Source organism: Mytilus edulis, chromosome 9 (assembly GCF_963676685.1).
Source record: "Mytilus edulis chromosome 9, xbMytEdul2.2, whole genome shotgun sequence".
NCBI classification, from domain to species: Eukaryota; Metazoa; Mollusca; class Bivalvia; order Mytilida; family Mytilidae; genus Mytilus; species Mytilus edulis.
In genome coordinates this window covers 926,895-1,156,282 of record NC_092352.1, presented here as the reverse complement: position 1 = coordinate 1,156,282, position 229,388 = coordinate 926,895, and the positions used below count along the sequence as shown (strand labels likewise).

General features: G+C 32.5%; 6 protein-coding genes across 20 annotated transcripts in view; 2 read left to right on the top strand and 4 right to left on the bottom strand.

Annotated features, from left to right (window-relative positions):
- Positions 1-2,885: 2,885 nt before the first annotated feature.
- On the bottom strand, positions 2,886-43,294 carry LOC139487431 (ankyrin-3-like). The gene is made up of 6 exons (XM_071272211.1): positions 43,190-43,294; positions 33,588-33,991; positions 31,164-31,393; positions 28,730-28,982; positions 18,296-21,295; positions 2,886-3,055 (listed from the first exon to the last, which is right to left on the bottom strand). The coding sequence occupies exons 2-6, from the start codon at positions 33,805-33,807 to the stop codon at positions 3,045-3,047; spliced, it is 3,714 nt and encodes a 1,237-aa protein (XP_071128312.1). The 5' UTR covers positions 33,808-33,991; positions 43,190-43,294; the 3' UTR covers positions 2,886-3,044.
- Positions 43,295-77,204: 33,910 nt separating this feature from the next.
- Positions 77,205-99,820, bottom strand: LOC139487427 (DNA polymerase subunit gamma-2, mitochondrial-like). The gene is made up of 11 exons (XM_071272191.1): positions 99,772-99,820; positions 96,537-96,698; positions 95,004-95,069; positions 87,662-87,699; positions 85,766-85,892; positions 83,058-83,163; positions 82,321-82,497; positions 81,247-81,384; positions 80,433-80,608; positions 79,529-79,625; positions 77,205-77,645 (listed from the first exon to the last, which is right to left on the bottom strand). The coding sequence occupies exons 2-11, from the start codon at positions 96,686-96,688 to the stop codon at positions 77,589-77,591; spliced, it is 1,134 nt and encodes a 377-aa protein (XP_071128292.1). The 5' UTR covers positions 96,689-96,698; positions 99,772-99,820; the 3' UTR covers positions 77,205-77,588.
- Positions 99,821-99,892: 72 nt separating this feature from the next.
- On the top strand, positions 99,893-131,742 carry LOC139487430 (diacylglycerol lipase-beta-like). Its single transcript, XM_071272210.1, has 13 exons — positions 99,893-100,061; positions 107,280-107,750; positions 108,588-108,678; positions 109,641-109,762; positions 117,430-117,609; positions 120,091-120,220; positions 121,973-122,056; positions 123,023-123,178; positions 123,462-123,589; positions 124,751-124,892; positions 125,673-125,792; positions 128,644-128,750; positions 130,410-131,742. Exons 1-13 carry the CDS (start codon positions 99,967-99,969, stop codon positions 130,600-130,602), a joined length of 2,019 nt encoding a protein of 672 aa, XP_071128311.1. The 5' UTR covers positions 99,893-99,966; the 3' UTR covers positions 130,603-131,742.
- An 18,707-nt stretch (positions 131,743-150,449) lies between these two features.
- LOC139487428 (lysosomal alpha-glucosidase-like) lies at positions 150,450-217,663 on the top strand. 14 transcript variants are annotated; one of them, XM_071272202.1, is made up of 22 exons: positions 150,573-150,608; positions 154,722-154,808; positions 155,455-156,097; positions 156,527-156,678; positions 157,763-157,931; positions 159,035-159,131; positions 165,175-165,413; positions 165,835-165,963; positions 166,562-166,669; positions 186,720-186,729; positions 186,911-187,014; positions 189,097-189,181; positions 193,442-193,559; positions 201,711-201,844; positions 203,219-203,370; positions 204,944-205,092; positions 205,816-205,900; positions 208,822-209,003; positions 211,703-211,791; positions 213,086-213,135; positions 215,754-215,906; positions 216,230-217,663. In XM_071272202.1, the coding sequence occupies exons 3-22, from the start codon at positions 155,483-155,485 to the stop codon at positions 216,290-216,292; spliced, it is 2,883 nt and encodes a 960-aa protein (XP_071128303.1). In that variant the 5' UTR covers positions 150,573-150,608; positions 154,722-154,808; positions 155,455-155,482; the 3' UTR covers positions 216,293-217,663. The 14 variants fall into 14 exon arrangements, with proteins under 14 accessions (XP_071128294.1, XP_071128301.1, XP_071128302.1 ...); XM_071272203.1 differs by lacking the exon at positions 150,573-150,608 and adding an exon at positions 153,868-154,052; XM_071272200.1 differs by lacking the exon at positions 154,722-154,808 and having other exon boundaries at positions 150,459-150,608.
- LOC139487429 (uncharacterized) lies at positions 171,516-180,628 on the bottom strand. 2 transcript variants are annotated; one of them, XM_071272209.1, is made up of 3 exons: positions 180,523-180,628; positions 173,940-175,563; positions 172,931-173,639 (listed from the first exon to the last, which is right to left on the bottom strand). In XM_071272209.1, exons 2-3 carry the CDS (start codon positions 175,369-175,371, stop codon positions 173,581-173,583), a joined length of 1,491 nt encoding a protein of 496 aa, XP_071128310.1. In that variant the 5' UTR covers positions 175,372-175,563; positions 180,523-180,628; the 3' UTR covers positions 172,931-173,580. The 2 variants fall into 2 exon arrangements, with proteins under 2 accessions (XP_071128309.1, XP_071128310.1); XM_071272208.1 differs by having other exon boundaries at positions 171,516-175,563; positions 180,523-180,627.
- Positions 217,664-224,886: 7,223 nt separating the features above from the next.
- The window catches only part of LOC139487426 (TRAF3-interacting protein 1-like), a 6,941-nt gene continuing 2,439 nt past the window's right edge, over positions 224,887-229,388 (bottom strand). The window contains exon 1 of the mRNA XM_071272189.1: positions 224,887-229,388. This exon is cut by the window's right edge and continues 2,439 nt beyond it. Coding sequence (XP_071128290.1) covers positions 228,969-229,388 — 420 coding nt within the window. The 3' untranslated portion in view covers positions 224,887-228,968.

The following is a 229,388-nucleotide window of genomic DNA, read 5'->3' as shown; positions in this document are numbered from 1 at the left end:
AGTTTCAAGTTGATTGGACTTCAGCTTCATCAAAAACTACCTTGACAAAACTTTAACCTGAAGTGGGACGGAAGGACGCACAGACCAGAAAACATAATGCCCCTCTACTATCGTAGGTGGGGCATAAAAATGACCACATAATTGATATTCATGTCAACACCGAAGTGCTGACTACTGGGCTGGTGATACTCTCGGGGACTATTCCTGGGATAAGATAATCCTCAGTTTTTCGAAAAATTCAAAGTTTTGTTAACAGGAAATTTATAAAAATGACCACATAATTAATATTCATGTCAACACCGAAGTGATGACTACTGGCCTGGTGATACCCTCGGGGTCGAAACGTCCACCAGCAGTGGCATCGACCCAGTGGTGTAAATAGTTATCAAAGGTACCAGGATCACAGGGGCTTGTTACAATTGCCGGGTTTACTATCCATACGAACCCCTAAAAAACACAAGGGAGGAAGCTCATTTGCGACAATGCTTCAAATTATTGTTGTAATTTTTTTTAGGGGTTCGTATGGATAGTAAACCCGGCAATTGTAACAAGCCCCTGTGTCAGGATTATAATTTAATACGCCAGACGCGCGTTTCGTCTACATAGGACTCATCAGTGACGCTCAGATCAAAATAGTTGTATAGCCAAACAAGTACAAAGTTTAAGAGCATTGAGGACCCAAAATTCCCAAAAGGTTGTGCCTCTTTGATGTTTATACATGTCAGTTAATGTACATGTCTCATTGATGTGTGCCCAACATATCAATTCATTCCGACAATGTACTCATTTATTCTTAAAGTTCAAAGAAGTTTACCATTACTGATGAAAAGCTTACAGTGGCTTACGAAAATTTCACCAACTGAACTATTAAGATCAACGTACAATTATATAGTAACAGATATGTCACCAAGATATAAGGGAGAGGAGCTAACTAATATGTGTCTGAACCAAGGGACAGGGGATCAGTCTATTGGTAGACTGTTCTGATAGATATAGCTAAAACACAAGAAAGGTTTTCATTGTTTAATAATTAAAGATAACAATTTAGATGAATTATAAGAATCAATTAGGCAGCAACCATTTGATTTTCTGGGGGGGGGGGGGGGGGGGGGGGGGCTATGTTTTTTTTTGGAAAAAAGTTTGTTTCCAGTTTTTGGAGAAAAAAATAATTTGTTTTTGATTCTGAGAAAAAAAAATTGTTTGTTTCACCCTCAGCTGCCACTATATGTAATGCTAAAATTGAAAGAAAAAAAATTGTTTTCGACTTGTCACGAAAACTACAAAATCATAAGATAAACTTAATTTTAAAATCAAAATGCAAAAGTTTCAAATTTTAATAATGCTCAAGTAGAAATTGACAACTTAAGTACATTGTAATTATAATTACTTAAGTTGGCAATTATAATTACTTAAGTTGGCAATTATAATTACTTAAGTTGGCAATTTCTACTCGAAAATTATTATGTTGCCATGTGATTATGGACTTCAAGTTCCGATTAGAGAGGCCCCTCATGGGGGGGGTCCTAGTAATCACATAATCACCATTTTATTGCCAATATAATCACATAATCATTAAATATTTGCTTATCTTTAGTAATCAAATAATCATAAACTAAAAATACAGTCCTAGGTAATCAAATAATCATGAAATATTTGGCTTAATAATCAAATAATCATTAAAAAAACGGCCAAGTAATCACATAATCAAAAACCCCATGAGGGCCCTCATTAGACTTTCCTCTAAGTTCAGTATTTTTGTGATTTTACTTTTTAACAAGGACGATAATAAATCAGCTACAAAGTAACAACACTTGTTCAGCACCTCAACAGAACCATTCGTACCATGTTTGGTTTCAATCCACTAAGCGGTTTTCTAGAGGAAGACATTTGTATATATTTCCCATAGGGTCCAGGGGCGGATCCAGCCATTTTAAAAAGGGGGATTCCGAACCCAGGACAAAAGGGGGGGGGGGGTTCCAATTACATGTCCCCATTCAAATGCATTGATCGTCCAAAAAAAGGGGGTTCCAACCCCCGGAACCCCCCTCTGGATCCGCGCCTGGGGTCCTATATTAACCGAAATTCCCCGCTGGTAGACACCTTGGATGATTGATTGGCACCTCATTAGTAACATTCTTGTCATGTTTTAAATCATTCCATTTAGTTGTTCTCTAAAAAATACATTTGTTTGTAAAGCCCAAAGGGTCCTATGATAAACTTAGTACCTCACTGATGATGGTTATCTTGGATGATGGATCGGCTACAAAATAACAACACTTGGTCAGCATCACACAAGGAACATGTTTGGTATCCCATTCAGAAGTTCCCTAAAGCAAGACATTTGTATGTATTGTCATAAGGGTCCCATGTTAAATGAAGTCCCTTGCTGGAGACCATCTTGGATGATGAATCAGCTACAAAGTAACAGCACATGCGATGTTTGGTTTCATTCCATACAGTGATTTGATAGAAGTTCAAACTGTGAAAAGTTTACAACGACGACAACGACGGACGATGGACGCCACGTGAGGAGAAAAGCCGACTTGCGGACCAAGTGAGGTAAAAATAAGAAAGAGATAAATTATGTCTCAACACTTTGTACACAGTTAACTGGTAGACAGTCTTGTAGGTCCAGTATAAAGACATGAGTAGTAAGAGGTTATGGTTCCGGAACACTGAATGACTGCTTTTGACATGTTTGACGAAGTAATATTAAATTTACAATATTTTAAGAGAAAGATAACCAAAAGTCGAAGTAATTCGTTTGAATAATCATGATTAATGTTATCTGAAATGAGTTTAATGTTATTATATTGTTAAGCATCTTAAGGAAATAATTGAACACATGCATATACATACTTGCATATAATAAACTAAGTCCTCTATGCATGTTTCTGTTTTTATTTATTACAAATCCATAATGCATAATCTTAATATAACTACAACATATATCATTCAGTAATTGTTAATCCAAAACTTTAGCTCCTAATTGTTGTGTTGCATAAGCTTTACAGTCATAACCTTAAATAACAATCCACACAGAATCATGGAGTACCTGAAAAATAAGAAAGTTGATAGAACAGTGTTTATTTCTTTCCGAATTTTCAGACGTTTCCTTTGTTAATCAAACTTTGTCATAACAGGTTTTAAGTGATTAAGTATTTGTCTTTCAGAATCAATAAACATTATCTATACCTTGCAGTGCATGTTTGTTTACCTTTTCTTTTTCAAAACGGGTTTCCCTTTCATTTGTGCTGTGTGTTTGCAGATCTAAAAGTTCTAATGAGAGGTCTTTTAGTTGAGGTAAATGCATAAGAAAGGCAATTTAGAGAAGGGAACGGGAAAACAATAATTCAATACAGTCAGGATCCTACTTCGTCAAAATTATCTCCCCATTACGCCAGTTCATTTTCACAATCGTAAAAATGGAAGCCATTGTAGCGATGACGCGCTACCAATTTTGCTCTTGGAAACCGATAAATTTATCCACATTGCACCAATACGATCCTTATATGTCAGTTATATTTTAAAAGACAAATGTATCAACTAGCTAATGAGCATCAGTTAATGATCTTGTCTGCATTGATTCAACTTAAAACTATTGTCTGATCGGTTGTTAGGTGGAATTTTCGAAAAATCATAAACATTTAAAAAAAATCTAATTAAATATTTCGTGGAAGGGCAGACTAGATTTTTTTAGTGGTTGAAGACTATAAACCCTAGTTATCACACACAAAAAATTAGAATTTTTCGAAGATATGCATTTTCATCATCCAACTTGTAAGACTGTCGTCAAGTACTTTCAGTAAAAAAATAGCTATTCGAACACACCTTCCCTGTTTGTGTGACTCATTAGATAGGTATTTCACTTGACCCATATATTTCATCTTTTAGTACTGTTATTTTTTTGTGTTATAAAGTCAACCTGTAGCTTTAATTTATAAAAATGATAGAATCTGAAGCGAGACGATGTATGAAATATTCTTACTTTGAACGATATCAAGACAAAATACTCAACTCAAACACGCCCTAACATAAAAAGGTGCACTTGATTTTCTCTTTTCGATACAATTGTTACCTATTTTTTGGAATTTTTTCTTCAGTCACATAATGGAAGGGCAGACACGAAAATTACTGAACTAATAGATTGATATCTTTTCCGTCCGTGGTAATTTTTTCAAAAAAATCGGAGGTTATGCATTTTTGTCATCCAACTTGAAAGATACCCATGTCGTCGACTTGATATCTAATTGTTCTGCTTAACTATGTACTAGATAAATTGAAAACTTATGCAAATGGTGTTTTTGAAATAAAACACCTCGTAATTGAGAAGAAAATTGCAGTTTTGTTTGTTTCTATTAACTTTTTTTAAAATTTGTCACTATAGTAAACAATACAGTAAACATTTATCGCCTTCTCTAATAGAGAGCTTCGATTCTTTTGTTCTATTTCAACCTGGTTTCCGACTGAATAGCAGTACATTTCTTAAGATTTCTATAAGATGAGAGTTTTCTTTAACGAGAGACTACATGTCCACTTGTTCTTTAGTAAAACTTAGCAATACAAGTATAAATGAAATGCTCTCCTGGGCGCAGCTTGATACGACCACCTAGGTTGAACCCTGAACAGTTGGGGCAATTATGGACTACATTCAAGCTTGATACAGCTCTGGATTTTGATTGTGATTAAGGGCGTATTTGTTACAGAAAAAACTGGTTTTTATTAGTTTTAGGTTTTGGTTTAAAACTGGTTTTGATTGGTTTTGGTTTAGGTTTCAAAATTTGTTTGGGTTAAGATATTTTTCAACAAATGTAAAGTTTATCAGAAATTTAAATGATGTCAAAACTACTAGGGCCTGTTTTATTGGTCTCTTCTACACATTTCCAGGATGTCTTTTAGTGAAGAATCCCCCCCAAAAAAAGAATCTGGACCTCTTCTGGAGATATTCTACGGAAGATCAATGAATACAAATTCAATTTGCCTTCAAATATAGCGGATTTTTATTATGTTTGATGACATAAATTAATTTTTCAATAATTGTTTAGAAAATTAAGATACGTCCAGTAGAGAACCAGGATTAACCCCCACTATTTGTTTTTTTAAGAATAATCTTAAACTGCACAAGAAATTATCAATGTTTGTCTAGTATATGTAGGACTCTAAAGTGCGATGGTACTCTAAAGTGCGATGGTCACGCTAAAGTGCGATGGTCTACGCTAAAGTACGATGGTGTCTCACGCTAAAGTGCAATGATTGTTTGTTCGCTAAAGTACGATTGTATATCACGCTAAAGTGCGATGGACCAATAGGGTAAGGTTCTATATATGCCTTTATAAAAAACGTTAAAGAACACTGAATGTAAAAATAGTCCTTTTGTATAATCTAGTATTATAAGGTATACCATATGTGAAAGGCAGTATAATTTAACAGTAGTCTTAAGTGAATGATTCTAAAAGACCGACCACGTAATAATAGCTGAAAAGTAATTTACGTGGCACAGAATACTTGTACTAGTCAATGATTTTTTTACGATTTTGGCGTATTTACAAATATTGTGATAATTGGTGTAGCTTGCCGTTCACACGTAGTCTATCACTTATTGGAACACCTCCTCTTACAATCGTCCTTATAATTAAAGATACAAAATGTAATTATTATCGGAATGTGTAACATTTATTTGTTTAATTTAAATGATAGAGAAAGGCGATGTTTGACGAGCTTTATTTACGCCTTTTTAGCTCACCTGGCCTAAAAGGCCAAGTGAGCTTTTCTCATCACTTGGCGTCCGGCGTCCGTCGTCGTCCGTCGTCCGTCGTCGTCCGTCGTCGTCGTTAACTTTTACAAAAATCTTCTCCTCTGAAAGTACTGGGCCAAATTAAACCAAACTTGGCCACAATCATCATTGGGGTATCTAGTTTAAAAAATGTGTCCGGTGACCCGGCCAACCATCCAAGATGGCCGCCATGGCTAAAAATAGAACATAGGGGTAAAATGCAGTTTTTGGCTTATAACTCAAAAACCAAAGCATTTAGAGCAAATCTGACATGGGGTAGAATTGTTAAACAGGTGAAGATCTATCTGCCCTGAAATTTTCAGATGAATCGGATAACCCGTTGTTGGTTTGCTGCCCCTGAATTAGTAATTTTAAGGAAATTTTGCTGTTTTTGGTTATTATCTTGAATATTATTATAGATAGAGATAAACAGTAAACAGCAATAATGTTCAGCAAAGTAAGATTTACAAATAAGTCAACATGACTGAAATGGTCAGTTGACCCCTTTAGGAGTAATTGCCCTTTATAGTCAACTTTTAACCATTTTTCGTAAATCTTAGTAATATTTTACAAAAATCTTCTCCTCTGAAACTACTGTGCCAAATTAATCCAAACTTGGCTACAATCATCTTTTGGGTTAGTAGTTTGAAAAATGTGTCCGGTGACCCGGCCATCAAACCAAGATGGCCGCCATGGCTAAAAGTAGAACATGGGGTAAAATGCAGATTTTGGCTTATAACTCAAAACCCAAAGCATTTAGAGCATATCTGACGGGGGTAAAATTGTTTATCAGTCCAAGATCTATCTGCCCTGAAATTTTCAGATGAATCGGACAACCCGTTGTTGGGTTGCTGGCCCTGAATTAGTAATTTTAAGGAAATTTTGCTCTTTTTGGTTATTATCTTGAATATTATTATAGATAGAGATAAACTATAAACAGCAATAATGTTCAGCAAAGTAAGATTTACAAATAAGTCAAATGACTACAATGGTCAGTTGACCCCTTTAGGAGTTATTGCCCTTTATAGTCAATTTTTAACCATTTTTCGCAAATCTTAGTAATATTTTACAAAAATCTTCTTATCTGAAACTACTTGGCCAAATTAATCCAAACTTGGCCACAATTATCTTTTGGGTTAGTAGTTTGAAAAATATGTCCGGTGACCCGGCCATCCAACCAAGATGGCCGCCATGGCTAAAAATAGAACATGGGGTAAAATGCAGTTTTTGGCTTATAACTCAAAACCCAAAGCATTTAGAGCAAATCTGACAAGGGGTAAAATTGTTTATCAGGTCAACATTTATCTGCTCTGAAATTTTTAGATGAATCGGACAACCTGTTGTTGGGTTGCTGACCCTGAATTGTTAGTTTTAAGGAAATTTTGCTGTTTTTGGTCATTATCTTGAATATTATTATTGATAGAGATAAACTGTAAACAACAATAATGTTCAGCAAAGTAAGATTTACAAATAAGTCAACATGACCGAAATGGTCAACATGACCGAAATGGTCAATTGACCCCCTTAGGAGTTATTGTTCTTTATAGTCAATTTTTAACAATTTTCATAAAATTTGTAAATTTTTACTAACATTTTCCACTGAAACTAATGGTCCAAGTTCATTTTAGATAGAGATAATTTTAAGCAGCAAGAATATTCAGTAAAGTAAGATGTACAAACACATCACCATCACCAAAACACAATTTTGTCATGAATCCATCTGCTTCCTTTAATATTCACATAGACCAAGGTGAGCGACACAGGCTCTTTAGAGCCTCTAGTTTTTGTAGCGACTACACATTCATGTTATATTATCCTGCAATGTGCATGCTAATGTTTTAGCCAACAATTTATAATTTACGCATGAAAACATGTCCCTTTATTTTGCCGACGTTGCTTTTCAATAAGAGCGACAACATTTTAACGGAGACCGCACAATAAACTGCAACAAAAACAATGATTTGAATGCATCCGTTCGCTTCCAATAAAAGCAGGATAGAGGATATATATGCAAATACTACTTGTATCGACAGGGACTATAGTAAAACGGTCGACAGCAGGATACAAGTTCTTCTTCAAGCCACCAAAATAAAACACCTTTGCTTTACCCGACATAGCACGGTATTGTTTAAATTAATTAAATTAATTAAGTCATTGACATGTGGTTTAAAAGTTGTTAATCAAATGTCTGTAGTTATTTTCCGGCGTGTTCATTTTTAGTTTGTATAAACGACTGTTAACGTCATAATCCAACTACATTTCTAACGTCTTTACTTTCGCGGACCATCGCACTTTAGCGTATGGAAGCATCGCACTTTAGCGTATACCATCGCACTTTAGCGTATACCATCGCACTTTAGAGTGTCCATCGCACTTTAGCGTCCCCATCGCACTTGTCAGGAAAAAAATTCTGAGACAAGTGCCTGTGAATATGACTGATCAAAAAGGACATCTTAGTCAATCCACATTTTTTTTTAAAGTAACCGAAGTGGACTTTTTTTGTATAAAACAAAGATATCAGAAAGTTCTCAAAATCCTTTTTCTCTGGTGGTCCTAGAAAAAAATCTTCTGGTCCTAACTATTTTTTCTAATGCAAAATTTTGATGGTCAAAACCTTTGGACCTCCACTTTTCAAAAACTTTCATTGTATATGGATCTATATGTAAGGATACATCGTATAGCTGACGTTTCTTAAGATTTTTTTAAAAATAAATCAGTTGGTTGTGTACTGATTGATACTTCAGTCTGGGAGAACAAGATTTATTTCAGAACTAGTTGCAACTAGCTTTGAACAAACTTCCATTAATTGCAAATACTCTTAGTTTGATGCTTCGAGTCTATTGTCTTAATGTTAGTTCGCCGTTTTTGTTTTTTTTTGTGTGTCTCGTACCGATCGTTTGAGTTAATCTAATTGCAACTGATTTGCACAGGTTGTTCTTATATTGTACTGCCACACTACTGTTTTAGCTCCGGGGAGGATTGAGCGATCACAAACAAGTTGTACTGTTACACCACTGTCCCAGGTTAAGGGATTGTTGTTATCCCGCTAGCATATTTAACCCTGCCACATTCTGTATGTACGTGTCTGTCCCAAGTCAAGAGCCTGCAAGTCAGTGGTTGTCGTTTGTTGCCGTCTTATTCTTTTTGTTCACTTTTTTTTTGTACATTAATTAGGCCGTTAGTTTTCTCCTTTGAATGGTTTTACATTTGTAATTTCGGGACCTTTTATAGCTGACTATGTGGTATGGGCTTTGTTTATTGTTGAGGGCTGTATGGTGACCTATGGCTGTTAATTTTTGTGTCATTTTGTCTCTATTAAGAGTTGTCTCATTGGCAATCATACCATATCTTCGTTTTTATATTTACCCCTGCCATATTCTTTATGAACCTGTTTAGTGGTTGTCATTAGTACATGTCTCAACTCATATTTATTTTTTTATAAATTGTTTTGTTTTGTATGGTTAGACCTATAGTTTTTTCGTTTGATTTTTTTCACACTTTTCATGGCCTTCTATAAACGGCTTTACAGTATTGGGTTTTGTCATTGTAGAAGGCCTTAATGTTGCCTATAATTGCTTACATCCACTTCATATTTGGACACTAGCCTAATCATGAGTGTTAAACACCAATGATACAAATCCCTTGAATGACAAATAGTTGCTCCTTAACTGTTATTGTCCGTGTAGTTCTTGTATTTATCCAGCGTATCGTCCTACAGGGATGTCCTACTAAGACTGACATACCATAAAAACGTTTATAACACAGCTCACATTCTTATATATCTACATTCATAAATTTATTATTGTTATTTAGACTAAACGACTCCATGCATGTTTGTTTTGTGCCTCTGCCGTCTAAACCACCTTTTTTGTTTTGTTTTAAAAAGGTGGAAGAGAACCAGAAGATGCAAAACAATAGAAATGGACCTCCTCTGGCTCGCGACCGAAGAAGAACAAAATACGCCCCTGATTTCTGCTCTTTAAATAAAATTAATGGCATGAATGAGTACATTGAAGAGTGGGTTTAGGGAGATGGAAGAAATATATAACTTTTGTTTTGGTGTACATAATACTTGATACTGCAAAGAAAAAGAGGTCACGTGTTGCTTAGAATTTAGACATAAAAATCAAACTTAACCAGTCTCTTAATTAATTATTGGTAAGATACTGACAGACGTACCTAGTCAAATTATAATAATCTCTGTTAAATGAGATGTTCACACTGTATACCAATATCAATGAATTATCAATGGTGGTTCACTATACCTAATCACAATTAAGTTCAATATGGTACCTGTCAAATGTTTCAGTGTTCACACCCTGAATTCGAAAATGGAGCCAAATATTTTCTAATTTCATAGTGAGTTGTGCTCATCTTAATGCAACAACATATATACCAACTAGTATTGCCCGTCACATAATAGCCGAAAGGAATCTGTGACGTACCCATCCTAATTTCATAAGTGGGAAATACAGATACAGATCTCAATTGTTTGTAAAACAATTGAAAGGTCTTTCCTGTAAAAGTGATGTTTTCGTAATGTTCTTTGTACGACCTTTCGTTTGATATACGACAAGCATACCTTTTGAAACTTTTCGCTTTTTACACTTAATGACCTCATCCGCCTACATTTTTGAGATTGGAATTATGATATATGGAACAGAGTAGATGAGCTTTCATTTGATATGCGACAACACCATGTTCTAGAAAGTTTGATTTTTGCACTTAATGACCCTATCGAACTAATTTTTAGAGGTCGGGGATTTGATATTTCAAATGTACACATCATGACCTTTCATTTGATATGCAACAACCCTACCTTAAAAGAACATTTATTTTTTGCACTCAATGACCCCATCCAACCCATTTTTGGGAGACGTCAATTTGAAATTTGAAATGTACGCTTTATGTTCTTTCATTTGATATGCGACAACCTTACCATCTGAGAAATTTGAATGTTTGCACTAAATGACCCCACCCGTCCCCCTGGGATGAAAAGGGGGTTTAAAATTTTCATTTTTATGTAGAGTTTATTAAGACCTTCAATTTGATATATCAGATGACCCCATTTGACAAAGTGCAAATAATGATGCAATATCAGCTATATAAATAGAAGTTATGAAACTTACAAAGTCAATGCAAAACTTGAAAATTTCAAATTGATTTTTTGGTGTTTTTTTTCCATGGAATGTTTTTGGTATTTGGTCAAACATATAACTATGTCAACCTCTTCAATTTCTAAAACATTTTAAGTGGTAAGCTCTTGTTGATTCAGAAATACATGCCTCCGCTCGCAAAACTTCAAACTGCATTATCTCTAAAACGACAATAGATATCTCAAATTTGTTCAATGATAAATGATCTACAGTTGAAGGACAACATTATAGAAAAAGAATAGGGACAATTTCAAAGTTCACCAAGGTCACAATTAATCATCAAATATATGATGCAATACCAAACTTGAGAACCGGAAGTCGTAGAGACACGGGACTATCACCATTCAACTCAGGACCACCTTTACCTTTCAAATATCACAAGGTCAAGGTCATAGTATAATGTGAAGGTCAAGGTGAAATTTCATCATGACCTGACATTGACCTCAAATTGAAGGTCATGAACTACTGATCATCTTTGCTGTTTATAGTAGGTTGATATCTGTTACCTTTAAAAAGATATACACACAATACTATACTTTTTAAGAATCATCCCGTCGTAACTTTTGAACAGACAGTCGGACTCTTTTGAGCTCGGTGTATAAAATGTAGAGCTCGTCGAGAGGAACATTTTATACGCTGTAAGTATGCAGCAAACTCTTATCGTTTTCTTAATATGCAAGCTTGAAATTGCAGCGGAATTTTTTTGTTGCACTCGGTGACCTTTGACCTTGGGTGCAAATTAAAGGTCACATAAACTTAAGATTATTGGTGTTGTCACGGAATAGAAGTTCCTTTATAATATAAGTTCCAAAAGGAACAGATATTCTGGAATATTATTTCCACAGGAATAAATATTACAGTATATGTTCCTAACGGAATAAATGTATAGAATATTTGTTCCAACAGGAATAGATGTTATGACAATGCTTATTCCATTGGAACTTCTGTTAGGTGGAACAAATATACGTTGACAGTGATTATGATCTACAGTTGGAAAGGAAAGACCTTATTGTTTTTCTAATGTTTTTTTTCTTTTTCTTTTTTTTCTTCCAACATTTTTTTGGCACGCCCTCCTTCCACTTCTATTGGAGTTATCAATACCAAATTTGAACCATCGATAGACCTCATCATAAACTGTTATCTGATGAACTTTTGTAGGATTTCATCATCCCCTTTAGAAGTAATCTCCCTTTTATTGTTTGTTTTCGACATGCCCCTCCCTCGTTGTTTTTGAAGATATCATGACCTTATTTGGACAATAGTTAGATCTCATCATGATGTGTTACCATATGAGGCTGCTAAGGATTTCATCATTTCCTATGAGAGTAATGTCCCCTTGAAGCAATTTCTTTCTCTTACATTTTTTTCAAAAAGTATTCAAGATAGAATCCATTTGAAAACGGCAACATGTACAAGACCAGATGGCAATGTTAATTAACATATACAATCATTTTGTTGTTAACCCTTATAAGGAGTTATTTCCCTTGAAAAAATCTCGAGAACTGGAAGTCGTAAAGACTTGGGACTTACACTGTCAACGTATATTTGTTCCACCTAACAGAAGTTCCAATGGAAACTTTGTTATAAACATTGTCATAATATCTATTCCTGTTGGAACAAATATTCTATACCATTTATTCCGTTAGGAACATATACTGTAATATTTATTCCTGTGGAAATAATATTCCAGAATATCTGTTCCTTTTGGAACTTATATTATGAAGGAACTTCTATTCCGTGACAAACACTACTAACAATTTCATAAGCTCTTGTTCTCATTGGCTATTTCAATTTATTTCACAATTATGAATTCTAGTAATATTTGCATTTTTTTTTATCGGATTGTTATCTCATAAACATTAATCGTCATCTCAGTGTTTTCCAATTTACAACAAATAAAAATTTAAGACGTTTTTTAATTGCCAATGTATACAAGAAGATATCTGCCAGACTGAATAAATAGCAATAACAGTAACAAATAAATTACCTCCCAAAAAAATGCAGTGTTCAGAATTAACATTATCTATATTAAAAACTATGCGAGGTTAAAAAACAACACAAAAAGTTTATACTACTAGTACATTAGTATTGAAGATCCACTAAAAAAAAATCAATTTGACCATAGAATCTGCATAAAATTTTTCGCGACCACTACACTGCATCAACATTGACGCCATTTTAAACCCTATAAAACCAAAACCATAAACCACCCTTGGACATGGTTTGAATAGTTTCTGGAACCCAGTTTTGGTTTGAGAATAACAAACGTCGAACCAGTTTAGGTTCGAAACTAGTTTCAAACTGGTTTTCATTAACAAATGGAAAGTTTATCAAACCAAAACTGGTTTTGCACTAACAAATACGCCTGCAGCTTCTTCTTAGTATAAGCCTCCTTTAATTAGGAGCCCCTCCAAATATATATGGAGTTTTCCCTTAACTTTAAAATTTAAAATGATAAAACAAAAATGTTCTATTTCCAACATATGTACAGCACATAATAAACAAATAAACAATAAAAGTGGCATGCACGGCATCTTTACATGGACATTTTAATTACAAATTAATCTACCATACAAGTAGTTTTATTTATAGTTAAAAATATGTTTCATTTAAATTTGCTTTTTAATATGCATAAAAGATACATTAAAAAGAGGTTTCTGACACAGAATGAATTTGGTCGAAAAACTAAACTTTGCTGATATTCGTAAGAAGCATTTCAATGTCAGGAATATGTATGATTTATTCAAGAATATGACTGATTTATTTAATAATGTTCCATTTACAAATATTGTTGCATTTTTAATTTTTATCACGTTATCTTACTGTTGATTTTTATTTGTAAATAATCAATTTGCTTTAGTCTAGAATTTTAGTATATTGAAGGACTTTTTGTCTTATTTTAAAAATATGCTTTAAATTGTAAAAATATTCGAATTAGCTCTCGCCGCGATATAGCCTTTTTGTGCTAATGCGGCGTAAAGCTACCAACAATCAATCAATCAAATCGCGGCCCAAAATCTGAATACATTGTTAGATTCAGCATATCAAAGAACCACATATATTCAATTATTGTTGAAATCAAACAAAGTTTAATTTTGAATCCCGATTTAGACCAAATGAAAACTTGGCCAGAAATCAAAAATCTAAATACATGCTTAGATTCAGCAGGGACTTTCTATACTGACTAATTTGTATAGATATCGTTAAGTGACCAGTCCCGTTAGTATAGAAAGTCTCTGGTTTCAGTTTAGCAAAAAAACCTTGAATTCATTTTTTTCATAAAATCAAAATAATCTTAATTTTGGACTATGTGGACCCATTGAAAAATAAATAAAATGCTCCACAGGGCGCAGCTTGATACAACCGCAGAGGTCGAACCCTGAACAGTTGGAGCAAGTATGGACACAACACTCAAGATTGATACAGCTCTGAATTTGGATTGTGATTAAATAGTTGACAGAGCATAGGTTTCTGTCACATAATGAATGTGGTTTAAGAAATTAAATGTTAAATAGGACATTAACCGATTATGGTCCAATATGCATGCTTAGATCCAGCATATCAAAGAACCCCAATAATTCAATTTTTAAGGAAATCAAACAAAGTTTAATTTTCGACCCTTTTGACCTCAATGTGGACCAGTTTAATAACAGGGCCTAAAATTCAAATATCTAAATTCACGGTTAGATTCAGCATATCAAAGAACTCCATACATTCAATTTTTTATAAAAACAAACAAAACAAATTTAATTTTGGACCTTTTGGACCTCAATGTGAACCAATTTAAAAGCAGGACCCAACATCCAAAAACTAAATACCGGGTTAGATTCAGCATATTAAAGAACCCCAAGAGTTCAATTTTTGTTAAAATCAAACTAAGTCTAATTTTGGACCCGTTGGACCTTAATGTAGGCCAGTTTTGAAAACAGGACCGAAAATTAAAACAAAATCTAAATATACTGTTAGATTCGGCATATCAAAGACCCCCAATAATATTGAGAATGGAAATGGGGAATGTGTCAAAGAGACAACAACCCGACCATAGAAAAAACAACAGCAGAAGGTCACCAACAGGTCTTCAATGTAGCGAGAAATTCCCGCACCCGGAGGCGTCCTTCAGCTGGCCCCTAAACAAATATATTATAGTAGTTCAGTGATAATGAACGCCATACTAATTTCCAAATTGTACACAAGAAACTATAATTAAAATAATACAAGACTAACAAAGGCCAGAGGCTCCTGACTTGGGACAGGCGCAAAAATTGTTTTATGAGATCTCAACCCTCCCCCTTTACCTCTAGCCAATGTAGAAAAGTAAACACATAACAATACGCACATTTAAAATTCAGTTAAAGAGAAGTCCATAAATCATTTTTTGATGAAATCAAACAAAGTTTAATTTTGGACCCTTTGGACCTCAATGTGGACCTATAAGAAAACGGGGTCAAAAATCCAAAACTTAATACACGATGAATTCAGCATATTAAAGAATTCCAAGGACCATAATGCAGACCAATATGAAAACGGGACCAAAATTAAAAATATAATTACACAGTTAGATTCGGCATATCAAAGAACCCCAATAATTCAATAAAATCAAACAGTTTAATTTTGGACCCTTTGGACCTCAATGTGGACCTATTTGAAAACGGGTTCCAAAATCAAAAATCTAAAGCACTGTTGGATTGGCCATTTCAAAAAACACCAGAATTAAATTCTTGATGAAATCAAACAAAGTTCAATTTTTGACCCCAATTTAGACCAATTTGAATACTGTGCCCAAAATCAAAAATCTAAATACACCCTTAGATTCAGCATATCAAAGAACCCCAACCAGTCATTTTTTTTTAGAACCAGCAATATTAATTTTGGACCCTTGGGACCTCAATGGGGACCAATTTGAAGACAGGCCCGAAAATTAAAAATCTTAATACATTATTAGATTCAGCATATCAAAGAACACCAATAATTAAGTTTAATTTTGGTGCCTTTGAATCTTAATATGGACCAATTGAAAAACATACCCCAAATCCAAATTATAAATACCAGATTAAAGAATCCCAATGTAAGAATTCAAGAATTTGAATTAAACCCCATTGAAATTGCTAAAGCAATAAGCAATGTATACAAAGTATTACAAAAGAATTATTTTTGGCCCTTTTTAACTTAACCATTAAGGTCATAACCCCAAACTTTATTTTATGATATAACATCTTGTGGCAGAATTAAATAGCAGTAAATAGAGTTATACTCAAGTTTTTGTCCAGAAACCAGAAAATCCCTTTTAAACCCCTATTTATTAGACAGTTGGACCCCCTAAATATAAATTAAAACTTTCATTATGAAGTACGGAACCTTGTGGTAAAATTTCATAGAGATCCATACTCTAATACGCAAATAATTGTCCTGAAACGTGAAAAATGCCTCTTTTGGCCCTTTTTGGCCGCTTATTATCAAACAGCTTCCACAATAACCCCAAAATAATTCCCAACCTTCCTATTGTGATATGGAACCTTGTGCTAAAATCTAATAAAGATCCATGCACTTTCACTTATACTCAATTTATTGTCTGTGAACCAGACAAATAATTGTTTTTGTTAAGTCCTTTTTGGTCCCTTATTCAGCTATATGACAAAATATAATTAATCTCAGTCATCTTCATAACTCAAGTTATTGTCTTAAAGCCAGACAAATAATTGGTTTTGGCCCCTTTTGGCCCTTAATTACAAAACATCTGCAACAATAATCCCAAAAATCAATCCAACCCTCCTATTGTGGTATGGAACCTTGTGCTAAAGTTTCACACAGACCCATACACTTATACTAAAGTTATTGTATTCGAACCAATTTATTTTCTATGAACCTGTTAAACTGACCTTCTAACAAAACCACTAGGACAATGACCTCCCCCCTACCCCCCAGTTTAAAAAAATAAATCCCAACCATCCTTTAGTGGTATTGAACCTTGTGCTAAAATTCCATAAGAGATCTATGCACTTATACTGAAGTTATTGTCTGCGAACCAAAATGTTTTCAGACGCAGACAACACTGTCACATAATACGAACGCAATTTTAAATTCAAATTCATCTTTTTTCCCCAAAAAAATCGGGAAACCCTTCCCAATTTTTTTAATAATAAATATAAATATCATTTGAATAAACTTGAAATTTCTGAAAATTGGTTTCATTTAACTTGAGGTATATTGTCTCAGGAAACCTTACTTCACTTTTATTTTAACAGGGATGAACTACATTGAGGCAAATGCCTCTTGTAGTAGGAAATTTCAAAACCCAACGCTTGTCTCCATATCAAATTGTGTTCACAGCGAGTGCCTTGCAAGAAGCAAGTTCTGTTTTCCCTCAGACTTACATGTATAGCCATGATTTTTCGGGATCAATGTTTCTTATTTATTTGTGTTTTGTTCATTGATTGCCCTTCTGTATTCTGTTAGTTTTGCATTTCTTTTGTAATCTAGTAATTTTGTTATGAACTTGATCATGAGTTTAAAAAAAAACTACAGCCACAGACTTAACTATATGAATTCCATTTTTGCTTTATCATGTACATTGGTATTTTGATGTTGTCTCTAGAAACTTAAGTCTTACAATGAATTTATACATTTTGATTTGAGACCAAAATATAGTTTCAAAAAATTATTAAAACAAAATTTGCATTTTCAGATTATGAAAGGGTCTTCGGAACACCCAGAAAGCATGATTTTGCATCATTTGTTCCATAGCTTCTTAGGCTTTCAGTGGCTTCAAAACCCTTCAAAAAATATTTTGCCTCGCTCCGCTCGTCGAAATACATTTGTCAATACTTTTAAAAGAGGCTAGTTACAACCAAACTTTAATACAGTGTTTGTATGCAATACATGTATATGCAGTTGGGAATATACAAGATTCATTTCTACAGAGGATGATGATTAATTCTGATTAAATGGTACATAATGACTTGACTATACATGTATTATTTATGATAAACAAATCATTTAAAAATTGTTTGTTTTCGAATACCATAGATATAGTCGTGAAAATGAATAATCAGTCCCTTGCTTTAATAAAAATGAAAAATCTTGCTTCAATATCAAAGAAAATGAATAATCTGTCCTCTTCGTTTACAAAAATAAATAACCGATCAAAAACAAATCCTCCTGCGTTTATCTGTGTTTTAAACTTTTGGATTGATTGATTGTTGTATGCTTAACATCCAGAGGTAAATATTTCATGCATTTTTAGGAAGATAACTTTTAAGTACAGTGGTAAAACAACAATATGAACATATATACTGATGAAGACAGTTTTAGTAATTTGTAGGAGTTATAAAGGTTTTCTAAAGTAATTTAAACTTCTAATGTTATGTACCTGTTTTGTTCCTAGAATGTTCATTTAAAACATTAACTATATCACCATGACCTCTTTCAAAAGCAATTATGACAGCTGACTTGCCTTCCTTGTCACATTTATTACAATCTGCTCCTATGTCTAACAACATCCTTACTACATCTGTATGTCCCTCACTACAAGCAATCTTTACAGGTGACCAACCATCATTGTCACATTTATTATAATCTGCTCCTATGTCTAACAACATCCTTACTATTTCTGTATGTCCCTCACTACAAGCAATCAATACAGGTGACCAACCATCATTGTTACATGTATTATAATCTGCTCCTATGTCTAACAACATCCTTACTACTTCTGTATGTCCCTCACTACAAGCAATATTTACAGGTGACACACCTTCATTGTTACATGTATTATAATCTGCTCCAATGTCTAACAACATCCTTACTATTTCTGTATGTCCCTCACTACAAGCACTCATTACAGGTGACACACTTTCATTGTCACATTTATTATAATCTGCTTCTCTGTCTAACAACATCCTTACTATTTCTGTATGTCCCTCACTACAAGCAATCTTTACAGGTGACCAACCATCATTGTCACATTTATTATAATCTGCTCCTATGTCTAACAACATCCTTACTACATCTGTATGTCCCTCACTACAAGCAATATTTACAGGTGACACACCTTCCTTGTCACATTTATTACAATCTGCTCCTATGTCTAACAACATCCTTACTACATCTGTATGTCCCTCACTACAAGCACTCATTATAGGTGACCAACCTTTATCATTGTCACATTTATTATAATCTGCTCCTTTGTCTAACAACATCCTTACTATTTCTGTATGTCCATATCTACAAGCACTCATTACAGGTGACCAACCATTATTGTCACATTTATTATAATCTGCTCCTATGTCTAACAACATCCTTACTATTTCTGTATGTCCCTCACTACAAGCACTCATTACAGGTGACCAACCTTTATCATTGTCACATTTATTATAATCTGCTCCTTTGTCTAACAACATCCTTACTATTTCTGTATGTCCATATCTACAAGCACTAAAAACAGGTGACCAACCATTATTGTCACATTTATTATAATCTGCTCCTATGTCTAACAACATCCTTACTATTTCTGTATGTCCATATCTACAAGCACTCATTACAGGTGACCAACCATTATTTTCACATTTATTATAATCTGCTCCTATGTCTAACAACATCCTTACTATTTCTGTATGTCCCTTACTACAAGCACTCTTTACAGGTGACCAACCATGATTGTCACATTTATTATAATCTGCTCCTATGTCTAACAACATCCTTACTATTTCTGTATCTCCCTTACTACAAGCAATCTTTAAAGGTGACCAACCTTTATCATTGTCACATTTATTATAATCTGCTCCTATGTCTAACAACATCCTTACTATTTCTGTATGTCCATATCTACAAGCACTCATTACAGGTGACCAACCATCATTGTCACATTTATTATAATCTGCTCCTATGTCTAACAACATCCTTACTATTTCTGTATGTCCCTTAATACAAGCAATATTTAAAGGTGACCAACCATCATTGTCACATTTATTATAATCTGCTCCTATGTCTAACAACATCCTTACTATTTCTGCCAAACCTTTTTCAGCAGCTACACGTAATGGTGATGTCTCATCATTCCTGCACTGATTAACATCAACACCATTATTAATACACCAATTAATCATAGGAATGTCCCCATCAAAACATGACAGTAACAGTGCAGTATCATTGTTACTTACATCACAGGTGAGTGCTAGTTGTTTCTGGTAAGATACATACAGTTTATTCAAAACACATAGAAATCTCTGTCTGAAGTAAGGAATGTTCATATTTATGTTACAAAACACATCATTTACTTTGCCTTTTGACCAGTCATCAATCATTCTTTCCATGTACATGTCATGATACTTAGGAGGTACAATTGTTATAAACGGATCAACATTGTTTTGTTTATCTAACAAAAATCTTTCCATGATCAAACAACTATGTGCATTCTTTATCAAGCAGCTGATTATTTTCTGTCCAAAGTAGTACACCAGAAAGTCGAATATTTTATCATGTATAGTTTTGTATTTGTTTTGTTCCTTTTTTAGAAATGTATGTGTAAGTGAGTTTAGTTCATCCTGTAAAGTAAGCCGTGATGTCCCTCTATCCAGTTTACATGCCTCACACGTGTTCTCAATAATAGATCTTGTTTCTTTGTTCATATCCTCTGTTAATATCTCTTCATTCAAATTGTTGTTAAATATGACACATAGAGCCAAAGCACAGTATTTACTAGAAAATCCTTTTTTCTGTAGTTTGTCAATCTCTGCTTCATAAACTGTAAATGGGTTCTGGAAAAAATCTTTGATATTAGGTGCAGGATTTTCATGATACAATTTACATAAAAGAGGGAAACAATCATATAAATCATAATAATCTATAATCTCAGGAGCTTTAGTTTTCAGATATAACCCAGCTATTGACTCCTTTTCAGCTTTTGTCAAGCACATGTTATCTGATAAAATGTTGCAAACACATGATTTAAAAACTGATAAAGATTCAAATTTGTCATCCTGATACACTTGTAATCGACACGCTGCTATTATCTTAGCATGTGAATTCGAAAGGATATTTTTTACTCGCTCCATGACTGGTTCCCAAAGTTTTATGTCGGTCTGGTTTAAAGAATAGTTTCCGCATAAATCATCAATAACAAACAATGTTTTCTGGTTTGGATTATAAAACTTAACAATGTCACCTGGAGCGGTAACTGGTAGCACATCGTACCCTTCGTTTGTCATTTGTAAAGACACATGTCGGAGTATTGCCGTCTTACCAACACCAGAACTAGCAGTAATAGTTACACAACTGTTCTCCTTTATACATTTTAGTACATGTTTTGTAGCTTCTGTTGTTATAAACATCTGGTCATTATCCTTCCACTCCACAAGAAGCTGACTGTTTTGTGCTGAAATAGAAATAAAATAATTACTTTCCTTATTCAGATTAATCTTCAGTTCATATGCTTTTTGGAGATTAAAGCAATTTATTCACTGCAAATACTTAAACAGTGTTATGTGCAAATTCTCCTAGCTTAAGGGGGCTCCTGGGAATAAATCATTTTTTTTTCTAATATAGGATTTCGCTATATTTTTATATAAATGAACTTTATCATATACTTAAAAGAAAAATTTCGCTATATCTTTTTATAAATGAACTTTATCATATACTTAAAAGAAAAATGAAATAAAAAAATGGGGTCACCGTTCCTTTAACTCACAATCTCCCGCTGGAAGAGGCATACATTTTTGTTAATGTCCTTTTTTCTGTTGAGCTAATAGGAGAAATAGAGGTTATATCAAAACAAAAAAATAACCTAATTACAGAAATCGCTTAAATTTTTACAATTATTTAGTTTATGTCCAGCTTATTTGAAAACAATAATAAAAAATATGGGTCACCGATGAGTTAAAAAAAAGATATTTCAAATCTAATGCCAAAAAAATGGCATTTTGCACCAAAGGGAGATAATTTGGAGCTTTTTCAATATAAACATTTTAAAAGTCATCTGGGGCCAAGCTGAATCGTTTTTTTTTGGGTTGATTTTTGTACCATATAATAAAGTAAGTGTAATAAATAAAATTTGTAATGAAAAAATAAAGGTTTAATTAGCTGCTGACATTTTTGTACCCAAGAGCCACCTTAATTTCCAAATTGTGTTGGGTTTTTTATGTTGTTTGTTTGATGTATCATTAACATATATCCACTTCTGTTGTTTATTTTGTTGAGTTTATAACAGTTTCTGTTTGATTAACGAGTTTTAAATGTCCTCTTGGTATTTTTCGCCTCTTGTTTCCCCGAACTTTAACAAGGCTTTTTATGAAGACAATGGTAAACATTGCTGAGATGTCTTGCCTGATAATTATGGAATTTGTGTTAAAAGTCATTACGACAAAAGTTTAATACATGTATAATATAAATCTTAACGTTGCATATCATATAAAGAGATAAACAGACATGTTACTTATTATGAGTGAGAAATTCATATGAAACCTAAACAAAGCTTATGCAATACAATTTTCTGCCATTTTCAAAAGAAATGAATGTTTGATACCAGGAATGAATTTAACATAATGTAACTATTTTTTTTTATAAAAATTATAACCCCAAAAGAATTGCTAAAACATATTAACCCTTGCAACATGAGCTTGTTGGTTGTTTTTTTGCCATGGTGATGTGAATTTTTATTATGATTATGAGTTTCAAAGTCCCTCTTTTTTTACTGGTTCTATAAACCAAATACAGCTCATAAAGTGATTATCTAGCCTTGCCCTTTGTTTTTCATGATAATATATAAAGTGTACTACCTTGACCTTTCAGATACAAATTCCAAAATTATTTGCGATACATTTCCTTAAAACAAAAATATTATTAAAGGTTATCAATTTGCCATTGTAGTTAAATCGTTGAATGTTTTTTTTATTAGTATTGCTCTGATGGTTAAATACATAATTAAACATATATTGCTATCCAGTTTTGAAAGTTTATGGCCCGACATTTTATTTGACAAGGCAAAGCTTGGCTCAGACTGCTTGTGATGTTTTCAAATTTATCCTTAGTATTGTTATTAGTATTTTTCTTTCTTTGAAAACATGGTTTATATATTAGTTGAAATTCAGTATTAAAAACTATTGACACAGAGATATGTCTCATGTTTTGTAACTTTGACGGTGAAATGAAATTGTTGAAATTAAAGACACCCTAGTAGATTTCGAGAAAAAGCATGTTAATGCCGCTACAGGTCAGCACTTGCACCCGCAACGTTAAACGTGATTAAACGTTGCAATAACTTGTTTCCCAATCCACTATAAATAAATATGTTTAAACTAAATTAAACTATACTGGTAATATTTAAACATGTTAACCATGCAAATTATTCAAGGTTAATGAACCATGACTGAAGGTGCAGGGTCAATAGAAATGAGATTTGTCAATACTAAAAATCTGCATTTTTAATAATATAATATCATTTACCTTCCTCTAGGGAAGTAAACATTTAACTTCAAGGTGGGGCATAATTGGTTTTTTTTTCAGTGCCAAATAATTGTTTTCTTAGTTTTTTTATTTACTCCTTTTTGAAGACTAACAGGTAAGGGATTTACTCCTTTTTGATGACTAAAGGGTAAGGGATTTACTCCTTTTTGAAGACTAAAGGATAAGGGATTTACTCCTTTTTGAAGACTAAAAGGTGAGGGATTTACTCCTTTTTGATGACTAAAGGGTGGGGGATTTACTCTTTTTCGAAGATTAAAGGGTAAGGGATTTACTCCTTTTTGAAGACTAAAGGGTAAGGGATTTACTCCTTTTTAAAGACTAGAGGGTGAGGGATTTACTCCTTTTTGATGATTAAACGGTGAGGGATTTACTCCTTTTTGAAGACTAAAGGGTGAGGGATTTACTCCTTTTTGAACACTAAAGGGTAAGGGATTTACTCCTTTTTGATGACTAAAGTATAAGGCATTTACTCCTTTTTGAAGACTAAAGGGTAAGGGATTCACACAGTTTTGAAGATTAAAGGGTAAGGAATTTACTCCCTTTTGAAGACTAAAGGGTAAGGGATTACTCCTTTTTGATGATTAAATGGTAAGGGATTTACTCCTTTTTGAAGACTAAAGGCTGAGGGATTTACTCCTTTTTGAAGACTAAAGGCTGAGGCATTTACTCCTTTTTGAAGACTAAAGGCTGAGGGATTTACTCCTTTTTGAAGACTAAAGGATAACCTTTTGAAGACTAAAGGGTGAGGGATTTACTCCTTTTTGAAGACTAAAGGGTGAGGGATTTACTCCTTTTTGAAGACTAAAGGGTAAGAGATTTGCTTCTTTTTGAAGACTTAAAGGTAAGGGATTTACTTCCTTTTGAAGACTAAAGGGTAAGGGATTTACTCCTTTTTGAAGACTAAAAGGTCAGGCATTTACTCCTTTTTGAAGACTAAAGGGTTAGGAATTTACTCCTTTTTGAAGACTAAAGGGTAAGGGATTTACACCCTTTTGAAGACTAAAGGGTAAGGGATTTACTCCTTTTTGAAGACTAAAGGGTGAGGGATTTACTCCTTTTTGAAGACTAAAGGGTGAGGGATTTGTACCTTTTTGATGACAAAAGGGTAAGAGATTTACTCCTTTTTTAAGACTAAAGGGAATGGCATTTACCCCTTTTTAAAGACTTAAGAGTGTGGGATTTACTCCTTTTTTAAGACTAAAGGGTAAGGGATTTTCTCCTTTTTGATGACTAAAGGGTAAGGCATTTACTCCTTTTTGAAGACTAAAGGATAAGGGATTTACACCCTTTTGAAGACTAAAGGGTGAGGGATTTACTCCTTTTTGAAGACTAAAGGGTGAGGGATTTACTCCTTTTTGAAGACTAAAGGGTAAGGGATTTATTCCTTTTTGAAGACTAAAGGGTAAGGCATTTACTCCTTTTTGAAGACTAAGGGGGTAAGGGATTCACACCTTTTTGAAGATTAAAGGGTAAGGAATTTACTCCCTTTTGAAGACTAAAGGGTAAGGGATTTACTCCTTTTTGAAGAGTAAAGGGTGAGGGATTTACTCCTTTTTGAAGACTAAAGGGTAAGGGATTTACTCCCTTTTGAAGACTAAAGGGTAAGGATTTACTCCTTTTTGAAGACTAAAGGGTAAGGGATTTACTCCCTTTTGAAGACTAAAGGGTAAGGATTTACTCCTTTTTGAAGAATAAAGGGTAAGGCATTTACTCCTTTTTGAAGATTAAAGGGTAAGGAATTTACTCCCTTTTGAAGACTAAAGGGTGAGGGATTTACTCCTTTTTGAAGACTAAAGGGTGATGGATTTACTCCTTTTTTAAGACTAAAGGGTAAGGGATTTACTCCTTTTTGAAGACTAAGGGGTAAGGCATTTACTCCTTTTTTGAAGACTAAAGGGTGAGGAATTTACTCCTTTTTGAAGACTAAAGGGTAAGGGATTTACTCCTTTTTGATGACTAAAGGGTAAAGCATTTACTCCTTTTTGAAGACTAAAGGGTAAGGCATTTACTTCTTTTTGAAGACTAAAGGGTGAGGGATTTACTCCTTTTTGAAGACTAAAGGGTGAGGGATTTACTCCTTTTTAAGACTAAAGGATAAGGCATTTACTCCTTTTTGAAGACTGAAGGGTAAGGGATTCACACCCTTTTGAAGATTAAAGGGTAAGGAATTTACTCCCTTTTGAAGACTAAAGGGTATGAGATTTACTCCTTTTTGAAGACTAAAGGGTGAGGGATTTATTCCTTTTTGAAGACTCAAGGGTAAGGGATTTACAACCTTTTGAAGACTTAAGGGTAAGGAATTTACTCCCTTTTTAAGACTAAAGGGTAAGGGATTTACTCCTTTTTGATGATTAAAGGGTAAGGGATTTACTCCTTTTTGAAGACTAAAGGGTGAGGGATTTACTCCTTTTTGAAGACTAAAGGGTAAGAAATTTGCTTCTTTTTGAAGACTTAAAGGTAAGGGATTTACTTCCTTTTGAAGACTAAAGGGTAAGGGATTTACTCCTTTTTGAAGACTAAAAGGTAAGGCATTTACTCCTTTTTGAAGACTAAAGGGTTAGGGATTTACTCCTTTTTGAAGACTAAAGGGTAAGGGATTTACACCCTTTTGAAGACTAAAGGGTAAGGGATTTATTCCTTTTTGAAGACTAAAGGGTGAGGGATTTACTCCTTTTTGAAGACTAAAGGGTGAGGGATTTGCTCCTTTTTGATGACAAAAGGGTAAGAGATTTACTCCTTTTTTAAGACTAAAGGGAATGGCATTTACCCCTTTTTGAAGACTTAAGAGTGTGGCATTTACTCCTTTTTGAAGACTTAAGACTGTGGGATTTTCTCCTTTTTGATGACTAAAGGGTAAGGCATTTACTCCTTTTTGAAGACTAAAGGGTAAGGGATTTACACCCTTTTGAAGACTAAAGGGTAAGGGATTTACTCCTTTTTGAAGATTAAAGGGTGAGGGATTTACTGCTTTTTGAAGACTAAAGGGTGAGGGATTTACTCCTTTTTGAAGACTAAAGGGTAAGGGATTTATTCCTTTTTGAAGACTAAAGGGTAAGGCATTAACTCCTTTTTGAAGACTAAGGGGGTAAGGGATTCACACCCTTTTGAAGATTAAAGGGTAAGGAATTTACTCCCTTTTGAAGACTAAAGGGTAAGGGATTTACTCCTTTTTGAAGAGTAAAGGGTGAGGGATTTACTCCTTTTTGAAGACTAAAGGGTAAGGGATTTACACCCTTTTGAAGACTAAAGGGTAAGGGATTTACTCCTTTTTGAAGACTAAAGGGTAAGGGATTTACTCCTTTTTGTAGACTAAAGGGTAAGGCAAGAATGGAACTGGCTCTATAGTCGCCGTCATGTAAAATTGGCACCGTGATTTTTGTCGAATTTTTTTTAAATATCAGCCGCATTCACAGGAGAAAATGTTTTTCCATTAGCGGAAGAAAAATTCTTTACAAATATCCACTACTGTCCTACCTTTTATTGTGTTTGCACTGTATAATCTTGACCTTCACATTTTTCAAGATTAATTACATTGTAAAACCGCCATCTTGGTTTCTATGAGGATCCCTTATTTATGTGGTAGAGAGTCTAATTTTAAAACAACATTATTTCCCTTGATAATGGACTGTGAGAAATTTACATTTAAATATTACTGTTGATATAAATTATTGATAAAAATCATTATTTACTTATACATATAGCTTTTCTATTCATCTCGCTATAGTTAAATAAGATCTGAGATTAATATTTGTTAAATTGCTAAATCATTTAGAGAGCCACAGTCTTCCTATAGAAACTTTTTAATGTAGGTGCAATAGTTAAAATGCAACCCAATTCTGTTTTAAAACAGTCTACATAAGGCTTTTAATATAGAAAGTTTGCTGGTCTTGCACAGACCTCACCACTTGCTGAAAGATGACATTGTTACATATAGAACAAAATGTCTATCTTCAGTCTTGCTGGTCTTGCACAGATCTCACCATATTTTGTCACTCTTATGTGAGTTTTAACTTATTTACATTTGAATACTTTATTTTTACTATATTAATGTTGATATTTGCTAAATTGTAATTTATTAATAAACTATGAAAACTTGCTAGTGTTGAGTATTACAAAGTTAAATATGAAGGATCAGAGACTCAGGATTCCGATACCTACTCTTTATACAAACAGGGGTAAAAAATTGACACAGAAAATTCACAACTTAAAAAACCCTCCGGTTACATTTACATAACATTCTTTACTCTCTGGTTATATCATTGTCATTGATGTGATACAATTTCCAGCGCTTTTTGCCTTTAAACAATAAAGATGATGAAAAGCTCTGAGAGACCCGAGAAAAAAGACAGCATGTGGAACTCCACAGCAACACTTCCGGTAATAACAATGTCGGATTCCACCATACAAAATAATCTTGGATTATGTGAAGGTCAGGATTATACAGTGCAAACTCAATAAAAGGTAGGACAGTATTTGATTTTTGTAATGATATTTGATTCCGCTAATTGAAAAACGTTATTTTGAATGAATGAACCAAAACATGGTACCAATTTTACGTGACGGTGACTATAGAAAGTAAATTCTGTCTTCCTAAAGTAATTAAACAGACGTCATATACGAGCTATTTTAGGTTTTTAGTGAATATAGGCTAATTTTAAGTACATTTTGGCTAAATTAACATAAAAAATGTTAAGCACAAGCATTGACTAGTATATTTTTTCCCGTGAAAAGATCAAACAAAATACATTTATTACTGCAATATCACACAGATGAAAACTGTCTGGAAAGTTTAAACTAAGTACTGTATATAGATTCAAAATTTACACATTTAAACTAAAGGCTCTCAAGAGATTGTGTCGTTCACCTGACTCTACTGGGTTTTTCATATAAAAAAAAAAATCATAACAGATACTTAAAAAATGATTGAGGCCAACTTTGGTTTAATATTGGACCCATAATGTAATAATAAATCATGGTGGCCAGCTTGAACAGTAAATCAGCAACAAAGTAGCAACACTTCAGCAGCACCTCATAAGGAACATTTATGACATGTTTAATTTCAGTCCAAGCAGTGGTTCTCTAAAAGAAGACATTTGTATGTATTTCCAATAAGGTCCTATGATAAACTAATTCCTCCCCTGGCTGCCATCTTGGCTGATGTATCAGCAACAAAGTAGCAAAACTTCATTAACACCTCATAAGGAGCATTTATGCTATGTTTGGTTTTATTCCATTCAGTGGTTCTCTAAAAGAAGACATTTGTATGTATTTCCCTTAGGGTCCTATGTTATATGCAATTTGGCAAAAAAAGAACCTTCTACAATTTTTTGGATTATTCAATATTTACCCCTTATATTCCAAGGTACTGTATCTTCTTGAGATGTCTTCAACTTTTTCACTTTTTTTGTCAAAGCTTTCTTTGCTCTCTTCAAGCCCTTCACTGACTTGTTCAAGCTCTTATACGACTTTTTCAATTCCATTATTTCACCATTTGAACGTTTAATGTCCAGCATTATTTCCTGATTTGTCTGGTCTAGTATCTTAACCTTCAGGTCATCACACTCCAGTTTCATTGGTTGTCCACCTAATCGGCTGATAGCCTGAAAATTAACAAAGAACAAGGAGTCTTCATTAAAAAACAAGTTGGATTGTGATTAAAAATATCTATATCTTAAAATCTAAATACACAGTAAGAATCAGCATATTAATGAAATATAAGAAGATGTGGTATAAGTGCCAATAAGACAGCTCTCAATCCAAGTCACAATTTGTAATAGTAAACTATTATAGGTAAAAGTACGGTCTTCAACACGGAGCCATAACCCCAAAATTCAATCCCAAACTTTCTTTAAATGTATCAATTCATATGCTTATTCACAATTGATTGTCACGAAACAAAACAAAAATGCAAGTTTTTTACCCTTTTGGTTTTACCCTTAATTGTTGAACATTTAAGACAATAACCCCCAAATCAATCGCAACATTTTTTGGTATGGAACAATGACAACAAAGACAATGTCATACAATTTTTCCAATGCAAAACTATTGCAGTTGCAAAACTAGAGGCTCTAAAGAGCCTGTGTCGCTCACCTTGGTCTATGTGAATATTAAACAATGGACACAGATGAATTCATGACAAAATTGTGTTTTGGTGATGGTGATGTGTTTGTAGATCTTACTTTACTAAACATTCTTGCTGCTTACAATTATCTCTATCTATAACAGTACTTTCTGTGGAAAATGTTATTGAAAATCTTCAAATTTTAAGAAAATTGTTAAAAATTGACTATGAAGGGCAATAACTCCTTAGGGGGTCAATTGACTATTTTGGTCATACTGACTTATTTTTAGTTCTTACTTTGCTGTACATTATTGCTGTTTACAGTTTATCTCTATCTATAATAATATTCAAGATAACAAAATAACAGCAAAATTTCCTCAAAATTACCAATTCAGAGGCAGCAACCTAACAACCGATTATCCGATTTATCTGAAAATTCCAGGGCAGATAGATCGTGACCTGATCAACAATTTTACTTCCTGTCAGATTTGCTCTTAATGCTTTGGTTTTTGAGTTATAAGCCAAAAACTGCATTTTACCCCCATGTTCTATTTTTAGCCATGGCGGCCATCTTGGTTTGTTGGCCGAGTTACCGGACACATTTTTTTTAACTAGATACCCCAATGATGATTATGGCTAAGTTTGGTTAAATTTTGCCCAGTAGTTTCAGAGGAGAAGATTTTTCTAAAAGATTACTAAGATTTACGAAAAATGGTTAAAAATTGACTATAAAGGGCAATAACTCCTAAAGTGGTCAACTGACCATTTTGGTCATGTTGACTTATTTGTAGATCTTACTTTGCTGAACATTATTGCTGTTTACAGTTTATCTCTATCTATAATAATATTCAAGATAATAACCAAAAACAGCAAAATTTCCTTAAAATTACCATTTCAGGGGCAGCAACCCAACAACAAAACGTCCGATTCATCTGAAAATTTCAGGGCAGATAGAACTCGACCTGATGAACAATTTTACCCGTTCAGATTTGCTCTAAATGCTTTAATTTTTGAGTTATAAGCCAAAAACTGCATTTTACCCCTATGTTCTATTTTTAGCCATGGCGGCCATCTTGGTTGGTTGGGCGGGTCACCGGACACATTTTTTAAACAAGATACCCCAATGATGATTGTGGCCAAGTTTGGTTAAATTTGGCCCAGTAGTTTCAGGGGAGAAGATTTTTGTAAAATTTAACGCAGGACGACGACGGACGACGACGGACGCCGGACGCCAAGTGATGAGAAAAGTGAGCTAAAAAGTGACTTGCAACAATTGCTGATCATAATAGAAAAGTTAATTCTTAGCCGTTTTGTAAAAATATTCAGAATTGAATTAGTTTCTTATAGTTTCTGATTTGAAATACATGTACACTGCATTCAAGAACTGAAGAGATAATAAAAATGCTAATACCAAGTCAGGAATGTGACAGTTAATTTCCATTCGTTTGATGTGTTTGAGCTATTGGGTTTGCCATTTGATCAGGGACTTTCTGTTTTGAATTTTCCTTGGAGTTCAGTATTAGTGTTATTTTACTTTTAACATGTAGTGATTTCGAATGTGAGGAAAATCATCTTCATAGACTGCAACATGGTCCATGCCAACGATTGATATTTCCATGTCATATATAAATGCATATCTTTCAGTTTCAGGCTTTTTGGTGAAATTAATCTTACTGTATAGTTTGTATCCATGATAACATTGTATTTACGATGAACTTACACTAGTCACATTGTCCCATGTTGTTGTGAATGTAGTACTGTCTACTTTTCCCTCATCCAGGTGAGCAAGGAAGTTCCTGTAATATTTAATCCTGGCTAAATCTGAAGAAGGTGTGGTTTCATTATCAGATGGTAACCTGTCAAATCCACCGCGAGGAGGGGTCAGAGTGGTCAGATTTCTAAGTAACGTTATTATAAGAGTTACGTCAAATGATTTAGAATCAGGAACATCTACAAATAAGATACATAAGATCATTATATCATTGAAAATTTAAGACTAGTTTAAAACCTTTATGAATCCTAAGAGTAAAATTGAAGATCACAGAAACTGGATCATTTCTGCAAATACCCTTCATTAATAACTTGTTGTTTTCCTGGTAACATATTGTAGGTACATACATACAAATGAATCATGCTAATAGAAACAAAACGCTACATTATAACTATATGTCCATTGTCCTTGTACTCATTTTCATTGGTCATTGACTATTCGGAAAAAAAAAAGATTTCTGTGCATCTATAGTATCTAAGGAATAAACTTAACCAGGAAAACTTAACATTGACCAATGAACCATGAACAGTATATCAATGTCACATGATACCTGCCATAAAGACATATACACCTTACAATTATTTCATACACCAAATATAGTTAACCTATAGCATACAGTTGACGAAAAACAGACGAAAACACAAAACCTTAAGGTTAAATAAATACTGCCAGACTGACATGTAAATTACAAAATATTTCCATATATCAAATATAGTTGACCTATTGCATAAAGTTTTAGAAAAACAGACCAAAACCACAAAAAAAACTGAACTTTAACCACTGAACATTGGAAATAAGGTTAAGCTCAGAAGACCTGTCAGTTGGACATGTACACCGTACAATCATTATATACACCAAATATAGTAGACCTATTGACTATAGTATTCGAGATATAGACTTGACCATGCAAACTTTACCTTGTTCATTGATCCATGAAAAGAGGTTGATATCAATTTGTCTGCTAGACATGAGGACCTTGCAAGGAAAGCACATACCAAATATAGTTATCCTATTACTCATATTTAAAGAGTTATTACCATTACAAAACATCTTTATTTTAAGTAGTCACTGAATTATGAAAATGAGGTCATCGGCAATGGACATATGACAGATGGATATTTCATAATATAAAGCATATAAATACATATGTATGATGCATCCTGGTCTTTTACCTGATATATAACATGTCTACTATCACAAAATACAATGTACATTGAAATTAGGGGAACAGCAGTTTCACTGCGACTGACACCTAACATGAGGTTTGGCACCTTCAAACTAGTTTAACCCCACCACATTCTGGATTCGCTTGTTCCAAGTCAGGAGCCTGTAATTCAGTGGTTGTCGTTTGTTGCTGTATATCATATTTGTTTTTCGTTCATTATTTTATACATTAATCAGGCCATTAGTTTTCTCGTTTGAATTGTTTTCCATTTGTCATTGCAGGGCCTTTTATAGCTGACTTTGCGGTATGGGTCTTAACCCATTGTTTAAGGCAGTGTTGTGACCTATAGTTGTAAATTTCTGTGTTATTTGTTCTCTTGTGGAGGGTTGTCTCATGGGCAATCGTGCCACATCTTTTTTTTTTATATTCACAACATACCAGGAAATCTTTGTAGCAGGAGGTTTCCTTGTTTCACTGTGAATGACATCTTACATGTCTATGTTAAGTTACTAGAAAATTAGAGAAAAGGAGTTTTCACTTTTTCCTGAACCAAGTTAGGAATATGACAGTTGTTTCCATTTTTTTAATGTGTTTGAGCTGTTGTTTATGACATTTGTTAAGGAATTTTACGTTTTGAAATTTTTGTGGAGTTCAGTATTTTTGTTATTCAACTTTTCATTGAAATATGACTTATCTCCCCTTTTTTTTAGCAGGAAATCTTAGGTAGGCGGGTAGTAGTTTCACTTTAACTATCCTGGTTCCCGGTACTACGTACGTTCCATATTGTATATGTGTAACATAATGAATATTGTGATCGGGAACCAGTCTACACTGTAACAAACATTTAACATGTCTCTTTACTTACCAGGTGAGCGGGGGGTCAGGAGTTTCCATTGTGACTGGTTTATTACTCGTTTATTTTGAAGGTCTTTTAGTTTATTGTAATTAACTACATAAAAAATGACTCTAAACTTACCAGGAAATGTTGGGAACAGGAGATTCCACTGTGACTGGTTAATTACTCGTTTCTTTTGAAGGTCTTTTAGTTTATTGTAATTAACTACATAAAACATGACTCTAAACTAACTTAAACTTACCAGGAAATCTTGGGAACACGAGATTCCACTGTGACTGGTTAATTACTCGTTTGTTTTGAAGGTCTTTTAGTTTATTGTAATTAACTACATAAAACATGACTCTAAACTTACCAGGAAATCTTGGGAACAGGAGATTCCACTGGGACTGGTTTATTACTCGTTTCTTTTGAAGGTCTTTCAGTTTATTGAACTCTTTCTTCAGTGAAGAATCCAAGCGTGACGGAGCAAATTCCTGATCAAACAGAGCTCGTGCTGCACGCGGAGATATACCTGTTAGTAATAAACTCATCCTGACATAGTTTTCCTCCTCTTGTGAAAGTCTAGACGCCATTATGTGATGCTATAATAATGAAGTTTATAGTTTTCTTTTGTTCAGACTTCCAGTTCTATTTATTCAAGTCAATGTCATCATAGCTTTCCATACACATATTTGGAACTTGGCTGCACTTCTCATGATTCTCTGGTGATCTGTTTATTAACTTCTAGGATTACTTTTTAACATCTGAAAAAACCTTCTGAAAGGAAAACCATAAATAAAAAATTTGTGATTTTTTTAATCATTTACAATTAGTGCTGTCATTTATCATGTTTATATGGAAATGTTGCATTATATAAGGTTGACACCTGTTGTGAAAATATTTATAATGTAAACTAAAGATCTTTCAAATAAATCAAGTAACAACGGACGATAATTCTATAGTAGAAAGACTAGAGGCTCTAACACAACATAGTCAAACTGCAGACAAAATATAATAATTTCTTTCTATCATTTTCATTAAAGCCAAGAAAGTTTTACATCAAAGGTTTTTTGGACATACGAACAGACGGAATATTTAAATGTCAGATGGAGTCGATAAGTTATTAAACCTGCTTCTTCTGTTTGCAAAGCAAATTCCTAAGGGGTTCTGCAAAATTAAATTTCTGGCCTCCGACTGCAGCTGTCAGTGTTGATTTAAAAAGAGAGTCCTTTTATCAGTAAAATATAGAATTTAAAAAGGAGTCAAATCTTTCTTTATTTAGCACTCCACAGTTAGAAAATAAAATTAAAATTGAACCACCAAATGTTTTATCATCTTCTATTTCTGGCTTTCTAATACATTAAACTAACTATTTGTGTTATACATGTTTACATGTATGTAACACTCAGAAACATGTCCTTCCTCTCAAACATGTCCGATTTCCCCAAACGTGTTCACATGACATCACTGAACTGCAAAACATGTCTTGTTATAAAAAGGCTCCAAAGTTTGTCATTTGTTACATTTCTTGTTTTTATAGTGATTAAGATAATAACACAATGTTGACTGCTGTACACTTATTTTTGACATTTTTACCTATTGTGTCTGTTTGTTTTGTTCACGCATCGTTGACAATATAATGGAATTTGATGCGACTGGCATACAAGTGCGAGGTTTAGCTAGCTATAAAACCAGGTTCAATCCACCATTATCTACATACGACAATGCCTATACGAAGTCAGGAATATGACAGTTGTTATCCATTCGTTTGATGTGTTTGAACTTTTGATTTTGCCATTTGATTGGGGACTTTCCTTATTAAATTTTCCTCGGAATTCATTATTTTTGTGATTTTACTTTTTGTATAAACGCCCAATTGTGTCCATTTAAAAAAAACACACAAACGTGTCCATACCAAGCTTTTTTTAATTGGAACTATCATTCGTGTCCATATTATAAATACGTATGTTATTTGGTTATTGTTTATTCATTAACGTACACTCATTTTACTATTTCATTACAGAATAAAATTACTTACTTAAGGGGCCGTGGGCATAAATCAAATTTTTTTTAAATATAGGATTTCGCTATATTTTTCTATAAATGAACTTTATCATATAATTAATAGAAAAATGAAATAAAATGTAAGCTCAAAAAATCTGCCTTCGAAAGAAGCATACATTTTTGTTAATGTCCTTTATTTCTGTCGAACTAATAGGAGAAACAGAGGTAATATCGAAATAAAAAAAGAACTAAATTACAGAAATCGCTTAAATTTTACAATTATTGAGTTTATGTTCAGCTTATTTGAAAACAATAATAAAAAAATATAGGTCACCGATGAGTTAAAAATAATATTTCAATTTAATGCCCAAGCATAGCCTTTTTGCACCAAAGGGAGATCATTTGGGTGGGCTTTTTCAATGATATAAACATTTTAAAAGTCATCTGTGGCCAAACCGAATCTATTTGTTTGGGTGAGTTTTGTACCATATCATAAGGTAATAATTAATAGTGTAATAAATAAAAATTTCAATGAAAAAACAAATGTTTAATTTTTTGCTGAAACTTTTGTACCCGCGAGCATCCTTAGGGTCTTTTTTATAAAGCGGCAGTTTAACATGAGTAAAAGTGGGGTCGTCCGTTCAGGTATGTCGGATGTAAGCAGCCATGCTCAGTCAAATTGTAGATATTAAATCAGACACCTTGTGGAGGGATAATGTCACTTTCTCTGCGCATTAAAATCTTTGTAGAATTTCACTCTTTCGTGGAGCGATACGTTGAATTTTTGAAGGCAACATTTATTTTCAAATTTCTGTACATTTTTTTTTTTGAAAACGGCAATGTATTACATAACAGATATTGAAGTAGTTTCTTACCTAAATTCCCGATATGACAACCTATATACCAGTATAGTATATGTATTTTTAACACGATGTTGTTCAAATAATGCATGAATTATTTGGCACTGGACGTAATGTCTCCTGATCATGTGCCTTTAGTGATGATGGAAACCTAAAATTCATTAAAAGAAAACCTGATATCCCGTTAATGATTTGAAGAGCTTTTAAAGTGACAAAAGGGGAGTAAATTCTGCTGAAATTCCGCTGTGCAATATTCAGATTTATTTAAAAGGCATCGTCAGAGTTTATTAGTACAAAATAATTTACAAAGAAAAACGATTAATTCAACTCTAGATCTATTTGTATGTTCGCTCTAAATGAGTATGAAATACTTGCAATTGGACAATAAGCAATGTCAATCAAAAGTTTATTCATATGTTAGGCCACACCAATTTAATTCCTTGTTCGACGGACCCACCCGCACCTTTTTTTTCAAAGCAGAATTTTTTTTTTTTTTTCATATTCCCGCTTCCCGCATCCGGAAATGTAATCGTGTCCATTTCCCGCACCGTTTTTTTTTGGGTAAATATTATCAACAAATATTTGCACTTGTTTTTATAGGTGGCACGGTAGTATTTCCTGGCCCATAGGGATAATGATAGCCTTTTTAGAATTTTCACCACTTTCTAACACTGCAAAAAATTCTACATTCACAGTTACTTACTGAAGTACTTTCATTTTACTATTTAGAAATGAATTTGAATATGTATCATGCATGACCGTTTACTTTTTTTGCTATATTTAAATACCTAAGGCCACTAGTGTTTTTAGGTCTTTTATGGTGCAGTGAATACAAAATTAAAAAAAAATCTCAAAAATTCATTTTCATCTGTATGTAAAATTATTTCATATTTTTCTACACCTGATTCATCCCTCAGTTTGGGAAAGTATGTTCAGTTGATACTGTATTTTTTGTCCAATCACACTGTTTAGATACATTAACCTAAGTAGGGTACACAAAAGAGCAACCTAAATTCTGGAATGCAAATACTACCGTGCCACCTTAACCAAGACATAACAAACTTGAAACCAGTCATGACACCTATGATGCATAGACTTCTTACTTTTGAACATAGTAGAATAAAGAATACTTGTCTGCATTCATTTCTTACCAAAAAAAATGAAAGATTACAACCCTACCCCATCTGGCAGATTTTCACTCTTTTTTTATCTTACCATTTTAACCTAAGGAGTGCACAAAACCCAAATATATGATGTTTCAACAAAACACGGAAGTCAAACATGGTGATTCAGGAGGAATTATTGGTTTGCCAACTCTATTTATGGTTAATCTGACTAAAAGAAACAGTTTAAGCACCAAATCATGAAAAATGATATTAAAGTCCATTCCACATTTTACAGCATGCCTTATATTACTTTAAGCATTTCCAGATTATAAAGGCAATACAAAAAGAGTCTTTAGATTACAGTTAACTATTATTCTAATATTTTTGACAATACATGTACTAGAACACATCTCTAAGTTGACTGTTTGTCTATTTCTCATGTATACATTAAGTTAAATTATGTCCCCTTACATAATCAAATTGCCTTTATTTTGCTTTTCACTGTCAAAAAATCTTAACAACTAATGGCATTTGCATGGAAAATGAATAAACCATTTAATCATGCTGATATAACATTATAATTACATACTTTGTCAAAAATAATGTCTTGTCAATGTAAAGCAACCCCTATTGCTATCTCTATTTCAGCCAAATATGAGGGCTAAATGAATAAGTAAGGACCCCTTAACCACTTACTGGTCCCCAAAATGCTCCTACTGGTGTCATGATACCTCAGAACTACAAATAAAACCTGAAGAAAACTAGTATAGCTGTACTTGTGTTGAAAAAAATAAGAAATTATGCAATTTATTTATTACCGTGAAAATAATAGGATGTACATGCAATCAAAGAATGTCGCGTCTCAAATTCCAGTGGTTGCACATGTGTCAGACAGTGCGAAAAGTTAAACCGAGCCTTTATAATTAAAAATGTATTGAAAGTTACATAAAAACAATGAAGTCCTACTTTTTAGGTAAATTTTTACATTATTACCAACAGATCAGGCAAAATTTGCTGAATCAGCAATTTTTACTCTCGGGGTGGAATTTAAGGCTTGTTTTTATCATAGTTGCCCTAAATCAAATTTTTATTGATAAACTTACAAATTGCATAGGTAAAAAAATTTCTTTTATTGATTTAGTGTAAAAATATATATCCCCCTTAACCAAGACATAACAAACTTGAAACCAGTCATGACACCTATGATGCATAGACTTCTTACTTTTTAACATAGTACAATATAGAACACTTGTCTGCACTCATTTCTTACCAAAACAAATGAAAGATTACAACCCTACCCCATCTGGCAGATTTTCACTTTTTTTTATCTTACCATTTTAACCCAAGGAGTGCACAAAACCCACATATATGATGTTTCAACAAAACACGGAAGTCAAACATGGTGATTCAGGAGGAATTATTGGATTGCCAACTCTATTTATGGTTAATCTGACTAAAAGAAACAGTTTAAGCACCAAATCATGAAAAATGATATTAAAGTCCATTCCACATTTTACAGCATGCCTTATATTACTTTAAGCATTTCCAGATTATAAAGGCAATACAAAAAGAGTCTTTAGATTACAGTTAACTATTATTCTAATATTTTTGACAATACATGTACTAGAATACATCTCTAAGTTGACTGTTTGTCTATTTCTCATGTATACATTAAGTTAAATTATGTCCCCTTACATAATCAAATTGCCTTTATTTTGCTTTTCACTGTCAAAAAATCTTAACAACTAATGGCATTTGCATGGAAAATGAATAAACCATTTAATCATGCTGATATAACATTATAATTACATACTTTGTCAAAAATAATGTCTTGTCAATGTAAAGCAACCCCTATTGCTATCTCTATTTCAGCCAAATATGAGGGCTAAATGAATAAGTAAGGACCCCTTAACCACTTACTGGTCCCCAAAATGCTCCTACTGGTGTCATGATACCTCAGAACTACAAATAAAACCTGAAGAAAACTAGTATACCTGTACTTGTGTTGAAAAAAAAAAAAAATTATGCAATTTATTTATTTGGGTGAAAATAATAAGGATGTACATGCAATCAAAGAATGTCGCGTCTCAAATTCCAGTGGTTGCACATGTGTCAGACACTGCGAAAAGTTAAACCCAGCCTTTATAATTAAAAATGTATTGAAAGTTACATAAAAACAATGAAGTCCTACTTTTTAGGTAAATTTTTACATTATTACCAACAGATCAGGCAAAATTTGCTGAATCAGCAATTTTTACTCTCGGGGTGGAATTTAAGGCTTGTTTTTATCATAGTTGCCCTAAATCAAATTTTTATTGATAAACTTACAAATTGCATAGGTAAAAAAATTTCTTTTATTGATTTAGTGTAAAAATATATATCCCCCCTTAAGGTGGCACGGTAGTATTTCCTGGCCCATAGGGATAATGATAGCCTTTTTAGAAATTCGACGTTTGCAGAATCCATGCTGTGCATTTGTGAGAATTTTGTATTTGTCGAAATGGTCCATTACGCTGCTGTGTACAATGTGTTCTAGGACTTTGCATGTAATGGAGGTAAGTGATACAGGCCTGTAGTTTGATGCCAAGTGTCTTTCATCCTTTTTGAAGAGTGGGACTACATTTGCATCTTTCCAATCTTGAAGGACTCAAGTTGTCTCCTTGTCTTATACCTAATTTAATGCTAAAAGGGTCAGTGAGAGAAGCTCCAACTCTTACACATGCTTTACTATTATTATACATATCTGATATAATATTATAAAATAATTTTTAATAAATGACATTCAGGATAGCAAAAAAGAAAACTGCTCTTCACAAATTGATTCTGATACATGGGCCAATAACTTTCGTAATCTTCACTCTGCAATTGATAACACATTTTATTCACGACTTAACCAGTTGGAAATGATCCTGAATGACAAAGAATTTTTTTTAGTTTTTAATGATTTAGATAATGATATTAGTAAAAAAGAAATTTCTGATGCTATTGCGAGCTTAAAATCAGGCAAGGCCTGTGGACCTGATTTGATTTCAAATGAAATGTTAAAATATAGTCAGTCATATTTAATAGGTTGCTTATATAAATTTTTTAATTTGTGCCTCAAGAATAGTGTGTACCCAAAGATTTGGGCTGATGGTTTTATTTCGCCAATTTTTAAATCAGATGATCCTTAATTGTGATCCATCTAACTATATATAGAGGTATAACAATTACTAGTACCATTGGTAAACTTTGTAACAATATTTGGAATATAAGACTTGACAATTTTTTGTACCAAAACAACTTAATTCATAATTCTCAGATTGGCTTTACAAAAAATGCCAGAACTTCAGATCATATATCTATTTTGAAAACACTGATAGACAAATACTGTCACAGTAAAGAGGGTAGACTATATATACTTGTTTTGTAGACTTTCGCAAAGCATTCGACAGTGTAATTCATATAGGTCTTAAACTGAAGCTTATTAATATGAAAGTTGGTACTTTATTTTATAATATTATATCAGATATGTATAATAATAGTAAAGCATGTGTAAGAGTTGGAGCTTCTCTCACTGACCCTTTTAGCATTAAATTAGGTGTAAGACAAGGAGACAACTTGAGTCCTTCATTATTTAAAATTTTTATAAATGACTTCCCATCTTATCTTGACTCCTGTCTGGATGCAGTTTCCCTGCACTCAGAGAAATTAAATTGTTTGATGTATGCAGATGATATTGTGATTATGTCAACATCAGCCACAGGGCTTCAAAGTAGACTTGATCAGCTAGAAAAATATTGTGCTGACTGGTGCCTGAAAGTTAATATTAGAAAGACTAAAGTCAAAATTTTTAACAAGGCTGGAAGGAAAATTCAGGAGAATTTTCGACTGCAGAATAACTTGAGTGACTGTGTCGCTCAATACAAATATTTAGGTGTTCACTTTACTGCATCTGGAAGTTTTCATCTAGCTAAAACTGAACTTTATAATAAGGCTCTTAAGGCTACTATAAACTTAGAAAGGATTTTATCAATTTGTCTCCCGGAATAAAATCTTGTGTGCATATTTTTGATCATACCCTTAAACCCATTAATCTGTTATATAATTCAGAGGTATGGGGAGGTTATAATGTCTCTTGTATAAATAAATTACAGTCTTCCTTATTTAATCTTGAAAATATTTTTAAAAATCTTAAGTGTGAGAATCTCCATCTTAAATTTTCTAAATTTATACTTGGTGTACACAAAAGGAGTGTCAATTTTGCTGTATTATCAGAACTGGGACGTTTCCCCTTACATTATGATATTGTAAAGTCAATTGTAAAATACTGGTATAGATTTGAAAATCTTACAACTGAATTCAGTCTATTGAAAGATGCTTATAAATGCAGCCAATTAGAACTTCACAAATCTAACATAACTTCTTGGTTCTCATTTGTTAAAAAAGTATTAGAAGTTTTTGAAATTAAACAAGAAGTAAAACATTTTGGACAATATAAATTTTTGAACTTATCTAGTAAATTAATTCACAATAAATATATTAGCAATTGGTATGCTAGCCAAAATAAAGCTTCTGATGGAAAACCGTTTAATTATGTGAAATTTAAGCAGAATTTTGGTTATGAAAATTATCTTTCTTTAATTAAGAACTTTGATTTTAGAAGATCTATATGCAAATTACGTATTTCTGCTCATAAGCTTCAAATTGAAGTTGGTCGTTTTTCAAATATTCCACGAAATGAAAGAATTTGCAAAAAATGCTCCTCTGGCTGTGTTGAAGATGAACTCCATTTTTTAACTAACTGTGAAAATTTTAAATCAGATAGAGATGCTCTCTTTGACTTTGTTTGCCAAAGAATTCCAAATTTTTCTATACTTGATAATCAGCATAAATTTATTTATTTATTAAACTGTGAAGACAATCAGGTCCTTAACTGTATGTAAATAATTGTTTGTATCTATGTATCTCTGCAAATCAATATTCTTTTGCCTTATTCATGTATGCTCTGTAACGTGACGGTACCCAAATTGCACCTATTCAGAAAAATAGCAGCGGAAATCTTACAAGATTTCTTAAAGACTAAACAATTTGTATTTTTATGATTTGATACTATGCACGTCTTTCAACATAGGTAAAACTATTTAGATATACACAAAACGTTCACAGTATTTATCAACAGATGAAGTGTATACTGAAAAAAGCAAAATGTACGGAAACGTCGCCATGCGACGTCATCAAAACGTCATCTATTTAGAATTAGCAAATACAAAGTGTTACAAGTATCCATTTCTCAAAAAATGAAGAGTAAGCATGTACTAATATCCAATTGTTCAAAATATTTGAAAAAATTAAACAAAAGCTCTGTTATTCGACTTTTGACAATGCGAATTTAAGCATGGATGCAATTTGGGTACTCATCATTACAGAATCATGGATGGTTTCGAGGTCAGTTCAGACCAATTTTTTATGATTCCATATGGATTCAAAATTAAATTGGTGAAACAATATGGTAAATAATGATACATCTACACAGAGACATATGTATATGTCTCTGATCTACAAAATAAACACAGAATGAACACTTTTGTCAGAAGCATAAATAAACGTACTTTAAAAAACTGTCAAAATAGGTGCAATTTGGGTACCTCACGTTATGCACCTTGTGGGCCCTTAATTGGAAATAAAATATGTTCTGTTCTGTTCTGTTCTATATATGTCCATATATGTCTCCGGTGTGGGGGAAATCAGTTATATTTTTAACAAAGTGTTAGGACATGTTCATCTTTTCTACTGATATATAATAACTAGAATGATGCAAATAAACTTAAGAAAAAGTCATGAAAGCTCATCTTACAAATATGACACTTTTTCTAGACCACAAAACAGCACGCGCAAAATAGTTGTCGCAAAGTATTGTAACCTTTGAAATTGTTTTCGCGCACAAAACCCCCATGAGCACTTTCAAAAGTTGGCAGGTATGTTAGGTTAGTTTAACTATTTGAAAATATCTAAATGTAACTTACATGAATATATTAGGTTTTTTTAAACAAGTTTTAAACTGTGTTGATTGTACATTTCTACTTTCGATTTCATGTGTAGTTGTTAGGTTATTTCCCTCAATTTAATATGCTATGTATCGAAGCATGACATCTCGGCACATTACAAACTCGGCACACGACATCTCTACACAGTATGTCTTTTACCACCGAACACAATACAATTAATTTTCTTTTCATTTGCCTTTTAAATTTAAACTTATTCATAAATATAAATACAACCGGCAAAATGGACAATCAATTCGGAAAGTCCATAATCACATGGCAAAATCAAATAACAAAACGCCACCTCAAATAAATTAAATAATTATAAAACAATTATATTACGTTATTGAAAATAACAAATTATTCTTGAAATTATCTTTTTATTGACGGAAGTTATTTAAAAAAAAGAAGATAATTTTAAAAATATATAAATATTTAACTTTTTGTAAACAGAATTGTGTCCTTTCTCTTCTTTTAGTTTCCGCACTCCATCATAATATTGATGACTATGTGCCGTGCATGCGTGGGTAAAATTTACAATTTTATATTTACATTAAAAAAAATAATTTAATAACGAAATAATAACTTGTTTTTGATTTTCACTGTACATATAAAATAAAACTATTTACAAGGTGTTACATTACATGGTGTAGTATTGGTTGAGAACAGATATAGGAATCTGTTCTCTGAATGCTTCAACTGTGGTGCATTGGACAGCAGTAACTGGTAAAAGGTTCCATTGGACGATTGTCCTAGGATAGAACGAAAATTTATATGAGTCTTTTTTTGCCTGTATGTGCCTGAATGAGTGACTGTGCGTGTATTGGCTTGTTCGACTGTCTGATGGTATTAACAGGTTCATGGGGTATATTGCTACTTGGTGGTGTATAATTTTAAAGAAAAATATAAGCCTTGTTCTTATTCTTCTAAGTTCAAGTGTTGGCCAGTTAAGATGGTTAAGCATGTTTGTCACAGAGCTGGTGTTATGATATCGATTACATATATACCTGGCTGCACGTCTTTGGACCATTTCTATTTGTGATTTTTGAGATTTTGTATGTGGGTCCCAGATGCAGCTACCATACTCTAGCTTTGGTCTCACAAGTGAGATATAGGCCTTTTCTTTAACTGACTGCGAGCTGACTTTAAGGTTTCTTTTGATAAAATTCAGTTGCTTTGTTGCATTTGCTGTGATGTTATTTATGTGTTTGTTAAATTTTAAATCAGTTTGTATTGTTAAGCCAAGATATTTAGTAGATGTTTCTTGTTGCAAAGTGTGCCCATGTAAGATGTAGTCATATGGGAGAGGTGTTTTCTTTGTTATTACTTGGAGGACTGAGCACTTGTCCGGATGGAAGGACATGAGCCAGTCCTCTTCCCACTTTGCAGCTGCTGTTAGGTCTTCTTGTAATTTTTTTGAGTCATTTTTATTTTTAATGGTTTTGTATATGATGCTATCATCTGCAAAAAGTCTAAGAGTGCCATGTTTTATATAATCATTCAGATCGTTTATGTACACCAGGAATAAGATAGGACCAAGTACTGTTCCTTGAGGTACCCCTGAAGTGACATGTATTTGTTCAGATTTGGTGCCTTCCAGTAATACCGTTTGTGTGCGAAGTGAAAGAAAGTCTTCTATCCAGTCCAATGTTTGGTTGTCTACACCATAGTGTTTGAGTTTATGAAGTAGTCTTTTGTGAGGGACTTTGTCAAATGCTTTGGCAAAGTCCATCACAATTACGTCAATTTGGATGTTGTCATTGCTGTATTTTGCCAGTTCTTGTATAAATGACACTAACTGTGTTTTGCAAGATCTTGAGGAGCGAAACCTATGTTGTAGATCGTATAGAATGTTGTTATTTTCTAGATGTGCCATGATGTTACTTGCTAATACATGCTCCATGATCTTACATAGGATGCATGTTAGGGATATAGGCCTGTAGTTGATAGGGTTGTGTTTATCTCCCTTTTTGAATACTGGGCAGACGTTGGCATGCTTCCAGTCAGTAGGAATTTTTCCGGTGTTTAGGGATTTTTCAAATATTAATGTTATTATGGGCGCGATGTCAGTACTTAGTTCTTTAAGCACACGTCCATATATGCCATCTGGCCCTGTGGCCCTTTGGAATACGATGTATTTGGCTAGTTTTTGAGTATGACTAACAATTTACAAATTAATCTTTTCATTATTGTCCATAGACATAAAGGAGGTAGTTAATAAAAGTTCATCAAACACATGTTCTCGTATATCAGAATAGAATGTAAAGTCTATTAAAAAAAAATCGGTTTTCGGAGTCGTATATATAAAATTTAGTCCTGGTATCTATGATGAGTTTATTTATGCTGGTCGTTCACCTATATATCGTCCGGCTTCTATCCTCAGTGGTAATATTTCACATCTGAATTGTGCTAAATGCGAGCATTTGACTTTGGTAAAATTGAATTTTACATACTGTTCCTGATTAAAGGCATATTTAAAAGTTATAAAGGTACGAATTTTTGGCACTTGTATATTTTCATTCCATATGTTTGAAGAAAGGCGCTGCATGAACATTATTTCTACAATTTTCAAATTGATAGCAGTTTTTAAATCAAAATACAATGACGCGATGTATCATTTCCAATTCCAGTCAAAAGCATATTACCAAAAAATAGACTAAACAGTAAAACAAATAATTTACAAAGACAAACAAAAGAAAACTTTAACACCTACTTAAGATGATAAACAACGCTAGTAACTAAAAACTATACTTCAAGCCCCTTGTGTAATATTTATGAAGTTGATACGGTGGATAAAAGTCATTTTCAAAACTAAAATCGTCTCGTTTGTGACCACTGGGTCGATGCCACTGCTGGTGGACGTTTCGTCCCCGAGGGTATCACCAGCCCAGTAGTCAACATTTCGGTGTTGACATGAATATCAATAATGTAGTCATTTTTATAATTTTCCTGTTTACAAAACTTTGAATTTTTCAAAAAAACTAAGGATTTTCTTATCCCAGGCATAGATTACCTTAGCCGTATTTGGCACAACGTTTTGGAATTTTGGATCCTCAATGCTCTTCAACTTTGTAATTGTTTGGCTTAATACATATTTTGATATGAGCGTCACTGATGAGTCTTATATAGACGAAACGCGCGTCTGGCGTACTAAATTATAATTCTGGTACCTTTGATAACTATTGTCAAAGATTCTGGTACTGAGATTACCACTTATGTCATATTCGAGGTAAAAGTCTGAAATTTTGGCAGAGGAAACCGTGTCTGTTTTTTCTTTGGTTTCTAGTTATGGGGGATATATTAATGGATACAAATCAGAAAACTTTGGAATGCTAATGTCACATAATGAAAAATACGAATAGTAGAATAAATCTGTGATAAGTGTTACACATTTAGTCTTTTTTTGGAATAGCAATAACACATCGGTATATTCAATCTCTATAACAAACATGCACAATAATATGTAAACACTAACGAATGTCTATTATCTTTCTTCCAACGATCAACTAGTGTATATATGCACAACGCCTTTGTTAAAGATGAAATTGTAATGACTGCAACTGATATATGTATTTGAACCTAGTTTGTTTTCCGTAACACCACTTATCATTAGACAAATATCTTTTTGGAACGATAACTGGTAGTGTAGTATAAAGAGTAGACAAATCACTTCGGAAAAAGATGGTAAACTGACTGTCAGAAGATCTTATCCAAGTATTCAAAAGAGTGTTTCGATCCTGAAGAACACCATTAGTAATCTCTCCATAATATTTAAACGTTTCGAAAACAAAGCTTTTTTCATCAATATCAAGTGTGTGATAGAAAAGGTAATTTATCAAAAGTTGTCTAAGATTAAAATCATTCAATACAGTAGTTACTTTAAAATATAATCAAGTCTTAAATAAATTAACATATTAAGGTGTTAAAAGCTGAAATTTGTGATTACTAAGTTTATCCGCATGAGGGGGATAGGATATAAAAACAAATACCCGATTAGTTGATTTCGTTTGTAAGGGTGCTTGAACAAGATACTTTATTACAAACAAATAAATTCGAATTACACGCTGTAAGTTCGATTTAATGAGTTTATACTATTGATCGTATCCTGTGTTCTTGTAAATAATATAAAAAATTCTTTGCAATATATAGAAGAATATTTTCAGATTGTTTTAAGTTTTATAAATGAAATATAATTGCTTCACTGGGGTCATAAGGAAATCATCATTGTCATTATACATTGACATTATTACACATTGTTAAACTAATTAACATTCGAAAACCACTGTTGTTATGTTTCATTGAAATGAGACATTGTTAAACTAAGTATCATTTGATCACCACTGTTGTCATTTTTCATAGACATTAGTCATTGTTAAACTAAGTAACATTCGCTCAACACTGTTGTCATGTTTCATTGACATTAGACATTGTTAAACTAAGTATCATTTGATCACCACTGTTGTCATGTTTCATTGACATTAGACATTGTTAAACTAAGTATCATTCTAGGGTTTTTTATTTCATTTCGGTGGCTTTCAGTGCTTTATAACGCCTCCATGTATACCAATGTATGACCTTCACATCTGAGAAAGAACTAGCTTTGTATGGACCATTAAGGCTAGATTTCCCGCATGCGTTAAACCACCAAGCTCCTTGTCGTCCCTTACCACAATGATAACTGTGAAGGTCGTTGTCACGTTCATTTCCCTTGACGTAAATTCCATTCCATAATTATCACTAAAGGTATTACCTATAGGAAGTGAACATGGTTAATTCAAAAACAGATGTCTCAAAAAGGTACATTTCTTGATATTAAAATTGAGAATGGAAATGGGGAATGTGTCATGGAGATAACAACCCGACCATATAACAGACAACAGCAGAAGGTTACCAATTGAATGCATATCCCATAGAATGTTCGTTGACCCTTGGTGAGTAAGTAATAAAATTTTAAAAATCAAAGCCTTAAAGGCTGTAAAAGCAATTGCTGCCATGTTAATGTTTGGGGACTTTTATTTTTCATCCACATATATACAAGAATTAAACCTGACATGAGTGTTGTCTAGTTAAAAGTAAGAAGGTTTTAACTTTATATAAATAAAAGACTTTAGCAGAAAGTCATTTTTAATATGATTTATATTTCACAAGGAGACAACACGTTTACCAGGCTAAAGTTGGGGTCAAATATACATGTGCTGAAACATATAACTCAAAAAGAAATCATCATGGATTATCCCCTGGTAGTGTTTGTAACTTCCTTGGCAATAATTTCCTTTATTGATTTAATTTTAACAATTTTCATTATTAATTTATATTTAACCATTAACACAAATGATTAAGTTAAAACATTTCAACTTTCCAGACGCAAATGTTAAAAAACGGGAAAGAAATAAATATCTTACAAGACATAAACATGTAAAGAATAAATGTATATTTCAGCTTAATAAAAATATTTTCATAATGTTACTTTGTCATCATTTTTAAAACTAAGTTCCAAACATTATTGCTCAGTTGATATGTGTCCTTCTGATGCGGTACGAGTACAGGCACTTGTTTCTATCCATAGGAAGGTCGATTATCCATATAAATAGTTTTATATGGATAGTCGACCTTCCTATGGATAGAAACAAGTGCATGTGGGTACGAGATAACTACAATTCTCATGCAATCCCGAAAAGGGGGGTCATCACAGACAAACATGACATTAAATCGTTATCACTGAACTAGTATATATTGTTACGGCCAGAAATCGCCTTTAAATTGTAGCCAACAAAAGACACAAATCAATAGTAAAATTTAACAATATTTATTATACAAAAATTTACAAGAAGTATTACACAAATATTACTGTTAACTTAACTGTCAAAATATGAGTCCAATCTTTTATCTTTATCTGTATCCGTATATCTTTCGGAATCCAATCTGAATATTACGTTCACTACTATGTCACAATCCAGTATGATGTTGTTTGTAGAATAAAAGTGTCAATCCAAATGCTGTGAATACTAATGTCTATCAATGTCTATGTCCAAGTTTAATTATGAGAGTTTAACTTTAGTGTCTGTATATATAGTGTTGTCATGGAAAATTCTAGAACACTCTATAATGGAACATTGTGGAAAATCCTGGAAAGTTACAACGGAAGTTTCTGGAATAACGTAGAAGTTTAAATTACGCATCTTTTATCAGGATCATTCTAGAAAGTTCCAATCATTCATAAACTGCACAGTTATAAGATTATTTGGTAAACAACTATCAGGCCATACAACACAAATTAGGCCAACATAAATAAACATAATAATTACAATATCATAACAATATATTGTATAGGGGCCAGCTGAAGGACGCCTCCGGGTGCGGGAATTTTTCGCTGCATTGAAGACCTGTTGGTGACCTTAATTCTGCTGTTGTATGTTTTTCTATGGTCGGGTTGTTGTCTCTTTGACAAATTCCCCATTTCCATTCTCAATTTTATTATACGAACAAGAACAAACAGCTCTACGTTGCTTTGATATTTATCAATTTTCAGGAAACATTGCGAAACATGATCTTCAATATTTCGAAAACATGTGAAATAAAATTGCTAACACGGTGGACCGTCGAGTGTCAACAAACGTAGTAGACTTGTTCACTGAAAAGACGAGGATAATGGTTTCATCTGACATTTGTTATGCAAACCCAGTTTTGATCATGATATTTAAAAAGACGTACTTTTTTTTCAATCTATGTATTAATAAACTAGAAAATTCCAAATTGTAAATATCTCTTCATCTGGACCGACTTGGCATCTACTACGTTTGGACGGGTCCATTTCATTAGTAAGGTGATCGATAAATATTACGGAGTTTTGACAGAAAAGGAAAACGAACTTATTGTTATGTGTTTTCAACAAGGGTTTCGTTCCGCTAAATTATTTGCGCAAATAAAGTTTGTCTATTTTTAGATTACAGGTAATAATTTGACACTACGCATTAACCTGTGTAGTGATTTTGATTTTACGATAAATGTATGAATGAACGATAATGTTATGAATGAACAAGAGCACCTGACCTCTTCAAGAAACACAAATTAAACATAAAAAACCGATAATTCAGTTAAATTTTCAATACTAAATCAACAACTGAAATGAATCCATATTTTGTTGAAACATCGTACGAACGGCGGAAAACGGAATCGCATTTATAAAAATGTACTTTTTTTCACTCGGACTTCTATGTTATTTGATAGTCAAACGGATGGCCCTTTAAATACAAAAATACATCTACAAGAACATATTCTGAAACTTCTTAAATCCACTAACTTTTTTTTAAAGTTTCAAGCTATGTATTGCATTAGAAAACATACATAGGTGTTAAAGAATGACTGACCAGGAGCCTGTTTAACAAAATACTATGGCTTGATCTGGGCGGAGTCTCTGATCTGGGTCACAAAGATGGCCATACGCGACGGCATAAAAGCAATTGCTTTAAAAACCAGGTTGGTCCACTACATCAAAACTGGAAAGTTAACGTAAGGATTTCAAACTTGTAAAATTACAATTAATGAATTTCGTTTTTCGTGCGTTATTCAAACTACAGTTTTTTTAAAATTAGCTCAAGCAAATATTGTCTGTAGGTTTTGTTTACTTTACAACGCCTGTTTATACCCGAATTCCTCGTTCTTCAATTTTCAGTGTAGTTATTTTTAATTTTTTCAACTTCTGTTTGGTTTCTACTAGGAAGAGACTTGTCTATCCTTTTTAAAAAAAAATGTACAATTTTAAAATTTCTAAATTTTCCTTCCGGAGCACCTGAGATTATTTTTTTGTGCGTTATTAAAACTACAGTTTTGCTTTCTATTAAATGATTTGTGGATTGTTTGTAGTCCTTTTGTCGATTTTCGTTATTTACAATGTCGTTACCATTCTGTCTTTGACTTATCAGTTTGAATGTCACTTTTGCATCACCAATTACTGTAGGGCTTATCGTATGTATGTACTGTTTCCTGACCAAACATGTATGAAATATATGCCACTGGACGCAAATCAAACAAAATCAATCAATATAGCTGTCCGTCATATGTTGGACCCCGTTATCTTACCAGCAGTGCCCGTGTATCCAGAAAATGTGACCTTATAGTTAGAAGCTTCGTTTGCGACCTGAAATGATTGATATTCAGCGTATGCTGTGTTGTCTGCGAAGTCTTGGAGTTCAAATCTGATAACATATGTTCTTGCTCTTGTTAAAATATGTAAATTATCGTTCCCTAAAATAAACAATTAAAGGAAAGTTAAAATAATACACCTAAATCCATGTTTTTATTCTTGATTTTGTATTTTACTGTTAAAGACGTTCTCATATGCTCAGTATATTTCTTAGTATCTGAACTGCTACAAATTGGCAGATAATATAGGTTCTTGTAAATTGTTATCAAAGGTACCCGGATTATAATTTAATACGCCAGACGCGCGTTTCGTCTACATAAGACTCATCAGTGACGCTCAAATAAAAATAATTATAAATCCAAACGAGTACAAAGTTGAAGAGCATTGATGACCCAAAATTATAATATGTTGTACCAAATACGGCTAAGGTAATCTATTCCTGGGGTAAGAAAATTCTTAGTTTTCGAAATTCAATGTTTGTAAACTTGTAAATGTCTTCATCAAAGAAAAAATATTTTGTGAATGAGCAGATTCATGACACTCGTTTCTTAATGCAATGATGAAATATACTAGAAATTAACTACTTTATAAATAAACTGTCCACTCAATCCTATGTTCACTTTAGACTTCACCAAACAAGTGAGGAATCGCACCGAATGTGGAACTGTAGGTAGCTTTCAAATGAATATATAATCAAATTATTGTATATATCTTTTGAATGCTTGACGTGAATTCATAACAATTGCAAAACACTACAGTAAAAAGGTAAGTAACAAAACAAAACGAACTCAGACGATCATTCAAACCGTAAAGTTCGTAATCAAAAGATGAAAAACATCAAACGAATGGATAACAACTGTCATATTCCTGATTTGGTACAGGCATTGTCTTATGTAAATAATGGTGGATTAAACCTGGTTTTATAGCTAGCTAAACCTCTTACTTGTATGACAGTCGCATAGAATTCCATTATATTAACCACTTAATATTATGACGGCTTAAGGTTCAGTTTTTAATAAACACCTTTCTTTGAATTAGAGGGGGGAAAGTAGGAAATATCACCAACAGTTTTCCTTGTTAACTGGACGAAAGAGGAACCAAATATACGAATCAATTATTTTTCTTTAATATTCGTTCATAGGACACTGTTATGAATATGTAATGAACATGTGTACAACTTTTGTATTTGATGTGACCACAAACGACCCGAAGTAATTGCTATATTGAAAAAGTAGAATTAAGAAACGTTTTAATATACATTTGACCAACTTTCCTGTTTAAGTGATGCACAATTTTATATCATATTTACCCATATCGTATATTTGTGGTCCATTCTTATTGTTTTAGCATTCCTCGTACAAAAAAAAACATTATCTAAATTAAATCAAATTATCTACTGGAACCTTTTACAACAGCTTTCTATACCATCCCTAATTCAATTGACTAATTGTCAAACAAATTATGTTATACACGCCTACATATTATGCACAAGTTCAACAGCTGTGTAAAATTTCATTGGTGTTTAAATCTCTGTTTAATTGGAATGTCCCTTTTACCACGAAAATGGTTGCAACAATTGTTTCCATACCCATTCTTGTAATTATTCAAGTATTTATAAATTTACGTAACCATTCAAACAATACCTACCAAGCCATTGGTTGCCAAAAACATTTAAAACCCCATTTTCTTAATCATTCAAGCATTAATAGAGATCTACTGAACCGTTCAATAACAATACCTACCACGCTAGAGGTTAACTGAAACATTTCCAAACCCATTTTTGTAATCATTTAAGTATTAATAGAGATCTAGTGAACCGTTCAATAACAATACCTACCACGCTAGAGGTTAACTGAAACATTTCCAAACCCATTTTTGTAATCATTCAAGTATTAATAGAGATCTACTGAACCGTTCAATAACAATACCTACCAAGCTAGAGGTTAACTGAAACATTTCCAAAACCCATGTTTGTAATCATTCTAGTATTAATAGAGATCTACTGAACCGTTCAATAACAATACCTACCAAGCTAGAGGTTAACTGAAACATTTCCAAACCCATGTTTGTAATCATTCTAGTATTAATGGAGATCTACTGAACCGTTCAATAACAATACCTACAAAGCTAGAGGTTAACTGAAACATTTCCAAACCCATTTTTGTAATCATTCTAGTATTAATAGAGATCTACTGAACCGTTCAATAACAATACCTACCAAGCTAGAGGTTAACTGAAACATTTCCAAACCCATGTTTGTAATCATTCTAGTATTAATGGAGATCTACTGAACCGTTCAATAACAATACCTACAAAGCTAGAGGTTAACTGAAACATTTCCAAACCCATTTTTGTAATCATTCAAGTATTTATAGAGATCTACTGAACCGTTCAATAACAATACCTACCAAGCTAGAGGTTAACAGAAACATTTCCAAACCCATTTTTGTAATCATTCTAGTATTAATAGAGATCTACTGAACCATTCAATAACAATACTTACCAAGCTAGATGTTAACTGAAACATTTCCAAACCCATTTTTGTAATAATTCAAGTATTGATAGAGATCTACTGAACCGTTCAATAACAATACCTACCAAGCTAGAGGTCACCTGAATAATTCATTAACCCTTTTTGTAATCATTCATTTAATTGTAGAAATCTACTGAACCATTCAATAACAATACGTAACACCTGAACTTGCTCAGTCTTTAGTGTTCTATTTTTTTTTCATATATTGGGGTTGTTGTTTTTTTAGCAATGGAGTCGTCAGTTTTTTGTCGGCTGATGCGTTTTAATGTCCCATTTGGTATCTTTTTATATCTTTTACCAAGCCAGTGGTTGCTAATTTCCAAACCAATTCTTGTAATTATTTCAGTATATATACACATCTATTGAAAAATTCAATAACAATACCTACCAAGCCAGTGGTTTCCAGAAACATTTCCAAATCCATTCTTGTAATCATTCCAGTATTTAAAGAAATCTACTGAATCATTACAACGTCGCTGTACAACCTAAACAAACATTTAAATATATAAGCAAACATTTGTTTAATTTTTACTATTGTTTATCAATATGGTCATACATTCACATTTGTATACCTGGTGAATACCATGGTGGCACCAAGATATGTATTGTCTATTAAAGAAGACCCTGGGGGCATCGATATGATTATTGTGTGTATTGTTGAGGACCCTAGTGGCATCAAGATGTTTATTGTCTATTATAAAAGACCCTGGGGATAGAAAGATCTCTATCATGTGTATTGTTGAGGACCCTAGTGGCATCAAGATGTTTATTGTCTATCATAAAAGACCCTGGTGGCATCGAGATGATTATTGTGTGTATTGTTCAGGACCCTAGTTGCATCAAGATGTTTATCGTCTATTATAAAAGACCCTGGGGGCAGAAAGATGTTTATAATGTGTATTGTTGAGGATAAACTCATCATAGATACCAGGACTAAATTTAGTATATACGCCAGACGCGCGTTTCGTCTACAAAAGACTCGTCAGTTACGCTCGAATCCAAAAAAGTTAAAAAGGCCAAATAAAGTACGAAGTTGAAGAGACCCTAGTGGCATCAAGATGTGTATTGTCTATTATAAAAGACCCTGGTGGCATCGAGATGACTATTGTGTGTATTGTTCAGGACCCTAGTGGCATCAGGATGTTTATCGTCTATTATAAAAGAACCTGGGGGCAAAAGATGTTTATTGTGTATTGTTGAGGACCCTAGTGGCATTAGGATGTTTATTGTCTATTATAAAAGACCCTGGGGGTAGAAAGATGTTTATCATCTGTATTGTTGAGGACCCTAGTGGCATCAAGATGTGTATTGTCTATTATAAAAGACCCTGGTGGCATCCAGATGATTATTGTGTGTATTGTTCAGGACCCTAGTGGCATCAGGATGTTTATCAGTTAATTTTAAAAGAACCTGGGGGCAAAAAGATGTTTATTGTGTATTGTTGAGCACCCTAGTGGCATCAAGATGTGTATTGTCTATTATAAAAGACCCTGGTGGCATCGAGATGATTCTTGTGTGTATTGTTCAGGACCCTAGTGGCATCAAGATGTTTATCATCTATTATAAAAGAACCTGAGGACAAAAAGATGATTATTGTGTATTGTTGAGGACCCTAGTGGCATCAAGATGTTTATTGTCTATCATAAAAACCTTGGTGGCATCGGGTTGTTTTTAGTGTGTATTATTGAGCACCCTAGTGGCGTCAAGATGTGTATTGTCTATTATAAAAGACCACGAGGGCATAGAGATGATTATTGTGTGTATTTTTGAGGACCCTAGTGGCATCAAGATGTTTAGAATCTTAGCTTTTACACTCTGTCTTATCGTATGGCGTATACATATCTCAATTGATACTTTATGCTCGTTTATGTTCAAACAACACATAATTCACCAACAGGGGTGTGTGTCTGCCACAAACACTATTCAAACAGAATTATGGAGAACAGAAATGTAAAGTAAAAAATAATTCTAAAAAAGTATTTAGAAAAAATCAATATAATATTATTGATGCATCAAATGCTTAACGCAACCACTACCGCTGAGATATATTTCACTTATCTTGCAGTTTAAAAGAATCTTGTCTTTAAAGCATATTTCAAATTTTGGAAAACATTCGGATATAAAAAAAATAATGTTTAAAAGTAACATTAAAAAATTGGAAAAAAAGAAAGCTACAAAAATTGCTGTTTTGATAAGGTCGTTCGTCTTCCAGTTTTATTAGAATCAATATATAATATGTGTAAATACTTGGAGAACAATGAAGATGTAAATTTATAGTCCATGATCAGGGCAAGTCAACCTCGATAGGAAACAATTATTCAGGTTTTTTTTTTTTATCTAATACAAATACTCAACTAGACTGTTTCTGATACGAATGATAGTAACACAAACGAAAAATTAGGTTCATATAAGTTATTTCACAAATTTAAAATGGAATTTGGAATATACGAAATCAAAAGATAGGTATCATAGAATATTTACATTTTACGCAAGCATTCATAAAGAAGAATAACATGTTTTACGTACATGCAAAAAGGTCAAGAGTGCAATCAATTTTAACTACATGTAATGAAAAACAATAAAAGCATTAGATTCAAATATATATATATATATTAAAGTGACTAGCACTAAAGATTCTAAGAATACAAAACAAAATAAAGGAGTAGTTTCAAAATTTAAATTTTTATGTTTTACACAAGTCCTTTTATGTCATAAAACAGTATACATGGCATAATAATTACTAGGGATTATTACGTTAGGATTAGTATTAGGGTTAAAACAATACATTTTAACTCATTGAATGGGACATTTGTTGTAGTAAAATCACAATTAGCATGTTTCCAATACATACAATTCATGTTATAGATGAAATGGAAAACAAAACATCAAGCAGAATGTAATCGATACCCGCAAAATTTAAATTATTAGTAACTATGGATTTTTTACTCGAGACCTAATGTACTGAGTTATGTCCTACTAATTGTTAGTAAGATATGATTGGTTCTTCAAGCAATAACGCAATTGATGATCATCTGTGTATTGTTTTGTTTTCCTAGGTAAATTAAATGCCATAGGTTCATTACCACTGGTGGTAAGCGGATTGTCGTAACTTAAAGTTACGACCATCCGAAGATTGGAGACAACTCTAGGGATACATTTTTCTTTTCCGATTTTCGTGCAATAAAAAAATGTTTCAGTAAAACCGCTTGTCTCATACATACTAATCGTCAGTGCATTGATATTGAAACAAAATATGATACATAAAAACATTCCAATTTTCGTAAAATGATCATTCAATAATTCGAGCATGATGGTCGTAACTTAAAAAAAAACAAAAATGTTCAGGATGGTCGTAACTTAAAATTGTGATGGTCGTAACTCTTTATTAAATAGGACCTAATAAGACAAGTCAGTTTTAAACGTGTCTTTTGTTATATGAATATATTATATGATATATTTGTGAAGTTGATTTCACTAGATGATAAAAAACTAAAAGAGGTGAAGAGAGGGATACCTGTAAAGTGCGAAAGGAAAGAAAATTGGAACGAATCGAAAAAAAAAACCAATACAAAATGAAATGACCAGTCACTGCTACTTAAAATATAATGTATAAAATCAACCAAGAGGCAACTAATTATAAGCTGTTAAGTTTAATAACAGTATAAATTCTCAAAAGTGGAGAATTCATTTTAACACACAGCTCTGGTTATGATCATTCTTAGTTACGAATTAAGAAAAGGCGATTTTAACAAATTTGACATCACATGAAATAACAGTATCCTGATTTATTTTCTCTATATTTTGCATGTATTGAAAAGATAAACTTTTTAAAAACTAGTATGTACCTACTAGGTGGAATTTAAAAGAAAAATCTACAATTTAAAATTGATACTTTAAGTCGAAAGAGCATAAGTAAGGAGTCAAAATAATGTTATGGGGATCGTTATCGAGACAAGACCATATCCGCGAATTCGCAGGTCCGTAATCGAATTAAACAACATACATCTTATTCTTAGCCTGGATTTTGAGAAGTCGTATTGTCATTTGGTATATAGTCAAGCTGATTATAAGGTGCAAATTCGAAGTTCAGGTATAATTATTACCCGTGGTTTTAGAAAATTCTGAATACGCCTATTGGTACCATGCTATCCGTTATACATCTTTGTCTTTCTTATGGAAAATACCATGAACCCTGGACCACACGTTTTTTATTCCCAATTCATAAAGGGAATGATGCATCCGATCTTAATAACTATCGAGGAATTACAATTACTGATTCATTGGGGAAGCCTTTTTAATAAGATACTTGATACACGTCTTTGTAAATCCTTAGATAAATATCATATCATTGATGAGAGCCAAATTTTGTTTACCAAAAAAAAAAAAAAAAAAAAAAAAAAAAAAAAAAACACGACCATCTGACCATATGTTCATTCTAAAACCTATTATAAATAAGTATTGTAATACAAAAGAAGGTAGAATGTTTGCCAGCTTTGTTGATTTCCAGAAGGCTTTTGATACTGTCATTCTCCCAGGGATAAAACTTAAGCTATTGAATATGGTTAGAGAGTATGGTAAGAGATCTCTTTAGAACTAAAGTTGGAGTAAAACAGGGAGACAATTTGAGTCCAAATTTGTTTAAATTTTTTATAAATGAACTTCCTGATTGTGTTAAAAGTTCCCCTGATCCAGCTGTTGTTTATTCACGACCAGCCTATTCTTTACTATACATATGCTGATGATCTTGCCATTTTTTCAACTTCAGCAAAAAATGTAGATCAGGCTTATCCTAAGATTCTTTCAGAAAGACTACGCATTGAATTTTGTAAACATTTACTTGGTGTTACCAAAAGAGAAACACATTTTGCCAATCTTTCTTAACTCGGTAGATTCACTCTGTATTTTGTCATTGCAAAGTCTATGATACTGGCACAGGCTTGACAATTTTGGGATCATCTTTCCACTACTAGAGGAGGCATATTTAGAGTCAAAATTACTACACGAGTTTACAAAATTCCTTCACAGTATGTATCCTTAAACTTCTTTCTAAAGAATATGGGGGTCAGCAATTCACATTGTTTACTATATGCTGATGATAATGTATTTTTTTTTAATTTCAACAAAAGGACTTCAGCAAACAGTATTCATACATAGCTTGTAGCCAGGATAATATTTAAAAGATAGATCTTTATGCTTCAACTCAGCGTGCTGGTCTTTTAAATCTGAGTACGTTCATACAAAATAAACATATAACATAAATATTATTTTCAACCTGCATATGTATGTGATAGTTGCCGCAGTACATTTAGTTCTACCTTGTAATATTATCTTAGCTACAAGCCTGTCTACAAACTACTGATATTTAATCTTACTCTTAAATTCAACGCGTGTAGCATTGTAAAATATCTCAACCTTATTCATACTTTCTAGGTTAACACAATGTTCATTGCGACACCATAAATTAAGTTTTTATTCTGAACCAATACTTAGAACAATTATCAATGATATACCGCAAGATCGTCATGCAATCGATAAAAAATAAAGACAACACGATAAAAACACCAGGCATTTGTGGATTTTCATTAATCATAATTCACCAAAAGCCGAATATTGGAAACCCAATGGTTTATAAAAACTGCAATAGCTGATTAAAAATTAATTAAGATTGTTCAAAATTGTACGTTCAATAATTTCATCTGCCGACATGATTGCAGGAAATAAAAAGTCGTAAATAAAAAAAAATCTGAAAGCAAATATTCAACAATTTTATGCCTTAACGTACAGTAAAAATATATTAATACTCAACCCTAACATACTATTTGGCTTATAATGCGAGTTGATTAGTTTTCACTGTTTCTCCTAAATGATGGTCGTTTGGAGCATATCAAAAATGTATGATTGATAATTCTTTAACTTAATTTCTGCATACCATTATCAGAGGAACAAATGAAATAATATTTTTTGTGGTCTTTATATAACAACTGAGTTTATTAACATGGTTATACATGTGCATAGTACTTTTAAAATAGCTTGATAAAAGTTCGTCTAAATACTTGAGTTACGGTCATCTTTCAAAGTTACGACCATCTTGTGTCGGTTACGACCATCATCCAAAATACTATAGTTGACATTACGACCATCACAAGTTAAAGTTACGACCATCATGCTCGAATTTTTGAATGACTATTTTACGAAAATTGGAATGATTTTATGTGTCAAATTTGGTTTCAATAAGAATGCACTCACGATATGTGTATATGAGACAAGCGGTTTGACTCAAATGAGCCTTTTACTGCACGAAAATCGGAAAAGAAAAACTTATCCCTAGAGTTGTCTCCCATATTCAGATAGTTAGGCAGCAACCATTTGATTTTCGGGGGGGGGGGGGGGGGGGGGGGGGGCTATGGTTTTTTTTTGGAAAAAAAAGTTTGTTTCCAGTTTTTGGAGAAAAAAATAATTTGTTTTTGATTCTGAGAAAAAAAATTGTTTGTTTCACTCTCAGCTGCCACTATATGTAATGCTAAAAAATTTGTCCAGAAAAAAAACCCCATAGCCCCCCCCCCCCCAGAAAATCAAATGGTTGCTGCCTTACGACCATCCGCTTACCACCAGTGATTACGGCATATATTCTCTGTCTACTCTACTTGAAAGAAAACATATCATTGGAGTGGCGTGATATGGAAAATTATCACACATAAAGATCAAAGGAACATTTGAAGAAAATAGTAAAAATGTTCAAGGACAAAAATGCATGCTCGACAACTTCAACCGGGTCATTGCAGGATCATTTTTTTTTTTTGCAATTGATACTAAACATGTTATCATTCTTTAAAATTTTGTCTTAGAACAATCCTGACTTCAGCATTTAATATACGATATTGTGAACCCTTATATATGGTTATGATAACTACGATCTTTCTAAATTAAAAAATACCGTCCATCCACCACCATTGGTACACATGTCACAGTATACAATCATATTGTGGGAAGCGTCCGGATATATTGTAAAGACTCCACTTTTTGTGTAACGTGGTAGGTCACTACAGTCTCTTGGTTGCAGGTTGTTAACTGAATCTGAAAAATATAGTTTGCTATAAAACAATAAAACTTAAATGTATATAAGAAAAAAAATAAGTAAAGAAAAAACGAATATAAACTGAAAGTATATCAATGGTATGATGGCTCTAGGAAGAACAATGATAAAGATGTTATTGTGCCTAGGAAAAGGTCTTTGATTTTATGATTAAATTTAAGAAGACGAATCAATAGAATTAACTTGTTGCAGCTATTACATTTGTTCTATTTAAAAATACTCTATGTAAAATTAAGCTTGATTGTTTTTTGGAAACCATGTATTCTTTATTAACTATTAAGAAATACAGCCCATACATGATACTAACTGTTATTCAATATGCAGTGACGATGCGCACGGTATTAGCGTCCATGAACGTTACATCCATGTATGAGTTTGTTGGGAATTAATATTTTGGTTTTGACAAAAATGTTGGTATTTTTCCGTGTCCTTTTGAATGGATATAAAATAATAAAGATTTGAAAATATATTCTTACAGGCGTATTGACATCAATATGATAAGCTCTCGGATCATGCTATATAGAATTTACATTTTTGTACTGTCAGGTCGTTAGTTTTATCGTTTGGATTGTTCTCATATGTCATTTCGGGGCCTTTTATAGCTGACTATGAGGCACGGGTTTTGCTCAATGTTGAAGGCCGTTCGGTGACCTATACTCGTTAATGCCTTTGTAATTTGGACTCTGTTTGTTATCACAAATCTTCATCATGGTTAATTTAATCTAGAAAATACATCGGCTTTGAATTTTATTTACAACTTCAGACGGGACTATGCGTATTTAATCCTTAAAATAAACTAAACTGTCAGACTTTGAATGTTTTAATTTTATAATATGTTAATAACAATTTTGATCGATTCGAGTCATATTTCAAGTGAATTTATGTTGTTCATTTGATAACTCATAATTCTTTTACGAAAGAAAATCATATTCCGCTTGTTTTTCTAATTTGAAGAGAATTAAATTCTACAATTAAAAGTATATAAACTCATTATAGATACCAGGATTAAATTTTGTATTTTCGCCAGACGCGCGTTTAATCTACAAAAGACTCATCAGTGACGCTCAAATCCAAAAAAGTTAAAGGGGCCAAATAAAATACGAAGTTGAAGAGCATTGATGACCAAAATTCCTAAAATGTATACCAAATACAGCTAAGGTAATCTATTCCTGAGGTTGAAAAGCCTCAGTTTATGTTGCACTTATTTTATATAACCGTTTTTGGGATACGATTGCTTTCAAGCAATCTGTAGACTTATACCAGCGGCTCAGGACAATGCCCTCACGTCAACCGTTTTATTCTAAACATTAAGGACCATCTCAGATTCTTATGATTGTTGTTGTTTAAAAGGTAAAAACAAACAAAGAAATTGAACTTAAACAACTTTCCTATAATGTTCTTTTCATAATCTTCATGTTTGATATTTCCCTTGACTTATATGCGTGTTTTTAACAACACGGAAAATCAGAATCAAGCAGTTTTATATTTAGTGTTTTTATAAATTTAGAAACACGTCAGAGGGAATTCCCCAGATGTGATGAAAATGCGAGAGTTCTCTGAATTCCGATCATAAATCTATTTCTGTCATATAAGAACTGAAGTGGAGTTTTACTTATATGTCACCGTTATTAAACTGATATTTGATATTGTACTTCCATATATAATAGAGAACCATTTAGGTTTAATATACGTTCTTACTACAGGGTTTGTTTAGGTAATTATGCGCATGCGTATAGTTTTCTTGACATCAAGGGGTACTAGGTTAAATGGTTGCTCTTGATTTCCAACTCAATTGATTAATTTATAACTCATGGGATCCTTTCTATGTATGTCTGCTATTGAGTGTTATTGTTGTTGCATAATTTTAAATCATATGCATCATCTAAATTAAAAAAATTTAAAGGTTTACTTCTTCAACACCCCTTCAGGCGAAATGGAGTCTTCCATAGTATCGTTTCGAGTCGTCTCCCTTCCGGAAGTCACTTCCGTGAATTCTAAATCAAAACAACGGACAACACGTTAAGAAAAATTATCTCGTTCTGTCGATAAACTTTGTAATATATTTTAATCAAAGAGCTGAATAGCTCTGAGGGGAAAGACGGCCCTTGTTTCTATTTAATTTTTTTGGGGTGGGGGTTGAGGGGGGTTATCTTTTGATAGTCTTCATATAAAGAATGAAAAAAGAACAGCTAGAACATGTGGAAGGTTGACACTATTGGAATCAATTGTTGTTTAATGTAATTTCGTTTCTTTAGTTTAGGATTCAATTTAGACCAATGGAAGAGATCTGCATCTTCTTAATCTAAACATTCAATTAAAGTTGATAGTTAATTATCTAAAATTCAACTAGTTGAATTCTGTCATTTAACAACAACTATAATTATTTTTGAAATCTTAATAGTGTACGACTGAACTGTAGGCTAGGGCCATTTTCCATTTTTTGTGACAGTACTCTTAAAATTTTAAATTTTTTTCTTAAGAAAGTTAGGACTGAAAAATCTATTCAGTTTTAAATTTCCATTGATAAAGTTCCCAGTTACATTTCTCATCACAGGGATACAGGTACTAATACAAATAACAATAGCCAATTTTTCCAAATGTGAGAAAACGTCTAAAATCCTAAAGACGCTAATTTCCAACGTTAAATGTGCTAAAGTTTCAATTCAATGTTTATGATAATTAAAACAAATCGTGTTATGAAATTTGGAGAAAGATTTTTAATGATTGCTGACGGAAAAAAAATGGTGCATGTTGCTAAAGACTCCGCCCGGGGAAATAGGTTCGACACAGGTTAAATTTTGCAATTTTTATTAAATGTATAGCTTTTGACGATTTATTTAAAAGAATTTGGAAATGGGGGGAAAATCCCATTTTGTAAAATAAATTGAAATTTATGTTACGGAAGTACTCCGAAATAGATCATTTAAAGTCGTCACTTCAGTTAGGTGCAATCACCAATATCAAAACACTTAATACCAGTTAACGGAATGTTTTACTTCGCGATTTGTCCTGCTATTTCGTGATGAAAGTAATTCCTGTACTAGCGAAGCCGGAACTTTTCGTCAATATAAACTTGTGCATGAAATGGAGGTAATTGAAAGACGAATCCCAAACAGCAACGAAAACCGTTTCATCGAATTAAAAAAAAAACCGGGATTATATTTTTGTTTGACGTTTTCGCGGACGACCCAGGAGTAGATTACTATATTTTAAAATGTATATATCAGAAGATGAATTGGGAAATAATTCTCAAGCCAAGGTTCAAGTAATTGCAGGGGTGTATTTCGACAACTTATGTGTCAGGGAAAATACAATTCTATTCAAATTTAACCAAGGGTAAAAATGTTCGATTTACTTGCAGAGTGTCAGATATATTTGTATTGGGGATAAATTAAGATATAGAAATTTTACAATGACAGATGATATGCAACTTGAAAGTTAAACATCCTATGATAAAAAAAATATATGAAAACCGTATACATGTACTTCCGTCCCATCTTTCCTTCCTACATTACTTGCGACAGTACTGCATTTTAAGTTGAAATAACTTAAAGGGTAAACATTATTTTTGCGATTTCCACAACTCGGGGTAATTTTTTGATAAAATGACATCACAAAACGAACAGAACCAGAATCAACCAACAATATAAAAAAACGAATAAAACTTGCAAAAATTAATCGAAGTCAAAGACCCTCTTCGACGTCGCATTTTAAGTGTAACGTGTTGTAAGGAATATCGTGCCCAACATTTGAAAGTAGCATTAGAGCAATTGATACTTTAATTCACCCTTATTACAAGAAACCATGCAGTATGCGCTTATTTTGAGGGAGATGGGATGCTTAGCTGGCAAGTTAGGCTCGCATATACACATAGTATTATCTACCTAATCTGCCTATACAGTCGTTTCACATACGTTAATTCATTAACCTCAAATGTTTTTTATAAAATATATAAGTTTCTCACTGAAGGTATTCAAAGAAGGTATCCAAAGATTTTGCGACGATGCAAATATTAAACTTTACAATATAAATAAATATCTTTAACCAATGAATTTAAATATCAAAAGCTATGCAATTAACAAATATGTACTTATTAAGCTTCGTGTAAATTATTTAACAATAAAATGCATTAAATATGGCATTTGGAGTTTTACCAAGGGAGCTAATAATTGAATAATAACACTCTGCCACACAGCATTTCGGGGACTCTCCCTCTGGTATCTTTCCTCCCTCTTTTATAGCTGACTATGCGGGGGCTTTTGTAATTATTGGGGGCATTATGATGACGTATAGTTGTTAATATCTGTGTCACTTAGTCTCTTGGCAATTATAATACATATTCTTTTATATATAGCGATGTCGTTATTACGACATAGCGATGTCGTTATAACGACTTAGTGATGTCGTTATAACGACTTAGTGATGTCGTTATTACGACATGATATGTCGAAATTACGACATAGCGATGTCGTTATAACGACATGTTATGTCGAAATTACGACATAGCGATGTCGTAATAACGACATGTTATGTCGAAATTACGACATGCTATGTCGTAATTACGACATAATTTTATTTTTTTGAATGGCCCTTATCGGCTTCCGTATAAACCTGATAAAATGTATGTTTTTTTTTCAAGAGAACACTTTCAGCTTATATCAAAATTAGGTTTTAATAATGCATTTCATTAAATATGAATACAATGTCTTGTCCGTAGACAAAACATATAAATTGTATTGCTAAGTTTGATTGTTTATTGTAAGAATATGCATCAAGTTATTTTAATGTTCTATACACCAAAAGAAAGGTTTTTTTGGAAGTTTTGTTATTTATAGATAATTTTAAATACAGTTTTATCAGATAAGATTAATGGTCAAAGAAAGCTACTGTTGTTTGAAATAACTGTGAGTTAAACATGTTCTTGTCATTTTTTTTTCAATTATTTGATATTCATTAATTCTAAACATATTTTGTTGTCTTTGTCATTGACCAAAAATCTGACACTGGTGACCATGTCTTGAAGGCAACCATTAAAGAAAATTATATAGTTTTTAAACACCATTTATTTAATAAAAATATTAAATATTTCTTCCAAAAACTGCATGTAATTATATAAATGCTTCCAGTGTTAGCCTAACGATGGCAATTTTTCATAATTTAAACCATTTTTGAACCAAAATATCAAAAGAGTTTTTCTCTGAGGTGATACTCATTTTTGACTTCATGTGAAACACAAAATGCACATCTGATTGTGTCTAGGCCGAAAATTATAGGTGATTCTGTACTATTAAAATACGGAGATAAGTAGATTACGGTTTTTACGTTTACCACGAGAACTATTATATCTTAGCCGTTTATCGACAACATTCATCGATAGACGTTAAAGATATGATCTCCTGTCCTAATATGTTGTCATTGAGACCAAGAAGATGAGCTATTTGAAGTTTTTGCATCCAAATTAAGGCAACATAGTCCGGCGGCTACAAGCATATTTCAGACGAATTGTTCACATCCTGTTACAAGCATGAAATTTGGCATAGACCTTCCTCAACTATTACTCTTTTATTTCAGATAGGGAGGCATTTGAAAAAAATGTCTCACTTCCGGTAAAATCTAAAATGGCGGACGTCATACTTAAATCAGCCCAATATCGAAGGCTAGCGTGTAAAAATGTGTTATTATCATGCTACTTTCATAATATTTGGTACAGACCTTTGTTTTTTACTACTTTTGGATAAATTAAATAGATTAGATGTCTTCAGAAACCCCACTTTCGGTTAAAATCCAATATGGCTGACATTGTACTTAAATAAGCTTATTTTTTAGGGAGGGTAACTGAAATGTGTTTTAACGTATTGCTACTATCATTACATTGTGTATGAACCTTTCTTTGGTGTTTCTGATGGATACAATGCATAAGACATATGTCTTAAAAACCCTTTCTTCCGGGTATATCCAAAATGGCGGACAGAGAAATATCAATTTTTTATTCAAATTTTCATTTTTTTCAATATGTAAAGAAATGATTTTATTTTGTGCTGGTCATTAAACTTTTGGCTTAAAGTTATCCTCAAAACCACTTATTCTAGCATGTTGTAAATATTTAGATATAAAGTTGACACTTCCGGTTAAAAATATGACGTAAATTTCAAAGATGAGTCCTCAATCTATTTCTTCGATTTAGAGTTTTGGATAGATTGATTAAAACAAAATAAAATCACTATAGTACTAAAAATTATTTAAAATTATTACTTTTTGGCCAAGAATACATGTTTATTCACAGTCACCATGACATGCACACATCGCAGTGCACGGGATACCCGATTTTCCACATTAAAAATGACCGCGGAATCCTTTCTTACATCCACAATGTATAAGCTTTTGACAAAATGATGAGGCCTCAAAAAGAGTTTTTCAAAAGTTATCCTCTTTGTCCCCGCCTGGAGTGGGTAGCATAAGAGCCAATCCCAAGCTCTTGTCCCTAAACACCTGCCTAAGTATATTGCATTATTTACATGCTGGAAAAGACTAGACCAAGTTGAGGGAATAGCATCGAAAAGCCGTCCCTGTTGCGCAAATAGTTATTTTCTTGCTTCGTTAACCATGTTATACCCATCTGCTAAGTTTGTGCGATCTTACAGTAAAACCCCGGTGATTTAGTCTGATTAATCATCATTCTTTTTGTTAAAGTCACATCTTCAAATGCAATCAATGTCTCCCACATAGTCTTTTCCCCCCTTTCAAGCAAAGAGAGAACCATATCACAACAGGTAAAGACATGGATAACAATAAGTGTTTCAGATCACCCAGATCACTCATTGCCTAGTGCATTTGAAAGGCCATTGATAGATATTAATCCAAAGTCTTTTGCCCTCCCAAACACAACGTCTACCCCTATGTCACGGAATAGCGAAACAGTATTGACAACATCATCATTAACGACTGTTCGAATCATGACTCGTTTAAGTGCGTGTTTCACTGCATCAGACACATGCACCATGATTTTAGTGTCTGCCTCTAAATGTGAACTTGGTGTTGAACTTGAAATACATTACGTGGTGGATAAGATAGAATATCCTGACCATTTGTTGCTATAACTACCATACGCATCCAAGACTTTATCCACTCGTATTTCAGTTTCAAGGTATTTTATTTAGGTAAGGACATAATACCCAATCAGCATACTCAGTAGGCCGCAATTCACAATCGGAGAGCTGATTTCCAACATTTACAAAGACTGTGGTATTGTTTCTCACATCTTAATAAATTCTGCAAAAACACATATTTTCTTGCCTTGTTAACCTTATCTGTTTCTTTTTTTTTTTTATCTTCCAACAAAACCACGTATCGTTTTCAATGACATTAAACATCAAATCCATATGGTGATGTTGGCTGGTAAATCATCATTCTAAATGCTATAGTCACATCTTCAAACTCCATTAATGTCACCAACGCAGTTCCTTTTCCAGCGAACGTGTTATCTTTTAATGCCTATAGTGCATTTGAAAGGTCATTGATTGATATATATCTTATACTTTTCCCCTTCTAAATGCAAACCAAAGTTTGTCTGCCCTATGTCACGGAATAGCGAAACAGCAATGACATCAGTATCGACTGTTTGAGTCATGACTCAGTTAAGTCTATATGTTTCACTGCATCAGACACATCTATCTTGATTCTAGTGTCAGTCTCTTCGTGTAAACATGGTGCTAAACTTGAAACATCATCAAGTGGTGGATAACACTAAACATCCTGAGCATTTGTTGCTTCAACTACCTTGTACTCAAAATTGTATTGAGCAAGTTCCTGTGAATGAAAACTTAAAAGTTCTTTCTTACTGTCGTCATCTCTCAGAAAACTTTCCCATCTTTGAGGATGTTTTTAATCCTGGGTTCGTCTGTGTATTCCCTTTCCCCTAAATGTTGCCCTTGCTTCTTTTAGCAGCTTTAAAACTACCAGTATTTCGCTATTCCGTAACAAAGGGGCAGACGAACTATTGATTGTATTTGGGGAGGCAAAAATCTTTGGATTAATATCTATCAATGGCCTTTCAAATGCACTAGGCAATGAGTGATCACACACTTTTATTTCTGACCAATACCTTATGACGGGTTGTGATACTGTTCTCTCTTTGCTTGAAAAGGAAAAAAAGACTGCGTGGGAGACATTAATTGTATTTGAAGATGTGACTTTAACATAAAGAATGATGATTGATCAGCCTAAATCACCGGGGTTGTACTGTACAAACTTATCAGATCTAACATGATTAACGAACCAAGAAAGTCAATTTTTGCACAAAAGGGAAATCTCATTTTAAGTGAGGCTATTCCCACGACTTGTTCTAGTCTTTTCAAGCATGTAAAACGTGTAATATACTAATGCAGGTGTTTAGTGAGACGAGCTTTGGATTGACTCTTATGCTACCTAGTCTTGTCACTAATGGATTGCGAAGGGACAAAGAGGGTCCCTTTAAAAAAAACTCTTTCTGAGACCTCATCATTTTTTCAGAAGCTTGTACATTATGGATGTAAGAAAGGATGCCGCGGTTATTTTTAATGTGTAAAATCGGGTCTCCCGTGCACTGCCTTGTGTGCATGTGGTGGTGATTGTGAATAAGCATGTATTCTTGGCCAAATAGAAGTGATCAGAAGTAGTTTTAAATATTTTTTAGTACTATAGTGATTTTATTTTGTTTAAATCAATTTATCCAAAACTCTACATCGAAGAAATAGATTGAGGACTCATCTTTAAAATTTACGTCATATTTTTACCGGAAGTGTCAACTTTACATCTTAGCATTTACAACATGCTAGAATAAGTGGTTTTGGGGATAACTTAAAGCCAAAAGTTTAATGACCAGCACAAAATAAAATCATTTTCTTAAAATTTCTTTACATTTTGAAGAAAGTTGAAAATTTGAAAAAAAAATTGATATTTCTCTGTCCGCCATTTTGGATACTTCCGGAAGTGAGGGTTTTTAAGACATATGTCTTATACATTGTCTGCATCAGAAGCACCAAAGAAAGGTTCATACACAATGTAATTATAGTAGCAATACGTTAAAACACATTTCAATTACCCTCCCTAAAAAATAAGCTTATTTAAGTACAATGTCCGCCATATTGGATTTTAACCGGAAGTGGGGTTTCTGAAGACATCTAATCTATTTAATTTATCCAAAAGTAGTAAAACACAAAGGTCTGTACCAAATATTATGATAGTAGCATGATAATAGGACATTTGTACACGCTAGTCTTCGATATTGGGCTGATTTAAGTATAACGTCCGCCATTTTGGATTTTACCGGAAGTGAGACATTTTTTTCAAATGCCTCCCTATCTGAAATAAAAGAGTAATAGTTGAGGAAGGTCTATGCCAAATTTCATGCTTGTAACAGGATGTGCACAATTTTTTACAAAGCCGCCGGACTAACAGTAGTATACCGCTGTTTGAAACTCATAAATCGATTGAGAAATAAACAAATCGGGTTACAAACTACAAACTGTAGCTCGCAAACCTCACGGGATTTTTCAAATTGTTTGTGTATTTGTCCTGGTTGTTTCTGAACGGTTGCAAGTGGTTTGAATTTGAACAAAATAGATTGTGATTATGCTTTATATCTAAGTTTTGATATATCAAAGACAACAGTAGTATACCGCTGTTCACAATTTCCAATTTTTTAGGTCTTCGAAAGCATTAATGTGCTCTCGATTTCTTCTGCAATATTTTCGTCCCGTTTGTCCCACTTATTGAATACCACACTTAGACTGCGTTGAACATATAAAAATAAGGGATTTTTTGGTAAGTCAGAGGAAACGGAGAGCGAAAAAGCTCTTCCGTTCTTTGCTTACCTACCAAAATTGTGAGAAATTAATCTGGAATAGGTCAGTCATTTTCTGGCATTGCATGGGATAATTTGTGGAAATCCAAGTGCATTTTTAGGTAACAATCTGTCTACAGAGGCATTGCCTCCTTAGCCAAATGTAGTAGTTTATTTTGATAGGATGCTGAATAATTCAAATTACCAATTCGATTTTTATATAAGCACGTGGATATCCTAGAAGTAGGATTATTTTTCAATCTCTTTCCCTTGCATTATAATATGATTATATAAATACGGGTATATGGCCGACTAAAAGACTTAAGTAATATAAATAGACATATAACAAAAACAGGGTCAAAACAGCAGGGTGCAATAGCATAAACAGCAAGCGTAAATGAGTTTTTATACATCCAAACACCACTCTATTCAACTAACGAATAAAGAAGGGCATACACCACAAGATTGGGAACACATGCTATTGCATCCGCACATCACGAGCAACAAGCCCTGAGACGTGGTATGAGTAACTTTCAATCCTAGTCACGATGTATAAAAAGTTAACAATTATAGGTAAAAGTACGGCCTTCAACACGGAGCTTTGGCTCACACCAAACAGTACGCTAAAAAGGTCCTAAATGACTAAATTAGTTTATCAAAACAATATCACATCATTTGCAGACAAAAATTTAGAACTAAATTGTGAGAAATAAGGAAATGGTAAGGTACTTTAAATTATTGATATGAAATTGAAACTAACAAAAGCTATGCTTCTGGCGCACGACATTTATTGAGTTTTACTTTATTTGAAACTTCCATGTTTCGGTTGAACTATTTATCTTTTAATCAGTGACAAATATTTGAACCAGACAAAATACATGTCCTATGGTTTTCTAGAATTGTAATTGGACATGTTATATTTATTTATTTTCTAAATACCTGGAATTTTCACTATAACTTTTGAATTATCTGCTGTCTCTGTCCCTGGTGTGCAACATGTGTCTAAAGTGCAGAGTCTAGTTGATGTTTCATAGCTTGATGAACAACACTGTTGATTACTTGAACATACACTGGCACATGCTGCTATGGATGGCATCACATTCACCGATATTGTCGTGGTATTTGAAGTTATTTTTTTATTTGTCTGCACGGTAAACATTTGTCTATTAGTGTATACCAATGCGAAAGATGTAGATATAGATATATGTAAGATATATCCTATGTAAAATAAAGACATGTCGTCACTTTTTCGAACTTATTTTATTTGTTCGGATGCTGTTTGAATATTCAATCAATAGTTTTTAGTTTGTAAACGGATTTTTTTTTCTCTCATAATTTTGTACCCCAACTGGATTTGATTCTATTTATAAACAACAGATATCACTTTAAAAAATGTAAGTATAAATCCAAAAACACAAGAGTATCCACCAATCACTTTGACATGTAAGAAATGAATAATGCCTGCATGGCTCTTTCTGATTTTTATCAGCAAATGAAAAGGCATAAAACATGTAGTCACTTATCAATAACTATTTCATAATTTATTTAATCGCCATTCAATTTAACGATGCCTTTAAAGGATGTTTGCTTCTGCGATTCAAAATAAAAAGCTTTTCAAAAGTCTGTTTTACACTGATTTTATATTAATAATTGAACAGAAAAAAGCAGAAAGAGTGAATGGTCCGTGACAGTGTTTTCGCGATATAATAAAATTGAGAATGGAAATGGGGAATATGTCAAAGAGACAACAACCCGATCATAGCACAGACAACAGCAGAAGGTCACCAATAGGTCTTCACTAAGCCATTGAAAAATTGGCGGGAAACAAATGTTCTCTAGATTTTTATTTTAAATAGTATTTATTAATGAAAAATTACAAGATAAAAATTACAATGTTACATAAAGTTCAAATATGAGGTCAAATATGGGATTCGGAAACAAGTTTTGAAAAACAAATATAAATCCGTCTCCCTATAAATCTCTAGATTTTTCATTTATTTAACAATGGCACCTTTTTTCCTTTCAAAAACTATGCTCTGCGGTCAGGTTGTTGTCTCTTTGGCACATTAGTTGGTGGATTGTAGTGGATTTTAGTTTTCGGAAGAAAAAAGTCGAGCTATAATAATTTCAAGCCGTCAATCGTAGCCAGATTTATCTTCTATAAAGATCTTGCAAGGGTACTATCTAACACCTACCGCCTGAAAGGTAAACCGTTCGGAGTCAACCAACAATTCCCGGACGAAATTGAGCAGGCTAGAAAGAGTCTTTACCCACTCATGAAGAAAAAACGAGCTGAAGGTAGCCAGGCCAAGTTAGTGAGGGACATCTTGTATGTCGATGGGGAAATATATAATGAAGAACGCAATGTTGAAGACGATATAGCTACGAACACACAGACTCACACAAAAATGTCGCATACTCCAGAAAAAACCCTGTACAAAAACGCAAACGTACAACGACGCCAAAACACCATTAGCAACCCCATAGAGAGTCAGTTGTTACTGATGCTTTTCTGAAAGACATTAAAATGTTAAACCTTAACTGTTGCGGTTTAGTGAGAAAATCGCAGTATCCTGAATTTATCAAATTGATAAGTGACCATGATATTATATGTTTGACTGAAACAAAAACTGATAATTTTGATAATATTAACATACCAGAATATACTTTTAAATTTAAAAATCGAAAGTCACACTCTAGAGTAAAATCAGGTGGCATAGCTTTTGGGTATAAAAATGAAATGTCTAAATATATTTATATCATTGAAACTAAGAGTAGCCTAGTGCTATGGGCTAAGATATCTGCAGATTTCCTACAGACTGATGAAGACTTGGTGATTGGGAATGTGTACATCCCTCCTGAAAATTCGCTGTACAAAATAACCGATGCATTAAACGAACTTGAGCAAGAGTTGTTGAAACTTTCTGTTAACTTTAAATATATTATGCTTGTCGGAGATTTTAATAGCAGAACTGCTTCTGATATAGATTTTTCAAATATTGTAAATAGCAAACATGATATAGTTAGTGATTCAGATTTATGCTATTATTACTCAAATACTTTACAAGAGTTAAATATGCTAAGTATTAGAAAAAGTAAAGATATATCGAAAAATACTTATGGAAACGCTTTACTTGATATTTGTAAAAATAACAATTTGTTTATATTGAATGGTAGAGTGAATGGTGATAAAGAGGGAATATTTACATGTAGAAGTTCTAGTGTTGTTGATTATTTTATTTGCTCATTTGAATTATTAGATCATGTTGTAAATATGCATGTAGATTCGTTTTCGTCTCTTTACTCAGATGTACATTGTCCATTGACACTTTTGTTAAAATTTAAAATTGAGCAAAATACTGATGTAACTGAAGCTGAAAACAATGATGTAACAAGTGGTAGTGAAAATATTAAGTTAAAAAAATGGGATAATGAAAAAAAACAAGATTTCATTGAGAACATTGATGGAAATAAGATTGCAGAATTAGAAAATGAATTAGTGTTTTTGCATTCAAGTGTTTTGTCGCAAAATTCTGTAAATAAATTGTCCGAACATATAAATGAAATACTTTTGGAATCAGCAGAAAAGGTACTAGGTACCATTACTTATAACACGAAGGTTAAAAAGATCACAAAGGAAAGCAAACCATGGTTTGACAAAAAATGCTGGGAGCAAAGAAAGTGCTCACGAATTGCAAAACGACGATATAAAAACAACAAAACAACAGATAATCAAGTTCAAATGAAAGATGCAGAGAGAAAGTATAAAAAGCAGATGGATTGTTCTATACAAGAGTATAGAAAGACTTTTAGAAAAAAGATGCAAAATTTAAAAAACAGTAACTCTAAGGAGTTCTAGAAAATTTTAAATGAAAAAAAGAGAAAAACGTAGTCAAAAAATTTCCATCGATGTTCTCTTTGATTTCTTTAAAGACTTGAATTCGTCGGATTCAGTCGACGATATCCCTGTTTCGCAAGTACCAAACCAGGTCAATGAAACTCTTAATAGTATCATAACAGAAAAAGAAATATTTAACTGTATTAAAGATTTAAAAAATGGAAAGGCTTGTGGAGATGACAAAATTATTAACGAATATATTAAAAGCACATGCCATATTTTTATGCCTATTTATGTTCAATTTTTTAATATTGATTTCGATTGCGGTAAAATTCCAGAAGCATGGTTAGTTGGTAACATTATTCCTTTTTATAACAAGAGTGCACACGCTGAAATGTCTCGCCTTCTATACTAATCATTGATATTATGTTGATAGTCCTAAGTATAAAGCTAAGCTTTATAACAATTGTCACATAAACTTAACATTAACCAAGATAACTAAACATAGACCAATGAACCTTGAAAATGAGGTCAAGGTCAGATGAACCATGCCAGGCAGACATGTACAGCTAACAATGCTTCTATACAACATATATAGTTGACCGATTGCTTATAGTTTAAGAAAAATAGACCAAAACACAAAACCTTAACACTGTGCAATGAACCGTGAAAATGAGGTCACGGTCAAATAAAACCTGTGCGACTAACATAAAGATCATAAAATATTTCCATACACCAAATATAGTTGACCTATGGCATATAGTATTAGATAAAAAGACCAAAACTCAAAAACTTAACTTTGACCACTGAACCATGAAAATGAGGTAAAGGTCACATGACATCTGCCCGTTAGACATGTACACCTTACAATTGTTCCATACAACAAATATAGTAGACCTATTGCATATAGTATGAGAAAAACAGACCAAAACACAAAAATTTAACTTTGACCACTGAACCATGAAAATGAGGTCAAGGTCAGATGACATCTGCCCGATAGACATGTACACCTTACAATCATTCCATACATTAAATATAGTAGACCTATTGCATACAGTATAAGAAAAACAGACTAAAACACAAAAACTTAAACTATAACCACTGAACCATGAAAATGAGGTCAAGGTCAGATGACACCTCCAGTTGGACATGTACACCTGACAGTCCTTCCATACACCAAATATACTAGACCTATTGCTTATAGTATCTGAGATATGGACTTGACCACCAAAACTTAACCTTGTTCACTGATCCATGAAATGAGGTCGAGGTCAAGTGAAAACTGTCTGACGGGCATGAGAACCTTGCAAGGTACGCACATACCAAATATAGTTATCCTATTACTTATAATAAGAGAGAGTTTAACATTACAAAAAATCTTTTTTTTCAAGTAGTTACTGAACCATGAAAATGAGGTCAAGGACATTGGACATGTGACTGACGGAAACTTCGTAATATGAGGCATCCATATACAAAGTATAAAGCATCCAGGTCTTCCACCTTCTAAAATATAAACCTTTTAAGAAGTTAGCTAACAACGCCACCGCCGCCGGATCACTATCCCTATGTCGAGGTTTCTGCAACAAAAGGCGCAGGCTCGACAAAAACCATCGAGTTGTTCCACCACGGTCATTTGGCCAAATGGACCTCAGACCATTACATATCATTTGCACCTACTGTGTCAAAAACTATTGCTGTAGAGATTTTTTTTACAATAAAGATGAGAAGTTGGCACTTAAGACTTTTTAGACCTTAGTTTTGACCTATGGTGAAGGCAAACCATGAGTTTTCCAACATGCACCTTTTAGTTCGATGGGCCTTAGACCTTTAGTCATCATTTGTACCTATTGTGACAAAAGTATTGCCGTAGGGAATTTTTGACAGACTTTGAAAGATGCATGTTAGGCATTTAAAACTTTTTTTTGAAAGACTTTGAAATATAGGAGGTTGTCATTTAAAGACTTTTTTCAACATAACTTTTGACCTAGTACGGTGTAGAAAAAACATGAGTTGTCCCACCGGGGCCATTTGGCTAAATCTTTACCTTTTTATCTTTATCGTTGAAATGGTAACTGATAGTTCTCATTAACTGTAAATCTGTTAGTTTGTCTGATTTGGTTAAAATTTTAGATAGACTGCCATATTTATGGCACTCCATCGAACCCTGTTTCATCTCTTGAATATTATTGACGGCTAGCCTAATGAATATTTAAAAGCTTGCTATCTTTAAAATGACCAAGAATGAAATATGACCATAAATAAGTTCTGACTTGACATGTTTTTTAGAAGCAAAGCCATTGATATGTTCTGTGACTTTGGTGATGGCAGTCAGTAGCAAAGTTATAAATTATCCTAAAATATGTTCTGTAACTTGTGTATGTCAAAAGCATTGCTATAAATTTGTTCAGTGAATTGACTGATGTCGTTAAGTAACATTATCTTTATCCTGGAGTGTCAATTTTTCATATCTTTTTTTAAAAATCTATAGTAAAGAATAAAACAACCTACTGTAATAATGTGTTTTGTAACATGGCTGCTATCAGTTTATAGAAGAAACTCAATTATGTGTATTTCTGTAAACAGACATTTTAATGACACAATCATATAGCAAATAACATATTTGCCCAAAATAAGAATCCTGATGTTTTTTATTGTTATAGGTACTTATTGTGACAAATACAACAGAATGAGTATAATGTTTATAATAAACTGCTGTGTAAATTCTGATCAAGTTATCCATAAGCAGTAGTTTCTGAAATTGCATTAATAAATACCCCTTCTATGCCTTAATCAAAAGTGCAATTATAAATGCAGGCATTAAGAATATTCCAACTCATGTGCCTTGACATTCTATTTCACATGGTAATAATGTATTAACTTCCCCTCTCAAACGTTCTGTATAAAATAGATTATTTCTAACTTGTGCATATAAGTTTATTTTGTTATCTCCCCTGTCAGAATTCAATATTCTTTAAAATAATCTCTTTCAGCTGAGTCAAGTGAATTTTTTCCTGAAATAAGAAACAAATAGAAGGTAAAATTTATACAAATTTATCAAATTATAGATATAAACCTATATTTGTTGTTATAAATTTAGCTTCTGGTATCTTTTGGGGTTCATATCCAGATTTGTTATTTTCAGTTCTTTTTAAAACACAATCACACACACACAATTTGTTACTTGAAATTTGGAAAACAAATTAACTTTATTTATAGTGCAACATCTTATTTTTCTCCAATGCTTATGATTTTGCTGCCAGTAACAATGAGCATTCTTTGACATTTGTTTTGGTGCATTAAAGTAAACAGAGCCTGCTTCCAGTACCTGTGTACCGGTATCCTTATTTGATACAACAATCTCTTGTTTTTGTTGACTGTAGTAATAGAGTTTTTATACTGTACATTATTATTTTTACCCTTTGTTATTATACTGATACAGATTAAGGGATGAGTTCAGATTCAAATACCTATTTTAAATCCACTACACCAATTGCAATTTTGTGACTGCATTTGACAAATTGACTAGACACTTGTCAATCATTGGAGACAGTATATATAAAAGCAGAGACCAGAAAAGGGGTATAATATATTTACATTTATATATTGTTATTGTGAGGTTTTTTTTATTGCGAAAAAATGCGACAGTGTTAATTGTAATCGCAATAATTTAAAATTGCATTCTGGATATTTTTTATATGAATGAAAAGGACTTTTTCTCATTATCACAAAAATAAAATACGCATTTTGGTCTAAAATGACAAAATCCCAAAATAAACACATGCAATATAAATTTCTGAATTTATAGTATTTCACTAATTCTTAGACAGCTGATCCTTTTGCTGACCCTTTGATTATTCTCATCTAATCAAAATATGGTTTGTTAAATCTCTTTCTTCCATTGGTCAAAATGAAAAATGATGTCAAATTTCTCTGCATTTCACATTGTGACATCCCTAAAAAAGGTGACCATGCCTGGTCATGTCACATAAAAAGGAAACCATGCCTGATGGCATCACATAAAAAGGTGACCATGCCTGATGACGTCACATAAAAAGAAACATGTTTTAGCAGAAAAGCACTAGTCGTCTATAAATCATTAGTGAAACAGATTCAACAACTAAATCTTAAGGACTTACAATACAGTTTTGATCCCATATTGTAATTTTGCTGACAATTTGCAACTAGGCTATTTTTTACCTTATTAAATTAAGTATGTAATAAAAAATATACCTTCATGTGCTACTTTTTGAGTAAAATGAGGTCCAAATTTTATATATTTGCTCAAAATTCTGATTTGTGGACGTATACTTCCTTTCGACAGAAATATATAACTTTTTTGTTTTAAAAGATAAAAAAACACAAGCTGTTTTTTGTTAAATTATTTCAAAATTCTGTTTTATATAAATGTCCTTTAAATTTGTGCAATTTGTTTTTCAAATAACTCATATTTATCAAATGTTCAAGAATGTAGAAAAAAACGTCACTTTTTGCTGTGTATTTATCAAATTAAAAAAAATTGCACTATTTACGTTTTCATGAAAATTGGCACTAACAATCTTCTAACGTAAACAAACCAAATGGCATTTTAAAAAAGAGGGGTCCATGAACTCGTTTTCCATGAACTTGTTTTCAAGTTAGATAAGTTTGAATGAAAAATTAGTCAAAAACTGAAACTTTTCTGCATAAGTCATAGTTTGACTTTGCGAAAATAACAATTTAAATTAGCAACGACATTACCTCCCATGTAACTGTATCCTATGTGCCCTTAAGCAATACTTTATCTTTTCACTCGTACATTTTACAAATTCAACTGTCTCAAGTGGATGAATATTGTATTACACTCGATACAGCAGTGGAATCTATATATGACATATAACCGAGTAACATTGTTTACCTTTAATGTAGTATCTTTATTTCTAAGTTCAATGGTTCCTGAATCTAATGTCCCTTCACTTAGAATAGCAGTATATGGCAGGCCCATCATATCATTTCTAATAAAAAAAATAGTTATTAAAATTCTTCTTTCCATTTTGATCAAAGTCATGATTATTATTGTGTCTCAATCAGTAAAACAAAAAGTTCAGGAAATTCTTACTGTGAACACATTTTTACACATTAGTTCTAAATTCAATATTTTTAGAAAAAAAACACCATTGTTACCCTGGTTTAAAAATTTTAGCTTTAAAAGTTAATAGAAATTTGTATTTAGTTTAATAATCAATTGATGGTTTTGATCAATAACTAAATCAATGATTTTGAGTACTCCATGGATAATGTAATTTCAATGTAATCTTTGATAGATGTGCTATAAATACATACTAGTATATAGAAAGTAAGTAAGTTAGTAAGTAAAGTAAGTAAATTTTATTCATAGTCCATCATGATATGTACAAATCAACAAATAAAACATGAGCTCTGTAGAGCTCTTAACCGACTTGATATTTAAAACAAATAACAAATTATAAGCACATTTGACAAACTACACAAACAAATAAAACACATGCATAATATAATAGCTAGGCAAACATGCTTAAATCAAAGCAAGCAAGCTAAAAGAAAGAAAAAGCAAATTTTGCTTTAACTGGCACACTGACAAAAGCTAAGCAAATATATAAAACAAAAGCAAACAAAAAACAGAACACAGGGCTTGAGGATTGTGGCTCTGATACAACAAAGTTAATGTCTACAGAAGCAGTTTTCTGACGAACACCATGAAGTATAAACACAATTATCTCCTACTATAAAAACATTATTTAAAAAAAGACAGAATAAAAGTCCTGAAAACAAAGCTTACATACCTTATAAACTGATCTTCAACTGAGAGGGAATCTTTTGCATGAAATACATCAATCCCGGCATTCCTTAAATCTTTATTTAGATATGATGCAACTTCCTGAATTTCATTTGATCTTGATTTAGATGAACTGACTATAGACAACTTGTATGGAGCAATCTTTGGATGCAAGTTTAATTTCTGAGAGAAGAAAATATTCAGCTGTGAGATGTTTTTTATTTCTCATCAAAATACTTTTGCAAAAAAAATCATAATGCTTCTGACACGGTACACATCCAATAAATTACATGACCCAAAATAAAAAGGCTCAAATGAGTATCAACAGCTTGAAAGGCAATTGCCAGCTTTAATATACATATGCTTTCTATGAATGTAAATTTGGTGCCCTAAAAAAACTTTCAACAAACTATTATATAGGGACTGGGTATGACCTCAACAATACTATGACAAACTATTTTCATTGTAGCAATTCGAAATATTATACATGCTATATTCTCTTTAGTTTGAAAATGAATAGGATTTAGAGATATTGTTTTTATAACTTAAGCAGTTCAATGACAAAGAAATAATCCTGATTATAATCATAAACCTGTGATTTTGGAAAAAAATTAGGTCAGCCATACAGATTGTAAGAACTTAAAACTTTCAAAATTTCAAATTATTACACTGTAAACTAAATTTCTGAGTAAATCATAATTGTTACAAGGTTGATGCTCGAATAAGTTGACAGACATTTCAGAATCCAAACAGAAAAGATTCACAATCCTGTTTCAAACTTTTGATTATTAACTGTTTAACTATTTTATCCAGCACTATACCTCAGTAGGTAGAGATTTCTTTCCTGTTTGAGCTGCACTTTCTGTATAAGCATCACATAAACAAGCCATTAGGCAATGTTCCAATACTGTACTACACTCTATCAAATGTGGGGTGTAACTTTTATTTCCATTTGCACACTGAAAGAAAACAAAATCATCATCATGATATTTCATGTTTTTTTATGCAATATTGCATTGTTGGGTTGTTATCTAACTGATATTTTAATTTTAGTTTCATTCATATATATCCTCAATCTAAAATCAAGTCTCTCATTTTGAAGTTTCTGATTGCTAAGATATTTTGAAAAATATCAAACTTGAGATAATAGCAATAAAAATTGAATTTAGTTATCTGGCTTGTAATTTCATTATTACAACAATGCATTATAAAAATTAGATGTGGTATGATTACCAATGAGACAACTCTCCAACAGACACTAAATGACAGAAGTTTACAACTATAGTTCACTGTACATCATTCAACAATGAGCAGAAACCATAGCACATAGTCAGTTATAAAAGGCCCTAAAGTGACAAATGTAAAACCATTCAAACAAATGTAAACTACTAAATTACAGGCTTCTGTTGGGTTTTTTTTTTTTGGGGGGGGGGTAAGCATTTTTCCTGGAATGCATAGCTTTCCCCCATAATTCTTTGTACTTTTAATTTATTAGCAACAATGTTATAAACATTTGTACTGTAATTTATTTACAACAATGTAATTATACATGTTTACTTGTAATTTATTAACAACAATGTAAGTATACATGTAATTTATCTACAACTATGTAATGATGTTATGGTGAAAGAGAAAGATTTGAAATTGTCAAATGTTTTTGGCTTCTAAACTTCTTGAAATTTATCCTCCAATTTCATACAACTTAGGTATTAGTATACTTAGCAGACAATGATCATATAATAATATTATCTTGTATCTGTAGTTCCCAGTTTTATATTTACTTATTTATTTGGTATCTATAGTTTCCTGTTTTATATTTACTTATTTATTATCTGGTATGTGTAGTTTCCTGTTATATGTTTACATGTTATTTTATATGTAGTTTCCTATCTTACTTGTAATTTTACTTTTGTAGTCTCCTGAAGGTCACTGACTGGGTTACTTCCCCTACTGATTATTTCCTCGACATTATCTTGTCCCCATGGAAACTGACATTGTATGAATGCTCTACTGGTATTTTCATTTAAAGTCTGTAACTCTGAACAGGAAATCTGTGCTGGATCACTAGCATACTAAAAATAATTCTTAGTTTTAGAGCTAAATTCCTAATTCTTGTACTTTAAAGGTTTGGTTGGATTCAGCTTTAATATATACTATTCTCTGCATTATACTTAACAATCCAATAACATCTTAAAGAATAAATAGTGTAAACAAGATGATGTCCCACCTATCTGTTGATTGCAGATGTCAATCTTTAAACTACAATGCTTGAGGGAAAATATTTACAAACAAAGCAAGCCAGTCAACCAAAACATTAAACTACAAGCATTAGGAAAAAATCTTTAAAATGATACACATATTAGCATTATTTACTAGGTGAGTTTTTCCTAAAGATTTTTAAGAATTATGTTTCCTATCTTATAATTAAGTAAGTAGAATAAGCATTAAGGACTTGTTTTCATGTAAACAAACAGAAGAAAATCAAAATATTACAATTATTCATGCAATTTAACGCTAAAAAGCTCACCCTCCCAAAGTATCGTATATATTCTAGGCAATAATTTAGACCGAATACATGGTACAATAAAATATTGCAATTGTTATCAATGACATAAAGCCCTTAATTATTCACCTTTCTCCACCACAGTAATCTTTGTTGAATCCACTGATCAAATGACTGTAGAGCTGAACTAGGGCTACAAAAGTACTGTAGAACAATGCTTGTCTGAACTGAAGAGCTACAATAAAATAGACTGATCAAATGTGGGTAGAGCTGAACTAGGGCTTCAAAAGTACTGTAGAACAATGCTTTTCTTAACTGAGGAGCTACAATAAAATAGACCAATCAAATGACTGTACAGCTGAACTAGGGCTACAAAAGTACTGGAGAACAATGCTTGTCTGAACTGAGGAGCTACAATAAAATAGACTGGTCAAGTGACTGTACAGCTGAACCAGGGCTACAAAAGTACTGTAGAACAATGCTTATCTGAACTGAGGAGCTACAATAAAATAGACCAATCAAATTACTGTAGAGCTGAACCAGGGCTACAAAATTACTGTAGAACAATGCTTGTCTGAACTGAGGAGCTACAATAAAATAGACTAATCAAATATGGGTAGAGCTGAACCAGGGCTACAAATGTACTGTAGAACAATTCTTGTCTGAACTGCAGACAGTTTGATAAAAAAAGTACTGGGCATAACAAACTAACAGCTTTATAACTTGACTTATCAGTTTTTATGTTTTACAATTTGTTTGAATCAATCCTAAATGTATGCATTCAAAATCTACTAAGGTATATATATTGATTATGTTTTTATCAATAAATCTTCTACATAAACATGTACATGAACATTTCATAATTTCAAAGATTTTCAAATTCACAAATATATTAGAATTGACGGATTGATTATTAGTGTTTAGTACCTCGTTCAGCTCTATTGCCTACCAATATATCAAGTTAGCCAGGTTTTATTGGTGGTGGAAGCTGGGGTGCCTGCCAGGAGAGAATCACACCTTCAAATTATCATATTCATATCAATATTAGTTTTGAAATGTAAAATTTCTGTTTATAAATTTTGAACCAGTCAAAAAAACTATTTTCTAGCCTCAGGAATAGATGGCCTTAGCTGTATTTTGTAAAACTTTCAAAATTTATGGTTAATAATGCTCTTCACTTTTAAATTTGGTCTTCAAATTGATTTGATTCCAGTGTTACTGAAGAATCTTGTGTAGACAAAACATGCATCATGTAAAACATATGCCATAAGTTATTAAGCTTTGATGTCTTTATTAGCCCTTGATTCATTTTTTTGAGAAGTCCCTGAAGTATGTAGGTTATAGGTTGCATTTCTGTAAATATTGACAATGCAATTTCCCATAGGAACTCCTTTTACGGCTAAAACTGTACCACTTTTACTATGAAGTTTTAAAAAAAATCTTATCCTAGAATTGAAAGTTCATATGCACCACAATTTTTTTCAGAGGTCAAAATATAGGGCTGTGCGGCATATTTTCAACGTTTATATGCCCTGAACTTCTCAGAGTTTAAACTTACACTAATTTTCTTAACTTCCCCTACCTCGAATGAAAGGTTACCACAGATTTCAATGTAAACAATATGCACGTGTTTATTTACTGGTAACATTCCCAAGTTCTGTCTCTGTGATATGGAACACAGAGAGCATAACTGGGAACCAGTATGTAAACAAAATGAATTTTCTATGAATATTCAATTACTCCCCAAAAGAGGCGTGTTTTGAGAAACAGCTGTATTTACAAAGTGCAACCTATATTGAATTTTCAAAAACTTATCTAAACATTTACTCAAACAAAAACTTATCTAAACATTTACTCAAACAAAAGCTTATCTAAACACTTACTCAAACAAAAGCTTATCGAAACACTTACTCAAGCAAAAGCTTATCTAAACACTTACTCAAACAAAAGCTTATCTAAACACTTACTCAAACAAAAGCGGGCGTATGACATTTGCGCTGATTTTTTAAATTTTCATTCTTTCATTTGCGCCGATTTCATTTTTTTGATTTGCACCGATTTATATTTTCTCCTAATTGGATTTACAGGTAAGTTAAGGGATATACTTTTACATGTAAATTCCAGGGAATACAAAGAAAGCCACAACAAAAGATAGAATACTAACGTGGACCTACCTTTTACAAGCAACTAAAGATATATTTAATATAGGTGGTACAGACCCAATTTGCCTGCTATGCAAACTTGAGGAAGAAAACCTTCAACATTTTCTCACAAGATGTCAATTTCTATGCCCCATTAAATCAGCGGAAAAATAATTTTCAAACTAGGGAAACATTAAGCCAGTTAACTGTTGACAGCAGAAAACTAGTGGGTTCTACGTACACTTCCAAATGACAGTAATTTCTTAAATGTGGTTGAAACAATTTCTAGAGATTTGTGGGATAAATTACATCAACAGAGGAGTTAACACAGATCAATGCTCTATTATTATAAAAATTCATCATTCATCACATGGAATTGAACTGTTTTTAATACTTTTCAGAGTTCAAAACAGTTATATCCATGTTATGATTGATAATTCATAACATTTGTACAACTGGCTAACGAAAAAAGGTCTTTAATGATATATCAAAATGAGAGTTGTCTCATTGGCACTCATACCACATCTTCTTATATCTATTCACCTGTAATTTACCTGTGAAAAAAATCGGCGCAAATGAAAAAAAAAATCGGCGCAAATGAAAAAAAAAAATCGGTGCAAATGAAAGAAAAAATCGGCGCAAATGCAAAACGCTTATCTAACACTTATTCAAACGAAAGCTTATCTAAACACTTACTCAAATAAAAACTTATCATCATATTGTGTTGCTAGAGACTCAGGGAAAGTCTGTCCTCTTTGTACTATAGCAAAAGGTAAAGTGTAGTTGACTAGTTGTAGTATATCTGGTAAATGCTTTAATGTACCTGAAAATATCGTCCATGGTGTTTAATGAAGTAAAAAACCTGTTTATATGGTTGAATTTTAAAATGCTGTCATTTATATTTCAAGCAGACATCAACAGATGCAAAATAAAATAATGTCCCACATGAAATATTGTCAACAATAATGTGCGCAGACAATTATCATAATGAAAATACTGGCAAGGACAATATTTCTTGATGAAATAGCGTCCCTTTCTATGAAATTTTGTAAGGTTCTTCATGACAATGTTTCAGTGTTAATTTCTGTCATTGACAATATTTCACTGTGAAATACTATCCATGACAATACTTCCTAATCAAGTATGTCTTCCCTGAAAATTACAAGCCATGAAATTGTGAGTGTTTCTGAAATCTTTGGAATATTGTTCTTAAAAAGAAAATGTATAACTGTAACATGCTGCAACAAATAGTTCTCATTTAAAGTGTGGAGCATGCACATTTTTATATTTATAGTTAAAATAATTTTATTAAGCAAGTGTATGATTACTGAGCTACTTCTCATATGAACTCATTATTGACTATAATCAAAAACTGAATTGACTGTCAGACAATGCTTTTCCTCTTACTCTTTTACTCTATGAAAAAATACAGACTTCTAAATATGGATATATGTTGTAGAACTTCAAAAACATATATCCATATTTAGAAGTCTGTATTTGACAGTATGTGACATCCCTTTTCATTGAACTAGTACACATTTGGTTGAAGGGCCAGCTGAAGACCATCTCCAGGTGCATGATTTTCTCACTGTGTTGAAGACCCATTAGTGGCGTTCATCTGTTTTTTGCTCTTTGGTTGGGTTGTTTATTTTCTTTTATCATATATTTAGTACAAAATACAGCTATTTTGTATATCTAATAAAGGTTGTTTTTCCAGTCTGTATCACCTACCCTGTATCGCATACCCCGTATCGCATAGCTAAACCCGTATCGCATACCCCATATCGCATGGTAAAACCCGTATCGCATACCTTTTTTTTTTTTTTTTTTTTTTTTACATAAAGTTTTTTGTTTTTTTTTTGCTTAAGAAAAAATTTCCTCAAAATAGGTCATTTTTTTAATGACGTCATTGTTTGGTATGTAACGTCATGAACGTCAAGTTTTCATATTGTATGTGACATCACGAACATCAAGTTTGCATATTTTTTGGCACACTAAATGCAACTATAAAAAATACAAAACACTCAAATAAATACAATAATAAACAAAATATTTTTAAAACAGCAGCAGGCAAATGGTAAGGTAACCCAGGTGCTTTGTATAAGCAGTTATTTTAAGGCTTTGAACCAAGACAAAAGCAGAACTGAAGGTAACCCAGTGCTAATCTATCGGGATCAAAAAACAGTTCATATAATATAATACTCTTCTGTTGAAATATATGATAAAGCGTATAATACATGGCAAAATCCGTATCACATGCCGTATCACCCTCGACCAATATCATCCCTCGGGCCTAAAGGCCCTTGGGCTGATATTGATGTCTCGGGATGATACGACATATGATACGGATTTTGCCATGTATTATTCTCTATTTACACATTCCCCATTTTAATTCTCAATTTTATTTTCATTATAATTAATCAAAGAACAGATATCAAATAACAATAAATAAAAGTGTTGTTAAGAATATTCAGATAACATGAACAATACCAAAAACATGTTTAACTTCTCTTTTGGTTTTTTTTTGGCCCCCTAAACCTATATTTGTACCAAATCAGTCATCTACTTAAGATAAAATAAGTTCTTATGTACCTTGAGATAGATTACTTCTAAGTTGCTTTGGTTCATCTCTGTAATAAAAATAATAATTTTTGTAAGTAAAATGTAGCAATGAAGAAGAGCCAGGTTAAAGTCAGATAACAGTCAGGTAAAAGTCAGGTAAAAGTCAGGTAAAAGTCAGATAAAAGTCAGGTAAAAGTCAGGTAAAAGTCAGGTAAAAGTCAGATAAAAGTCAGATAAAAGTCAGGTAAAAGCCAGGTAAAAGTCAGGTAAAAGTCAGGTAAAAGTCAGATAAAAGTCAGATAAAAGTCAGGTAAAAGTCAGATAAAAGTCAGATAAAAGTCAGGTTAAAGTCAGATAAAAGTCAGATAAAAGTCAGGTAAAAGTCAGGTAAAAGTCAGGTAAAAGCAGGTAAAAGTCAGGTAAAAGTCAGGTAAAAGTCAGATAAAAGTCAGATAAAAGTCAGGTAAAAGTCAGGTGAAAGTCAGGTAAAAGTCAGGTAAAAGTCAGATAAAAGTCAGGTAAAAGTCAGGTAAAAGTCAGGTAAAAGTCAGGTCAAAGTCAGATAAAAGTCAGGTAAAAGTCAGGTAAAAGTCAGGTAAAAGTCAGTTAAAAGTTGAGTAAAAGTAAATCACACATAACATTTTCTATAACATTTATAAAATTCCATAATGAGTAACCATGACTTTAAATAAACCAGTTAACCTGAAACTGCTTTGTAATTTAGTCTATTTTTGAAAAAATACAAAGTCATACATAATGACTTAGAACTTTAACATTGCATATGTACAGTTTCAATATGATTTATACAGTACCACCACAATTTTTTGATAGTAATACTTTTTTCACACCAGTTGTGTAATAACTAATCAGCAAGGCAATTCATATGGCAACTACTTTTTATACACCTTGAACGCTATGTACTCCAATTACACACCTTAAAGTATAGGCAACAATACAACTACAATACTGGTATATAAGTAATGTACCAATATTGTTGTTTTTAAAAAAAAAAGTTACAATACTGGTACAAAATTTTTATACCAGTATTGCGATCACCAACTACAGGAGATCCCAGGGATGAGCTGAAAGAGGGAAAGGTTTGGAAAGTGAACGCTCAAACTGAACATAGTTTATGAAGCAAATTTTTATAAGACAAATCAAAGTCATTAAAAATGCTTTGTTGGATGTAGTTTGATGAACGAACACATAGTTAAAATTCAACATAGACTAGTGAAATTTATACATTGTCCTTTACTTTCGGCGACCAAAACATTTTACAGCCTTCCTGATGCGATTGGAAGCAGCCTGACAACTCATTGTATTATTCTTTCCATGATGCAAGAGGACAACACATGTTGGCAGAATAATTTTAACAAACATTTTCACAACAAAAACATTTTATTTTGATTTCTTTTTATAGTTTATTTACATACTTACAATGAACTTTCATTTTCACTTTCAGTTGCTATTAATAATGTTACTTACCATTGTAACATTTTGACGTTTATTGTACTTCAGCATGATTTTATGTATTGTTTTTATCCTGATGACGGTGCCCTAGGCACCGAAACATGTCGATCAATAAATTTCTGTAGCAGTCCCTAAAGTGTTGTTGTTATAAGACTCTCTACATTTCATGTTTTTTATCATAACGACCCTGCATACCCCCTGGTATCCACTTTATGGACTCTACCGGGCGTTGGTTCACTTTCGTTTGTAATTGAAATATTTTTTTAGTGTAAGAGATAAAAAGTTAGAGGTATTTTGTTATTTCTTATACAATATTTAAGATACTTAAAAAAAACTTTCATAAAAGGTTATACAACTTTACAATTGTTCCATACACTAAATAATATAATTAACCTATTTTTATAATATCTAAGAAAAAGACTGAACAGTTGGGCCGGACACAATACACTAAGCTTGATACTGTCTGAATTTGGATTGTTATCAAATTTTTGACATAATATAGGTTTTTGACACAAAACAAATGTCAATCTTACAAATAAATTTCACAATACTGTGCAATTAAAGATTTCTTCTTGAAATTTTATAAAAATTTGAAAAATTTTGAAAAAGAAATTGAACCCCTTAAAAAAATTGGAACCCCTCTAAACTTTTTGAATCCCCCCTTGGAGCAATATTACTCCAACACTCCATCCCTGCCTTTCCTTTGTAGTATGGAACCTTGTAGTACAATTTCAGAGAGAATCATACACTTAAACACAAGTTATCTAGAAACTAGATAGATGCTTGTTTATGGCCCTTTTTTGGCCCCTAATTCCTGCATGAATTAGACAATAACCCCCAAACTCAATTCCAGCCTTCCTTTTGTGATATGGGACCTTGTGGTACAATGTCAGATAGATCCATACTCTTACATACAAGTTATCGTCCAGAAACTGCAAAAATGCTTGTTTCTGGCCCTTAACATGCCTAAGGGCATACGATACAGTTTTGATCCCATATTTACATTTTGATAAAAATTTCCATATTATATAGACTATTTTTTACCAGATTAAATCAAATATGTAATAAAAAATATACCTTCATGAGCTATTTTTTTAGTATTAAAAGTGAGGTTGAAATTTCGTATATTTGCTCTAAATTCGGATTTGTGGCCATATTTTCCCTTTTGAAGAAAGTCATAACTTTATTTGTTTTAAAAGATAAACACAAATTGTTTTTTGTTAAATAATTTGTAATTTCTGTTTTTTATAAGTATTCTACAAATTTATACATTTTTAATTCAGAAATAACTCATAATTATCAAATGTTCATGAATTAATGTAGAAAAAAACATCATTTTTTGCTGTATATTTATGAAATTTAAAAAAATTGCATTATTTACGTTTTCATGAAAATTGGCACACATAATCTTCTCACGTAATCAAACCAAATGGCATTTAAAAAAAGAGGGGTCCATGAACTCGTTTTCAAGATAAATCAGTTTGAATGATAAAAATCAGTCGAAAACTGAATTTTTTCCCGATAGGTCATAGTTTGACGTCGCGAAAATAACAATTTACTTTCGCAACGTCATTACCTCCCCTGTAACTGTATCGTATGCCCTTAAGCAGGCTCGTGAGTACAAAAAAATCAGCAAATATTTATGCATTTTATTTTTCATTACAAATTTTATTTATTGTACTATTAGTTGTTACTTTATAACATGGTACAAAAATAAACCCAAAAAATTCAATTTGTTTTGGCCCCAGATGCTTTTAAAATGTTTATATCATTGAAAAAGCTCCAAATTATTTCCCTTTGGTGAAAAAAATGCAATTTTTTTGCATTAAGGGGGCTCCTGGGTATAAATAATTTTTTTTTTCTAATATAGGATTTCGCTATATTTTTTCATGAATGAACTTTATCATATACTTAAAAGAAAAATGAAATAAAAAAATGGGGTCACCGTTCATTTAAGCTAAAATCTGCCTCTGGAAGAAGCATACATTTTTGTTAATGTCCTTTTTTTCTGTTGAACTAATAGGAGAAAAAGAGGAAATATCGAAATAAAAAAAAAACCTAATATAAGAAATCGCTTAAATTTTACAATTATTTAGTTTATGTATAGCTTATTTGAAAACAATAATAAAAAATATAGGTCACCGATGAGTTAAAAAAGATTTTTCAAATTTAAGGCCAAAAAATGGCATTTTTGCACCAAAGGGAGATAATTTGGAGCTTTTTCAATTTTTAAAGTCATCTGGGGCCAAACCAAATCATTTTATTGGGTTGTTTTTTGTACCATATCATAAAGTAACAACTAATAGTGTAATAAATAAAATTTGTAATGAAAAAATAGAGGTTTAATTTTTTGCTAAAATTTTTGTACCCACGAGCCACCTTCAATAGACCAGTTTCACATAAGCTACTAATCAACGCTGATCTCGAAATCTTCTGCGCGTTTGAGTTTAAATCTCGCGATAATTAACGATATCATACGTGACAGGGGGCTACTGATATTTAGCAACACAATAATAAATCAACCGCTTATAATTACTGCGTTATGTACATTGCTGTATGTCAGTTTGATTTTTCGTGAAAAAAGAAAAATATTTTGATAAAGAGAAAACAGCCTAAACATCAGAAATTCATTTTATTTCAGTTCTGTTCCAGTTTTTCTTAAATATTTTTTACATCTTCTTCACATGCATGTAAAGGGTTTTTACGGTCTACATATAGGTTTAGTATCATAGACTCGAACTTTTAATTTTCTTTTAAAAAAATACAGGTTACTGTTATGGTGACTTTTGCATGAAATTTTATGGGTACAAGGACATGATACCGGCACTACTAAATAATCGAAATTTCCAATAATGGTAGTACAATGTAGGGGAGTATAATATATAATGTTCAACGAAAATTGATAGAATTTTTCCTTACATACTCTTGTCAAAGATGTAGTACATAATTATTGTGATATGCTAACAATATGAAAAACACAATGATAGGTCACCGAGTGTTTTCAAGCTATACGCTGTGAAAATATGAAGCATTTTGTATGGATTAAACAGAGGCATTTTTAAGGTAAAAGTATCATTATATGAATATTTGAAGGTAAAACAAATGATAGAATTCCAAAGTAAAATGTGAGAAAATAGCTCTTATAAAATGCGTTCAGAAAACAACAGAAAAAATGGAGTCACCATGCGTTTTATCCTGTTTAGCGTACATGGCATATAACATTAATAGAACACTTTCCTATTGATTGTAATAGACACGTAGTAGACAGGGCCCTGGTACCGTGTTGAAGACCGTACATTGACCTATAGTTGTTAAACTTTTGATACATTGTGACATGGACTGATCGACAGTTGAATCATTGGCACTCATACCACATCTGCTTATTTGTATGTACATTTGTTTCAAATATTTCTGTGTCAATGATGTTTTAGACGGCCATGATATAAATGAAGTGAGATATAAGGCAGTTTTAAAATACGTATCAGAAATACAGGTTCATCTTCAATTTTCAAAGATCGGACTATAATACAATGCATTCAATATCATTTTAATTTCTAAGCTATGTTCATGATCGATTTCGTCTAAGCAGAGGTTCAGTGCCAGCGGGGCGAGTAATTTTCTACATATTGTCAACTTTATCATTTTTCGTGCCATTAAAAGTAATTGAATATCCTGTATTTACAACAAGCGATGTATGCCTTAAATTAAGATCAAATGCTGAATGACCCCCTCCTAAATTATTAAAATATTCCCAGTGGCATTAACCACACTGGCCATGATATCTCAGTGTTAATAAGGTACCAGGGTTAACATTTTAAACATCTGTACTAGGGGATGACCATTTGATTTTCAGGAGGGGGGGGGGGGGGGTAGAAAAATAATATTCTTAGACTAATTTCCTAATAAATAATTATGACCTAGGCAGGATGGAAAAGAATGATCTGCAACACAAACTACAGGAAATAATTGTGTACAAAAGTTAAATGAATTATCAAACGGTCGCCCTTTTTCAGTAACTGTTTATACAGAAAAGGGTACGTTTTATCAATTTTCACTACAAGGTGAAACGAGGATTCCACATGGCCAAGGTGTTAATTGCCTTCTTAATTTATGACCTTATACTATGTATATGAAGTGAGCCCCCCTTATTTATCTAATTTATTCTTCCCGTTAGGTGAACGATCTCAGCGTGAATTCGTGACATTTAAAGGTACAATTAATATAAAGCCAGGCGGCATATCAGATCGTATATAATACTGCAATCAACAACACAGCAGTAGTCCGTTTTAAAATCTTTTATTGTGTCAATTGTTAATAATTAAAGTTGTCTGGTCAATATAAATTTTATATTTTGATTCAAATGATGCTCATGTTGTTAGAAATGACCCAAATGTAAACGCAAACACTCAATCAGATGCTTGTTTTTCCAAGTCTTAATGGTCACTGCTTACAACCGTTAGCCCCCAGTTGATAAACTCTCGAGAATTATCGCGTGATTTCATAGTTTTGCTAATTAGATTAGACATGCACAGTTAAATGTGAAACTGGTGTATTGAAATATTTTTTTTTATTCATTGGTGACCTAAATTTTTATTAATTTTTTCAAATAAGCTGTACTTAAACTAAAATATTGTAAAATTCAAGCGATTTCTGTAATTTAGTTCTTTTTTTATTTCGATATTACCTTTTTTTCTCCTATTTGTTCAACAGAAAAAAAATTACCTAAACAAAAATGCATGCTTCTTTTGAAGGCAGATCTTGAGCTTAAATGAACGGTGACCCCATATTATAATTTTATTTTTCTATTAGGTATAGGATAAAGTTTATTTATAAAAAAATTAGCAAACTCCTATATTAGAAAAAAATTTGATTTATACCCGCTAGCCCCCTTGATTCCTAAACTGTTGGCGCCATAAACCCCAAAATTAATCCAAATCTTCTACTTGTGATATAAGACATTAATACAATTTCAGAGCAATTAAAAAACACAAGTTATTATCCTGAAAGTAGAAAAATGCATAATTTGGGCCCCTTTTGGGCCCCTAATTTCGAAACGGTTGGGACAATCATCCCCAAAATCAATCCCAACCATTTCCTTTGTGGTATTGAACCTTCTTATAAAATTTCAAAGAGATCCATTCACGTAAACTAAAGTTAATGTCTGGAAATCAATGTGACTTAGGACGATGACGCAGACGACAACATCATACCATTTTACGATCCCAAACGTTTGTTTGCGGGCGTATAAAAACTTAACATTGTCCAATGAACCATGGAAATGAGGTCAAGGTCAAATGAAACTTCCAAATGGACATGTACACCTTTAAATTATTCCATACACCAAATATAGTGGCTCTATATAATGTTTGTAGTACATGACTGTATGTGAGAAAATCACAAACAAACAAAACATTGTCCTATGAATCATGAAATGTTAGATGAAACCTGCCTTGTACTAATTAAAGTATAGACCACATAAGTTCAAACTTGATCACTGATTTATTCAATGAGGTCAAGGTCATGTGGACCCTACCAGATGGATATGTAAATCTTGCAAGGAAATCATTTATCAAATATATTTATTCTATTACTCATAATAAGTATTTCCCTTAACAAATTTTTTTTTTTTTCAAGCAGTCACTGACCCATGAATGTGAGGTCAAGAACAATGGAAACATGAAAGACTGAATCTTTGTAACATGAGGTCTCTGTATATAAATTATGAATCATCAGATGCTGGATTGCATGGTTTAAGCTAGGATTTTGAAGGCTTTAGTCACTTTTGCATGAGGTATTGCATGTGAAAACCAACATTAAGAAAAAAAACTGAAATAAACAACTACAACAAAGAAAGTTATTATGAAGGTTTTCTGTGAATGAAGCAAACAATAAATGTACTAACGTGTTCCTGAAGACGGAGTTCTCTACAGGATAAGTATCTATCTGTGAAGTGACTAAACTGTCCCATCTGAAATATAGTCAAATTATGATGAGGTATGTTAGCAGAAAAGAAGTTCAAAGAAGCTAGACAGCTATATACATTGTAGTAATAAACACTACAAAAATCGTTAAAAAAGAAGCTAGACAGATATATACACTACAAATATCTTTGAACTCTGACTTCTCTTTAACTGAGTTTAATGTGCGTATTGTTGTGAGTTTGTTTTTTCTACATTGGCTAGAGGTATAGAGGGAGGGTTGAGATCTAAAAAAAATGTTTAACCCTGCACAATTTTGCGCCTGTCTCAAGTCAGGAGCCTCTGGCCTTTGTTAGTCTTGTATGATTTTTAATTTTAGTTTCTTGTGTATAATTCGGAGTTAAGTATGACGTCCATTATCACTGAACTAGTATACATATTTGTTCAGCATGTTTAGCAGTCAAGGGTCTAACTTAAATAAGTTATCACGGGAAAATAACATGCATGTGTTATTACAGAAACTTTCATGAGTTGTCTACTCTTTTTTCCTTAATCTGTAATAACATATGTTTGTTATCAGTTAAATATATTTTATCTTTAATGGGCACTTGGAAATTCTTAAAACTTTGCGCAGTAGCTTAATATATTACCTTGATAACTAATTTTCTAATTCCATTAATACAATTTTGATCAACCATGGTAAATCAATGAGACAAGGCATTTAAGGGAAAACTAAATTGTAATAACCAGGCTTAGTTATTACAAGCATGTAACTAACTATATGAGAGTAAATGAGACACTTGGAATCTTGCACAGTACCTCATTACAAGCTCTGATCATCATTTCTTACAATGAATTGAAATACATTGTTATGCATGTCAGGGCAAAGCCTCTAAAGAGATATAGAGAAGCTGTAATAACACCCTTTGGTTATTGCAGGAATATATTTCCTGTAATGACATAGGTGTACTATGCATGATTGGTAAACTATGAGCTGGTATATCTTTGCAAAGATTAGTATACATAAAGAAAATTATAATATCAATAGAACTTGAGAAAAATTTAACAAAATAAAGGTTGTTTATTTTCCCTTTGAAACATGTAACATACATATGTTATCACCATGATCACACTTTTTTTATAATTTAGCGCACAATAACAACATGTATGTAATTTTCTCTAATAACTTATTTAAGTTAGACCCTTGACTGTTTAGGGGCCAGCTGAAGTACGCCTCTGGGTGTGGGAGTTTCTCGATAAATTGAAGACCCATTGGTGGCCTTCTGCTGTTGTCTGTTCTATGGTTGGGATGTTGTCGCTTTGACACATTTCCCATTTCCATTCTCAATTTTATTGTTCCAGATATTAGGACACCTCCACAGCCTAATGTCATGAATGTAAATTTATAACAGATGAAGTAATACTTTTAAACAATAATTGGTTGAGATTTCTAGATGATATTAAGACTCCTGCTGGACCAAATGTATATAACTAATTAAGATTAAGTAATACTTAACAATAATTGGTTGAGATTTCTAGATGTTAAGACTCCTGCTGGACCAAACGTATAGCTACTAAACTTTCCTCTATTTCTATTTCTCTTTACAAATGATGATTTATGTAATAAGCTGATAATTTTCTCCATCTGTGTCAAGCTAGCTTTTGCCATTGTTAATACTCTAAAAAGAAATAATGAAATTCTATTCTAAGGGCAATCCACTTTCTCCTGAAAAATTTGTTGTTTGTATTTGCAGCTGCACACCAAATTTTTTTGAACTACCATTTGTGATTTTCCATAAAATAAACAAATTACAAACTTTATTGTGTAGACTTAAGCATTAAAAATCACTATACTGAGACAACTGGATCAAATTATCTCTGTGGAAATGAGCTGTGCCACTAGTTGCTATTATATAATCCAACTGTATAAAGATATAAGAAAATGAGGTATGAGAGCCAATGAAACAACTCTCCATTCAAGTTATAATTTATAGAAGTAAACAATTATAGGTTCAAACCAACAGCAAGCTATAAAAGGCCCCCAAAATTACCAGTGTAAAACCATTCAAATAGGAAAACCAATGTTCTAATCTATATAAACAAGAGTGCACACACTGAAATGTCTCGCCTTTTTTTTTTTTAATTTAATGTTTATTTTACATGCAGTCAATCTATATAGAGGGGTGAACGCCCTTTACCGTCAAGCGTCAAATGACCATTTTCGGCTACCGTTAGCGTCAAATTGATTAAAATGTTACTGTGATTCGTCAGAGCTCTCAAATGATTATGGTTACCATTGGTTTTGGAAAAAAAATAACGTGATTCATCAAAATCAATTTATTATCTAAGAAAGTGCACATTTTATCGTCATGCACCAAAAAATTACTGTTCAAGTCATTTGGCAAGAATTTTTTACCGTTATTCGTCATGAAGGTACCCCCATTACCACCCTCATCTAATACTATACAAATCCTAGATTGGAGCAACATTCTGACTTTAACAGTGCATAATGAAAAATTACCAAAAAAAATAGTATGTGTGGTCCCAGTGTAACCGGAGAGCATGAATTTCATTATAAAATTGCTCGTCTTCAACGAGACTCGAAACCCTTGACAAAATGCTTGACTTTAGTTTTATAAGGCAGTGCATTAACCAATAGATCTAAAGAAGTATTAATTTCCTTAGCTCAACCGCTAAAAGCTGACTAAATATCAACCACAAATTTTCTGTGAGAAGTAATCCTATAACACCAGTTACAAAAAAAAGTAAGGGTACATGTGTCACGGAATAGAAGTTCCTTTATAATTTAAGTTCCAAAAGGAAAAAGTATTCTGGAAAATTATTTCCACTGGAATAAATAGTACACTATATGTTCCTAACGGAATAAATGATATAGAATATTTGTTCCAATAGGAACAGATATTATGACATTGTTTATAACAAAGTTTCTGGTGGAACATCTGTTAGGCGGAACAAATATACGTTGACACATGTAGGTAGGTTGGGATTTTTTTTTAATTTAATGTTTATGTTACATATTAAAATTGAGAAAGGAAATGGTGAATATGTCAAAGCGACAACCACCTGACCATAGAGCAAACAACAGCCGAAGGCAACCAATGGGTCTTCAATGTAGCGAGGATTCCCGCACCCGTAGGTGTCCTTCAGCTGGCCCCTAAAATATGCATAATAGTACAGTGATAATGCAGTCTATCTATATAGAGGGTAATAACGCCCTTAACCGTCAGGCGTCAAACGACCATTTTCCGCTACCGTTAGCGTCAAATTGATTAAAATGTTACTGTGATTCGTCAGAATATCCGTATCGTGATTAGTCAGAGCTCTCAAATGATTATGGTTACCATTGGTTTTGGAAAAAAAAATAACGTGATTCATCAAAATCAATTTATCATCTAAGAAAGTGCACATTTTATCGTCATGCACCAAAAAATTACTGTTCAAGTCATTTGGCAAGAATTTTTATCGTTATTCGTCATGAAGGTACCCCCATTACCACCTTCATCTAATACTATACAAATCCTAGATTGGAGCAACATTCTGACTTTAACAGTGCATAATGAAAAATTACAAAAAAAAATAGTATGTGTGGTCCCAGTGTAACCGGAGAGCATGAATTTCATTATAAAATTGCTCGTCTTCAACGAGACTCGAAACCCTTGACAAAATGCTTGACTTTTGTTTTATAAGGCAGTGCATTAACCAATAGATCTAAAGAAGTATTAATTTCCTTAGCTCAACCGCTAACAGCTGACTAAATATCAACCACAAATTTTCTGTGAGAAGTAATCCTATAACACCAGTTACAAAAAAAAGTAAGGGTACATGTGTCACGGAATAGAAGTTCCTTTATAATATAAGTTCCAAAAGGAAAAAGTATTCTGGAATATTATTTCCACTGGAATAAATAGTACAGTATATGTTCCTAACGGAATAAATGATATAGAATATTTGTTCCAATAGGAACAGATATTATGACATTGTTTATAACAAAGTTTCTGGTGGAACATCTGTTAGGCCGAACAAATATACGTTGACACATGTAGGTAGGTTGGGATTTTTTTTTAATTTAATGTTTATGTTACATGCAGTCTATCTATAGAGGGTAATAACGCCCTTTACCGTCAGGCGTCAAATGACCATTTTCCGCTACCGTTAGCGTCAAATTGATTAAAATGTTACTGTGATTTGTCAGAATATCCTTATCGTGATTAGTCAGAGCTCTCAAATGATTATGGTTACCATTGGTTTTGGAAAAAAAATAACGTGATTCATCAAAATCAATTTATCATCTAAGAAAGTGCACATTTTATCGTCATGCACCAAAAAATTACTGTTCAAGTCATTTGGCAAGAATTTTTTACCGTTATTCGTCATGAAGGTACCCCCATTACCACCCTCATCTAATACTATACAAATCCTAGATTGGAGCAACATTCTGACTTTAACAGTGCATAATGAAAAATTACAAAAAAAAATCTATGTTATTTTAATACGACTAAAAATTAGGGTAGTTACGGTAACTGGAACTACACATACATGTATAGTTTTATTTGGCTCTGAAGGCCAACTTTTAACTTTCTTCTGTGGTATTTTTCGATAATACTGAAGATTGTTTTAGTATTTCCTTTTGAAGCAATAAAAGAATTCATTAAATGGAAATAATTTTTCAGAAAATCATCAAGTGACAACTTATTAAATTAGCATATGCCTTCTTTTAAATTACTATCTCACTTCACAGAAAATGTTGTTTTGTTTACATCAGGGCACTGCACGTGGTTCCGGTATAACAGTTTTGTGAACAGAAATTTAATTGGTTCTAGTGTAAAACTAAGCCAATGAGAAGGGGTTTAACAAAATTAACTAGGAAACAACAGAAACATGGATGAATTTGTTTTGCTTTTTGGATTCTGAAACAGAAACTTAAAAATGCCAGGATTAATAGCATTTGGGAGGAAATGGGGAATAGGATCAGATGATTTTGTTTTCCCAGGAATTTTAGAAATATTTTGTAGAGTGATTTGGTAAATGTCCCATATACTGATAATAAAATAATGTTTTTTATATTAATTTTATATTAAAACTGTTTTTAAAGGTTCATCATAACAAATGGACATATATGGCCATAGGAATAGGAAGTTCTATCAATAAAATTCTGCAAATAATAGAGTCGACTATCAATAGAGTTTTTTGCAAAGTTGACTATCAATAGAGCTTCTCATAAAGTCGACTATCAATAAAGTTCTCGTAAAGAAATCTGGAATTCTAGTCAAAACGGCACCTGGTTAAATCAGCACCTGGTCAAATCGGCACCTGGTATAGTCTTATCGCCATCTAGTCAAATTGGCACCTGGTTAAATCGGCACTTGATATAGTCAATTTTTAACAGTATTTGAAACAAAAACAGTAAAATAAGGAATGGGTTGTCCAGAAATTTAACAGTATATATTTACCCAAGAAGAGATAAATAAGGAATGGGTTGTCCAGAAATTTAACAGTAAATTTTTACCCAAGAAGAGATAAATAAGGAAGGGGTTGTCCAGAAATTTAACAGTAAATATTTACCCAAGAAGAGATAAATAAGGAAGGGGTTGTCCAGAAATTTAACAGTAAATATTTACCCAAGAAGAGATAAATAAGGAAGGGGTTGTCCAGAAATTTAACAGTAAATATTTACCCAAGAAGAGATAAATAAGGAAGGGGTTGTCCAGAAATTTAACAGTAAATATTCATCTACATCTACATCATATGACGATCCATCAGCACATTGATGACTATACGTCGGCGCATCGCAAACAGACACTTAATAAAATATAATAACTAATTTTGTGCAATAATTCAAAGATAATTTTGTGCAATAATTCAAAAATAATTTTGTGCAAAAACAAAACAAAAATTAACGCATTTACATTATTTACAAACAGGTTAGATATCTAAATATACTGACTCTGGATCAGTATTTTAAACTGATCCAGGGAGTTAACGCTGATGATGTTTTGTGGGAGTGAGTTCCACAGTACAACAGTGAATGGAAAAAAGCTGTACTTGAAATAGTCTGTTCTTGTGCTAAATGTCTGGTATTGTAATGGATTAGTGAATCTGGTGTTTTTGACTGGCTGTGGTACAAGGTAAAGGTTTGGGTCTACTGCAATGAGATGGTGAGAGATTTTGTAAAGCATAGTGACTCGATTGATGTTTCTGCGAGTTTCAAGTGACTTCCATTGAAGATGGTCAATCATGGAAGTAACACTACTGGTGTTGTGGTATCTGTTGGTGACATAGCATGCTGCCCTTCTTTGTACTTTTTCAATGTTGTTTTTTTGTTTTTGGGTGTGAGGTGACCAAACTGAAGAGCAGTATTCTAAATTAGAACGTACCATGGATTTGTATGCCAAACTTTTAGTTTCTTCCTGGTTTATTTTCAAGTTTCTTTTTAGAAAGCCTAAGATCTTATTTGCTTTTGAAGTAATATTATTTATGTGTGTATCCCAAGACATGTTGTGAGAAAGGGTGATACCAAGATATTTTGCAGTGCTGACGGATTCTAAGATGTGGCCTTTTAATACATAATCATGTTTGAATGGTGACTGTGATCTTGTTACAGTGAGGGAGTTGCATTTTTCAGGATGGAATTGCATACCCCAAGTTTTTTCCCAATTGGCTAGGCAGTTTAGATCATTTTGTAGTATGGTACAATCTTGTTGGTTTGTTATGTTTCTGTATAAGATACAATCAAGAAGAGATAAAAAAGGAAGGGGTTGTCCAGAAATTTAACAGTAAATATTTACCCAAGAAGAGATAAATAAGGAAGGGGTTGTCCAGAAATTTAACAGTAAATATTTACCCAAGAAGAGATAAATAAGGAAGGGGTTGTCCAGAAATTTAACAGTATATATTTACCCAAGAAGAGATAAATAAGGAAGGGGTTGTCCAGAAATTTAACAGTATATATTTACCCAAGAAGAGATAAATAAGGAAGGGGTTGTCCAGAAATTTAACAGTAAATATTTACCCAAGAAGAGATAAATAAGGAAGGGGTTGTCCAGAAATTTAACAGTATATATTTACCCAAGAAGAGATAAATAAGGAAGGGGTTGTCCAGAAATTTAACAGTATATATTTACCCAAGAAGAGATAAATAAGGAAGGGGTTGTCCAGAAATTTAACAGTATATATTTACCCAAGAAGAGATAAATAAGGAAGGGGTTGGCCAGAAATTTAACAGTATATATTTACCCAAGAAGAGATAAATAAGGAAGGGGTTGTCCAGAAATTTAACAGTATATATTTACCCAAGAAGAGATAAATAAGGAAGGGGTTGTCCAGAAATTTAACAGTATATATTTACCCAAGAAGAGATAAATAAGGAAGGGGTTGGCCAGAAATTTAACAGTATATATTTACCCAAGAAGAGATAAATAAGGAAGGGGTTGGCCAGAAATTTAACAGTATTACCCAAGAAGAGATAAATAAGGAAGGGGTTGTCCAGAAATTTAACAGTATATATTTACCCAAGAAGAGATAAATAAGGAAGGGGTTGTCCAGAAATTTAACAGTATATATTTACCCAAGAAGAGATGAATAAGGAAGGGGTTGTCCAGAAATTTAACAGTATATATTTACCCAAGAAGAGATGAATAAGGAAGGGGTTGGCCAGAAATTTAACAGTATATATTTACCCAAGAAGAGATAAATAAGGAAGGGGTTGACCAAAAATTTAACAGTATATATTTACCCAAGAAGAGATAAATAAGGAAGGGGTTGGCCAGAAATTTAACAGTAAATATTTACCCAAGAAGAGATAAATAAGGAAGGGGTTGTCCAGAAATTTAACAGTAAATATTTACCCAAGAAGAGATAAATAAGGAAGGGGTTGTCCAGAAATTTAACAGTATATATTTACCCAAGAAGAGATAAATAAGGAAGGGGTTGGCCAGAAATTTAACAGTATATATTTACCCAAGAAGAGATAAATAAGGAAGGGGTTGGCTAGAAATTTAACAGTAAATATTTACCCAAGAAGAGATAAATAAGGAAGGGGTTGGCCAGAATTTTATTCACATTTTTAAGGGTTGCTGTATACAAATATTTTATTGGCACAAACTCAATTACAATAATTGGCAATGGCCCATGTATATATTTTTTTTCTCTCAACTAAATGTGTATTTTAGGTTATACATGTATATATGAGGTATTGGGTATTTTTATGTATCTTTTAACCAGTGGAGCATTTTGCAGGATTATTGGTTTAATGCTGTTTGAACTTTCCTAAAAAAAAAAACTCTTACAGTTGTACATGTAATGGGTAATTATTTTGCATGAAAGTTTGAATTATTGAAAGGGACTCATAGTTTTCCGTTGTATTGCTTCTTATTGTTTCATTGTTAAACAACATCTTGGGTAAGGGTTTTGTTGTTTCTTATGAAGTTTTTAAGAATGAAACATCTAGAGGCCCCCCTTTTTGGGAAAAAAATATGGTTGCTTATAAAGGGAATCACTGAAGCGTGACTGGAGCGGCCCCCTCTTAGTCAGTCACTGGGCCCCCACTTATGAAAATTTCTAGATCCGCCAGTGACATCACTCATTGAACTACCTGTATATGTAACAGTAAATTTGGTCCGGTAGTAAAATTTGTCCTCCAGACTTTTTTTCCTAGTTAATAAAGTCCATGTCCATGATTTTACTAGGAATATAAGTCCTAAGACAAATGTTCCTAGGAAAATAAGTCCATAGCTAGTAAATTATGTCTGGCACTTGTTTCCCTAGGAAAAATTGTGCCAAGACTTGTTTTTCTTATAATTTTATTATATCATAAAATATATTTAAAATAGATGAACAAAAATGTTAGATAAGATTGGAAAATTTAAATTGTACTATGTAACCTAGAACAATTAAAGTGAAGGACATTTCCTTTATAACCTGAATATTGAGTTTCCATTGCTTATAACATTTTCCTTTTATAATAAAAGATGTGGACATTTTTACCTAGGAATACTAATGACATAGACATGATTTCCCAGGAAAATTAGTCTGGGGACATAAATTTTATTTAAAAAATTGATACACAACTCTTTAACAATATTAAAACATATTACATTTATATTCACCTTTTAAAATTAAGGGCATGGACATTTTAACCTAGAACTATTAATGACATGGACATGATTTCCTAGGAAAATTAGTCTGGGGACATGAATTTTATCAAAAATATAACTATGCAACTCTTAAACATTACTAAGACATAACATTTAAATTTCCATGGTTTAAATGTAATTGAATTTATTATATGATTTGAAAGGACATGATTACCTAGGAAAATTAGTCTGGGGACATATATTACTAACATCAGACTAAATATACTAGTAAATTCTGTAACCATGGACTTTTTTTACTAGTAATGTTTGTCCGCCCAGACATATTTTACCAGGACAAATTTATCACTTACATATACTTTTGAGTTAAACATACAAATGTATTAACTACATGTATGTACTTATTGATTAATTGAAAATAAACACTGATCAAAACCTCAGTCATAGAATGTTGGGAAAACTTAAAATAATTAAACTTTTGTATTCTATTTCTAACTGCTTGATGCTTTTTAACGATGTAATGCATGAAAAAATTCCAACCCCAAAAATACATCATGGTTTATATATTTTTAGAATTATTTATATATATTATTGGATGTGGAATTGATTTTAAATAGGTGCCGATTTGACTAGATGCCGATTTGACTTTTTCTATGGGTGCTGATTTGACCAGGTGCTGATTTGACTTGTACCCGAAATCTGAAGTTCTATGAATAAAATTCTGTAAATAATAAAGTCTACTATCAATAGAGCTTCTCGTAGAGAATCGACAGGAATGCAACTCATTTTTCCAGGATTGTCCTAAATCTTTATTAAAACGCTAATCAGCATGCATTAAAGTACTGAATCATACTCTTGGCCAATAGTTACACTGGTCTTTACACCACCGAACACTACACAAATTTATTTGATAAATTTGTCTTTTGTCTTATCATGTATACAGATGACCTATAGTATTTTAGTTATTAATTCAACATATATCATAAGAGTAAGAGACCAAATATCCACATCAATCAGAAAATGAGAGTCTATAACACCATATGACAACTCCTCAATCCTCATATGTATATTTTTTTTTTTCATTCTTCTTCATCTATGTCTTCTTAAAATAGTTGTACCAATTATAAGAAAAGAGACAGATATCAAAATCAGAGATCAAGGATATTTGAACAGATAAATACATGTTAATTATAAATATATAGGTAGACGCACACAATGTAATCCTGAAAAATAGTAATGAATCTGAAGACGTTTTTCTTTATTTTGGTCATGTTGATTATCATGATTATCGACTTTAACATTAAAATGATGCTCTAAAAATTGATTAAATTATAAGTGATATAATTTATTTAATCTTTTAATTGTATAGCATCTGCCATCATTGTTTTTCTAAGTGCTTGGTGGTTTTTTTTTTGGTGTTCGGTGGTATGCGGTGGTTTTCGGTGGTGAAAAGACCCACCCTTTAGGGAATTTTTTGGAGAGATATTCCCTTTTGAGCCCTGTCACGGAATCCATGATGTATAAACCGGAAGTGTAGTGCAAAACATGTGTTCTTATTCTATAGAGTGAGACACTTCAAAGCAAGTGTTCTATAAGAGTAGGACACTATAATAGAGTGAGACACTTCAAAGCAAGTGTTCTATAAGAGTAGGACACTATAATAGAGTGAGACACTTCAAAGCAAGTGTTCTATAAGAGTAGGACACTATAATAGAGTGAGACACTTCAAAGCAAGTGTTCTATAAGAGTAGGACACTATAAATCATGTTTTGTATAGACTATAACTAAAAAACATTAAAGATTACATGTACAAGTTCTTTGAAAGCTGAGCCACTGAAATAGTTGGTATATTTGTTATTTTAAGAATTTTAGGTGATAAATTGTCAATAATTTTAGCAATGATGGGTCCTGCATGTTGCTGTAAATGTCTGCAATGTATATAGAAGTGTTTTATTTTTTATTTCCAGGTTGATTTTTATGTTCATTGTGTATAGATAAAGGCAGCTATAGTATACCGATGTTCAAAACTCATAAATCGATAGAAAAAAAACAAATCATGGTCACAAACCAAAACCGAGGGAAACACATTAAATATAAGAGGAGAATGAGGACACAATGTTAAAATGTAACACATACAGAAACAAACTAAGCATTAGACAAAATCTGATGAGAATAACAAATATAACATCAAACAGTCAGAGGACTTACTTAAATAAGTGATTTTTAAATCACTTATTTAAGTAGCAAATTCGAAGTTTTGTCACAAATTGTGATTTTGTAGTTTTACAAAAATTTTAAACACATAGGTTTAAATAATAGTTTTTCATTAGCATGATTAGTTAAATTGAAAAAATGACCTTTTTTCTTCTTTTAAGTAGCAAGGTTTGTGCCCTTAATGCTATCATTTAGCTGCAAATTCTATTTTAGTTGAAAAAATGCTATAATAATGGCTTTACATAATGAACTGATACTTTCTTAAAAGATTTTTCACAGCAGTGGGAGTATTTTTCCTGTGAAGTTCAAGGTTTCATCTTTCAGATTATGTAATAAATTCTACTGTTCGGGATAAAAATTTCACTGTTCGGGGTGTTGAAATTAGTGGGGGTTATTAAGATAATTATAATGATACTTAAAGAAGTGATTTTTGGGACGGAAATTGAGGTATGATACTTAAACAAGTGATTTTTATTTCATTATCCTAGATTCAGTACAAGGCCATCACCTGAAATGACCTGGTCATCCTATCAACACAGATGTTGGTTCTGATAATTTTAGAAACATAATTAGTCCCTGGATCATTAGTATTCTATATTTAAAGTTACAATAAAATTAAATCACTTCTTCTAGTGATTAATTTGTACTACTTAATTGGTGATTATTAAAGAAGGACAACTCTTACTCCCAACCTTTGTGGAAATAATGTTACTTGAATCAGTGATTTAGAAAATCATTCATTTAAGTAAGTCCCCTGACTGTCAAAACTTAATACATGAATTTGGGATAAAAAAGTACCGTGATACGTCTTATAATAATGTGAATACACACTCAAATATAAGAGGAAACAAACGACACAAAAGAAACACAAAGTTAAAATGTAACACACACAGAAACGAATTATAGAAGTACAGAAGTGTTTTTTTTTATTTTCAGGTTAATTTTTATGTCAGTTGTGTATAACCTGCACCAAGATGCCTTTATTAGATGTACAGAAGGAAGTTATCTACAGATCTATTGTATTGGAATCCTTGTCATAATGTGTGTGTGTATAATCACTACATGTATAAGTGTGTTTATCAGCTCACGTGGTTCTATAATGAATGCTCAGCCTAGGAGGAAATTTGTCAAGGTTCTTTATGTACGATCAGTTCTTGCCATCGTAGAAGTTATTTGGAATATATTAGGAAGTTATTGGGCCTTTGGAATGAAGACTATGTGTGAACATAGTGTAGAACTGGCTGTTAAAATCACTGTTATTGTATTCTGGGTTCTAGCCGTAACTGTGTTCATTGCTTTTTTATTTGTGTTTGGTATTTTAGGGGGATCAAAGAAAACACATCATGAGGGACTATACAGCAAAGAAAGTGGTGCTTCTTCTTCTGCCATAAACAAGTGGGAAAAAAGGTTAGACTGTTAATAGATTTTCTTAATTTATATACATTGTATTTATAGTGTACATGTATTACCATGCTTGATAATAAGATTTCCCTTCCTCAGACAATTATAATCTGGTTGTAGTGATACATGTATTACATTGTATACTGACATACAGCTGTAGTAAGGAGAATAAATAGATATAGGAAGATGTAGTGATACATGTATTACATTGTATACTGACATACAGCTGTAGTAAGGAGAATAGATATAGGAAGATGCGGTATGAGTGCCAATGAGACAACTCTCAATCCAAATAACTATTTATAAAAGTAAACCATTATACATGTAGGTCAAGGTACAGCCTTCAACACGGAGCCTTGGCTGACACCAAACAACAAGCTATAAAGGGCCCCAAAATTACTACTGTAAAACCATTCAAACGGGAAAACCAATGGTCTAATGAAAGTATGCATTTACATCTGTAGCTGGTAAAGACATTAAAAACTGAGTAGTGAGTAAATCAAATTAATCATGATTATTGAGTTCTATCTGATTTACTGTACTTTGAAGCATTTTGAGTATAAACATGATAAACAATATGTGATTCAAGAGATTATCAAAGATCAGTCATTGAAGCCTAAATCCTAAATGGATAAGAATGCACAAGGTCACAAGAATACAGAAGAAATAATTGCTATTACTGATCGCATGACAGAACACGACATTTAAAAATGATTGGCATATTAAATATGCGACATGGTTCTTTGTGTGAACATGTACATTTGTACATGTAATTATGAAAAAGAAGTCCCAAGTTAATTTGTTTATTTAGATTTATGAATTTGATTTTTTTCTCATTTACAGATGTAAAATAATATGTTGTTGTGTGGCAGGAAGTGAAAAAAATACTGGTGCGTTTAATGCTATCTCACAAATTCTGGCAGATTATTTTAAGGTAATGATTATTCGTTTGTTTCTATTAACATGATTAATTTTATACATGTACATACAATGTATCATTCCAGGTAATAACTATCATGCTTATCATATTTTTATATCCTAGTTATTCCATTCAGTATCAGACATTTTCAGTTCCTTCAATGTTGAATTTACATCATTTTTCTTTCTAAATAAAATTAAACTTTGTTAAACAACTTTTAACACTAACATGATGGTAAACATCTTTAACAGTCAGGGGTACTACTTGTACAAGTAATTTTTATTTACTTGAAGCGTTAAAAAAAATATTATTATACTTATATAAGTGAATTATAATGTTTGAATAATCTCCCCTTAATTTTCTCAAAAATTTACTTGTATATATAAGTAAAAAAAAAATACAATCCCACAAAAATTCTCAATTTTTGAAATGTAAAAACATGCCTTTAATGATTTTTGGAAAGTTGGCTCATATTTTTTTTTAGAGTGCAATGGTTCATCTCATTAGTTCAAAAAAGAAACTGATTGCGCAAAGATCTTCAAGGCCTTCAACAATTGCTCCTTGGGGGTTGTAAATGACCAGTGTTCTGAAGATAACAGACAAATAGGATTTCCATTGTCCATGAAATTACACTTGAATGATTATTAAAGACATCTGCAAAGGGTACACAATTTAAAATTCTATAAGAGCAAAGAAATCATAAGAATTTAAGAAAAGCAAATAGGACAAAGTTATGAGGAGAACAGATTAAAATTATAAAAAAATCTTAATGTCTAAGGGACATAACTTAGCCATTTTTTTTTTACCTATACAAGTAAATAAAATTCACATGTATAAGTATCCTACAAATTTACTTATATAAGTATATTAAAATTTACTCCTTCAAGTAAATAAAAGTTACTTGTACAAGTAGGACCCCTGACTGTATAATTTAACTTTTGATTTTGAATAGGCTATGTATGTCTCTTTTCTGACAGGATGTAGATCTGGTACCCACTGATATTGCTGCTGGTTTGATACTGGTACATAAAGACCAAGAGAAACAGATCAGTGATTTGCCATCTATATCATATGATACATTCACAAATGGATCAACAAGGTACATGTAGTAATACTTTCAAAAAGAAAATTATTTTTAAAAGATTGCTTTCAAGTGGTTAGCTATTTCTAGTGATCAAAATGTTTTAATTTAAAATGTACTTTAAAAAAAAATATGTATTTGCATTCAGTTATTGCAGATCAAACTTGTTTGTTCATAGTGTATTAATTTACGTTTTTGATTGAGTTAAGCTTTCCAATTGATATTTTATCGTATAATTTTCTATGTTGTGATGTTATACTATTGTTTCAGAAAAAGGGAGAAGGTTTGGTACCATTAAAACGTTTAATCCAGCTGCAAATGTTTGCACCTGTCCTAAGTCAGGAATCTGATGTACAGTAGTTGTCATTTGTTTATGTAATTTATACATGTTTCTCGTTTCTTGTTTTTTTATATAGATTAGACTGTTGGTTTTCCCATTTGAATGGTTTTACACTAGTAATTTTGGGGCCCTTTATAGCTTGTTGTTCGGTGTGAGCCAAGGCTCTGTGTTTAAGACCCTACATTGACCTACATTTGTATAATGGTTTACTTTTATAAATTGTTATTTGGATGGAGAGTTGTCTCATTGGCACTCATAACACATCTTCCTATATCTATTTAAAACATTTATACTGAAGTATTTATATTATAAATTTTTAATCCTCACAAATATATATATGGAATATTTTTTTTTGATTTTTCAAACTCAATATGGGTGCACTTGCACTGCGACCTTGAGATAATCATGCACTGTCCATAGCTATGGCTTTTATATAGACATTAATTTCATGATTTATCTTTATCTGCTTTATCTTTTCTTTTTTTATTCATTGTAAAAACTAATGATAGAGTTTTCATTGCCTAAAGTATATGAATAAAATACATACAAACAGTATTTGATATATTTACAGAAACCATGGAAATAGATTCACATTTTGGGGGTAAATTTGTAGATTACACAATTTTTACTAAAAATTAGATCATTTTCTGTTATTGTTTTATTTTCTGGTATTCCTATAAACACTCTTTTGTTTTGTTTTAAAGCAATTACTTCTAGCACTCTGCTTTTAAGACTTGTTATGTCTTATTTATTTTAGCTAACAAAAGTTTATCTAAATGTTAAGTCAAGAGAATAATATATAGTATAATCCTAGAATGACATGTCTTTCATAGCTGGGCTAGATGGGTTGCCCATTAGCTTATTTTGGTGGATTCCAGATATTCTCATTAATATCAAGTTGTGGCTGTACCTGGTGTCCTAATACGGTGGTAAATACAATTTTTATCTCACCTGGTCCAAAGGGCCATTTGAGCTATTGCTATCACTTGGTGTCTGTTATTGTCCATCATTGTCATAATTATAAACTTTTACACAAATCTTCTCCTCTGAAATTACTGAACCAATTGCAGGCAAACTTTGGTATCTAGTGTCAGCTATTATGGTAGAAAGTGCAGAAGTACAATGAAGTAAGACCTACAAATAAGTCAAATGATCTAAATTGTCAATTTATACCTTATAGAACTTATTGCCCTTGAAAGATGATTTTTTTACCAGATTTTTTGTTTTTTTACAGAAACTATGATAAATAGTGATAAATTAAGGCATGTTAAAACACACATTAATATAAACATTAAACAGCAAAATAATCATTGATGTAAGATCTATACATAAAATTCAAGGTGAGCTATTGACTCTTAGGAGCCTCTAGTTTTTTTAAAACTTATATATTTATTCTTGTATTTACCAAGGGTATAGCTAGGCTTGGTATTCTACCCAATGTTCAATATTTTCATTGATTTTATTTAATCCCAAATACTCTGACAACTAATTTTCACTTGCACTGCTTTCAATGGTTATAGTTCTATTGCTTTTTTTACATACTAAAAAAATATTTGTATTGTTTTTCTATTTTCATATAACATGTATAAGATTTTAAAAAAGGAGTAGGGGCAATAAGGCTCTTATTTGGGCCAAAAATTACTGCAAATTTAAAAGTTATCATGTATATTCTTAAATCACTGAAAACTGAGCTAAGGTACAAGATATTCAGAAAAACAAAACAAATTTGACATTCAACAAGTTACCATGGCAACAAATCATGACTTAATTTGAATATTTTAAAAATTTTGTGATTTTCCTTGTTTTTTATCAAATTTTAAGTATATTTTCGATTGAAAAAGTATGTGCTCACCCAAGAAACAACTTTTTATTTGGTGATATTATATCAATAGTTATAATAAAGCTTCTGTTAAACTATTTTGTTGTTTTTTTTATGTTTCCACAAAGGATATAAAGATAGAAAACTGCATAAATTCTGTATTTTTCATCGTTTTTGTAAAAACAGGACATATTATGACGTAATTGCGACGTCATCAGATAAAAATCTATAAGTTTTTCATTTATATTTTTTGAACCTATGCATTTCTACACATTATGTGCAAATTTGAAATAGTTATCAAACATTTTATTTTCTTGGGCCAAAACCAGGCCTTTATGCCCCACCCCTTTATGACCTGCCCCACCCCTTTATGACCTGCCCCTACTCCTTTCTACTTTTTTCAATGCAAAAACTGTATGTTTCTTTGGTTAACTGATTTACAAAAAAAATTTATCTATGAAAAAGTAACTAATCAAGGGGGAGTAATGAACAGTATTTGATTGAATCACATCTATAATTCTAAAGGAAGAGGCCGATTTCTTGAGCTGCTACTCCTCTGTTAGCTTACAAAGTCTGAAATATTTGTGATATATATGCATATAAATGTAGTGTTGTATACTTCCTAAATTTGTCTTTTAAAACAATCTTTTTCCACAGAGAATGCCAATTTTTGAGAAAAATATCAAAATTTGAAGACCTTTATCGATCCATGCCTTTTATGCTTTCACACATGCTCAATTGACATACTGCCTGCAAAATTTAAAAACTCTTTGTTTCAACACTTGGCCAATTGTACGGCAATTTAACTGGCATCTTCTAGTGAATTCTAAAAGGAATGAGACTGGGTAATTTGACACAGTAAGTAACTACTACTGTCCATACATCACCTTCCATGTAAATCCACACCTTCCATGTAAATCCACACCATCCATGTAAATCCACACCTTCAAATGTAAATCCACACCTTCCATGTAAATCCACACCTTCCATGTAAATCCACACCTTCCATGTAAATCCACACCTTCCATGTAAATCCACACCTTGCATGTAAATCCACACCTTCCATGTAAATACACACCTTCAAATGTAAATCCACACCTTCCATGTCAATCTACACCTTCCATGTAAATCCACACCTTCCATGTAAATCCACACCTTCCATGTAAATCCACACCTTCCATGTAAATCCTCACCTTCCATGTAAATCCACACCTTCCATGTAAATCCACACCTTCCATGTAAATCCACACCTTCCATGTAAATCCACACCTTCAAATGTAAATCCTCACCTTCCATGTAAATCCACACCTTCCATGTAAATCCACACCTTCCATGTAAATCCACACCTTCCATGTAAATCCTCACCTTCCATGTAAATCCACACCTTCCATGTAAATCCACACCTTCCATGTAAATCCACACCTTCCATGTAAATCCACACCTTCCATGTAAATCCACACCTTCAAATGTAAATCCACACCTTCCATGTAAATCCACACCTTCCATGTAAATCCACACCTTCCATGTAAATCCTCACCTTCCATGTAAATCCTCACCTTCCATGTAAATCCTCACCTTCCATGTAAATCCTCACCTTCCATGTAAATCCTCACCTTCCATGTAAATCCACACCTTCCACGTAAATCCACACCTTCCACGTAAATCCTCACCTTCCATGTAAATCCACACCTTCCATGTAAATCCACACCTTCCATGTAAATCCACACCTTCCATGTAAATCCTCACCTTCCATGTAAATCCACACCTTCCATGTAAATCCACACCTTCAAATGTAAATCCACACCTTCCATGTAAATCCACACCTTCCATGTAAATCCACATCAAGCATGTAAATCCACACCTTCCATGTAAATACACACCTTCAATGTAAATCCACACCTTCCATGTAAATCCTCACCTTCCATGTAAATCCACACCTTCCATGTAAATCCACACCTTCCATGTAAATCCACACCTTCCATGTAAATCCACACCTTCCATGTAAATCCACACCTTCCATGTAAATCCTCACCTTCCATGTAAATCCACACCTTCCATGTAAATCCACACCTTCCACGTAAATCCACACCTTCCATGTAAATCCACACCTTCAAATGTAAATCCACACCTTCCATGTAAATCCACACCTTCCATGTAAATCCTCACCTTCCATGTAAATCCACACCTTCCATGTAAATCCACACCTTCCATGTAAATCCACACCTTCCATGTAAATCCACACCTTCCATGTAAATCCACACCTTCCATGTAAATCCTCACCTTCCATGTAAATCCACACCTTCCATGTAAATCCTCACCTTCCATGTAAATCCACACCTTCCATGTAAATCCACACCTTCAAATGTAAATCCACACCTTCCATGTAAATCCACACCTTCCATGTAAATCCACACCAAGCATGTAAATCCACACCTTCCATGTAAATACACACCTTCAATGTAAATCCACACCTTCCATGTAAATCCTCACCTTCCATGTAAATCCACATCTTCCATGTAAATCCACACCTTCCATGTAAATCCACACCTTCAAATGTAAATCCACACCTTCCATGTAAATCCACACCTTCCATGTAAATCCTCACCTTCCATGTAAATCCTCACCTTCCATGTAAATCCACACCTTCCATGTAAATCCACACCTTCCATGTAAATCCACACCTTCAAATGTAAATCCACACCTTCCATGTAAATCCACACCTTCCATGTAAATCCACACCTTGCATGTTAATCAACACCTTCCATGTAAATACACACCTTCCATGTAAATCCTCACCTTCCATGTAAATCTACACCTTAGATGTAAATCCACACCTTCCATGTAAATCCACACCTTCAAATGTAAATCCACACCTTCCATGTAAATCCTCACCTTCCATGTAAATCCACACCTTCCATGTAAATCCACAACTTCCATGTAAATCCACACCTTCCATGTAAATCCACACCTTCCATGTAAATCCACACCTTCAAATGTAAATCCTCACCTTCCATGTAAATCCACACCTTCCATGTAAATCCACACCTTCCATGTAAATCCTCACCTTCCATGTTAATCCACACCTTCCATGTAAATCCACACCTTCCATGTAAATCCACACCTTCCATGTAAATCTACACCTTCCATGTAAATCCACACCTTCCATGTAAATCAACACCTTCCATGTAAATCCACACCTTCCATGTAAATCCACACCTTCCATGTAAATCCTCACCTTCCATGTAAATCCTCACCTTCCATGTAAATCCACACCTTCCATGTAAATCCACACCTTCCATGTAAATCCACACCTTCAAATGTAAATCCACACCTTCCATGTAAATCCTCACCTTCCATGTAAATCCACACCTTCCATGTAAATCCACACCTTCAAATGTAAATCCACACCTTCCATGTAAATCCACACCTTCCATGTAAATCCACACCAAGCATGTAAATCCACACCTTCCATGTAAACACAAACCTTCAATGTAAATCAACACCTTCCATGTAAATCCTCACCTTCCATGTAAATCCACACCTTCCATGTAAATACACACCTTCAATGTAAATCCACACCTTCCATGTAAATCCTCACCTTCCATGTAGATCCACACCTTCCATGTAAATCCACACCTTCCATGTAAATCCACACCTTCAAATGTAAATCCACACCTTCCATGTAAATCCACACCTTCCATGTAAATCCTCACCTTCCATGTAAATCCTCACCTTCCATGTAAATCCACACCTTCCATGTAAATCCTTCAAATGTAAATCCACACCTTCCATGTAAATCCACACCTTCCATGTAAATCCACACCTTGCATGTAAATCAACACCTTCCATGTAAATACACACCTTCCATGTAAATCCTCACCTTCCATGTAAATCTACACCTTAGATGTAAATCCACACCTTCCATGTAAATCCACACCTTCAAATGTAAATCCACACCTTCCATGTAAATTCTCACCTTCCATGTAAATCCACACCTTCCATGTAAATCCACAACTTCCATGTAAATCCACACCTTCCATGTAAATCCTCACCTTCCATGTAAATCCACACCTTCCATGTAAATCCACACCTTCAAATGTAAATCCTCACCTTCCATGTAAATCCACACCTTCCATGTAAATCCACACCTTCCATGTAAATCCTCACCTTCCATGTTAATCCACACCTTCCATGTAAATCCACACCTTCCATGTAAATCCACACCTTCCATGTAAATCTACACCTTCCATGTAAATCCACACCTTCCATGTAAATCCACACCTTCCATGTAAATCCACACCTTCCATGTAAATCCTCACCTTCCATGTAAATCCTCACCTTCCATCCTCACCTTCCATGTAAATCCTCACCTTCCATGTAAATCCACACCTTCCATGTAAATCCACACCTTCAAATGTAAATCCACACCTTCCATGTAAATCCTCACCTTCCATGTAAATCCACACCTTCCATGTAAATCCACACCTTCCATGTAAATCCACACCTCCCATGTAAATACACACCTTCCATGTAAATCCACACCTTCCATGTAAATCCACACCTTCCATGTAAATCCACACCTTTCATGTAAATCCACACCTTCCATGTAAATCCTCACCTTCCATGTAAATCCACACCTTCCATGTAAATCCACCCCTTCCATGTAAATCCACACCTTCCATGTAAATCCTCACCTTCCATGTAAATCCTCAGCTTTCATGTAAATCCACACCTTCCATGTAAATCCACACCTTCAAATGTAAATCCACACCTTCCATGTAAATCCACACCTTCCATGTAAATCCTCACCTTCCATGTAAATCCACACCTTCCATGTAAATCCTCACCTTCAAATGTAAATCCACACCTTCCATGTAAATCCACACCTTCCATGTAAATCCTCACCTTCCATGTAAATCCACACCTTCCATGTAAATCCACACCTTCCATGTAAATCCACACCTTCCATGTAAATCCACACCTTCCATGTAAATCCACACCTTCCATGTAAATCCACACCTTCCATGTAAATCCACACCTTCAAATGTAAATCCACACCTTCCATGTAAATCCACACCTTCAAATGTAAATCCACACCTTCCATGTAAATCCACACCTTCCATGTAAATCCTCACCTTCCATGTAAATCCACACCTTCCATGTAAATACACACCTTCCATGTAAATCCTCACCTTCCATGCAAATCCTCACCTTCCATGTAAATCCACACCTTCCATGTAAATCCACACCTTCAAATGTAAATCCACACCTTCCATGTAAATCCACACCTTCCATGTAAATCCACACCTTCAAATGTAAATCCACACCTTCCATGTAAATCCACACCTTCCATGTAAATCCACACCTTCAGATGTAACAAGAAAACTATTTTTTTTGTGGTCTCTGTCAACCATTTGAGTGAAGAATTTGTTGACAGTAACTATGTGTGTCATCTAGAGTGCAACATAGCAAGACATTTGAATTGGTCTTAATCTTTAAGGTAAACAATAATTATTATTTTTACAGTAGAACCAATGGACAGGCTTCCATGTCATCCACAGAAGAATGTACAGTAAAACCCAAACCATGGATGACAACCAAGATGATGTTCCATTACATGAGATATGCCAGTGCTTCCTATGGGTGGCCATTTTATTTATTTACAAACTTGTGTACTGGGATTTGTCATCTGTGTAAACATATGAGGTATGTTGTTCTAATGTATTGATGTTTTACACACTTGTGTACTGGGATGTGTCATTTGTGTAAACATATGAGGTATGTTGGTCTTATGTATTGATGTTTTACGCACTTGTGTAATGGGATGTGTCATCTGTGTAAACATATGAGGTATGTTGTTCTTATGTATTGATGTTTTACGCACTTGTGTACTGGGATGTGTCATTTGTGTAAACATATGAGGTATGTTGGTCTTATGTATTGATGTTTTACACACTTGTGTACTGGGATGTGTCATCTGTGTAAACATATGAGGTATGTTGGTCTTATGTATTGATGTTTTACACACTTGTGTACTGGGATGTGTCATTTGTGTAAACATATGAGGTATGTTGGTCTTATGTATTGATGTTTTATGCACTTGTGTAATGGGATGTGTCATCTGTGTAAACATATGAGGTATGTTGTTCTTATGTATTGATGTTTTACGCACTTGTGTACTGGGATTCGTATCTGTGTAAACATATGAGGTATGTTGGTCTTATGTATTGACGTTTTTACACACTTGTGTACTGGGATGTGTCATCTGTGTAAACATATGAGGTATGTTGGTCTTATGTATTGATGTTTTACACACTTGTGTACTGGGATGTGTCATTTGTGTAAACATATAAGGTATGTTGGTCTTATGTATTGATGTTTTACGCACTTGTGTAATGGGATGTGTCATCTGTGTAAACATATGAGGTATGTTGGTCTTATGTATGGATGTTTTACGCACTTGTGTACTGGGATGTGTCATTTGTGTAAACATATGAGGTATGTTGGTCTTATGTATTGATATTTTACACACTTGTGTACTGGGATGTGTCATTTGTGTAAACATATGAGGTATGTTGGTCTTAAGTATTGATATTTTACACACTTGTGTACTGGGATGTGTCATTTGTGTAAACATATGAGGTATGTTGGTCTTATGTATTGATGTTTTACACACTGGTGTACTGGGATGTGTCATCTGTGTAAACATATGAGGTATGTTGGTCTTATGTATTGATGTTTTACACACTTGTGTACTGGGATGTGTCATCTGTGTAAACATATGAGGTATGTTGGTCTTATGTATTGATGTTTTACACACTTGTGTACTGGGATGTGTCATCTGTGTAAACATATGAGGTATGTTGGTCTTATGTATTGATGTTTTACACACTTGTGTACTGGGATGTGTCATCTGTGTAAACATATGAGGTATGTTGTTCTTATGTATTGATGTTTTACACACTTGTGTAATGGGATGTGTCATCTGTGTAAACATATGAGGTATGTTGGTCTTATGTATTGATGTTTTACACACTTGTGTACTGGGATGTGTCATCTGTGTAAACATATGAGGTATGTTGGTCTTATGTATTGATGTTTTACACACTTGTGAACTGGGATGTGTCATTTGTGTAAACATATGAGGTATGTTGGTCTTATGTATTGATGTTTTACGCACTTGTGTAATGGGATGTGTCATTTGTGTAAACATATGAGGTATGTTGGTCTTATGTATTGATGTTTTACACACTTGTGTAGTGGGGTGTGTCATCTGTGTAAACATATGAGGTATGTTGGTCTTATGTATTGATGTTTTACACACTTGTGTAGTGGGGTGTGTCATCTGTGTAAACATATGAGGTATGTTGGTCTTATGTATTGATGTTTTACACACTTGTGTAGTGGGGTGTGTCATCTGTGTAAACATATGAGGTATGTTGGTCTTATGTATTGATGTTTTACACACTTGTGTACTGGGATGTGTCATTTGTGTAAATATATGAGATATGTTGGTCTTATGTATTGATAACATTTTCATGTTTAAATGGAACACACAGTCCTATGTATCATGTAATGGAACAGTCTAATGTATGTTTTAATGAAAAAGTCCATGCATGTTTTATTGGAACAGTCCAATGCATGTTTTAAAGGAACAGTCTAATGTATGTTTTAATGGAACAGTCCAATATAAAAAAAAGAAGATGTGGTATGCATGATTGCCAATGAGACAACTGTCCTGAAGAGACCAAAATGACACAGACATTAACAACTATAGGGTACCGTAAGGCCTTCTACAATGAGCAAAGCCCATACTGCATAGTCAGCTATAAAAGCCCTGATATGACAATGTAAAACAATTCAAACGAGAAAACTAACGGCCTTATTTATATAAAAAAATGAATGAAAAACAAATATGTAACACAGACAAACGACAAACACTGATTTACAGGCTTTTGACTGGGGACAGGCACTGATCTTTTTATTACCCAACGTGACTTATTCCTGATTTTGACTGCTTTGCTGAGTGTGAATTCGCATGGCTATAATTCTGTTGTGTCGTAGTCTAATGTATGTTTTAATGGAACAGTCCAATGTATGTTTTATGCAACTGTCTAATGTATGTTTTAATGGAACAGTCCAATGTATGTTTTATGCAACTGTCTTATATATCTTGTTCTGTTTCAGGTGCTGTAGTTGTTGTCTTCCAGCAAACCAAGTTTATTTTGACAACTGTTGTCAGTGTAATACAGCCACAATCAAAAGATTAACAGGGTTGGATCAGTTTGATCTGGTCTATGCAGATTATCATAATAGGGTAGGTGGTGTCACGTATGGAACAAATTAACATTTAAGGTCGTACATAACACTACAGGGAGATAATTCTGTAAAATTCAGTTTAAAGTTTTTATCACGTTACATGTATATTGTTAAGGCTTCTCAATAATCAAAATAAGTGTTTGTCAAGATGCTGTATATCAAATGAAAGGAGTAGGTCCGGTAAGGACCGATTTTGGCCTCAAATTTCAGGTTCATCTGATGAAAGATTTTGACCACTTTTTAAACACTTAAGTGTCTATTTCATTTAAGTCAATTAGTTTATGTGAAAGATTTTAACTGATTTAGTCATTAAAAACGATCTGATTCAAGCTCAAATATGAAAAATCGACCAAATATGCCAAAAAATGTCAATTTTCAGATGGTTTTTGTCAAAAATGAAAGTGGCCGCATCCGTGTTCATCCTCAATCTTTATATATGTTATGTATTATCATAAAATACAACTTACATTTCAATATTAAGGATGAACACGAATGCGGCCACTTTCGTTTTACACGAAAACCGTCTAAAATTTAACTAAAATGCTAGAATTGTGAAGATTTCAGTAATTTAGCATGACTTCATGGTGCTAGTACCCAATATATCTGCATTGTAATGTCAAAAACAGCCCATATTTATGTAGCAGAAGCATTCTATTGTCCAATAAATAACTAAAAGTTTACATTTTAACAATTTTGTAAAACTGCTATATTTTGGGGCCAAAAAGGGGTCTTACTGGACCTACTCCTTTTGTTGATAAAGTGTGTGGCTCAATTTTTTTGAAATTTTATATATTTGTCAAAGAGTCAAAATTTTATGATAATTAAACAAGCCAATTAATTTTGGGTAAGTTGTTTGGTACGACCTCAAGCACTACCTTTACTGAAATTCAGGCATGTAAAGTCCACTCTGGAAAGTGATTTGCACCCTTTTTTGCCATGGGAATTCAGGAGAAAAACTTATTGGAACTGCTTGAAAACATCTTATGAAACTACACAATAAGTTCAAATCCTGTGTGATCGTTTGGGGTATTTTCATGGAAAAACTGTTTTCCATTATAAAGAAGAATTTGAAAATACTTGTAAATGATTCTATAACACTCAAGGAGTATTAAAATAGGTCAAAATCACGAATAAATAATTAGGCAAGTTGTATTTCTTATTAACAGAACTATGGTAAAGATGCTAGAACATTAAAATTTAGTATTCAAACTGGGAAATTTTAATAAGACCATGTTAATGTTTTGAATATTTACTTCAAATATTAGTCGTTTGATATTTTGATTGAAAATTGATATTGTCTAGTAACATAGCATGTATGAAATGCTGGATTACAATTCTTATTCTAATGCAACATCAATTGTAATTTTCATTTTGATTCGATAACATCACTAATTTTCATGGCATTAGTTTGCAATTGTCGATGCTATGAAAATGTAGCGCAAGTGCAGAAGACATAGGACAGATTTTAAATGTATGATTTCACATTACTTTCTGTCAGTTTCAGTAGAATAGAGATAACAATATTGTATTTTAAGCTCCAATGGTATCAATTGGTTATTTGATGGTTGCAAATAACCGTTTACTGGCTTGGCTTACCGCCTTAGCTTAAAATACAATTCAGTTATCTCCTAAATATAAAATAGGAGAGGTGGTATAATTGTCATTCAGACAACTTTGAAGTCTGATTCAATACTAGATGTTTTGTGGAGGGAAATATGGTTAAAAATCAAACATTTTATTTGAATTGTAGATATTTGAAATACCATTTTATGTAGCAATAGATAAAGAGAAACAGTCAGTGGTTGTAGCCATCAGGGGGACTTTATCACTGAAGGTCAGTTATTGGTATCATGTAGTGTAGGTTCAGATATATATATATCATGTAAAAGAGTTGTTATTTTTTTGTATTTATATGTATTTTTAGCATTTGTTTTCATAAGTCGAAAACACCATTCCAATTAAAAAAAGACAAACAGACAAGCAACAGTACATAAAAAACTACATAGAAAACTCAAGACGAATACCAGCGTCAAACATCATCATATAGCTCTGACGTATGCCAGGCGTGTTAAAAAATCTTGTACGCTGCCAATAAGCTAGTAATTTAGGATGCATTCAACCTGTCAATCATATCTGTAATGTGTGCACAACAAGCTTTAAGCGTGTTTTGGTCGTACGAGAAGCATACCTAAGTGTTTATCGGGCGTTCAAGAAACGTACGTTTGCGTATACATGGCCTTTGTCTAACTAAATGGAATGCACGCTACACAGGAAAAAAGTTTCTTGAACATATTTGAGATGCTTCCTGGATGTATCTTGGACGTTCTATTATGGGGTGTTTGTTACAAACACACCTGCATACGTTTTAGTTAAAGTCGAAACCATCTCGAAGCGTATACCATGTGCCCTAAACGTGTCTCAAACTTATCTTTACGCTTGAGCTGGATGAAATTTTTTATGCTGCATAAAAATTTGTAGCGTTCATAAAGCGTATACCTTTGTTTTTGCATGTTTAACAATTGCTTAGCGTTCCTCTGGCGTGCAGCTTAGGTATACTGACTTTTGTCAATTTTTTCTGTACCTTTGGTGCACGCCTGTCTATACGCCAATGTGTGACGCCGGCATAAGCAAATAAAGCCAGGATCACACAAAGAGACCCAAAATATATAAACTATATTTTACTGGATGCCATAACAGATAATATATTCTATATTTTTATAGGCTGCCATTACAGATTATATAAACTATATTTTACAGTATGCCATAGCAGCCATAACATGATATATTCTATATTTTACAGGATGCAATTACAGATTTGAGTGCAGACAGTGAATGTTTAGAGTGTGAGGGACTTATAGGCTGTGTGGCTCACAAAGGTATTCTCCAAGCTGCTCAGTATGTGAAAAGGACATTGGAGGAGAAACATATATTAGAGGATGCATTTGATAGGGCACAAGTAAGTAAAGATCCGGGATGATATGTTTGACCTTGAACATACTAATGAAGGCTAGGGCTGCAACATTTAAATTTGGTGACATTTGGCTGTTTTTTTCTCTTTGGCGGGGTTGTTGTCCCTTTGACACAATCCCTATTTCCACTCTTAATTTTATGGGTACATCAATGAAACTGAAGCCTAATGACATCTATAACCAAAAATTATAAGAAGTAAAGGACTTTGAACATCAGGTTCAGTGTTCTTCTTTCATTTGCCAATAATTTCTGAATTTATATTGTTAAAGGGAAGTAAGCTGGTAATCACGGGACACAGTTTAGGAGCAGGTACAGCGGCATTACTGGCAGTATTACTCAAACAATCCTATCCTGATCTAATCTGTTTTGCTTATGCTCCACCAGGTGGCCTTCTAAGGTAAGAATATGTAGTGTAATTTACAGATTTAATTTACCAACTTTATCAAGAACTTTATTACTCATAGTAAAAAAGATGATACATCTAAACTCAAAAAACAAATTGACAATGGCATTGTAAATTTTTAAAAAATGATGAAAAGACAGACACCAGTTTACAAAACAGAACACTAAAAAATAAATACAGAGCAACATGAACCTTAACACAATCATCTGTGGTGATCTATGTTGCTTCTGAAGGGTCAGTAAATCCTCATACCTGCCAACTTTTCAAAATGCCCATGGGGGTTTTGCGTGCAAGATGGCTGTCATAGTCCTAAAAAACCTTCAAGGGGGCTTGCAAATACATTTTAATGTTGTTTTTTGGCTTCTTCCTACTTTTATAAGCCTTAAGTCATTATAAAACTAATCGTTTTGTTTAAATTGTGGACAAAATTGCTCTTTCAAAATTTCAATTTGGGAGCCTCCATGGGGGAAATCCCCCCCCCCCCCAAATAGTGACAGTTGGCAGGTATGAATCCTTCATCACAAATGTACTTAAAATATCATAGTAAGTAAAGAATAATGTTCATATATACACTACAGTAACCTTTAATTAATATTCATTGGATACTAATGTTCGTGGATTTCATGGGAACAGTGGAACTATGAATTTAAATGTTCAACGAAATACAAATTTTCTCAAGGAATGTATGCAGACTTCACCAAAACCATGTTTTCAAATATCCACGAATAAGTCAAAGTTTGGTCTTCAACACAGAGCATTACTGTTAGAATATTGCTAAAGTGGTCATATTAAATTATGCATGATTGTTGTTTAGCAGTGAATTATGAAAATATGTTAGTTGACTCCAGCATATGGATTTGTTTACTTTGCAAAATTCTATAGATAAAAAATAGTTTACCTAGCCATGAAAATGAAATGAGACCAAATGACACAGAAATTAACAACTATAGGTCAACATACAACAGCCTTTAAACATGAGCTAAGTCTATACAACATAGTCAAAACCATGAAAATCAAATATCCATGTAAAAAACATTTTTTCCTCATTCCATGAAGATTGGAATCTAAGATAATAAATGATTCCACAGTACAGTGAAACAGGCTTATGCAAAACATTTAAGTTCATAATTTTTATTCTAACTTTATTTATTTCAGTTTTGAAGCTAGCCAGGCGAGCCAAGATTACATATGTTCTGTTGTGCTAGGAAAAGATATGATAACCAGACTTAGTATATGGTCTATGTATGATCTTAAGGAAAAAACATTAACAGCCATCAGAAATTCACATTCTCCTAAGGTTAGTACATATTCTCCTTAACATACAATCATATTCTCCTTAACATACAATCATATTCTCCTATGTGAAGAACATGTGTTTCTGTGCATGTTCTGATTTTGAGTGATGGATGATATGCCATATCTTTTCCTTTCTATTGTAATCTCTCTTTAGAAATAATCTAGGCCTGTCACTTTGCATATGAAGTCTTATGTTATATCAGTGACAAGTATTAGAGAATTCTTTTTTTCAGCTTGTGGTGTCTTAGCTTTATATAGGTATATGGGGATTGTTATATCAGGGACAAGTATTAGATAATTCCTTTTAATGCACCCCCCCCCCCCCCATTATTGCAAAAAATGTAAACGGAATAATCGCAACAATTCATAAATGACAAAATTGCAATAATAAATGCATGCAATAATTTCTGAATTTACAGTACTTAATGCTTTTTACTGCAAAACATAGATCCAGTTTGAATTTTTGTGTCCTCACTTTTAATGTTCTAGAGATATGTCCCTTTACAAATGAAAAAATGTTGATTTTTTTGTCTTTGTTCCCTAACTTAAGTTTGCCTTAAGAACATGTTATGAAACTACAAAAGACAGATTAAGTTCAAAATTGGGTTTCACTTTTACTGTTATTGAGTTATGTCCCTTTATAATCTTATATGCCATCGGGGCCATCATCTGTGTCCCATGGGCACATTTCCATTTTAATTATGTTTTCAGAATAGAACTTTGACATCTAGATTATTATTGTCCGTTTTATGAGTGTTGAGTATTAGAATTCTGTTTTCAGTTCAGAACTTTAGCATCAGGTGCCTGGGAGGTATTATGTGGCTGTTTTATCAGTGATAGTACAGCAACAGAGAGACTACTTGGTCGAGGTGTCACTAATATAGGCAACAATGATATAGAGGTAGTGTATTAGATTTTATCTTTATATTTTATTATCATAAATGTTTTTGTTCTTTTTTTATTGATAAACTGTTGATTTTTCTGTAACGTTTTTGTTCATCAAATCAAAATGGCAACATTTCGAGCGTCTACTATAGGTCCGCTTCGAAGTACAAAAGTTCAAAATATTCCTATTAGAATGGAAATAATTCTATCATGCCATGCTCTATGTTCATTTTGACATAGGTAGGCATTATATTTGTAAACATTTAATACCTCGCTAACGCACAGTATTAAGATATTAACAAATATAATGCCTACCCATGTTAAAATGAGCATAGATCATGGCATGAAAGAATTATTTCTTAATTATCAACAGCTACAATTGTTTAATTATATTTTTCTATGAATGTCAAATCAAAAGTGTGCAACACTACTTAAGTTTGAAATTTTGTGGAACAGCAAAAAAGAGATAGAAATTGACCAGAACATTTTCACCAACTGCTATCTAATACCTGATCTGTACACACTATTGTTAGTGGCAGCTTTTCCATTGAAATAATCCTTGACAATGCATAAACTATTAACTGTGCTTTTCTTAAAACTAAGAGGAGAAATAAACATATGAAGAAGCGGTTGGTTTAATTCATTTCGATTAATTGTCTTAGTGGCATTCAACAGATGTGTTTGACAGTTGGAGAGTGGTTTTACTGTTTATATGCCACATAACAAATAATCTCTGGTCACAGAATTATGTTACGTAATTTTTGTGATTCTATTTTTACAGACAGCTGTGAGTGAAACTTATTTTTGACCTTTAATGTTGCACATGTCTATAATCCAGTGGTTTTCAACTCTATTTTTCTTATAATGAGAATTTATAACAGTTTGTTGACAATTGTGCAAGACTTTCTACTTTCTTTTAAAGATATTTTATTAATATTTGAATGCAGCATATTTTTTTTCTGTTGAACTGTTTTAAAAGACAACTATTTAAACCAATGTGTTAAATGACTTTTAGTCATGTAATTAATTTCATCATAATATAAGGCATGCATACGGCACACAGTAACCACATTCTTTACTTCTATTTTACAGTGTTAACTCCCAAGGCAAATAAGTGCACAATACTCACTATGTAACTAATTGTAAGATAAATGTTATATCTACCTTACTTTGATAGGGGGCATTATAATGTCAAAGTTTATAAAGGAAGTTTACCAGAAAGTTTGGTTAATTACACTAGAAACTTAGAACACATATTAAAATTTGAGGAAATTTTATATGATTGCCAATGAGACAACTATCCACCAGAGTTAAAATGAAGTTATAGTAAGCAATTATAGACACCATACAGTCATCACTGTAAGAAAAAAACATATAAAGTATAGTTGGCTATAACAGGCCCTAGCGTGAAAATTGTCATTATATGCCAAATTACAGTTTTGACTATGATTTCACAGTTGACAAAAGGTTGGAATATGATACTGTGGAATCATTAATATTCGTGGATACCTATTTTTGTGGATTGAGGAAACCTGCATTTTCATGGATATTTGATTTTGTGGTTTTATTAAGGTCTGCACTCAAGCTGATAGAAAATAGGTATTTCGTTGAAAAATTAAATTTGTGGTTCACCGGCAACAACAAAATCAACCAAAATTGGTTACCCACGAATAATAATGAATCTACAGTAGTATGACCTTAGCATAGGACACATGAAATTTTTGTTATTTCATACTCTGAACTGAGTCCATGGCCACTCAGCATGCATAAAACTTAACTTGAACTTTCCGTAACTCTGTCCTTGACAAGTTTATAAGAATTCTCAATGATTGCTTCCTTTACACATCCTGTCCTTTCAACAATTCGGAATAGCTTCTAAAAATATGGCTAGATTGCAGATATCTTAATGTTCAGATTCCTTTTTCCATTTTCCCCTTTCATACTTCTATATAATTCAGTCATAATGAAACTTAAAACAAGGCTTCCAAGTTGATTTGAATATATTTTGTTTTTATGCCCCACCTACGATAGTAGAGGGGCATTATGCTTTCTGGTCTGTGCCTCCGTTCGTCCGTCCGTCCGTCCGTCTGTGCCTCTGTTCGTCCGTCCGCTTCAGGTTAAAGTTTTTGGTCAAGGTAGTTTTTGAAGAAGTTGAAGTCCAATCAACTTGAAACTTAGTACACTTGTTCCCCATGATATGATCTTTCTAATTTTAATGCTAAATTATAGTTTTGACCCCAATTTCATTGTCCACTGAACATAGAAAATGATAGTGCGAGTGGGGCATTCGTGTACTATGGACACATTCTTGTTTACTTCTTATAAAATATGAATGAATTGATTTCTTCCAAATAAAACAGATTTTAATTATCCTCCATAGTTTCTCATGGGAATAAACTTTTACATTCAGGTCCATGTATCTAATATGTATATTCTAGTACCCTTTTTGAAGAGGAAAAATATTGTAATGCAGTATGTCAAACTAATGCCACTTATATATGAATGAATGATGTCAGTTTCAAGGTTAAGGGTCAAAGTCATGAAGCACAATATGACACAATCTCAGTTGTGTTTCAGGGATATTTTATTTTAATTTTTTATGTTTTGAACATTTTACAAGTATTGCATTACAATAGGAATATCAGTATTTGAAGAGTAACAAGCATCAATTTGAGATTTGACTGAGACACTTGGTCTTATATCATCTTAATTTTTAAAAATTTAAAAAGACTCTGCGTAGAGAATTTTTCAATCCCATTGAATAATATTCATTTGCATAAGGTCTATTATATCCCACTCAGTTCCCATGTTAATTTATTATTTTGTTTTTACTGATCATATGAACATTTTTTCTGTGATATCTTTAGGAAGCATTGCAGAATGTCAGTATGGCGAGAGAACAATTGAAAATCACCCACCCACCAATGTATCCACCAGGGCAGCTATTACATGTGTTAGAAGTGGAAGGAGGGAGGTAAGTATTTATATAGTTATTTGTATGCTGCAGCCATAGCAGAGGGACATTAAGTTTTACCCGTGTCTGTCTGTATGTCTCAAAGTTGGTTTCCGTTCTCTAACTTCAGTTTGCCTCTACCAAATATTATGAAACTTATACACAATGCTAATAACTACAAAACACAGATCAAGTTTGAATTTTGGTGGCATCACTTTAACTGTTCCAGAGTTATGCCCCTTTACAAATGAAAAAATTGCAGATTTTTTTGTTTCTGTTTTCTAACTTTAGTTTGCTTTAATCTCAAGTTATTAATGAATTGAATAGAAAACATGTTCAATTTAAAAATAACAAACAAATGTTATGATATGACATACAACAAGTACAGAGAAGATTTCTAACTTTGGACATGTTTATGAAAATGTGGTTGGATATACTGGATTTTAAGATATAAACTCAATACTAAATAAGATAAGTAGATTGACTAAACATACATTAAAACATACCTTAAAAATCAGTACAGGATATTTGTTGGTTGATATATTTGTTTGAATAATGAATAATTAGCTAAGTGTTGTGTTTCTATAGGCATTCTATATAAGTTGTAATTTAAAATTATGGAGATTTGGTATGATTGTCAATGAGACAACTCTCCACCAGAGACCAAATTACATAAAAATAAGTTACTATAATTCATTGTATAGACTTCAAAAATAAACAAACCCCCCATACTGCATAGCAAGCTATAAAACCCCAAAATATCAACTTTAAAACTTTAAAACAAAAAAAAACAACAGTCTGATTTATGTACAAAACAGTATGATAATTAACAGCAACTAACAACAACCACTGAATAACATATGCCTGACTTAGGACCAGCACATACAGAATGTGGTAGAGTTAAACATGTTTTCTGGCACCCAACCCTCCCCTAAACTTTGACAATAGTCTTACAGCGCAACATAAGAACAAACTATAAAGAAACAGTTGAAAGGGGTAAATTAATCAGATTGACATAAATCACAAACGCACACAATACAGATCAATACAATATAAGTTACTGTATACTATAGTTCAAAGCCAATAACGACTTTATTATATTGGTTGCAGTGAATTACATTGAATTCCCAGTTAAATAAAAACCGATAATTTCACATGTGAAATAAAGGTGGTTATTTCACTCTCTGATGTCATACAATAATAGGCATGTTTTAAATTAATTTCTTTAAAAAAAAAGCCATTTGCCAATGTAATAAAAAGAATAACTAATTAAAGAACTCGTGACCGAACAACACTGATAATTATCTCATGCGCTACGTGCATTCATCAGTTAATGTGTTGTTTGGTCACTCGTTGAATATTTTTCTTTATTTGAATTCTTCGATTAGTTATTCTATAATTAAAAAAAATATATATCTAAGACTCTAATTATCAATCAGTACAATCATATTATAATGTTTAATTTCATATTGTTCATAAACATGTATTTATGTTTTGTCTATTATGATTTATTTGTTTGTAATTGATATAAGGGCCCTTTGATTAGGAAATAAACATATTTGATTAGATTTGATTATTTGATTTGAGTACAAATCACATTCAATGTATTTAATTTTTTTTTTTGTATTTATAAAACATTGTTAACCTCTGATTGTATGTCTGTTTTGTAATTATTTACAGAGCCTGTTGTGGAACTCCAAGTTTTTACGCTGAATGGTCGAGAGCAGAAGACTTTGTCAAGGAGATAATTTTGTCTCCAGACATGGTCACAGATCATATCCCTGATAATCTAATGACAGCATTAGAACAACTAAGTGACAAAGACTTCACACCCAGACAACGAAAGAGTCAAGAAGAAGTAACTGCACTGTAACAAGGATACTATAGCCAGTAGAATTATTTAATTGATTAAAGCCTTAGGAGAAAAAATTATAGGGGCAAATACTTATTGGTTTATGTTTCAATATATGTATAAATTCCAACAAAACCCTAAATTTTTATAAAGTATATATAGTTTATATTAACAATGAACAAACATAATTTAAATTTAGTTCATAAAAACAAATTTTAGATTTAGAAGAGGTAACTGTCAGTGTAAAAGAAAAAAAAACTTTGTTGTAAGTAAAAACTTTATCCTTTAGGTTGAAGGAAAATATCTTACTGGTGCATCATGCTAAAATTGTAAGTTTTTTAAGAATAACCAAATCAATTTTACAAGAATAGGAAGTTAATAGCTTTGATTGGTCTAATGATTCCATTATGTACAGAAATTATGGTATATCACATATCTTATAGTATATAAAATATGGATTTTAGTGTTCTTAAATATATTAAATTTTCATCACATTGACAGTGGCAATGCTTTTCAAAAAATACTCATGATTTTGCAATATTAAGCTGTTTGGTAGCAGGTTATAGTACTTTATGTTATATTCAAAAGTATTATTAAAAAAAAGGGTATTCTATTCACAATAATACTGTTATATGCTTAAAAGCCATTGTTAATTATTAATCAGTGTATAACAGTGTAAGTGTAGCATTTGTCATACATTTTGTTGTGTATGGCCTAGTATCCAAGCATTCATTGTACATGTAGGTAAAGTGAGGGATATAGGCATTCTAGTTACCAGAGCTTTAGCAGCTATTGAAAAAATATATTTTATAGTCAAAATTGTATTAACCACTAAAGGGATTCATATTGACCTTAACCTTAAAAAAAAATCAATGAAGCAGAAATGGTTTTATCCAGTCAGTGACCAATAAAACCTAAGGACAGAATCAAATCTTTATCTTTTCAAAGCCAGAAGAAAAGACAATAGAAATAAGAAGATGTGGTATGAGTGCCAATGAGACAACTCTCAATCCAAATAACAATTTATAAAAGTAAACCATTATAGGTCAAGGTACGGCCTTCAACACGGAGCTTTGGCTCATACCAAACAGCAAACTATAAAGGGCTTCAAAAATGACTAGTGTAAAACCATTCAATCTAATCTATATGAAGAAAGAAAAACACTTATGAACCACAAACGACAGCCACTTAACATCAGGTTCCTAACCTAGGACAGGTGCAAAAAATTCAGAGGGTTTAAAAGTTTCACCTGAAACAATAGTATAACATCACAACATAGAAAGACACACTAAAAATAATCTATTCCATTTAATAACAGAACATTGAGAATGTGTTTTTGTTTTACCATTTCATGATTATATATGCTGAGATGATCATGTTTGTATGGTTTACCAATGGTTTGTGATTGTGATAGGATGTCACCTGTATATCTCTACCTGGCACTTTACTTAGATCTCATTGTTTACCTTTCTATGTGATTTTGTGTGTGTTATATTTTTATTTATAATATTTACCTGTGAAATATTTATCTGTATAAGATTCTTAAATTATTGTTTACTATGAGTTTTACCAGATGCACAAGACGATTCACACATGTACCTGTATGAAGTATATATTTTTAAGACTTGTTTGTCCAGTACATGTATTATGTTATCTTGTCTATATCTGTGTAAGGCTTGCCTGTTTATATATTTATATGTAAAATGTGTATTGATATAATTGGCTTGATTTGGTGCTATGATTATATTTTATATTTTTGTTATTGACTATGTTCAGTTAGTCTTGTGTATAATTGGATTATAAAAATACTTTGGGACTTTTTATGATCTGTTTCTTTCCAAAGAACTTGTAAGTTATAAAAACAAGGAATAATCAACATCAATATGATACCTCCTTTATACCATTGCTTTTCATTGTCATTTACACAAAGGGAAGTAACTTATGTCAGCTCATAACTTTATATAGAGAATAATACATGGCAAAATCCGTATCATATGTCGTATCATCCCGAGACATCAATATCAGCCCAAGGGCCTTTAGGCCCGAGGGATGATATTGGTCGAGGGTGATACGGCATGTGATACGGATTTTGCCATGTATTATACACTTTATCATATATTTCAACAGAAGAGTATTATATTAAAAGAACTGCTCAATTACTTATCCGAAGCACCTGGGTTACCTTACAATTTGCGTGCTGTTGTTTTAAAAATATTTTGTTTATTATTGTATTAATTTGTGTGTTTTGTATTTTTCATAGTTGCATTAAGGGTGCCAAAAAATATGAAAACTTGATGTTCGTGACGTCACATACAATATGAAAACTCGACGTTCGTGACGTCACATACCAAACAATGACGTCATTCAAAAAATTTACCTATTTTGAGGAAAATTTTTCTTAAGCAAAAAAAAAAACCAAAACTGACTTTATGTAAAAAAAAAAAAAAAAAAAAAAAAGTAGGGGTGTGATAAAGGGTAGGGGGGTGATAAAGGGTATGCGATAAAGGGTGCGCATCAAAGTTGCGCGATATGGATTAAACAGCAGGCTATTTATCACATATGCAAAACTACTGTATTTACTACTAAACATATGATAAAGTAAATTATCAATCTTAATTGTATACCTCCTGCTTACCATTGTGCCTATCATGAACCAGTTTTACTCAACACAAAGGGTTCATGTTAATAATTAGCAATGGGAAGTAACTTTTGTCAGGTTATATTCAGGAAGGTGCTGTTTGACTCTGTATGTTATTTTATTATAATTCCATAAACTTTATGCACACAACTCCTAATTATTTCTTCAGGAGAAATAGTTGAGGATAGTTCAATTTGGTGAAAATACTATTTCTGATATAATTTTGACATATGACAAACTATGTCTCACAATTATTATTCCACGCATTATTTTTTTAATCTTTTAACAGTTAAACCTGGGAACAGTATGTTTAACAAAAAATGATTCTGATATGCTTTTTAGTAGAAAATTGATAAAATCTCAGACTTTACGAGCCTTCTCCAGATTTATGGATTTTGGTAGCGTCTGACTGAAAAACTATAGGAACTGATCAATACATAACCACTCAATTATAATCGTAAATAAATAAGAGTTTTATCATTATAGTTAATTTATTTTATCATATGAAATGACCCAAATAAGTGTGATTTAATTGATGTAATGTGTTTTATAATGGTTTGTAAATTTCGGAATGCAATGGACACCATTTCTTTTTACCCCCTTTGCATTCTGTAACCATAAATGTGATTATAAAAAAATTGAAGTGACAGATTACAAATCTGATTCAATGGCATTACCTTGAAACTTAGTTTGAATGACATTGTATTGAAAATAAATAAAAAAGGCTCTCCTAAGTTACAGAGTTGGCATTTTCAAACTAAATGAGTAGAATGGCAATTTTTCAACCTTATGTTTTATCAGCAGGTTTCTGTGTCTTTGGGGATATTATTACCAATAATTTACCTTGAATATGGAAAGAAACATGACACATATTTAGAAGTTTACAAAGAAAATTGTAAAACATTTCTTCATGATGACATGATAAAGATGGTAGAAAATTAGGTAATTGGTCTAGGACGGAAATTTATCTTTTTTTCAAATTGAGAGGTCTCATTGAATTTCTAGTGACCTTATAGGGGATAAATAGCTATGTAAAACTATCATTAATTTTTAAGTAGCAATGCCATGTATTAATACTATGCTGTTACCTTGCCATTTATTATCACTCCAAATATATTTAACTATGGGGACTTTATAATGCGGCTATTTTTATAGTGTTATGCTACTGAACAATAAATATTATAGAAAATGTATAGAAAATGATAAAAGTTTTCAAGTGATAAAAATAGGAAAACATATCTAGGTAGACTAGTATGCTGACCTATTTGCTTTATATGTTGTTGGGTTTCTACCCATCATCTTCTTTCATTAATGTATAGATAGGAGAGTTGTCTCATTGGCGTTCATACCACATCTTCCTATATCTAGATAGGACCAAAATATTTAGAGTCTACTACTTTAACCACACCATACCTGATTTTGTTTTGAGTTAAGGCAGGTTAATGTATTGAGGTGACACAGTTATGTTTTATGTTATTTCAATGTTACTTTAAGTCCACATTAGTTGTTATTGTTATGTTATAACTTTATATATGTTATGTTATGTGCCATATGCTTTGTATTTAGATACTAGTATTTTGTGCATTTTAGCGGGTAAACATAAGAACCAATTCACAAAAATGTTGAAATAAGTTTTGTTATACCCTCCTATATTGATGGCATTTTATAGAGTTATAGAAAATATCCAGTAATTGTATCCTGCTCTTGCATGTTATAGGAGAGACCATCCACTTAATTATATATTGCACCAATTTGACAGTACATGTAATATCTTTAAGCACAAGTCCTCCTGAATTACATGAAATATTAGTATTGCAGGGCAGGGGCATCCTTTTGTTACTCCAATCAAAGTTCTTGTTAAATGTTTTATTTGTTCATAATAAAGTTTTTTTGTTTTGTCAAAATCCTATTTGATGTAAAATGTGATGGTTTTTATACCCTTTGTCTAATTCCAGAATGTACTGACATATAAATCAAAGCTTTACAGCTATATTGTGATATTTCTTTGTAATTAAAAGTTTAAAACTTACATTGTGTTTGAATAGTAGTAGCAGATGGATTTAATCTCACCTCTTCATCAGTATTTTTTCTTGAAACCTTTTATCCATGTACAGTGAAACAACATACAAACACCGAAGGACATGTCGTCTCCATAATACAACATGAGTATATATAACTATATTATGAGCATGCATGTAAAATGAACAAATTAGTCATTGCCATTGCTGAAGGTCATAACATGAATTATATTCTAGTACATCCATGTACTTTAGTCTTTAGTGGATAGTTGTCTCGGTAAGTAATAAATTCAGGGATCTCCATGGATGAAAATTGAACCATGGAGGAACTTTCACCATTACAAACCTTGTCTACGCTGTACAGTGTAGCGTGTTCGGAAGTATTTTATCCCTCCATACAAGGAATGGTGAAAATGCTAATTCATTGCTTATTTAAATTATATTTATTTGAATTTTTATTATAGAATTAGAAGTATCAATATTTTCATTTATTCTCGTTTTTAACCATTCAAATGCCAAGTCATCATGGCCCCCCCCTTAGTCGAGAATGACCAAAAGCTGTCATGAAGGTCCCCATGCAGATTTCTTTTATTTTTGGTAATTGTTATGGGGGTTAAAAATCATCTAATGTGGAGATTTTTTCGTGGACACTGTCAAATTCAGAGCCCATTACCGGTATGGCTGATTTGCAGCAACAACAAAACAATTCGTACGGGTTATGTAAAAGGTTAAAGAGATTTGTAAAGCAAACGTCGACAAATGAAAAGGTTTTTAATGACTATCTGGAAAAATTGATGCTGTGCAACATGCATCTTTCGAGTCTGAATAGAAACCGGAAACGCGGATGTATCAATTTGATTGTAATATACGAAATGAATTCGGAATTTAGATACGATATTTCTTTACAGGAAATATTTAAGCTTTTACTTTTAAACTTTTAAAGTAATTCTAAATTATCGTTACAGCAGTACTCGAGTTATTTACGATGAAATAATATTTACTGTTTTGCGTCTTATTTTGTACTTCTTAAAAAAGGGGGATGCTGATTGCGTAAGTCAAAATAAAGCACGTGTTCGACTTGTTAAACTGTTTTCTTTGTAACTGGATTAATTTATTTATTTAATCTAAATGATCATAATCATTTGCTGAAACTTAGTTGATTACTTCGACAAATGGATCGTCTATCCTCAGATAGTATTCTCCTGTTTGGTTTGTTGATCTACCTGTACAAGCTCAGGTACAAGTAATTAGCGATGTTAATCCGGATATCCCCCAGGCGTTAGAACTGTATTGGATTATAACATAAAAAGCCTAAGGGTTATGCAATTACATGCATTTGATTATAATTGATTAAAAAAAATGGCGTCGGGCTACAAAAAACGATGAAGTTTTGAACGATGGCGGAAGACAATTTAACGATGGCGCAAGACAATTTAACGATGGCGCGAGTCATTTGACGATGGCGCAAGACATTTGAACGATGGCGGGGCTCCATCGTTAAACAGGCCATGGAGATCCCCTGTAATTATACCAAATTCCCATATTTTATATGAGATGAAGGATAATAAATGTTAAGATTGTCTTAGAACAAACAGAAAGGTCAAAGATACCAAAGGAACATCCAAACTCATAGGCAATAAACTGGCAATGTCATGGCAAAAAATAAAAAGAACAAAAGACAACAGTATACAAATGCCGTAGATGATATCAAGTGTTTCTGAAGGGTAAGCAGATCCTGTTCCACATATTTCATCTGTCTTGAAGAAGAGAGCGTTAAAAAGCAGGGGAGTGTTTCTTGCACAAAAACTGCTCCAGCAGAGTTGTGAGAAAGAACAGCTGATATCTTCATTTTTATCTGTAATTTGTCCAGTTGTCTCTGTCCTTGATTGTGAAATTTTGACTACGAATGAATTTACATGGAGGGTGTTGTATTCTTCTTGGAATATGCTTTCTCTGTTAGAATGTGGCACTTTATGTTGACTTCTTTCAATAATTTATGAACTCTTTTACCAATGGTTTTTATACGACCTCAAAAAAATTTGCAGTCGTATATTGGTATCATGTCGTTGTCCTATAAATCTTCGGCGTCAGCGTCGTCCAAAGACATTTGGTTTCCAGACAATAACTTTAGTTTAAGTAAATAGAAACAAGGTTTATAACCACAAAAGGAAGGTAACTAGAATTGATTTTGGAGATTATGGTCCAAACAGGTTAGGAATTAGGGGCTCAAATAAGCGTTTTTTTAGTTTTCAGACAATAACTTGTGGAAAGGTGTATGGACCTCTGAAATTATACTTCAAGTTTCGATACCACAAAGGAATGGTTAGGCTTGGCTTTAGAAGGTTATGGCTCAAACCGTTTAGGAATTAGGGGGATTTCCTGGTTAATGGACAATTACTTTTAAAAGTACAATGTTATGTTTGAATTACCTCCCTTACACTTCTTTTAGGTGGCAGAAACCAGTTATTTTACAATAAATCTTTAGAATTTCATGGATTTATGATTTTATTTTCTTGAAAATTCATTTAAGCTTAAATACAAATAAAATGTATGGTTTCAAGGAACTAAGATGTGTGCGTGCTTATGTAAATATATAGAAAACCTTTAAATTTGGGTGTCTGTCCAGCATGGAGATTTTAAAATTTATAAATGCATTGCAAATAAGGCAAAAAATGTGATGCTCTGATACCAATCTAATCCTCACCTGCAAAATCCTGCTAAAAGCCGACAAGAATTTTAGCCAAAATTCAAGAGAGAAAGGATATTCAGTGAATTAGAGCCTTGTCCGAACCTATCCTTACCATCAAAATCTCAAGATATTTTTGTTTACATAAAACTGAATTTTTCCCCCACTTTGATTGGATGCCGTCAAGTGAGGAGACCACAATTTTGACATCTGATTGGACCTATATGTGAAGGAAATCCCCAACCTGTGTATGCAACTACTTACTTGTGTAGTACAATAGCCTAGAATTTACATTCATTTATTTTTTCAGTCCACATGATGCAATTATATACCTCAATACTTAACTATAACAAGCGTGGGACACATGTTCTGGTACACCAAAACTGGTACCTGCCACCTTACATTATGGGTCTCACTAATTAGCGACAACAAGCGTCAAGAAGCGACAACAAGCGTCAACAAGCGACAAGAAGCGACAACAAGAATTATTTAAGCGACAACAAGCGACAAGAAGACTATTTAGCGACAAGAAAACTTTTTTTTATTAGATATAAAGAAATTTGTATTTAATGTTTTTTTTTTAAATATACGAGCAGATATGTCTAATTAAAATGTTTTATTATAATAGATAGACAAAGAAATGAAACATTTGTGAGGAAGAAAGAGATTGAGCTTCTTTTTTTATTTTTAAATATGAAGAATATGTATAAGATAATGAATGAATGATCTTTATTCTCATAAACCAAATACATAGTTACAGAGAAGATATTACAATAATACATATTACATATATAAGATATAGCATGTGTGAAATACAAATTAATATGATAAATATTTACACAAATGATAAATAAACACATAGTTGTATTAACCAGGAGGATAGACTTTCACAGAAATAGATTTAATAAATCTACAAAGTTTCTCAAGCTCAACAATATTTTGGGTTGAATATACTTGTTTGAATTTGATAACATTTATATTTTTATTACAATATTGTGGTAAGTATTTGCATCTTTCATCTTTGAAATAATTACATGACATGATATAATGGTATTCATCACCAATGTCAGCTGAGGCGCAAAGGTGACACAATCTTTCAGATCTTGGGATGTTGCGCCACCTTCCCGTCTCAATGGGCAAACGGTTATTCGCACATCTAAATTTACATAAGGTTATTAATAAATTAAATGGTAGTACTGATAAATAGTGTTCAAATTTAAAAACATTTTTGTACAATCTATAACACAGCCCCTTGGGCGAATTGTTCATTTCTGTTGACCATTCTTGAATGAACTGATCTCTTAATCTTTGCTGAACACTCAATACAACCCAACGTTTCTCAAAAAGGTTGTGACTTTGCCATATATTTGACATTCCACAGTCATCAAAAATTTTCTTTATATATAATATCCATTTACTATCATAACCATAGTTATTGAGATTTACATATAACAGCTTATATAATAAACATGATAGTTTGCTCTCTTTCCCTTCTTGTAAACGACACCAGAAATTAATCATACGTGACTTGACGGTAACTGAAATCGGGTATCTTCCCAATTCCCCATAGACCATAAAATTGGGGGTTGAATTTTTTAACCTCAATATATGTTTGCAAAAACGCAAATGAACTCTCTCAAGAATATCTAAATTTTCAAATCCCCATATCTCACACCCATAAGTTAGTATAGGAACAATAGCCTTATCAAACATATCGAGTTGGCACTCGATCGACAAGTTATTTAATCTGGATTTTTTTATAACAGCATACATTGCTTTAATCGCCTGGTCACGTAGATATTTTCTGGTGGAAAGAAATGACCCACTTCTAGAAAAAATAATACCAAGATATTTATAGCTACTGACTATCTCAATTTCATTTCCATCTATATTAAATAACAAATTTCTAGGTATTCTACCTTTTGAAAATATCATAACTTTCGTTTTATTTATATTTATTTTCAATTTCCATTGTTTACAATATTCTGAAAATTTGTCCAACATACATTGTAAATCATGGCTAGATTCAGCAAGTAGTATTGTATCATCAGCATACAATAACAGAAAAAATTTAAAATATACAAAAAGTTCATTTTCAATATCTTTTGTTACAGACTGAATTCCTTCAATATTAGAATTTTCTAAAAATTCTTGTAAATCGTTTAGATACAAGGAGAAAAGTAAAGGAGAAAGGTTTTCCCCTTGTCTAACTCCTGTTTCACAAGCAAAGACATCAGAAACTTCTGAATTATGAACGATTCTAGATTTGACATCATCATACATATTTTTAATAATTCTTAGAAATTTTCCGTTCACATGGTTTAATATCAGTTTGAAATGTATGTATGTGTTTTCATCAAAGTCAAAGTATGAATAAACGATAATAAACGAATGGAGATATATATGGAGCGGGCATAATGCCATTATGGAATATAATATTTTGATTCATTTGCTTAATACTATGCTCTAAGTGTACTCTTGTTATGTCAATTCGATGCTTTATTTATAGAACTCTCAGCCACGCTTTGCCATCTTTATTATTTAAGCGTGTTTCCAGACCCCACGACGAGGACGTGGTTCTACCTTGGGGTCCATATATTTTTTTTTTATTTTTTTTTTAATTATTTTTAGTCATTATATAGTAATATGTACATTCCTATCTAACATAATATTTATGTTCCAGACCGTATGAGTATTTGGACCGTACGCGTACGGTCTGGACCGTATGCGTACTTTTTCAAAATACTCATACGGTCGGACCGTACGCGTACGGTCTGACTAATAATAAACAGTTGGTCAAGTTTATTAGTTACAAATGCATAAAGCAGATCAACATAACTTAACTATCAAATTAATCTAAAAAAGTTCAATTGTAATTGAAACAGAAACTTTATATTTTAACTTTCTTTTAAATTCACGCTAATTAAATCTGTTAGTCTCTTGTATTAAGCATGTCGATCAGTAATACATTAATTGAATTATGATCACTGAAATTGAAGATATCGGAAGTAAACATAATGTTGGAGGTCAATTGTTTTAGAATATTTAGCATCTTTAATGCAAATGCAAAGGAACATGCATGAACTGCATACATGAAAATGTAAAAAATATTACGTTACTTGAATTGTGTCACCTTGGGCGAGAGTACCAAAATGGGATTCAGATATAAAATTAAACAAATACTTAATTTCAATTGTTCGTTTGTTCATTTTATCTATCCGGCTAATTGTAATAAATTATCAATAACAATTTGTAAAACTAAAAATAAAGATTGTGATAAATGCTTGTTTCAATTTAACCCCTATGATCAAATATCATTTATGGTCAGCTCGTACTGGACCGTACGCGTATACTCATACGGTCCGACCGTACGCGTATGGTCGGACCGTACGAGTATACGTATACGGTCCGGACCGTACGCGTACGGTCCAAATACTCATATGGTCTGGAACATTTATACATTTTGTACATGGTGGTCCCATTTTGATAAGCAAACATGTGGAACATCAAATGAGATTAACGAGTCGCGTGTCCCCTGTTTTATTGCTACAATAACATCCAATTAACACCTTCAACTTTGTACACGCGTCAGACTACAATTACACGCGCCAGAATATACAATCATTGTAAATAATGAATACCTGTTGAAAACTCAAGATTGTCATTAATTTCCTTTCATCTTCAATCAATATGCATAAACATGATAAATATCGTTTAGATATAATGGTTATTTTACATACACTCAAAAATCATTAGCAAACCAAGGTCGTAAAGCATTATTTAGCCTGTATAGTAAATTGCAGGATGACTGTTTTAATTTTGAAACTATGCTGTCATTGTTTGACACGTATGTAGCAAGTATTTTGAATTATAGTTGTGAAGTTTGGGGAAATCACAAATGTGGTGATATCGAACAAGTTCAAATGAAATTCTTAAAACGTATATTAAAGGTGAAAGCATCTACTGTTAATTATATGGTTTATTGTGAGTTGGGACGATACCCTATGTTTATAGAAAGATATTGTCGAATGTTAAAATATTGGTTAAAGCTATTATGTACTGATAACTGTATTCTTAAATGTTGTTATGAAGAAATGCTCGAGAGATGTAATAAAAAACCAAACGACAAATATAACTGGGCCTGTCGAATTAGAGACATATTATACATGTATGGGTTCCAGGATATTTGGTTATATCAGGGTGTAAAAAATGTGGATTTGTTTTTAAGTGAATTCAAAGATAGAGCAGAGACATATAAATACATGTCTCTGGATAGAGTAAAGGGTAGCTTTCATAGTGAAATGAACTCATTTTTTGAAGACTCGCCAAAATGTATGTTGTATAGATATGTATTTGACCCCAACATGTTACAATTTTATTTAGATCATGCTGTTAATTATATTTATAAACCATTTATTTGTAAATATCGCATATCTGCTCACTGTTTGAATATAGAAACTGGTCGATTTTATAATATTGAGAGACATCATAGACTTTGTAATATGTGTGATAAACAAGTAATTGAAGATGAATATCATTTTATTTTAGTTTGTGAAAAGTATAATGAACTTCGAAAGAAATTTATCAAACCTTATTATTGGAGAAAACCTTCTAATTTTAAACTCATACAACTACTATCTGTTCATAATGTAAAGGAACTTAACAATTTAGGGAAGTTTTTATTTCTGGCCGAGAAGGCACGTATTTAATTTAATCATTATAAATGCTTAATATGTGTTATGTTTTATCATACTCTGCTGTACTGTTATATGGGTATACTTACTTATATGATTTTTTGTCTAATTGTTTAAATGTAAATATATTTCACTGATGTAATTGAATATTTGTAATATTTATATTCTATAAGCTGTATTGCTTACGAATAAAAGATTATTATATTATATTAATGAGGCAATAAACAAATAAAAAGATGAAAACATTCACATTTCAATTTTCTTTTCCTCCTGTTTGATTTCAGTTCTTTGTATTTCACAATTTGTGTCAATATTTTCGGGACAATGATGCACAAATAATTCATTTTGCGAGCTTAATATATATTGCACGAAAAGAGTTTTAAAAAAACAAATTATAAGATAAATAATATGTTCTAAAACACAAGGAAAAGTAATCTCATAATACAATAATTAAACGTAATATTGGCTGTTATTCATAATAGATGATAAAATATTATGTAAATAAGGTTTAATTTTTTTCTATCAATTTTAACTTTCTTGTCGCTAAAATTATTTTCTTTTGCATGTTCTTTTAATATATTCGTGTTCATCCTTAATATTAAAATGTAAGTATGATAATACATAACATATATAAAGGTTGAGGATGAACACGGATGCGGCCACTTTCGATTTTGACAAAAACCATTTGAAAAGTGACATTTTTTGGCATATTTGGTAGATTTGTCATATTTGAGCTTGAATCGGATCGTTTTAAATGGCACAATCAGTTAAAATCTTTCACAGAAACTTATTGAATCAAATAAATTAAAAATAGTCACTTAAGTGTTTAAAAAGTGGTCAAAATCTTTAGTCAGATGAACCTGAAATTTGAGGCCAAAATCGGTCCTTACCGGACCTACTCCTTTTAACATAAGGACTATGACCACAAAAGGCAGGTTGAGATTGATTTTGGAAGTTTAAGTCTTGGGGTTCTTTGTTATGCTGAATCTAAACATGTACTTAGATTTTTATACGACCGCAAAAATTAGAATTTTTTTGGTCGTATATTGGTATCACGTTGGCGTCGTAGTCTGCGTCGTCGTCGTCGTCGTCGTCTTGCGTCGTCCGAATACTTTTAGTTTTCGCACTCTAACTTTAGTAAAAGTAAATAGAAATCTATGAAATTTTAACACAAGGTTTATGACCACAAAGGGAAGGTTGGGATTGATTTTGGGAGTTTTGGTCCCAATATTTTAGGAATTAGGGGCCAAAAAGGGCCCAAATATGCATTTTCTTGGTTTTCACACTATAACTTTAGTTTAAGTAAATAGAAGTCTATGAAATTTTGACACAAGGTTTATGACCACAAAAGTAAGGTTGGGATTGATTTTGGGAGTTTTGGTTCCAACAGTTTAGGAATTAGGGGCCAAAAAAGGGCCAAAATAAGCATTATTCTTGGTTTTCGCACAATAACTTTAGTATAAGTAAATAGAAATCAATGAAATTTAAACACAAGGTTTATGACCATAAAAGGAAGGTTGGGATTTTTTTTTTGAAGTTTAGGTCCCAACAGTTTAGGAATTAGGGGCCAAAAAGGGGCCCAAACAAGCATTATTCTTGGTTTTTGCACCATAACTTTAGTATAAGTAAATAGAAATCTATGAAATTTAAACACAAGGTTTATGACCATTAAAGGAAGGTTGGGTTTGATTTTGGCAGTTTTGGTCCCAACAGTTTAGGAATAAGGGGCCCAAAGGGTCCAATATTGAACTTTGTTTGATTTCATAAAAAATTGAATAATTGGGGTTCTTTGATATGCCGAATCTAACTGTGTATGTAGATTCTTAAGTTTTGGTCCCGTTTTCAAATTGGTCTACATTAAGGTCCAAAGGGTCCAAAATTAAACTTAGTTTGATTTTAACAAAAATTGAATCCTTGGGGTTCTTTGTTATGCTGAATCTAAAAATGTACTTAGATTTTTTATTATTGGCCCAGTTATCAAGTTGGTCCAAATCGGGGTCCAAATTAAACTTTGTTTGATTTCATCAAAAATTGAATAAGTGGGGTTCTTTGATATGCCAAAATCTAACTGTGTATGTAGATCCTTAATTTTTGGTCCCGTTTTCAAATTGGTCTACATTAAAGTCCAAAGGGTCCAAAATTAAACTAAGTTTGATTTTAACAAAAATTGAATTCTTGGGCTTTTTGATATATATGCTGAATCTAAACATGTACTTAGATTTTTGATTATGGGCCCAGTTTTCAAGTTGGTTCAAATCAGGATCCAATATTATTATATTAAGTATTGTGCAATAGCAAGAAATTTTCAATTGCACAGTATTCAGCAATAGCAAGAAATCTTCAATTGCACAGTATTGTGCAATAGCAAGAAATATCTAATTGTACAATATTGTGCAATAGCAAGAAATTTTCAGTTGGAGTTATCTTTCTTTGTCCAGAATAGTAGTTGAATCAAGTTAAATTATTGTTTTATACAATATACAATGTATATTCACTTTTACTACCAACTGATAAATTAAAACAATCTTTACCATTCAGTGATAACAAGCACTTTATTTTACATTTTAATATTTTATGATGTATTTAAATGAGTAGTTATTGTTGCAAACTCCATTCGAAATTTGAATTGAGATCAGTTTTGGAAAAAGGGAAAGGGGGATGTGAAAAAAAATGGGGGGGGGGGGGTAAATTTTTCTCCAAAATTAAACTTAGTTTGATTTTAACAAAAATTGAATCCTTGGGGTTCTTTGATATGCTGAATTTAAAAATGTACTTAGATTATTGATTATTGGGCCAAGTTTTCAAGTTGGTCCAAATCGGGGTCCAAAATTAAAGTTTGCTTGATTTCATCAAAAATTGAATAATTGGGGTTCTTTGATATGCCAAATCTAACTGTGTATGTAGATTCTAAATTTTTGGTCCCGTATTCAAATTGGTCTAAAAAAGGGTCTAAAATTTAACTAAGTTTGATTTTAACAAAAATTGAATCCTTGGGGTTCTTTGATATGTTGAATTTAAAAATGTACTTATATTATTGATTATTGGGCCAAGTTTTCAAGTTGGTCCAAATCGGGGTCCAAAATTAAAGTTTGCTTGATTTCATGAAAAATTGAATAATTGGGGTTCTTTGATATGCCAAATCTAACTGTGTATGTAGATTCTAAATTTTTGGTCCCGTATTCAAATTGGTCTACCAAAGGGTCTAAAATTTAACTAAGTTTGATTTTAACAAAAATTGAATTCTTGGGCTTTTTTGATATGCTGAATCTTAACATGTACTTAGATTATTGATTATGGGCCCAGTTTTCAAGTTGGTTCAAATCAGGATCCAAAATTATTATATTAAGTATTGTGCAATAGCAAGAAATTTTCAATTGCACAGTATTGCGCAATAGCAAGAAATCTTCAATTGCACAGTATTGTGCAATAGCAAATATTTTCAATTGCACAGTATTGTGCAATAGCAAGAAATATCTAATTGCACAATATTGTGCAATAGCAAGAAATTTTTTGAGAGGATTAATATTCAACAGCATAGTGAATTGCTCAAAGGCAAAAAACAGTGGCGGATCCAGAACTTCTTGTAAGGGGGGGGGGGGGCGCTAACTGACCTAAGGGGGGGCCTGCTCCAGTCATGCTTCAGTGATTCCTTATATAAGCAACCAAATTTTTCCCACAAAAGGAGGGGCCCGGGCCCCTCAGGCCCCCCCCTGGATCCGCCTATGAAAAAAATATTTTAAGTTCATTAGACCACATTCTTTCTGTGTCAGAAACCTATGCTGTGTCAACTATTTAATCACAATCCAAATTTAGAGCTGACTATCCAGCTTGAATGTTGTGTCCATACTTGCCCCAACCGTTCAGGGTTCAACCTCTGTGGTCGTATAAAGCTGTGCCCTGCGGAGCATCTGGTTTGATTATGGGCCCAGTTTTTAAGTTGGTTCAAATCGGGGTCCAAAATTAAACTTTGTTTGATTTCAACAAAAAATTGAATATATGGGGTTCTTCAAAATGCTGAATCTAACCATGTATTTAGAGTTTTAATATTTGGGCTGGTTATCAAATTGGTCCACATTGAGGTCTAAAGGGTCTAACATTGAACATTATTTGATTTCATCAAAAATTTAATTCTTGGGGTTCTATGATATGCTGAATCTAACCATGTATTTAGATTTTGGATAATGTACCATAATAAGTAAATGTCCAATTTAAAAATTTTAAGTTTTTAAGTTTAAGTTCTTAGACCACATTCATTCTGTGTCAGAAACCTATGTTGTATCAACTATTTAGTCACAATCCAAATTCAGAGCTGTATCAAGCTTAAATGTTGTGTCCATACTTGCCCCAACTGTTCACGGTTCGACCTCTACGGTTGTAAAAAGCTGCGCCCTGCGGAGCATCTGGTTTGCCATTATTTTAATATTTTTTGGCATAATTAACTTTGGCCGCTATCCACGATCCAAAAAGTTTTTATATTGATGAATTCTGTATCAAAATTGGAATGTTTTGGTCACAACACATTTTGGATCGTAGGTGGCGGCCAATGTGTTTCTAAAGCTTTTAGGTCTGAAAATTGAATAAAACCATCATATTTTGACAAAATGTCCAAAAGGGGCTTAGTTTGGAGAAAATTATGTACTTTTATGAAAAGAACTGATGTATTTAGCAATAGGAATTTTGAAATAGACCCAGTTTCAAACCAAATTGTTATCTTTATCTTTTTGGTGTTTTATGATTAACTTGATATTTAAGGCCATTTTCTGCCATAAGTGAACCTTGTCGTTTGAATTGAGATTATGACCATATCCTGAGGAAAAGATTTTTTTTAGAAAAAAAGGGGGGGGGGGGGTGGGGAGGTGGAAAAAAATGGGTGGAGGTAAAAAAAGAAATTGTTGGGGAGACAATTTTTTCTCCTCAAGATTTCAGAAATGAAAAAGAAAATTTCTTCAAAAATTAATTTTTTGGGGGGTAAAAAAAAGTTCAATTCGCACAAGCATAGTGTATTGCACAAAAAGAAAAAAAATGATTTTAAAAACAAATCAAAGAACTTAGAATAGGTTGTTTGATTTGAATTTTAAATTCATTTTTTTGCTTTTCAAATTCAAAATTCAAATCATATAACCTATTCTGAGTTCTTTGATTACAGTTATTCTGTGTCAGTAACCTATTATGTGTCTAATGTTTAATAACAATCCAAATTCAGACCTGTATCTAGCGCGAATATTGTGTCCATTTTTGCCCCCAACTGTTCAGGGTTGGACATCTGCAGTCGGCGAAGCAATTTATTAAACTATAATATGTTGTTACTTATGACAAAAGGGAGGTCAAGTTTAATATTGACTACTTTCACACTACAGTTCAAGTCCTTGAAAATGGCACTTCTTGTTGTTTCAATGCAACCTATTGACCAATGATTTTAAAGTTATCATATTATGGTTCTATTGAAAAATGGTGCTTTATTTCAATATTAATGATTTCACTTTTACCGTCAAGAAGTTGTGGTTCTTACAGATTTAATACATTGATATTGAAAATTGGCAATTAATTTTACTAATATTTCATTGCAATAACTTATAGACTAATGAACCAATGCTCTTTAATTTTAATATGCTGACTGATTTTAAATACAATGGTCAAGTATGATATTAACGATATTCATGCATTTAGGCTGTTCAGTAATCATGGTCTTTGGTAGATTGGAAAGCAGGTCAAAAAAGCATCATCAGGCAGCACCTTTCAAAAAAATTAGACTGCCCATTCTGTGAATTTTATTTATATATTAAGGTATACAGGGAAAAAATTCTCATTCCTGATTTGTCTCTATTTGATTGATGAAACATCTGTATTCTCCACATTTTCAATCTCAATTTGATCAGCTCAGTAGAAAAGATCTCCAAAATAAGACAATAGGAGTCATAGGAGTTACTGTTCTTGAATGGTGATGTTTTACCTGAAACTACTATAACAGTTATGTTAGTCTCAGTTTTAACCAAGTTTTGCGTTTTTACTATTTTTTTTAAGACTAATAAAAGGAACTTTATACAGCAAAACCATTTAAAACAACATGACCAGAATAGTCTGTTTTTGTAATTCTCCCAATTATAACTTTTCCACCATTTTCTACATTTGAAAAAGCCTGTACCAAGTCAGGAATATGACAGTTCTTGTCCATCCGTTTTTGATGTGTTTTGTCATTTGATTTTGCCATGTGATTATGGACTTTCCGATTGGATTCTCCTCTGAGTTCAGTATTTTTGTGATTTTACTTTTTAGCTCAATTTATCATGGTTTCTACAGAGGATAAACATCATCATTCAAGGGCAATTAATCTTACAGCGCTAATTTGATTGACAATTACAGCCATACATCTTATTTTTATGATTATTTTTGCTTCATCAATTTCTAACAGTAGTTCAACTATATGTGATGTACTGAATGATTGTACTTGTGTACATGTCAGCCTGGCAGATAGCAACTAACCTCGACCTAGTTTTCATGGTTCATTGGTCAATGTTCAGTTTTTGTGTTTTGATCTGTTTTTGAAATACCATAAGCAGTAGGTCTACTATATTTGATGTATGGAACAGTTGTAACGTGTCAATGCCTGTCTGACTTGATTTATGATATCTGACCTTGTCACTTCCTCAACCTCTTGTAAATTTTTCTCTGTCTGATTGTAGTATGTAGGTTCTTGTAATTTACTTTGCTTTAATTTCGGCCTTTTCATTTTGATAGTTGTTTCGGTACTAGCTGCCATATTTGATGATGCTTTCCCTTTCCGATAGGCAGTGGATTTATTTCAAGATATTGCATAGTGGTTTTATTTTCTTTCTCTACTAACCACTGTTTTTCCCAATGCATGTTTATTGCCATTTTTACAGTCCTTTTCCAGATCTCTTTTGTTGCATATTTGCCTTTCTTTGATCATAAATTCGATGCTAGCACGATCCTGAATAATGTCTCCGAAAAAATAAGGACAAGACGATCGACGGTGGCTTGTACTGGCTCTACGCCAAGCATAACATGTGTGGTGGCGTTTGCTGTTCTGTTCGGCAGTCCCTGAATTTGTCTACAGACCTGTTGTTGTAATCTTTCAAGCTTTAGAATGTCAGTTTTTGGTATAGTTCATTATCTCTACACCATACAAACATCGTGGGACTGCATATGTTTGCCATACTTTAAGTGCTACTATAGGTGACATTCCTTTTCGTGTGTGAAGGCCTGGACCTAACATTGCGTAGACGGTTTTCCTTGCGGTTTTCAACCTATCCTATTCAACATAAAATCAATGGCTAGTAAATTAAGATGTTAGCTTGTGCACTCGTGTACTGATAATTTTATAAAAGACAGACATTCTTCTGGTGAATATTCAAACCACGTCAGTTTTGCGCTAACTGCATTTGCTTTTTGAAAGTAAAAATGTCATTATATATAACCATGAGTGTTGTTCGTTTAAAACAAATTGCTTAACTATTTTACAAGGAAGACTCATGTGAAGGTTAGTATCATCAAATGTTTTCTATACTATAGACTCCCTTGTATCATTTGACAAAAAAGTTTCAGAGAAGTAGATTTTATTATAAAGTTAACAACGACGGACGACAGGAAAACGTACAGGAATGACCGTCACCATGCTCCTGGGGACAATGTTCCCACACTTTGCTTTTATAAGTTCAGCTGCATAGGGAAATACATATAGATGTATTAAAGTCGTATGTTAAATTAAAATATAAAATGTCAAATTACTAAATGATGATAATTTTATTGTAAATATAAAGAAGAAATCTGTCAATTTTGCCCCCCCCCCCCCCTTTCCCCGTTTCTCTCCTTCTCGACAGCTCTATGTGATTATCATTGTCCAATTGTGTGATATCTGCATGCTCAGCAGTATTTATAAGTATATAAGTTGTCCCCTGTCTCCTTACAAGCACGTGTGTAACACTGTATCATATGAAAACACTTATCAGGATATTTTGTTAAAGTACATGGATGTAAGTATTTACGGATTAATTGTTTTACATTAAATAACTTGTTCTTATGAGGAAGTTACACTAAAGGGTAAGACACAAATCATGTACACATTGACAACATTTTTATGTACATTTTATACATTTACCCGATATAACATCTCAAGTTATTGTGTTAACTATTTCTAAAGAGCTACTTTCGTTTCTGTTTCTATCTAAGATTCACAGGCACTTGTCTCAGATTTTTTTTTACTTTATACCTTAATATATGAGGGTCTGGATCTTATCTTCATTTTTTAAGGGCATTATTCTTTAATCATTTAACCCCATCCAAACCCTCATATATCATGCATATTAACAACAAAAAAAACCAACAATACTTTATTTTAAGAGGGTTACACAGTTAGCTATTTAACTAATCTTCCCTGAGGCCCTCATCATTAAAATCAAACAAAATACAAACATATGTACATTGCATACAAATTCAGCTTCAGGTTCAATATTTTACATCAGCATAAAAAGCCACGTCAAGTATGATAATAATGTTCAGTACAACTTGATAAAATGTTATGAAGAAATAAGCATGATGACATAATCAGTTTTCAATATTATTTATACAGCTAGGTTGATTTCAATAAATGATCTGTTCGCTATTAGGGTATTTGATAGTAAGAAATATATTTCTGAGACAAGTGCCTGTGCAAAGATCCTACGAAAAGTTAGCTGAATCTGAGACTACTATAACACATAGTAGTCTGAGGGTGAATAGAGACCAGCAATATAGAATCCCGAAATACCAAGAAAGGTTAGGATCAAGCAACACGAACACTCATCTGACCTTGGGACATGATGATGCTATTTTGTCTTCTCTAATTATGCTGCACTGTGGCGGATCCAGAACTTTTTATAGGGGGCACGTTGACTGACCTAGTCATGCTTCGGTGATTCCCTATATAATCAACCAAATTTTGCCCAAAACAGGGGGACAGTAAGCTGTGTAATTATATGCATATGTCTCTTGATGTGGTTCATAAGTATTTCTTACATAGATTAGACCGTTGGTTTTCCTGTTCGTCTTTAAATTGCATGAACTATTTCATGTGCCACTGGATGTTTAACGACCAACAATCTATATTGGTGCTGTAAGGGAATTTGTATATGTTGTTTGGTGTGTTAAGTATGTAATTTATTAGTCTTTATTTAATTCGGATGTTCGTGTATCATATATATACACTGATAATGCCAGTAGTAAAAGACCACCCAAACAAGATATCAACAGAAAAACAGCTAAAACTGCAGCAATAAAAAGCAGGCTTCAAAGTTTAGTTTAGGGGCTATATAAAAGATGTTATAATTTTACTGAACCTGGGAAAATATATTATGTCCCAGTTCAAATATGATACTCTTGTTCTGGATTTGTATCTTGGATAGAACTAAGACTGCGAATTAGGGTAGTCTCGGGATAGAACTATAGTTAGTCAGCTTGATATTCTCATGTCCAAGTCTGAACTGAACTACAGGTACAAATTTAAAGTAAAAAACACCTAGTTTAAAGGTGCTATTGTTATTAGGGTTATGACCCCTTCTGTGACCTCTGAATTACGAAGTTTTGAAACTTCAATAGTATCAAAACAGCAAGGGATAATGAATAATAGAAATTGGCCATTTCATTGTGTACATATACCAAGGGAAAACTTCGTACAAGGCATTATTATTTATAGTTTAATTGTATTTTTCAGTACAAAAGAGAATTTAGTGAAAATAAAACCAAGATTTTTGTAGAAAATCCTCAGACTTTAATGCATGTACAGAGATTTTTGTTATAAAATTTTAAACATAGATTACTCACTTGTTTTTCATTGATATGCTAGCGTTTATTGGTACAAAAAGTCATACAACCTTTAAATTCCAAAACACCTCGTGCTGAGTCACTTAAGTCGAGTGCACCTTATAAGGTGTACTTGAATTGGTACATATTGATATTTTTTTTAACCAATATCTAAATTTATAAACTTATTTAAAGAAAATCATTGCTAGCACTGCATGCAATAATCCTCTCAGTATCTATCAAGCATCGAATTGCCAATTATGAGAGTACAAGGGGAAAGGCTGTGGATTTTCTATAAAATTTCCATAAGTTTAGCATTGAATCAACAAGAGGGTACAATAACATAATCCTCAATTACCAGACAAATTTTTTTTTCACCGACAATTTACGGAAATAATCCAGAACCTTACCGTCATAATCTAACAATTACAATTTCATCCCAGATAATAACCTTCTGATTTTGGAGTGTTTTAGTCAAAAGCTGATCTTCTTATCATGTAAAGTCACAAAGTGTGTCACAAAATATACTGCACATTCAAATATAACACTCTCTTTACAATGTAAAATGTCCATATCCTTGATCAGCTGTTTTCATCAGGTCATTTTAAGGCCAATAGAAAAGATACTTGTGTTTTTTATAGAGTTTCCCCTACCTATCCTTTTAAAGCCTCAGCATGCCTACAAAAACAAGTTTTCTGGCACTGTCGGTAGTGAAAAAAGAAAGTTATGATGATAAAATCCTAGGTCTCCCTGCATGTGTACTGAAGGTAAAATATAGTCCAAATAATTATGACGTCTGGCAATAGCCTTGCCAGACATCATAATTATTTGGACTAAGGTAAAATACAGAAAAAATGATGACAAAATCCAAGTTCTCCCTAATCTCTTTTGTGATTCTGTGTCCAAAGCAATTTTTTTCTGATTCTAAGATCACCACACAACCCTAAAAGAGATAAAGGTTTCCCACGCAATTAAAATCTGGAAAACAATCACAGGCACTTGTCTCAGAAACAAAAAATCCTATATACATTAAAATATAACACAAGGTACTTAACTAAAAATTTTGAAAAATGTCACCCAGTCGAGTTGATTTCTTGGTTGCCAAACCTACTTTAACTTATTATGCCATAAATCTAAATTGATTTATCTACACAATGGTGTATGACACGACTACCATAGTTGTCGGGATCATTCTAAGCATGTCTCAGAAGCAGGTCAGCGTGAGTTTTTTTTGTATACTGACGCCAAATTGGAAACAAAAGTCTGCAGTGATTGGTTTATTATCAAAAATATTTACAAAAAACTGTCAGCTTTTTTCTAAATAGTAAATATTATCTTTATTGTGAATTCATAAAAGATATGTGATACAAACCCTAACAAGTGTTATTTGAGGTTTGTCGAATGGTCTAATGTGTCAGGAGTTTCTATTTTTAGAACTTAGATTTTCCCAATCTATTGATATCATTCAGACTCTCTCTTGACTTAACGTATGAAATGAAAAAAGATCTGATAACTCTGAGAAACATTCAGACCTTGAGAGTGGGAAGATACCTTTTACTGTGAGACGTTTGTTTAAGTAGATGAAATAATTACAATTGCCATACTTGGGAAGATTGCTTCAGATGATTCCGACAACAAAAGTAGTTGTGTATTATTTTAATTTTAGTTTCTTGTGTACAATTTGGAAATTAGTATGGCGTTCATTATCACTGAAACAGTACATATTTGTGTAGGGGCCAGCTGAAGGACGCCTTTTTCGGGAATTTCTCGCTACATTGAAGACCAGTAGGTGACCTTCTGCTGTTGTTTTATCAATGGTCAGGTTGTTGTCTCTTTGACACATTCCCCATTTCCATTGTCAATTTTACCATTGTGTAGATAAATCAATTTAGATTTATGACATAATAAGTTAAAGTAGGTTTGGCAACCGAGAAATCAAAATAAAACTGAATTTAGCAACTGGGCGACATTTTTTCGAAATTTTAAGTTAAATACCTTGTGTTATATTAAGGAATATAGGTTTTTTTTCTGAGACAAGTGGCTGTGAGAAGAATCATGGCAAATTCCTAGGTCCTAATGTACAGAAGGTAAAATTATCATGACAGAATCCAAGGTCTTTCAAGGTTAAAAAAAAAAAGAAAGAGTAAAATAAAAAAATATTCCTACCTACTTAACATATTTTTCATATTGAAAATCAGTAAGCAAACAATGTTTTTTATCTGGCCTTGCAATCTATTTATATCATTACGATTATGTATTATATCAAACTAAGATAAAATGCTATCTCATGGCTATTTGTCTTTTCCAAGTGATATCAAGTTCAGCAGGTTAGAAGTCAATAACCTGCATGCAGTGGATTATAAAAAAAATATATAAGAAGCTAGCATTGATTACCTGTAAGTAATAGCTCATTTTTTTAATGTAGACGAAAGAAGATAAAAATGCTCTTAAACATGGCTATTTGTAAATAATCAATTTGGTTTAATCTAGAATTTTAGTTTATTGAAGGACCTCTTGTCTGATTTTAAGAATATGCTTTAAATTGTAAAAAATATTCGAATATTAGCTCTCGCCGCGATATAGCCTTGTCGGCTAATGCTGCGTAAGGCAACTAACAATCAATCAATCAATTTTAAATCATGACTCTTTATCCATTGCTTAATATCATTTTTTTTTGTTCTGCATGAAGTCGAATGTGTCAATAAATAGATTGTTTGATGCTGACCCCTGTCAATGTTTATTTTTTCTGGCTAACAGGAGTTCTTCCCCTGTTATAAACTATGCCATAATATATCTGCTACTGTTGAAATTATTCTATATCTGTTATTCTGTAAGGAACAAATACTGTAATATTATACTAAAAAAAAATTACATATAATATTTCTTCCATTTGGAACTTTTATTATGAAGGCACTTATTTTTCAGGGCAATTTTTTCTGATTTTTGTATTAACTTATAATCTTACTCAAAAACAGCTGAAATAAAAAAAAAAAAAAAGTAAACACATCATGCAAGAATTATATTTCTCTTTTTAATTTTCAGGTTTGAATAGAGAACATATAGATTTGGTATGGCTGAAAGTTCAAGAATAACTATTCTTGTCCTACTGAGTTTAATTGTCATAGTAACAGTTTTGCTCTGGTTGAATGCTGTGCTGGTACCCTATGTTAAGGTCTTCTTCTATCCATGTAATAGCACCAGAGATTCCTCAGCCCAACAGGTATACAGAGTCTCTGGTAACCAAGAACAACAGGAGGTATATGAAGCAGAGATAGTAGAAACTGTTTACATTGTCAATGACATTAAGTTAGAAGAGAACAAACAGAACAGGATCAATCAAAGACCTAAAAATAATGCACAGTGTACAAATATAAGGAATGAAGATAGATTTGATTGTGATCCTGAAGGGGCAATAACTCAGTCTAACTGTGAGAAGAGAGGGTGTTGCTGGAGACCAGTATTGAGACTGACAGTAAACCAGTCAGCAGGAATAGTTCCTCCATTGAATGTTCCTTGGTGTTACTATCCATCTAATTATGAAGGTTACAAAGTCAATAAAGTATACAACACTAAACTAGGATTAAACGCAGATCTGACAAGGACCACACCATCACCTTACCCAGAAGCCATCAAAGATCTTACAGTGGAAATAAGATATGAAACACAATCAAGACTTAGAATTAAGGTAATTGAAGCAGATAAGGTTTTTAAGTATTTACAGTGTTAATGATCTTAGGAAACTACCATTTGATTTTTATGGGGGAGGAGGGGATGCCAGGATGAAATTGGATAAAAAGCAGGGACAGGAGTTTTGAGTAAAAAATGGCAGGATGAGCAACTTGGCAAAAAAAAGGGCAGGAAGACAATTTATGTAAAAAAGGTCAGGATAAAGTAAAAAAACCAATGCAGGATCAAATAGAGTGTAGTTTAAATATTATAATACAAAAATTCAATGTTATCAAAATACAACAGATAGATTATAACTTGTAATAGAAAATAAGAGATATCAAGTTGATATCCATAGTCATTTAAAAATTATAAAAATCTCCAGAATTAAACTGAACATTCTGAAAGTTTCAATAATAACCTTTTTTGAACTTATGTTTATTTGCAGATATATGACCAATCTACTGTCAGATATGAGGTACCACTGAATACACCTGACGTATCACAAGCTGTCAATGATACACTGTATACAGTCAGTGTCAGTAAACCTACAGAAAGATTTAGTGTATCTGTTATCAGGAAAGATAACTCTGTAGCTTTGTAAGTTCTCCATAATATCACAAGCTGTCAATGATACTCTGTATACAGTCAGTCTCAGTAAACCTACAGAAAGATTTAGTGTATCTGTTATCAGGAAAGATAACTCTGTAGCTTTGTAAGTTCTCCATAATATCACAAGCTGTCAATGATACTCTGTATACAGTCAGTCTCAGTAAACCTACAGAAAGATTTAGTGGATCTGTTATCAGGAAAGATAACTCTGTAGCTTTGTAAGTTCTCCATAATATCACAAGCTGTCAATGATACCCTGTATACAGTCAGTCTCAGTAAACCTACAGAAAGATTTAGTGGATCTGTTATCAGGAAAGATAACTCTGTAGCTTTGTAAGTTCTCCATAATATCACAAGCTGTCAATGATAAACTGTATACTGTCAGTGTCAGTAAACCTACAGAAACATTTAGTGTGTCTGTTATCAGGAAAGATAACTCTGTAGCTTTGTAAGTCCAGTCCTTCATATCAAAGTTGTTGAATTTTAATGAATGATGTTTAGGGGGAAATCTGTAGTTTTGTAATCCCAACTTTTATTAACATGTGGTTGAAGATACAGAAAGGATATTCAAACTCATAAATCATAGACAAACTGACAAAACCATTGCAAATAAAACAAAAACTAAAAAAAGAAATGAGAATCTACAGTTTACAAAACACAACATAGAATCTAAAGACCAAGCAACACGAACTTCACCAAAAATTAATGGTTATCTCTATTCTATATTCAATGTCAAAGAACTTGCAGAAATACTTCAATGTCTTCTGTAATCAGGAAAGATAACTCTGTTAGGGTAAATCCTAGTTATTTAATTTTGTTGACAAACATCCAGTGTCATTAAACTTTCTCTAGTAAAAAAACCTCAATTGTATTGTAAAGGTAAATAAACCTTAATTGTCACATTTTATGTTGAATCCATTTAGGTTGAAAACAATATTTTGAGTGTGCTACACAATTGTATTGTAAATAAACCTACACAACCTTTAAGAATTATCAAAATTCAGATCTTTGGACTATTAAAATTGGTCAAGACTTAATATCTGATAAAACATGACTTTGCTTACAATTTCAGAATAAATACAACTGGAGCATCCCCTTTGACCTTCTGTAATCAGTTTATTGAGCTGTCAAGTTTTTTGCCATCAAGTTTTATTTATGGGTTAGGAGAACATCGAGGACCATTGCTACACAATGTCAACTGGACTAGATATACTATGTGGAACAAAGACAACCCACCACATGTAAGATGTAGGATTATTCTATCTTGTAAGACAACCCACCACATGTAAGATGTAGGATTATTCTATCTTGTAAGACAACCCACCACATGTAAGATGTAGGATTATTTTATCTTGTAAGACAACCCACCACATGTAAGATGTAGGATTATTCTATCTTGTAACTTAAATTAATAAACTTGATGTTGGTTTAAGTTGTAGAATCTTCATCAAGAAATGTGCATTCATTATTATTTGTGGTATTGCAACTTTGATTACGTGGGTACAGGTGAGCCATGAAATTAAGTGTTCAACGAATGACAAACTTCCTATAGGCTTGTATGCAGACTTCAGCAAAACCAGGAATTTAGATATCCACAAACATGTTAGTTTTCATTCATCCACAAAAATTGGTACCCAACAAAATAAATTTGATTTGATTTTGATTTTTTTGTGTTTTAATGCCACTTTTAAGCACCACATTAAGGCTATTTCATGGCGACCAGTTTTTATTAGTGGTGGAAGCTGGAGTGCCCGGAAAAAAACACTGACCTTCAATAGGAAAACTGACAATCCTAGTCAATTAAGATTGGAGTCGAGTGCACCTGCACAAGCAGGGTTCAAACTCACAACCTCAGTGCGAAAATAAATGAATCCTCAGTAAATCAATACCCCTCTGTAAATAGCAAGATGTAGAACTGCATTGAAAAGTTTCTTCCTGTGAGTTTATGGCTTTTTCCCATCATGCATTGTGAATGTTATCTCCCCTTCATTCATTCTATGTCATTTTACTCCAAAATAGTTCCAGTATATGTCAATTGTATCTTATTTAATCTTTGAACTGAATATTCACTATTGACCATTGCTATATAGGGACAAATCAACCAGTTTATCTTATAAGTTTTGCATGTAGCTTTTTAAAAACAATTCATCACAATACTTAATTTCGGTTTAAAAACTGGACTTAAATTTGATTCCTGGAAATGGTTAAATATAGGTAGAATATTTTATAATGTTATCTTTATGTGTGGACTGTCCTGTTCACCTTAATACCATCAGACTCAATCTATTTTGTTTGGTGGAGAATATAGTACTTAATTATATATAAACATTATTGTAAATTTCAGGAGAAGGCAAATCTGTATGGATCCCATCCATTTTATCTAGTTATGGAGAATGACGGGAAAAGTCATGGTGTATTTTTACTAAACAGTAATGCAATGGGTAAATATTTATATTTGTTATAAAAAGGGTAAAACCAACAATACTAAAAAGTTCAACAGATAATATCAACCACAAAGACACAACTCCTCAAAAAATAATAGAGCAGACAATGAAAGACAAGATTGAACAATACCATGAATACACAGTTACGATAGCCTGACTTGGTGTAGGCACAAAATGTCATGAGTACAAATCTCCACCTTCACATATGAAGTCAGTAAGAAGTCAATTTTTAAAACACTTATTGGCAAATCTGCACACATCATTGATGTATGTTTCAGGAGCAGGTAGTTCAAGAGTTGACGTGTGTTGCTGTGAATCTTTTATTTTTTTTTATTGTTTTGCACATCAGGCTATTAGTTTTCTAGTTTGAATCGTTATACATTTGTGAATTCAGGACTTTTTACAGCTTACTATGCTGTATGAGTTTTGCTTATTTTTGAATGCCATTAGGTGACCTATAGATGTTAACAATAAGGTCATTTGATCACTGGTTGGCCATCATACCACATCTTCTAAATTTCTGGAGTCAATGGAAAAAAAGTTGAAATAATAATGATATTTTTTTCACTGAAAATACATGTCGCTATTGCATGTAAGAGAAATACTTTTTTGTGAGCACTTACACTCTCTCTCTCTTACTTGGGACAATGGTGTAACAACACATTATCAGAACAACCTGAAAAAATCATTTGGAAATGGCTTAACTCATCTACCGTTTGATATAGAATAACGACAGGAATAGCAATTCTCTTAAATTCAATTTCCCAAGGTTGTTGTCAATCAAAAAAAATATATTAACTTACAATACAGTATGGGGTTTTCTCAATGTTGAAGGGTGTACTGTTGCCTCTAATTAATTAGGCCATAAAAAAGAATAGGTTTGATTGCCCAAACGCTACCTACCCAGAAAAAAGCTGCCTACTCAAATTCTTTAATTGCCTGATTTGAAGAAGTTTTTTTTTAATCAGATAGGCATGAAGACTAATAAATGCCTGATGCTTCAATTTCTCTTTTTGAAAAAAAAGAAAAGAAAATGCCTACCTACCTACCCACTGTCTCAACCTTTGGGTAGGGTTAAGGCAAACCAAAATATTTTTAATTGTGGCCTTATATCCATTTCATTTGAAGATCTTTGAACTCTGTTTCATAGGCAATCATACCAATCATATGAAATCTGTTCTTTCTTAAAACATTTCAAGCTGTTGTTTCATGTGAATTAAACTCATATTTAAGTTATGAAGTTAGCAATCCTTGAGTGAAATAATACAGAAATTAAGTACTAAAAGTATAATTTATTATAAAAAAAAACCATATAAATATTTACAACATTGAAACTGCAGAGGAAAAAATGAATAGTGAATCAAGTTTTATATCCATATGAAAAGGGAAAGAATTTTAGCTTATGCTTGAAACTTGGATTTCAGATAAAAAAAAAGAATTGATTTACAAAACTTTTGTATCAAAATAACCATACACCACAAATAAGAACTTATCTTACAAACTAAAAAAAATTTCCTTACAAAAAAAAAATTTACAGATTAAAATTCAAAGAAAACTTGATCTCTGCTTACCATGGAAAATTCTCAGTCAATGAATTATACAAACAAGCAAGCGAGTAAATGTATTTGTTTTTTTTTTAAATTAAATTGTTGTCTCTCAAAAACAGTTACTTCAAATATGATTATATTTATTTAAGAAATGATTTTTTTTTTAAATAATTTTCTTGGAGTGTAAAAGCATTGACTGAAGCATATTTTGTATGAGGCCTGGAAGAGCTTCATATTTAAACGAGGGAACTCTTTTTCACCCTTGTAAAATAATAAAAAAGAAGCATTCCATTCTTATGATTACATTTTTATGCTAAAACCATGAAATTAAGAGTTACATAAAAAAAAATATATTTTAATGTTTCACACTTCAATTTCTAACATAATAACTGTTCACAACTGATTAAGTAATCAACAAGAGTTTACTAATATTTAGAAATAAACTAATAAAACTATTACTTATAGAAATATAAACTAATAAAACTATTACTTATAAAAATATAAACTAATAAAACTATTACTTATAAAGAAATAAACATTTATGTATGTATATATATATATATATATATATATATATAGTTTATATGTTTATTTACAATGTGAAAACCTGTGACCTTTTCAATCGCATTGTAAAAAACAATACTTTATTATATGCAAAGGGAGATAACTATGAACAAACTTGAAACTTGTAAGTAATAAAATTGAGATTGGAAATGGGGAGAATTTTTATTTAAAAATTAACAAAAATTCAATACAGTCACATACAAATACTAGTATATGAGCCAGTATATGTGAAAAGGTACAAAAAGTCCTTTTGAAAAACTTTACAGGACACGCTATTAAAATTTGTTATAATATTTTTGAAAAACAATTATATCTGAAAAAATTTACATTAATAATGTAAACATTCATAAAATTGTCAAATCTATCCCAAATAGATTTTTTTTGTACTTGAGCAAGTATAAAATCATTTGTTTACCAGACTAATGCTATACCGACCAGAAACTTAAAAATTTACGACAGTCACACTATAGAGCCAAAAGTCAATAATTTTCATCAGTTCTACAGTTTTAAAGAAAGTAAGACAGCATTTAAACATGAGGGAAAATACAAAAATAATGTCATCTTGTGTTTTAGAAATTGAAATTTAAGTTAAGTTAAGTTATCTAATATTAAATAGATCAACCGTCCTTTCACAGAATTCGAACCGTTGCCCGGTTTGAATGCATTGATATCATTCATCATAGTAAGCGAGAGCCTTATCCAAACTGCTACCGGAGTTTACATTGTCATTTGGCAAATTAAGACATTTAAAATGTACTTTGAAAATGTTTGAAATATATGAAATAATTCATTAAAAATCTTATTAAAACAAACAGGGGGAGGGGGGCTCAGTACTTGAAGGTGCTAAAGCTTACAGCTTTAGGATATGAGGAAAAGTAGCTGTGTTTTATAAAGCACAAATTAAGTCTGATATCAATAATTATGCACACTTTTTTAGAATTTAGTAAATTTTTCATTTTTTTACCTTTTCACATGGACTGGCTCATATATCTATATTCTCACAAACTAAATTACAAAGGTATAGAGATAATTATACATATTTCAATACAATTACATAAATAAAATGTACTAAAGAAGTTAGAGGCATCCACAATTGTTCACCCAGAAAAGTTCAATTTGTTATTGATCTGCTTAATAAGTTTACATAGTTCATTCAGATCTGTACATTTTTTGGAATTCATCAAGTCATAAAACTTCAAAGTGTTGGGTCTATTTCTATAATGAAATGTAGTACATTGTTTTCTACAGTTATCAAAAGCTGAACAATTAAAAATGTAATGGTATTCATCACCAATGGCATCTGAATTACACAATACACACTTTCTGTTTTGCCATCTTCCAGTTTCTATTGAAATTTCATAGTAGCTGTAATCCCAAGTCTAAAGATATATGTAACATTGCTTAAAAAGGTCCAATCTTTGCTGTTAGGAGAAAAATTCTAATTGTGAATTATGAATAAAAATTTCACCTCATCTTAAAAAATTTGAAACACATGCATTTAAAACTATTTAAAATTCCTTTTTGTAGTAGAAAACATCATGCTTTGAAGTAAGTTCTTTCTAACTTGTACAACCTTATAGAAACAAAAACAATAGTATACTTCAAGAATTGAGTATTTACAACAAGTATGATATGGTAACTACAATGTGACAGATAAATCCTGACAAAGTAGGACAGATAAATTATGACAAAGTTAGACAGATAAATTATGACAAAGTTGGAAAGATAAATTATGACAAAGTTGGACAGATAAATTATGACAAAGTTGGAAAGATAAATTATGACAAAGTAGGACAGATAAATTATGACAAAGTTGGACAGATAAATTATGACAAAGTTGGACAGATAAATTATGACAAAGTTGGACAGATAAATTATGACAAAGTTGGACAGATAAATTATTACAAAGTTAGACAGATAAATTATGACAAAGTTGGACAGATAAATTATGACAAAGTTGGAAAGATAAATTATGACAAAGTTAGACAGATAAATTATGACAAAGTTAGACAGATAAATTATGACAAAGTTGGACAGATGAATTATGACAAAGTTGGACAGATAAATTATGACAAAGTTAGACAGATAAATTATGACAAAGTTGGACAGATGAATTATGACAAAGTTGGACAGATAAATTATGACAAAGTTGGACAGATGAATTATGACAAAGTTAGACAAATAAATTATTACAAAGTTAGACAGATAGATTATGACAAAGTTAGACAGATAAATTATGACAAAGTTGGACAGATAAATTATGACAAAGTTGGACAGATAAATTATGACAAAGTTAGACAGATAAATTATGACAAAGTTAGACAGATAAATTATGACAAAGTTGGACAGATGAATTATGACAAAGTTGGACAGATAAATTATGACAAAGTTGGACAGATAAATTATGACAAAGTTGGACAGATAAATTATGACAAAGTTAGACAGATAAATTATGACAAAGTTAGACAGATAAATTATGACAAAGTTAGACAGATAGATTATATGACAAAGTTTGACAGATAAATTATGACAAAGTTAGACAGATAAATTATTACAAAGTTAGACAGATAAATTATGACAAAGTTAGACAGATAGATTATATGACAAAGTTTGACAGATAGATTATGACAAAGTTAGACAGATAAATTATGACAAAGTTGGACAGATAAATTATGACAAAGTTAGACAGATGAATTATGACAAAGTTGGACAGATAAATTATGACAAAGTTAGACAGATAAATTATGACAAAGTTGGACAGATAAATTATGACAAAGTTGGACAGATAAATTATGACAAAGTTAGACAGATAGATTATGACAAAGTTAGACAGATAAATTATGACAAAGTTAGACAGATAGATTATATGACAAAGTTTGACAGATAAATTATGACAAAGTTAGACAGATAAATTATTACAAAGTTAGACAGATAGATTATGACAAAGTTAGACAGATAAATTATGACAAAGTTGGACAGATAAATTATGACAAAGTTAGACAGATAGATTCTGACAAAGTTGGACAGATAAATTATGACAAAGTTAGACAGATAGATTATTACAAAGTTAGAAAGATAGATTATGACAAAGCTGGACAGATAAATTATGACAAAGTTGGACAGATAAATTATGACAAAGTTAGACAGATAGATTATTACAAAGTTAGACAGATAAATTATGACAAAGTTAGACAGATAGATTATGACAAAGTTAGACAGATAAATTATGACAAAATTAGACAGATAAATTATTACAAAGTTAGACAGATAGATTATGACAAAGTTAGACAGATAGATTATAACAAAGTTAGACAGAAGAAGGCCACTCTTTTAAATACTGACAGCAAGATATATCTACATTTGTAATTACAAACCATGAACAATAAATTTGACTCATCTAAGAAACCAAAAACAAGCTGAAACACATGCATCAGTAAAACTATCAAAAATATTTTTTATAATAGAGACATCATGTGAGCATAAACAGTAACTAAATTGTACAATCTTATAAATTATAAACAATATTATATATCAAAATGAAATTTAACAACATTTAACAACAATTTGTATATGGTAACTCCATTGTAATAGATGAATTTCAAGGATGGTATTAATAGCTCTGTAGAAGGTCCTTCTGGACTGACAGGATTTTACATACCTTATATAAATTTTACATTAATAATTTATAAATTAGACCTTATAAGTTACTTCGAAATATTGAAAGTTATGGGTAAATAGTTTATCTTATAAAATTGAGGATGGAAATTGGGAATGTGTCAAAGAGACAACAACCCGACAATAGAGCAGACAACAGCAGAAGGTCACCAACAAGTCTTCAATGCAGCGAGAAATTCCCGCACCCGGAGGCGTCCTTCAGCTGGCAGTGCTGTGGTAATGAACCCATATGTTGGTTTATTATTTATTTTCAGATGTGATATTACAACCAGCCCCAGCTATAACATGGAGAACTATAGGAGGAATTATAGATCTGTATGTCTTCATGGGACCTACTCCTGGAGAGGTCATTCAGCAATACACAGAGGTCATAGGTCATTCATTTATGCCACCGTATTGGAGTTTAGGATTTCATCTGTGTAGGTGGGGCTACAAAACAGCCAATGAGACACTTGCGGTAGTAGAAAAAAACAGACAGGCTGCTATACCTCAGGTAATTAAACAGGTCATTAGGTCATCTGTGTAGAATGGGCTACAAAACAGCCAATGAGACACTTGCGGTAGTAGAAAAAAAACCAGACAGGCTAGAATACCTCAGGTAATTATAGAGGTCATTGGGTCATCTGTGTAGATAGGGATACAAAAAAACAGCCAATGAGACGAGACACTTGCCGTAGTAGAAAAAACAGGGTGGGATACCTCAGGTAATTATAGAGGTCATTAGGTCATCTTTGTAGATGGGGATACAAAAACAAACAGCCAATGAGACACATGAGGTAATTAAATATTCACAAAAATGTATGTTTTCCTCAATCCACAAAAAATTAATGAATCTACAGTACTATATTGGTATGTAATATTGTAATGGATCATGAAATCCATCAACAAATCATTCTGATCTGTTTAAATTACAGGATGTCCAGTGGAATGATATAGACTATATGGACAGCAAGAAAGATTTCACATATTCTACAGAATTTGGTGATATGCCTGCAATGGTCAATACTTTACACAGTAAAGGAATGCATTATATAATGATTATGGTAGGTACTGAAGTTAGTGATATTCCTGAAATGGTCAACCCTTTACACAAATATAGAAATGAATTATATCAGCATTGTTGTAGGAAGGGGAAATAACTTGTCCATTGTTGTTTTGTAGAATAGTAAATATCTCTGGAAACACAGTTCCCGTCCTATTTTCTTTCTACCAATATAGTCCCTTGTGTAGACATTGTATCACTTGCAATAAGTCCCCTGGGAATTATGGAGCATTTGACTTTGGAATAAAGATGGTCATATTTATCTTTGTAGGATCCAGGTATAAGTAATCAGTCCCCTGGGAATTATGGACCATATGACTTAGGAATAAAGATGGACATATTTATCTTTGTAGGATCCAGGTATAAGTAATCAGTCCCCTGGGAATTATGGACCATATGACTTAGGAATAAAGATGGACATATTTATCTTTGTAGGATCCAGGTATAAGTAATCAGTCCCCTGGGAATTATGGACCATATGACTTAGGAATAAAGATGGACATATTTATCTTTGTAGGATCCAGGTATAAGTAATCAGTCCCCAAGGAATTGTGGACCATTTGACTTAGAAATAAAGATGGTCATATTTATCTTTGTAGGATCCAGGTATCAGTAATAAGTCCCCTGGGAATTATGGACCATATGACTTAGGTATAAAGTTGGACATCTTTATCAAGGATAGTCAAGGAAAACCACTTATAGGAAAGGTAGGTTTGTTTATCAACATTATGGGTAACTTAACTAGTAGAAGATTTTCCACAGTGTTGTACTTTTCATAGATTTATTACTGTCATAAATCAAACTTCATAAAAACACACCTAAACATCCCTCATTTATAGTTTACCATACCTGCAGATATTTAGATGATACATGAATGTTTCTGCTAAGGGTAAAGATTTTTTCCAAATTTATGGATTGACTCAATTTTACTGAACCAAATTTCAATAATTACCAATGTAATTTTTTTTCGTCTTATAGATTAGAATTTTTTTATGACAGTCTAAATACAAAAATTATAAGGGGGACACTTTTCTTTTCTTGCTGTTAATATTCCTTTCCTTGATGGTGATACACTATCAGCATCCCCTTGCAAGTAGACATGAAATCTATCTTTTTCTATTCACTAAATGATAGTACTGTGTATTCATTATTATTCGTTGGATACCAATTTTTGTAGGTTTCGTGGGTACAGGTTAACCATGAATTCAAATGCTCGAGGAGTTACAAATTGTCTATTGCTTTTATGCATAGATTGGCAAAACCACGAAATCAAATATCCACGAAAATGAATGTATCCACAGTATCATGATTATCTATATATAATTTTTTTAAATTCTTTCACAAGGTAATTTCTTCACTGTTAAGGATATTTGAGTTGAAAAATAGTTAACAGTTACACAACAACACAGTACAGACATACATTAAAGCACTTGTTTTCATTTCTTCTCACATTCAAACTTCACACCAAGTATCACCATTTAAATATTAGAATATTTGATGTGAACATTTATTAGACAGTAACACAACAACCCAATAAAAGCATACTGCCTACATTTCCTTCACACCATATGTAGATATATATAGGAAGATGTGGTGTGAGTGCCAATGAGACAACTCTCCATCCAAATAACAATTTATAAAAGTAAAGCATTATAGGTCAATGTACAGCCTTCAACACGGAGCCTTGGCTCACACCGAACAACAAGCTATAAAGGGCCCCAAAATTACTAGTGTAAAACCATTCAAACGGGAAAACCAACGGTCTAGTCTTATATAAAATATGAGAAACGAAAAACACATATACATTACATAAACTAACGACATCTACTGTACATCAGATTCACTACTACAGAATATAAATAGACAGTAGACCAACAACACAATAAACCTCTGTACAATTCTCTATATTTTCTTTTTAATTACTTTGAACTTCTCAACACACATCATCAATTAGGAATATAAGGCTATGTGATATTAACATCGACTTAATAGACAGTTACCCAACAACACAATACAAACATACATCTATACACTTGTCTTCTTTTCTTCTCACATTCATTCGTCACTCAAATTATTACCACTTAGGAATATAAGGATATGTGATTTGAACATTAATTATACAGTAAACAAACAAAACAATATCTATACACATGTCTACATAACTTCTCACATTTAATTTCCACACTTTTAAATATCTCCGATTCCTCAGTGTATATGTTATCAATAAGATAAATGGAATGTTACCAAGTATGTGCCTCTGTAATCATAAATAAAACCTGAAGACTGATTGTGTTTAAAATAAATACACTTTGGATTCTTCAGTCCATCCTCTTCACTAATCAGTACTTTACTCTCCTTTTCATCTTTTGATATCACTATTATTCTATTAAATCTTTTTTATCCCTAACAGTTAATCTAATAGAATTGTCAAATATCTTATTATTATCTCTCTACAGAATATTCAAAGTTATAGTAATATTTAACAGAGTCAAATATTTACAAAACATAAGAATTAAATATTACTAAAAAAATACATAAGGTATAAATCTTTTTTTTTTTCTAATATAGGATTTCGCTGTATTTTTTTATTTATGAACTTTATCATATACTTAAAGGGAAACTTCGCAAAAAAATCAAAAATTGATATTATGTTCATTCTGTATAAAAATGCTCAAATTCATAGATATTAAAGTTTTATTCCGCTAGATAAGCGATCACCATCGATTTTAAATTTAGAGTATCAATTCTCTGCGTTCAGCCATTTTGTCTTCTTTCCCGATTAATAACAACGATATGTCTATAAACCACAAAGGAACAAAACTACAGTAACCGATGTAGTCGTAATTGCGTGTCGATATCTTGTCAATCGTACGGTTGTTTTATCCGACTAACTAACTTGATACGGAAAATATTCTTATTTATTTAAATTACCATGGTCTGTTGTTTTTAAACTGTTGATATTGGAATTAGGTAAAAAGTCAAAGTTGAAATCATAAATAAGTGTTCCGTGAAAATTGTTTCCGAAAATCTAATTTGTTCATAATTCTTTAAAGTAATAAACTTTTTTCCAATAAATTCTGATCTTCCCTCATCTGATCACCAGCATGGCTAAAGGTATTACTGCCAAAGGTATTGTGAGGGGTGTGAGGTGACACGTCCAGGTATTCAAGCGATTTCCTGTCGGGCTTGCAAGTTCATGCATCATTTCACTTCTGCAGGTATTGATCAGTGTACACGGCCGATAACTTATAACTTTCCATTTTGAACTATCAGATGTATAATATATAACTCTGTCTTACTTGTCATTACTAAACTCATACGCTTGTTTATAAATAACATTTCTGGTGTAAAGAATATTATTCATAAGAATATAAATAATACCCAAAAAATAAGATTTGATGAAATTAAACTCTATTTAAATATTTTTTCCAAGGGTGAATTTGGGAAAATGTAATATATACTCATTGTCAATAGTGAAAGACAGATTGGAACATACTAGAAATATTGATTTAAAAAAATGTACGCACTTGTCGATGATTCGTTTATACGACTGGGTAGAAAGTTACTGAACTATAGCGCAATTTAAAATATATACATGTATACATTGAACAGAAGAAAAAAACATATATTTTGAATAAATTGGGGTAAAAGATTTGTAAATAGACTAGTCCATGTATGCCAACAGTATGTAATCATCAAATGTCGATAGACTATTGTATACCAGAAGAAGAAGAGAACCAATTTGATTTAAATACAGGTCGATGTATAATTTGCTTTGGTTCATCGAAGTTGTGAACATAGTAAAATCACAGATTTATATTTCAATAAGATTGTTCAACCAATGATATCAAACAGATGTGCAATGGTATATCAAATTGGGTAATATTGCATTTAGTTTTTATTAAAGATTAAAACTACTATTTTTTACTTCATATTTGAATCTTTACGCCAATTGCCATCTAAGAAAGTAATAAAAAATTGTTTCCTTTTATTTTTATACACTTTCGGAATTACGAATCTGAATTTTATTTTCAATTAATTTACACAATTTAATTATAGTATCTTTATTCTCATCTTGTATTAAATCTTAGTGTATTAAATACAGCATACTCTTTCTAATCTTTTCTGTCAAGTTATCCTTTCCAAATAACAACATTCATACCTGTGTACGCTTGAACTCACACCTGCGGCTAAATAGCTACAAGGTAAACGAATTGACCTCAATCCGAGAAATATACAGTGACCTTTACAAAATAATATACACACTCTGCTCACACATTAGTTGCATTGAAATGATTATCAAAACAATAAGGGTAAATAGAACTGAAATATTTTCAGTTCAATATCAGTAAAAATGTTCAATAAATATTTTATGAAAAAAATCTCAACAATGATTAATGAAATTTATTCGAAAACATTTACTAGAGATAATTTTATAGGAGTTTAATTCAATCAATACAAAACGGTATATGCATATTCATTTTCGTTCATTCTTATATTGTGGTTAATAACTACGACCATTCGTCAGCTGTGCGCTTTTAATTACGTATATTGTCGATAAGCTATAAGAGTTAAACAGATTTTATTTTTTCCCAGAATTCAATACATCGGGCTAAAACGTCACGACCCACTCGAGAATTCAACCAAAAAAGTTACAAATACTTGATTTTCTCCGTTATTAGAAGGAATATAAATTTAAAACTTTGCAAATGTGTTTTTTATGTTAAGATGAACATAATTAGATGATAATTAAAAAATTGCGGAATTTCCCTTTAATAGAAAAATGAAATAAAAAAATGGGTTCACAGTTCATTTAAGCTCCCTATCTTCCTCTGAAATAAGCATACATTTTTGTTAATGTCCTTTTTTTCTGTTAAACTAATAGGAGAAATAGAGGTAATATCGAAATAAAAAAAATAAAAAATTACAGAAATCACTTAAATTTTACAATTATTTAGCTTATGTACAGCTCATTAGAAAACAATAATAAAAAAGATAGGTCACTGATGAGTTAAAAAAGATATTTCAATTTCAATGCCAAAAATGGAATTTTTGCACAAAAGGGAGATAATTTAGAGCTTTTTCAATGATATAAACATTTTAAAAGTCATCTGGGGCCAAACCCAATCGATTTTTTTGGTTGATTTTTGTACCATATCATAAAGTAATAACTAATAGTGTAATAATTAAAATTTATAATGAAAAAACAAATGTTTAATTTTTCGCTGAAATTTTTTAACAAGCGAGCCTCCTAAACAAAAAACAAAAAAAAAGTGTTTTTGAGCTCATCTGTGTATCTGGAGGCCTACCTAACCCGTTCTGACACAAAATAAGATGGAAAAACTATCCAAATTTGGAAAAGGTTGGGTTTCTGCCACCAAGGGCCTTAACCCTTACCATGCTGAATTGTTTTCAGAAAATGTCTAACTTTTGTTTATTTGCAAATTATATGCAAATGAGCTTAGCCCTGTTGCTGTAGCATATTGATTCCTTTAAATCTAATGTAGGTGATCACAGGGTGGGGTGGTCGGGGTGAGGAGACGGGGGTGGGGGGGGGGGGGGAATTTGCCCAAAAGTAAGTTGGTCATCAGGTGCAAAAAGGGTCAATTTGATGATTTTGGTCCTTTCTCTTGACCCAGAAGACCCAGGGATGCTGGTAAGGGTATCCAGCTGTAGCCTACATGTAGAGTGGACCCGAGTTACCAAATTGACCCCAACAGTTGTTAGGTGGGAGTGAATCTGATCTTGGTTCAGCAGTCTACAGAGATCATTTGGACCAAAAATACAGAATTTCACGATTTTTTCCGATTTTAGTCTTCAAATGGACCCGAAACCGGAAGTAGTCATTTCCTATGCATATTTCAATGATAATAACGATCAGTAGTTATTCTGCCATGGGTTTGCACTATTTTTGCAAGTTTTATGCCTCTAAACTTCCTGTGTAAGACACAGATGTGAAGCCCACCCCTCCAGAAAACCGAGTTTCAGCCGATTTCAATTTTCCAAGTCTGTATTTGTGCTTAAAATGCAACTTATACATGAGAAACATGAATATGGATAGCCTCAGGTTGACGGAACATGCATAACTTTTAAAATAAGTATCATACAGTGGACTTCTAAAAGTATGGAACGCCATTTGAGCCAAATAACGGTGGTCTAGGTACGTCCGTCATATGAAGGTCACCCCATGGTAACTTTGGTTAATACTATTAAGTAAAATGCAAGGTTTAAATGAAATTCAATGCATATAAGTTATGATAACAAACACAAGTAAAGTAAAGTCTTTATTTTTGTCGAGCCTTCGACTTTAGTCGAAAAAGCGAAACTAAGCGATCCTACATTCCGTCGTCGTCTGGGGTGTCCACAAATATTCACTCTGTGGTTAAAGTTTTTGAAATTTTAATAACTTTCTTAAACTATACTGAATTTCTACCAAACTTGGACAGAAGCTTGTTTATGATCATAAGAAAGTATCCAGAAGTAAATTTTGTAAAAATAAAATTCCTTTTTTTCCGTATTTTACTTACAAATGGACTTAGTTTTTCTGCGAGGAAACATTACATTCACTCTGTGGTTAAAGTTTTTAAAATTTTAATAACTTTCATAAACTATCCTTGATTTGTACCAAACTTGGACAGAAGCTTGTTTATGATCATAAGATAGTATCAAGAAGAAAATTTTGTAAAAATAAATTTCCACTTTTCCGTATTTTACTTATAAATGGACTTAGTTTTTCTGCAAGGAAACATTACATTCACTCTGTGGTTAAAGTTTTTAAAATTTTAATAACTTTCATAAACTATCCTTGATTTATACCAAACTTGGACAGAAGCTTGTTTATGATCATAAGATAGTATCAAGAAGAAAATTTTGTAAAAATAAATTTCCGCTTTTCCGTATTTTACTTATAAATAGACTTAGTTTTTTTGCCAGAAACAAAACATTCACTCTGTGGTTTAAGTTTTGAAAATTTTTATAATGTTCTTAAACTGTCCTGGATTTCTACCAAACTTAGACAAAAGCTTGTTTCTGATCATAAGATATTATTCAGAAGTAAATTTTGTAAAAAAAAAATCACTTTTTCCGTATTTTACTTATAAATGGACTTAGTTTTTCTTCCAGTTAACATTACATACAGTCTGCAGTTAAAGTTTATAAAACATTTATTAGATTTATAAACTATCCTGGATTTTTTTACCAAACTTGGAAGCTTCTTTCAATCAAAAGACAGTATCGAGAGGGAAATTTTTATTGATGTTTTTCCTCATTTTGTTGAGTCTGCGATTAACAGAAAAGTAGGCGAGACACTGGGTTCCGTGGAACCCTTTCAAATTTTTTTTTAATTGATCATATTTTATCGAAATCTGTACATTTGTTAGTGGAAAACATCAAGTACTTGTATCTTATCCTGGCCTCGTTAATATTAGTAAATAACATATATATATATCTGCTAGTTTTTGTTAGTATAATACATACAATTTTCCATACTTGAAAAAATAATATACCATGTCAGTAATATCAATAAAGCAGCTTACTATTAAGATTATCAAATATGTATTTGTTATACATGTATTCTTTTCACAAGGATGTTTTATCACAAGATTCATTAGTGTTTATGTTATCCATTAGATAAATTGAATTTTGCCAAGTATGACCCATAGTAATCACAAATAAAACCTGATGACTCATTACGTTTAAAACAAATACCCTTAGGATACTTCAGCCCATCCTCTTCACTAATCAGTACTTTACTATCCTGTCCATCTTTTGATATTACTACTATTCTATCTGAGTCAAAGTCTACTACAACAATGGTCTTGATAAATCCTGTGTATATTGCCATATCTGTTTACCTGATTCATCATAACAGTATACTGCTCTACCTATATAGTCACTATAAATTACTTTGTCATTACAGTAAACAAGGTGATAAATTAAATTTTGCCAAGTATGTACTTCTGGAATCACAAATAAAACCTGAAGACTCATTATGTTTAAAACAAATACAATAAAGATTCTTCAGTCCATCCTCTTTACTAATCAGAACTTTACTATTCTGTCCATCTTTTGATATTACTATTATTCTATCAGAGTAATAGTCTACTACAATAATGTTACCATAACTATCTGTACAAAGTCCTTCTGGTCTTGATAAATCCTGTGTATATTTCCAGATCTGTTTACCTGATCCATCATAACAGTATACTGCTTCACCACCATAGTCACTATAGATTACTCTGTCATTGCAGTAAACAAGGTAATACAGGTATGATTCACTCTCAACCTGTATTGACTTCAGTGTATATCCTTCCAAGTCTATAATACGGATTTCATTATCACTCAAACCTACAGCCATAGAACCATTGGAGAATGATAAGCCATAGCATCGTTTGCCCAATGTGATAACTTTGGTAACTGTTTCTTTTTCCATATTAAAGATTTTAATGGCTTCCTCTATAGGATAAGTTATGGCTTTAGTGTTCTGATTGATCTGTGTAACACTGACGGCTCCATGAGGTATAGGTAACTGTTTCTGTAGTTTGCCATCAGAAGTAAGTAGGTTAACTTTACCACATTCCTCCACTACTATAACTCGTCCATCCACCAGACAAATCATGTCACTGATAAACTTCTTTATATTGATCTCTATCTTTGTCTCTATATTCATTGTCATGTTGTTTATGTTGGATTGTTCGTGTAATGGTACTAACTTAAGTTCCCTTCCCACACTTATTTCTATGTTCATGGCTAAATCTGTCTTTATAACAATAACTTCTCCTAAGGATTCTAATGATTCTAACTTGCTCAGTATCTTTTCGATTTCATCATTTTGCTTCATTTTGATGTCAACTTCTTTGGTCCTCTCATCATTTTCCAGATCTTCAACATATCTTTGACATTGATGTACTTGTTGTTCAATCTTATGAACACCAAGAAATGTTTGGAGTTTAGAAGTTTGTGAAGTGACAGTTAGTAATTGTTTTTTCATTTCCTTCAAATTTGTTTTTTTCCCTTCAATTTCATCCAAAAAATCGTTTGCTTTAGATTTTTCCTGATTCCAAATGGTATCAGCTTCTTGGCACAACTTCTCCTCCAGGTGATCTAAATGTTTATTTATTTCCTGTCTCATTACTTTAATTGATTTGTGTATGCCTTTATAATTATTTTCTCCTGTTTTGATGTTTTTTGATTTGTGGTTTATTAATTTCTCCAACAAAGATAGGATAGAATTGATGTCTGTCTCTACATTTTCTTTGGATTTATCTATTTTGGTTTTCTCCACGACACCTGCTAAACTTTTTATTCCAGTACATTTTGAATGACTGGTTGAAACACATTCATCACAGCAAGGCATTAAATGACTGGGGCAGTACAAGATCAGTTGCTGACCATGTTTGTCACATTCCATTTTGATCACTGGAATGGATGGTTTATCACTTTTAGTATTGATGTCGCACAAATCAATCTTTTATGATGAATATAATATGTTAACTTAATCCTTCATCATAGTTGTAACACCAGATGTCAGCTTAAGCTTTCATTTTTCCCCCTGGTAACAAGTTTCACGTGGTATAGCTATAGATTCTCAGGATTCTATAACCTAAACATGTACAAAATAAAATCATAAATTACTATAAGTCTATATGATACAGTCCTCAATCCAGATTCTAATTATACATAACGGTTAAATATATGCCGATATTGGGACAAACAATTTCATATACTGTAAATTTCAGAAATTATTGAGATGTTTTTTATTGCGAAAAAATATAACGGGGTTATATTTGCAATAATTCAAACTCACAACTATTTTTTTCTATATGAATTGAACAGGATTTTTCTCAATATCACAAAAAATTAAAATCACATTTAAGTTTAAAATGACAGAATCGCAATAATAAATGCTCACAATAATTTCTAAATTTACAGTATATAATTATACAGAAGGAATTAACTGTATTTGTTCTTAATTGGCTATCACACATTTCTGGTGGGTTTTATTTTGTATGTTCACTTCCTTATTACTATTTGTCCACCATAACTAAACATCACATGTCATTAAAGTGAGAGGATTAACGCTATAGAACCAGGTTTAATCCACCATTTTCTACATTTGAAAATGCCTGTACCAAGTCAGGAATATGACAGTTCTTGTCCATTCGTTTTTGATGCGTTTTGTTATTTGATTTTGCCATGTGATTATATCTTCCTCTAAGTTCAGTATTTTTGTGATTTTACTTTTCACACTGGTTTTTATAAATTTTGACGTCACATGAGAAAATATGAGCCATAAAAAAAAAAGTGATTGTTGTATCAAGTTAAAAATTAAACTGTAGCTTCCCAAATAGTTTTATGGTATATTCAAAAGGAGATGTGAAAGATACCAAAGGGACAATATCACCATAGATAATCTTCATATTCAAGTTAAGGTTAAAATATAACAAAGAAAATAATATTTTTCTTACTCTAAAATGATACATATTGTACAAATTGTTTATTTGTAAGGGTTTAGAAACAGGATGAAAAGTGAGGTTTTCCAAAATTTTCATCTGTAAAATTAATGTAGCAGGTACAAATTCATTTTATATTTTCTACAATGTATATATATTCAAGACAATATAAGTATAAATAAATTTGGTGTATTTACTGTCTTCTGATTGGTTAAAAAAGAGGGATGAAAGATACCAAAGGGACAGTCAAACTCATAAATCTAAAACAAACTGACAACGCCATGGCTAAAAATGAAAAAGACAAACAAACAACAGCACACACGACACAACATAGAAAACTAAAGAATAAACAGCACGAACCCCACCAAAAAACTAGGGGTGATCTCAGGTGCTCCGGAAGGGTAAGCAGATCCTGCTCCACATGCGGCACCCGTCATGTTGCTTATGTGATAACAAATCCGGTAAATAGTCTAATTCGGTAGGTCACATTCAGGAAATGGAAGGGGATTGTAGTTACGACGTAAGGAACATATTCGATATCATTTGTGATACGGTTATTCCATAACGGTCAACCAACTGGTGATGGTGTCCGTAAAATTATAATTTTTATTTTCAATGTTGTCAATTTTGATGGCGACATGCCCACTCTGACGTTGTGTATTCATATGCCAACATGTGTGTACGTTGTTATTGTTAATATAAATAATATAAAATGTTCTTTGAGCCTTATTTTTGTTAGAAATTTATTTATAATAAATTGCAATAATTCATTTTGATTTTATTGAACCATAAAACTAATTTTTGACTCTTCACATTTTACATAATCCGCTTCGCGGATTATTCAATGTGAAGAGTCAAAAATTAGTTTTATGGTTCAATAAATTCAAAATAGATGATAACCATTCATTAAATTTGGATAGTACGGGTACGGTATGGACCGTATGCATATACTCATACGGTCTAATACGAACTAGACCATACATGTTTTGGACCATATGGGTTTATTTTAGAAAAAAACATTTATCAATAAACTGTTAAGTGTTACAAATTAATATTATTACAATTAGATGAATAAAATGAATAAGTTAACATTAAGTATAAAATCAATTGAAATTAGATAATTCTGTATTTAATTGTCTATCTAAATCCTAGTTTGGCACTGTTGCCCCGGATGACACTTGCTGCCACACGGAAATCATTATCAGTTTTCTTACATTTACATGTTTTGTTCATGTTCCTTTGCATGTGCATCTCTTGCTTGGTTGTTTTGCAGCAGCAAGCAATGAAAATGTCATAACAGGCAAGAAAAAGAAACCCCATGGAACTCTTTAAATATAATTTATTTTTTTGAAATCAACTTTTTTCCTTCTTCAAGGATGTTTATATAGAGTTATTGAAAGACAATAAAAAACTATTTTTGTTGTCCTTCTGCATAAATTGTATTGGCAAGAAATCTTTGTATGGATTTTTATTGTATGATTTCATTAAATTGGTATTTGTATATTGAAAGACAATAAAAAACTATTTTTGTTGTCCTTCTGCATAAATTGTATTGGCAAGAAATCTTTGTATGGATTTTTATTGTATGATTTCATTAAATTGGTATTTGTATATTGAAAGACAATAAAAAACTATTTTTGTTGTCCTTCTGCATAAATTGTATTGGCAAGAAATCTTTGTATGGATTTTTATTGTATGATTTCATTAAATTGGTATTTGTATATTGAAAGACAATAAAAAACTATTTTTGTTGTCCTTCTGCATAAATTGTATTGGCAAGAAATGTTTGTATGGATTTTTATTGTATGATTTCATTAAATTGGTATTTGTATATTGAAAGACAATAAAAAACTATTTTCTTGTTGTCCTTCTGCATAAATTGTATTGGCAAGAAATCTTTGTATGGATTTTTATTGTATGATTTCATTAAATTGGTATTTGTATATTGAAAGACAATAAAAAACTATTTTTGTTGTCCTTCTGCATAAATTGTATTGGCAAGAAATGTTTGTATGGATTTTTATTGTATGATTTCATTAAATTGGTATTTGTATATTGAAAGACAATAAAAAACTATTTTTGTTGTCCTTCTGCATAAATTGTATTGGCAAGAAATGTTTGTATGGATTTTTATTGTATGATTTCATTAAATTGGTATTTGTATATTGAAAGACAATAAAAAACTATTTTTGTTGTCCTTCTGCATAAATTGTATTGGCAAGAAATCTTTGTATGGATTTTTATTGTATGATTTCATTAAATTGGTATTTGTATATTGAAAGACAATAAAAAAACTATTTTTGTTGTCCTTCTGCATAAATTGTATTGGCAAGAAATGTTTGTATGGATTTTTATTGTATGATTTCATTAAATTGGTATTTGTATATTGAAAGACAATAAAAAACTATTTTTGTTGTCCTTCTGCATAAATTGTATTGGCAAGAAATGTTTGTATGGATTTTTATTGTATGATTTCATTAAATTGGTATTTGTATATTGAAAGACAATAAAAAACTATTTTTGTTGTCCTTCTGCATAAATTGTATTGGCAAGAAATCTTTGTATGGATTTTTATTGTATGATTTCATTAAATTGGTATTTGTATATTGAAAGACAATAAAAAACTATTTTTGTTGTCCTTCTGCATAATTTGTATTGGCAAGAAATCTTTGTATGGATTTTTATTGTATGATTTCATTAAATTTGTATTTCATTTAATCTTATTTTTTTTACTTTCTCAAAGGCTTTTAGATTAAGGAGCACTGTGGAAAAACTTTCTTTCTATTTTAGGTGTAATACTACCATTGATTTCCCCCTATTAGTTTTTGTTAAATTTGCACTTTTCAAAAAAATGTGTAGAAATCATCTTTGTTTTAAAAGAAGAAATACTTGGCATGAGTACAGTTGTATCCTTTCCAGTACTATAGAAAAAAATTCACATAACATTTAATTGCATATAAGAAAATAACCATCACTTGAAGTTAATGAATCAAATTGTCTCCCTTATTTAACCTGTGTACAAACTTTAGTAACCATGTAACCAAGTTTCCAAAATATCCTATAGAAACCCAAAATAAATAAATAATGGTGCTTTGAAATACCCAAAACATATGTTTATGACCCAGAAATTTTTACTGCAATTAAAAGATAGGGTTAATTGCATACAACTGTCAATTGCAAGGATTTTTTTCCAACCTATTTTTGTATGCAACTGGATGTGACATACTATGATTTGGTGGTATTACAGCTTGAAAGGTTTTTTTTGGTGTTTTCTTTTTTAATTATTTGAATATTTTATTTTTGGTACAAGACACATGCAAATTATACTGAAATATCTTGAAAATTAGTTCATGAAGCCAGAAGGTATAATTTTCTTTCCATATTTTAAAAATGCATATCCAAAATCAGTCTTGTGTCAAATTTTAAGGAAAATATCAACTTAGAACTTTCTGTAATGTATATGCCCGTTTATAAAATTTGAAATCATACAGAACCTAAGATTTTAACTCCTGCAGGCATATTTAGCCTGAGAAGGATTTTGTGATTTTATTAGGTCCTTTTGTTTTATAGCTCTTCAACATTTTCTGACATTATACATCTTGGCTTTCCCAAATATTTGGCTTTTCCTTTTAATAATTTTGTATGTATATAATTATGTAAATAAAAAAAAAGAAGGTTTGAAAAGTCGTGTAACTCTCATCGTCACAGAATTATACGACTTTTCAAACCTTCTTTTTCTTTTTTTACTTTCTCTCCTCTTATCTATAAACAGTTTGCTTTATATGCATGTCCATTATATTATACTATTATTGTAACTTTATATTGTATTATGGACATGATGGAGAAGACTTCATAAGTAGGATTTACTGTCTAATCCATTTTGCTTTAATTCAGCAAAGAAAATATGTTTAAACTAAATTAAAACAAATATGAGGCCACATTTCAGGCAGTGGTTTTTACTTTGTCAAACAAGTACCTTTTTGATTTGAGTCAATACCACTTCATCTGTTTACATTTAATTTTACTTTCTTTTCTGTGTCTGTTTCAAAACCTTTAATCCCTGTATTAGTTGTACAAATTTATACCCTAAATAAAAATATAAAGTGTACCTGTTGATTTAGGTAGATATCACTTTATCTGTTTATATTCAATTTTACTTTCTTTTCTGTGTCTGTTCCCATAATTGTCTCTGTACCAGGAAGTTAATAAAGACAGGTCTATACCTGATCTAAGTAACCAGTAAATATTTAAAGGACCGAGTTACGTCAAGTCAAAATATTATATCTAATAATAATCATAGTTTAAAAATAGATTTAAACTATTTGCTAATATTTAAATGACAAAGACACACAACAAAGACACACATGATATATTGATGATTATCATATGGACCTTTAAATTTTGATTTAAAGAAAATTGTAATTATAATTGATTTTTAATATGGTTCATTTATTCAACCTATGCCAACATTTTGAAATGTAGGTATAAAATTGTATGACAAAATGTTGGCATAGGTTGAATAATTATGAACAGATTAAAGGGAAACTTCGCAAAAAAATCAAAAATTGATATTATGTTTATTCTGAAAAAAAATGCTCAAATTCATAGATATTAAAGTTTTATTCTGCTAGATAAGAGATCACCATCAATTTTAAATTTAGAGTATCAATTCTCTGCTGTCAGCCATTTTGTCACCTTCTCCGATTTGCAGTCACGATATGTCTAAGGACCAAAACTACAGTAACCCGATGTAGTCGTAATTGAGTGTCGATATCTCGTCAATTGTACGGTTGTTTTATCCGACTAGTTAACTAGTTAACTTACTTGATACGGAAAATGTTCTTCTTTTCTTTTTAAATAACCATGATCTGTTATTTTTAGACTGATAATATAGGAAGTTAATAGTGAAAAAGTCAAAATTTCAAATCATAAATAAGGCTTCCGTGAAACTTGAATTGTTTTCGGAAATCTAATTAGTTCATAATTCTTTTATTATATAAACTTTATTCAAATAAATTAGGATCTTCGCTCCACTGATCACCCGCATGGCTAAAGGTATTACTCCCAAAGATATTGTAGGGGGTGTGAGTTGACACGTCCAGGTATTCAAGCGATTTCCTGTCGAGTTTGCAAATTCATGCATCGTTTCACTTCTTAGTGTATTGATAAGTGTACACGGCCGATAACTTATAACTTTCCATTTTGAACTATTAGGTGTATAATATACATCTCTATCTTGCGTGTCCGAAAGTGATATTACTAAACTCATACGCTTGTTTATGAATAACATTTCTGGTGAAAAGAAAATTATTTATAAAAATATAAATAATACCAAAAAAAAACCAAACAGATTTGATGAAATAAAAATCTATATACGTATTTTTTCCAAGGGTAAATTTGGTAAAATGTAATATATACCCGTTGCCAATTGTGAAGGCCAGAAATATTGATTTAAAAAAATGTACGCACTTGTCGACCATTTGTATATATGCCTGGATTACAAGTTACGGACCTATAGAGCAAATTAAAACATATACATGTATACATAGAACATAAGAAAGAAACATACATTTTGCGTAAATTGGGGTAAAAGTTTTGTAAAATGACAAGTCCACGTATGCCAACAGTATGTAATCATCAAATGACGATCTAGACTATAGTATACCAAAAGAAGAAGAAGAAGAGATTTAAATACAGGTCGATATATAACTTTATTTGGCTCATCGAAGTTATGGACATTTATATATCAATTAGATTGTTCTCGAAAAAAGGAAGAAATTCGCCATCATCACAATTGTTCCGACATGCATGTAATATATAAGCAACTGGAAGTACACTAATACCGAGGGATGTGAATATTTTCCAGGAAAACTATAGAGTATCAAAGTTTCAAATCAATTTCGGGATTTATTTTCTCTCTTGATATTCAATGACAGCAATTTAAAGAATAAACTGCTTGTCCGTTTTAGTGGTATTCTTGCCAGTTGAAACAGACTTATAATTACATTAAAAAATAGGGAAAGATGACATTTAATTCGTTCATTTTTTTTTAATACATCGTTGGTTAAATAGCTAAAGTATTATATATAGTTACGGTGTGAGACAAAGAGTATATTTTAAGAAGGACATTCCCGATTATGTATAAATTTTGTTGATGTTTTTCACACTTGAAAAGCATATCTGTTCGTAATTTGTTGATTCCATTCCAATTATTTCCTTTAATTTCCTGTCAATCTTTTAAAACATCTTTTTTCAAATATCTGAAGTATTCATGTGTTGTGAGATTTAAAATATTTTGATGAGCAGTTTAATTCCTAAATAGGTAATTAAAGATCACTTTGGATGGACTAAATTAAATAATTGCAATTGTTAATGATCTGTTTGAAATATTTAAGGCTGCCGTTCCTAATTTGAAATAGTACAATTTTTAGTTCATAAACTCGTGTTTAGAAGGCTATTTTTATTTATAAATTCTTCAATTAAAATAATTCAGTATTTTATCGTTACTAAAGTAATCAAAAGTCATAATTCATTAAAAGTGATCTTATGCAAAATATAAAAATATACAGCTATCCAGTTATTGTGAGATCTTATTATTCCCGTTAATTAATTTTAATTAATTTTTTTTACATTCATGTGTCTGAAACTTTGTCTGACTCCCGTTTACAATTGATACGAAATTTTGTTCACACCTGAAATGCCAGTGAACCGTGACGCCTAGAATTCACTGAATGAGGATCAAAAGATTAGAATTACATAATGCTAATCTTTTAATTACCTTGAGTTAAACTACGCATTCCACATTCTTTAGGTGTCACAAAACAATACACATTTTATTGTTTCCACCGTACAAGCAAAGTGAAAATGATTGCTGGAATGAAGCAAAAAGGTCAGAATACAAACATGTATTTTTAATACACTATCGATCATGTCAGTTTCGTATGTTTGTTTAAAGTATTTTTAGAAAAAAAATCATAAAAATGTTCTATTGTATGATTTACTTTTTTTTATTAAAATTCGTTTTAAAAAATCCACACGATCTTATTTTAAAAGTTGCATGGCTATCACTTATTTTTCGTTGGTTAATAGCTACACCAAAAGTCGTCGATGCGCTTTAAATCGCGTTATTAGATGGTTAACGAACAAGACTTAAATGAGATATTTTCACTCCCGGCATGCATCAAAGACTTAAACTACGTCACATAAGTCAGGAAGTTTCAAAAAATAAAATTAATAATTCCCAATTTTCTTCTTTATTAGATTTCATATCAAAATAAAACTTGGTGAATATGTTTTTTATGGTATTATGAACATAATAAGATGAAAAGTGAAAAATCGCGAATTATCCCTTTAAGTGTTATCAAAACAGAAATTGATTAGGGTCTTATCTATTCACAAGTTTAAATTTATCGTTAAAGTGTAAACAAAACCATTTGTTATAGTTTTTAATAGTGAAAATGTAGGTAATTGAATGTGTTGATGATGATCTCTTTTTCATTAGGAATTTAATATAATAAAACAAAGGAAAATAAGGATTTCTATATCAAATATATAACAGTGTCAATCTCATGAATAAAATACAATGTATTATGATCAAAACATTTCATAATATAAATATATTTCTTTAAATAAATTGACATTATGACAATAGCACAATTAAAGTACAGATTTTATAAATTCTGACTTATACAAAAAAGTAAAATCACAAAAATACTGAACTTAGAGGAAAATCAATTCGGAAAGTCCATAATCATATGGCAAAATCAAATAACATAACGTAGCAAAAACGAATGGACAAGAACTGTCATATTCCTGACTTGGTACAGGCATTTTTATATAGCACTCACCCCTCACTTTAATGACAGTCTCATACAAATGGTAGAATGCTCACCAATAAATGTTACAACATTTACACAGATACAGAATTAGAGAAAGTTTATTTCTCAAATGTTCCACTAACTAATATGTAAACGATATGATGCGGCATCTGCATATTCTACTGGTGTCAGGGTGTAGTCTTTTCTTTATGTCATCTAGCCTGGTGTCAATTTCGATATACTTTTTTACTTGGACGACTTTTACCATCTGCTGACGTAACGATCGAGTTTTACCAAGTTGAAGATGTTTGAGTGTGGGTGCTCTACCTAACTCTTAGGTTTACGATGCCAGCCTTCTAAGTGGTTGTTTGTTCTTGGGCCTACTGTGTCATAATGATTCCAAAGGTGGTAGTTAGTCTCAACCCAGTATTCTGTAACATAGTCTGTAAACGCTAAAATGTTGATGTTTGTGTTGGCTTCTTCGATTTCTTCTAATGCCATTCAACCAAATATCCACTACATGTTGCATTGGTATAAAAGGAAGAACTGTTGCACGTCGAACCAATCTGGTGATGTCATTGTTAATCTTGTAATGGGTCTGAACATATCATCTCGTCTGGTTTTTACTCTGAACTGATACCCATTGTTGATAAAATTCGATTTTTTTGTTCATATTTTTCATCATTTTTATCAATGTTTTAATTTTGTTTTGAATGATGAATGTCATATACCTAAGCTGCATTTTACCCTTTTTAGACCATGTATACCTAGTTCCCATCATTTGTATGATTTAAATGAAAGGAGATGTATGTGATTTTTCAATAATACAGCAATCCAATCATACAAAAAAACAATAAAAATATCTAGCGGTCAGCATGTCTATAAATTCAATATATCAGGCTGATAATCCATGAATAAACCATGATGATTGTTGATATATAATTTAAACAAAACTCCTTAAAGGGGCATATACTGTCAAAAAAATGTATTTTTGCTGATTATTTTTCTAACTGAAATAAATCATCAGTGATTTTGTCATATACAATCGAGCTAAATACCATTTAATAAAAAGAGGGATTCATGTACTTGTTTTGAATAGCAATGTTATTACCTCCCCTGGTGTAACTGTATCATATGCCCCTGAGATAGAGAAATGCTGGATTATTTGGTAATTGAAAGTGTCTTGGGAAGATACACATGTGTTTGGGGACATGGCATCATCACCTTGTTTGACGTCCTCAAAGCAATTTATAATCTTAAATTTTAAAAGAGCTATATCATTACCAAAAAGAGTATATACATCTCTTGTTGTTGATTTCAATTGACATGAAGTTTACAATTCCACCAGGAACTAGACCTTCAAGATGGTTAGAACTGTGTTTTGTTAAGTTGAAGTACCTTCTTCTATTCTTGCTACTCAAAAGCAAAATACATCAATGATCATTAATGGCCAGATTAAGTCTAAATTGTAAAGTCCCATTCTATGGTGCTAGACTTAACTTTTGGTAACCCTTTGTATGTTTAAACAGTTGCCTGTTAAAAAATCATATTTTAAAAGTCAGGATTTATAACAGTAACTAGTCCTTGACCGGTAAAAATAAAATCAAATGACTGTTTTTCTGTTGCTAGATGCATGGCTTGTTTTTTTTTTAAAGATTTGTTTATAACTTGTTTGTTCTATGTCAGTCTGCAGAGGTGTTTTCTATTGAAGTTTTCTGTTTTAACAGGGTATTATGCATTCTGAAATTTAATAATTCTTATCACTTAAAAGGTTAAAACAGAGTTGGTTTGAAAGTTAAGCTTAACCTTTGAAAAAGGAGAAAAATAGGAAATTGCATCCAAATATCTATGGTAAGATTGTTTATATTGATAAGAATATTTGAATCTTGAAATATTTATATTCTGCTCTAAAGGAAGAGGGGGTTGGGTATATTTATATCTGTCTGTTCCTATTTGTTGTCTGCCCCTTAGAAAAGTAATTATATCATTACATTATTACAGGTATGGCCAGGTTATGTAGTCTTCCCAGACCTAAAGTAATTATATCATTACATTATTACAGGTATGGCCAGGTTATGTAGTCTTCCCAGACCTAAAGTAATTATATCATTACATTGTTACAGGTATGGCCAGGTTATGTAGTCTTCCCAGACCTAAAGTAATTATATCATTACATTATTACAGGTATGGCCAGGTTATGTAGTCTTCCCAGACCTAAAGTAATTATATCATTACATTATTACAGGTATGGCCAGGTTATGTAGTCTTCCCAGACCTAAAGTAATTATATCATTACATTATTACAGGTATGGCCAGGTTATGTAGTCTTCCCAGACCTAAAGTAATTATATCATTACATTGTTACAGGTATGGCCAGGTAATGTAGTCTTCCCAGACTTTAAGTAATTATAGCATTACATTATTACAGGTATGGTCAGGTAATGTAGTCTTTTCAGACTTCAAGTAATTATATCATTACATTATTACAGGTATGGCCAGGTAATGTAGTATTCCCAGACTTCAAGTAATTATCATTATATTATTACAGGTATGGCCAGGTAATATAGTATTCCCAGACTTCAAGTAATTATATCATTACATTTTTACACGTATGGTCAGGTAATGTAGTATTCCCAGACTTCAAGTAATTAAATCATTACATTATTACAGGTATGGCCAGGTGATGTAGTATTCCCAGACTTCACAAACAACAGATCCTTTGATTACTGGACACAGCTTGTAAAGAGTTTCCATGACAAAGTACAGTTTGATGGCATGTGGATTGTAAGTAATGATGTCACATGACATTTATATGTGAAATGATTTCAGGTGACATTTATATGTGAAAAAAGTAAATAGATACTAGGAATAAAACTCTGTACACAACACACATGTTTTGTCTACAAAAGACTCATCAGTGACACTCAAATCAAAAAAGATAAAGAGTCCTTATAAAGTATAAAGATGAAGAGCATTGAGGACCCAAAATTCCAAAATATTTGGTTAAATACAGCTTAAAGAGAGGCGAAAGATACCAGGGAGACATTCAAACTTATATAAAGTCAAAAATAAACTGACAATACCATGGCTTACAAAGAAAAAAAGTATCAACAGACAAATAATGTTACACAAAACACAACATGGAAAACTAAAGATTAAGCAATACAAACCCCACCAAATACTAGGGATAATCTCAGGTGCTCCTGATGGGTAATAAGATCTTGCTCCATAGGGTGGCACCAGTCGTGTTGCTCATGTTAGTACAAAACCAGTAACAAGTCTAATTCGCTAGGTTACAATTCTGAAAAGGGGACAACAATGTGGTTACAACATAAGGAACATATCTTCTATCATCTGTGAAAAGCATATTCCATAATGGTCAACAAACTAAGGTAATCTTTTCCTGGAGTAGAAATCCTTAGTATTTCAAAAATAGTCAAAGTTTTGTTAACATTTAATTTTTAATTATTGATGTTTAATGATAATTTATGTCAACTTAGAAATGCTGACTATTGGGCTGGTGATACCCTTGGAGAAGAAAGACACTATCCCCTTTCTTGTTGTTATGTTTACCTCTTAAGGCTCAATCTAATCATTTAATGTCAGTTTTCAACCTCGTTAACTTATATTATAAGATAAAAAGAAATATTTATCGTGCTGTTATATTTTAAAGAAATACCTCAAAAAAAATCATAATGTATACTGTAAATGCAGAAACTATTGCAATGTTTTTGTTGATACAAAAAATGTGACATGGTTATAATCGCAATAATTTAAACTTGCATTTTGAAATTTTTTATAGGAATTAAACAGGATTTTTTTCATAATCGCAAAAATTAAAATTGCTTTTTAGTCTAAAATGACAAAACCACAATAATAAATGCATGCAATAATTGCTGAATTTACAGTATTTCATATGATTGTGCACCAACAGCTTTATATCTCTTCAGTGATTTCATAAATATTTGATAACATTATGTATAAATAAAGGCAACAGTAGTATACCGCTAACTATTGATATGATCTTTAATATTAAGCAAAAGACATATTAATGAAAAGTCAAAAGGATAATACCTACAAGTGGAACAATGAACTAGTATTGAAACTAAAGCTGTCTCAATATAATTTTGAGATAACTTAACCAATATTTAAATGTAGTTTTTTAAGCTCACCTGGCCCATAGGGCAAAGTGATCTTTTCTCATCACCTGGCTTCAGTTGTTGTCGTCGTCCGTTGTCATTAACTTTTAAAATAATCTTATCCTCTGAAACTACAGAACCAAATTTAACCAAACTTGGCCACAATCATCATTAAATTTTCTAGTTTAATAAAAATGTGTCTGATGATCCCGCCTGCCTACAAGGATGGCTGACATGGCTAATAATAAAACATTTTTGCTTTATCTCTGAAACAAAGGCTTTTAGAGCAAATCTGACATGGAGTAAAAATGTTTATCAGGTTGAGATCATCTGCTCTGAATTTAACCAAACTTGGCCATAATCATCCTTAGAGTATCAAGTTTCGATTTGTCTGCCCTGAAATTTTCAGACAACAAGTTGTTGGGTTGCTGTTCCCAAATAAGTTCTTATAAGGAAATGTTTGCAGTTTTTGGTTATTATTTTAAATATAATAATAGTATCTAACAGTATTAATTGTGATTTATACCTTATTTTACATGATTTCAAGAACAACAGTAAATACATGTGAGCAACACTCAACACCAGCTCTTGAGAGCCGTTTTTTCTTCTTCTCATAATGAATTTTTTTCTTTCTTCATATAAATGAATATAAAAGGCATTTTTTTATTAAATTTTGAGTATTTTCTTTGATATTAGTTTATCTACTTAACCATATGGAATATTTCAGGACATGAATGAGATATCAAATTTTGTAGCAGGATCTATTAACAGTTGTCCTAAGAATTCCATAGAAGATCCTCCATATGTCCCAGGTAAGGATCTATTAACAGATGTACATGTACTTAGAATTCCATAGAAGATCCTCCATATGTCCAAGGTAAGAATCTATTAACAGTTGTCCTAAGAATTCCATAAAAGATCCTCCATATGTTCCAGATAAGGATCTATTAACAGTTGTACATGTACTTAGAATTCCATAGAAGATTCTCCATATGTCCCAGGTAAGGATCCATTAACAGTTGTCCTAAGAATTCCATAGAATATCCTCCATATGTCCCAGGTAAGGATCTATTAACAGTTGTCCTAAGAATTCCATAGTAGATCCTCCATATGTTCCAGGTAAGGATCTATTTTAAAACATTTGTCCTTAGAATTCCATAGAAGAACCTCCATATGTCCCAGGTAAGGATCAATTAACAGTTGTCCTAAGAATTACATAGTAGATCCTCCATATGTCCCAGGTAAGGATCAATTAACAGTTGTCCTAAGAATTACATAGAAGATCCTCCATATGTCCCAGGTAAGGATATATTAACATTTGTCCTTAGAATTCCATATAAGATCCTCCATATGTCCCAGGTAAGGATCTATTAACAGTTGTCCTAAGAATTCCATAAAGGATCCTCCATATGTCCCAGATAAGGATCTATTAACAGTTGTCCTAAGAATTCCATAGAAGATCCTCCATATGTCCCAGGTAAGGATCTATTAACATTTCCTAAAAAATCTATAGAAGATCCTCCATATGTTACAGGTAAGGATCTATTAACAGTTGTTTTATTAACAGTGGTCCTAAGAATTCCATATGATCCTCCCTATGTCCCAGGTAAGGATCTATTACCAATTTTCCTAAGACTTCCATAGAAAATCCCATATATGTTCCAGGTAAGGATATATTAACAGTTGTCCTGAGAATTCCATAGAAGATCCTCCATATGTCCCAGGTAAGGATCTATTAATAATTGTCCTAAGAAATCCATAGAAGATCCTCCATATGTCCAAGGTAAGAATCTATTAACAGTTGTCCTAAGAATTCCATAGAAGATCCTCCATATGGGCCAGATAAGGATCTATTAACAGTTGTACATGTACTTAGAATTCCATAGAAGATTCTCCATATGTCCCAGGTAAGGATATATTAACAGTTGTCCTAAGAATTCCATAGTAGATCCTCCATATGTTCCAGGTAAGTATCTATTTTAAAACATTTGTCCTTAGAATTCCATAGAAGAACCTCCATATGTTCAAGGTAAGGATCTATAAACATTTTTCCTAAGAATTCCATAGAAGATCCTCCATATGTCCCAGGTTAGGATCTATTAACAGATGTACATGTACTTAGAATTCCATAGAAGATCCTCCATATGTTCCAGGTAAGGATCCATTAACAGTTGTCCTTAAAATTCCATAGAAGATCCTCCATATGTTCAAGGTAAGGATCTATAAACATTTTTCCTAAGAATTCCATAGAAGATCCTCCATATGTTCCAGGTAAGGATCCATTAACAGTTGTCCTAAGAATTCCATAGAAGATCCTCCATATGTCTCAGGTAAGGATCTATTAACAGTTGTCCTAAGAATTCCATAGTAGATCCTCCATATGTTCCAGGTAAGTATCTATTTTAAAACATTTGTCCTTAGAATTCCATAGAAGAACCTCCATATGTTCAAGGTAAGGATCTATAAACATTTTTCCTAAGAATTCCATAGAAGATCCTCCATATGTCCCAGGTTAGGATCTATTAACAGATGTACATGTACTTAGAATTCCATAGAAGATCCTCCATATGTTCCAGGTAAGGATCCATTAACAGTTGTCCTTAAAATTCCATAGAAGATCCTCCATATGTTCAAGGTAAGGATCTATAAACATTTTTCCTAAGAATTCCATAGAAGATCCTCCATATGTTCCAGGTAAGGATCCATTAACAGTTGTCCTAAGAATTCCATAGAAGATCCTCCATATGTCTCAGGTAAGGATCTATTAACAGTTGTCCTAAGAATTCCATAGAAGATCCTCCATATGTCCCAGGTAAGGATCAATTAACAGTTGCAGGGTTTCCCCTGGGTCAATTATTTTTTTCGCCACCTCTTTCGCCAAAACAATATATTTTTCGCCACTTTTTAATTTTTTCGCCAAGTAACATTATATATTTTTCGTTTATTCCCCCCCCTAAATAAGATGAGTTTGCCCCATCGTTGTCTATGATTATTCTCTCAATCTTATCTTAGAGTCTACGTTGTAATGAATAAACACTTAACATTTACTATTTATCACTTGGAATTTATCCCTCATTTAAGGTGTAGGTATACATTGAAGTGATACTCCCTTTCGAGGGGTTGTTCCCAATCTTTCGCAAAGATTTCTTCATAAGGACAGTTTTCTTTTAGTCTAGACCATCGTAAATGAAAAAGTTGAGACGCAGAAACATGCTTCAAACATGTCGTGTCACACAAAAGACTTTAAAGTACTCATTAAAATCAATTATCTATATCAAAGTCAAAGGATAAAGTTTTAAATCGGGCGATTTTTTTTGCTTTTAATTTTTTTTTCGTCATAACAACAGTTTTTGTTTCTGGACTATCATTAAATGAAGGAGGGACGTCAAAAGTTTGCTTCGAACACGTGTGTCGCAAAGTAATTAATAAATGATCAGTTTGTGACATGTGTCGGACGCCATTTAACCATATCATTTTGTTAAACAATACAATCAACACCTTTAATTAGTCCTTTGTTGTCGATATCACAAAATGCAATCAGCTGATAATTGATTATCTGTCAAAATCTAAACGAGTTCAAAGTATATTCCGAGTATATTGTTTGATCCGATAAAATCTGAGAAACCCGAAAAAATGTAAATAAACAAGATGGCTGAAAATAAATCATAAAATATATTTCTTTCGCCAAATTCTTCGCCATTGATGAATTTTAATCGCCACAATTATTATTTTTTCGCAAATTGCAAAAATGGCGACCGCCAGCGAAAACCCTGCAGTTGTACATGTACTTAGAATTCCATACAAGATCCTCCATATGTCCAAGGTAAGGATCTATAAACAGTTGTCATAAGAATTCCATAGAAGATCCTCCATATGTCCCAGGTAAGGATCTATTAACAGTTGTCCTTAGAATTACATGGAAGATCCTCCATATGTCCCAGGTAAGGATCTATAAACAGTTGTCCTAAGAATTCCATAGAAGATCCTCCATATGTTCCAGGTAAGGATCAATTAACAGTTGTCCTAAGAATTCCATAGCAGGTCCTCCATATGTCCCAGGTAAAGTTTTATTAACAGTGGTCCTTAGAAATCCATAGAAGATCCTCCATATGTCCAAGCTAAGGATCTATTAACAGTTGTTCTAAGAATTCCATAGAAGATCCTCCATATGTTCCAGGTAAGGATATATTAACCGTTGTCCTAAGAATTCCATAGAAGATCCTCCATATGTTTCAGGTAAGGATCTATTAACAGTTGTCCTAAGAATTCGATAAAAGATCCTCCATATGTCCAAGGTAAGGATCTATAAACAGATGTCCTAAGAATTCCATAGAAGATCCTCCATATGTTCCAGGTAAGGATCTATGAACAATTGTCCTAAGAATTCCATAGAAGATCCTCCATATGTTCCAGGTAAGTATCTATAAACAGTTGTCCTAAGAATTCCATAGAAGATCCCCCATATGTCCCAGGTAAGGATATATTAACAGCTGTCCTTAGAATTCCATAGAAGATTTTCAATATGTCCCAGGTAAGGATCTATTAACAATTGTCCTAAGAATTCCATGCAGATCCTCCACATGTCCCAGGTGAGGATTTATTAACAATTGTCCTACAAATTCCATAGAAGATCCTCCATATGTCACAGGTAAGGATACATTGACAGTTGTCCTAAGAATTTTGTAAAAAATCCCATATATGTTCCAGGTAAGGATATATTAACAGTTGTCCTGAGAATTCCATAGAAGATCCTCCATATGTCCCAGGTAAGGATCTATTAATAATTGTCCTAAGAAATCCATAGAAGATCCTCCATATGTCCCAGGTAAGGATCTATTAATAATTGTCCTAAGAAATCCATAGAAGATCCTCCATATGTCCCAGGTAAGAATCAATTAACAGCTGTCCTACGAAATCCTTAAATCATCCTTCATATGTCTCAGATAAGGATATATTAACGGTTCAAGAATTCCATAGAAAGTGTTCATAGTTAAAGGTGCACATACATCAAAGTGAGTGACACATGCTTTTGAGAGCCTCTTGTTCACTATAAAAATAATTTATTTTGACAGATGTTGCAGGAGGAAGCCTGAGATTTTCTACAATTTGTGCCACATCACAACAGAACTTATCTATATCATACAACGTGCATAATCTATACGGACTTACTGAAACTCAGGCCACTTACACGTAAGTATTATCATGGACATTTGGTTTACAAGGACCTCTGTTTTATAGGGATTAAGTTAAACTGATGCCACTAACATGTTGGTTAATTACCATCATGGGCCTCTGGTTTGTAGGGATTAAGGTAAACTGATGCCACTAACATGTTGGTTAATTATCATCATGGGCCTTTGGTTTGTAGGGATTAAGGTAAACTGATGCAACTAACATGTTAGTTAATTATCATGGACCTCTGGTTTACAGGGATTAAGTTAAACTGATGCCACTTACGTGTTGGTTAATTATCATCATGGGCCATTGGTTTATAGGGATTTAGTCAAACTGATGCCACTAACATGTTAATTAATTATCATCATAAGCCTCTGGTTTATAGGGATTAAGTCAAACTGATGCCACTTACATGTTGGTTAATTATCATCATTGGGCTCTGGTTTATAGGGAGTAAGTTAAACTGATGCCACTTACATGTTGGTTAATTATCATCATTGGGCCTCTGGTTTACAGGGATTAAGTTAAACTGATGCCTCTAACATGTTGGTTAATTATCATGGGCCTTTGGTTTATAAGGATTAAGTTAAACTGATGCCACTAACATGTCAGTTAATTATCATCATTGGGCTCTGGTTTATAGGGAATAAGTTAAACTGATGCCACTTACATGTTGGTTAATTATCATCATTGGCCCTCTGGTTTACAGGGATTAAGTTAAACTGATGCCTCTAACATGCTGGTTAATTATCATCATTGGGCCTCTGGTTTATAGGGAATAAGTTAAACTGATGCCACTAACATGTTGGTTAATTATCACCATGGGCCTCTGGTTTATAGGGAATAAGTTAAACTGATGCCACTAACATGTTGGTTAATTATCATCATTGGGCCTCTTGTTTATAGGGATTAAGTTAAACTGATGCCACTAACATGTTGGTTAATTATCATCATTGGGCCTCTTGTTTATAGGGATTAAGTTAAACTGATGCCACTAACATGTTGGTTAATTATCACCATGGGCCTCTGGTTTATAGGGAATAAGTTAAACTGATGCCACTAACATGTTGGTTAATTATCATCATTGGGCCTCTTGTTTATAGGGATTAAGTTAAACTGATGACACTAACATGTTGGTTAATTATCATCATGGGCCTCTGGTTTACAGGGAATAAGTTAAACTGATGTCACTTACATGTTGGTTAATTATCATCATTGGCTTCTGGTTTATAGGGAATAAGTTAAACTGATGCCACTAACATGTTGGTTAATTATCACCATGGGCCTCTGGTTTATAGGGATTAAGTTAAACTGATGCCACTAACATGTTGGTTAATTATCATTATTGGCTTCTGGTTTATAGGGAATAAGTTAAACTGATGCCACTAACATGTTGGTTAATTATCATCATGGGTCTCTGGTTTACAGGGAATAAGTTAAACTGATGCCACTAACATGTTGGTTAATTATCATCATGGGCCTCTGGTTTACAGGGAATAAGTTAAACTGATGCCACTAACATGTTGGTTAATTATCATCATGGGCCTCTGGTTTACAGGGAATAAGTTAAACTGATGCCACTAACATGTTAGTTAATTATCATCATGGGCCTCTGGTTTACAGGGAATAAGTTAAACTGATGCCACTAACATGTTGGTTAATTATCATCATGGGTCTCTGGTTTATAGGGATTTAGTCAAACTGATGCCACTAACATGTTGGTTAATTATCATCATTGGGCTCTGGTTTACAGGGATTAAGTTAAACTGATGCCACTAATATGTTGGTTAATTAATATCATGGGTCTCTGGTTTATAGGGAATAAGTTAAACTGATGCCACTAACATGTTGGTTAATTATCATCATGGGCCTCTGGTTTATAGGGATTAAGTTAAACTGATGCCACTAACATGTTGGTTAATTATCATCATGGGCCTCTGGTTTAAAGGGATTTAGTCAAACTGATGCCACTTACATGCTGGTTAATTATCATCATGGGCCTTGGGTTTAAAGGGATTAAGTCAAACTGATGCCACTTAAATGCTGGTTAATTATCATCATGGGCCTTGGGTTTAAAGGGATTAAGTTAAACTGATGCCACTAGCATGTTGGTTAATTATCATCATGGGCCTTTGGTTTACAAGGACCTCTGGTTTATAGGGAATAAGTTAAACTGATGCCACTAACATGTTGGTTAATTAATATCATGGGTCTCTGGTTTATAGGGAATAAGTTAAACTGATGCCACTAACATGTTGGTTAATTATCATCATGGGCCTCTGGTTTATAGGGATTAAGTTAAACTGATGCCACTTACATGTTGGTTAATTATCATCATGGGCCTCTGGTTTATAGGGATTAAGTTAAACTGATGCCACTAACATGTTGGTTAATTATCATCATGGGTCTCTGGTTTATAGGGATTTAGTCAAACTGATGCCACTAACATGTTGGTTAATTATCATCATTGGGCTCTGTTTTACAGGGATTAAGTTAAACTGATGCCACTAATATGTTGGTTAATTAATATCATGGGTCTCTGGTTTATAGGGAATATGTTAAACTGATGCCACTAACATGTTGGTTAATTATCATCATGGGCCTCTGGTTTATAGGGATTAAGTTAAACTGATGCCACTAACATGTTGGTTAATTATCATCATGGGCCTCTGGTTTAAAGGGATTTAGTCAAACTGATGCCACTTACATGCTGGTTAATTATCATCATGGGCCTTGGGTTTAAAGGGATTAAGTCAAACTGATGCCACTTACATGCTGGTTAATTATCATCATGGGCCTTGGGTTTAAAGGGATTAAGTTAAACTGATGCCACTAGCATGTTGGTTAATTATCATCATGGGCCTTTGGTTTACAAGGACCTCTGGTTTATAGGGAATAAGTTAAACTGATGCCACTAACATGTTGGTTAATTAATATCATGGGTCTCTGGTTTACAGGGAATAAGTTAAACTGATGCCACTAACATGTTGGTTAATTATCATCATGGGCCTCTGGTTTATAGGGATTAAGTTAAACTGATGCCACTTACATGTTGGTTAATTATCATCATGGGCCTCTGGTTTATAGGGATTAAGTTAAACTGATGCCACTAACATGTTGGTTAATTATCATCATTGGGCTCTGGTTTACAGGGAATAAGTTAAACTGATGCCACTAACATGTTGGTTAATTCCCATCATGGGTCTCTGGTTTATAGGGAATAAGTTAAACTGATGCCACTAACATGTTGGTTAATTAATATCATGGGTCTCTGGTTTATATGGATTAAGTTAAACTGATGCCACTAACATGTTGGTTAATTCCCATCATGGGCCTCTGGTTTATAGGGAATAAGTTAAACTGATGCCACTAACATGTTGGTTAATTCCCATCATGGGCCTCTGGTTTATAGGGAATAAGTTAAACTGATGCCACTAACATGTTGGTTAATTATCATCATTGGGCTCTGGTTTACAGGGAATAAGTTAAACTGATGCCACTAACATGTTGGTTAATTCCCATCATGGGTCTCTGGTTTATAGGGAATAAGTTAAACTGATGCCACTAACATGTTGGTTAATTCCCATCATGGGTCACTGGTTTATAGGGATTAAGTTTAACTGATGCCACTAACATGTTGGTTAATTATCATCATGGGCCTCTGGTTTATAGGGAATAAGTTAAACTGATGCCACTAACATGTTGGTTAATTATCATCATGGGCCTCTGGTTTATAGGGATTTAGTCAAACTGATGCCGCTAACATGTTGGTTAACTCCCATCATGGGCCTCTGGTTTATAGGGAATAAGTTAAACTGATGCCACTAACATGTTGGTTAATTATCATCATGGGCCTCTGGTTTATAGGGATTTAGTCAAACTGATGCCACTAACATGTTGGTTGATTCCCATCATGGGCCTTTGGTTTATAGGAAATAAGTTAAACTGATGCCACTAACATGCTGGTTAATTATCATCATGGGCCTCTGGTTTATAGGTATTAAGTTAAACTGATGCCACTAACATGTTGGTTAATTATCATCATGGGCCTCTGGTTTACAGGGAATAAGTTAAACTGATGCCTCTAACATGTTGGTTAATTATCATCATGAGCCTCTGGTTTATAGGGATTAAGTTAAACTGATGACACTAACATGTTGGTTAATTATCATCATGGGCCTCTGGTTTACAGGGAATAAGTTAAACTGATGTCACTTACATGTTGGTTAATTATCATCATTGGCTTCTGGTTTATAGGGAATAAGTTAAACTGATGCCACTAACATGTTGGTTAATTATCACCATGGGCCTCTGGTTTATAGGGATTAAGTTAAACTGATGCCACTAACATGTTGGTTAATTATCATCATTGGCTTCTGGTTTATAGGGAATAAGTTAAACTGATGCCACTAACATGTTGGTTAATTATCATCATGGGTTTCTGGTTTACAGGGAATAAGTTAAACTGATGCCACTAACATGTTGGTTAATTATCATCATGGGCCTCTGGTTTACAGGGAATAAGTTAAACTGATGCCACTAACATGTTGGTTAATTATCATCATGGGCCTCTGGTTTACAGGGAATAAGTTAAACTGATGCCACTACATGTTAGTTAATTATCATCATGGGCCTCTGGTTTACAGGGAATAAGTTAAACTGATGCCACTAACATGTTGGTTAATTATCATCATGGGTCTCTGGTTTATAGAGATTTAGTCAAACTGATGCCACTAACATGTTGGTTAATTATCATCATTGGGCTCTGGTTTACAGGGATTAAGTTAAACTGATGCCACTAATATGTTGGTTAATTAATATCATGGGTCTCTGGTTTATAGGGAATAAGTTAAACTGATGCCACTAACATGTTGGTTAATTATCATCATGGGCCTCTGGTTTATAGGGATTAAGTTAAACTGATGCCACTAACATGTTGGTTAATTATCATCATGGGCCTCTGGTTTAAAGGGATTTAGTCAAACTGATGCCACTTACATGCTGGTTAATTATCATCATGGGCCTTGGGTTTAAAGGGATTAAGTCAAACTGATGCCACTTACATGCTGGTTAATTATCATCATGGGCCTTGGGTTTAAAGGGATTAAGTTAAACTGATGCCACTAGCATGTTGGTTAATTATCATCGTGGGCCTTTGGTTTACAAGGACCTCTGGTTTATAGGGAATAAGTTAAACTGATGCCACTAACATGTTGGTTAATTAATATCATGGGTCTCTGGTTTATAGGGAATAAGTTAAACTGATGCCACTAACATGTTGGTTAATTATCATCATGGGCCTCTGGTTTATAGGGATTAAGTTAAACTGATGCCACTAACATGTTGGTTAATTATCATCATGGGCCTCTGGTTTATAGGGATTAAGTTAAACTGATGCCACTAACATGTTGGTTAATTATCATCATTGGGCTCTGGTTTACAGGAAATAAGTTAAACTGATGCCACTAACATGTTGGTTAATTCCCATCATGGGTCTCTGGTTTATAGGGAATAAGTTAAACTGATGCCACTAACATGTTGGTTAATTAATATCATGGGTCTCTGGTTTATATGGATTAAGTTAAACTGATGCCACTAACATGTTGGTTAATTCCCATCATGGGCCTTTGGTTTATAGGGAATAAGTTAAACTGATGCCACTAACATGTTGGTTAATTCCCATCATGGGCCTCTGGTTTATAGGGAATAAGTTAAACTGATGCCACTAACATGTTGGTTAATTATCATCATTGGGCTCTGGTTTACAGGGAATAAGTTAAACTGATGCCACTAACATGTTGGTTAATTCCCATCATGGGTCTCTGGTTTATAGGGAATAAGTTAAACTGATGCCACTAACATGTTGGTTAATTCCCATCATGGGTCACTGGTTTATAGGGATTAAGTTAAACTGATGCCACTAACATGTTGGTTAATTATCATCATGGGCCTCTGGTTTATAGGGAATAAGTTAAACTGATGCCACTAACATGTTGGTTAATTATCATCATGGGCCTCTGGTTTATAGGGATTTAGTCAAACTGATGCCGCTAACATGTTGGTTAACTCCCATCATGGGCCTCTGGTTTATAGGGAATAAGTTAAACTGATGCCACTAACATGTTGGTTAATTATCATCATGGGCCTCTGGTTTATAGGGATTTAGTCAAACTGATGCCACTAACATGTTGGTTAATTCCCATCATGGGCCTCTGGTTTATAGGAAATAAGTTAAACTGATGCCACTAACATGCTGGTTAATTATCATCATGGGCCTCTGGTTTAAAGGGATTAAGTTAAACTGATGCCACTAAAATGTTGGTTAATTATCATCATGGGCCTCTGGTTTATAGGGATTTAGTCAAACTGATGCCACTAACATGCTGGTTAATTATCATCATGGGCCTCTGGTTTAAATGGATTTAGTCAAACTGATGCCACTTACATGCTGGTTAATTATCATCATGGGCCTCTGGTTTAAAGGGATTAAGTTAAACTGATGCCACTAGCATGTTGGTTAATTATCATCATGGGCCTCTGGTTTTAAGTGATTAAGTTAAACTGATGCCACTAAAATGTTGGTTAATTATCATCATGGGCCTCTGGTTTATAGGGATGAAGTTAAACTGATTCCTCTAACATGCTGGTTAATTATCATCATGGGCCTCTGGTTTAAAGGGATGAAGTTAAACTGATGCCACTTACATGCTGGTTAATTATCATCATGGGCCTTGGGTTTAAAGGGATCAAGTTAAACTGATGCCACTTACATGCTGGTTAATTATCATCATGGGCCTTGGGTTTAAAGGGATTAAGTTAAACTGATGCAACTAACATGCTGGTTAATTATCATCATGGGCCTCTGGTTTAAAGGGATGAAGTTAAACTGATGCCACTTACATGCTGGTTAATTATCATCATGGGCCTTGGGTTTAAAGGGATTAAGTCAAACTGATGCCACTTACATGCTGGTTTATTATCATCATGGGCCTTGGGTTTAAAGGGATTAAGTTAAACTGATGCCACTAAAATGTTGGTTAATTATCATCATGGGCCTCTGGTTTACAGGGAATAAGTTAAACTGATGCCACTAACATGCTGGTTAATTCCCATCATGGGTCTCTGGTTTATAGGGATTAAGGTAAACTGATACCACTAACATGTTGGTTAATTCCAATCATGGACCTCTGCTTTAAAGGGATTAAGTTAAACTGATACCACTTAAATGTTGGTTAATTATCATCATGGGCCTCTGGTTTATAGGGATTAAGTTAAACTGATGCCACTAACATGTTGGTTAATTATCATCATGGGCCTCTGGTTTATAATGATTAAGGTAAACTGATGCCACTAACATGTTGGTTAATTCCCATCATGGGCCTCTGGTTTATAGGGATTAAGTTAAACTGATGCCACTTACGTGTTGGTTAATTATCATCATGGGCCTCTGGTTTATAATGATTAAGGTAAACTGATGCCACTTACATGTTGATGAATTATCATCATGGGCCTCTGGTTTATAGGGATTTAGTCAAACTGATGCTGCTAACATGTTGGTTAATTATCATCATGGGCCTCTGGTTTATAGGGAATAAGTTAAACTGATGCCACTAACATGCTGGTTAATTATCATCATGGGCCTTGGGTTTATAGGGATTGAGTTAAACTGATGCCAGTAAAATGCTGGTTAATTATCATCATGGGCCTCTGGTTTAAAGGGATTAAGTTAAACTGATGCAACTAACATGCTGGTTAATTATCATCATGGGCCTCTGGTTTATAGGGATTAAGTGAAACTGATGCCATTTACATGTTGGTTAATTCCCATCATGGGGTTCTGGTTTATAGGGATTAAGTTAAACTGATGCCACTAACATTTTGGTTAATTATCATCATTGGGCTCTGGTTTATAAGGATTAAGTTAAACTGATGCCACTAAAATGTTGATTATTATCATCATGGGCCTCTGGTTTATAAGGATTATGTTAAAATGATGTCACTTACATGTTAGTTAAAATCTAGTGAAATGAGACAATAGGGATGGTTTCAGCTCAATTAGTATTGAAGACTGGGGAACAACATTTTATATGTATTGTCTTTATATTTCTTTAATCCATTGTATCTTGAATACAACAGACCGATTATATTTTATACTATAATTTACAGGGCACTAAAAACTGTTAGAAACAAAAGACCATTTATAATCTCAAGGTCAACATATGCTGGTCAAGGTTATTATGGTGGACACTGGTCAGGAGATAATTTTGCCACATATCATGACATGGCAATGTCTATACCAGGTAATATACAATCCTAGGTTAGAACAAAAAACAAAGGACAGTGCTATAAATATGTACAATAATATACGTAGATATAGGAAGATGTGGTATGAGTGCCAATGAGACAACTCTCCATCCAAGTCACAATTTATAAAAGTAAACCATTATAGGTCAAGGTACCAACTTCAACAGGAGCCTATGCTCACACTGAACAACTAGCTATAAAGGGCCCCAAAAATTAGTTGTGTAAAACCATTCAAACAGGAAAACCAATCGTATAATCTATATAAAAAACTAGAAACGAGAAACATTTATGAACTACATAGACAGACGAGAACCACTGAACCTCAGATTCCTGACTTAGGACAGCTGCAAGTAATTGCAGCAGGATTAAAAGTTTTAATGGTACCAAACTTTCTCCCTTTTCTGAAACAGTAGAATAACATCACAACATAGAAAGACACACTATAAAATATCAATTGGAATGACTTAACTCAATAAAAAAAAAACATGTTTGGTTTAAATGATATGTTTAAAATCTTAAATCTGAAAATGAACAGTACTTTTTTCATAGATACATTGGCCTTGGACATCTTCAAGATATATCAATTTCAGTTTTAAAACTTTTTTCTATATATAAATGATTGGAATGTTTTAAGAGTCGTTGAACTTTGAAATGTTACTGGCTTGGGTCAATAACTGCATGGTTGGTCTTTATGTTTTTTTTTGTAAGTTTTGTATCAAGAATATTCTTTTTTAAACAAATTCGAAAGATTTCAAACTTTGTATTGAGTGATTATCAATATTAGATTGAAGTATTTTGTTATTTCAGAAATATTTAAGATGCTTGGAATTGATTAGAAATAATTTGTCATAAATGTGAATAAGTTATTAACATATTGTGTAGATCAATGTTAGGAATGTTCAATTTTTTGAAAGATGGTGGACTTAAATTAAGTTGGTAAATGGAGGATTGGAGTGCTTCAAATTATTTTTTTTTGATTTTCAAATTTATTAGATTTGTTTTTTTCAGAGATGCTAAACTTTAATATGTTTGGTATATCTATGATTATTTTTATTTTTTTATTTTTAGAGCTATTAAACTTTAATATATTTGGTATATCTGTGATTAAGGTTTTTTATTTTAAGAGCTATTAAACTTTAACATGTTTGGTATATCAATGATTAAGGTATTAAACTTTAACATGTTTGGTATATCAATGATTAAGGTATTAAACTTTAACATGTTTGGTATATCAATGATTAAGGTGTTTTATTTTTAGAGCTATTAAACTTTAACATGTTTGGTATATCAATGATTAAGGTGTTTTATTTTTAGAGCTATCAAACTTTAACATGTTTGGTATATCTATGATTAAGTTTTTTTATTTTTAGAGCTATTAAACTTTAACATGTTTGGTATATCAATGATTGGAGCTGATATTTGTGGATTTCAACTTGATACCACAGAAGAACTTTGTCAGAGATGGTACCAGTTAGGAGCATTTTATCCTTTCTCAAGGAGCCACAACTCCGTCGGACTGAAGGCAAATATGAATTACCTTGAATAAGAACATTTGTTTATATGTGATCGATACATACCTGAGAACTTCCTGTAATCTCCATGACGATTTTAAGCAAATGTGGATATAAAGATTCTCATAAGTGTTTCTAACTAAAGTATAAATTTATTGTTTGAATAATTACTTATTTGTGCTTTAGTACTGTTTTAATGCTATTGAATGTCTGTTTATAGAGGATTTTAGATTTTTAAAATTGAGGATCTCAAGAGTCATGTAAACTGTTGTCATTGTGGAAATCTCTGATAATTCAGGAAATTATGCAGAAATTTGAGTAATAAATAAAAAGGATATAAGGAATCAAAACATTTTGGACCACAAAAAAGTCCTTCAACAATGAGAAAACCCATACTGTATACTGTAAAATAAAGTATTAACAACACACACTCCAGGAGTCCTAACTTGTTTTTGCATTCAATTAAAATTAAGATGATTGATATGAGAGCCAATGAGACAACTATCCACCAAAGTTCAAATAAAGTGGATGTAAACAATCTTAGGTCACCAGATTGCCTTAAGGTTGTACCCAACACCTTCACTAAAATTAATTGGGATTGTTTAATTTTCATAAAATTTTTACAAAGTATTAACTTTGACCCTTTGACAAAAATATGAAAATTTCTAAAATTTGAACCAACCATTTTATCAGAAAAAATACACTGGTTATATAGCAGTTTGACAAACACTAATTTTGATCATTGAGAAGCTTAGTAATCCCTTAACAACACAACGTAATTAAAGCGTTTAGCTGATTTTATAGAGTTATCTCCCTGTAGGGTTAGGTACCACCTTAAACAGTAAAAAATTGTATTTTGCCATAAAAATGGATCTCATTGGGGTCTAAGCGTGACGCGGGATTGTCGATATTTTGTAAGCCGTAAAGCGTGACACATGAAAGTCAAATTATTGTCCTGTGAAAACGGGAAATGAAGTCTAGGGCGACATGGGAAATTACAAAAAAATGAGAAATGCTTACGTACATAGTGTAAGCGGGAAACGGGAATCTGACAAAACAGTAAGCGGGAACCGGGATCAGAACCCCCACCCACACTGAGACCCCCATAAAAGGCGCACACATGAAAATAGAAAACAATTCAATGGCAAAAACTAACAGACTAATAAATATCAAAACAATTTAGATAAAACAAATATGACAGACATGAACTAATGACAAGCCTAATTTATTTGCACAAACCTCATCTTTTATGAAAAATAAGGAGATGTGAGACAGCTATCCACCAAAGTTCAAAAGAAGCAGATGTTAACAATTATAGGCCACCAACTTTGCCTATCTAGATCTAGATAATATGCCATAAGAGAAAATACTTTTGTTTAAACCTACACATTGCTACTTGTAACATGGTTTCTCCACAGTTCCTGACATTATTCGGGGGAATCAAGTTGGAAGAAAAAGATTGTTATGTGCCCTCAATTAAAGAATTTATTTTGACTTCAAGAAAAAAAATAAACAAGGATCAGCACCAGTATTAAAAGTTATTTGGATTAATAAATAAATCATATTTGTATATATATATTGCAGCCTCAAGACCCAGCTTCGTTCAGTCAGGACCTCATAGACTCAACAAAAACAGCCTATATGATCAGATATTCTTTGTTACCATATTTATATACACTGTTTCATAAAAGTCATATGATGGGAGAAACTGTCGCAAGGCCTTTGTTCTTTGAGTGAGTATAAAAATATGAATATTTTACTAAAGATCTTAGTGGAAAAAACCTTCTGGAGCTTCAAACTTATATGGGAAAATCTTTTTTTCATTTCAATTGTAAGACATCAAGACAAATGGTTGTAATATATGTTGTATTGCAGTACAAAATGATAAAATTATTCATACATGTATTTTATCAGCTAGAACATCATATTTGATAAAATTGGATGTCTTTTTACTGTGTAAATAAAATTATTGATATTGGATATGTTCCTTATGTCGTAACTTTAATCCCCTTCCCTTTCATGAATGTTACCTACCGAATTAGACTATTTACCAGATTTGTAACTCATAAGCAACACGACAGGTGCCACATGTGGAGTAGGATCTGCTTACCCTACCGGAGCACCTGAGATCACCCCTAGTTTTTGGTGGGGTTTAGTTTTCTATGTTGTGTCATGTGTACTATTGTTTTGTCTGTTTATCCTGTAATAATTTAACACTGATAACACTGTCAAAACATCTTGAAAATGGTGGCATTTTTGTGGTTTGACCTCCTGCCATTGTAATATATAACTACAAGGTTTGGGGCAGGTTCAAATAGTGTGTCTAAAATATTTACAGTTAAACAAATTCCAGAATCAGAATAATAAAGGTAAAACGCATGCAACCAGGTATTATACCTCATATCAACATAAATTTTACTAAAAACCTGCAAATTATAAAACTTTTTTCATTGTAGGTTTCCACAGGACAAAAACACTTATAGTATAGATAGCCAGTTCCTATGGGGAAGTTCACTGATGATTTCTCCTGCCCTTCAAAAGGTAAAATTTGTTAGTTATATCTCCAGCCCTTGCAAAGGTAAAATTTGTTAAATATTTCTCCTGCCCTTTGCAAAGGTAAAATTTGTTAATTATCCTGGCCTTGAAAAGGTAAAATTTGTTAATTATTTCTCCAGCCCTTGAAAAGGTAAAATTTTTTAATTATTTCTCCAGCCCTTGAAAAGGTAAAATTTGTTAATTATTTCTCCTGCCCTTGCAAAGGTAAAATTTGTTAATTATTTCTCCTGTCCTTGAAAAGGTAAAATTTGTTAATTATCCTGGCCTTGCAAAGGTAAAATTAGTTAATTATTTCTCTAGCCCTGCTAGTCCTTGCAAAGGTAAAATTAGTTCATTATTTCTTCCCCTTACAAAGGTAAAACTTGTCAACCCAGGATGAAGGGGGGTTCCAACCATATGTCCCCATTTAAATTGGTGTCTTCCTCGAATGCCAACATTTTATAAGTTACCTATTCCTGGAACGCCAACAAAAATATTTCAATAGATGTTTATTTAAGAATAATAGTTGTTTTCATAACTATTTAAATGATTTTATAAGTATCTAAATCTAAAAAATAATTAGAGAACTTGATAAAATTGCAACATTTTATTACTTTTTGATGAGAAAAAAGTAGATTTAGGGGTTGAATTTATCATGAATTTTCATAAACTTTTCATTATAAAGAAATAAAAACATTATTTTTTACTTTAAAAAAATTAAATATTTTAGGAAGTGAAATTTTTATTACTATAAGACATATCTAAAAAATGAAAGAAATTCTAGTTAAATACAACTATTTCAAACTAAAAGTCCATAAAAAAATTATAGTAAGTAGTTCACTTAACTAATAAAATATTTATCATTTTAAATATTTTATTAGTTAAGTGAACTACTTACTATATGGACTTTTTACAATTAATTAAACTTTACACTTGTAATTATAGATTATCGCTATTTTACCTATGACGACATTGTCAATTTCAATGTCAATTTCGTTAGCAACGCCACATGGCCTCCTTAGTTTCTAGCGATAATTTTTCCATCTCAAGCGAGAAGCATGATATGAAAATTATCACAAAAAAAGATCAAAAGAAAAATGCACAAAATAGCGATAATAGACTCTTAAATGTGAAAATTGCTTGTAGAAAATATTCAACAATAATTATCAGATCACATATGAAGATTAGTGTTTTTTGTTGTCAGATCACATATGAAGATTACTGGTTTTTGTTGTCAATCTGCTTATATGTGTACTTATGTTATATGTATTTTTTCTTTGTTTTCCGTCTACAAACAAATAATATACTATTCATTTTTTTTTCTTTTTACGCTTTGAAAAAAGTATCAGAATATCCTCCTTAACACTACAAAATTTCAAGTTAACAATAATTCTGATGATGAACTACCAACATAACAAACATCTGAACAATATGTTATAAATCACTTACAATAAATAAAAAAAGGAGTAATATTATACCCAAGAAAATATCCTGAACAACTAAACAAAATAAATGATAGTAATCTAACACTACAAAGTTTTGAGATATTCAATCAAGTAATACCAGAGGCGGATTTAGGGGGGGGGGCTTTTGGGGAAAAAATTTGGTTGCTTATATAGGGAATCACTAGAGGTTTTGTTAGTTTTTGAGTTGAATACTGACACCTTTGTGCTTTATAAAGAATATTTCCATAAAAAATTGGATGTGAAATACTTGAACGTATAAGAAGTTTGCATGTTGAGCTATATTTACGAATGATGTCCTTATACCGATGATAAAATTTAGTAAATGTTTTGACTAGTTTGTGATATCCAAAACTCTGGTGTAATAATTTTTCAGTAATACATAAATTTCTCTCGTTAAAATCTAAAACATTGTTACATACACGAGCGAATCGTACAAGTTGAGATATATAAACCCCGTAAGATAGTGACAAAGGAACGTCACCATCTAAAAATGGATAATTAACGATAGGAGATGAAAGTATGATTGTTTTGATAAACATGCACTTTTATTGTGATTACAACTTGCACCTATTCCTCGAACGCCAACATAATTTTACAGGTAAATTGTCGGTAGATCGAAGGATGTTGGCATTCAAGGAATAAACCTTTAAATTCATTAATCGTCCAAAATAAACGGGGGTTCCAACTGCCTCAACCCACCCTGGATCTGCAATAGTATTGTGTATGTTTTCACATCACATCAAGAAATTAATATATCAGCCAGAGGGCCTATTATGAAAATTACATTTTGGAAAATCAAGTTTTTCAATGCTATTTTATTTTATTTTATTTATATCATTTAAAGTCATAAGAAACCTCAAATTAAAAAAAAATATGCATATGTTTTTTATAACTAAATGGATAGTTTTCATTTTCAAAAAAGTTATACAACTTATGTACATATACTTTTTTTCTGAGGAAAATTCTTTAATTTGTCCACATTTAGAAGAAGTTTACTTATTTTTAATTGCTTGCTTCCAGGAAGCAATTCGCCGACATATTTTCCGTATTCATAGTGACCTGAGCGTAACCCTCCTCGTAAAAATCCGGTGATCGCAATACGCATGGATCTGTCATTGAAATAAACAAATATCTGATTATACATGTTAAACACGTGCTCAATACCCATGCTTTTTGTGATTTGTTTACTATAAGGTGACAGTCGGTAAAACTCGGCTTCAAAACACGGCATTTAATGAGCAGCCATATTTGTTAAATCATAACAAACAGAGAGAAAAAAAATTGACGATTATATGATATATTTGCGAAAATAATGATAAAATCGTGCACAGAGGACTTAGTTTATGATATATACATGCATTGGTTCAAGAATTAGATAAACATTATTTTTCACCACTCACTCGTTTCATATGACTTTAAATATATCTCCATATAAATGTAACTTGGTTTCCAATATTTCAGGGTATAACCAGTATAGGTGCATATTTTCCCTCAGGTGTATGGTATGATTGGTATACAGGTGGTGCTATACGTAGTAATGGTTCTGTGGTCAAATTAGCAGCTCCTGCTAACAAGATAAATCTTCATGTCAGAGGGGGGTCCATTCTTACTCTACAGGATCCAGATTTGACAACAACTCTCAGGTAATTACAAACACAGATGGCACTATACTGAGTTACATTAAGTCAATACAAACTTACAAAATAAGAGATTATTATTGTTTTATTCATAAATTATGGACAAAGAGAGATAACTCAATCAATAGAATTGTCTTAATGTGTTTTTAGCTCACCTGGCCCAAAGGGCCAAGTGAGCTTTTCTCAGCACTTGGCGTCCGGCGTCCGGCGTCCGTCGTCTGTCGTCCGTCGTCTGTCGTCCGTCGTCCGTCGTCGTCTGGCGTCGTTAACTTTTACAAAAATCTTCTCCTCTGAAACTACTGGGCCAAATTTAACCAAACTTGGCCACAATCATCATTGGGGTATCTAGTTTAAAAAATGTGTCCGGTGACCCGGCCAACCAACCAAGATGGCCGCCATGGCTAAAAATAGAACATAGGGGTAAAATGCAGTTTTTGGCTTATAACTCAAAAACCAAAGCATTTAGAGCAAATCTGACATGGGGTAATATTGTTCATCAGGTCAAGATCTATCTGCCCTGAAATTTTCAGATGAATCGGACATTTCGTTGTTGGGTTGCTGCCCCTGAAATTGTAATTTTAAGGAAATTTTGCTGTTTTTGGTTATTATCTTGAATATTATTATAGATAGAGATAAACTGTAAACAGCAATAATGTTCAGCAAAGTAAGATCTACAAATAAGTCAACATGACCAAAATGGTCAGTTGACCACTTTAGGAGTTATTGCCCTTTATAGTCAATTTTTAACCATTTTTCGTAAATCTTAGTAATCTTTTAGAAAAATCTTCTCCTCTGAAACTACTGGGCTAAATTTAACCAAACTTGGCCATAATCATCATTGGGGTATCTAGTTTAAAAAATGTGTCCGGTGTCCCGCTCAACCAACCAAGATGGCCGCCATGGCTAAAAATAGAACATAGGGGTAAAATGCAGTTTTTGGCTTGTAACTCAAAAACCAAAGCATTTAGAGCAAATCTGACACGGGGGTAAAATTGTTCATCAGGTCAAGATCTAGCTGCCCTGAAATTTTCAGATGAATCGGTCATTCTGTTGTTGGGTTGCTACCCCTGAAATGGTAATTTTAAGGAAATTTTGCTGTTTCTGGTTATTATCTTGAATATTATTATAGATAGAGATAAACTGTACACAGCAATAATGTTCAGCAAAGTAAGATCTACAAATAAGTTAACATGACCAAAATGGTCAGTTGACCACTTTAGGAGTTATTGCCCTTTATAGTCAATTTTTAACCATTTTTCGTAAATCTTAGTAATCTTTTACAAAAATCTTCTCCTCTGAAACTACTGGGCCAAATTTAACCAAACTTGGCCATAATCATCATTGGGGTATCTAGTTTAAAAAATGTGTCCGGTGACCCGGTCAACCAACCAAGATGGCCGCCATGGCTAAAAATAGAACATAGGGGTAAAATGCAGTTTTTGGCTTATAACTCAAAAACCAAAGCATTTAGAGCAAATCTGACATGGTTAAAATTATTCATCAGGTCAAGATCTATCTGCCCTGAAATTTTCAGATGAATCAGACATTCCGTTGTTGGGTTGCTGCCCCTGAAATGGTAATTTTAAGGAAATTTTGCTGTTTTTGGTTATTATCTTGAATATTAGTATAGATAGAGATAAACTGTAAACAGCAATAATGTTCAGGAAAGTAAGATCTACAAATAAGTCATCATGACCAAAATGGTCAGTTGACCCCTTTAGGAGTTATTGCCCTTTATAGTCAATTTTTAACCATTTTTCGTAAATCTTAGTAATCTTTTACAAAAATCTTCTCCTCTGAAACTACTGGGCCAAATTTAACCAAACTTAACCATAATCATCATTGGGGTATCTAGTTAAAAAAATGTGTCCGGTAACTCGGCCAACAAACCAAGATGGCCGCCATGGCTAAAAATAGAACATGGGGGTAAAATGCAGTTTTTGGCTTATAACTCAAAAACCAAAGCATTAAGAGCAAATCTGACAGGAAGTAAAATTGTTGATCAGGTCACGATCTATCTGCCCTGGAATTTTCAGATGAATCAGATAATCGGTTGTTAGGTTGCTGCCCCTGAATTGGTAATTTTGAGGAAATTTTGCTGTTTTTTTGTTATCTTGAATATTATTAAAGATAGAGATAAACTGTAAACAGCAATAATGTACAGCAAAGTAAGAACTAAAAATAATTCACTATGACCAAAATAGTCAATTAACCCCCTAAGGAGTTATTGCCCTTCATAGTCAATTTTTAACAATTTTCTTAAAATTTGAAGATTTTCAATAACATTTTCCACAGAAAGTACTGTTATAGATAGAGATAATTGTAAGCAGCAAGAATGTTTAGTAAAGTAAGATCTACAAACACATCACCATCACCAAAACACAATTTTGTCATGAATCCATCTGTGTCCATTGTTTAATATTCACATAGACCAAGGTGAGCGACACAGGCTCTTTAGAGCCTCTAGTTTACTAAATATAATACAATGTGTAATTTTAAACACTTACAAAACACAATATAGAAAACTAAAAGAAGGGCCTATATAAAACAAGTTTTAACTGAAGTTTCTCATACCCAGCCTCACCTTGTATTCCTGTTTTTTTTCAATCCAACTGTTGAAAAATATTTTTTTTTACTGATATGAAAAAACAATATTCTGTCTTTCAAATTTCGTTGAAACAGTATACAATTACTCTTCTTTTTAGTCGTAAAAATAAATTCTCTTTGGTGGTATCATTGGATGTCAATGAAACAGCAGAAGGTGATCTCTTCTGGGATGACGGGGATACAATAGGTAAATGTCAAATAAGTATGTGTGTATTGCAGAAGGTGATCTCTTCTGGGACGACAGGGATAAAATAGGTAAATGTCAAATAAGTATGTGTGTATTGCAGAAGGTGATCTCTTCTGGGACGACAGGGATAAAATAGGTAAATGTCAAATAAGTATGTGTGTATTGCAGAAGGTGATCTCTTCTGGGACGACGGGGATACCATAGGTAAGTGTCAAATAAGTGTGAGTGTGTGTGTGTCTTGTACAAGTGATCTTTTCTGGAAAATAGGGGATACCATAGGTAAGTGTCAAATAAGTGTGAGTGTGTGTGTGTCTTGTAGAAGTGATCTTTTCTGGAACGAAGGGGATACCATAGGTAAGTGTCAAATAAGTGTGAGTGTGTGTGTGTCTTGTAGAAGTGATCTTTTCTGGAACGAAGGGGATACCATAGGTAAGTGTCAAATAAGTGTGAGTGTGTGTGTGTCTTGTAGAAGTGATCTTTTCTGGAACGGAGGGGATACCATAGGTAAGTGTCAAATAAGTGTGAGTGTGTGTGTGTCTTGTAGAAGTGATCTTTTCTGGAACGAAGGGGATACCATAGGTAAGTGTCAAATAAGTGTGAGTGTGTGTGTGTCTTGTAGAAGTGTTCTTTTCTGGAACGAAGGGAATACCATAGGTAAGTGTCAAATAAGTGTGAGTGTGTGTGTGTGTCTTGTAGAAGTGATCTTTTCTAGAAAGAAGGGGATACCATAGGTATAAGTATTAGAATGTGTGTCTGTGTGTGTGTGTGTGTATTGTAAAGGGTGATCTTTTCTGGGATGACGGGGATACCATAGGTTAGTGTCAAATAAGTGTGTGTGTGTGTGTGTGTATTGTAGAAGTGATCTTTTCTTAGAAAATGGGATATTTATTGGTGTGTTTGTTAGTTAGCTGAACATGCTTTATACTGATTTCACTCAACACTCGACGCCATTTTTAAGGGTAGACAATAAAGTTTTCTTATAAGTGTAGTATCATCCAGAAACTTTCAGAATTAAAAAAGGCAGCATACAAATAATTCTACAAGTATTCAATCTAAGCAAATAGGTAAAAATTGTTTCGTTGATGTTTGTTGTCCTTGACACTTGACTTCCGTGGTACCACATTTCCTGTAAGAATTGACAAAACACATCAAATATGTAATTTTCCTAATGGGAGGGTTGAAATAAAACCATTTTTATATTTGTATGAATAAAATCACTATTTCATGTACTTGAGATATGAAAATGATTGTAAAAAACAGAGAAGAATAAATGTGGTTTTTTTTGTAATTCCAGATACTCACACGATGGGAAAGTTCAACATGATCAGATTTCTGACATCTAAGGTAATAACAAGTAACTTCTTGTGTTCAGCAGGAAATGTTTTGTATACAACTTTTGATAATTTAATTTTGGATTTTACCTTGTCTTCTGATTGGCTGATGTTGTTTTGTTTATCAGCTCATAGAACCAATTTTGTCATGTGACTGTGACGTCATCACATTTTTTTCATGGTTAACTCCGGTTTAAAATGGAATTTAGAATTAAATTATAAGAAACGACTAATATTTTTTCTGTCTGTTCTAAATAACATAGTCTTTAGTATGGGTTTTTATTTCAGAATACAGTGACAAACAATGTAATGTATGCAGGCTATACTGATGAACCTATGATACTGAGATCTATTGTAGTGTTTATTGTGGGTTTTTATTTCAGAATACAGTGACAAACAATGTAATGTATGCAGGCTATACTGATGAACCTATGATACTGAGATCTATTGTAGTGTTTAGTGTGGGTTTTTATTTCAGAATACAGTGACAAACAATGTAATGTATGCAGGCTATACTGATGAACCTATGATACTGAGATCTATTGTAGTGTTTACTGTGGGTTTTTAAAGCAATTGCTTTTATGCCGTCGCGTATGGCCATCTTTGTGACCCAGATCAGAGACTCCGCCCAGATCAAGCCATAGTATTTTGTTAAACAGGCTCCTGGTCAGTCATTCTTCAACACCTATGTATGTTTTCTAATGCAATACATAGCTTGAAACTTTAAAAAAAAGTTAGTGGATTTAAGAAGTTTCAGAATATGTTCTTGTAGATGTATTTTTGTATTTAAAGGGTCAACCGTTTGACTATCAAATAACATAGAAGTCCGAGTGAAAAAAAGTACATTTTTATAAATGCGATTCCGTTTTCCGCCGTTCGTACGATGTTTCAACAAAATATGGATTCATTTCAGTTGTTGATTTAGTATTGAAAATTTAACTGAATTATCTCCTAATAAATACGTTTTTTTATGTTTAATTTGTGTTTCTTTAAGAGGTCAGGTGCTCTTGTTCATTCATAAAATTATCGTTCATTCATACATTTATCGTAAAATCAAAATCACTACACAGGTTAATGCGTAGTGTCAAATTATTACCTGTAATCTAAAAATAGACAAACTTTATTTGCGCAAATAATTTAGCGGAACGAAACCCTTGTTGAAAACACATAACAATAAGTTCGTTTTCCTTTTCTGTCAAAACTCCGTAATATTTATCGATCACCTTACTAATGAAATGGACCCGTCCAAACGTAGTAGATGCCAAGTCGGTCCAGATGAAGAGATATTTACAATTTGGAATTTTCTAGTTTATTAATATATAGATTGAAAAAAAGTACGTCTTTTTAAATATCATGATCAAAACTGGGTTTGCATAACAAATGTCAGATGAAACCATTATCCTCGTCTTTTCAGTGAACAAGTCTACTACGTTTGTTGACACTCAAGGTCCACCGTGTTAGCAATTTTATTTCACGTTTTCGAAATATTGAAGATCATTTTTCGCAATGTTTCCTGAAAATTGATAAATATCAAAGCAACGTAGAGCTGTTTGTTCTTGTTTGTATAATAAAATTGAGAATGGAAATGGGGAATTTGTCAAAGAGACAACAACCCGACCATAGAAAAACATACAACAGCAGAATTAAGGTCACCAACAGGTCTTCAATGCAGCGAAAAATTCCCGCACCCGGAGGCGTCCTTCAGCTGGCCCCTATACAATATATAAACTAGTTCAGTGATAACGATTTAATGTCATGTTTGTCTGTGATGACCCCCCTTTTCGGGATTGCATGAGAATTGTAGTTATCTCGTACCCACATGCACTTGTTTCTATCCATAGGAAGGTCGACTATCCATATAAAACTATTTTTACGGATAATCGACCTTCCTATGGATAGAAACAAGTGCCTGTGCTCGTACCGCATCAGAAGGACACATATCAACTGAGCAATAATGTTTGGAACTTAGTTTTAAAAATGATGACAAAGTAACATTATGAAAATATTTTTATTAAGCTGAAATATACATTTATTCTTTACATGTTTATGTCTTGTAAGATATTTTATTTCTTTCCCGTTTTTTAACATTTGCGTCTGGAAAGTTGAAATGTTTTAACTTAATCATTTGTGTTAATGGTTAAATATAAATTAATAATGAAAATTGTTAAAATTAAATCAATAAAAGAAATTATTGCCAAGGAAGTTACAAACACTACCAGGGGATAATCCATGAACAAACACTACCAGGGGATAATCCATGATGATTTCTTTTTGAGTTATATGTTTCAGCACATGTATATTTGACCCCAACTTTAGCCTGGTAAACGTGTTGTCTCCTTGTGAAATATAAAACATATTAAAAATGACTTTCTGCTAAAGTCTTTTATTTATATAAAGTTAAAACCTTCTTACTTTTAACTAGACAACACTCATGTCAGGTTTAATTCTTGTATATATGTGGATGAAAAATAAAAGTCCCCAAACATTAACATGGCAGCAATTGCTTTTACAGCCTTTAAGGCTTTGATTATTTCAGAATACAGTGACAAACAATGTAATGTATGCAGGCTATACTGATGAACCTATGATACTGAGATCTATTGTAGTGTTTAGTATGGGTTTTTATTTCAGAATACAGTGACAAACAATGTAATGTATGCAGGCTATACTGATGAACCTATGATACTGAGATCTATTGTAGTGTATGGTGTCTTACACAAACCATCTTCTGTTAAATTCAATGGCGTGGCTATAAGTCAATTCACATATGATGATAACTTACATGTAAGTATTGGTCAACTTTAAAATTATATAAGAAACTTGAGTGCTCAATGTAGATTATTCTTTTGTAGAGATACATTCTTATTAACTTCAGAACAAGACTCAACTAGAAAAAAATACAACAAAATATTTGATAATTTCAATTTTAATCATGATAATCAAATATAGATATTTGTTATAGTTTTTTTTACTAAAAAAAGGTAAATTAATTATAAAATATAAATGAAAATTTACTATTGATGACCTCTTTTGACCTGAGATGTAACTGGTAGACATATATTGCATAGTTTTTGTATAATTTTACCATTAGTTTTTGTATATTTCAGGTTTTAAAAGCACAAGGTATTGCAGCCAACATGTTAAAGACATTTACTTTCCAATGGGTGTAGAGAAAAGATTTAGTATCAATTAAAGGAATGTCAAATCTTTTTTGAAGACATTTACATTCCACTGGATGTAGAGAACGATAGAGAGCAACAAATTTATTTCCAAATGAAAGAATTCCAAATATTATTTTGTTGATAAATTTGATTAAAATTATGCATCATTATTGCCCCCCTTCAATGTTGGATATCAAAAGTACTCTTCTCTCTTTTGAACTCTTATTGATTCTATGATTAAATGATTTGATTGTAATATGGTACATTGCATCTTTAATGTGTCAAGATATTGTTATTAGAATTTTTTATTTATGTAGGATGGATTGTTTATAAGTCTTTTATTTTTTACCAGTGTGATTTTTTTATCAGTTTGATTTTTTTTTTCTAGTCTAACAAAAGTTTCGAATGTGTGACATAGCCATCGTAGATTCCATTATAGTGGTCAACATTCAGTTCAGCCTTTGTTCAAAAGTCTTTTTAAACAGATTCAACTTTATCAAACCTTCATTGAATATTATAAAATTTGGAAAGAACCTTCTTCATGATCAAAAGATAATACTTGAAGTGATATTTTTGAATTTAATCAAAATTTCTATTTTTTTGTATTTTACAAACAGACTGTTGTTTTTTTAAGTTAATATTTAGACACAGTGTGTGGTTCATTTTATTTTAGACATAAATAACTTTTCAAACCATCATGGAATTATTTGAAATCTTATTTTGCAGTTAAAAAATTTCAGTGGATGTAACACTATTACATGGACAGCTGTAGTTACAGGCAAGGAAAAAAGGTTTTTTCCAAGATAGATGATTTTTTACTTAAGGTGCTTAATCTATAAGTCAGGGATCAAATCTTTAATATTTAAAGATGTAACAGTGCAATTTCAAGGTAAATTATGTTATATGAGCTAGTTACAGTATTGGTATTATTATATAATGCTTCTATTAGGTAAGGCATTAATCTGTGTATATGGCATTTAATGCACAAAAATCCTCAAATATTCTGTTCAAATTAATTTTGTGTACTGGTATATAACACTTCTTCAATTTATAGAGATACTTATGGACACATTTAGTTACTAGTGTTATACAATATTTGTTATTAAACTGAGCAACTGCAGGGTTCCACAATACAAATAGATTAAAAAAGAAGATATAACAAAGGAGATCATGTAAGAACATACAAAAATGTGTTATTGAAATTTAAGTATTTGTATGAACCCTGTTTGATATAAATAGTTGTTCTTGTATTTATTCCTTATCATTATTATTATTTGAAATGATTTTTATTGATAAATCAAGTTGTCTTTCATTATTGATAGTTATTGTATATTGCTTCAAAAGCTTTTGATTTTGTATTAAAGTTTTCATTAAAATAAATTGTTAGTATTTTGACCCAGACTTCCTTGACTATGATCCAAATTAACATCAGTATGCTCCATGATTCCTTAACTAGGACCCACATTTACCTTGCTATGATCAGAGCTTTCTAGACTATGATCCAAATTACCTCAGTATGATTCAGGTTTCCTTGACTATGATCCAAATTTACCTCAATATGCTCCAGGCTTCCTCGACTGTGATCCAAATTACCTCAGTATGATCCAGGCTTCCTCGACTGTGATCCAAATTACCTCAGTATGATCCAGGCTTCCTTGACTATGATCCAAATTTACCTCAGTATGATCCAGACTTCCTTGACTAAGATCCAAATTTACCACATTAAGGTCCAGGCTTCCTAGACTATGATCCAAATTACCTCAGTATGATTCAGGCTTTCTTGACTATGATCCAAATTTACTACAGTATGGTCCAGGCTTCCTAAAATATGCCCAAATTACCTAAGTATGATCCAGGCTTCCTTGAATATGATCCAAATTTACCTCAGTATGATCCAGACTTCCTTGACTAAGATCCAAATTTACCACATTAAGGTCCAGGCTTCCTAGCCTATGATCCAAATTACCTCAGTATGATTCAGGCTTTCTTGTCTATGATCCAAATTTACTACAGTATGGTCCAGGCTTCCTAGAATATGCTCCAAATTACCTCAGTATGATTCAGACTTTCTTGACTGTGATCCAAATTTAGCACAGTATGATCCAGGCTTCCTTGACTATGATCCAAATTTACCACAGTATGATCCAGGCTTTCTTGACTGATTCAAATTTACCTCAGTGTGATTCAGGCTTTCTTGACTATGATCCCAATTTACCACAGTATGATTTAGGTCTCCTTGACTATGATCCAAATTTACCTCAGTATGACTCAGGCTTCCTTGACTATGATCCAAATTTACCTCAGTATGACTCAGGCTTTCTTGACTATGATCCAAATTTACCTCCGTATGATTCAAGCTTTCTTGACTGTGATCCAAATTTAGCACAGTATGATCCAGGCTTCCTTGACTTTGATCCAAATTAACCTCAGTATGACTCAGGCTTCCTTGACTATGATCCAAATTCACCTCAGTATGACCCAGGCTTCCTTGACTATGATCCCAATTTACCTCAGTATGATTCAAGCTTTCTTGACTGTGATCCAAATTAACCACAGTATGATCCAGGCTTCCTTTACTATGATCTAAATTTACCACAGTATGATCCAGGCTTTCTTGACTATGATCCAAATTTACCACGGTATGGTCCAGGCTTCCTTGACTGATCCAAATTTACCACTGTGTGGTCCAGGCTTCCTTGGCTATGATCCAAATTAACCTCAGTATAATCCATGCTTCCTTGACTATGATCCAAAATTACCACGGTATTATCCAGGCTGCCTAGACTATGATCCAAATTTACTACAGTATGATCCAGGCTTCTTAGACAATGATCCAAATCTACTACAGTTAATCTACTACAGTTTGACTCAGGCTTTCCTGACTATGATCGAAATTTAACTCAGTATGCTACAGGATCCCTCGAAAGTGATCGCAATTTATATCGGTATTAGTTTAGTATGACGACCATTTTCAGGTGCCGGTTTTTCACGGTGTGTTTCGTCTGTTGTCTGCCCATTGGTCGAGTTGTTGTCTATTTGGCATTGGCACATTCCCTATTTCAATTGGCATTCTCAATCTTATTATCCAATGATCCATGAAAATGAGGTCAAGTTCAGATGAAAGTTACCAGTTGAACATGTACTAACACCTTTAATACAATCATTCCCTACACCAAATGTAGAGGCCCTATTACTAATTGTATCTGAAAATTGAAAAGACCACATGCACTAAACATTGCCCACTGGAACATTAAAATGGGGTCAAGGTCAACCCTGCCAGTCGGACACCTAATAATCGTTCCATACACCAAATATAGTGGACCTATTCAGGGGCGGATCCAGGATTTTGGAAAGGGGGGGGGGGGGCGAAGTAAAAAAAAATTTGGGGACTTTTTTTTGCTAAAAAAAACATAAAATAAGTGTAAAATGCATTTTAGTTAAAGTGTAGGGGCTGGACATTTTTGGTGTCGTATTCTCTACATTGATTGTCTATTATAAAATGATTGAAAGGATCCAAAGCTATTTAATATATTTGAAGTGGAATTTGTCAGTAAAAAATGGACATGGGAAATTCCCGTTTGTAAGCATAACTTTTGGTTGTGAACAAGATATACGGCTATTCAATGAAAATTTACAATACGACCCACACGAAGAAAAACAAACAAGAAATTTTTATCCATTGAAATGTTTGGTTGAAATGTTTCACTCAACAATGGAAGCGAGGTACAAATCAACCAAAAGGCTACACCCAGCAGGCCGGTTGCAGTTGGGCTTTGAAAAAAATATTCAGTATATGAGTTCGGCGGAACAGACCTTCCGGTCAGATATGGGATTCCGACATGCAATCCCCCCCCAAAAAAAAAAGTACGCCCGGTTTTTTTTTTAGAGTCACGTAATTTTCTGTTGGGTGGAATTGTGATAAAGAAGTCAATACGTCCTTGCTTAATACTTTGAAGGCGTCATCCTTAGCCCAAACATGTGTTACTGTAATCTGAATTTCAAAATGACTGAGTGACGGTTTTTTTTCGACGTACTTGTCAACTTCACCGTAGCGAATCGCGTAACTTTGACATAATCAATAATATATTACAGTGAATACGAGCGAAAAATATCTTTATAAGTGGAGAACTGTCGTATTAAAATTAAATACACAGCAAAATTCACGAAGTCATGATTATTAATCATTTAAAAAAAATACGCCCTCTACGCCCCCCTCTGAATCCGCCACTGCTATTATAGTTATAGATTCTGAGAAATTAACTTAACTACGTAAACCTAAACTTGATCACTTATCCATGAAATCACCGTGTAGAACGCCACATGCGTGGTGTCGACTATGTTTGACACGAGGTGGCAATTTCGAAGCGAAGAAAAACTATCAAAGTAAGTTCAAGTATCAAAATTTCTTTTTTTATAATTCTTAGTACCATATAACGTCACGTCAAGACTACGGTAACGCTCTGCTTTATGGAGTAAATACCAGCTTAGTCAATAAGTTACAGCGAGTATAGAATACGGCAGCCAGGCTCGTTACACGTACCTAGAAACATGACCATATAACACCAGTTCTTGTGTCTCTTCATTGGATCCCGGTGCAGTACCGAATACAATATAAACTTCTTTTGTATACTTTCAAAATCCTGCATGGCCTAGCGCCCGTCTATCTTGAGGAACTCATTAGTGCCTATCAACCATCAAGATCTCTTAGATCGGAAAATGCCATGCAGCTTATACAACCTCGTGTACGCACCAAAATCTATGGAGAAAGACGTTTCGACAAAGCTACTGCGAGTCTCTGGAACAATCTTCCTAGCCATCTAAGACATGAACACTCAATCGAACTTTTTAAGAAAAATTTGAAAACACATTATTTTAGACTCGCTTTCAGTGATTACATGTAACTTTTTATACTGACAATGGCTTTTTAACTTTGTTCTTTTCGTTGTAGTATAATATGCCTTTTAATTATGATTATTTATTTTTTAACTTTTCTGTTCCTTTTGGGTTTTTTTTTTATATGTGTTTCAAAATTTTATTTCATTCTTATTGCATTGACCTGTTTTGATGTTTAACACCTTTTTTTTTCTTTTTTTTTTTAACTTCATTGGATGTTTTATGTTAAGCGCTTAGGGTAATTTTAATTAGATAATGCGCTGTATAAATATTGTAAATAATAATAATGTATCATGTGTATTGTACGGAAGGAACTGAAACATAATTTAGATCCTGCAAGCAGAAGCTGTTAATTGTTTTGTCATCACAAATTAAAGATAAAGTAAGAATTTTGTTCAAGTGCAATGAATTGTTAACCCGTAAGGGACTATGTTTTGTCATGCAATACTCTCAGAATGTTTGTTGACATTGTTTTACCAGTGGCGGATCCATAACTTTTCCGAATAGGGGGGGGGGGGGGGGGGGGGGGGCTCACTGACCTAAGGGGGCCCGCTCTAGTCATGCTTCAATGATTCCCTATATAATCAACCAAATTTTTCCCACGAAAGGGGGGGGGGGGGCGGGCCCCCCAGGCCCCCCTTCCTGGATCCGCCTATGTTTACTAATTGTATTTATAGTGTGTCACAGATCAAATTTATTCGTTTACATGTTGTTTTTTTGGGGAAAGACGGCTCTAAGCCGTCAATCCCCTATGTGGTTGACCAGAGTGACATCCCCTAACGTCATTCATTTTGTTTTTATAGTGTGGAACAACACCCCACCCCAACATATCTTACTGAGATTGATGAGGAGACACACAAATGAATAGATTGACTTTAAACACTTTTTTACACATTTCCCGCGAAATTGTTGTATCTTGAGCTCTCCTTTACACTATTTACGTTCTTTACAATCCGGAAAAATCAGTATGACGAGATATTCTAAATATATCCAACCTACTGTACATTATATTTTATAGTGACATCATTGTTGGAATGCCACTCTACGCAGAAGCAGGGATATCCTTCCCTGTTTATTTAAATCATTCTCAGAGTTCGTGTACTAATTAAAAATTGGTAATTGTTAAATTTAAACATGTAGATCATGCAATACTTTAATTTGTAGGTCAACAACTTTCAAAGTAAATAAAAGCCGTGGGGATACATGAGATTGGGGAGAAAAACGATTTTTTTCATTTTTTCTGTAAAATTCTGTTTTGAGAATCTTCTTCTAATTCAGGAGCACCTCAATTGATGAGTATTTATCCACTAAAATAAAAGTTAATGTATCTGAACACTTTTCAGTCCTTACTTTCTTAAGAAAAAAAAAGAAAAATCTTAGAGAACTGCCACAAAAAATGGAAAATGGTTCTAGCCTGCAGTTCATTGGTACACAATTAAGATTTCAAAATATATTGTAGTTGTTGTTAAATGACAGAATTCAGTTGAATTTTAGATAAAAAAAACTATCAACTTTAATCCAATGTTTAGATTTAGAAGATGCAGATCTCTTCCGTTGGTCTAAATTGAATGATAAACTAAGGAAACGAAATTACATTAAACAACAATTGATTTCAATATTGTCAACCTTTCTACATGTTCTAGCTGTTCTTTTTGTCATTCTTTATATGAAGACAATCAAAAGATAACCCCCCCCCCTTTTTTCCCGAAAAAAAAATAGAAACAAGGACCGTCTTTCCTCTCAGAGCTATTCAGCTCTTTGATTAATTATTACTATTATATCGTTTTGATTGAGTTAAGTCAATTGATATTTGTAGTGTCTTTTTATGTTGTTTTGTCATGCTACTATTTTATGTAAGGGTGAAGTTTGACGCATGTTAAAACGTTTAAACTCGCTACATTAGTTTGCACCTGTCGTAAGTCAGTAACCTGTTGTGCAGTGGTTATCGTTTGTTGACATGCTTAGTGTGGTTCATAAGTGTTTCACGTTTCTCGTTTTTTTTAGACCGTTAGTTTTCCGATTTAAATTTGGTCACTAGTAATTTTGGGACCTTTTAAAGGTTGCTGTTTGTGTTAAAGGCCGTACTATGACCTATGATTGTTAACTTTTTATACTTGTGACTTGGATGGGGAGTTGTTACATCTTATTTATATTTACATATATACTGATAAAAACCTGCTGTCTAATGCCGATGTTATGTACAGATATACAATACAATATCCCAAATATACAAAACCGCTAAAGCATACTATCAATTTCGTTGTCATGAACCATCAGAATAAAAGTATACAAAATCAAGGATGTATACAAATCCTTGACAAAATGAACCGACAGAATAAAGGTTTTATAGAGAATCCATTTCTTCCCGGATAAAGTTGGTAATGTATAGGGGAAAACAATATTCTATTCTATTCTATAGATAAAATTAGAAACATGAACACAAACTTAATGTGTGAAAGCAAAAAAATAATACCTTAATAACACTGAATCTTTTGATCTGATAAAGTATTAGTCAGCCTCGGGACCATACTGTCGACCTTCAAATCACTGTGTCATATTCCCTATACATTAGACATTAATATTCCTGTAGCAAGCAGCATGGCAATGATGCGCTTTTAATCAATTGTCTACTGTTATAATCATCAGCGATAGAAATATGGAATTACACCAGACTCGATACAGTCATTTTGAAAAAAACCTTTATTTTATCCTAGGTCAAAACTATTATTTTGGGACATTGCAGTAGCAAATCCCGAAATTTTCAAAAAAAAAAGGAGGGGGTCACTGACAGATAAAAGGGCCGATCAAGTCATGCTTATGTGATTATCTAAATAATCAACCAACATGTTTGCACAAAGGGATGGCCGGGCCCTGGTCCGCCTAAATCCGGCACTGCATCGGTTTGAAACAACGCATATCGCTCTGCCAAGACCAATTGTAAAAACACTGGAGATTTAAAGACGATGACAACTGTTTGATAGCACTGGCATTCGACCCTGATTGTGTTGTATTTGTGTTTGTGTTTATGTTGCTTCTGCATTCGACCCTGATTGTGTTGTATTTGTATTTGTGTTTATGTTGCTTCTGCATTCGACCCTGATTGTGTTGTATTTGTATTTGTGTTTATGTTGCTTCTGCATTCGACCCTGATTGTGTTGTATTTGTATGTGGCATCTTATGCTACACATATATAAAGTAGAATCCAAGTAAATACTAATATTTATTATACAACTCAAACGATCGAACTACAGTTACAGAATGATTATAATCCTAATAAAAGCCTTATTAAACTATGTGCAGATAATGAACCCGTGTGTGGTCGAAATGATAGATACATAGAAACTGTCACAGTATCAATTATCAGCGGATGTAACTGTTTATATTAATGTCACTACATTGTATTTGTGTTTATGTTGCTTCTGCATTCGACCCTGATTGTGTTGTATTTGTATAAAAATTTGTGTTTATGTTGCTTCTGCATTCGACCCTGATTGTGTTGTATTTGTATTTGTGTTTATGTTGCTTCTGCTCAATTTTTAGTTTTCTGTGTAACTGTGACGGTTTGTTCTAAACTTGTTTATCATTTTTTCGTTTACCTTTTGGTGATAGTGATGTTTCTGTCTTTCTCCGCTTCATAATCTTTCATTGCATTGCATTCTTTTCACATACTCCCGACTTTTTATGGAGTAATAATTAGAACAAACAGCACAAACATTTCATAAATATTTATTAGGGTTGCATTGTTAACAAAAAGATAGCACCTTATAACAATAAACAGAACGTGATATCAAGCCGAAAAAAATACAACAGATATAATTTTTTTATACTGGTGAAAATAACAATATAATGACAGCGTACATAATTGCAATAATTAAAAAAAAACACAGTTGATGTTGATTTGACGGTGTAAATGGTTTTGTTGTTGTTGGTTTGTTTTTTAATGGAGGGGATAATCACTAAATAAAATCAGCCTCGCTGAACTTTAATGCTAATAGTAATATAAATGATAAACAAGAAACAAAAACGTGTACAAGTAGACTGAAAAGTTATTGTATAGTCTAATAGTCTAGGAGTTAGTCAGTATTCTCTTTCGAATTCTTATTTTCTTTTTCATTCATTCATTTTGCCAAAAATTGATTGATCCAAAAACATAAAACTTCCCCTTATAAACACACTTTAGAAAGACCTCCTTGTCGATCTGGTTCTTACGCAAGTGCACAACTAAACTAAATAAACAAAAATATTATATATATATCAAATAAATAACAAATATATTTGAAGTTTTTGGGGTTTTTTTTGTGTAAATAATATTGGTCTGGTTATTGAGAAGTTCGATTACATAATAATTACATAAACTCATTTGCTACTTTATCTTATAAAAATAATATATTTATGTCCTTAACCTTGACCAGGCTTCCCCAAAAACGGTTCATCTTTATCAGTTTTGCAAAATAAAAGTACCGTTACCTAACAATATCGCTTATCTGTGTTATAAACACATGCTGGTCTACTTTATTAATAAAACAAGAATGTGTCCCCAGCACACGAATGCCCCACTCGCACTATCATTTTCTATGTTCAGTGGACCGTGAAATTGGGATAAACCCTCTAATTTGGCATTAAAATTAAAAAGATCATATCATAGGGAACATGTATACTAAGTTTGAAGTCGATTGGACTTCAACTTCATCAAAAACTACCTTAACCAAAAACTTTAACCTGAAGCGGGACAGACGGACGAACGAACGGACGGAAGAACGAACGGACGAACGAACGGACGAACAGACGCACAGACCAGAAAACATAATGCCCCTCTACTATCGTAAGTGGGGCATAAAAAGCAATTGCTAATACAAAACACAGTCATGTAAAAGATCTTTCATAGAGCAGCAAAAGAATACAAAACATGATTTATATTAAAGTACATCACCAACAAGAGACATAAAGTAAACAATAGCACGTACATAATACAAATAAATACATAAATACACTAGAGTAGGAAATGAACAAGACTAAAAAAAGAAGAACAACATATTAGTAAACATGGTAAAACTGACCTATGAAATATTTCCAAAATATATGGATGTACTTGAGTAAAGCTGGGGACAATATATATATATATATATATGTTCCTGAGTAAAGTTGAAAAAATACTGCTTCTGTACTTCGCGAAAAAGGCATTGAATTTAAATACAGTGGCATATATTCACTTCTTAAACTATATACCAAGTCTTTAAATGAAGCAAGTACATGGACTAATAATATTCAAGAATTGAAAAGAAATAGTTGTCCATATAAAAAAAATAGTTAAGGCCAAATAAAATAGTACGTGTGGTTCCAGTTACATCTAAAAAGTGAGTGTAGGTAGGTAGTAGATATTATTTTCACATTGAGTACATGGGAGCACAATTCTGATTTTAACAGTCCTAAATGAAAAACAAAAAAAAATTAGAATATGCTATTATTAAGACTAAACAAGAGTGCACACGCTGAAATGACTCGCCTTCTTTACTAATCATTGATATTATGCTGATAGTTCTTAATATAAAGCTTTATTACAACTGTCACATAAACTTAACATTAACCAATAAAACTAAAAATTGACCAATGAACCATGAAAATGAGGTCAAGGTCAGATGAACCATGCAAGGCAGGCATGTACAGCTAACAATCCTTCCAAACAACAAATATAGTTGACCTATTGTGCCTATAGAAAAACAGACCAAAACACAAAAACTTAACATTGAGCAATGAGACGTGAAAAAGAAGTCAAGGTTAAATAAAACCTACACGACTGACATAAAGATATGTCAATACACCAAATATAGTTGACCTATTGCATTTAGTAGTAGAAAAAAGAAAAAAACTCAAAAACTTAACTTTGACCACTGAACCATGAAAATGAGGTTAAGGTCACATGACAACTGCCAGCCAGACATGTACACCCTACAATCATTCCATATACCAAATATAGTAGACCCGCTATTGCATACAGTATAAGAAAAACAGACCAAAACACAAAAACTTAACGATAACCACTGAACCATGAAAATGAGGTCAAGTTCAGATGATTACCTGCCAGTTGGACATGTACACCTTACAGTCCTTCCATACACCGAATATACTAGTCCTATTGATTATAGTATCTGAGATATGGACTTGACCACCAAAACTTAACCCTGTTCACTGATCCGTGAAATGAGGTCGAGGTCAACTGAAAACTGTCTGACGGACATGATGACCTTGCAAGGTACGCACATACCAAGAGAGTATTTAACATTAAAAAAAACCAACTTTATTTTCAAGTAGTTACTGAACCATGAAATGAGGCCAAGGACATTGGACATGTGACTGACGGAAACTTCGTAATATGAGGCATCCATAAACAAAGTATGAAGCATCCAGGTCTTCCACCTTCTAAAATATAAAGCTTTTAGGAAGTTAGCTTACGCCGCCGCCGCCGGATCACTATCCCTATATCGAGCTTTCTGCACAAAAGTCACAGGCTCGACAAAAATAGGGTAGGTAGGGTAACTGGAACCACACAAATATGTGTATTTGGCCTAACCAATCCCAATTATAATAAGTTCGTCTTAATTTATCATAATTTGCGCGACAGTCACACAGACAATTCCAATAGCCTTACTAAAACGGGAACATTTAATAAAGGCATAATAAGCATGATTGAAAAAATACTACAAAACGATTTAAAATTATCCTGTGAATGACATTCAATTGAAAAATTTATATCTGCATACGTACTGCACAATATTGTTTGTTCTAAGACGCGCACATATTTATCCATCATATCGAGATAGAATCAAAATCATAAACAAAAATAAGTTCCTGTCTACAAAAAGCATAAATTATTAAATGAAAAGTCAGCAGAAAAAGTGCAGCGTGTCTAAAGACCGATGTCACCATGTCTACTGGCATATTACGCATTGACTGTTGCGCTATACGCTACATATAAACTGTTCTGTTATATATAGCTATAGGTTTCTGACTGGCTTATTCTTGGTTTTATAAAACCGTAAAACAAAGTCACACAGAGTTTCGCGAAAATGACAAGACCACGATAATGTAGTCGATAATATGGTCGAGGTCACCGTCAGAGGAGGGGAGTGTATCGTAACCCTTTGCTAGCGAAGATGGGTCGAGATACTATCCCTCTATAATACCAGTAATAATCATTATTGTTTCTGCTAAATTAATAAACCTATTTGTGTAAATGTAACAAAATGAAGATACTAAAGCAATAGCATATCTTATAGGTCAATGTGACCAAACTGAGAGAACTATTACCAGAACTGGTAAGGGGTGTATGCTTATCTTTTCAGATGTAGAGGACAAAAAAAATAATGAAAGCCTGTAAGCCATTGTTGATACTATACACTGCTAATTGTAATTGTATATAAGGGAGCAACCATTTACCTTCAAAGAGGAAAAGGGGTATGGTTAATAAGCGAACATTATTTTTACGTTTTTCGACAAATTCCCAATCAAATTATTTTTTTTTAAATAACACTGGAAGGTGTGGGGAAATATGAATACAAAATGTTGTTTTATTGTCATCTGCTTAACCACAATATTTATTTTCATCATATTGGAGATAAGAATTTTTTTTATCCCCCCCCTTTTTTTTTTATTAAAGTAAATGGTTGTTCCCTAAGAAAACCAAAATTGAAGATGATAGAAAACATTAGGTTGCAACTAATTAAATTCTATATAATACAAATATAAATATTTCTCATTTAGATTGTAGAATTTCATAAAACTATATAAAAAAAAATCATAATAAGAAACTATACATTGGTTTACCTTCCGTGTCCGACAAATTCTGACTGTCACGATCATGTTCATGATTTATATCCGCACGTGCTGCATTATCGTCTGCTACTTCATGAACAGACGACTCTTCGGAACTTGCATCTGAGGTACTAGAATGCTCTCTTTCGTTTGACGGACTTGTTATGTTTTTATTTGTACTTTGTCCTTTTAACAATATCTCCTTAAGAGGTACTACACTATAGTCTGTGGGTGACTTTAGAGGGGATTTCAGAGTTTCCTTGGCGTTTGATGAAGGTGATAGTGATAAACTTAATGATTCTCGATCTTTATTCTTGTTCGTATAAGGATGTTGTCCATCGTCAACTTTAGAGTTCCTGATCTTATCTAAACTCGGCAAATATGGCGTCGAAGCAACCGTATA

Bases quoted from the DNA above. Each gene is read 5' to 3' on its own strand.
- LOC139487431 (XM_071272211.1), bottom strand. From the start codon at position 33,807: ATGGCGTCTAGACTTTCACAAGAGGAGGAAAACTATGTCAGGATGAGT. The intron at 31,394-33,587 runs GTAAGTTTAGAG...TCTTATTTGTAG, and splicing joins CCTGTTCCCAAGATTTCCTG to ATGTTCCTGATTCTAAATCA. The intron at 21,296-28,729 runs GTAAATATTGAA...TTTCTATTTCAG, and splicing joins AGTACCTTGGAATATAAGGG to CACAAAACAGTCAGCTTCTT.
- LOC139487429 (XM_071272208.1), bottom strand. From the start codon at position 175,371: ATGGAATGTGACAAACATGGTCAGCAACTGATCTTGTACTGCCCCAGT.
- LOC139487428 (XM_071272193.1), top strand. From the start codon at position 155,483: ATGGCTGAAAGTTCAAGAATAACTATTCTTGTCCTACTGAGTTTAATT. The intron at 165,414-165,834 runs GTAATTAAACAG...TTTAAATTACAG, and splicing joins GACAGGCTGCTATACCTCAG to GATGTCCAGTGGAATGATAT. The intron at 166,670-186,900 runs GTAGGTTTGTTT...ACATTATTACAG, and splicing joins GAAAACCACTTATAGGAAAG to GTATGGCCAGGTGATGTAGT.
- LOC139487427 (XM_071272191.1), bottom strand. From the start codon at position 96,688: ATGGCAAAAGCTAGCTTGACACAGATGGAGAAAATTATCAGCTTATTA. The intron at 80,609-81,246 runs GTATAGTGCTGG...TTCTTCTCTCAG, and splicing joins AGAAATCTCTACCTACTGAG to AAATTAAACTTGCATCCAAA. The intron at 79,626-80,432 runs GTATGTAAGCTT...TTTTTTTATTAG, and splicing joins GTTGAAGATCAGTTTATAAG to AAATGATATGATGGGCCTGC.
- LOC139487430 (XM_071272210.1), top strand. From the start codon at position 99,967: ATGCCAGGATTAATAGCATTTGGGAGGAAATGGGGAATAGGATCAGAT. The intron at 100,062-107,279 runs GTAAATGTCCCA...TTTTATTTTCAG, and splicing joins ATATTTTGTAGAGTGATTTG to GTTAATTTTTATGTCAGTTG. The intron at 117,610-120,090 runs GTATGTTGTTCT...GTTCTGTTTCAG, and splicing joins CATCTGTGTAAACATATGAG to GTGCTGTAGTTGTTGTCTTC.